This window comes from Perissodus microlepis, chromosome 14 (genome assembly GCF_051167445.1).
Source record: "Perissodus microlepis isolate ML-2025 ecotype Zambia chromosome 14, ASM5116744v1, whole genome shotgun sequence".
Taxonomy (NCBI): domain Eukaryota; kingdom Metazoa; phylum Chordata; class Actinopteri; order Cichliformes; family Cichlidae; genus Perissodus; species Perissodus microlepis.
In genome coordinates this window covers 24,491,110-24,737,803 of record NC_140474.1, presented here as the reverse complement: position 1 = coordinate 24,737,803, position 246,694 = coordinate 24,491,110, and the positions used below count along the sequence as shown (strand labels likewise).

The 246,694-nt window shown below is 41.5% G+C and overlaps 4 protein-coding genes across 6 annotated transcripts in view; 1 reads left to right on the top strand and 3 right to left on the bottom strand.

The window, feature by feature from the left end:
* lekr1 (Leucine-, glutamate- and lysine-rich protein 1) overlaps positions 1-35,522 on the bottom strand; it is a 91,597-nt gene extending 56,075 nt beyond the window's left edge. Inside the window, exons 1-3 of the mRNA XM_084949892.1 lie at positions 35,439-35,522; positions 32,654-32,736; positions 8,401-8,885 (exon numbers count right to left, since the gene is read on the bottom strand). Of these exons, the coding sequence (XP_084806018.1) occupies positions 8,401-8,885; positions 32,654-32,736; positions 35,439-35,442 (572 nt within the window). The 5' untranslated portion in view covers positions 35,443-35,522. The remainder of the gene's footprint in view (positions 1-8,400; positions 8,886-32,653; positions 32,737-35,438) is intronic.
* Positions 35,523-66,009: 30,487 nt separating this feature from the next.
* On the bottom strand, positions 66,010-86,105 carry tiparp (TCDD-inducible poly(ADP-ribose) polymerase). 2 transcript variants are annotated; one of them, XM_084950446.1, is made up of 7 exons: positions 85,757-86,105; positions 83,679-84,722; positions 75,470-75,659; positions 74,976-75,163; positions 70,316-70,666; positions 68,688-68,945; positions 66,010-67,615 (listed from the first exon to the last, which is right to left on the bottom strand). In XM_084950446.1, exons 2-7 carry the CDS (start codon positions 84,695-84,697, stop codon positions 67,426-67,428), a joined length of 2,196 nt encoding a protein of 731 aa, XP_084806572.1. In that variant the 5' UTR covers positions 84,698-84,722; positions 85,757-86,105; the 3' UTR covers positions 66,010-67,425. The 2 variants fall into 2 exon arrangements, with proteins under 2 accessions (XP_084806572.1, XP_084806573.1); XM_084950447.1 differs by lacking the exon at positions 85,757-86,105 and adding an exon at positions 85,147-85,668.
* Positions 86,106-122,942: 36,837 nt separating this feature from the next.
* ssr3 (signal sequence receptor, gamma) lies at positions 122,943-126,953 on the top strand. Its single transcript, XM_084951968.1, has 5 exons — positions 122,943-123,179; positions 123,522-123,648; positions 124,020-124,118; positions 125,091-125,222; positions 126,690-126,953. Exons 1-5 carry the CDS (start codon positions 123,047-123,049, stop codon positions 126,754-126,756), a joined length of 558 nt encoding a protein of 185 aa, XP_084808094.1. The 5' UTR covers positions 122,943-123,046; the 3' UTR covers positions 126,757-126,953.
* Positions 126,954-127,083: 130 nt separating this feature from the next.
* Positions 127,084-237,893, bottom strand: kcnab1a (potassium voltage-gated channel subfamily A regulatory beta subunit 1a). 2 transcript variants are annotated; one of them, XM_084951964.1, is made up of 14 exons: positions 237,094-237,893; positions 159,663-159,706; positions 147,518-147,555; positions 141,195-141,274; positions 140,601-140,645; positions 139,038-139,082; positions 137,796-137,839; positions 137,497-137,583; positions 133,614-133,699; positions 132,280-132,400; positions 131,962-132,056; positions 131,313-131,433; positions 130,820-130,908; positions 127,084-130,619 (listed from the first exon to the last, which is right to left on the bottom strand). In XM_084951964.1, the coding sequence occupies exons 1-14, from the start codon at positions 237,378-237,380 to the stop codon at positions 130,530-130,532; spliced, it is 1,272 nt and encodes a 423-aa protein (XP_084808090.1). In that variant the 5' UTR covers positions 237,381-237,893; the 3' UTR covers positions 127,084-130,529. The 2 variants fall into 2 exon arrangements, with proteins under 2 accessions (XP_084808090.1, XP_084808091.1); XM_084951965.1 differs by lacking the exon at positions 237,094-237,893 and adding an exon at positions 203,091-204,060.
* Between the last annotated feature and the right edge of the window lie 8,801 nt (positions 237,894-246,694).

Sequence of the window (246,694 nt, the reverse complement as noted above, 5' to 3'; positions counted from 1 at the left end):
TGTTTCTTTTGTAGAACTGCAGTTGCTTTGTGCAGAAGTCAGGCACCAGATGGTGACTTCAACAAGAATTAACTCTGTTACATAAACAGGTTTGCATCTGCTTTAAAAATCATATGTAACAACTATAAGTCTTGATGCATGCTCAGTCATCCAGGTAAGGAAATGCCTAAAAGATTCTGTTCATCTCGACGTAGCGTTTTCCGTGGGAGAAACGTTTTGTCACTCATCCAAGTGACTTCGTCATTCTCAGCTGACTGCAGGTTTCCCCAATCTTATAAACAGTACATTGCATAATGACTGAAACTAGCACCACTGAAGGAACAATGGGCGGGGAGGTCAGTTTCTTGATCACTAATATGCAAATTGTTATGACCACTGATCAACAACCACTGATCAAAGCCCATTGATCAAAAACTACTGATCATTAATCAGGGGCCATGAGTGCCATTCACAGAGAGTTGGGGAATGGCTGCAATCACAGCATTGTAAGATGGTGTAAGATGTACCCTTAGCCCCCCTCCTCGATTCAGAGATGGTCATTGTCTTTTCACATACATAGCCTCCTTGACTGCCCGCTCAGCATTCCTGACTATCAAGGACATGTACTGGACTGTAAGACTGCCCTTAAAGGTTTAATTTTGAACATTAATAAAGCTGCAATCAGCTGTATGTAATCTGAATTAGAGAAAGTACAAACTCTTTCAATTCTAAGGCTCTACATATCAGGACATAGTGAAAAATCAACTGGTTGTTAATAGCTCTTAAAAAGAAACGCTTCCACAACAATTAATAGCAAAGCGATGTTAATCAAATGTAACTTGATTAACTGGTCATCAGCATTTGTGAGCACCTCTATGAAAGCAGACGTTTTGCCTAACAATCTGGGAAGTGTTACAAGGCCATTTCCAAACATATGGAAGTATAAATCGTTCTACAGTGAGAGATTATCCACAAGTGGAAAACACTCTAGACAGTTACCAGGAATTGAGGTCCCAGCAAACTCATCTCAAGTCAGACCGTGCAATGCTCAGAGAAACTGCAACAACCCAAGAGCTACATCTCAGACTCTACAATGCTCAGCTATCACGCTAAATGTTAAAGTTCTTGAAGGTACAACTGGAAAAAGACCAGTATAGCTTTTGTGGAAGGGTTTCCAGCAACCCAGCAGAGCATCGCATTAACAAAATTTCAATGAAGAAAAGCTGTCCGAAACAAAACACTCACCACAACAATGTAAGACATTGATTGAGTCACACAGAAAAGAATTACGTCGTTATTGCTGCTAAAGGTAACTGACTGACTCCATTGACTCTGCATTTTGGGGCCGATTAATTAAAACTAATAAATCTCACTTGTTGTTGATCATCTGAGATTGTAGTTCCAGATGATCTTTTCATTATCATGTCCTGATAAAAACCTTACAACTGAAATAAGGTGCTTAAGGTGAGCTTTAACACACTAAATGTGGGGCAAAGAGTATGCTTGTGTGGCAAGCACAACTAAACTAAACAAAGACTAACACAAACAATGCATGGTAGCAGTTTCCCCAACTCAGTCACTAAGTAAGCACATCGCGCATAACGGAAGCTGAAGTTTGTTTTTAGGGCTTTATGCAGTCTTGTTCCAGTCATGTAAAACTTTTTGTCAAACTTTTGACTGTAATCAGCTTTGGGTTTTGGTGGTGATGCATCTGTAGATCTCTTTGAGCTGCTTTTTATTGTGAGACCGAAATGTGTTTATTTTTTTAAACTAGAGCCAATAAAAATGTGGAACATTGCCTCAGCATGTGATCCCAAGGACAAGAGATAAAAATGCTGCAGTCTTCATCTGAATGATAGAAGTAGATTGTAGGAACATGAAAAGTAGAAGTCCACAGACGATGTGAGACATCGTTGGGTGAAAGCTGGATATGACGCGCTTTTCTGGTTTCTAATATGACCTAAAAACGGCACTTATCTCTTTCCCTTTCTGTCTTTTTAATCTTTACTCATCAACACCAAAACATCTCCAGCTTGTTTGCGCTTGAACTTGCGTAGCAGGTGACATTTTAAAACCAGGTTTAATTGCACTGCGCACATGACGGTTTTTCTCACCTTTCTTTTTTCTGTCACGCGCTTGTTACACAGACACACGCACGCATTCAAATGCACGTGTCGTTAAAAAACACTCGAGGTCAGACAGGTGACATTTTCGGTTAGGTTTAGCTTGTGTAAGGGGGTGGGGTTTATTTTTTGGTTATTTTTGTAACGTTACCAGTCAGGTTCTCCCACTGAATGTGCACTCACACACACACACACACACACACACACACACACACACACACACACACACGCACACACACACACACACACACACACACACACACACACAGAAATCTCCTATCCTGTCAGATCAACACAAGATCAGACAGCTAACAGATTATCAAAAGAAGCAAAGAAAAACCTGTGTGAGGGTTTGGTTTCAGTTTGTGTGTATGTGGGAGTAGGAAGGCCAGTTCAGGGAGGTCTGATCGTGTCTATGTTCTGGCTCAAGAAGAAAAACAGTATTAAAACAGAGGCAGTACCCTCCTGGCATGAAACATTCATTCATATCTGTATAAAAAAAAAGAGACTCCCTTGCTGTCGGCCCATGCTGGCCTCTCACTGTGTCATTACCTCTGTCTGAACTTTGACGTCCTGACCTGTCCTTGGCCCTTAGACTCCGACTGTGTGTGCTTTTGTTTGTGTGTGTTGTGTACATGTGTTTTTGGCTCCATGAAGAGACGGCGTATGAGAGAGAGAGATAATCAGCTTTACACCAGATTGGGGATTGGCTCACCAGTCTATCACACAAATAACAACATACGGACACCCTAAAACCCAGCTTGCCATATGAGCACAACGGCTTTGGTGTATACACACACACACACACACACACACATACACACACAAACTGTAAATTACAGTAAAATATCCATCATTAACCAACCCATATTGGAAGCTTAAACCAGACTTTGGCATTCCTACTGTATATTGTAATTTCTTGGTATTTCCTTATATTATTCTAATATACTAATTATTGTTTTTGCCAGATAGTATTTACAATGTTCCCAGTGGGTACTTAATAGGTAGTGAGCAGTAAATCAAGCATTCACATTCACCTAAGGCCAATTTAGAATGACCAGTTAACCTAACAAGCATGTATTTGAACTGTGGGCGGAAGCCAGAGTACCAGGGAGAACATGTACTTCACTCATGTACTACACTCTGTTTACACTATACAGTACTACAGTATATACAGTATATACAGTCACTATCCATTATTTGATCTGAACGTTTAAAATGAAATCGTTTGATATAATAAATTCCCAGTGTGCTTTGGTCCCAATCAGTTCAGCCACACTCACTGGGCATTTTGTTATGTACACTGTGTTAGCGCTGAGTTTAACCCTCTTTTGCCTCCAGAACTGCCTCAGTTCTTTGTGGCACAAATTTAGCAAGGTCCTAGAAATCAGCCATTTTGGTCCATATGGACATGACAGCATCACAGAGCTGCTACAGATTTGTCAGCTGCACATCCATGATGACAATCTCTCGTTCCTTCACATCCCAAAGGTGCTCTACTGGTCAGTACAAGTACCGTATTTTTCGGTAAGGCGCAGCGGATTATAAGGTGCACTGTCAATGAACGGGTCTGTTTTCATACATAAGGCGCACTGGATTATAAGGCGCATTAAGCGAAACAAAACAGTCAGATAACATAAATTTTACTCAACTCATTCTTCTTGCTTCCTCCACTTCCGTACCATTGATTCATTAATGTTGAATTCTCTCGCAGCTGCTCTATTCCCATGTTGTTGCAGTATATTAATGACTAACCTCGTATTGTGGATGGATTATCTCAGTTGTTCTCCTGACTGAAGTTTGGTCCGTTTACAGCATCCTGCCATGCAATTGCATTTGTCCCTAACCATCGGGAACCCTCCCGAGTGGAAAAAGGTTAGCATTCATCCTCCAGCTTCACTGTGTTTATGTTATGCTAACATAGGTGGGTCGCTTTATTTAACAGCTAGTGCAACTTCAGTAACCCTACAAACGTCACTGCTGTTTAGTTTTCTGCCTTCATTTATGTTGGAAGTGATAGCAGAGCTGTACATTTTAATTTGTTTCATAAGTCTGTCAGTCAGAACATGCTATATCATGTTTAGGTGGAAACTAGCGAGCTAACTTCCTGCTAACTTCTAACTCTGTGAAATTTAATAAATTCTGTTTTCATGGATGCCTGGATGTTAAACTTAATTGTCACACATTGTAAAGCAACGCTGATCATTTTGTTAAAGATGAAATAATTTAGACAGTTTTTAACTCTCAGTGATGTCGCAGTGACTTTGGGAACTGAAGCGGATGGAGTTTTGGACCCAGATTACTCCACGAGGCTAGTGCGCCTTATAGTCCAAAAAATACCGTATTGATTCTCAGATTTCATGAACAGTGTACTCCACCCAGAGCTACAAGATAAAAAGTTATTAGTGGTTTTCTGTGTGTACACTTTAGTTCATTCACGGTGTTAAATTTGACAGGTTGATTGATGTCCACAGTCAACTATTTAGGTAGCTAAGTAGGCAAACAAATATGGAATCCAAAAAAATAAATGTAAAACTTTCAAAGCTCATGTGTTTTATATGCAATGCCAGCTTGGCATAGCAATGGAAGGAAAGTAGGTTTGGCATTTCTAAAAAGTGCAAAACAACTCTATGCACTCCAAAAGTATAGGAATGGAAAGCTTCGTAAGCAACACTCAGTTTTTACCTGACCCACTGCCAAGGGTCAGGCTGACATGATGACATTTTATTGCATCAGTCACATTTTTTCAAACGGACAAAAAGGCTTTCAAGGATGTTAAAGCTGTTTAAAAGAATGTAGAATAAACATGCTTTTCTGTTACTTTGACAACAAAGACATACAACCATCTTGAGAAAGTATTACAAACAAATGAGGGAAAGGCAAAGGATGCTGAGGAGAAATCCACCGAGTGGTTTTTCTCTTCAGTTTAAGCTAATCTCCATCAGTGATGCCAGGTTACACTGGTGGGTTCAATGCTTCGTATAAACAAAGTGAATGTTTTCCAGACTTCCCTAATTATCATTGTATAATTCACGAGTAAACACTTTAGGGTAAACATTTTAAATATGACAGAGGTGATGGATGTTGTAGCAAAGATTATGTATTCCATTCAGGCCAGGAGCCATCCAGAGAAGGTTATTTTGTAGCACACAGGCATTACGCGGCTAAGCAGAGTTAAATTTCTGGCAAGATTCACCAAATTACTGCCTGAAATCCTAAATCTTCTGAAGCTTTCCAAACGTAGAATATTCAGCAGTAGCTTTTGGATTTTGTGTTCCTGACAGATCTCAATGACCTGCTCAAGGAGTTTAATTTAGAGCTGCAAGACAATGATAAATATGTAATCACAGTGATTGGTTTAGTCAACAAGATTAAAAGCAAGCTACATCTGATGTCAAGAAGGCTGGAACGGTGTGATCTCAGAAACTTTCTTCACATGCAGGCAGAGCTCTGACATCATTTAGTCAGAATCTGATAAGTGCTTTACTGACTTTTCATCCAACACTGTGACCAGCTAGGTGTGTTTGTTTGTCATTTGGTGAAACTGTAGGTTGCATTGCTTCCAAAGTAATATCACTTTTCCATTTTGTTATCTCTGCTGCTGACACAGATATTCTTACGCTGCTAAATGACAATAACATCAAATCTAGGGCAACACCTTTTTGAATGGAGAGTTCAGGAACAAAACCATCCCCCTTCAGAAAATAAACTTGACACCACTTTGTGGTTCAGTCACACTAGAGCAAAAACAGCATGATAACCTCCTTGTTACTAGGATAAACCTTTGGTTGCCAGGTGATGGTACTCATTTTTTTTCTATTCTGCAAATGATCACATGTAGCTGTGTCCAATTGGTCCTGCAATCGAAACTTTTCAAGGTGATTGTTGACAGACAGCTGAGACACTGCAATCAGTCGGAGTCAGCCCTAAATTGCCGTCCTGCAGCAACTATTCGTGGAGGACTTTCTGTTTCAGGTCTATGAGATTCTGGCTGAACAATGAATGTATATAGTCAATTTTAAACTTCTGTTTAATGTTACAGACTTTCCATCTACAAATCTGTTGTAGACAGCAACAGATTTGCAACTTTCATGGATTTATCACAGTTAACTGGGTATTATCACAGATTACATGTAATTGCCAACTTCACCATCTTGACAGATTAACTTTAAATACGGCAACTAACTGAAAGTGGTCGCAAATCTTGCCCCCACCTTTGCTGCAAGCATTTCAAATGCAGCAAGTTTGCAAATTCATTGCACACAGTCACAATGACTTTCATCAGGCTGCTGTCTCACTATTTCCTCTGGTGTGACTGTAGTAATATAGATCATCCTATTTATGCTGTGTGTGACCTCGTGACCAAGCCACCTCATGGCTTGCCCAAGGCTTCCAGTCAGCTCCTACTGACTAGGAGATAAACAGGTTTCCACTTTTCTCATTTAAAGAACTATCTTGTGTGTTGTGTACACATGAAAAACGTGGTTTGGGCTGACAGATACTGGGAGACTTTAAAAGTAGATCTTGGCTCGAAAGAGGCTCTTGCAGAACAACCACACATTTCCACTTTCTGCATCTGATCATGCAGAAGGTGGGTGGAGCAACGCTACAGCATTATTACCAAGAACTACATGAAGTCATCAAAACTCATGCTCGAGTAATAGATACAAGATGTCTCATCCAAACAGGCCAACAAAGAGAAAAATGTCAATCAAGGGAAAACTCCTAGGAGGGCCTTTATTTGAATGGCTTCCAACTGAGCTAATGTAGAATTTTTTTATTGTCAGCGTGTGTTTTAATGAACGACCCTTTAACTCTGTTGATCCACAATATCCTCTCAAATTTAATGGTGTAAACCGGTAATTTGTGGTTTGCAAGGTGTATGTGCAGGTGTGTGTGTGTCAGTCACTTACAGGGCGAGTTGCTTTAGAACCGTGTAAAAAAAAATTTGTTTTGTTTTATAACAGCACAGACTTCTAATAGTTTGGGCTGTTCGTAGCTTTCTCATGAGTCACAACATTAAAAGCATTTCCTACATATTTCCCATAAACGCAGCAACGTAAGCAAGCCTTTGATGGTTGTTTGTTCGCGGACGCCTGCTATTTGATTACCAAAAATGTGAAGGCTGATGTAAGTAAGCCAGCAGGAGTCTTAACCACCTGCTTGTTTGTTTGTGTGTGAGTGAGTGTGTGTGTGCACCATATTACGGATAAGTGCAAACACACACAAAAACCGACTTTCCCTAACTCCATGATGTCAACTTTTCCTGAACTTGAGCATACTAAGTGGGAAAAAAAATTAAATGGCAACAGCAAATTTACCATCGTCTTCATGATTCTGCAGCACAGACACACACATACATACGCACTAGGGATTAATATTAGCTAAAACTAATATAAAGTATGTCTTTATAATAATTGCAAACTATGATCCCTCTGCTATACATTTATGTGCAGCATAAGCAACTCCACTACTGGTGTGCACTTACATTTCCCAGAATAGCTGTCAACAGCCCTCTGGAAACATGCCGGAGCCTGTTGCATGCAGCTGATACAGTACATGTGTAGGCAGGTAGAGGCACAGCAATAAATGATGGGCCGAGAAAGCTGGTTTTAATGGAGAAAGCTGTCTATCAACTTCCTTCCGTGTGAATGTTCAGTGCCAACGCATGACAGTGAGTACTGCATATCATCTTTCCTCTTTAAATCTGAGGGTCTTGGACAGCCACCTGTAAGCATTTTGCACTGGTAGAGCATGCTTTAGAGCAAACTGCTTTTCTTCTACTACAGAAAAAAGGAGAAATTTCATCAGTGCTCACAGGGTAATTAGATAAAAGCTGTCAGTCAAGCAGCAACACTGCAAAGCTCCAAAACCTGCAGGGATATCTTTTGTCCAACAAACACCTCCACACATCCTGATCCAGAAATAGCCTCTGCCCTCCCTTGTATCATTGCTGATGCAAAGTGAAAGGCGGTATGTTTTTACTTAAAACAAGTTTTTAAAAAAAAGCTCACTTTCCTTTTGGCTCATTATCCTCACATTGTAACAGCGCCCAAAACAGGCACTGGGCTATGATGACGGTGTGGAAGATGACTGCAGAAGTTATAATTACAGAGCAAAATATATTTCAAGATGTACATATTCATGTGGGCCTGCGGGGTAGCTGATGTGCCTGAGAGTCGAGTTTTTGTGTTTTTGTGTGAATAACATGACTCACGGGATAATTTCCCACACGAAACCTGGCAAGAGCAATCATTTCACACCAGTGATGGGAAGTACAGACACCTCCAAACCTCACCTCTCTTCCAGCTGTTGGAGTTCTTTTCTCAGCTCGTCTGAATTTTTATTGGCCTTTTGAAGTGCGTCACGCAGAACTTTCTCTCTCTCGTCGCTCCTCCTCTCCAGCTCTCCTCTAACTCGACTCTCTTTTTCTTTATATATTTTCCGACGCTCCTCTTCCACCTCTTTCCTTGTACTCTCAGATTTTGCTTCAAACTCATCTCTCAGAGCTCTCACTGCATTTTGGTTCCTCTCTTCTAGCTCTTCTCGTGTGTTTCTCTCTCTGACTTCTGCTTGTCTCTGCATCTCCAGCCGAAGTGCCCTCTCCCACTCCAACTGGCCCAGCTCCAGTGCTTCACGCTGGGCCTTCTCTTTTTGGGCAGTCTCTCTCAGGTCCTGGAGCTCAGCTTCTAACTGAGCCAGCTGGGTGCGGAGCTGATGAAACTCGTGGAAGATGAGGTAGCTTACGCCGCAGTAGCAGCACACCGTCTCAGTGCGCTCCATCTGAGGGCAAAAACAAACAAGGTGTTAAAAATACTAAATGAAGTGCAACTATTTAGAAAAACATTTTCACACCCGCACCTCTCTATAGCTGAGTCTTCATTTGAAACAAGTTGTTATCTATTTAGAGTATTAACACTAACTTAAAAAACAAAGACGTGATCAGAAGGATTGATTGTGCTTTGAATCTAACTGATAGCAGCACGAAAGCACAACCAAACCACTTTGGTGGCATGTCTAAAAGAAAAGAAGAAAATCCACAATTTTTATTTTAAAGCAAAGGACGTAACAACAGTTGGTACAACTAGCTGCATCACTGATCACTTTCACACTAAATGGACAGTAAATTCTGCAGGATCACATTATTTAATTGCCCTTTTGGTATATCATTATTATATCAGATATGGGAGAAAGTTGCCCTGTTACAGCTGGGTTTGCCCCCTCACATCCCTGAATTGAATAAACAATTAAGAAAATGGATGGCTGTCCTTCTCTTAAGTGAAGGTGAACTGGCTTCCTCTTGCTTTGTAAGTCAAGTTTTATAAGTCTACAAGTCGTTTTTACTTCACACTACACTTTTTTAAAGTAATGGACATGGAAGATGGCATAAATTTCAAAATATATGGTTGAATATAAAATTTACATACAAAACTTTTGATCATAAGTACTTAATGTCCATACCAAAAGTCAAACTAATAGATTGAAAATGTGACGTCACTCAGGGGTAAAACCGCAAAGAATTCTGGGAACTCGTGGCAAGCGGTACTAGCGCACGCAGGCTTTCAATTGAAATCAGTTATACAGCGATAAAAAGAAACACAAAAAATGGCAAGAAGCTGTTGTATTATTAACTGCAATAGCCGGTCGCATGACAGCCACGGAAAGCCGACGGGTAAAGAGATCGGTTGTTATCGGATTACGTCGTTGAAGAGAAATTGTTCGAGCCATGTTTCCGAAGTAACAAAGAGGCGACTGGATTGCAGCCATTCAAAGACAAAATATAACGTCCCAGAACACTCCAGCTCACAGGTTAGTCTGCTCCAAGCATTTCCACAAAGGTCAGTCTGCTGTTGTAGTTAATGCGTCATTTTTCTTAACATAATTGGTGATATAGGTTACAAGCAAGTCTGGCGCTGAACAGAAATTGTCGCGCTATGCTCCTTTGTTTATTGTGCATAAATAGTAAATTGTCCTAACACAATATTGTGTTTCGCTTCTGTTATTACCATGGTACATTGACAAAAACATATACTTTTATTCACAGGATAAAACAGTTGTTTTGTATCACTAATTGCCCAGTACGATTACAGCATACAATATTATTGTCACTGCTACATTTCTGTGATGCTTACCAGAAATTATTTCCACTACTAATTAATTACCATTGAGCTCAAAGGTCCTATTAATAAACGGTTAACGAATGTGTATTTATGAAGACGATTTGTGAGACTGGTAAACTTATGATATGTACGATGGTTTTTACTTTTCTACACGGTGCATTTCAAGGTCCTGTACCCATCCGTCGGTAAACTGTACCTGGGCTTGTTGCAGTGACCTGAAGTTACTAAACTTCACGAGTGTATGCACTCACTCCAAGAACCGTATAATTATAAATATCAGCGTGGTGAAAGTTGGGCAGCACGCTAACGTATTTTGTCCCTCTGTGTGCTCGTAAGGGTCTAACCCTTTCACTGGTTTGATTTTTTTCCTCGTATCTTTTCTTTGACTTTTCATCAAGTCTGTCTTTGTACGGACCGGCATTGTTCTCCTTCGTTTTGTACATACCTTTTTGGGGGGCAAAGAAAAAGCAAGAATTTATTGGAACCGAAGAATGAACGTTTTGCGGTGCTGCAAATGCTTGCATTTGATGCAGGTACTTGGATTGTTTTGCCACGAGTTCCCGGCATGCAATGCGCGAAAGTCACGTGGTCTGTCAATCTCTATAGTTCTGGGGGCGTGTCTACAGTCACTGAAACTACCAGGAACCACTGAAACTCATGAATCTCCTCTTTCTACCCATGTCAATCGTTAACAACTGCGAGATTAAACCACTTTGAAACCAGATGATTCTTTTTGATACACCCTGTATATAGCATATATTATGCAAATAAATTGACAATCTATTATTTTTTGTCCGATATCAAACTAAGGATGAGTTTAGAATATGATTTTAATGGGTTAAATCATGTATGGGGAAACTAAAGATAGCTAACCATTCAAAGAGTCTAACACATTCAGACTGTGAACTGCAGGTCCTGTTACTGATCAAAATCTGCTTTAACCACTGTATCAGAAATGTATTTTTACTCTATCTGTCAGCAGTTCAAAGTTGTGGATGCACAGATACTCTGATCCCTCCTTCAGATACTGTCTTCACCGATGTCTGTCCTCTCTCCTAAATAATTCCTGCTTTCTCTGTACATGTCAATGTACTCTCTCCAAGCTTTTTTCAGGTTTATGAGGGATAAGATTGTATCCCTTGAGCTTTCATCTTTATGATGACATGTTACAGCGAGGCAACAGATATTTGGATGGCAAGCTGTCAGCTCCCATGTCAGAAAGCTCCAAATAAATTGCTACATGATGTAAACAAGATGAAATAAACTTGCAGAAAAAGATGGCATGCTTGAGAGTACAACAGCGTACAAAACAGATTATTTTGGTCAAGTCTCAAAGGTTAAGTAATTGCTTTTACCCATTTGACGATCTATTAGTTTGAGAGCACTTTCACTATCTAGAAGTAATGACCATGAAATTTGGTGTTCACATTTATTTGTGATATTTTAGTGGTTTTGTGATTGCAATGACACATTTAGACATCTATCGTTCACAGGGATTACTGTGGAGATTCTTGCTTCACAAGTGAACTAACCCATTTGTTTTAAGAACCCCGTGACCTTTCCCCAATTTTAACACAAGACCCACAAGTACATGGCAGTGGTTATTTTATTTCAGACTCATTTTATTCAACTCCTCCTTTCCAGAGCATGACAGAGGAAAGGAGAAAAAAAGTAAAGTAATAAACATTTAAGGGGTGAAACAGGACATTTGAAACAATATATTTTCACTGGTTGTGTGTATTTTGAAAAATTATGTTAAAGTATGACTGCAGGGCAAGCAAACCTTTATTATTATTTATTTTATATATATGTATATGTATATATATATATATATATATAACACCCATCTCGCCCCTGCGGGCGGTTTATCCTTCAAGCTCGGGTCCTCTACCAGAGGCCTGGGAGCTTGAGGGTCCTGCGCAGTATCTTAGCTGTTCCTAGGACTGCGCTCTTCTGGACAGAGATCTCCGATGTTGTTCCCGGGATCTGCTGGAGCCACTCGCCTAGCTTGGGAGTCACCGCACCTAGTGCTCCGATTACCACGGGGACCACCGTCACCTTCACCCTCCACATCCTCTCGAGCTCTTCTCTGAGCCCTTGGTATTTCTCCAGCTTCTCGTGTTCCTTCTTCCTGATATTGCTGTCATTCGGAACCGCTACATCGATCACTACGGCCGTCTTCTTCTGTTTGTCTACCACCACTATGTCCGGTTGGTTAGCCACCACCATTTTGTCCGTCTGTATCTGGAAGTCCCACAGGATCTTAGCTCGGTCATTCTCCACCACCCTTGGGGGCATCTCCCATTTTGACCTCGGGACTTCCAGGTTATACTCGGCACAGATGTTCCTGTACACTATGCCGGCCACTTGGTTATGGCGTTCCATGTATGCCTTGCCTGCTAGCATCTTGCACCCTGCTGTTATGTGCTGGATTGTCTCTGGAGCATCTTTACACAGCCTGCACCTGGGGTCTTGCCTGGTGTGTTAGACCCCAGCCTCTATGGATCTTGTACTCAGAGCTTGTTCTTGTGCTGCCATGATTAGTGCCTCTGTGCTGTCTTTCAGTCCAGCTTTGTCCAGCCACTGGTAGGATTTCTGGATGTCAGCCACCTCCTCTATCTGCCGGTGGTACATACCGTGCAGGGCCCTGTCCTTCCATGATGGTTCCTCGTCTCCCTCCTCTTTCTTGGGTTTCTGCTGCCTGAGGTATTCACTGAGCACTCGGTCAGTTGGGGCCATCTTCCCAATGTATTCTTGGATGTTCGTTGTCTCATCCTGGACTGTGGTGCTGACACTCACCAGTCCCCGGCCCTCTTCCTTCCGCTTAGCGTACAGCCTCAGGGTGCTGGACTTGGGGTGAAACCCTCCATGCATGGTAAGGAGCTTTCTTGTCTTTATGTCAGTGGCTTCTATCTCCTCCTTTGGCCAGCCTATTACCCCAGCAGGGTACCTGATCACGGGCAGGGCGTAGGTGTTGATGGCCCGGATCTTGTTCTTACCGTTCAGCTGACTCCTCAGGACTTGCCTGACCCTCTGCAGGTACTTGGTGGTTGCAGCCTTTCTAGCGGCCTCTTCATGGTTCCCATTCGCCTGCGGGATCCCCAGGTACTTGTAACTGTCCTCTATGTCTGCAATGTTGCCTTCTGGTAGTTCAATCCCCTCAGTTCTGACTACCTTCCCTCTCTTCGTTACCATTCGACTACACTTCTCCAGTCCGAACGACATTCCAATGTCATTGCTGTATAGCCTGGTAGTGTGGATCAGTGAATCGATGTCTCGTTCACTCTTGGCATACAGCTTGATGTCATCCATGTACAGGAGGTGGCTGACAACTGCTCCGTTCCGTAGTCGGTATCCGTAGCCAGTCTTGTTAATGATCTCACTGAGGGGGTTCAGGCCTATGCAGAACAGCAGTGGGGACAGAGCATCTCCTTGGTAGATCCCGCACTTGATGGTGACTTGTGCTATGGGCTTGGAGTTGGCCTCTAGTGTTGTACGCCACATCCCCATTGAGTTCCTGATGAAGGCTCTTAGGGTCCTGTTGATCTTGTACAATTCTAAGCATTCCAGGATCCAGCTGTGGGGCATTGAGTCATAGGCCTTCTTGTAATCAATCCAGGCAGTGCACAGGTTGGTCAGTCTGGTCTTGCAGTCTCGGCTGACTGTTCTGTCTACCAGTAGCTGGTGTTTTGCACCTCTGGTATTCTTGCCAATCCCTTTCTGTGCCCCACTCATGTATTGACCCATGTGCCTGTTCATCTTAGCCGATATGATGCCTGACAGGAGCTTCCATGTAGTACTGAGGCAGGTTATTGGTCGGTAGTTGGATGGGACCGGTCCCTTCTTGGGGTCCTTGGGGATCAGGACCGTTCGACCTTCGGTTAGCCATTCCGGGTGTCTCTCGTTAACTAGCAGCTGGTTCATTTGTGCTGCCAGACGCTTGTGGAGTGCAGTCAGCTTCTTCAGCCAGTAGGCGTGAACCATGTCGGGCCCTGGTGCTGTCCAACTCTTCATACTGGAGACCCTTTCTTGGATATCTGCCACTGTGATGGTTACTGGTCCCTGTTCAGGGAGGTCGCTATGGTCTGCCCTCAGATCCACTAGCCACTGAGCATTGCCGTTATGGGTTGCGTCCTTCTCCCATATGCTCTTCCAGTATTGCTCCGTCTCCAGCCTTGGTGGTGCTGTTCTCTTATTGTTCCCTTGCCACTGAGAGTACACCTTTGCTGGTTCTGTGGAGAACAGCTGGTTTATTCTCCTGCCTTCTATCTCTCTGGTGTACCTCCTCAAGCGGCTGGCCAAGGCTGTGAGTCTTTGCTTGGCAGTTTCCAAGGCCTCAGGTATGGACAGTTTGCTGTATTTCTTATGCACCTTCTTTGCCGCAAGGAAGTATTTTAGAGTCAAATATGATGCCATCTGTCCAAGAGCTAAAGACTGGCCTGAAACTGGGTGATGCATCAAGACAAATACAAGCACAGCAAAAAATCTACAGCAAAATGACTGAAAAAGAAAAGAATCAAGGTGTTGCAATGGTCCAAAGTCCAGGCATCAACCTGATTAAAATACCTTCATAGGACCTTAAGAGAGCTGTGCATCAACAAATATGCAGAAACCTCATTGAACTAAAGCTGCATTTTAAAGAAGACTGGTCCTTCAAAAAGATGTGAGAGGCTGATAAAAAGTTTTTGCCAATAAAGAAGCTTCTACAAGCTTAAAAGTGTGCTTAGTTTTTAGCAGGACTGTACAGAGTCCTGCCAAAAACTGTCTTCTTCACATGACTATAGACAGCTTTCAAATAGTGTCTAGAAATTCCATTACTTGTCCTTTGAGATGATCTACAAACACGTCTAAAGACATGCAAAGATACTAAACATGAAAAGACAGTCAATAGGACAGAGATCAAAAGAATGGAAGACATTGCTTCAAAGTCCTGAAAGACACTGAGAAGGGTTTAATTAAATGATCTCCAGTCCTGTTATCTCTTGCTTCCTCTGTGCCTTGTGTTTCTTTCTTCTTTACAGTTAAGACAGAAGTCAAAGGGAATACGAGGGTAATCGGCATGATTGAAAGAAAACACACCAACGTGGCAAAGTGCTTGTCACATGACAAATGATTGACAGGTGACAGGTTAATCAAGATAGGCCCTGTTTCTCTGTCTCTGCAGCCGCCACAATCAACTTTCTCTTTCTGTGCCCACCTATCAGAGTGCTCCTGCTCTGTGTTAGCACCTTGTCAATCCATATCAGGTAAAGGTGCAGATTGCATCTGCCTCATGTCATCAAGGCAGCGGGAGTCGGTCTTTCAGCAGCCACGACACACAGACAGACAATTAGAAGATCACTTTGTATGCGCTCATTATCCTCAGCGATTAATAACACAGCAATCCTGAAGGCTGAGGGCACAGCTCTACTGTTGCTACTGAAGCTGATCCAGAAACTTAAATCAGCTGACATATAGTTGGTATAATGTTTGCAATAGTCACCATCTAACAGTATTACGTTGCTATACACACACTTGTTAATTCCCACTCCTAAATATTTTAAGCAAAGTATGTTCACGTATTAGCTTCACACGATCCCCCGTGCTTTTGGATGCTTGAAATTACTAAGGAGTGCCCTTAATGGGCTCACTAAATGTTATTTTAAAGTTCCTATTGTTGGATGTTTGGCCTGATCAAGGTCTACAAACAGGGTGACGGGGGAAAAAAGAAACAAAGAAGGCAGAAAAGAAAGAGAGAGGGGGGGAGTGTATTGTGTGGGTGGATGGAGAAAAAGCTCCACAAGATGACAACCTATTACATTATATTGCCACAGAATGCACTCTGGAGAATCAGGCCTATTATCTATTTGTGAGTGTATTTGTTAGAGCGAGAGAGACAGGGAGATCCGGGGAGAGTTAGAGCGTGCAACTGTGAGCAATATTTGGGACTGAGACTCAGGGGGGTTTAGTGTTTACTGTGCAGATGTCCTTGTGGTTCCTGCAGGCATAGATACAGCAAAGACTACTAAGTGTGTGTGTGTGTGAGAGAGAGTATGGTTTATATTTTGTTGGAAAATGCTTATGCATGTAAATTTGTGTGCGTTTGAGCGTGCATGTGGGAGGGTGGGTGTGGTGAGAGAGTTCTTTATGCCAGCCATGATGACGTAGCCATGAAGACAGACAACAAGGGGGCAATACACACTGTTTAAGTGACCTGAGGGCTGAATTGTGCCTCCTCCATGGTTTCAGACACACACACACACGTACACAAACACACACACAGACGCTTTCTCACACTGCTCAAACAGCCTAAAACACATTCTGCACGCACGGAGGCAGATGAAAGGCGGAGGCAGCCATTGACAAAACAAACGGACACGTTAAAACCGACCCTGATACAAGCACAAGCATGTACATGGTATACACAAAGGATGCAGAGATAGGCCGGCACATACAAAGGCAAATTTAGTCATATAAGCATTTACAGGCCAACAGGAAACTTACACAATCACTCGCCATTAACAACCACACACACACACACGCACACATTTATACACACCCTGAGGGCAGAATGTCTGCACCACCAGTGGGTTGTGTGCTCCCGTGACTGAGTTCAGGCCCGCGGGGAGACCCCTTGCCCTGGGCACTGACACGTTCACTTAGTGCTCAAATGGCAAAAAAAAAAAACCTAACCTCTCCACACGCTCGCACATGACTACTATGCTGGGCATGGGCACGGACGCCTGGAGAAACACCTGACAGGAGGAGAAAAAGAAAGAAAGGCGACACATTAAAACTGCGGAGTGACAGAAAAAGAAAGGGAAAAGTGAGGGAGTGAGGGGGAAGGGGAGAAAGGTCGTGTTGCCCTTTGAATGTTTCATGCCAGCAGCCGATGCTTCTCTTCTACACACCAGACCTCTTTGTCCTCCAGTGCACACAACACAGCTCCCTCTCTCTCTCGCTCTTATCTCCCTTTCATTCTGTCCCTTGATTGACTCCATTAGCATGCTGGACTGTTGCCAAAGTGGTTTAAAACATTAGATTTCAGACCACATAAGGCTCTTAAACTTCTACCACATTGGTTTAATTACTCAGGCAATGAACCATGTGTTTTATATGTATGTTTAATACATATCTGCTCTGAGAGAGATTGTTAGTCAGCCTACATAACGTTCAAAATTATGCAAACCATGCATTACTGCCTCAGGGTGCATTGGCAGCGCTGTAGCTATGTAAGTGTTTGTGTGTCTGTCTCAGTCCTCAGTCAGTAACTACTGACTGATCACTTATACTTTAACTGAATGTACGGGTTGTCTCCACAACTATTAGGTATAAAGACTGTAGCCTGTGTTATGTGACTTGCAACACGTTTACAGTCCCTCTTATTGCCAGAATTCCTCTATATTCCATCAATTAAACATGGTGCTATTACTTCTCCCCTGATGTGAAACACTTAGTTGGGCTGGGGTTCCAGTGGAAACAACAGGGTGGGGGTCGTTCTGTGTGTGTGGTTAGTGTCTTTCCAGGACAAGAAGCATAATTAATGTACGTGATGACTTTCTGACTGTCTGCATGCGTGTGTTTCTGTGCAATTGTCATTGTAATCATGCAGACAGCAGAAACATAAATTCAATTCAATTCAGTTTTATTTATATGGCACCAAATCACAAAAATAGTGGCCTAGTGGTGTTTTATATTGTAAGGTAAAAATCTTACATTAGCACAATCATGTGACACCGATGAGCAAGCACTTGGCAACAGTGGGAAGGAAAAATTCCCTTCTTCTCCTTTCTTCTATCTTGTTAATAATTTTACTTTTTCACTGCGTATATTGTTAATAAAAAGATCAAACTCTTGTCTCCTTTTACAGCCACTCCGGCATTCCTTTTCCTGACATTTTATTCCAGTTTTCCTTCCACTTTGTCCTTGCCTCTTTCTTCCTCCTCCCAAACTACTGTCCTTTCCCTCACTCTCTTCCTGCTCATCTCCCTAGGCCAACTCTGCTTCCTAAGCTACAGCTGCCGTGACCCATCTGGCTCGTCAAAACACCAGAAGTGGGTCACTGCCACGAACACGGACCCTTCATGTTGCGCACGTACACACATGCAGACATCAGATACGCACACATGGACACAGCATACCCCCTCGTGTTCATTCACACACCCAAGCATGCTTTCCGTGACCAAAACTGGCCCAACAGGCATGCAGCTACTTACACACACAAAAAGCCCCATGCACTGAGCACACATACACAGCAGTGTGTACCTCTGTCTGCTGTCACACATAATAGCGCTGTGAAATACTGCAAATTTTGATATTGATGCGACAGTCGTGATTTATGAGATGAATGATCGTCAGTATTAAATTTTGAACACGTTTTAACGATCACTAGATTACTCTGATTTTTGCGTTCCACAATAATTAACACAAAAAACATACATTTTTCATGTATTTTGAAATTTCGTTTTTAGGAAACCTAGAATGTGATCTGTCTCTTAAGCAGCAGACAACAGACTCTTTAAAAGGCTTAGACAAGCTTGTTTTGGTCTTCTTAAACCTTAAATATAACTTTGGCTGTCGTACTGCAATTTCATAGTACTTAGACAGACACTAATACCATTCCATATCATCTTAGCCAAAATCTGACCCCCCCCCAAAAAAAAGAAAATCGTGTTTTTTCCTATTTTTATATTTGTCAAGTAAGGCCAACACTTTTGGTGCAGCGTGCAGGTTGCTCACAGTGCACAGAAACAGAGATTTGTAGCAGGCCACTGCAGATATTCACAGACAGACAGACTAAACAGTTTATTTTCCACTAATCCTCAGTACTTGAAAGCCACGTACCCTGTTGTGTAATTTTGGAAGGTAATATATAACCCACATGCACATACATAAAGGGGCAGAAATCAGAGAATAGTGAAAGAGATGTCATACTAGAAATGTCATTTTGGGGTACAAGGCACTTAAGCATTTTTTAGAGGGTGGGCTGGGGGGGTGCTCAGGGGATTAGAGGCATTAGGATTAGATTTAATCAAGTGATATGATGAAGGGCGATGGATTTAGAGGAAAAAAACAAAGGCAAGTGTACCTGTATCCTTCAAAACGCTTTCGCTTTCCAATTCTCTCTCTCGCTCTTTCAATCTAACAAATGCTTTCTCTCTGCTATCTGCTAATCTGGCACTTCATTGTGCTTCTGCCGCTGTCCGTCTGTGAAATCACAGACATGGCAGATCACGCAAGCATTTAAAGAAGGGATTAAGTAGTTAAGGGACTTACCCATGGGGGTTTTTTTTGTGGGTTTTTTATTCCTAATTTTTTTTTAATTATTTTCTTTTTTGGGCGGTGACATTATGAGGGTGCTTGTGGAGTGTGTGTACTTTAAAGAAAACACTGCCCTGCTGTGCTCTTCTTTTTTCGCATGACAATATGAGAATGTCTGGGGGAATTTCAGAGCTATGTCACTTTTTTTGTGCGTGTGAGCACGTTTTTTGTTTTTTTGTTTTTCTGTGTTTCGAATTTTTCTTTTTTTCCTTTTTAGTTTTTTGTTTGTCCGTCGCTGGTGTGCATGGTGTTCCTGATTGTGTGCGAGTGGGATCAAGGCGGCACTTCGTGACTGCAGCTTTGTTGATTTTCGCGACGATAAAGACCCCCTGTGGCGCTCAGTGTAGCGAGAGCCAACACTGAGATTCCACTCATCTGGACCCCGTGGCGCACCGTACACATCACATGAGTAGTGCGTGTGTGTTTTTAAGTGAGTGTGTGAGTGTAGATGTGGACATGTGCATGAATATTTCCTACTTCTTCGACCATCGCACTCATGTGCATGCCTCGGTGAATGAATATCTTCTTCTATTTCAGCTTACGTGTGTGTGTGTGCGTGTGTGTGTGTGTGTGTTTGTATGTGTGTGGAAAAGCAAGAAGGGAGGGGTGGTAGCAGTCACAAGGCACAAAGGGGGGTTGGGAGCTGTGAATAGCAGAGAGGAGAAAAGAGAGTGACCAGAAGGACCAGGGAAGGGGGGGGATCTGCAGAGTGGATGAATGAAAGCATAGCAAGGGACAAATTAAAATAAATCAAAGACCTGGTGACCTCAAAGGCCATAGCACATGATTCCCATCATTTTCATACTTTCAAAAGCAATCAGTAACGCGAGGACACTGTAAACCTGGATGAGACCATTCCCATCAGGATAAAAATATTCCATCACAGGATAACTGTGATCACTTCAGCAAAATGTGCACCACAGCAAATCAGAAATGCTGAATCCCCTCACTAAATAGGGTCAAAGATTAGGGGTCAGTATCTGGATTGTGTGTGCCTATATGGAAGATTAACATTGAGGAATCCGCAGTCACTCACCCCTACACACACAGATGTGTGTACATAGGCAAGAGAGGTTGAAATGATCAGCAACGGTCACAAATGCATCAGGGAAAAGTCAGTAGAGGAGACAAAGGAAGGAAGGAGAGGTTTGAAATATGTGTTGGAGGGGTACTTCTCAGGTTGTAAAAATAAATACAGAGGAAAGATAATATAGTGGGGCTCACAGGGGGATGCTGTCTAGGATTGCTGTCTTCTCCTTCCTGACCCTCCTTTTCCTGTCCGCCTAGCTGACTATCTCACGTGTTCCATTGGGTGGAGGCAGGGAAAGGGCAGCGGCAGGGAAAGAATCACCTATGGCTCCCCTCGACCGGCGCTCGGCCACGCATCACGTCACATACAAACACTGGGTGAGGCACAGCACGGCATGGCATGGCACGGCACGGCACACAACAAAACCCATAGCTCGAGGAGCAGACAGCGGGCAGAGGTCTAGCTGTGTTCATTTTGCTCTGCTTGTGTGCCTGTTTGAAGACTTTGGCTGTGTGGGAGTTAATCACTCTGCTTTTTTTGAAGTGACTCAGTGCTTAGCTTTCAGTGTAGCTAGGTGGCTTTCCATCCATCTTCTAGCACTTCTAGAAAAGTTAAGCCTCCTCCACCTTGGCTGTTGGATCAAGGTGTTCCCGAAACAGCTGAATGATTCAATCCTGGGGCCCCATTCTGGTAGGACACACCCAAAACATCTCACCTAAGCCCAGAAGGCATCCTGATTAGATGCCAGAATCACCTCAGTTGGCTCTTTTCAAGGTGCAGGAACACAGAACAGTGTCAATGAAGCACCAATCCGTCCGGCACTCTCCCCTCACTTGTGAAACAGTTAAACTCCTCCACCTGGGGGCAACCACTCATTCCTGACCTGGAGTGGGAACTCCACTTTTTTCCTGCTTTTTTCCTGAAGCATGGCCTCACACTTGGTACTAATTCTCACTTTCGCTGTTTCACACCAGTCCAAGATGGAGGTCATCACCTGATGAAGTGGTTTAACGACTGTCAAACTAATTACAATATTATGAGCTTACTAACATGTAACATGTGCAGGTTGAAGACCAAAAAATAATGATAAGAAGAAGGTCTATAACTCACAGTTTTTATCAGCTTTTATATTTGAGTTTCATTTACCATTCCATAATGGACATTCTTGCACATCAAATGGTCATAAATATTACATTGTTGCACATACAGACCTGTTGCCTTTACAACAAGTTGAGCCTTTCAAGAGCTGATTGTGAGACAGGAAATCTCCTGAGAGTGATAATAACTCTCCAAAAACTGTCCTAGGCCCTGCGCTTTATAACTATTGTATGATTTAACCTTTTGATTGCTTACACTATAGACTACAGTGCACTGTAATTATATGACACCAGTACAATCAAGCCAAGAGGATCTGATGATTTGGTTTGTCTTCTGAGAGTTTTGAAACCCAGACACAGTCCAGACACAGGAGGTGGAGACAGGACAGCCGGGCAAGCCAGAGAGCAAAACGAGCCAGAGAGAGAAGAGGCATTGTAGTCTGTTACGTTAATCAGAGTTAGCAGACAACACATGTGCTTCCGTTAGCCCCACTAGGCCACACATCACAACACACGGCTCGGCACGACATGGCAGGGCGCAGTCAGTGGAGAGGGGCTAAAGGAGGTAACGCCGACTGAGTTGTGTGTGTCTGCCCTTCCTGTGTATCTGTGTCTGTTTTCAATTTTTTTTGGTGACGTGCATCTTCCTACTTATCCTAATTTTGTGTCCTTCATTTGCAGTTTAAACTGGGTTGAATGACTGTCTGTCTGAACCGATGGCAGTCAACGGAGCGCAGCAAATGCAGCCTCATTTCACCTTCTCCAGCCAGTGAAAACAAGTGTTTTGTCTGCAGCGTTTAGCACTTCGCTGAATCCGAAAAGAAAATCTATGCGCGTGAATGACTGAGACAGAGAGGTTCTGAGCTTGGCTGGATCACCATCACCTTCTGAGAAAAGCAGAATGTCGAAGTTAATGAATGTTCACGAGAAAATCCCTCAGTTAATGGGATCTGCCATAATTATTTAGTTGAAAGCACCCAGAAAACACGCTATTAATTAACTGTAAGCGGCGAAAACAGTCGGCAAACATAGAGAAAATAATTTTTTATACGAGCAAACTTCTCTGTTGAAAAATCGGTGCAAAAGAAGTCTTTGATCCTGTCACCCTTATGCTCAGATGCAACTTGACTCGTGACTTGACCTCCAAGGAAGTTGGGGTGTTTTACCAAACAGGAATAAAGACGCAAGCAAATACAAACATATACAACAATTAATAATGTACAATAATGTGTGTGCATCCTTCACGACCAACTCCTTCCTAATAGCAGCAGTGACCTCGTAATGAACTGCAGGTTATCATGCAATATTGTCACTTTGTATTACCCGGTACCCTGACAACACCCGTGACAATATTGCACAATAATCCCCCTGCTGTTTCTCAGTCATTACAGCAGATAAGCATTGAACTGATGAAACATTTCCCTCTCCCCCCTCTGTCTTTCTGTCTTAATCTTTCTGTCTTCTCCTAGATTTACAAAAACAGACTGAAAAGGGGGCATGAGAGGTGAGGGTGGAACAGGAACAAAAAAACAGCCAGAAGGAGAAAGAAGGAGGAATTTTGTTAAGGGGGGGGGGGGGGAGGGGTTATAATGATTATAGCGAACAGACAACACATGTGCTACCATTAGCCAATGACCTCCTGAAATATTATTGAGGGAGGAGTGTTTTGGGGTTCAAACTACCATTTATTCGGGGGGAGGATACGTGAAAAAGAAAAGACAGACAGAGAACAACACAAAAAAGGAGAGATGTGTAGCATGGTGTAATTTACTCAGACATGGGGACTGTGTCTCCTCTCCTCCTTTTTGTCTGGAATACTTTGCCATGCTCACATTAAATATGGATGGCTGAGTGGAAGCAGAACAAGAGCAGCTGAAAGCCCTCAGCAGGACAGTCAAAGGATAGGACAAGGCAGAGGCTTTATGACTTTGATCTGAACCTGGGCATCTATAACAATAAACCCAGAGAAAGATGTTGGATGAAAGCACTTGGATGTTAAAATTTTTCATTACTCAGGCCATAAAAACAATTAAATGTAGCAAATTTGCACTTTTAGAATTAAGAAGATAACAACTTGTATTTTTCATTGCCTAAAATCTAAGCATCACGGCCCAGTCTTAACAGTTTTTCCTGTAATAGCGCTTGCAGACCAAGATTAAGACATTAATAATATATACACAAGCTTTATTTCAGTGTGTGGGCCAAAAAAACAAAGAAGAAAAAAATGCACTCATGCAAAAGTGGAGTAGGTAGAGACCATGGAGAAACTTCTTTTCAGGTTTGCTAATACTCAGTCTTCCCATATGTAATAAAGATAAAGCTGCCACGTAATAACGGTGATCTTATTTTCTCTCCTATGAACGCAGAGGGCGTATGGTCACAACATGGACTCCGATTACAGTTAATGACATCAGCAGCTCTGTATCTGCAGACTAGTAATCCTACATGGGAAACAGGGGCTTCATCAATTACACAATGTGAATGCAGGAAAACATTTAAACAAAAAAATAAAGAGTGAAAAAGTGATTGAGGAAAACACTTTGTCCCAAATGATTAAAATAAGAATAAAATACCATCATTTTTACATTTACTTGTACATTAATGTGTAAAAAAACACTGTTACTGTCTTATTTAAGAATAGTCATATGAAAAACAAAGTTATTCACATGACTCTATCCAGTCATGTGAATAACTAAGTAAACCCTCACTGATTACATAGGAATTAAGAGAGTAAGCAGAACCCGGCTGCTGCTAATCAAATGCACTTGATTGATCACTTTGCTAGCCTGAAGCATTCATGCGTGTGTTAACACAATGCTAACAAGAAAAGGCAGGGAACCTAGAGAGGCAATTGCTGTTCCCCATCAATCTGGGAAGGGTTACAAGTCCATCTCCAAACAATCTGTAGCCTGACATTCTAAGTGGAAAACGGTCAAGAGACTTTTCAATCTTCCCAGCAGCCGACGACGACCCAACAAATTCACCCTCAAGATTAAACCGTGCAATGCCCAGAGAAACTGTAAAAAAAACAAACAAAAGCTACATCTCAGACTCTACAGATGTCAATTAGTGTGTTAAATGTCAAAGTTCGTGAAGGTAGAATTAGAAAAAAACTGAACAAGTATGGTTCATTTGCACTTCTCACACAAGACTCCTGGAACAATGTTCTTTGGACAGACAAGACAAAAGTGGAGATATTTGGCCATGTCTGGACATAATCCATGTCAGCACAAACACCTCATAACAACTATCAAGCCTGGTGGTGGAGGGTTGGTGATTTGGGGTTGCGTTGCAGCCACAGGACCCTCCCATCTTTGCAATAGGATATATATGCATATATCACAATATGGCACATAAATTTGTATGTGATATAAAAATGTCATTTGGTGATATCATTGCTATGACGACCCACATTTATGTTGCATGCAACAGCCCAGGGCATATCTGGGAGCAGGAGCCACATTTCAGCTTCCCATTATTTAGCACCTAAAGAGGAGCTACTTCAGCAACCAGCAACGAGGAAAACCAGGCTACAGAGGAGGAGATGCTAGCAGCCAGTGATGTGCAAACCAAGTAAACTAATGACTCCACTAGCATTCACTAATTGTGCTCCATACGACAGGGACAGTAGATGGAAATTACTGATGGGGTCACATGGTGGAAAAGTAGAACGTTAAGCTGCTGGTTAAAAAGCTTGACCCAAAATACAACATCCCAGGTATTACTTTTTGGTATTACTATGTGATAAGAGTTATAGGGTTAAGTTACTTTAGTTATCATTCAAAAAAAACTTTAAAGCAGTTATTTTATAATTACACTTTCCAGGAGAAAAACTGCCTAAGTTACTTTTGTGTTTACATTTGATCTTTGCTCTGTACCCGGATATAATGATGTGTCACTAGCTTTGCACTTTTAAGCACCAATGTTTTGTTTAGGATCTCCTGTTTTGTTGAGAAAGTGTGTGTTGTGATTTGAAAGGAATCAACATACATGCAGATATGTGGGTCTCTCTCTATATAAATATATGAGCGAAAGAGTTTTTTAACTTTGCATCTTTCTGATGTCACTCTCTGCACTGACTTCCTCTGATGAAAAGACAAAAAGACCATCTTTCGCTCATCTCACTTGCTCACATAAAGTGAACGACTCGACCTGTTTTTGCTTCACGGCTCTTCACAGACCACAACATTTCTGAAGTTAACACCAAGTAATGTCCCTTGCTTCTCTAATTGTTTTTTTTTTTTTTGCTTCCTCTCTGTATCTCTTTCTCACTATGCTTCCCTCTCTTCAGAAGATGAACGTTTTGTCCTGTTACACTGTGTGTGTTTGAGGTCGTCTCAGAGAAATAAATAGGTGGTGTAAGCAGCTAATGGAGAACAAGTGGTGCTCTGCTGTTGCATAAAAAGACTGTGGTGTACTCTGCCGGATGCTGCGCTGAAAACAGCTCATCCTTCTAGGCCAAATATGTCTGAAAACTATGCCAAGAAACGAGGAGCACTCTTCTAAGTTAAAGTGTCACTTTGGCATCTTGGAGAATAAAGAAAAGTCCTGACAAGCAAGGAGAGAGTGAAAAGACTTTGTTGTGAGTTTTGGGGGCAGTACAGGACAAAGAATTATGCTGTGTCACTGTGTTAGCAAAGGAGAAGATCCTGAAGCAAAAGGGCCCAATAAAAATATAGACTGTCTATAAAATACCCATATGCCATTTTTAACCCAGTTTTAAGCATTTTGGCTGCAGTCAAGAAGCAACTGCAATTAGACAAGAGAGTAAAGTGGTGAGTCATCAGCTAACACAACAACCATTCATAATATGGGTGCATGGTACAGATCTATTAGCTGTAATTAATACTTATACTAGAATTTACTTTAATAAGACTTGGGCACAGTCTGTGGCATTTAACCACACGACAATCCATGACATTTAAGAGATAATAACAACGAAAATGTGGCAAATGCTGTTCAGAGGTCAGTGGCTCAAATTAGCTTACAGATAGCTACCAACTATAAGGCCCCTTATAACTTTAAGTCTTAATACAATTTAAAAAAGCAACTTATTTAAAAAAAACATCATTGGTCATGAAGAAGTTAGTTAAAGAAGCTAGTTAATGGCACATTAAACTAAAAATAAGATAAAACAAGAAAACTGATGATTAGTGATTGAACTGAATTTTTAAAAATTCATAACTGATTTTAATTGGTGGCTGTAAGCAGCTGGTCCCCCACAACTTCATCGTACAACACTCTTAGCCTCTGGGTGCTGATTTTCAATTGATAGGTGATTGCCTTGCGGGAGGCAACCTGTCTCTAAACAGCAACAATGTGTCTCAGACTGATTGCAATCACTCTCAGACAGATTTGTAAAGGTTTGCAAATAATTGCTTTAAATTTATAAACACAGACAGATTGCCAACATGTTGTAATCGATCCGAGTCAGTCTACGATGAAGAGCAGAACTCATCTATGACACATTTCTTTGCAACAGGGACTCAAGTCAACTGGCTACCAAATAGTTGCATTCTAGTTATTTCTATATAATAGTAAGATTGCTAAGCACCTATGTCATTATAGAGTTAAACTGCCATCCTGCAGCAATGATGTCACTATTTGCGGGGGACTTTCTGAATTTCTATTTCAAATCAGGTTCCAGCTGGACTCTGAATGTAAATAATTCGATGAGGGTTAATCATTTGGAAGAAATGGACATGTCTTATTGAGATCAATAGAAATCAATTAATGTATTAGGCAATTAGACTCCAAGCGGTGATAGGATTTAGGACAGGACTTCCCGGGGTCTAGACGCTGGTGGCAGGGAAGATGTGAAGGACAGACTAGCAGCCGAACACCCAGGAAAGCAGGGAGATGCGTGATTGCAATTGTTCTTTACATGAATTTCTGTGTGTGCAAGCAGCAACATGTTTGCATTTTTCCCAACTTATATACAGGCATCACAGTAATAAGTTGGCAAAAACACTTCATAGGTAAGTGTCACAAAATCCATTGCACACAGTGACACTAATTTTGGCCTTGCTGTGATCTCCAGCCACTGTTTGTTCAGTGCGACTGTGGCATAACCATTTTGCTATATAAATGCATGATTATATGCATTTATATAGCATATAATCATTGTTTTCCTCTATCATAGTTTATAGTGTCAGCCTCAAGCACTCATTTAAAGAACTGCACAGTAAGGCATGGTAGTTTGCTTATTTGTTTTTTACTTTTTTGGTTGTTTTTTTAATTTGCAAAAAATATAAATTTGGTCAGCAATGTATATATTTTTATCTTATGACAGACTAAAAGGATACCATTGCATTTTAGAGCTTTACCATCTGAGTCCTCAAATTGAATAATGTTTTCACTGGTACCTGTAGAAACATGCCAACAGCAGTCTGATCATCAGCTTAGACAGTTAGGTGTGAATTGATTTTCAATTCTATGACCAGCAATGGAAAAAGGGGGGCAGTGTTATCTGCTCCATGAATAATGATTACTGATGTGTCCTTGAGAAAGACAAAGAACGAGACTGAAGGGAAGTGTGACTGCGTTCACATGACACAAGGTGAAACTGCAAAGCAGCAGCATGCGTTCTCAGCATGTTTGAGTGAAAGTACAAATACCAAATTTTAGTTTCTCTTGAAAAAAAACTGCCAACCGCAGAGATATAAATCGGTCAACAAAGGTTCTGCTTTGTTTAAAGGATGGTTGGTACTGTTGCCTTGGTATTCAATGAGGCTCACTAAAATAATCAATACAGAGGAAAGCACAAAGTTAAAAGAATGAACAGCTTAAATAAAATAATAATAAAATAAGAGAGCAGGAGAAAGCCTACATGTGCATGAAAACTGTATTGATAGTTGGTGATGTTGCACTATGTCCTGTCCTGAAATGTGAGGCTTTAATGACTGTGAACCTGTGGCTGCATTTCATCACCTGCATCCCTCACAATAAACATACTGTTGGCATGAAAGTTAAGTGAAAGTATTTGTTTCAGTGCCTGAGTGCGTGGGTGAGAGGCATGACGTAGGTGTGTGTGTGTGTGTGTGAGAGTGTGTGTGTAAAACAGCAGCCCACCATTAAAGCTCACAGGCAGCCCTCTCCCAGCACACCAGGATTAACAGCACTTAAATGTTCCTGTTAGTACACCACCTCCTCTTTGCCTCCCACGCCAACCAGCACACATGGTGCTGCCCACAGCTTTGCTCATGCAACACACACGACCTCTGTGGTTTTTGTGCTCTTCGCTCGACCCTGGCTGCCTAAGCCTCCAATAAATGGTACTGAAGTGCACCCATTGGGGGGTGTGCGGGGTGGGGGGCTAAGCCCAGAATGTCCTCTATTTCACAGATCTATTGGAATCTGAGTACATGACAGAGGCAGGAACACAGGAAAGGAGGAAGACTAAATCAAAGGGGCAAAAATGAGTCTCCTTCTCCAGTCATGCATTAGATTATGTTAATGCCCCTTTCTTTCAGGCCTTTGCTCCATGTCTGGTTATCACATGCCCCCTGTGACAAATCATACACAGAAGGACAGAAATGGATGGTAGGTACCTGCCACAGAAATCAATAACAGAATGGATTCCCATTTGACTCTCAGCAAGCAGAGAGACAGACGGGGGATGTGAATGAATGAAGGTGTTTATGGGAGTCTGCTGGGGGACACTATGGGACCTTTTTATGAACTCGGGGATGGAATGGCCACCATTACATTAAACCAGGGAGTGTATTGTTCTAAGCCATAGCATATTCCAGTAATTACTAGACAGCAGCAGACAGAGGAAGTGCAACAACAAAGAAGAAGCAAAGCAACAGCAGAGAGAAGTGCGCACACACACAGGGACTTTTTACTACTTTGCGCTTGCTACACTGGATCAGCCTACATAAATGGGTCATAAATGACAAATGTAACATACTGAAAGATAATCCAGATTTACTGCAACAAGAGTGTGAGATAATAAGAAAAACAAACGGGGATGAAGCATATCATATGGCACCTTTTAAGTTTCAGTGTGTTTTTAAAGTTTCATATTATTAACAACATTAACAAAAATAGTCCACATCCCCAAATCTGAAACTGCACTGTTAAGTTTACTGTGGAAGTATTACCTCAAAAAACTGAGTGTCTCAGTTATTTCAGAGAGAAAGAGCAGAGGCGCAACATCCCACGTATCCCACCATCACCTAACTAAACCGTTCGCATGATGAGTCACATCAGAATCTGTTTGATGAAGTGATAATTAATGCATTCAATGGATAGGAATGCAAATGGGAAAAAGAAAAACCTTGTATGCCAGGAATACAGTTTTAATCAAAATCATGATAGTGTCTTAAGATTATACGCCCAACCCTAGGCAGCGAAAGCAAGGGTATAGTACACACGCAGACAGACAAAGACAAAGATGTATTGTCAAGCTCCGTAGACTTTTGAGATCTACAGATACAGAAAGACAGTTTCAAAGGTCCCCATCATTATTAACCACCTGCTGGCTGTAAGGATACTAACGATACTATTGTCACTGGAAAATTTGGCTTCATACAAGACTTGCCTCATGGTGTTCAAGGTTCAAGGTTCAAGGTTCTTTATTCGTCACATGCATAGTTATACAAGTATAACACACAGTGAAATGTTTGGTTTTGGGCCCGGATGGCTTGGGGATAGAAGCTCCTCTTGAGTCTCTCTGTCCTTGCCCAGATGATGCGGAACCTTCTACCGGACTGCAGAAGTTGGAACAGTTTATTGCCAGGATGGGACGGGTCCTTCAGTATCTGCGCTGCTCTAGTCTGGCATCTCCTGGTGTAGGTGTCCTGAAGCGGGGGGAGAGCAATCCTGCAGCAGTGTTCTGCTGTATGGATCAATCTCTGAAGGGCTTTTTGGTCCTTAACACAGCTGTTCCCAAACCAGGATGTGATGTTCTGTGTGAGGATGCTCTCCACAGCGCCTGTATAGAAAATCCTGAGGATCTCTGGAGAGACCCTGAACTTCCTCAGTTGTCGTAGGTGGTACAGGCGCTGCCTAGCCTTTTTGGTCTGGACCTGAATGTGGGCAGCCCATGTCAGGTCTGAGGAGATGTGGACACTGAGATACTTGAAGGACTGCACCCTCTCCACTGGAGCTCCATTGATGATAATGGGCTTGTAGTCTCTGTGCTGACTCCTTCTGAAGTCCACCACCAGCTCCTTGGTCTTGCCAACGTTCAGCTGGAGATGGTTGTCCTGGCATCATGATGTCAGATTCTTCACTTCATCCATGTAGGCCGCCTCATCGTTGTTGGAGATGGCGCCCAACACCACTGTGTCGTCAGCAAACTTCACAATGGTGTTGGAGCCGTGGGTGGCCACACAGTCTGAAGTGTAGAGGGAGTAGAGCAGTGGCGGGAGGACACATCCCTGTGGTGCTCCTGTGTTGATGGTGATGCTGTTAGAGACGCATCTACCCACCCTCACCACCTGAGTTCTGCCAGTGACGAAGTCCAACAGATTCCCAGATCCCTCAGCTTTGTGAACAGTCTGCTGGGCACTATTGTGGTGTGAAGATGACTATGAGAAAGGTGGTGGATCAGACCAAAACTGCACAGGGGGAGTTTGTTAATGATCTGAAGGCAGCTGGGAGCTGGGTCATCAAGGACACTGTTGGTAAAACACTACGCTGTAATGGACTGAAATCATGCAGTCCCCACAAGGTCCCCTACTAAATAAGGCACAAGTACAGGCCTGTCTTAAGTTTGCCAGTGAACATCTAAATGATGAGGTTATAGGATCAGAAAAGGCTTGGGAGAAAGAAGAGAAATCCTGAGTGTGACCAAAAGAACACCATCCCCACAGTCAAGCACGGAGGTGGAAACGTTATGCTTTGAGCCTGTTTTTCTGCTACGGGTACAGGACGACCTCCCTGCATCTGGGCCAATGGATGGGGCCGTGTACATAAAATCTTGGTTGAAATCCTCCTTCCCTCAACCAAAACACTGAAGACATGTCGTGGATGTGTCTTCCGGCATGACAATGATCCGAGGCAACAAAGGAGTGGCTAAAGAAGAAGCACATTAAGGTCATGGAGTGGCCTAACAGTCTCCAGACCTCAATCCTATAGAAAATCCGTGGAAGGAGCTGAAGTTTCGAGTTGCCAAGCAGTAGCCAAGAAACCTAAAATCCCTCCTGAGACGTGCAAACCTGGTGACCAACAACAAGGAAAATCTTACCACTGTGCTTGCCAACAAGGGTTTCTCCACCAAGTACTAATTTTTTTTTTACTTGGGTATCAAATACACTTTTCTCTAAATGACATGCTAATCACTTTATAACTTTTATGTTTGGGTTTTTTTTTCCAAATCTTTGTTTGATATTCTGTCTCTCTCCATTAAAATGAAACTGCCATAGAATTTAGAAACTCTTGATTTCTTTGGAAGAGATTTCTTTCATTTCTTTCCCCTTCAGAATTCACAAATTCAGCAGCGGGTCAAATAATTATTTCCCCCACTGTAATGTGATTCGTGGTTAAAAAGGAAAAACAAGCAAGATTCCCTGATCATTAATATTCATACCATATGGCATATCATATGGGAAAATGCAACCGCCACCTCACATTGACAAGGAGACAAAGCAACACGCTGCCGTTGCCGTGTTACTGAGAGCGAGCTTTACGTTAAAACAGATGGAAGATTACAAGAGGAAGCATTGTTCCATTTCTTATTCAAATTATATGGATTAGTGCAGCATATGGAGAGGGTGCAGCGACGAAGCACACCTCACATTGCAACAAATGTAATTTCAACACATCTACATTTCTGAGTTGCGAAAAGAAGCACGTTTGTTAACAACATATGTGGTTTCAAGATGGTGTTTCATTAACATGGTGCTTTAAAAGGTATAGTACGGTCCAAACTAAACACATGTATAGAATGAAAATGACTTAATTTTGCTTTGTTAAGACTAGAATCTGTGTGTTCAGATATAATTCTAACCAAAATAATCAGGAAGGGCCTCCAGGAACTTTCAAAGTAGTGCCTACCTTTTGAATCTCTTCAGGCAAAGGGTAGATCAGAGGACTGTGAAGGTCCGTGCTTATTTCTTTCTCCTCCACCTCCTGGTCTCCTAGAAACAAGCAGAATTAGCTTAGTTAGTCTTTCACTTTCAAGAGAATAAAGTAATCAAACCATTTATATAACATCGGATAGATGGCATTTTGAAATTGCTTCTTTTGACCAGGAGCCCAAAATAATCAATGCAAGCTGCGATTCAACAGAGAACAGAAGCAAATTGGTACATAAGAATACATTTCTGGATGACTAATAGATTTAAAAAATTGTTTGTGAGCAATTTTGTTGGTCAAGTAAAGCTTTTAATGGAAAGATAGTTTTTTGGAGTTTTTTTATGGGGCTATTCCAGGCAAAGTGAAAAGAAAGTACACCTTCTTTCACTTCTGTTTTTTATGTATTGGGGCATAAAAATCAGGTCTTAAAATTAGGTGAGTACAACCTCAGATGAACAAGACAATTAACTGAAGCAATGTTATAAAGAAAAGTGGACCAAAATTTCTGCACAAAGCTGTGAGAAAGTGAGAAAATCATACAGAAAAAAATTATTTTAAGGTATTGCTGATAAAAGTGGTTCTAAAAGTCACTGAATCATGGGGTGTAGTTAGTTTTTCACACACTGCTTCTGCATTTTGGCTGCTGTTTTCAGCATAAAAGTGGGTGGTACTTTTAAACTGAAACTGAATGAATAGCACTTTGCCTCTAAGGTTAATGTAAGGGCAAATCCCTTAGCGTGATGTCCACCATATTAAACCCATTTGTGGTACACTCTATTCAGTAGATTAATCAGTTCAGATTACAGCATTAAGCTAAGAGACCGTAGCAGCTTTTTGCCGCTGGAGGTATTTTGACTTCACAGCCAAACACTTGCCTGTCCTCGACTGCAAACTCTTTCAATTTTCAAGCCTGGGGACTTTGCAAAAAAGCAAGGCTCTAATAACTTTCTGTGCTGTGTGTCATGGTTTATTAAGGATGAAGGTGATATATAGGTGTAATGCAAGAGAACAATTATTTGTCTGCCTTGTGCTCTCAGTTTGTGTAATTGCTACAGTCCCAGATAAGGTCTTTTCCTTGTTGTGTAATAGACGCCACTGAGATAAAGTCAGTCATGCGGGAATGGATGCAGAAGGTCGCATGAGGAGAACAGCAACACAAGCGTAACCAGGCCTCTGTCTATGTGCGAGTGCACGCTTTTAGGGCATTTATCTATCGGCTTGCCATTAGTGAGGGGAACGGAACACACCAATCCAACACTTGACCTCAAATTAGATACCTCTGGCTAACTCAGACCCAGAGGTCGCTCCCATCAGATGACCTGCTATGTGCCACACATTAAATGCACTTTGCGGGTCATTGGCAGATATTGAATGAGAAGACGTATGGGAAAACGTACAGCACAGACACAAAGGATTTGGCCAGCAGCACAATGCAAACAGACAGACAAACATCAACAACTGCAAGTAATCCATGAAGTCATGCAAAGACAGACAGTTTGGCCCCAATGCACCCGCTAAAACCTTCAATCATTCGCATGTAAACAAGCACGAGTACTCCCTCTGTGTCTTTCACACTCTCACGGCAATGCAGACACATAAACCCAATCCAATCAAAGACCAGGCTTCATGCTCACGCACGCTAATATCCTGATTGCGCCCCTACTGGCTTTAGGCTTTGCATTTAAAACACAGCAGAGATCCTCAATCACTGGCTCACACAACACAGATAAATTAGTGACGCCCTGTGACAGCATTAAGCCAGCCTACCCTTTTTCGTGGACACAGATATAAAAGGCCGATTTTGCATGACAACCGTTCCCCTGTGACATTTTGCCTGCTTTAGCCCTGATTGGACTATTAATCAATCTAATGTGAGAGAGGCAAGCTGTTCATAAACTCATCTATTCAGCATGGGTGTAAGCCTTGAATCGTGAGAGGAAACATACACAGAAACACAAAAAGTCAACAGGGCTCACAGGGGGCTTAAATAACACAAAGACAAGCATCAAGGGCCATTAAAAAAAAAAGGATTTTACTGCGAAAGAAAATGTGCCTTCAGCCATCATCATCATGAAGGATGCACGGTGAGATTATATAACTGTGTTTTAATAATCCACCAAGACTACTGTCTGCTTAAGAAGTATAGCAGCATGAAGTCTGTAATAGTTGTACAATATATGACAAATATATGCCCGTGCTGTCTGGTAAATACAGCGTCAAACTGCATGTGTACATGATTGAAAAACATCCAAATCTGCAGAGGTGTAAGGAGGTTTTGAATGAGATTTCAGAGGTTCTCGTAGACCTAAAACTTATTCTGCAGCTTTCCCACGACCCCCCCAAAACACAACACCATGTTGTATTCCTGCAGCAGCTGGCGCGAAGACACGTCTATAACATAATGAATCTGAATAAAATATTAAAAACTGGACAGCCCTGAGCATGCATTACTAATGAAGGCAGACACATATCTAAACGCTGGATCACCTTAGCGATGTGTTTAGCCGCTGTGTACAGAATGCAGCTAGCTACTTTTTAATTTCAGTATGTCACAAAGTGTAATTTAAAAAAAACAGAAGGACATGAGTCAAAGAGAATAATTAACTAAGGCTAATATAAAAAAGAAAAAAAAAACTCTTAACACTAGAAACAAATCAGTGCGCTTCTTCTTCGGTCTAATTAACTGGGGTTAAACGAATGTACAGCCTTGTTACTTTTTTATGTGTCGACTATGTAAAGAAGTAAAGAACAAACTGCTACCTACCCATTATCTGGCCTGAAAAATAGGTAAAAATAACAACAAGGCATTAACAAGTTTAACTTGCGCGAGCCACGCGCTGGCTGTTGCTATGGCTACGACGTAACTACACGTAGAACGTCCAAAGATCCCCACGACGTTAGCCAGCGCGAGCACCGGATACTCGATCGTCTACCAAAATAAAAGCAGCCACCTTGGAGACCTTTGTTTCATTTGACACGCACTACCACGTTTGAAGCGGTTACTTATTTGTGAAACCGTTTGCTTTGTTGCTATGGCAGCTTTGTTTTAACCTCTTGAGCAACACTTAAGGCAACTGCTTTGTCCATGTTTTGGGCAGCTGGAGTGTGCTGAAGGCACATGGGGTACTTTTAGTTAGTTTTAACCATAACCATACTTATTATGTATACATGGGTATATTTTCAAATAAAATTATATCAGCATAATACATAAGTTTATTACTAAAGCAATTATGACTACAATAAAAAAATACACAAATATTAAATGCATAAACAGACCAGCTGTGTCATGTTTCACATGGGCAAGTTTGGCAAAAAAAAAAAAAAAGAAAAGAAAAGAAGCTGATACTGTGTGTGATTCAATTACAAACTTTAACCTAGTTACCACACGAAGCTGCCTTCACTCATTAGCACCACACAGGAAGGCGACACCGGCGTTGATCCCCTCATGTAGGCCTAATCTGAGACCATAGATGTAATGGGTCACTTTTAAAGGACATATTTGAGTTATTGTGTGTAAAACAGCGACACGCACAGTGCCGTGAAGTCACATTATCCGAGCTTTTCCTGCTCACATGCACAGGTCACACACTCCATGCGCTGTTTGGGATGTGTGCATGTAGTTCATTGCCTCAGAACTAATGCGAAATAGCGGCCAGACATTCCCGCAGGGGGTCGGCTTTTACAGGACACATTGTTTCATAGTAGTAAATGGTTAACAAATGTCATTGGACCTACATTTGCGCCTTATCCTGGGACATCATTGCTGTCATCTTTGTATTTTTTCCCCGTGACTGATGGAAAATTGTGAATGTCGCCTTTCCTAATAGAGATTGAGAGCGTGAGGCAGGGTGAGATCCCTGGTCTGATTTTATTTGGGATGCGTGCCGCACTATTTATGGACCCATCAATGAATCGTGCAGACTCAGTCGCTCTGATGCAAATTGCATTCGCCCACTCAAGTCTAGCCTACCTCCCTTCCGTGCCTGTTTATCTGCCTCGGCAGCAGAAAGAAAGTGGGCGGGGGGGACGAGTGGTGATCGTGACAAAAGCGGGAAAGGATGTACTCAAGCAGAGACAATAAACCTCTCACCCTACCGTAACAAAAATGGGGAGACAGAAGACGCACCTCCTCTTTGTCTCTGCTACTGACCAAATCCCCAAATACCCCCCATGGCAAGGGCATGAAAATAAGCACAAGAGCACAAAGTGACCACAGCTGAGTCCTTTGTCACGTCACGAGTTATTGCTTCACGTGTATTTAAACACTGCCATAACTGTCCATCTACAGGAGCTGATCTGCTAATTGAACCCAGCCAAAGTTAACTGGCCAGAGCTGTAATTTATAATATATTAACAATAAGACTAATAATCATTCCCTGTCATAACTGCCTGGCTTACCCTTGAACCGCATTTGAGGCGGTCTCTGCGGCAAATTAACCTAATTCGGTAAGGTGCTTCCAGTGTTTTTAGGGGCTCTGAGCCTGCAGGGACCGGGAGCTTGGCGTCTATTGAGTCTGTTTCCGGCACGCTATGCTGTGTGGGCAAGTGTATAATGAAGCATGCTGAGTGTCTGCTTGCGTGCGTACGTGTGTGCGTGTGTGCAGTGAGGGAGGAAGGAGAGGGGAGGGGGAGGGGCGACAGGAGAAAGTGCGTGTGTGTGCGTCTATCTGTGCGTGCAAGTAAAGAAGGGAGGAGGGGTGAATATGACCCACTCTTCTTTTTTTGGCACGAAATGACTAATATTGTCACGCCTGACATATTTAGGCTAGGCAGCAACAAATAAATAAATTAATTTAATTAAATTAAATGTCGAGGCCAAATACGCAGGTGGAACTCACCAAAAGACCTTGCCAAATGGCCAAATGTGCCACAGACATAACCACAGGCTTTTATTTTCATGTTTTGGGATATAACTTTTGTGAGATAAGCCAAACATTCCCATTCCACACACTTTTTTCAGTGGATACGTGAGCAGCTTTGTTTGTTTTGGGTTTTTTTTGTTTTTTTGTTCCTCTTCATCACCCGTTGTCAGCTCCGTGTAAACATAAGACATGTCCACCTGTTATCTTGCATCATTGTGGCTGGCTCTCCTGCCCAGTTTTGTCAACCATCCACTCACTTGTTTCCTCTTTGAGTAAGAGAAGAAACCCCCATGTGTGATTCACGAAAGATCTGCAGAATACCTATTTGTTAAACCCCCCCTCCAAACGCACACAGCAGCAAGACCTGTTGTTTAAAATATTCAAGTGCTCCTGCGCAAATCAGGCTTCAGATCCCCACATAGGAGACCCGGAAAGAAAATCGCAGTTATAGCCCAGTTTTGATTTAAATAATCTTCCTTTAGCAAGCCCACTCTGAGTGGGCGAACATCATACTAAAACATTACCAAAAAGTAATAGAGAAAACAAATCATCTTCTTTGTTAGATGGGTATAGTCTTGTCTTAGCTGTGGCATTACTGTAAGCTAAGGCAGTTGATGCTTTGACTTCCATTGTCAGTCAGAGGCTCACATTTGGTTGACTTGTTGTTTATAACTCAGTTGATATTACACTGTACACCAGTTTCATATTTGGTGATGATGTCCCTTAAAATCCCAAAACCTTGACAGATGCTGGCCCAGATATAGGCCTAGAGTCTCTCTCTCTCTCTCTCTCTCTTTCTCTCACAAACACACACACACACACACAAATCCTTATACCCTATATTCATATATATATTTATAGTCTAACCTCATCTATATACTGTATATATAGTAATTAGTAATCCATCCCTTATTTATTCCATAATTTACTCCAACATCTTTGCACCCGGCACCATTTGCAATCCATATGAGACATAACGAGTCACCTCCATCTAAATTTAAATGCAGGTATCGCTCTATGTGTCTGTCCATATGGCAAACTGTTCAGGTTCCATGGCTCCCATGTTCCGCTTTGGTACAAGGATATGAACTTTATTATAAAACTGTCCTTTTTCACTTATTCAAACATTTAAATGACAACACTGTGAACACCTTTTGTGAGAGATTGACCAAAAGTGAGTGTTCGTTTACCCATATTTATATTATAGTCACAAGTCACCTCCAGTGAGTTTTTGGCCACTTAGAACAATAAACACTTTTGCTTTCAGATATGGTTCATCACTGGCACACATGCATGAGCATATCTTTGACAAAAAGGGCTGAACCTTTTACCCAACTCGACCTGCACCGGTCACGAGGCAGTTTCCTGAAAGTCACAGGAGTCTAATAAAGATGCTTGCAGTACCTCATCCTACCATTTGAAGCCACCAGTGAGAGAAGCAGCTTGGGATATCTTTTAAGGACTACTTCAGCCATTGTTTGCTGTAGACATATCTGTCCAGCTATATATCTACCAGTTTCACTGTGTGTGATTCTGATTTGCCTCTGTGTCTGTCTGTCTTTGGCCCTTCCCGCGTGTTTCTCGCTTTTTCTCAGCCTAATGGGTTCTCTACTGGTCCCTTTCTGCTTGAATTTCTGGTAGCTTGCCTGTCTTTCTCTCTGTCTTTTTGCTTATCTATGGATCTATTAAGTGACCGTATCACTGTATGTGTGTGTGTGTGTGTGTCTGCGTGTGTGCTGAATGGATTTGCATGCGAGCCAGTAGGGTGACCCTGCTCTCTCACGCCAAGGCTTCTGTGGAACAAATAGGACTGGTCGGATGTCGTGACAGCACTCACATCAGTTTAAATAAGAGCGCCTGTGCTGCAGCCGTGCATGTGTGCGTCTCTGTGTGTGAGTGTGTGTGCGTTGAAGCAAACAGCCAGGCACGCATTTAACCAGAAAAGGCTTTGCTGGGCTTTGTATGTGAGTAGGAGTGAGTGCTTCTGTATATGTGTGTGTGTGTGTGTCCAGGGTGGTGCACAGTATCTTGTGCGGTTTGAGGTTTCGTGAGGAGGAAGACAGATATTAACAGTTTAATGAGCTCAGTGGGGTTTGCACAGAGTGACACACGGGCCAAAACACTCCACGGAGTTCCTTTCGGCAGGAACAGGTTCGTCCTGAAAGGCCAGCCTGCCTTCTGAATAAATGAACGCCGTCGTGGGGTTAAACAGAGTTCACTTTGACATACATCACTGCAATTATAATGACTACTGACCACAATTGTCATTTAAAACACTTAGTCGTGATGCCTGAGATTTAAAATAGACGTGTTATTTTAGAGGGTGCAGGCGGGGGCAGCTAAACACTGGATCTTAATTAAGTTAATTATTTTTGGATTGCTTAAACAAAAGGTTCGTTTTTACTGTTTCATTTGCTTCCTGCTCCCATTCGGTCATTCAGATTGATATTTCCTTTCATTTTCTTGTGTATTTCCAACAGCTACTGCATATTTTATAACCATTATCTACAGTCTTTAAAAACGCATGTTAAATTGATTTTCTTAATAAGCTTGAAAAGACAAAAGGAAATAAAGTTTCTTTTTATAAAAAATTGTCATGTCTGTAGGAGATTATTTTCTGGAGTAGATGTTTCTAGTGAGTGACAATGAACAGAGTGCAATGCAGCGCCCACGCCGATGCAAACACCATCTATTCTAGTGCACTTAAAAAATAGCCAACCTAAGGTTCATATTTAAGGTGATTGCCATATCTACCTATGACTGCTTACAAGTCTGCAGTGGACATTTTTAAATCTACCACAAGAACGAACCACGGTGCTGACAGTTTTCTTTTGAGGTTGTCGTGTGTGTGTGTGTGTCACATAACTGTTGTTTACCGTGCATTGCAGCTGTGGGAAAAGCTCCATATAAATGTGCACTAACGTGCTTTGTGATTACAGTTTTTGCCCATGTGGTACTGTTACTACTTTAGATTTACAGTGCTGTGAAAAATGCTTATTTTGAAGCTTAACCAAAAATAAGTGTTTCATGTGCTGTCAAGTCATTTTTGGGCCAAGGGAGTGGCATAAGGCTGTGTTTCATGAAGACAGTGAGGACAGGCAGCACTCAGATAAGCCACAGAAAATGGATGGAAGGATGCATGGATGGAGTGTGCTTTGGCAATGTAAGATTTTATCCCTCCCCTGACCCCCAACTGGTCAGCAGATGGCTGCTCCTCCCTCCCTGAGCCTAATTCTGCTGGAGGTTTTTCCTGTTAAAAGGGAGTTTTTCCTTCCCACTGTTGCCAAATGCGTACTACAGAAGAAGAAGAAAAAAAAGATCTCAAGGTTAAATCGACCAGCCATACCTTTAAACTAAACCGCTACGAGCCTGTTCAAGTAGTGTGGATTCAGGATGCCCGCTGAGCTCTTGCATCGCTGCAGACCCTGACGTGTGACGACAGATGAAACACGAGGAAGACATGCGTCACAGTTGTAGAACTGGGAGAAGTGTGTGATGAGTGCGGCAGGTGGCTCTCGCTTTGGAAAACCCTTTTGCTGCAAGTCACGAAGACGTTTTTTGTTTGCGCTGTAGCTGTAAAGGGAGTCCTTGGAGCTCTTTCTCAGCAGCATGGGTAACACCGTGTAACACACATGCACAGCCAGCAACCCTGAGGCGGCTACGATTATGGTCTCCTGAGAAAACAGAGAGACAAAGAGAGAGCAAGTAGGGGAGATGAGGAGTGTATGCATGTATATGTGGCTGTGAGTGAGCTGGCGGCGAGACACAATTAACGCAGATTAGTGAAGACACACTGAGAAGCCGAGTCTGAGCCCTCGGAGCCCAGAGACAATGACCTCTGGGAGAGAGAGGCACTCACACTACACACTCACACATTACACTACACTACAAATGTGTAGCTGTCCTGCTTGAGTTAAATACCATGTATTTTTTTTACTACTTAACATTTTTAAATGGCTTCTAAATTCCAGTCGGAACAATACATTTTTTTAGTCTGTTGTCACTTGTGTCAGCTCACAAACCCCTGAGGAATGCAAAAGTTCAAGTATCAGTGAAGCAACGAAAAGATGTTAGGCCACTGTGATGACTATTTAGATTAACGGAACCTGTCATCCACACAGCTAACGTACATTTTAACAGATGGAGTACTGTTTTGACATAAATAAATGTGGTTTTTAAATGAATATGAAGTAAATCTAGTTTGACAGTGAGCCTGCAATAAAAATCAAACTTCACAGATTGAGTTATGTCACAGTTTTCAAATCATAACATCTACAGCGAGCTTCACATTATTATTCTTTATACACAGTTTGAAAAGCAGAGATCCATTCTTAAGTCATGGGTATGCAAAAGCTAGACAAAAATTCACATCAAATTGTGAATTCCAGCATCTGGTGTTACTTAAACCAAATATGCAACATGTACAGGCAGAAAAGAAAGGGTCCCAAGATGGAGCCCTGAGGGGCACCGGGATGTTCTTTTTCTAGTCAGCAAAGAACAAGGAAAACAACAACGTCTGTTCTACAAAATTACACCTGAATGTTCTATAATATGAACCATTCATTTTGGTTTCTGTCTACTTTATATGTCTATAAATAAATGCACAGCATGAAAAGGAAAGGAAGTTGTAAAAAACAAAACAAACACAAAACATAAATTGACCAATTTTACAACAGGTGAAGCATGTAAAACTACAGATATATTAAAAACACCACCATGTATCCAGATAGCTCACCGTGGTTAGTTAACTAGCAATATCTTCTCATAAGGGATTGCCACATAATCAACAAGTTTAAGTTTCTTCAGAATGTTTTTACAAATTCATTAAAGAAGAAAATCACGTTTATATAACTTTTTAGAACCTTTGCTGCATTACTTGAAATTTAACTCATCTGCCTCTCTTTTCTTTTGCACATTTTTGAGTGGAGTTCAGCTGCAGTAAAAATCAATTAGATCGGGGCTGAAGGGTCACCACGAGCACATTATTGGCAAAAAATGAAAAACAACCAACACTTTTCCTGAACCACCCAAAAGCAACAACTAGCCCGTTTAGTAAGAGATGACTAAGATGGATGGATGGATTGTTACTCTGACTGAGCTACAGAGATGGGAGAAACTTCAAGGACACCAAACACAGCAGCACTCCACTGGATTTTATGCCAGAGAAGAGTCAGCTTCCCCTTGGAGAAAAGCCAGATTATGCAAAAAAGGACAAAAGAACTTCTATAATTTGAGATTCATTTTGTCGTAGCTGATGGTGCCTTATACATAGACACAATGTATCCTTTGGCATTGGTGCTGCGATTGTGACAGCATTAAAAAAGTGTTTTTCTTGATTTGCTTATGTTTTCTCAACTCGCAGTGGAAAGCAATGAAAGCGGGTAAAGGCTCCGGCACTGGAGGACAGAAAAGAAAACTCATTTCCTCTATTTTACTCAAAAAACATTAATAGAGCACACTTTTTCTTCCTGCACAATGTCTTTTTAACTTTCACCTCATTACTTTGTGTGCATCTGTGTGTGTATCTAGGCAGCACTCCAGTCTGTCATCTCAATCTGATCTCTATCATCCACGGCTGTCTGCCCGGGGTTATCTAACCAGGAGGACCACCCCTGCTGAAAGGAAGAGGCGTGCAGCAGAGGAGCACTTCTCATCCTCCACACGTTTTACATCCTTCTGCCCACATCCTCCTACCTCTTATTTCTCCTTCATCACTCGATTACACCTGACCCATTCTCTTGAAGTCTTTAGCCACTGATGAGAAGCCTGATAATATTCTCACATGCCATAGTTAAAGCCAGGGGAAGTTAGTTTAGTGTAAGATAACGACTCAAAACAAGGGGAAGCTTGCTGATTAACACGTTATCTTCTTTATTTAATCTGCTGAACTATAAAACATTTTGTTTTACCAGTGGACTGAGCAGGCTGTTTCCCCACTCTGCCTCCAATATGCTCCCATTCAAAAAGCACCAATTCCTCTCATAGCTACTATTTACTTTTTCCACACATTTTTATGTTTTTATTGAATGAATTCAGTTTGTCTGATCAGCATGCTAATGGTAGATATAAGACCTCAAATAGAGGCATGTGTCTCAAATCAGTGACACACACCAGTTACACACTCTTATCTCTTCCACAGTCTGTCTTTTGTCCCGTCTCCCTCCCCTCACCCACAGCCGGTCGCGGCAGATGTCTCCCCCTCCCTGAGCCTGGTTTTCCTGCACGTTTATTTCTTTTAAAAATCGTCTTTTTCCTTCCCACTGTCGCCAAGTGCTTGCTGATAGTTGAAGTTTGCTCATTACCTTAACAAATAAAGTGAGTTAAAGTGACCGTTGCTGTGATTTGGTGTTATTTAAATAAAATTTAATTTGATTGAATAGAATTATCCAGATATCCACTTCTGGCTGAGATGGCGATGACCAAATGAAAATGGTCCAACACAAACCACTGGGTGACACTACAATCGATGCCCACATTCACAGTCCTTTGTACAGTCTTAAGACAGAAGTAGTTTTAATACCATCCCTCTCTCACTAGCTAAATTTGTATCAGTGTTGTAATGTCTATTCTCCAGATACATAAATAAAACAAAGTCTTTAAACCTCACAGCTAATGGAAAAGTGCTTGTTGCAAGTGGCCCACCCATTATGTCAGTGTTGACGGTTCCTTCCTCACTTCCGTGCTGTAAGATAAGAAGTTGGTCTGGCCCCGTGGAGGGGTGTGTGTGTCCTAATCAAGATCCTGCTGTACAGAAACACAAGCAGAGGACAAATTAGACTTGGCATGGACCGGAGGAGAGTTTATTAGGACTGGGATCTTGGAAGGCATTCAGGGATTTGCCCCCTGCTTACGTAAAAAAAAAAAAAAAAAGGAGAAAAAAAACACCCATTTTAATTTTGCTTCTCATATTGTTTTGTTACTGACTTTGGTGGGGCTACCAACATGCAGGCATAGAATTTCCGTTCTCGGCACAGCGCTGGAAATTGTAAGAAGCTGTTCGGGGCTGAGTTTCAGCACATCCCTCTGTTTCTGTATGTTTGCACAGCTATACCTCGCCAATCCATTCTTTGTATCTAACGTTGGGCAAATTAATCTTTAATTCATGCCAGGCTGCGATCCAGGATCAGATTATAATCCTTTGATCATGAATTCTACCAGTGAAAGCTGAACTTGACAGTGTCAGTCTGATCTTTTGCATGGCTAAGCAAGGTGTTTGCATTTAAGCCATTCCACATCCTTTTCCCCTTTGGTAATGCTTTCTGCGTTTCGTTTTTAATTAACACATACTGCTAGACACACATAAGAAGGAGCTGACACAGCACACATTGATATGAGCATTTGCTTCCACACACAAAGCCCCCTAAGCCAGCCAGTGAATGCTTTCTCTGTACCAGAAAGTGCACATTAACACATCTTTAAACCTGACATTTACATCACCCCCCCTTTACTCCCCCTCTCAAAAGTGTTTGCTATATTGGCTGCGGTGCTTTTGGCTCCATTTGAATCCCCAGCTACTAATTAGGCATTTGTTTTGAATTTTTTTTTCTCTTAATTTTGCCTGGTCGTTACTTTACCCACATTTGCATGTGAAGCATGGACACGCCCAGCCATTAAAACTATCTCTGGGCTCTTGGGGAGAATGACACATGAATGACACATGAGAAAGCGAGACAGAAAGAAGAAACTAGAGAGATGGCAGATTATCAAAGCCACATTCGTGAGTGGTTAAGAGGAGGAGCATCCTAATGATAAATGTCTTGTTGTCTTAATGGGAAGCAGGAGAAGCATTTATGGAATAACACATACTAGTAATCTGCATGAACAAACAGGGCGCATACAGTTGGGACTGTAAAATGTAATTAAAAACAGAATAAAATGATTTCCAAATCATCTGAAGCCTATATATAATTCACATTAATTTACATTATGTCAGCAACAGCTTTCAAAAATGTTGGGACATGGTCATTTTTACCACTGTACTGCATCAACACCTCTTTTAATGTTACTCCTAAAGCATTAGCGAACTGAGAAAATGTACTGTTGTGGTGTCGAAAGCAAAATCTGTTGCAATTCTGGTAAGTCTGACACCATTAGCCATTTCTGGGTCCAAACGCTCCTTCAGTTCCCATCAAACACTGCGGCATCACTGAGAGTTGAAAACTGTAAAAATTCTTTCAGTTTTAATAAAACGAAAGCTGTGGCTTTCCCGTCCAGGTTACAATAATGTTTAACGTCCAGGTGGCCACAAAAAAAAGGACAGTTTAATGGTTTAGCCAAGCTAGAGGTTAGCAAGACGTTAGCACGCTAGTTTCTACGTAAAGATGTTTCTAAAGAAACTAAACTAAACTAAAACATATGTCTCTGCAATCACTTTGGACATAGACAAAGAATTAAAAAAAAAACGATAAAAAAAGAAAAAAGAAAGCAAAACAAAATAGCAGTAATGTCTGGAAGGTAATTGAAATATATTGATGTGCTACCTGGTGGCTAGCCATAGCAGTATGGTTAGGCGAATATAAATGCATTAGCACAAAACAGATGTAAGATGAAGTTTATACTGTTCTCAAGTAAAGTTCATGATGAGAGTCCTGATAGGCAGAAACGAGAGGCCGTAAATGGACCCAACTTCAGCCAAAAAATGTGAGATTATCAAACAACAGCACAGCATAAAGTTAGTCATTAATATGCTGCTATCCAAACCTTAATTTCCACAGTGATCTTTTCCTAAGCTCCAAATATCTGGTGTCAAGGACACTGTGTGCAGTGTTGCCAACTCCTCAGTAAGGAAAATCGCTATTGGCTGTCCTAAAAGTCTAGAAGTCGCCAAATGACATCATCGCCTAATTTGCATAATTGGTCATGCTAATGTAATTGTAACCTACGCTGTTGGAGAGAGAAATAACATCGTGGAAGAGACATAAAGTGAGTAAAAAAACGTCCTAAATGCAGTTGGAATTTATTTAGAACTACAAATTAAATTTCTTTTAGCAATTATTGTTTTTTAATGTCACAATTCCAACCCTGCTCCTTTATCCAGGCCTGGACCAGCAAAAGTGACCCGAAATTGGCACTCTGGTGGAGTTACTTTGTGTGTGAGAGTGTGTGTTTATAAGTAGTTTTAAACCTTGTAATCCACAAAACAGCATAACAGTAAAAGAAGAACTGATTGCGTTACAGTCAGTGCGGGAACAGCGGCTTCGCTCATGCGCGATTCATTTGCCGTTTGGACGCACAGGTGTGAACGTCTCCTGCCCTGATAGCAGCTGGGGGAGGACTATCCTCCGCCTGTGAGCGCTTTGGCACGGGTGAGGTGCTCAAGGCAGCACCGCTGCTTGTTGAGAGTAAGAGCGATACGCGTTTTCACGTCAAAAAGTCGTCATAAATAAGTCTCCAATAATAGCAGAGAAAGTCGCCAGATTTGTCGCTAGTCGCTTTTTAGAAGAAAAGTCGCTAAGGGGGTCTGAAAACTCGCTAAATATAGCGACAAAGTCGCTAAGTTGGCAACACTGACTGTGTGCACATGGGTTGTAGTTACACTGTGAGTTTAGCTTAAAGATGTGCTACCCATAACTGGTGCTGACAAAACGTCAGAGAGGCTGAGGATGAGCACTGATTATTTCTGGGTGACTTGTTTCTATTAGGTAAAAGAAAACACAAAGCATTACAAATACAAAAGGCGACAGACTCAATCAACAGAATAGATGCTATAGATAGAGAATAGATAGAGCCACAAGCAGGGTAAATGTTGAGAAAGTTGATTCTGACCATTTGGAAGTTGTGTTTTTAGTTGAAGATATATAAACTAATAGTGTTGATATTTACTTAACAAGCAGATTTTTACATGATTTTTAGATGCTCAGCAGTTTGAGGTTTCCAGACTGAGCTGGACTCTTTTTCTACAGTGCCATGCTTTTAGAATATGTGTGTTCGGCAGTAATTGTCTTCCTGACACAAGAAACACTTCCCTGAAACGAAAAGCCATTGCGTTGATAGCAGGATGTGTTGCTCCGAATAAAAACAGGTACTGGAAACATTCTCTGAGATTTTGATCCATATTGCCATAATGAGTGCAGATCATGCTGATTGGTTGGCTGCACACCTGTGATGCAAATGCCCATTTAAAGAGGGTAATCAGATATCCCTCTTTGAATGGGCATTTTTTGTCTCTTGTCTCTCTATTCCACATCTTTAGGCAATGTCCCACATTTCAATGCGATATCACCCCAAGGCGTGTAATAGACACGCCGGTCCACCGTGTCCATTTCATGCTTTGCCTCTCCAAAACGTAGAATGTACACACATGCAGAAGTACCAGCAGAGGAAGATATTTTATTTGAAGCGAACATGAAAATAATCACAGGAAAACATTTAAACAGATATTACTTGCACATTTACATTTAAATACATATTAGACACCTAGGTTAAAGGTAACCAAAAAGTCATAAGCTTTGCACATATTAGTGATGTAAACTACAAGAAAGAAGATGAAGTGGCAGTGTTTTCTAAGAAATAGTGGTTTTTTTTCTTTGTTTTTGGGGGGCTGGAGGTATTTTTGAGATTCACATTAGAGAATATATGGTGTGAAGAAACACAGTAAGCATGCGTCATAACTGAGTAAAAATGCAAATGCAAAGCAAAGGTTGTCAGATATGCCTCAAAAAAGGTTTGCCAATCTATGGGTGCATCCTTACTGAAACTCAAAGGCTGTTAGCAGACAGAAGAGCAGATGAAACAACAGAGAATGCAGGAGTATATAAAGATAATAACATGAGACCATAAGAACAAACTTCAGATAAGCTGTATAACAATACTCGGGCACTGACCTTTTTCACTAGTCAATACTTGGCTGGACTTGGTTTTTCGGGTTTTTCATGGTAGCATCTTGTATCAGGTAGGACCTGTCTGGCGGTTCCAAGCAAGCTGAGTCAATGGGACATCAAAAGACTGCATGCCACCGACTGGCCAGTCAATGGCATCACTTGACGAGTCATGAGAGCGACTCCTTCACAAAAATCAAAACCACCATCTTTGAAATTCTGCAATGAGGGAAATGGCTACACAAAAACCAGCATTGTGGTCCCCGAGTTTGACAAAAAGCTATAGACCGATTCAGCTCTCTCTCTCTAGGTACTAGAGGCTTATTAAAATATTCCCCACATCGTTACATCACCATCAGCAGCCTGCATGTTCCTGACAGCAAATGCAAAAAATACTGGCAGTTGCCACTGCTATGCCCCAGCTGCCTAGTAGATGTGCTTTTGGTATAAATTTGATGACCTCTGACCTTGAAGTCCAGATCCCCAGGATTTGAACTTGTGATTTTTGGTAGATGCATCTATAGGATGAATTTGAAAATCCTATGTTGCCTTGTTCTCGAGATACTGCATTCAAAACCAGTGTTATATTTAAATGCTTTGCAAATAAATACAACCTGTTTTAATTTCTATGTTGTACGTCATTCATGCTTTTCAGGAACGAGGTTGATTTAATAGTACAATCTCTAAGTTCTATTTTTTGCTTGTTGTGGTGCATGCTGAGACTTATAGATCACTGTCTGTGTTAAAATAGGCCACCAGCTACTAAAGATACAGCCTGTTATAAATAAAGCTCGTGACATGCTCCCATGTTTAGATGCCCACTCATCAGCTGAAGTCGTGAAAGGTTCCTCAGCTCCAGCTCACTGACGCTCTTCCTCACGCTGCAGAATGATGACGTATTTACCACACGTCTCAGCTAGCCACACACACACGCAAACACTTCACCTGTGTGTATGAGTAGCTCCTGTGTTGCCGTGACAACCTGCTGCCGTTTCCCTTTTTGTTTGCCCTTGGAGCCGAGAGCAGACTCACGCCAACGCAGGAGCAGAAATCAGAACAGAGGGAGGACGGAGAACGACATCAGTCCGGGCCTTTCTTTTCACCTCTGAGTTAACAACACCCACGGCTCTCCCACCTGCTCTCACCTGTCAAGCAGCAAATGTAGGCCGATCGTGTTGATATGTCTACAGGGAGGGAAGAGAGAAACATGTCTCATCTGTGAGGGTCAGCGTTGAGGTCACGTCTTGTATCCAGCTTTAGCCACTTTCTTGCCAAAAGTTGGATGAGAAGATAAACACCGCTCTTTTATCTGTCCGTTGAATAGAAGAATGCAGCCAGCCCCTGGTTAGCTTAGCTTAGGATAACCCTCTATACCCCAGTAGAAATCTATTCAAAATCCTGAGAATTTTGAAAGAAAGGGGAAATCTAATGAACATTATAAACACCTAAATATAGCTGAAAATTGTTGTAAAGTGTCAGGTATTTGTTAGTTTTCACAAATAGCTCTAGCTTTAAGATTTGTACATTTCATCGTCTATTTCTCATTATGTCTTTGTCCTCTTCCTCTTCTAAATCTGCTTCCACCACCGCTGCTCTCGCCCCTATACCTCACCTTCTTCCTGCTCACCTCAGGCCTCACATCTCCATAAGTCCGGGCTCTAAAGGCTGGACAAAATTCATGCTTTAAAAATATTCCTGATGTAGCCATTCTCTCTTTGCAGAATGAATTTGCAGCATTTTCTGGAACATGCTCAAATCAGGTTTTTGCGTGCAGATAAACAGATCAGACCAGAACATGTCATTTGGCAACAAGGGCATTTGCAGCGCAAAACACACACTGGTACTGAATATTCAATGATATGGTACGCTTATGATACGCAATGATACATGATGAGACACTTTTGAGAGGCAAAGCATGGAATGGACACAGTGGATCGTCGGATCTGTTGCATGCTTTGCCTTGATACTGGTTTGGCCAGCAAGAACTCAAACTGCCTACAGACATCCTGAAATGAAAGTGGCCATGATACAGGTTTAAACCAGATTGTCCCTGTTGCTGCTTGCTGGTGTGAACCGCATGAACCCAGAATCTCTCTTTCTTCCATCTTTAGACATATCATATCGCCTCTGTCAGTGCGCCCCAGGGCAGCTGTGGCTACAACGTAGCTGGCCATTCCTAATTTGTCGCTAAGTGTTAATATTATTACAATTTTAAACAGCTTAATCTATGCAAACACAAACATTTAGGAATCATAAGTTGCAGCATCACTCCAGACTGGTTGGTTATGAGTTTCTGTTGCTTTCCTGGCAAATTTAATGCACTCGTGATGCCTTAACACACAGCCAGGCCAACAGGTATCTGGATACAATCTGTTTTTGGTACTGTTTATGTTTGTAGTCCACTTTTAGGCCAAATAGTACAGACCAATCATACTTCATTGCTTTGGTGTTCTAAATATATCTAACAACAGGCTAACAGTTAAACATTTAAGAGGGATAACAGGTGTATTCTTAAACGTATCAGCTGTCATCTGATAAAAAGTATCTTTTTTCTTTTTATAGATTGTTAAAAAATGATCAGCATTCATAAGTAAATATATGCACACAGAATAAGAAATCTTGTCCCAGCTATCCTAAATATTGGCTGTTGTCCGCAAATACTAAGACATTAGACTAAGACATTATTTCCATTCTGGAAACTAGTCAGCTAACTGTTTCCAGTCTTTAAACTTAGATAAGCATAAATGATTTGGTTTGAGCCTTACATCTACTGTGCAGGTGTGGGGAGTGATATTAATATTAGGAATGGAAATGGGCTTATTCCCAAAAATGTTGAGCCCTTGCTTTCAGATGCATTTCCCTCAGCAGAGTTCCCATGAATGTAACATGAAAAGCTGTTTTCATTCAGTTTCATTGTCACGCAGTCCAACAATACAACTAGATTAGATACTAACGAAGATATCAATCCTACCATTTACGCTACTTTGCACTGTGGTTCACAGTCCCTATCTCAGCGAGCAGCTGTGTTTGGCAGTAAACATTAGCTGGCTAGTAAGTTCAAACAGCTTAAAGATTGAGTCAGTGAAAAACGACCCGAAACACCCAGCGTCCTCCACAACACAAATGTACCGAGTTTGGAACAGAAACAGAGCAGAACAGGTAAACCCACCAGGCCCTGTGAATACGAGGATCTGTTCCTCGAGGTCTGCTGTTTCTTTTTCACCATCCCCGTTGTTTAGTGTGTGTGTAGGATATTTACCAGAGTACCAGACCCCATAGCTCTGAGCCACCAATACCCTGCAGCCCCCCTTCAGCACCTTGTCAAACTGTGTGTGTGTGTCTGCACACACATATGTGCAGTTTAATCAAGCAGGACATTGTGACTGCCAAAACAATTTCAGATGATTGGGGACCATGACGCCCCCAAGGCTTGTTGCCGGGGATACCGAAGGAAAGATAACAACAAACATTTACCAAACACACTACAGACAAATGACACATCTACACCGTAGCCTCTGTGAGTTACAGTAACACACTTTTTTTTTTTGTTCAAAGTGTGACGACCCACTCCACCCTGCCCGCCTTTCATTCTGTTTGTATGGCAGTTCTTTTCCGCAGGCATCTGGGAGGAGTAGGCGTGGCTTGTTTCCAATCAGCAGCACTGGCAACACGTGTGCCCAGTGCGCCGCAGCTCTACAAAAGCCCTTAGAGCTTAGTTGCTGTGTGGCTCTCCTCCATGAACACCCTGTTGGTTTGTTTTCTTCCACTAAACCGCTACATCATAGACTGCACTCACAGCGTTGATCATACTAACTACACACACTGTGGAAATTTGAAGGTCTTCCATTGATTATTTTAATCTGAAATAAACCGTGTTTTCATGGACACTTATGTCCATCTGCTACATTTACAATGAAGACATTTAGTAGCTGAACATAAAGTGATGCCAAACAGCCTGTTTTGTGTAATGAAACACTCTTGAATGTATATTGTTACTATTTTTGTAGGGCAGTGAAGTTTTCCATTGAAGTTTGAATATGAACTACATCAGTGTGACACAGATTTTCCTGTGTTTACAAACTCACGTTCACCTGTGCTGATCGTCCTGGTTGAACGATGCATCCTGCGTTATGCATATCATTTCTTTTTCTCTTTCAGTACTAAAAAAAGCCCATGTGCACAGTACAAACTTGTCTTCCAACTTGCTTATCTCAAATCAGACAGAAATGTCATCTCCGTTTATATCGCCAGCTTGGCACTGCTTCCACTCTAAACACTTTCCATTTCCCTGCACCAATCAGAGAGCACTGCACCTGGATCTAATGTCATTTAAGGTCAGCACTGTTGTGAATGCGTGGCTCATGGGAGAAGACTGTCTTTAGTACTTTCTATTAAAGCATTGATAGAATTAGTAAGAGGTGGTTAACTTTTTGGGGTCTAGTTTACCTCAGGGTACTGTAAGACCTAAACTTATTTTGTTGCCTAAGCCCAGCTGAGCTAAGAAATGGAAACTCCAAATAATTTAAAGAGAAAGGCCTGAATGCAAAATATCACCCACTATCACAGTCTTTATTGCCAGGAGAAAATGCTGTAAGTAGAAAAATAAATTCAACGACAGATCTTAATGCAAATTCCATTCTTGCACTTTGTCTGAGCCTCAGACCCAACTATATTGATTATATTATCACGGCATACCAAAAAAATACTCATATTTAGACCCTCCTCCAGGTAAGTCAACAGGCCAGGTACACCCTGGACCGGTCGAATGTTAGAAATATGAATTTAGTGATTTTATTATCGATATCTATTATCGATTCTCATTGGGTTTTCATTGGTTCCGCTTTGAGAGTCATCACCATCACTAATCAAGATGTCAAAGACATTACATCCATGCAAATGAACTGCATGCTGTGAGGTCAAATGTTTGTGCATTTTGGAGCTGTTTCCCCTCATTGTTGTGATCAGTGTTGAGATGACCTTAAACACATTGTCTCACAGTCGCACACACAAACACAAATCCCTAGCCTAATGAGGAGACACATATGATCTCTTCTCAACACAAAGCCGGCAGCACAAAGCAAACATAAAAGCTCTGAGAAACCTGCTTAAAAAAGGTTTTTTTTTCCATCTGCTATAAAAATGTCTGTTTATTTTCAGTCATGCATTTTTTTTTTTATCAGTGAGTCCACCGTTTCTTGAATTTTGTGTGAATTAAAGAAATTAAAAATTTATATTTTATAATCAAAAGAAAGTTTTTTCTATAATTTCACACATTTATCACATCATTTCATTGGTCCGGTCCAACAAACTTAAGATCAAAGTGTGCCGTATGTGTCCCACGATGTAAAATGACTAACATCCCTGCTTTAAGCAGTCATTATAAGTTTGCTATTCTGTTGGTCAGTAGGTAATTTAGCTGAAAACCCAGCCACAATCCGTGGTTGGATCTGTGAAAGGTGAGCCAATTTAGTCACGAGCTGCAGATGGTACAGAGTTTGCAGGCTGACAGCAGAGGCCTGGAATGCAGGCCTGCTGTGGCTAGTTAGCCATCAAGAGCTAAGCAGCGTGCAGCACAGCGAATAAAGTGCACTCTGCGCCTTTCTGCTACATGGTGTGTTCTGTTCTGGTCTCCAGGATAATCAGGACAAATGGAGAGCAGCTGCTTTTTTGAGAAGGGGGTGGCAGTGCAGAGAAGGGGTGTACGAGAGCAAAAAGACAAAGCACCGAGATTTTACATGGGAAAAGAATGTGGATGAAATGAATGGGAAGAGAACATGCCTGAGGCTACTTGGAAGGAAAAAAAAAAAAAGAGGATCGGGCCTGGCACATTGGAGCAGAAGCGATATAGGAGGTAAAAGTGCAAGTGTAACCTACAGTCAGACGTTTAATGGCTGTGGTTTCTTTTAAAGAGAATTTACATGACTTTTACACTTTCAGGGATTCTTGTGTCTGCGCACTGTGAGGAGAGCCGGGCCGAAAGGTCGACACGTCACGAATCGTGAGCTCCCCGGATATCCCAGGGTATACGTCACGTGAGTCACTCACGCTGTGGCAGCAAGACGTGACTTACTAAACTGTGGAATCGCCCACCCTGAGTCACTGCAGGGGCTTTGGGATAATGTATTTTGTCCCTTTCATTGCATTTGCTTCCACTTCTCTCTCTCCCCTTTCAAAGCCAAGTCCCATATCCCAAGGGTCCTTTCTCTCCACTCTGCCACTCACAAGCTCTTTCATTCTCATCCTCTCTCCTCTAATTTTCCTCACTATCTGAGTTTACAGATCTCCCCCTGTGTGACTGATGTCCCGGACAGAGAGGGAAGGGACAACGGAGAGGAGACTGCGAGAAGGCGAGGAAGGAGCGGGGAGGGATGAGTTTTGCAGACCTGCCACCAGGCTGCACACAGTCCTCAAGGGCTGTGCATCCTGTTCTTTCATCCCCACCTCCATCGAGGCTCACACACCATGCTGCACGTACGCACGACTCGTAAAGCTCAAACACGCACCCACCACAAGTCCCTCCGCCCACACTAGTGCCCACTCTTCCTCCAGCACACTCCCTAGAACAGGAAATAGTGACTTGCTTTCTTTCTTTCTTTCTTTCCTGCTTGCATCCTCTTCTCCATCACCGAGCCACTTGATAACAGAGTACAGCAGCAGCTGGGACAAGAAACTAAAGAACTTATGAATTCATACTAATCAATGTGTAATGGACATTTAAAGGAAACACTCCGACAAGGAATAATGAACGCTGGGTTTTGATCATCCTTCTTAACAGATGGGTCACATCAAAATGTCTCTGGTTCAATTTATCATCCACATGATGGATTTTCTGCGACGTCTAATTATTCTTGCGCACAGATGATAAGCTGAACTACCACATGAGTTTTACAGCACCCAGATCAGAAACAGGAGGTCAATCGGACAAAGAAAGAAAGAAAGAAAAAAGAAATACTGAAAAAAAGACGAGGTCAGGCACATGGGAGAAATACAGCTGCAGTCTTTTATACACGGTATGAATACGAGCAAAGAGCGAGGGGGAAAACACAGCAAGAGGGAAGACGTTAGGTTAGGGTGAGCAATCACAGAGGCAGCAATCACGCGATTATCTGCAGTGAGAGGCAAAGGTGAGGACAAATTAAAACCAATCATAACTTAGCGCTCACATAGAAAACATATTTCTCTTGTTAAACAGCAGTGAGCTCACCAAACTTGAATTGTCACGGTTATCTTCCACGAGACACTGTGACGTTTAGGTCTAAGCTTTAAAGTCTGATGAATAATGAGCTCTAATGTTGGTTACATGGTCTTGTCCAAGAGGTTTCTTCGTGTTAAAACGGAGATTTTCCTTCCCATTGTCACCAAGTGCTTGTTTAGAGGTCATCTAAATGTTGGGATTTCCTCTGTATTATTGTAGGTCTTTATTTTACAATGTAAAGCATCTTGAGGTGACTGCTGTTGTGATTTGGCGCTATATAAATAAACTGGACAGATAGCTTCCTGTTAGGATATCAAGGAAACAGCAACATGTCAAAAAAGCAGTTATTGTTTTTAATGTCCTTGAAGTAAAATTGTCAACATGAACGCAATCAGTCTTTCATATGAGGAACCGAGACAAAAATAGGCACTAATACCTTTAGCCTTAGTCGCAGACTTGAATGAATGAACGACAAATGCAAGTTCATCTATCATGTCTGGAGCAGCTAGAGTCCCAGCCCATCCTATTAACAAACACTGCAGCACTGAACATGAAAATGGGATGGGTATGCTGATTCATAACCTGTCCTTGTTTGGCAACCACTAAGTTAAGTCAGTGTGTACTTCAATTATTAAAGGAGTGCACACATCTGAGTGAATGACAGATACAAAACTCAGTCGACTGGCGTGTGTGTGTAAGCGTGTACACACAAGCCGTAATCCTTGAGGCCTTAGGAAGGTGCAGACACATTCAGTCTTTTCCTGTAGCTTCCCATTAATTCCACCTGTATACACTGGGAGTGAGCCGAAGCCGGCTCTTGCTCTTGCTGCCTCCCTCCCTCCCTAACTGAAATTCCCCGGTCTGCACTCTCCTGATCCACATTGTTCCTCGCTGCACACTGTGTTCTCAGCCACAGCTCTACCCTAGTTTGAATGGATAGGATGAGCATATTTATTGAAATCAACATCTGAATAGCCATTTTTGCTGGAACACATACGACAGCTGCCACATGGCTGCTGAACTTTTGATAATGTTGCCATGGGAATGGGCACTGGCACAGTGCGTGAGGCTCACAGAGCTGAAGCTTTGCCAGCTGTGAACATTTGGATTGTGTGTATCTGCAGTGCCCCCTCATACACACACACACACACACACACGTTTAAATAGCTATGTTTATGAGGACTAGGTGTTTTGCAGAGCCACTTACTTTAAACTTAACCATCACGTGTAAATGCCTAACCCCAACCCTGATCTTAACCATCACCTTGACCTTTGAGGCCCTGATCTTAAGCACACACATGCTAAAATGTCTTCATATCAGTGTCAAAAACTACTTTTGTTCCCCACAACAAACACACACACACAAACACCAACACTCAGCTGCCAAGTAATCTTTTCATTTTGATGAAAACGAGGACAGGGCAGGTCTCTTTTGGATACTTTCCCTCACATTTGGATGGTTATATCTTCAGAAGTGTAATTGGTAAAATGTGGACTCCCTTTTCTCAGGTAATGGGGACTTTAAAGGCCTTTTCAGATGCCTAATGTGCCACACAGAAGACACAAGAAGGGGTGAAACACCTACAACTATTTTAACCTGAAGTGAGTTTGGCACAAATGCAGGGAAAATCAGGAATAAGGTTTTGGGTGTCACACACCTTTTAGGATATGTCTAGATGGATTCTCTTTAAGATTATTTAGTGGATATAGTCCACTGAGGACAAAATACTTTGACAATATCATTATATTTAATCATACCTAATATGGTCACTTCCTAAAAGAAGAACTGGAGAGATTTGAAGTGTTAATACTGCCAAGGCTCCTTCTTAAGTCTGTCTGAGTCTCAGACTTGTCCTGCAGGTTGATGAATCACTGTTAAGCAGACTATACAGTAATCAGGTGCTCCATTAATCATGATATGAACACTTGCTGATAAAAATCATGTAATCATACACTGGAAGTGAGCTCAGCATGAGAAATATAACACCTTCTCTCTGAAAGAAGATGTAATAATATTAATGTTTTTGTTTTTTTTGTGGATGACTAATAAATGAGTGGGTATGTTTGTTCCTGTGCAACCTTTTTAAACACAATCCTTCAATGTAAAGTGATGATGCTTTCATATCTACATACGCCTTTGCCTTTAATACAGCAGTTTGTCATCCACGCAGACAGTTTGTGATTAATCTAACTGTACATTAGGTGTTTTCATGTTTCTGAGTGAATTGGTCCAATAAGGTACCTCTCTGGCAATTATAAAGATCTATACAAAGTACACAAAACAGACAGTAAAATCACAAAAAATGCCCAGTAATGACACGACAGAGGCCCACTCCAGGTTCACATCGGACACATGAACTGGTGAATAATTCAGCTTGGACAAACAAGCTCTTTTACTTGCTCTCATGTCTGAGCCACGACTGTTTGTGAGGGGAGAATCGCGATGTTGTTAAGCCTCAATAATTAAGGAAGGATCCACAGCACTGTGACATGAATAACCTTTTGAACTCGGCACAGACGAGCTTGGTTTGCGTGCATGCTAGCATACATACGCACACGTGCATGCACGCACGCACGCTCCATATAGCACGATTAACCTTTTGAACCTTCAACAGAAAGAGGCAGACAGGCCCACATGGTCATAAATGAACATCCTTAGGCATGCAACCTTGTGTGAGAACTGGGTCTCGGATACGTTCTCCTAATAAGAGAGCAGAAGCTACCTAATTCTCCTATAGACTTATATAAATATAAAGACGCATGCACTGCTACAGAGACAAAAGACTGACGTGTTCTTGGGAGTGGCACTGACCTTTTTTTCTGTGCTTTCAATCACCTCTTCAAAGCTTGTGGCGTGCCAAACAGGATGTCTTTGAAGGAATTAACCTTTTCATCATATACATTGTTGCAAAATTTGCACCACTTTTAGAAACAGTGTAACAAAATTAAACTAATGCGGACTACACCCGAGGCCCATTGCATTTAACATTTCAATAATTGTTTCATTGTAAGTTTTTCATAGAAGCACAATTTATGAAGGCAAAAAAGTCGCTAAAACACATCGTAACAACACACTTGGTTGCACACAGTTACAGCCTGTAAATGCACTGTTGCTCTCCTGTTGAGTTTGAGTCTCCTGAGTTTTCCTTGATTTATAGGGTTTAAACTGGTATTTCAACGGATCCACTGCACGTCTGACCCATTACACAACTGGCGTTATTTCAGTGAAATAGGGCACAATGTCCCGGACAGTAGCGAGGAGCTCTGTTCCATTCAGAGCTAGCATGGCAGTGGTAATAGCTCATCTAAAGTCCCTCCTTGGTAAAGGAAGAAAATCATGCACAATTAATGAAAAACATGTAAGTTTTACAGTTAGTAGTTGTTCATGTCAGGCGCGCTTTGGCTGAGCAAAAGAAAGGCATAATACTGTAAATGTGGTATAACTCCAAACAGTTTCCCCTGAATTAAAAGCATTAATAGCACTGGAACTAATAGTATCAACAAATAAAAGTTTTGTCATGTTCCTTACATTTTAACGCTAAAGCATACCGGCGAGAGAGAGAGGGAGAGTAGAGGCCTCTGTGAATGAGCAAAGCAGGCATAATGTAGTGAGGATAGATGCTTTACCCACTCTACCTGTTTAACCTTGGAACATTTTTAGCAAAACACTCTAAAGAGAGCACATTTAGTTGCATAAAATAGTATATTTGTAGTGGTATCAGTCACATCTAAAGAACAGCGAGTGAGGAAATTAACATTAGCAACTTGATTGATCTGTGTAAACTATGAACCAGGCTGTAGTCAGTCTTTGTCCTCCGTGTCCAAGCTCTCTGACAAGTGCACTTCAGAGCTTCGGCGCAAAATTAGATCACTTTCATGTGAGTCTTCCCGCCTGCTCGGGTTCCTAAAAAGGGCTTGTTCCTGGAGCCCACATCTCTCCGTGTCGCCTCCTGCCCCTCCTCCTCGCTGGACTGAACCCCAATTAGATAAACGGGAGCTGACAGCAGGACTGGTGGAGCCAGTGAGATACGGCGGAGGATGATAAAAGAAGGAAAAGGGAAAAGGCAGATAGAGTCGGACAGAAAAGGAGCAAGCCTTGATGTTGTATCTGCTCTGATTAACAGCGAAGAAGCTGAAGAGGCAGTAATTTTATTTAGGTCAGGTGGCTTTTTTTGCATTTGTTTGGCCCTTTTGTGCATCATCGTCAATTCGCACAGGAAAGACGGCTGACATTGTAGCATATACCTAAAAGGCCACTTCTCGGCATAATCAAAAGTTTTTACTGCTACTTCTTGTTTTGTTTTTGGGTCTTTGGGAAAGTTTCATCTTCACTCTTATGAGAGAAGATGGTTTGTATAGCAGCTCCACTTACTAAATGTTGTACACTAAAAGGAAGTAACGTAACAGAGAAAAAATGAGCAAAGAAAACAAGTGGTGGAGATAATTATAAAAACGCTTAAAACAGAGAAAAAGAGGCACTAAAAAGACAGAAATGATTACTGAGTCAATGAACTCCCCCTCTGATTTAACCACGACAGCATACATATGCACATGCACATCCAAATTCTTTCTGCGGTCGTGTAAAATGTTGCCTAAAGCTCAGCCTCAGGCTGGGCCTTAAAGGTCACGATCTCTACGCCGCTCTCGAAGGTCGCACAAAGTTCATGACACAGGCCCGACCATATTTGGCTGCTCGCTCTCTTAAAGGCTTAGAAGTGAAATTTGAAATGATAGAGAGGGAGGGAGGAGGAAGAAAAAAAAATCTGGAAAGCTGGAATGTTCATTGGTTGCAGCTGGGCATCGCTGGAGCAATATGAACCTGGGTTTAAAGCAGGAAGTGAGAGCGTGCACGTCTGTGCGTCTGCAGATCTGTGTGCATACATATGTGCACGCATGTCAGCATGTTTGTGCAGCATGCGTGTGAAAGAAGAGTTATGAGATATCGTGCTAATACGACGCGAAAAATAGACTTTTCCAAATACATACAGTCTGTGTGAAAGAAACATGGCTGCGTGTCTGCACGCATGGCAGCATGTGTGCGGATGACTGAGATATTAGAGCGATATAACAAAGCTTAAGCCAGAAGTATGAGGTTACAGGTCCATGGATTTTGCTGCGGATACCAGAAAGCTAGACAAGAGACAAAGGGACTCTTATAGGCATAGTAACGCTTTACCCACCCGAATGTTGTTTTGACCTCACCAGTGACTCGATCACTGATCATTTTAGACCACTTTTGTCATTCAGTGTTTTTTCTTTAATTTTACTACTTTCTACACTGAAGATATCAAATATATGAAGCGACATATATGGAATTATGTAGCAAAGAAAAAAAAGATAAATAACTCTAAATATATCATATTTTATATTCCTGAAAGTAGCCACCCTTTGCTTTGTTGACAGTGCTGCCTTCTCTCAATGAGCTTCATGATGTAGTCACTTGAAATGGTTTTCACTTCACAGATTGGAACCATCAGTTGTGTTGTGCAGAAGTCAGGTTGGTACAAAGCTGACAGCCCTATTTATCAACTGTCAGAATTCATATGTTGGCAGGAACCAATCAGATAAGTAAAAAGATACGACAGTCCATCATTACTTTAAGAACTGAAGGTTAGTCAGTCCAGAAAATTGCTAAAACTATGAAATGTTTTCACAAAAACATGTTAAAAACCATCAAGCGCTACGACAAAACTGGAAGCTCAATCATCCAGGTAAGTAAATCCCCAAAAGCTGATTCTGTTCATCTGAACGTAGCGTTTTCAGTGGGAGAAACTGGAAGACCAAGAGTCACCTCTGCTGCTGAGGATAAATTCATCTGAGTCACCAGCCTCAGAAATCACAAGTTAACACCACCTCAGATTAGAGCCCAGGAAAAATACCACACAGAGCCCGAGTAGCAGACACATCTCTACATCAACTGTTCAGAGGAGAGTGTGTGAATCACACCTTTATGGTCAAATAGCTGCTAAGAAACCACTATTAAGGAAAAACAACAAACAGAAGAGATTTATTTGGGCCAAGAAACACAAGGAATAGACCAGTGGGAATCTGTGCTTTGGTCAGATTAGTCCAAATTTGAGATCTTTGGTTCCACCCACCGTGTCTTTGTGTGACGCAGAAAAGGTGAACGGATGTTCTCTACATGCATGGTTTCCACCTTGAAGCATGGACCTGTGATGGTGTAGGGGTGCTTTGCTGGTGACCTGTTGGGAATTTATTCTAAATTGAAGGCATATTGAAGGCATACTATGGTTACCACAGCATCCTGCGGTCACATCCAGTTTGTGTTTAGTTGGACCAGCTCGTGCTCATATCATCATCTGACTGTTTGGGTTTTCTTTATTTGCTCTGTATTACTGTACGGTCTTTACTTTACAGTATAAAGCTACCAGAGACAACTGTTCTTGTACTATGGCACTATATAAATAAAACTGAATAGAATAAAAAATGGCTGTGACAGTTATTGAGTGCTGCGAGAAAGCAAAATACACAGTTTCAGCTCTAAAATTCTTGAGTCAAATGCAGATGTTACGTCTGAAACTGCATCTCACACGAAGAAATAACTGCCTGCTTTGTTACACAGCCCGCAGCAGATCAAACGTGCCATTGTTCTGCTGCTTGTCTTGGTTACATTGTCGTCTATAAGATGATAAAATAACACAACGAGTAAAATGCAAGCCCCGACTGTAAAACCAGCAAAGGCAATTTTACATGCACACTGCTACATGTTACAAATCAGTTTGGGAGTGTTTACTGTCTCATTTCTTTACAAAGAAAAGCCCTTTTTGCCCACTGAATAATTTAGACTGGAAAATTTAATGAGCTGGAATCAAACTGATGCATGTGTGTGTGTGTCTTTGTGTATGTCTGCTTGTGTGTGTCTGTGTGTGTAGGTGCACATTTGAAGCTAATGTACAATGAGACCCAAATGAATTATAAATCCATCCAAATTGATTTGGATCTGTTTTAGAAGCCCGGTCTCCATTCAGAGTCTTACTTTAAATGAGCAAGCAACATTAAGACATAAACACACGCACACACAGCATGAAGCAACACACTCCTTTGAATAATTCAAAGTTCTGTCGTTGTTCTTATGATGGCTATACTTTATCTTTCTCTCACACAGACCGAGTCCTGTTTGTGTTTCCGCAGCCTCATCTCTCCTCTGTCCCTCTTCCATTTTTTTTATTCTGCTCTCACACATCCCTTGTCTCTCTCATCTCGTCTCTCCTCTCATCCCCTATCTTCATCTACTCCTGCACTCCCCCTCCCCCTCCTTTCGTCTCTCCTCTCCTAACCCCAGCAGCCAGCAGGTCTACAGAGTAGTGCTCTCTGTGTGCCAGCAGCAATTCCTGGAGGGCAGTCAGGCAAACAAACCCAGGCAGTGCCCACTGCATGACTCACAGAGATACAGAGACAGAGCGAGAGGAAAGGGGTAGAATCATTAAGATGAGAGAGCAAAAAGATATGAAGCTGTTAAGAGGCGATGAGAGGGAACAGAAGGAGACTGGGGGTAAAAAAAAAAGTGTTGAGAGTGCAAAAGGCGGTAAGGGAGATTAAGAGTGGGAGAGGAAAGACACGTAGAGAGAGTGGGAGATGGGGGCAAATGGAGGGCAACCTGCGCGATCTCGCATGCACATGAGAAGAGCGGGCACGCAGCTCAGCGAGGAGGCTCGAAGAGAGCGCGTAAAAGAAGTCCTTCTCCTCCTCCCCCCACCTCTCTCTCTCCACGTCCCCTCCTTTCACTCAGTCTCTCCAACTGATCTCTCTTCTGCCAAAAAGTGAAGCCCAGCACGACAGTCTTACATGAGCTGCCTGAACCCGAGCGCAGGGCCGAGACAGAAGGATGCACTTAGAGAGAGACAAAGCAGATGAAAGTTAAAGGTTGCTGCTGATAGATGAGGATAGCCACATCAGGATAGCTGGGACGCTTGCAGATAGCCTGTCAATTACTGCGTACCAAATGTTACTGACAGATAGATGGGAGCCTATCCCAGCTGTCACACGACGAGAGGCAGGGTGCATCCTGGACAGGTTGCCAATCTGGCATCAATTAACCCAACTCCACACAGAAAGGGCCTGGGAGGATGCTGGATTCAAACCCAGGACTTCTGATACAACACGGCTGACCTCTGCACCACCGTCCTGCCCCATATTACCCAGAGACCGTATCTAGATCCTGACTGGCAAAATACCAGCACTGATTGTGTTTGCTATATGTTGGAACACACACTTTCAAACACTCTTCAGGTTTAGTGTGCTGAACAGAAAGACACTGGATATATATATAGTATAAATGTCCACCAATGGCCTAAATGGTAGCACTGGAAACAAATACAACTCACAAACAAGTCCGAAACACCAACAGATGAGATAAATAGATATGGAGAGATATTCTGTGAGCGATTTCTAGGATTTTGGGATTGATCCTCGCCTCTGCCAACCTCCTTCTGGACTGCATTAGACATGGTGCTTAGATAATACACTTGTGGGGATGAGGGGAAGAAGCAGCACGGTGGCACGGTGGTTAGTACCGTTGCCGCACAGCAAGAAGGTCCTGAGTTCAATTCCAACATCAGGGGTCTTTCTGTGTGGAGTTTGCATGTTTGCGTGGGTTCCCTCCGGGTACTCCGGCTTCCTCCCACCGTCCAAAGACATGCAGCTTGTGGGCACAGGTTAATTGGAAAATCCAAATTGTCACTAGGTGTGAATGAATGTGAGTGCGAATGGTTGTCTGTCCCTGTGTGTTGGCCCTATGACAGACTGGCGACCTGTCCAGGGTGTACCCCGCCTCTCGCCCTATGACAGCTGGGATAGGCTCCAGCGCCCCCCGCGACCCTGAAAAAGGATAAGCGAATGGATGGATGGATGAGGGGAAGGCGATCCAGGGAAGGTGGAGACAGAGAGACCTGAGCATGGGAGATTTTTGTTTTCTGAGTTAATTACCACTGCACCAACAGAATCCACCATTATAAACCGCAGAGGCGGTTTATAATAAATGATTTACAACTACACAATTAAATGTTCATCTATAATTTAATGATAGTGGCCAATTAAATTTTTCACCTGGAGTTCATACACTCTGTCAGTTAAACTTTAATGCAGACTTCTGACCAGTTGCATAATAGAAAACACTTGGCAGTCTGCTTCAGCTACAATCTCAAGTAGACGTGCCCTTAAGGAGGACTAATTATGTTCATTTCCAGCTCCATATTTTTATTTGCTAGATTAGCTGTGGTTCCAAGTTCAAAACAAACCTTATTGATCTTATAGGGCACCTTTGTGCAGAGCCTTTGCTACTTGTCTGACTGAAGCACGCTGTTCCAGCTCCTCCTCTTTTGTGATTGGCTGCCCCTCATTGGCAGGTTTGAAAAGCAAATAGATGTGGATGCTGTGGACCAGATGAACATAACTACATTCATATTTTATCGAGCCGACAGTAGAAAAATAATGGTCTGAAACTAAACAGTTAGCTTGTGGCTCACAGGGATTACTTCAAATTGTTGCCATGTTTAAAAGCGCATCCACCAGTGTACAACTGTGTAAATATAACAGAATAAAAGCTGCACAGGCCATGTTGTATCTTTAGAAGATAAAACAAATGCTTTTGTCTCAATACATCAAGCCAGTGTTTCTCCATGGCAGTTAGAAGGATTATTGTTGACTTCACTGAACTGAAAAGAAGCTGAAGCATCGTGGATATAAAGCAATGCATTCTGACTTAAGATACAGCACACACTTTGTTTACTGGATTTTAGTGTATTTATAGTAAATCCAGCAACTGCACTTGACTGTCTTTGTATCTTATTTTATTTTCTTTAGACTTTAGAATAGATCTGAGTTTGCTGAAAGTGTCAGCAGTCGTCTTCTGTTTGACAGGAATTATATTGACAGGAATAAAGTAACGTATTCTTGCACCAAAAAGCTATTAGCTGAAAACTTGGCACCAGCTACAGGAGATGAGCAGAATCTGAATGTCATGTCAAACAAAGACCCGACACAGGTCCTGTGCGATGCATCTGGCCCTTCAGATGATCCATCTACTGTTCATTGAAGCCTCATCAGAAATGATCTCAGTGGAAGGACAGCTGTCAAGAAGCCCTTCTAAAGGAAGGGAAACCGAGTTAAAAAGCTGAGGTTTCTCAATTCACACAGGAACTGGACTGAAAATCAGTAGCAAAAGATGTGATGCAATGATGCCTTTAAATGTGAAACTTTGGGGTTTTATCCTCAGTATGTAGGGCGGAGGTCAGGACAGCGATAGAGCCATCTGTAAAACACGGTGGAGGCTCTGTCATGGTTTGGGGCTACATTTCTGTCAGGGGTGTTGGAGCGCTTGTTAAAACTGATGTTTTGAATTATACAGATTTTGTTATATACAGAAATATCCAATAAAAACACCATTAGCACAAGTTACTAATGAATGATGCGATTTGAATAAAGCACAGGTTGACCAGTCAGTCATTTTCTCTTTTAGATTCTTTTATTTAACCAATGTTACATTAAACTAACATAAATAAACATTTTTATGAACAAAAGGCACACAGTTCAAATATAAACAAAGAACGCCTGTACACCTTGTCTCAAAAACAAAAAGAAATTCTACCGGCTCGGTTAGAGCAATCCGAGAGAGATGAGTTTCAAGGGGGTTTGTTGACAGAACGCTACAGCGCTGCCGCCGTTGCAGCAGCATTATGTCTCAGCATGACGTACACGCCTCAGCCCCTCAAAGGAGCCTAAGCGGTGGGCACAACAGCTAAAACGGCATCCGGGAGCAGCACTAGCGTCACGTGAATCCTCTGCCATGAGGTTAACAGTATGTGGAAAGTCCCTCTGAAACTCACATCCACCTCTGGTAAGAAGAGGCCACAAAATAAATGTCTGTTAAACTTAAAAGATTCATACACTCAGCACATATACTTGAAAATGGGCCGGAGGCTGGGTAAACACTTTAACAGGAGGGTCAGGGTTTCCAACAGCTTCTCTGTGGAAGCCTCTGATTGGTCTGTTGCCGCTTCCTCAAAATAATAATGTGGCCAGGTGGTCATTCACAGTACTGAGAGGACGCCAACTGTCTACTACAGCGTTTGTCCAGTGGGAACCACGATCATGTACAAGTCAAAATTACCCAATTAAATTTATTTATTTATATAAGCGCAGGTTCAGAACAACAGTCATCCCAAAGGCGCTTTATAATGTAAGGTAAGGACCCCACAGTATTACAGAGAGAAACCCAACAGGCTCTCGTTAGCAAGCACTTGGCAACAGCGGGGTGGAAGAACTCCCTTTTAACAGGAAGGGACCTCCATCAGAAGCAGGCTCAAGGAGGGGCAGCCAGGCTAGGCTAAGTGTGGGGGTGCGGGGCTAGATTTGGTTTTACCTGCATCTGCTCCAAATAAGTACATTTCCTCTTTTTCCAAAGTGACGATAATCACTTGTCCACAGCAGACAAAGTGTGCTATACGAGTCCACTCAAGTCTGTTGCAGCTGTTTTCAGTTGTCATCCACCTCTGAACAGTAGATTAAAACAGGTGTGTCCTTTGCTAGTCCAGTTTTGTCCAGATGAATCCGGTCTGTTATTCCTTGATGCAGTCCAGGCTAGGTGGATCCAGCTGACTACAGACCGGGAACACCGAGTATTTGCAAACATTTTTTTAGTCTGTTTCGACTGGTTTCACCTTCAGTTGGATTAAATTTAGTGTAACAAACCGATTACAATAGAGTCTGTTAAACCAAAGTGGACATATCTTTTCTTTTTAATTGGTCTTAATTGTTATTTTAAAGTGGCTGTAGATGAGTAGATCCACTCATCTACAACCTGAACAGACTCTGCACATTAAGTGTTTGCAAATACAGACACCGCGTTGCAATCTTGGCTCAGACAGCGACTGTACTGGGCACCTCCTCATAGTGAATGATGAAGTAAGGGTAGCTCTGGTCATCATTGAAGATGACAAAGATCTGGGGGTCCATCCAGTTGTCCACGCAGGAGTCGTAGAGGTCACTAGAGGCGTCACGAGGGTTGATAGGTGGAGGCCGTCGCATGGAGGGATTTCCTACAGTATACCTGTGTGAAAACAAAGAGGACAACAGAAAAGCTCAGTTAAGGAGCTGGGTCTCTGGAGTTACAAGATAATAATTTACCACACAGAAATCTAAATTTCAAGATTACAAGACTGCCGTATCTTTCGCCACACTTTATATAATATAGCATGTAGCGACTGTATGAGATGAAACTGTGCACTGTAGGCGGGTTGTTTTTCCTCGCTTAAATATTCATGTCAATCCCCAAAGACCCGTCATCCATCAGTCTCTGTGCTGCTTATTCGGGGATCATAAATAAGACAAAGGCAGCGGGTAGAGACGTGGAGTCTGTGTTGCTGTTCGGGTCTGACGCTTATGCTGTGGAACAGATTGGACCCAGGTTTACAGACAGAGTGTTGTTCCTAAACCGCCACACAATCCCCTGGGTGCACCACACACTCTCTGCTGCAGCAAAACAAAGCCGGCAACGTACGATGGGCACAGCCAAATCAGCTGTTTTACATGTGTGGCTCTACATTTGACTTGCATTTTAAAAGGAATTTGTGTAGCATGACGATAGTATGACATGAAAGATGGTTTATGGAAAAGAACCTCCGGTTTCTCACGATCCAAATTGATGCCGATGTGTTCTGTAAATCCAAATGTAGAAGTACTTGAGCGTTTGTGAGAGACGGGGGTCAAAAAGGAAAAGTTGTTTATGCAGAGCCGTGCACTGGAGGGAACATACTTGTCAAACACTGCAAACGGTTCATTAGGGACGCTAAACCGCGCAAGCCAGCGATAAACCCAGGACACATAAGGCCTTGATTTAGCATTTACCAAACTATGTTCTTTCCGACCTCCTCTAAACCAAAGCAGATTTACATCTAGCTAAGATGTAAACGGGGAACAATTAAACAAAGCAAAGCACTGTGAGTGGTATAAGTGGGGGCCATTGCTTTAGAGGCACATAAATCACACGATTAAGCCAATATAGTCCCAGCAATTTAACCTAAATGACATGTTATTTTTCCCCTCCAGATAAATAAAACTCCACCCATAACTGGAGATGTTTTCTTATCAGTGTCCACACACGCATGCACGCACACACCTACCTTCCAGTGAGGACTTTGGCCAGGAACATGCAGTGGACTCCTTTCGGCGAGCGTTTGGAGAAGTTGTGCGAGTAGACAGCTTTACGGGCAAAGTAGGATCCCTGTCCGAACATGGTGGCGTGTTTGCCACAGACTCGGGGGTCGAAGTTGTGCTTGCAGATGCCCTCCACCACGTCGGCCGAGGTGCCGTGGAAGAGGTGACGCTCGCTCAGCTGCCGGTCCCTCTCCGACATGCGCCGCGACATGTACTCCTTCTTCCTGTTGGAGCAGAGGAGGCGAAAGGGGATTTGTCAGCGATTCATTCATTTCAGAAAATAACACACAGACTGTATTGATGAGAAAATACGACTTAACACTAACTGTGACCACAACCTTGCTTCCACTGAAACTGTGGAAAAACGCAGTCCTGAATCTGGTTCTTGCGCAACGATCGGTACAGTGACGCTGTAACGCGCTGCTCGTTTTGAAAGTGTTTCAGGCCAGAAAGGCTGTGACCCTGGCATGACCTCCCATGATCTCTCAGCTTGTTAGTGACACACATCCAAGTGCGTGCGTGCACGCGCACACACGCACACACACACACGCACACACACACACACACACTTAATTTCCAAATTTAGAAAAGAGGTGATAAACGCTCTCTTTTCACATGAACATTTCACAAGTCATTTGCGTGCAAATACACACACACGCACAAACAGACAAGCAAACAAGCAGTTATGGGTTTCCTGTCATAACCAGAGTGTGGGAAGAGGAACTCTACCGACATTCAGAGGGGGGCAACACTTTCAAATTCAGTGACACGCACGCACAGAAACACACACCTTCAGTCATTTTGAAACCGTGTGGTACCCGTGTGGGAGAGTATAACTGTCACAGCTGATAGGCCTTGCCCTGCACTAATCACAGCGGTTAGCCCTGTGTGTTGAAGACAGGAACATCATCATCACCAAACATCTCTCCATCTGCTGTTTTCACACACCACTGCTGACTCGTTCTCACGAAGTCCCACACAGCTGCTCCCATTTGGCCTATTTTCTTTCTTTCTTTCTTTCTTTCTTTCTTTCTTTCTTTCTTTCTTTCTTTCCTCCCCACTCTTTACATTTTTTTACATTGAACCTTTTTTTGATTATCGTTTCAGTCTTAAACGTTTTAGACTTCAATAACAGATATCTGAATAAAAAGGCTTAACACCCAGTCTGCACCGCAACAGCAAAGTCTGTGAAACTACCACCGTACTCTGGTGCAACTTCAGCAACACTATGGGTTCATTATATAAAACACAGATCGTTGCTTTTAACATCAATACTTATTTTATGTCCTCAAGTGAGGTCAAATCTCTCGACTGTCAAAACAAGTTTTGAAACTCGTGCCTTTCTCATGACATTGTAGATGTTGATTATTTCAGCAGAGCTGTGCTTGACAACACAACCACACATGCATCAAATTCGGATGCCACAGCTTTCCCACAAAGCATGAAAAAAAAAAAAAAAAAAAAAAAGAAGCTACATGCAAAAGAAATTAATACATGCAACCCTGCCAGCACACTTACTGACAGAAAAGTTTCCTGGTGTCATGGTTAAAGTTTGTAGGAATTATACTCTATAATAATCTGCTTCTCCTCTCACCTCTTATACTTCTCCCATAGGAAGGGGTTCTGCACACGTAGGATCTTGATGATCCTGAACTTGGTCTCCGAAACCGTCTTGTGGAACAGGCTGTACACCGTCCTGTAGCTGCGGTCTTCGCGGGAAACCGGCACCCGAAGGAAGTCCTGACTCATGGTCATCGGCAACCACGTTTCAGGAAAAAGGCTGGGTGGGTTGGTGGTAGTTGGCGAGAGGGGATATGACGCAGGAAGGTCCATGGACAAAGAGGAGGAGGATGATGATAATGAGGAGGAGGAAGAGGATGATGAGCAGGATGAGGAAGAGGACGACGAACAGGTGAGAGGAGATAGAGAGAGGCCGCTCAAAGTCCTAAAACGAAAGAAAGAAAATAAAGCGTTAGATTTCTGACAGTAGTGTAAGAAATATCATTAATGGTTACTTATTTCCTATGTTAATAGCATATTTAGGGCATATACTGCACATTGTATAGACATATATATTTATATTCAGGACAAACCAAGCTACTGACAATAGGCTGTTTGATTATCAAACTGAATGGGATAAAAGACATTTTATGAATTTGCAAGTTGCTTGATCAGACAAAACAAACATTTATACACATCAGTTTTGGCTCTGGGAAGTTGTGATGAGGTTTATATGAAAAATATTCAGTGCAGTTCGAATTTCTATACTCAGATCTGCAGGCAAAGGGACGTTTTCGGTTTGTAGCCTGAGTACTACCGACCAATCACATATAAGAAAGCAGCTGTAGCTGTATGCTAATTCTGTCACCTTGAATAAAGTATGATTCATTTCATTTTACATGCAATATAAAGTCATTAAAAATGTTACTAGGAAGTATTATGTAAGTTAGGACTAATTAGAGGGCAGTGAGATGATCTTACTCGCATGCAATCTTATAAATAACTAGACTACGCAATTTCTGGAGAAACTGTGGTGGGATTGTTGCTATGAGTGGACTCAATCTGTAGCTTGACTTCAGTGCAGCTAAAAAGCCAGAGATAAAGGGGTTGGCTAACAGAGTTGAAGAGAGATGGCTCATAAACACAAGTGTACTGTACCTGAGATAGCAGCTACCTGGTACATAATGGGATTACTCTGAGTGATCCCATTATGTACCAGGTAGCTGATGGCTCATAAACACAAGTGTACTGTACCTGAGATAGCAGCTACCTGGTACATAATGGGATTACTCTCAGTGATCAGAATAATTTCTGTCATACTGGTTTTGTATTTAAAGTGTAGTCACCCTCACTGTTCAGGGACATTTACCTTGCTGTAGTAAAGCTGTCCCTCCGCAGTACGCAATCATTTTGTGCGTGGGAAAATATTTACAGTTAAAAAAAATAAAAAATAAAAATGATTTCTGAAAAGTGTGTTGATGAGGATTACACAATATAGACAAAAAAGTGTCACCCTGAAAAACATCCCACGCTGTACTTGAACCCTCGACCTTCAACATACAAGGGACAGAGTGAGAGGTAACTTAGCCCCTAAGCCACTGAGGAACATGTGACACAGGAGGGGCTCTCACCAACTTCAATTGTTTTGAAGTATGGTCTGTTTACAAAAAAAAAAAGACAACAACAAAAAATATCAATAAACTGCTCATAGTTGAGAATCCGCATTGTGAAAAGGCCTCCACACGATGCTCAGAAAGACCGGACAACTGTGACTGGATCAGAAGTGCCGATTACTCTGATCAAGTGTGCTTCACAGAGGGATGATAGTTGCTGCCCTTTATTGAAACCTCATCTCTTTTCATCTGCCTTTATCCATGCCTGCTGAAGGTCAGTGAGAGCAGCTTTGGAGGAATTTACAGCAACCAAACCATCACCTAATGGCACCCCAGCACACTCCCCATCTCTCCACCTTCCTATAGCTGTGCTCCCATATGCCTACAATCAATACCCCCCCCCATACACACACCCAAAATTCCCCAAGAGTGAAACAAAACTGCCCGCCTGCCTGCCGCAATGGACTAGCATTTCCACGAGCGCGCTCTCTAAAAATCATCTGCCACTGACTGTCAACAATGACATCACCGCACAGGGGAGCAGAGCAGCTCCTCAGCAGCCGTCAGCCATCACCGACCAAACAAAACAACAGGACTGCGCGAAAATGAAACCCAGACACCAAACAAGACAACAGGGAGGCGAAGTGAAGCAGAGACAGGAGCGAGAACAAGACACGAGGGGGGGGGGAATAAAATGCCCATTGTGGAGCTGTCAAAAAGTGACAAAAAAAGAAAACTATTACGTCTGGCATTTGAGTCGGTAACAGTAGTTTGGCTGTCAAGTTATCGCCCTCCAAGTGTAAATGCTGTTAGTGCTATCAGCCATAAGAAAGTGAGTGTGTGTGTGTGCGCGCGTGTGTGCGTGTTGTCAGGAGACTGTGATCAGAGTGACTCTAAGTCGGTGCGACAGTTTTTCTCATCTCCTTTCTCTCTCTCTCTCTCTCGCTTATCTTGTCTGTCCGGTCTCGATCTCTCCCCCCTTCCTCCCTGAAATCGATGTCTCTATTCCCTGTGTGCTTTGAAGAGATCACAGACAGCCTGCTGCAGAAAACAAGTGTGAAATGAAAAGGGACAGATAACACGAGAATGATGGACTTGGGGGAGAGAAAAGAGTGAGGAAAAAAAGAAAAGGAGGAAGATTAGGGGCAGATAACAAGGGAGGGAGAGAAGGGAGGAGATGGCTGAAAATAACACCGGCAGAGCAGAAAGAGATGACAGAAGGAAGGCGGGGGGAGAGCGGTGGGGAGGGGAGTGAGGGGGAAGAGTGCCAATCAAGCTAATGACCTCAACCTCCAAGCTCAAGCACAGATTGTTCCTGATAGACACACACACAGACACACGCCAACAAACAGTTTCAGGTCACTCGAAAGGACACCGGACAGACTGACAGCCATTCCTTTACACAAATAAAATTCCCATTTTATTGGATCGCCTGGCTAGAAGCTTTTTTTTTTTGGTGCCCATTGTGTGACTGTGATCAGACAAAGTAATTAACTGAAGCTCACACACACACCAAATGGATGACAACGTCCCATAACAAGTCACTCAATCCAAATTCCAGCTCCCCACAGGAACATTTCACACTCCTTCACTCACCAACTCCACTCTGCTGTGCACCCAGTCTGGAAACCATTTAGACCTCATTCACTTCCTCAGCTGTGCTCTGCATCTCCCTCCTTCTCCCTCTCTCTCTCTTTTCCTTCTCTCCTTTTCTCCCTCCATCTCCTGCTCTCCATTTTGTCTTCCCCTGCCTGTCAGGGCCCCGGTAGGAACAGCTCGTTCTAGCGTTCGCTCTGTGTGGGAAACTGGCAGGACACCGCTACAGCAGCCTGCTCGGCAAAGGAAGTGAAAGATTCTGCAAATGGGGTGAAATGACTCCACTTGTTTCCAATCTGGTATCACTTGTTTCAAAAATAAGACCCGAGTGCTGCGAGCCAGATCACTTCACTGCTATAAGGACAGGAAGTTGACTGAGCTAAAGAAAGAATTTTTTTTTAAAAAAGAAAAGAGGGGAAAGAAACGCATTAGGAAAGGTTTGCTGGATCTGGAGCGCTAATGTTTTGCTTCTTTTCACCCTTTCCTTGATTTCTGCCTCTGCCCCGTCTCTCGACTTGTCTCGTCTGTTCTCGTTCGCCTCCTTTATCTCATTTTCCCGTCCATCTGCTTCGCTCTGCACAGGACATCTCCCCGTGTCCCAGTGACTCTGTTTGACGTGCCAAAAATCTGTGCCGTGGTAAGTGGTAAAGATGGGAATGTGAATACAGTGTTCAGTATTCAACGCTGACTGTGACATTAACATCATGTACCGACCTCTGTGTGCCTGCAGCGTCTCCAAACTACAAATTCAGGATGCTCAGGGAACACAGAGAGCCACAAGAAGATGGCGTGTCAGATACTCAAGAATCAACTTTGTGTGCGAGTGACTTTGCACATGTTGCCAGGGACTTTTTTTGTGTTGAACGCAGAACTTTGTTCTAAAAGTCAGTGTTGCTTCATGTGCAAAATACTAAATGTTCTCTGATCTAAGTGCTAAACGATTTAGACAGCTCTGTTGGAAAGTACAAAGGCAAGCCAGCAGGGAAAAACAGAAAAGCAAGGCTATTAATCTAGTTAATGACTGCTACCTTTCAAATGAGAACTGCTACTATTAATTAGTACCAATACTAAGCTCTGGAAAAAGTCGTTTTCTGGCATTACTTACTATTAAGCTGGGTGTATCTTGGCAATAGTCATTATGTGATTAACAGCTTTGGCCTCAGAAGCAGTCCTTTATTTAAAGTCTGCATCACAACAACCGTCACATTAGGTAGTTCAGAACAGCCACCATACTGGGTGTATCACTCCGCCCAATCTAAACTAAGCCTAATGCCAGCGCAGAGTACAATACAGTTCCTATGAATACAGTAACATGTTCACAAAAACGAGTCTCTGCTTACATTACTGCGAGCGATGCTCTGAGAGCAAATCCACTAAGTCACTGTGGAGACATCTCATCTGTGTTGTTGTTTATCTGCTCGAGCCATGTTTTCACCATGGCCAAAACCTCAACCTCTGGATCCAGCTTTAGCTCTATTAGTGCTCACCTCCTAACCACAAAAAGCAAAGCCGTAGTTAGATCTAATATCAGCCATGTTTGCTTACTGTAGGTGTGGTGTGAGAATCACGGAGGACATGAACATGGGCCGCTTCTTGATCTGACGTCGGAACCCGAAGACTGCGTTCTGCTGGAAGCCCTCCCTGATGTTGAGGATATACTGGTTCTGGAGCGTAATGAACCTCACCTCCTTAAGACCTCTCGAACTCGCCTCCTCTATGAGCTTAACCACAGGCTGTGGAGCAGAAGGAAAGGGAGGGAAAACACATTTGTTTACCATTTTCTGCAGGTAACTTCTGCATTTTTCCATTTTACCTGTAAATCAAATGTGGCCATTGTAAAGATGATAAATAAAAGGTCACACATGGATAAAAAGCTGTGTTACAAAAGCAAGTAGTTTGTGTACATGAGAGCTGTTTTTCTAAATACACCCCATCACTGGACAACTGATTAATGTGGGCGAAGCTAATGTGTCTGGCATCCTGTTCGCAGAGCCTGAATGCACCCGAACACACACAAATAAATGCACCGAATGGCTCACCTCGGAGTATTCCCTCCAGCCAAAATTGTCTCTGCAGTAGTACTTCCACACTGTGTGACAGCTGGGGGTGGGGTTTGGGTTCATCGCAGGCAGGGGTAGAGGGCTGGGGGGGGTGCTCAGTCGTCGGACGCAGTCAAACTCGAGGTCGCACACTCGCATCGTCCCAAAGTCTAGGGCAAACACTCGACCCCTGCAACACAAGGTTTGAAGTCATTAGAATAACTACGTAGCTAAGCGCTGCAGTCAGCAATGCACATTAACCCGGACGGCTCGCACACAGGGCTGTGGAGTGATGACCTTGTTGTTAAATGGTCACAGTTTATATTTCCATTAGAAGCTCTGGTACAAAGCACGAAGCTGTTGATGGAACGTTAACTTAATCCGTGAGCCCTGGAGCAGGATGATCAAACCTCTACTTAGTCCTTTATACTGAGCTGCATAGGGTGTAAATTTAAAGTAAATGACTTACAAATGAAAAACAGAAAGCCATACATGACAACTGTGCTTCAAAGTGCCCTTGAGCAAGTTACTAGGATTAACTTTACTTTGACTTCCCCATGGAACCAGCTCATGGGAACAGCTCTCTCATTATGTACAACGATGGCTGACATGGCTCTCAAATCTTTACAGTAAGTAACCAAATAGCTGCCTAGCAAATTTTATATTATATAAAAAGATAGGTTAGCCCTTCCAAATCAAAACATCAGTAAACATCAACAAAGAAAATACCAGAACATTTAAAAAAAAAAAAAAAAGTTAACCAAACAAATTTAAAAATGTGAGTTTTTAGTTGTTTTGTTCTGTGTGTGTGTTTTTTTAAAGAGATCACCGAGTCCACAGATCTAAGGCTCTCAGACTCTGTAGCTCTCTCCCTCTGAGAGAGCTACAGAGTCTGAGAGCCAATGTTGAAAAAGCTGTGTCCTTTTCAGCCTCGTATGATACGCAGCCAGCAGGCCCTGATCACATGACCTCAGGGACCTGCTGGGGACATAAGAATGTAAAAGTTCACTGATGTAAGCTGGTGCTTGTCCATCTACAGCTCTAAAAGTCAGAACCAGTCTTAAAATGAATTCTGCATTCAGTGGGGAGTTAGTGCAGCTGCAGACGATTCGGGGAGTTTTTGCTTTGACAAGTGAACAATGAATTACAATAATCTAGACATGATGATAATAATGATAATAATCCAGCCCCTGCTCTAAAGCCTTGCTATTTCGAGTAGCAAACAATCAGGTTAACCTACAGAATAATGATCTAGTAGCTGTAGGTGGTCAGTGAATGCACTTCAGCATAGTACAGTAGAATATCTAAACACAGAGTTACCATCTGCCAAAAAATAAATAGGGGAAACACATAATCTTTTCACGCCCATACAACCTCGCCTTAACCCCTCTCTGTCCCAACACACGCGGGTCAAAACACTGTTGCGTGCATGTCTGAGTGTGTGCATGTGCATCAGTCGCGCTGCATTAGTCCTCCCTCGAGCCTCTGGCAAATCCTTTCTGGGTCAGACATACCACTTACATAAATGTGGCCAAACACACTGCCATGCTATGGCAAGGACACACATATACACGATCTATACATATATTTAACACACTAAACATGAACATGACACTACAGCCATAGAAGCGGGCACATTGCACGATGATGTTAATTGTCTCATTGATTATTAGTGAGAAGCTAAGTGAATGTAACACGAAAATGTTAGACTGTGTGTGTGTGTTACTTTAAATAAAGTACACTACACAGTTTAGAGGTTTCCCACTGAAAAACAGAGAAGTGGAGCAGCAGCAGTAGCGTTGAAACCTCCTTATAAGTTCAACAGCCTGAGGCAGTGAAACCTCGTATTATAAAGGCCGAAGAGAAAACAAGTCTTCAGTTTCATCCACTAAGTGCAGGTACTGGCTGCTGGGGTTACTGGCACACACACCAGTGTCTCACAGGAAGGTGATAATGAGAGGCCCCGTCTCGTTTTCTGAAAACTCGCATAAACACTGACTCAAATGGTAGTTACATACCCTAAATTTACATCTGTATTTCTGCAAAGTCATACCGCGAACACATCTCTGGAATAGGAAGTGAAATGAGAGTTCATGTAGAGAGCACGTGCAGAAACAAAACAGTAACTGAAGAGTGAGTCACTGATAATCAGATCACCTGATTACCAGAAACACACAGAGAGAAGGTGCAGATAATCCCTGTGACTTTCTGAATTCTTCTCAACTAACGGAGACGCATTTCAGTTTAAAATGGGAAAAAAAACAAAACAAAAAAAATGAATAGCTGTATTAATGTGAAAGTGAAAGGCAGAAATGGAAGAGAAAAACAGAACAACAATGAAAAAAGGTGCAAGGGAGTGATGATACAAAAATAAATAAATCTGATTTTCACTGATGCTGATCTTTAGTTTCACCCTGTCCTGCACCTGTGCGCTCTCCTGTGACATGTTTTCACGGTATCGGAACAGAATGTTTTTCGCCTGTGACGGTATGTAATGATGACGTGTGTGTGTGTGTGTGTGTGGCTGACTAACAAACCATGCACAAGTGTTATGAGAAAATGAACTTGAGCTTTCCATCCTACCTCACTCATTACCACAGTGTCGTTACTGATATGTTTTCATTTAAAAGCATGCTTGTTATATTTACGCCTCAGGTCTTTACTACTCTGGTCTACTAGGACCTCTAAAAAGACTGTTTGAAAAGCCTCTGACCCAGTTCTGCCTCCATCTCACTCTACCCCTTCCAACCATGTGTCATGTCATGTGTCCTACTTCACTACATCCATGAACCTCCTGTGAGGCCTCCGACCAATATTTCCACCATCTCCACAAACCACCTCAGCCTTGCTTTTTCAACCTTGTCATTTCAACATAAAACACTGATTGGAAATTTTAAAAAAGGATGTAGCCTCTGTATCTACCTCTCACACATCCTACTCTCTCCCTCCCCGCTGCACATTCAGACAAATACTGGAGTCTCCGGAGTTGATTATTTCCAATTCCTTTCATATAGCCCCTTCCTCCCCCATCTAGTTTGCCCCATTTTAAAAATAAAATTCCAGCAGTTAAATTAAGTGAACTGAGATTTGGTGAGACGGCCAATCAAGAGTTGGATAGTGACCCAAAGCACGCCCACTCTAGCAGAGTCAAAGACCATGCTGGAAATGCAGGGCTTCTCAGTTGTTTTCCTGGCTAAAGTTTGGTCCTTTTACAGCATCCTGCCATGCGATTACATTTGTTCCTGACCACCGAGAACACTCACGTTAACTTTTATCGAGTGGAAAAAAAGTTAGCTTGTTTATATTATGTTAACATAGCTGTGTCGCTAGCGGTTATGTAGCACATAATTATATACCAGCTAGCCAAACTTCAGTAATCCTACAAACGTCACTGCTGTTTAGTTTTCTGTCTTCATTTATGTTGGAAGTGATAACAGAGCTGTACGTTTTAATTTGTTTCCAAAACCCCGCAGTCAGGACATGCTATATTGTATTTAGATAGAAGCTAGCGAGCTAACTTCCTGCTACCTTCTAACTCCGTTAAATGTCATAAATTCCGTTTTCATGGATGCCTGGATGTTAAACTCAATTGTTACACCTGGTAGAGCAGAACGCTGATAATTTTATTAAAGATGAAAGACTTTAGACAGTTTTTCAACTCTCAGTAATGCTATACTGATCGTTTGATATATGGACCTGCAGCGGAGTTTAGGCCCAGACACGGCTAGTGACGTCAGACTTAACGACCGGATAAAGGTTACGAACCCCCCCCCCATATGCCTATAGCACACACACCTTCAAACTTTCTCATGACTACACACCAAAGGACCCACATTCCAACATCAGTCATGCTATTGTGAACATCACACACTGGAGGAACACTCGTCTATGTACGTGCACACACACACATTCTTTGGACAGATTCATGTACATACACGCAAAACTTCATCCAGTCACGCCCAGATAACTCAGTCAAGCAAATCTGCTGACGAACACTTCTTTTACACATACACAGAACCTTGATGTCATGTGCTAGTGTTATTTCCTTGTATTCACAATCCAGTTATCTATTTAAATAGGCTTCATTTGTTCCTGTTTTTTAGCTTTACAGGCAGTGAACACACAACAAAGTCACACACAGAACAGGAAGAAGCGCATACTCGCGTCACCTGCACGTCCTGGATTTTTCCAGTATGAGTGTATCTGTCCACATAATTGAGCTCATAGCTCAGGGTGTCCTCTCTCAGTCCTTTAAGCCTCTCTTTTGAAAATATTAAAGGTGCCCAGCCTATAAAGAATGTGAGGCTTTAAAAAAAGGAGATGAAAAAGGGGGAAGATAAGCAAATGAGTTTGGAATTTAAATCAACACTTAATTAACACTTGAGGGAGGAGAAGACCAGAGAAAGAAAAACGGTTTGAAATCACGGGGAAAAGGATTCTGCTTGAGAGCACTGGGATATCTCTCCCACCTCTTTGGGGCCCTTCAGGGAAAAGTAAGGAATAAAGAAAAGGAGCGAGACAGAGGAATAAAAGGGAAGAAAATGGGCACGTCAAGGAAATGTAGAAGACAAAAAAATTAAATCTGGTGTGGAATTATTATGAACAAAAAATAATTAAATTAAATAAAAGGAGGTGGAGCTGGAATTTAAAAAAAAAAAAAAAAAATGGAGGCAGACTCTTGAGTAATGAGAGGCAGAGCGACACAGACCTCACCCCTCTGATTCATGGCGTGATCTGTCTGACACATTATATCCACACAAACACACATCCAGTCTGACTATCTTGACACTGCCTCTACTCTCACAAACAAACACAGCTCACGTAGACACAATCATCCTTGATTTTCTGAGATTCATGAAACACATCAAGGTAACACAGAATCCCCTGTGATAGAAACACAAAGACACACTCACACACAAAGACACACACACCTTGGTGTCAGGTTGCTCTGTCCTTGGCGCTCAGTGACTCTTTATGCCAGTTAATGACAAGCAAAGCTTTTATCACATGGTTAACCAAAAAAAGGCCTGTCTTTATCTCTCTCTCTCACACACACACACACACACACACCTTTACTGCAAGATGTCAAGTGCTAAAGTTCCTCCTTAAACAGATATTACAGGAAAAAGTTTGTATTTTGTTGTAAGTAACGGTTGTCACACAATCAGCTTGTAAAGTGAACACTATTCCTCACTCTCTCACACACACACACACACACACACACACACACACACACACACACACACAGGGCAGCACAAATGAACAACTGTACGGTGCAGGATTATTACAGTATAACTTTTAGAAGCAATGACTGTGACATTCCTCTTCACTGCTGAGTTCATGACTAAGACGGATTAACCGGACTTCCATTCCTGCTTATCATATGGATGGGATTAACCTGTGTTATGGATCACACACACACACAGCTCAGCACAGAACACACACTCACACGCCCTGTAGTAGGCCATGCAAAACATAATCAGATGGAGATATACAAAAGCAGTCGTGCATTTTCTTTCCTGCCACACACACGCGCGCCCAAAGGCCGAATGGGCCTGCGTCTCCATACCGACGGCAGAGCTCGTTAAGTCATCTGCTCCTCTTTATACTGCTAACGATGTTATCATTTGGCTGCCGTAACCACGGTGACGCCTTCCACCCTGTGTGTGCGTGAGGCTGCTTGCGTGCATGAAAAGACAAGCTGGGTTGCATCTCTAAAGAAAGACGATCAAAAGAGCTCTCACACACACCCAGTGCTACACAAAGCTTTGAGCAGTTGGCTGAATGAGCTGATTTGTGTCGACGCTGCACGGCTAACCGACTTTCCCCCAGTTTGTGTGTCATCACTCGGCAGGCTGCTCCACTTTCAGAGCCCCCGACCGATATTAAAGTTTGCCCATAGTGCACATAATCGAATCTGCCAGAGACGAGCTTATTTACGGTCCTTACCTGTGGTGTAAATAAAATCTACAATGGCCCACCTTAGAAAAAGAAAAAAAATCTAAACAAAACAAAAAAAAAACCCCAAAAAAACCAAAAACCCAGAAACTGGCCACTGTTTACTTCCTGCAGATAAAAAGCTAAACACGCAAGAAAAGGACATATCTGGGATCATGTGAAAATGTTTTACGTTGTGTTTTCAATCAACCATCCACAAACAGTCAAACCTGTTTTAAGGGTCAGGGTTGGAGAATTCCTTTTTAGCCAAACTAAAAATGTATCCTTTGCTACTTGGGTATATTCACTTAAAAAAAAAAAAAATGGCAAAGATATATTAATGAATTAGCTTTTAACAAAACTCCAGTCATCAGAAGAGACAGCAGAGTCAGACTAAAAAAGAAAACTGACTGAAATGCCTCAAAGTATTTTTTTTATGTAAAGAAAAACAAAAACAGTCATTACAGGATTATGCATATGATACAGAACTTCCACATATACACATTGAAAATGTGCTGGTAAAAATTTAGTGGCGTTTCTGGTTTCCACTGCAGTTTCTGTCAAGTGAGCCAGATGGTCCTGTCTTACTGTATGAGACACACTCAAAAGGCCTCTGAAGAATCTGGGTTGACACCACCAGGTGCATATCCTGTTTGTGGAGCAATATGCTCTTTGCATAGTTTCAGCAGAAAACATGAGTCAACAAGTCAAACACACACACAAAAGTTGGTGCACACCTCAAAACCTTTGTGTGTGTGTGTGTGTGAGCAGCGTCCACAAAAGCATAAAAAAGAAAGAAAAACACATAGGTGCTTAAAGGGCTTTAAATGTGAGTGGGGGTGTGGATAGGGTTAATGCCTTAAGATTACACTATACTGACATAAAGTGCACTTGTAATTAGATCCACATAATGACATGAAAATGAGGGGAGGCCTCTAACTCGCGAACACTGCAGAAGAGATTGAAAGCTTAGGGTCAAACCTGTGTACAAGTACCCTTTGTGTGTGTGAGAGTGTGAATGTACTTGCATACAGTACAGTTGCACAGGAAGCAGTAGATGCTCCTTTGTGTCACCCCAATGGGTCTTGCCAAGTGCTTGTTTATCTTGTGTGTGGTGTGAGTGAGGGAGAAAAAGACGCTTATCTCCGTCTGCTAAAAGGCGAGCGTGAGAGCACTGCGAGTCACTTTGCTTCCCTGTGCAGTTTATTCGTGCGAGTGTTTGCGTGCCAAGCAGTGCGTGTGTGAGTATGGGTGCGAGTGTACACAGTGACGCGCACGCTTATGACCGAGGGAAGAAGAGAAGCTGCCAAGTGCGTCTGTGTCACTGACCGCACAAGGCAGCTGGGGGTCACGCAAGTTCACGGCTTTCTGCAACGAGTGCTATAAAAAAAAAAAAAGAAAAAGCCTCGCTTTTGACGGCTTTCTGGCCAATCACAGATCTGGGTTTGGAAGAAGGGAAGTGCAGGAAATAGATAACCGATATCAGGGCCGTGCCTACACAAGGGCATGATAGCTGTTCAAATAAAGAGATACAGTAGATGCAGGTGACACATTAACTAGAAGGACACACGGACCATGTGCATTATAAAGCTGTGAAAGCAACAGTCAGCATTGGGAGGACCAGTCACTTGTCTGCAGTCCATCATCCACGCATGTACAGAACAGCTGTGCAGTGTTTTCAGTTTGTCACCGGTGGCAAAACCAAAGAGGAAACTCAGGTCTACAGTTTCCAACACTCTGAACCAGAAGTGGCTTAGACTATCACTTGCATGCAGCCTATCAGATTACTGCACCATTGTTGCTATGTCACAAATACCCATCGATCTAACACACAGTCCTTTCAGCAGCATGTTCAACACCAAATGGACTGGGGTGGTGGCAGTATTCTCTAATTTCAGCCCCGCTTATACAGAATGAGGATTTGGGTTAAAACTTGAAACGGTTTAATTGTCCACTTATATTGGAAATATTATAATATATATGAAAACAATTGTCAGGAATAAAGAGAAATGCTCAAGGGTGATACTCTTGGGGCATGAATTGTGGTTTCACTTCCTACTTTCAATTAACTGAATGCAAAGTGAATTGTCCCATCACCCACAGACACAGATGGCAAAGATCCAACCAAAAAAAACAAAAACAAAACAGAAATACTTTGATGCTGCTTCTCTCTGTTGCAGGGGTCCTGTATCTAACCAGGGAGTTTGCAGCACATATGCTACTGATTAACACAGAGTACAGGTTGCAGTAAACACTACAGTGGGATACTTACTGATACTTTAGCCTGACTTGCTCATTGTCAGGGTTGCAGTACAGTCTCTCCAGCTGCTCCTGGGAGTCATCTGCTATGCTCTGCCAGGTCTGGCTGCTGCTTTTGCGGATCTGCCAGTGGTAGGGCAGGACGGTGTGGTGGTGGGCACAGTCATTGCCATAAACGCACAGTCCCTGGAGGAAATCCACACAAATGTCCACTGAGTCTGACTGGTGTGTGTGATATTGGAGCTGAGTGAGCAGCTCAAAAACCAGATCCAGTGAGGCCTCTTCACTTTTGTCCTGAAATAGCACTCCTTTGTCAGGCTGCAGGAGGAGGGGGTCCGAGATTCCAGTGCAGTCTTTGACTGGAAGATTTGTTGCCCCAGAGGTTAGGAGGTCGTTGCTTTTGATTGCCCCCTCCTGGTGTGGAGGAACCTGGGGTGCAACTATGGGAGGTATATCCCTGCTGGGAGCTGTTATTGTCACCGCGCTACCAGACTCCCTGAGGCCCGGTTTCAGCTGGAAGCAGTCGGGGGAAGAATCGCTGATCTTAGGTCGCTCCCCTCGCCGAACAGTCTCATCCAGCTCCGTAGTAGTATCGGCTATTTCCACATCAACGTCCTGGGTGATCAACCCAGGCACACCGGCCCCAGCGGTGGCATTGTCAGCGGTGCCCCGGTCTTTGAGGCACACCTGGCCCAGGCAGTTCTGTTTCACTACAGCCGCTGCGCACAAATTCCCCGGAGTCCGGCCCGGCTGGTTCCGGGGAACAAACACCCCATCCCCGGAGACCAGCGTATCTGTGCTCAGCAAAGTAGTCAGTATAGGATCCTCCAGGGCTCGGTGGAGGCATTTGGCATCCAATTTCCTTTGTTTCTTCTTGAAATAAGGTTTCACCAGAGGTATTTTGTCCGAGAGCCCCACGATCTGTTGCTCCGTGAAATCTTCCCCTTCGTCCATATTCAAACTCACATCCAGGGTGATCCCGGTCGGCACACCATCTGCGGATTTCTGGAGAATGTGCAAAGTTTTGTCCATGAGCTTCTGTGAAAGCCCGTCAGTCCTGGGAGAAGGAGAAATAGAAGAGAAAGGGGTAGTCATCAAAGACAACACCTATAATCCTTTAAGCCTAGTTTCCAAGGTGAAGTCATCCTAGCGCATAAAGAAATGATTAATAGTCTGTGTCGCTCGGACGAGGTATTAGCCCATATCATAAACTCATCTTTCCTTTCCTGGAAAGGAAAACCCTCACCCTCTATATACCGAAACGAAACCAGTTCACCCCCCTCCCTCCGCAGACCAAAACTGCTCTGGTCCCAGAATGACCCAGCACATGTTACACCACCACCACCATCATCATCATCATCTGCGGTCATTATAAACCCCAGTCCTTATAGGAATATTACAGGAACAACCTGTTATACAGAGTCTCGTTAGTGAAGCAGCTTAGTGCAGTCAGCAGGCCAACTGAAGCGGAAAAATATTACCTAATCCTACAGCAGGGAACTTGGGCTCCAGCCTCAGATTAATCATAAAAAAAACGAGAACATATAATTGCAGTGTCTTGTGCTTTTTCCTCCTCCTCCTTCTTGTGCCTTTCTTTGGTGTGCTGCTAACGTCATTCCTGCAATTACAGCTGCGTATCCGAACGGGAGCGATAAAATCATCAATGTAACAAAACCTCTCTCTCCCGGGACGGTGTATTTTGATCACGGGAGTCCGATACGCGGCCCCTGCCGTCTACGTGCCGCTCACACGTCGCTGCTCGAGCAACTTTGCACGTACGCTTTACAGCTGACAAATACACACACACACACACAGTCCCATATATACACACAGAGAGACACACTCGGCACCGTAAACGCCGAGCAGCGACAAAAGACAAGCGGGACACCCCGGAGACTTGTTTCAGCGCTCCGCTACACAAACGGCAGCTCTCGTCGTTCTTTAAGCAGAAACACTTGGTCAGCAGACCCGGGGCTCTGCGGGCTGTCCGTGTGAGAGAAACACACAGAGAAGCACTGCAGCATGCCCAGCTTCCCCACAGGACAGCCCGCAGAGCCCCGGGTCTCTCACACCGAGGCGACAAAACCCTACCTGCGCGATAATGTCCGCCCCACTCCCCCCCGGTCTCGACGCTCTTTGGTGGGTAAAATCCAGTGCACTCATCGGAGAAGCCCCGGGGATAGTATTATTATTATTAGTAGTATCCGTGTCCGGGGCTAGACTGTTGTCCGGTTCGGTTGCTCTCGTCCTTCTGTTGTCCCCGACGCGTTCATACTACGTCTCTATTTCATGGTGTCTCCCTTTCTTTGTATCCTTCTGCCGGATAGGAAAAGGCGACTGAGAACAGAAGAGAGGAACGCACAGCTGTGGCGAGAGACGCTGTAACTGACTGCCCTCTCTCCCATCTTTGCACAACCTGGCCCCGCCCCCGTAACCTGTCAGAGGCGGGGTCTCCTCAAAGGAAGGCTGGGCTTCGGCTCGAAGGGAGGCGGGGCCGGAAACGCTGCATGAGAGTGTGGGGAAACCTCAGCGACCCCGGAAGTAGGTTTCTAAAAACAAACAAGCATTAACATACTGTTAAAGTTAATTGCAGCTCGTTGATGGAAAAATAATTAAATAATTTAGATGTATCCATTCCAAGTAAAACCAGTAGATTAATGGTTTAGGTAAAAAAAACTATATACTATATGAAAAGTGCTTTGGTAGGTTGCTGTAGTGAGTTTTGGAGCTATATTCTAAACCCACAAACCAAAACATTTCTATTTCTCCTTATTTTGCGGTTGTTTTAATTACCACAGCTGTGAAATAGTATTCTCCCTCTTGCTGATTTCACTGATTTCATTCTCTTTTACCGTGTGTGTGTCTTTCTGTCTGTCTGTCTGTCTCTTTTCTTCACATTTATCACCCTTACATGTTTTAGATCAACAAACAAATTTATTAAGAGAAAAAAAGGTATCCAAACTAACCTGGCCCCATAAACCTAATAACTGGTTGTGTCAGCAATAACTTTCACAGCAAGAACTGTGATAACTGGCAATGAGTCTTTCACATCTTTTTGGCCCACTCATCTTTGTAGAATTGCTCAGACTCATTGGAGGGTTTTTGAGCATGAACAGCCCGTTTCAGTAAGTGCGAAAGCATCTTAATGGGCCACTCACCCCCCTCCCCCCTTCCCCTTTTTTAAAAAAATATTCAGAGATGGACTGCTGTGTTGCTGTTTTGAATCATTGTCCTGCTAAATAACCCAAGTGTACTTGAGTTTCAAGGTGTGAACCGATGACCAGAGATTCTCTTTCAGGATTTTCTGGAGAGCAGAATTCATAGTTCCTTCAACTATGGCAGCCCCAGACCATCACACTACCAGAACCATGTTTGACTGATGATATGATACAGTTTTACAACAGATGAAATGGGACTCAACCTTCCAGAAACTTCAGTTTGTGTCTCATCCGTCCACAGAGTAGGTCCAAAAGTCTTGGGAACCATCAATATGTTTGTTGGCAAACATCATGATGGTTCCCCTTGTGTTCTTTTTGGTCAGCGGTGAATTTTTCCTCGGACCTCTCCCATGGATACCATTTTTGTCCAGTCTCTTTCTTATTATTAAATCTTGAACTCTGACCTTAACTGAGGTAAGTGAAGTCTTAAGGTCTTTAGATGATGGAAATCTTGTGGTGTAAGAAGAGATCAACATAAATTGAAGAAGAAGTCAGTAAAGATTACATGCTTTAACAACACTGGCTGAGAGAACACAGCCTACTCATTTCATAACTAACATGCACTAGAATAGTAATCAATTTTACATAACAGAAACTGAGACAAGTGAGGCCTGCGGGTCTTTAGATGTTGTTCTGAGTTCTTTTGTGACCTTCTGGAAGAGTTGTTGATGCGCTCTTGGAGTGATTTTGGTCAGCCAGACACTCTTGAAGAGGTTCACCACTGTTCTGATTTTTCTTTATTTGTGTATAATGGTTCTCACCGTGGTTCACTGGAGACCCAAAGCCTTAAACATACCTTTGTAACATTTTCCAAAGTGATAGATTTTAATTAATTTGTTTCTCATTTCTTTTTCTTTTCTTTTTTATCAGGGCATGATGTGCTAATTTTTGAGATCTTTTAGCCTACTTCACTTTATCTGATTCTGGTTCAGAGAGTTCTTGATTCAACAGGTCTGCTAGTAATCAGGCCTCGATGTGGTTAGTGAAACTGAACTCAGTTTTCCAAATAAAGTGTTTAATCGCTTGGGTCATCTCTGTTTAATATTGTTTGATGATGTGAAACATGCAAATGTGACAACTTACAGCAGTGTAATGACTGTTAGAGATGATCTTAAAACTAGACAGAGGAACAGTGAAAATGCACAAGAAGTCCAAAAGATTAGAAAGTAAAGGACATGTATGGGCTCAAAATGTGGTCATAAATATTTTGTACTTGTAAATCGGTTTTGTACTTGTAAATCAGGATTTGTATGTGTAAAAAAAATTTGTGTGTGCGTAAAAAAGATTTGTATGTGTAAAAAAGATTTGTGCGTGGACTTAGCCAAAAAAAACCCTGCAAGTTACAAGTACGAATTTTGACCCTATTTTTCTTCCTTTCTGATTTCATCTGATTGGTCAATGTCATGTCAATCACAAATGTAACAATCCAATCAGAGAACAGATGGGTTTGGCTGTCGGAGGGGCGCTTTTTTGAACTGCAGGTCCTTGAAGGGTAATACAGTTTGAAGCTGGAGGATCTCTATATAAATATCCGATAGCAGCTAGGTCCCCTAACTTTCAGTAGCTGTTGAAAGGATAAAGTTGTGGTATATCAGTGGTTAGAAATACCATTATTACTTTAGGATTAGTTTAACACAAAGTCAGGGCTGACCCGGGACCATTGCTGTGAGTCACAGTGCACAGCATAAAAGTCCTTTCACATCGGCAGGATGTGCTGCTAATGCTAACTAAAAGCAAAGGATCCAGAATTTGTTGCGCTGGCTGCTGGGCTCTGTGGGTTTTTGCAGCAGCTCTACCTGTACTAGATGCACCTGCTCCTTGTCTTTTCTATCTCTGACTTTATGTCCTCTACAAGAGTTTCTGGTTTTTTTGCTAGTTCTTCAAATGTTCAATAAAAACATCTATGCTAATTCATAACGAAGAAAGCTTTGTAATGAAGACTGTCATTTCCAAAACACTGCCCGCCCCCACCCCGCGGTCCGCAGCGCTGTTGAAAAGGCTGTGGAAGTCCCTATATTAAACACGTAGACCTGTGACACAAAAATCACCAAACTCAGACAACCACAGACTGTTTTCCTTCGTGGTGATGAAGGAAAACGCTGGGTTGGCATGTAAAAGGGCATTTATTCCCTTCAAAGACCTGCAGTTCAAAAAAAGCGCCCCTCCGACAGCCAAACCCATCTGTTCTCTGATTAGATTGTTACATTTGTGATTGACATGACATTGACCAATCAGATGAAAGGAAGAAAAATAGGGTCAAAATTCGTACTTGTAACTTGCAGGGTTTTTTTTGGCTAAGTCCACACACAAATCTTTTTTACGCACGCACAAATCTTTTTTACACATACAAATCTTTTTTACGCACACACAAATTTTTTTTACACATACAAATCTTTTTTACACACACACAAATTTTTTTTACACATACAAATCCTGATTTACAAGTACAAAATATTTATGACCACATTTTGAGCCCATAGACATGAAGTAGTATCATATAAACACACTGAGACATAGTGAACCTGGATTTAACGTGTTCCTGATATGTGTTGGACGGACTGCCAAAAAAAAGTAATACAGTAAAGATGCACAATGCTGCCACATATGAAAATGAAGAAGAAGCAGCCACATGACAGCTGCATAAATGACGCAGTCAGTAAAGATCACGTGCTTTAAGAACACTGCCCGAGAGAATACAGCCTACTCATTTCATAACTTAAATAGACTGGAATGGTAATCGATTTTACATACAAGAAATTTGCTAAGTCAATATTTTGTCAGGCCTGTCTTATGTAAATATTTTATCATCCTGTCTTCTTTCGCATGAGACTAAGTGTGAAACCTGCTGAAGCATATGTAATTCACCCACATATGAAGGGTGAGTCACTTTTTTTATGATTACCTAGAATATATTGTTTCCCTTTAAGTATTGCAGGAAAAATTTGGCTACCCTGTGTGGCTAATCTGTCATGTTTCCATAAGGGAGTGTAATGTTTACTGACTGTGCATTGAGTCAGCTTCCCTCTCTGTGCTGTTTTACCAGAAGTAGTTTTTTAGGAACCTGCTGTGTGACACTGCCTTCCTGCCTCAGTTTCATCCTTCCAGCTTGCTCAGCCAAACCGTCTTTGGTTTCTAAAGGGTGCATTTCTCAATAGGAGCTATTCAATAACAACAAAATTCAAACTGCCAACGTATCTGTGCGTGTCAGAATGCAAACAATGGAGAGGGTGATCATTTTCCATAAATCTAAATGCTCCGCCATGTTTCGCCTCACTGACAGTAACAGTGAGGTGGAACATTACGTCTCGCACATCTGTTTTTTTAATTGCTCTAAATAACAGTAAATGAAGCATCATATCCCCTTTAGGAGCTTTTTTTGAAATTAACTATTAATGACTCACTCAACAACATTCAAACCTGCTTATCTTTCATCTTCTTCCTTTATTAACTTCCTGAACTTGAATGTCAAAGGTCAACCCTTCCTGGAAAGTTGTTCAATTATTGATTTTTCCATGAGGTTATGTGTGTGTCCCACAGGTTGTGGTTCAAAAAGAGATCAACAGCTTCAGGATAAACACAGATGCATCGAAATAATTCCAATGAGGGTTAGTAATTGGGAAATTATAGGCTCGTCTCTGAAGGCACTTAACAACTGACGTATATGAGAATAATTGCCTGGCTGCATACCGACAGATCTTGAGCATTCCTCCTTGGCTGACATGCGCAACGACGGCCTGTTGTTCAAGTACCGACTTGCCTCTGAGGACGCCCTATAAAGGAGATACCTGCTTGCCTAATCCGTCTTGCTTGTTGTCTCAAGAAAGTCAGCAAGTGAACTGAACAAATGCAACAACAAACACAGGGAGGGTTGTTTAATACATCTGGGAAGCAATGCTCTTAAGAAATAACTCAATAGCCTAAAGAAACATTGCAGGCATGTTATATAATCATGGATTAAAAGAATAACACAATGTACCACAGAGTACTGTATGGGAAAAAAATAGATTTGGCTACGTTCACGTGTACAGTGTCTTTCTGACTTGAAGTGAAATTGTTCTTGCTCTGACTCTCGATCAGTCCCTGCGGATAAATACACGTACACTCGGCTCCCTGAAAAATGAGGTGAAAGGTCATAGCTGCAGTTTGTAGTCTGTCAGGAGCAACAACACAGACCTGAATCTCTTTAAAACCTACGGTGGCTAAACACTCGGTCTAAAATAAAGTGTAGGGAAAAAAAGAAATTCTACATACAAACAGGGTAAAGGTGATGTTTCACCCTCCACCCTTAGTCTTATCTGTTCACATGCCTGCACACAACACGATTACTGGAGGCAGATCAGTTAACACTGGGGCCAGCGTCTCAGCCTCGACACGCCTGTTTCGTGTCATGGAAACGCAGAAATCCATTTTATTGAGGCAATTTGACTGGCAGTGGAACCAATGGGAGCCATAAACAACGATGAAAGTCTCACTTTGTAATCGCTGTGATTACGGGCAGTAATTCGGTGTCTTTCATGTGAATCACAATGGATCACTTTTTAGTGATTTTACACGTCTGCATAATGAGTTATTCCAGTTCTGTTGCTCATTACTTTTGCTGAAACAAAGCTCCTCAACGCGGGACTCTTAATGAGCTGTTCTGGCTTTATTCTCGGGGATCTGAATAATTCCTACACCCCGATAAGTTTCTATGATGTGACAGAGAGGAGGAACTCAGGACTGTTTGTGCTCTATATGAGTAAAGTTCCACATATTTCTGACCTCCAACGCCCAAAACAGGCGCCTTATTTTTTTGATTCGGTGACTCAGCTTATGCCATTCTTTCAGACTGAAACTGGTTTTGCGTGTCTGATACTACCTGATCTCTGTTTCATATGTCTAATTGTTTTCTTGTGACAGACGAGGTTGTGGGTGGGTTTTTAACTGCACTTAAAAATACTTGGAATATCTTGTCAGTACTTCTACATATATTGTGTATAGTGTAACCTATTTTTTATTAGCTAGTCTTTTAATCCAGCCAAAGACACAACACGGCAGACGGCAAATTGTGTTTAGTGCCAACAAGAAAATGAAAGGTGTGTAAAAGTCACAGTGGGGTTATTACAGGTCTAAGCGATAGAAAAAAATAATGCCCACATGATACTTCCACCTGAAATGAATACATTTTTTTCATCTGTGCATGAAACATCTGCCTTGTGTCTGCCTGCTCCGTGAACCATATCTAGTCAACAACCTGTCAAACAAAGTGAACTGATGATTTTTAAATGCAACCACCCTCCTAAGAGAGGAGGGTAGTGTCACCAGCGAGCTACCTGCAGCCTGCATCCACCCACACGCACAGCTGATCTGCGCTAAAATATTGCTTCTTGGTTTTCCTCTCGTGTTAAAAGGATGCACTGATAATATCTTATTTGCAGGAAGGCTTCGATACGTGATCATCTGTCAGAGATGTGTGCGTTTTTCTGAGTAGAGAGTGGCTGTAGCTCAGCAGGTAGAGCAGGTCATCTACTAATTGGAGGGCTGGTAGTTCAGGTCCTTGCTGCTCCAGTCTGCAGTCTGGGCAAAATATTGAACACCAGGTTGCTTTCCGATAGATGAATGTGTGTGAATGTTACTATGTTGTATAAAGATCTCTGAGTGCTCCAGTAGAGTAGAAAAGCACTATATAAGAAGCAGTCCATTTACCAGATGATGTAACTGGGAGAGGCTGAATGGGGCAACTAATGACCAAAGGTGCTGAGGGAAACCCCGTGCTGCTGTGACCTATCACAAGGTTTCCTTCCCTGCTGAAGCATGAAGGAAATTTCTCTCATCTTTTGAACCGTCTTTCAACGGGGATCAAGATTGTTCTGCATGCTAATTGTGTTACGTTAACTCGCATTATCCTCTCACGTTGAGCTACAAAACACAAAGACATCCCTCTCTTTGTGATCTAACCAGTCAGGCTACCTGTAAATGTCTTCCTTGCTCTCTCTTTCTGTCTGGCAGCTGTATGTAATCCAAAATAGCACAGCTATGGCAAGCATGTTAGTTTAAGTGGACTAAGCTCCTAAAATACCATCTAGCTTTAATGTTTTTATGCGTGTGCGTCTTGTGCTTACATTCCTCTATGCATGCAAGTCTATCACCATGAATGTATTACCTTTCTTACGTCAGTGAGCTGTAGGCTCTCCACGGGATAACAAAAGACTTCATTTATGCGTGCATGGTGGCTCAATCTGCCTCAGATCTGGTCAACACGGACTCGGTGAAATGGCAGGTGGTTGCCATGCTAATGTGTCCATGTGTTTTTCCCACATCGCTGTGTCTATTCTCTCAGTGCTGATACTGACGGTGTATAATACAGGATATCTTCTCCTTAGACATTTGAGGCTTCTAACCATACATTAACCTTTCTCAGTGTCATATCCAATCTGTCTCAGCGGACCCCTAAAGGTGAGAATGACCTACTCGCACACAGGTTCAAAGCACCAGGCTATCAGGGCTCTCTGCTGCTATGGCAACATAACAGGAATGTATGTGTATGTGTGTGTTTGTATGAGGGCGCTCTGGTGGTCTCTTTGATGATCGATTCCAAGAGTTCGGCATTAGTGTACGTTTGAGGTTCAAGGAGAGAGAGAGAGGGGGTAGAGAAGACAAGAAGAAAGAAGGAGGACGTGAGCTGTTCAGGGAGGAGCACAGGAGAGGTTCAGGGTCAGTCAAACAAAAGGCCCTTTGGCTCGGGTTCTCCGGGTCAAGGCTTAAGGGCAGGAAGTAGTGGAACAATATCCGGCACTTCAGGTTAGGACCTCCCAGCCCCACCGGTCTGAAGTATTTCTCCCTCAAACAGATGCACGCATGCACGCACACACACACACACACACACACACAGAGGTCACCTAGTGCTCTTTGACAATGTGTGTTGATCAAAGGCAAGCTCTGGCTCCCGGGGACGGAGCTGGAGGGTCGGGGAGCAGTGTAGGAGATTAGCCCAGGAGGGAGTACTGTGTGTGTGGTAATGTGTGGGTCAGCAGGTCTTAGGTTATTTCCCAAAAAAACAGTGTGCCATTCATCAAAGTGTAGAGTGGTGGGCGGCTTTTATGATTACACATAAAGAACACTCAAGTAAGGAAGGAAGGAACATTTTTTTCTTTGGCAGTTACAGAATAGTTTAGTGATAGATACACAATGTTAGAAAGCAATGTGACTGCCATAAAAATACAGCGATCAGTCACACATTCAATTTTACTTAGCCCTCTATGGGTGATTTTTTTTTTTTTTGGGAGAAAAAAAATATTTTCACCTACTTTTTGGGGACTAATCGATAAATTAGTCCCCCACCCACCCCGACTCAGCAGGAATTGGTTCACTTCCTCAGGGCAACAATGTCCTATAAGGGTACCAAAATGTCACGGTTTTCTGTGTGTACAGGAGTTAAAAAGCTGTTTATCCTTTTTTTCTTTTAACAAGTATCAAGTTAATTTTCATATAAGTCAAATATCAGTCAAATAACTGTGTGTGTTCATGCTCGTGGGTTAGCACGTAGGTCCAATCGCACATGTTTCTGTACATCTGAATCTGTGGAACGTCATACATCACACGCGGAGATCACATTTCTGTCATAGGACTTTTGCAGCACCGTTGCATCTGGTACCTTACATCTCCCTTCACAAAGCTCTCTCCAAGCGAATAGCACACACACGCACGTGTACACACATCATAATTTGCATGCACACACTATTTCCTACCTTCACATATCATACGTGGCCCTTAACTGACCCCTGATCTGCAACTGTCCAATGACATGTCTTCCTCCCATAAAACCTTTTGTTCCCATTTCCTGTAAGTGAAGTGCAAGTTCCTATTAGTGTGTGGTTTGATTGGTTATACATCCCACCAGTCAATGCTCTCAAAATGAGACCTCAATCTCTGCTCCAACACACTTGATTTAAATGATCAGCTGGGTATAGCAAAAACCTGAAAGCCTTAAACAATCAGTCTCAAGGACCAGAGTTTAGAGGCACTGGTTAACCATTATTCCCCTTAGAAAAGTTGCCCAGATGCATACAAAACAACCAACCAACCCTTCTTCAGATATGCATGTACATGCAAACTGATTTTTTTAGCACTAGCTAGCACTGTGTCCCATGCGGATTTGGTTCTTGAAAGCATTGCTCCACCCCCAGGTTAAAGGTCAAACCCTATTTTACTCCGCATTTGACTGAAAACTGAGGTGCCTTGTGTTATTAAATAAATACATTTATAAAAAAAAAAGAGAGAGAGAAAGTGTAATGACAACAAATGTGATTTGTTGCCTGAGGCCAACACCTTGCCACACAGAGTCCACATATTGTTATAAAGCTGAGCTTTATTGAACGTTTCGGTCTTTGGCTTGCTGGTCAAAGTGCCATCATATCACAAAAGGACTGGCACGGAAAGTGAGTCATTATAATTATAACTATTTTCAGTAAACACAGGTGGCAAGTAATAAATGCTATTCTCCCTCAACTGCTGGACTTCTTAGTATTTCATAAATGGAAGTCGGCAAGAAGAGACGGATTTAAAAAAAAAAAAAAGACAGAAATTCCAGCAGCTGACTCAAAGATAGCTCACATACACCACATGGGCAAATATCTTCAGTCTCATTGGCACAGGTATACAAGACTAAACACCTCACCTTGCAGTCTGCCTTTACAAACATTTGTGAAAGGATGGGTCGCTCTAAAGCTCTTACTGAATTTGAGGGTGGTGCTGTATCAACTGTAAGCGAGTGCTGAGGCACATATAGGCCCAACACTGCTGACTCTGTAACTGCAGAGTTTCAAAGCTCCTCTGGCATTAACAGCTCATAAACTGTATGCTGGGAGGTTCACTGCATGGGTTTCCATGGCTGATAAGCTGTAGGTAACCCAGTACTTTTGTCCATATAGTTTTCTTTTATCTCCGAAATTTCCACCAGGTGGTTTACATTGCATTTCAGGATCCACTTTCCCATATGGAAAAGAAATAGAAAAACTTATAAAAGACTTGCATCAGATGTGGCCTACTTCATATAGTGAATCATATAAGGCTTATGTGATTTACTCATGAAAGTGGCCACTTTCTCATGACTTTCATATATTGTTTTAGTAAGTATCCAAAACATACAAGTTTCATTTATGTAATTTTTCAAGGGATCTTATATCTGTTTTCACTCTTGTATGCTTTTCATTCAAGTTTCACACAAAACAGATACAATCTTTATAAGATTTATATATATCTTTCCAATTGGGTTGTTTCACAGGTTTTGGTTGGTACATTCATGAAATAATGTATATGTATCTTATAGATACAAAACTGAATTTTGTGTCAGTTAATGACGATTCCCATTTGCTTGCTCACTATTTGGTGAAACACAGAGTGTCTGTTGTAATGACTGAATGAGCTCACTCATAAACTCCAGACCCTGATAATACAAACAACGTCATTGTGGCATTATCAGGGTTATTTTGGAGTCAGACTTGGAGCGGCTACACCAGAGCCAGAGAAAATAATTACTGTTTGACTGTGAAGAAAAATATTCTCCTCTGAAACTTCCTTAAAGGATTAAAGGCATGTAAAATACAGTGTAGGGTAGTAGCTCCACAGTGTAGCAGTTTACACCTTCACCTAACAAGCAAAAAGATCCCCAGCTTGATCCCAGGAGGGGACACAAATCCCTTAGGTGTTGCATCAGGAATAGCATGTGGTGTATAAGAAATCTGCCAAAATAAACATGTGCAGTTACTGGCTGTGGTGACACACTGTGAATAGAGAAGCAGCTGAAATAGCTTACCAAAAATCTGTTGAGGGACATGCTAATCGTGATGGATTCTGTTTGTTTACAGACTGTTTACAGAAAACAAGTAAACGGAAACAGTGTTCATAGTGGTGCCTCACCCATCAATTCATTTCAATTCAGCTTTATTTATATAGCGCCAAATCACAACAACAGTCACTCCAAGCCATTTTATATTGTAAAATAAACCCCCTACAAAATTACAGAGAAACCAAAAACAATTAGATAACCAACTACAGGGAGTGCAGAATTATTAGGCAAGTTGTATTTTTGAGGAATAATTTTATTATTGAACAACAACCATGTTCTCAATGAACCCAAAAAACTCATTAATATCAAATCTGAATGTTTGTGGAAGTAGTTTTTAGTTTGTTTTTAGTTTTAGCTATTTTAGGGGGATATCTGTGTGTGCAGGTGACTATTACTATGCATAATTATTAGGCAACTTAACAAAAAACAAATATATACCCATTTCAATTATTTATTTTTACCAGTGAAACCAATATAACATCTCCACATTCACAAATATACATTTCTGACATTCAAAAACAAAACAAAAACAAATCAGCGACCAATATAGCCACCTTTCTTTGCAAGGACACTCAAAAGCCTGCCATCCATGGATTCTGTCAGTGTTTTGATCTGTTCACCATCAACATTGCGTGCAGCAGCAACCACAGCCTCCCAGACACTGTTCAGAGAGGTGTACTGTTTTCCCTCCTTGTAAATCTCACATTTGATGATGGACCACAGGTTCTCAATGGGGTTCAGATCAGGTGAACAAGGTGGCCATGTCATTAGTTTTTCTTCTTTTATACCCTTTCTTGCCAGCCACGCTGTGGAGTACTTGGACGCGTGTGATGGAGCATTGTCCTGCATGAAAATCATGTTTTTCTTGAAGGATGCAGACTTCTTCCTGTACCACTGCTTGAAGAAGGTGTCTTCCAGAAACTGGCAGTAGGACTGGGAGTTGAGCTTGACTCCATCCTTAACCCGAAAAGGCCCCACAAGCTCATCTTTGATGATACCAGCCCAAACCAGTACTCCACCTCCACCTTGCTGGCGTCTGAGTCGGACTGGAGCTCTCTGCCCTTTACCAATCCAGCCACGGGCCCATCCATCTGGCCCATCAAGACTCACTCTCATTTCATCAGTCCATAAAACCTTAGAGAAATCAGTCTTGAGATATTTCTTGGCCCAGTCTTGACGTTTCAGCTTGTGTGTCTTGTTCAGTGGTGGTCGTCTTTCAGCCTTTCTTACCTTGGCCATGTCTCTGAGTATTGCACACCTTGTGCTTTTGGGCACTCCAGTGATGTTGCAGCTCTGAAATATGGCCAAACTGGTGGCAAGTGGCATCTTGGCAGCTGCACGCTTGACTTTTCTCAGTTCATGGGCAGTTATTTTGCGCCTTGGTTTTTCCACACGCTTCTTGCGACCCTGTTGACTATTTTGAATGAAACGCTTGATTGTTCGATGATCACGCTTCAGAAGCTTTGCAATTTTGAGACTGCTGCATCCCTCTGCAAGATATCTCACTATTTTTGACTTTTCTGAGCCTGTCAAGTCCTTCTTTTGACCCATTTTGCCAAAGGAAAGCACGTTGCCTAATAATTATGCACACCTGATATACGGTGTTGATGTCATTAGACCACACCCCTTCTCATTACAGAGATGCACATCACCTAATATGCTTAATTGGTAGTAGGCTTTCGAGCCTATACAGCTTGGAGTAAGACAACATGCATGAAGAGGATGATGTGGACAAAGTACTCATTTGCCTAATAATTCTGCACTCCCTGTATGAGCAAGCACTTGGCAATGATGGGAAGGAAAAACTCCCTTTTAACAGGAAGACAACTCTGGCAGGGGAGGGGCAGAAATCTGCCACCACCGGTTTGTTATGATGGGAGGAAGATGTGATAAAAGACACACACTCGCACATATGACGCTGAAAAACTAGTTGATGCATTTATTACTTCTAGACTGGATTATTGTAATTCACTAATATCAGGATGTCTTAAAACACCCCGAAAAGCCTTCAGGTGATCCCAAACTAGTGCAGGGAGATCAATGACAAGGACTAGAAAAAATCAATATATTTCTCCCATACTGACTTCTCTTCATCAGCTCCCTGTTAAATCCAGAATCAAATTTAAATTCCTGCTAATCACATACAAGGTCTTGAATAATCAGGCCGCATCTTATCTTAACGACCTGATCGTATCATATCACCCCATTAGAGCACTTTGCTCTTGGACTTGTGGTTCCTAGAGTATTTAAAAGTAGAATGGGAGGCAGTGCTGTCAGCCTCTAGGCCTCTGTTCTGTTGACCCAGTTTTCAGTTTGAATTCAGGAGACAGACACTATCTCAACTTTTAAGATTATGCTTAATCTAAAAGTTAATCTAAGTAGTCTTTGCAGCCAGTGTATACGAGCATGCCTAGCATTTGCTTCCTTACGTGCAAGAGGATAAAAAAAGTATGACCGAGTATATAGATCCATACTGTCGCAAGCACCATGATGCATTCAAAATTAAGACATCCGCTTATATGCTGTTTAGTTCTCTATATGGAAACTTCAAATAGCTACAACAACTACAACAAAGTATCTCATATATGGCAACCCATATGACTTGGATTAAAAAGCGTAGCTACTTTGGTATCTGCACTTGGTATGCAGGGACAACGAGCCTGTTTTATGACAGATAAACAGCAGTCCTCAGTCAGCGTCAGACACACAGAATGTTTTCCAATTTAATTTAATCACGTAAAGCCTCTCTAGTCGAGCCATCGCTGTTTCTGCAAGACTTGTTGTCGTCATGTTCGTTCCCGTGTTGGTGACATTTGTAAGTGCTGGGAAGCTCAAGTTACCATGACATATTTTAGTCAGGTCATGGCTGTTTTTGTGACGGTTGTTGTTGCAGGGGATACTTACACTAGTGGTAAGGAGTCTGGGCAGGTCTGGCGTTTACTTTGTTTGCTTCATCATCTCAGATTTGAGCAGAAGTGACACTCCAGAGAATACCGCCTTACACGCTTCGCTGGAGAGAGAGGGAGCAGGCACCGAAGAGAGAAAGGTGAGGTAACGAGGGGGGAATTTGGAAGGAAGCGAAAGAAGACAAAGATGAGGGATGACTTTCTAGATATGTGCCGTCTAGGTGGATTTGTTGTGATCACGTCGGGGTACAGAAAAGAAAAAGCAAGGGGAGAAAGAGTGACAGAGACAGAAGCACGAGACAGCCAGAGAGAAAGCCAAAGAAAATTTCTGGAGAAACGTCTTCCTGACTCACAGACAAAGCAGTGTGGTCTGCAGCAGTGAGATAACAGAGAGAGAGAAAGAGCGAGGTAGAGGAGAGGAAGGCAAGGCCGAGCAGGTGGACATGAGCCAACTTGTCGCTTGGGGCACAAACTGTGGCTTCGGAGAGGAGAAGTGAGGAGAGGAGGAATTTTAATGACCCAGAAACCAGCCCAGCAGGTCTGGAGGGGTTGAATGCCACAGATAGTTCCCTTGTCTTCCTCTTCTACTTCTTCCTCGCACAGGAGAGAAGGACCCCTGCCTCTTCTTAAGTTAAATATCAGACACATTATTTGCAGCAACAGCATGTTTTTCAGAACGTGCGGTTACCCTTTATGATGGTGCTTGTCTTTTTTGTGGTTCTGCATGTTTTGAAACCCAGAGATGGGTAATGATTACTCTGAGTTCCTGTTTACGAGAGCTCGTGTTACCTTTCCCTTTTCACAGTTCAGTAAATATCCCAAGCTTACCTTTAACCCCGTGTGTGATGTGTGAGTCACACCGTGGCAGAATGGTGTGACTCCCGTTTTCCTTTCTCTGCTAGACCCCACCTTCAGTTTCACAAGCCGAAGCCTCTGGACGCCGTCTCCCTCTAATCAGTCCCTGGGCCTTCTGTAGCGTTACTGGCTCTTGTGCACGTGACTGTTTCAGCGTGGGGTGGAGGGAAGTTTTGCTTTTCATTCTCTGCCTCTGCTTTAGTCCTAAGCTTATCTGTAGCTTGTTTTGTATATTACTCACTGCCATACCACTTGAGTTGCGAATAGCGAATGATATCTGATCACCTTCGAGGCAGAATTATTCAAATTTATCACTTTATTTACTCGATTCTCAAATGCTTGCGCACGACTTCTTTCCTTCATTAAGCCTTCCCCCTATGTCTTTGTATATATTATCGTTACCAGCTCACAGGATCGCTATTACCATTTGATTTTTCTACTTCCCTTAAATGTGATCATCGCCTGCACAGACTCATCTGCAGACTGGGTCAAACGCAGCTTAAGATAACAGCTTTGGACATTAATACCAACCTCTCTCTGAATCTGTCCCGATGTCTGCCTCACTGTCAGTAGTCTCCGCCATGCCCGTGCCTGAAACACTGCTGCACCTGTTAAACAAGGACGGTGCAGTGCCATTTTTTTGACACAGTGACCGCCTGGCTCCACCCCCGGCATATAGGATTCAAGCACCGAAACCCGAGGCTTCAGTCAACAGTCAGAAAATGAGAACATACACATCAAATTCTTTTTAGGAAGTGGCTACAACTGCTTTTCTTGCTTTTTTTCAACACTATGGTCGTAGTTGTTTTAACTGCGGTATTCGCCACATTCTACTTGTAGCAGTAACCACTAATTGTAAAATGAATATATTTGCTTATCTATATGACATGAAATCAGTTAGAAAAGAGGAAGCTTTTGGTCTTTTTTTCTCCCTCAGACATGTTTATGATGTTCCTCAGAATCTCAATGTTTATTTATGTGACTGCTAGACTCAGGGTTTCAGTATTAATCATTTGGTCCATCTGTCTATCCCTGCGCTCCCGAGAAATGTTGTTCCCGAGAAAGAAATGAAAAGCCTACTGGCTAGACTGCCAGGAAACATAGCACAAACACCCCAAAGAGTCATTCCCAGTGATTTTCCTGACCTGCTCATCTTCCTGCTCATGGTCTCATCTAAGAAATCTTCTACTTTGGACTCTTTTAGGTAATGCCATAACATCGGCTTTTCACAACAACATATCCCATAATCTATGATTAAATTACAGCGAACATGACTGGACACATTTGAGCTCCCAAGGTGGATCGATAAATCGATCCAAAGAGCCGATTGCACATTCGCTTATGATGATATCATTATATAAGATGGGATAAGCATTGTAGGCTCTGAAATTTTTAGCATCCTTGATCTTTGTTCTACAACATCCCATTTAAATTCCCACTCACTGCCCAGTTACAGAGATTTAAAAAAAAAAAAGAGAAGGATTTCTTTTCTCAGCTCTAACCTTTCTCCTGTTTCCTCACTCTCTTACTAATCTGCACTCCTACCTTCTGCTTTTACTGTCATATTATGTTTCCTTTTCCTCCTCCCTCACCGGCTCTCCATTACCCCAATGACAGCTACACAAAGACATCAGAGGAATAAAAAGAGAAGCAGTGGGGGGAAAACACATGAATAAGAGAGGTAGATAGCTCTCAGCTTGTGTTAAAATTCACCGGAGGGGTGGTGGAGGATGATAGAGGAATGACACTCCACCATTTCCTGAATGGAAAAACAGTTTGGCAGAATGGTCAGTTAGACGCTCATACACTGATGCACAGATACAGCAGTGTTGACAGGAAAACAGCTTGTTGCCAGGACGGAGTATTCAGTTATTGCTTCCCCTCTGTCTCCAAGCGAGCTCCACAGCGTGCACACACACACACACACACACAAACACGCATGCGCTATGTTCTGTACATTGTGTGTGTTCGAGCTTGCACGTTAACCACAGTTAACAGTTATGCAACAAGTACCAGCAATGAGTGTAAGAGATGAGCTGTGGGTAATTGAGTAAAAGGTGAAAGGTTGGTGTGTGTCGTACGTGCATGTGTGTACATGTTTGGGTTGTTTGGGGGGGGGGCTTTTTTTTAAGGGAGCACTGTAATTGAAAGTCCACTGGTGGATGTGGGTGTTCGCTGGAGGACAACTGAGTCATACAGGGCCTGAACTTTATCCCCTGTGCATTTTACACAGGAAGCATGTGTGCAGCAGTTGCCTTTGTTTTGCGGCAGGTTTTTGAAACTGAATCAATCACCTCATTTCCTGGCAAGAGGGCAGTGTGGCACGAGAGGAGAGGAGTAGTGAGAGGATGAGTTGAAAAGTACACAGGAAAAACACAGAAACAATCTTTTTGCGCGAAAAAGTCCAGGAAGTGTTTGCAGCAGGTGGTGTAATGAACAACAAGTTGTCCTCTGTCCACAGTTCATGACTTTCTGAGGATAAGCACACTCCCTGCTGAAGTGTCCTTGAGCAACAAGCTCAATCCCTACCAGGTCTCTAGAGGAGGTGCTCTGTGTCTAACCCTTTCCTTTAAAGGAAGCAGACCTTGTAACAGTCTCTTCACAGGACGTCACAAACTACCAAATCCACTTTGTGAATAATATGACAAAACTAATTTGTCTCCTAATAAAAAAACACAAAACAAATAATAAAATATGAAGACTTTAGCTCCACCTCCTGGACTGCTGTTTTCATACACACACTGCATGCCAGGGCAGGAAGAAGGAAAATGAAAAAAACAAACAAACAAACCTGATTTAGGTGACTCAGTTACTCTTAAGGAAGGATCAGCTTTTAAAAATGCCTTACAAACGTTTAGCTGAAACGTGGCTATGAGGCCTCTCAGTCCTCCCAGCCTGAAGGCCTCAGGGGTTGGCCCCATCTTCTACTTTTTTTTCACACTGCCTGTTCAAAGTTTTCTGTGAAAGGTAGAGACAAAATGGGAGTGCATTTTCAGTCCAGATTTAAGGTAGCACATATTTAAGGAGCAAAATCACGGTCTGTGTGAGAACTAAAGCCAACATGGTGGAACGGGCGATAGACACAGATTCTTCTGTTTTAAACATCATGCCTTATACTGAAAAAGCAAAGAGGGCTTAAGAAAGGTGTCTTCTTAGTGACATTATGACTCGATCTCTGTGTGAACAATGTCTGTCGTAACAGGAAATCAGAGGTTGGAGTCTGTGCAAGCTGTTAACATTTTTCAAATGGACTAGATGGATTTTGCACATTGCTGTAATACAATTCTTCCTAGTCAGGTATCATCAGTCAAATGTTACCTGTTCACAGTTGAAATTATAGATATTCATAATGATATTCTGTCTGGAACAAATCCCATTTCCTATAACATTCATGTGCATGAGGTTTCTCATTACAGATATCTCACACTCATTTGCTGCAGCAGACTAAACACGAGCATAACATTACACAGATGGCTCTTCTAATGTCTGATCTAAGAACACTATCCCACATCTGACACTTTCAAGATCAATACTACATATGCATGTTTATGCAATCTAATAACTTTATTAGATTTATTTTACATGTAAAATGTCCAAATACCAGACAAAAATCATATGAATGTCCAGACTTTTGCATCTAAACCCAGCTTTGCCATCAACAGTGCACATATCTGTGCAGGTATTGTGATGGCCTCTTTAATTCTCTTTGTTCACATACAGACACATACACCTGTGCAGATGAAATGAAAGAAGTTTTGGAAAAAATGCCTATTTGCTTTCTTTACATGAGTATGATAAAATCAAGGCAAGCTGATTTCTTATGCAATGCTCATTGAGTTTACATGTAATGAAATGTACTATATAAACAAATGTGCAACAGTTTCTATACAGAATATCCTCCCAAGACTAGAAGAATGATTCATTTAAATTACCTGGTTGATAAAGTAATTTTCTGTTGGATCACCAATGGGAATCATACAGCTTCATACAGCTGGAAAATCCCGGTGGACATCAAGAACTGGTGGAATTTTGATTTAAACATAGCTCACACAAAAGATGACACATCAGCGGCTGGCTGGAAAAGCAAAACTTTAAAGAAATCAAAACAAAAATGAGAAACAACAACAAAACGAGCATATAGAAAATTTCTACCAGGCAGTGTAAATATATATGGCAGAGCCTGACAGATACAGAGTTTTTAAGACCAGTACAGATTATTGTATGTATTACAAACATGCTGCTAACCATTTTATCAGCTGCTATAAATGCCAATGCAAACAGCTAACATCGGCCAATAACTGGTAGGGCTCTAGTATGTAAGTTAACCTTGGTGTACTGTGTTACTGTTGTTGCCAGTCACTGCTATATTTCATTGAAAATTCAGATGATAAGGTCCAGATCCTTTCATAACTCCAGGGAGTTTACAACGGACATTGTAGCTTCTGTCTGTATATCACCAGATGCTACCCAACGGATGAACATCCTACCTGGAAGATGCAGATGATCTGATATCGTCGTGTTGGTGTTGTTCCCAGATCATCATGAAAATGTTGTTCCAGGTTCAACATTGCAAGTGACCAATCACATTGTTGTGACGTTATTCTTTTGTGCGCCAAGCCATTCGTGCATTTCTGAAATTCCAATGTTGCAAGGACAATATCAATTCTGCTTACCGTTTATTAAAGGGTTACGGTTAGGGTTAGGGTTAGGGTCCAGGCCCGTTGATCGGCGGACAGAGGCGGTTTCTCGCAGCTTAAGTACATCTTTTTGTTTTACGGCAGTTTTTCCCGAAGTCGCAAAAGTATGACGTCACAACATTGTGATTGGTCACTTACAATGTTGATCCTGGAACAACATTTAGTATGATGATCTGGGAACAACACCAACACGACGATATCAGATCGTGCGGAAGATGCTTTGTATTGGCACTGGCAGACTTTGACCACTACAATATGAGGACTGTCTTTCTCAGTTGAGGAGAACATGTTGTGGCCTATGGACAGGGTAATGGACAATTTCTCATTCCATCAGCTCATGGAGGGTCATCAAGAAAGAACAAAAGGGCCTGTACTTTCTAAGAACACTAAGATCACAATCTGAGCACAGAAAGCTCATCTGTGCTCAGATTTTGGGACGACTAGGTTCTCCTTAAAAATGTATTTTTGCAGATATTGAAAATTGCTCAGCTGCCCCGCATGAGATCTACTGAAAGAATGCTTGAGAGGGTTAAGGACATTTCCTGATCTGTCATGTAAAACAACAACCTTTGCATGCAAATAGGAATTAATGTGCTTATTACTGTTTCAAAAAATTGACATTTAAACACACTAATACGTGCATTTTCTTCCCTTTTTGCACTAACAGGGTACATGTTTACCGATGCTCCCATACCTTGGCTCCAACTTCAGACAAGAGAAGGGGATTACAGTAAATGAAAATTGTCTTAACATCAGTGAGGGGGAAAAAGGACAAATTAGAAATAAAGTACCCAAAAGTTTTGGCTGTTGAAGTAAAAGGATGACACATCACTGGAAAGATAAACAGCGCACAGTGGGATAGAAAAAAAAACACAGAGGAGACTAATAGAAACCAGAGAAAGATAGGGAGGAAGACAAAGAAAGTATTAAACAGTCAGGCAGATAGAGGGGAGCAAACATTAGAGAGCAAAACTAAAACACAGATAGTGGTGGGAAGGAAAGAAGCAAAGGGGAGGAGGTGGTAATATGGAAAATGTGCTCCTTACTACTGTCTTTGTGCAATGGTTAAGTCATAGAGCTTGTATGATTCACTAGAGGAGTGCTGACCCATCTGGAACACAGATGCACGTATACTGCATATGTGTGTGCGTGTGTGCGTTTGTGTACACGTGCCTGCGCACATGTGAGCGTTTGTACAGCTACGTGTGGGAAAAAAAAGCCACCACATGCAAAAGGTTTTAAGCTTTCTTGAGAAAAAGGATTTATCTCTGACAACCATCTCACACCAGTCATCTACAGTAAATACACTAGATCAGTTTACAGGAAACCAACCTGACTAATATTTAAAGGCCTGACAGGAAATATAAATTATTATTACTGGGCTGCTGATTTTTCTAATATTCACGAACCAGCATTTGTGTTGTAAACTGAGAGATGACAAATCCGCACTCAGTTACTTGCACAGTATTGATATGCCTGAAGTTCTTAATAATTTCCAAGAACAAATTTCTTGCTAATGGCTATCGCTTTTGTCAGATAAAATTCAAACACTGCGTGTTACAGCAGCAGGGTAAAGAATAAAAATACTAAAATCAATAATAAAAGCAACCATTGTAAAAGTAAAGGTACGACAGGCCCATAACAAAAGACTTGTAATGTGAGACAATGGAGAAAAAATTAAACGCAACAGTGATAAAAACAAAGAAAATGATGTCAAGTTAAGCTAGCTAACCGAGCTAAAACATTAGCTAAAAATAACAGCGGTTGGCCTCCTCCAGGTTTCTGACTCAGGCAACTGTTGTGTCATCTGAGTGTCTTAGCAATTTACATGATAGCTACTTACATAATATCGTGTTTAAAGGCTGTGACTAAAACTGGGTATTTTAAGAGAGATGGTCACACATGCTGCCACTTAGCATTACCCATCCATTTGCTAGCGCTTGTGTAATTGCAATGCTATCCCAGACTAATCCTGTTTACCTGCTCAGCATGCTAACTTTGATGAGAAAGGCACATTTTATTCATGTTTTATTACTGTCATTTAAAGTAGCATGTTCATACACAGCAGGGATGTCAGACATAAGGCCTGGGGCCCAGAATTGGCCTGGCAAAGACTCCAGTCCAGCCCACTGGAAGGCTTTGGAAAATGTATAGGGAGGCATAGATTTTGAACTTTTAAACATATTTTGATACGTTTTAAAGCTTTTCCTACTGATCAAGACGTCCCCCATTCCCATTCATATAAAATCAAACTAGTTAAGTAATATATAAACAATTAATGACAGAGCAGTTCCTGTTTTTCAATATCTAATATAGAAATTTCTAGTTTTTATAGTGGGTTCACAGTGTTGAAAAGAAAGATAATCAATTAATCAAAATTATGTTTTATACATACACTCTGGTGAGTCTGGGTGATCAGCTGCCAGAACCATTTCTGTAAACTTTGATATAGAAAATATTGTTAATATTGCACTTCTTACTAAACATCTCACTAATCGTTGCTGTTGCCACTAGTCGGTATCAGACTTACTAGTCATCTAATCTAATTGTTAAAATGTTATTTCATGCCCAGTGCTGGTAAATTATTGTGTCCTAAATGTTATGCAGCCATCTGCCACCAGATGGCGCATCATTGTTGAGAAATGTCAAATTTGTTAATTTTGGTCTGATCATTATGTTAATACTATGAGAACGACTTAGCGATATAAGTGGCGGAAATTAGGTTTCTCTGAAAGGTTGATGGACTCTCCTTTAGCGATAGGGTGAGGAGTTCAGTCATGTGGGGAAAGAGACAGCTAAGGCTCCTTGGTAAAATGTTCTGGCCGGCCAGACTGGAGAGATTATATCTGTCGGCTGGCCTGGAAAAGACTTGATGTTTCCTGGGAAAAGCTGGAGGAGGTGGTGAGAGGGAGGTTTGGGCTTCCTTGCTGCTGTCCCTGCCTGACCTGACTTCAGAAATTTCAAACAGCGTGAATCATTTATAATGATGCATTTAGTCACATTTTTTTACACAGTGAATCAAATAAAAAATTAGTCATCAGGAACATCCATAGTTTAGATACACGTCTGTACACTGACAGAGAAAAATAAAAAATTGGTTGGTCCACAATTTAAAATGAATTGAAAATTTGGCATCCCTGATGTAAAGCATTAGAGTTGGACATATCTTCCATGTCTGAAACATGAAACCAACATGGCTACCAAAGACACTTATGATCCCATTAAAAAATGTCCCTCTGGTTTTAGCTCTGTAAACATTTGTCCTATGAGTTTATGGACTCAGTTGCTTTCAGTTCATACTAAACGAAACAGTAATTTGTTTTTTGTCAATTTTGCTCATTGGTGAGCCAAGGAAGTGTGGTTTCACATTCAGCTCTGCCACTAGCCTCCCACGTTCGTTTGAAAACACCAAGACGGTGAGAACATTCATCTGGACCAGATTATTATATCATTTATTATATTATAGGTTTTCGTTTTATGTTTCATTTTTATCTTAATTTTCAGTTTTGTTTTTAATTCAGTTTAGTTTGAAATGAAACATCTGAAAATGTTCAGTTTTAGTTAAATTTTTATTAGTTTCAGACTTATTTTTAGTCTTTGTAATTATTATTTTACGGAGGGCAAATGTCAGATTGAGGAAAATCAAGTATAAAAACCGAGATATTTTTAAAAGCAGTTGACACAGAGGCAAGCTGTAATAAAATTCTGACCACACTAGCAAATACTAAGTATTTATATACAAATTTCTGTACAGAAATGAATAAATTATAATAACATATTCCATGTTCAAAAAATTGTTTCAGTGAGTTTTGATTAATTCATTTAATTCTTAAGGTTTTTATTTTTACTTTAGTTACTGAAATGTTTTTCCACATCTAGTTTTTTGTTTAGTTTTAGCTAATAATAACCTTGGATGCTTCCACATGGGACAAAGGAGTGAGTAATAGTATCAGTCTGCTAATTATAGCGTTACTCATGTTAGCCTAATAAGTGATGCCTTGCCATCCAGTGGTTGTATGTACTCATGTTCTGGGTATTTTTAGCATAATTTGTAGACCCACAAAATAATGTGTCTGCTCTCTTGGTCTTGATAGCCATATGAGCTAACAAGGAAACTTGCTCTAGAACAGATTGTTTACAGTTTCTACCTTACTTTTTCGCTCCAGTGTTTTTATTTTGATTAGAAAAATAAAATAGAGACTGTAGCTGTCACTGCTGCCCAATGCTGCTGCGTTAACGTGAGCAATAATCTGAGGGTAGACAGCTATGTCAAGCCTACGAGACAATTTCTCGGGATAGATTTGGCTAATGACCAATTATTAAAAAAATATACCTTCACATATGCACACTCTGGAACATGATACTGTCACATTATAGTGCCTAAACCTATCCACACAGACACTAATAGTAAAACAAGCCATTGTTATCCTGACAATGGTCCCAGTGCATGTCAGCAAGGCTCCCTACTTTTCTAATATCAGACGCTGGTGTCTGTCCTTCACGCCAGCAGCTTCACGGCCTCCTGCTTAGCGTGCCTTTGTCTGCATGCATGCATGAATGCATGTGTGTGTGTGTATTTGTGTGTGCTTGGAGGCTCCCTGACTGCCAGCTGTATTATCAACATGCCCAGGGAGAGCCATTGCGTCACAGGATGGAGAAAACAAAAAGGAGACGTGACCGACCTCTTTCCACACTAACAGTCCCGTGTTAACACGAGCCGCGCAAGCATGTCTGTTAATGTGTGCGAAAGAGAGAGAGATGGGGCGGACTGGAGTCTGTGCAGGAGGAGGAGGACAGAGGTGACTTGGAGGGATTTCAGATTTCATTAGCACTGCGGTTCACACACGTAAACACACGCTCACAAGTCCTCACACAACATTCACCTCTTCCACTCCTCACTGAGCATCTGATTCACTAGCTTGTTTATACGCTCTTCCTACACATCCACATGCACAGCACTTTTCCTCACGAGACCTGGGCGCTGCCTCAAGTAGTCGCACACAAATACTCACGCATTTGTACGATACTGTGCAAATATGTCAATGCTGAACATGTGATTACACCAGAAAAGTTCTTCCATATTTTTGCATGATAGATACACACATGCCGTATCATGCAAATGTGTTTTTTATTACCACGCCATTAGTAGCCTCGGCACACTCTTCCTTTTCGACACGGACGTTAGCTACCAGTGGTGTTTAATATGCAGACCTCACAAATGTGAATGCATACAGTGCACGGCAGTTGCATGTAACATGACCTGGATTTCATTTGGAGGGAATGTCTTTGATCTTGCGTGGACAGAAACGCAGACAGGCTGGATGGACAAACAGGCGGATGCGGAGCTAGCTGTGCAACCCTGGCAAAAGGTTTGAACCTGAGAGAAGAAGAAACAAATTAGAAACATTTTAATGGGTTTATTTTACAAAATGCTTTAAAACAATTATGCTCAGATCCTTCATGTTATAGTCTAGCAAGTTTAACAAAGTGTCATGATCTAAAATATTATATAAAAAACAAGGTACGCCATTTTTTATGCTCCATGTACACTGGGAGTTTAAAAAAAACACCCCATGTTTCAATAGCTTGTAGAAACACTTTCAGCAGGAATAACTTGAAGTAATCATTTTCTGCATGACTTTATCAGCCTCTCACATTGTTGTGGAGGAGTTTTGTCCCACTCTTCTTTACAATGCTGCTTCAGTTCTTTGAGGTTTGCAGGCATTCATTTATTCACAGCTCTCTTATGGTTCTGCTTTTCAATTAGGTTGAGGTCTGGACTTTGGATCATTGTAAAACCTTAATTCTTTTCTTTTTCAGCATTTCTGTTGTAGAGTTGCTGTGCTTGGCATCATTGCCAGTCATACAACCTCACATCTGACCCTAAAATACTTTGGTGTTTAGAGGAGTTCATGATTGACTCAGAGACTGCAGGGGTTGCAAAACAAACCCAAGTCATCACCCCTCCACCACCGTGCTTGACAGTTGGCATGAGGTGTTTGTGCTGATGAGTTGTTTGGTTTTCTCCAAACTTGGTGCTGTGCATTATGGTTAAATTCTGTACAATCCTGCAACAAGTAATCTAAAGTTTTAAGACAAGAAATAAGATGGAAATTAAAAATGAAAAGACATAAAATTCCACTTTGGTCTCCTATGTCAAAAGGATTATTCAAGTCTTGTGGTTTTTGCTCAGATGCAACTTTGAAAACCTGAGCATGCTAAGCTTTTCTTTTTATTAAGAAGCTGTCAGTCTGCCCCAGGGCAGCTGTGGCTACAACTGTGGTTTGCCTGCACCAGTGTGTAAATGTGAGAGTGAATGAATAGTGGAATTGTAAAGCGCTTTGGGTGCCTAGAAAAGCGCTATATAAATGCAATCCATTATTAAGCCGCTTCTTTATAAAAAGAAGATGCCATAATTGTTCAGTCTTTTTCAATTGTAGATTTACGCACTTTAACATGGTAACTGAGTTCTGTAGCGCAGCGGTCCCCAACCTTTTTTGCGCCACGGACCGGTTTATGCCCGACAATATTTTCACGGACCGGCCTTTAAGGTGTCGCGGATAAATACAACAAAATAAAAGTAGTACCGGTACCGAAAAAAAGAAGATTTATTCATAACACACGTGAAAAGACCCAGGAAAACCGAGTTAACGATAAAAACGACAACAAAATAACGCTGAAAACCGATAAAAACCCCGAAAACCATACATTTCGCACCTGAGCCTCAACTCTCGCGGCCCGGTACCAAACGACTCACGGACCGGTACCGGTCCGAGGCCCGGGGGTTGGGGACCGCTGCTGTAGCGTATGACATGCAGCTCTTGGCGTTTCTTGCAGTTTCTCTAAGCAACCATTTGGATGACTCTGTGGGAAAATTCACTCCTTGGAAGATCGTGACATCATGTTTACGTACACCTTATCGCTCTAGACAAGCACACTGCCAAGACCTCTGCTTTCATAGAGGTGCTCACACTTTCTGATGACCAGCTAATCAAATACGATTGATTAGTAGCACATCCTTGCTACTTACCCAGGATGCTACTTAAACAGGCCACTAAACAGGACAGGAGCAGACTGCAGCAGAAAGGATCATTGCGCCCCCCTGCCCTCCATCCAGGATCTGTACCTCTCAAGAACCAGGAAACGGGCAGGGAAAATCATCACAGACCCCTCACACCCTGGACACAGACTTTTTGATCTGCTGCCCTCTGGCAGACGGTACAGAAGCCTGCAGACCAGGACCACCCGACACAGGAACAGTTTATTTCCCCTCGCCATCTCCCTTCTTAACAGTTGACCTGTCACACTGCTCCCACTGCCAGACTGCAACTGCACCTTATGTACATTCTGTGGTATTCATTCCACCTCATTTCATTTCTGTATTTTATGTATATAAGTTTAGATTCGTTATTTATAGTTGGTTTACACAACTTTGTGTATGTATGTGTATGTATGTGTAATGTGTGTGTATATAGACACGTGTGTGTGTGTGATTTACATTGCTGTGCTTGAGAGCCACCATCTACCGGAACCAAATTCCCTGTATGTGTCTGCACATATACTTGGCCAATAAACACGATTCTGATTCTGATTCTGATGCACTTAGTTGTTGTTTTTTACAGGTCTGCATAGAGTGCTGTGAAAACTCATTTTTTTCACATGACTGCTGCCTGCTGCATAAACACAAAGCCAATATAGCCCAGTATAGAAAGCATGACAACTCTTTAAAGTCTGTCAGGCCAAAAAACATACAGCTTCCTATGTGCTAAAAACAATGTGGAGACTTAGGTCAGATAAAAATGTCCACAAATTAGTGCTACTAAGGAATATTTGTTGTGTGAGACTGAAGCATTTACAAGTATGATGCTAAAAAAATGCTTTTCTACTCTATTTTGAGCAGTGCTTTACACAACATGCCTTGTTCACCCATTCACTTTTTTTCTAAATGATTTCCATCGAACAGTGAGACTCCGATGAATGTACTGGGAACAGCCCAGGGGTGGCAGGCAGGCTGGAGGAGCCAGGGATTTAACCACCAGGCTTCTAGATTAGTAGATGGCCTGCTCTACCTCTTTAGCTACACCCACCTCAATAATTCATAATAGACATAATACATACATAAAACAAGGGACAGGAAACAAAAAAATATTTACAAACAATTTCTAAGAAGTGACAGGCCGGGACACAAACTCGAGGTAAATATGGGCCTTTAACAGATTTTGAAATGGTCGGTAACTGTAGTTGAATCAGACAGACAGTCTGCAGCAGCGATCCTGCAGCTTTGATCCTGGCTTTTATATGAAGTCGTTTAGACACACAGTGTATCCAAGAAGAATTCCTGTTATCTCACATATGTTCTCCAGCCACATGTCTGATCACTGCACATATGGTGCTTTGTGCACAGGCTTGTGCACACCATAGCCTGCAGTGCACACACAAGTTAAATAAATCAAGGTTTACCCATTCCTGATTTAAGCCTTGATTCAAACATTCCTCATGTCTTTGGAAGTAGACAAGACCAACCAGCCGTCACTTAGTCGTAAGCTGATTTTAGTGATGAACTCAGGACAATATCAAGAGACTCTAGTCTGGGCCTTGTCTGAGGTTGCCCCTTTTTAATATGTTGCCCACAAAGGTGAACTCTCTGCTTGGTTAAAGTGTACAGTTCACCTTTTACAGGCCTAAACAGTTTTACAGGCCTTTTTTACTGTAGCCACCACTCCTTTGCTTTGGTTCCACACTCTAAACCTGATCGGGAACTTTGGAGACGAAGCTTATTTCAGTCTTATGAGAATCATCTGCAAACAACAGACATACCGCTGCAATGACACCACGCTGCATACTTTCCACACTTTTCTGACATCTTGATATCTATTTCATGAGCATCGTAAACAACACATCTGACACCCGACTTGAAAGAGACTTAAAGCCAAGAGCACCAAGTGTGAGGCTTTTCACCCTCCACACATGCGTCTCTCGAGATATATTTGCTGTTTACGGATCTTAAAACTTGGCACTAGCAGCTGAGCTTTCTTTATTCACGTACTATCTCTAAGACTGCGAAAGCCCTTTTGTTGTTAAATGATCAAGATGGAATCTGTGTTCGGTATAAATATGAAACTGCTTTCGGTGAAGTACTGCAAGCTGCAAAGTTATGAGCTGACTACATACCAGATCAGATTTTGGCCATCGCTCGTCGCAGCTGCTTTCACAGCAGTGCACTGACTGTCCAAACTTCTTGTCAGGTGACAGTTGAAATACTTTATTTCCAACATGGGCCTGAAGCATCCTTTATGCTTATAAGCCCCAACCCCTCTGGTCATTTGATACAGCTCCCCACCAGTTGCCCTCACAACTGTGTTACTTTTCCACAGACAGCACAAATGTCTTCAAGTGCGGAGAGCTATGTTCTCTCGTCATTGTCAGCAGCTGTCCAAACGTGCTTCACATAGTTAGATGGCATCTATGTGTGGCAAATGACATATAAATACATAGAATATAATAGCTCAGGAAAACAAAATAATACCAGGTTAAAAATTGTAAAAATGGCTGTTGAGCGGCCTTTATAGAGTGCTTTAGGATCTTTAAGCACATTGTTTTGGTACAGCAGCATGCAGAGTTCATCCTCCCCGATCTCTTAAGTGTACTTAAACACAGAGTACACAATCTGCCCGTCACCAGAGGGCAGACAGGCAAATTAGCAGTTAGCTTTCAGGTGGTGAACATATTGAAACTTTTAAAAGCCAAAGAGCCAAAGACTGTCATTAATTACAAGAAGAATGAAAGAATCAATGAAAGAGAGCAGGTTTCAGCACATCTACGACTTGACTATAAATAATTTTATTTTATTATTAGATTTCTGTTGTGCATTTACATGTGGAGGCATGTTTCGGCTGAACTTGAAGGGGCAGTTTAACCAAAATCAAATGTAAGATTTAAAAAACTCAAAAACGCAGCTCTTTCCACAAATCATGACAATCATGTGCCAAAGTCTCGAACCACCTCGGACCAGACTCGAATGGTCTTCCTGAGTTTTTCTTTGGACATTGGCTCCTTTCCCCTGCATTTGCACTCCGACCCTTATGTGTAACCACATGCAGAAAATGTTTCTTTTCCCTTTTTGTTTGTCTCTTTGTTAAGTCACCTAACACAGACATATGAATCATTCAAGCATGAAAACACATCTAACTGGGATGAACCAGTGTTGTGTCTACACATAACAGACAATGTATCAGAGAATCAAAAGTCCCTACAAATTTAAATTGTATCTTTAGGGACTTTGTTAAAAAAAATCATTTGTTCTGATTGCTTTTGTTAAATCTATAATAGGAATAAAATAGTATTTTTGCACCAACAAGGGTATTTACAAAGCTGTTAGCTGGGAACTTGGGATATCTCAGCATGGTGTGTTGTCTATCCTTTGAAACCAGATAAATGGAGGACAAAAGAAGAAGTGACATGATCTACAGCAGATGAGTAGTACCTAAAAGTCATGTCCTTTAAACACATGGAAAAATCCAGTCTGACAACCTGACAGGACCTGAGATTCCCATCTGAAGGCGAAAAAATACCATCAGCTTTTGATCCACCATGCAATCCCATCTGGAAAACATCCCATAACAAGGTGTGTGGATCTCTTTAAAGTGCAGTTTCTTGGCAAGGCAAGTCCCAATTAATTCCATTATTCTAGAAAAGGCAGACAGCTCTAGAGCCACGATCTAACCATACCGGATAAGCAGCGCCACAGTCCAGAGGAACTGTCTCTTTTACTCAGTTGTAAGAGAGTCTTTTTTTTTTTTTACTGTAAAATGTCTAATTTTTGCTGCCAGCCTGTTCCCACATACTTCCTATAAACATCTTCAAAGCACGGATGTGTGTGTGTGTGTGTGTGTGTGTGTGTCAGAGAGGTAGGGGGTTGGATTCCTACTATTCTGTTTGTACTATGCCCAACACTTCCAGCATCTTTGTTTATAGCTCTCCTCTGCTCTTTCACACAGAATTGATGAGAAAGACACACACATTAAACACATTGCTTTTGGCAGGCACACTGGCGCACACACACGTGCACGCATCCACACACAAATCGTGCTCTAAAACCCACCGCAGTGACCTTTCAGATGCAGATGGAACAGCAGCTCCCCTCCACTGCCAGAATGTCAACATCTTCTGCTCTCTCTTTGCTTCTAAGAAAAACTGAGTTGGCAGCAGGTTAGCCTCCTTATCTCTGCACATTGTTAAAGTACTAACGCGCACACACATACACACGCATGATGCACACAATGTCCTGTGCAAAGCGTCCTCTTTTGATTTGTTTAAGGATATAAATTCCCACTTAGTTCATTAACAGCAAACACTGCAAACAGACGACTGCCGGGCCACGCCGTTCTTTCTCTGTAGGCATCCACACATTGCAACACATCAATCTTATCTATCTGCTTTCTCTGTGAGTACGCTGTGAAATCTGGGGTTTACTGGAGTGAAGGTTTGGAACTGTGCAAGCGTTTGTTTTGCGACTGAGCTCTGCCTGGAGGGTCACTGTAACTCTGCCAGGGGAAGCTAAGCCTGTGTCATCGCAATCTGAATAGTTATGAACCGCAGCGCCTGGGTCTAGCTGACCCGATAAATAATGTCTGTCTGACCGAAGCTGCACTTCCACACCTACAACATGATTCACACAGCATCGCTGTCGTTATCATCTCGTAAACTTATAAACATAACGCAAGAAAAATGATTTTGAAAAAATGGATACACCAATCAGCCTCAAGTTTCAATGGATTTCCCAGAACTGGGCCTCAGTAATGACAAATGGTACTTTATGCAGAAATGATTTTTAAAACAGGCCATAACTGTGTGGAAACAAATGAAAATCCTCACATAATTGGCAGATATCAAGAGATTTTTGAAGAAAGTTATGTCATTTTTCCAGAGCGAGTGCTTGTTAATGTATAATCAACTGCATAAGAGACTAATCTTGAGGACCACCAATCAAAATCATGCAAGAAACAACAGATGCACACACACGCACACACACACACACACACACACATAAACACAGAGTCGTGCAGATTCACATGTGAGAGTGCAACCCTGAGTGTGAGGAAACTATTTATGGTGAAAGTGGGCAGAAAGTGTAAACACATGTCTGGCATCCTTTGAAAAGACAAGTATTTCACTCCTTTTCCTCCCTTAATCTCTCTCTGAGGAATCCCCACCCCACACCCGCAGCCTTTCCCATTCACCTTCCCTACACCACCATATCACATTTTCCTCCGTGCCTTTGAGCCGAAGGGGAAACATAAATCAGAGGACACGAAGGAGGGAGGAGAGGAGCAACACACGCAACCATCTGAGTAAATGTCTGTGAATGGGAGAGACATTACGGGTGGGGGAGTTGGGGTGGAAGGGCTGCTGGGTGTATCTGGGAGGAAGGGAGGGTGGGTGGATGCTGATGTTCCTGCCACTGTCTCCATGCCTTAAGAAACAACTTAAAACCCCACCATTAAGGGCCTGTCACAGCGACGTGGCATGTTGAAGGAAATGCGGTGCCAGAGGCTTGGCGACGTCTCCACAACCTGCAGCTGGTGGACAACTGTGGGGGTGGGGTGATGGGGGAGGGACAGCTGCCCCTGTTGTCTAACAGATGAAGCACATGCGTAGAGATCTTTGATAACTCTGTATTTCCAGTTCAGTTTTATCTAAATGGCACTTTGAGAAACCCAGTGATTCCTTTTGAGCCAGAAATTTCAACAAACGTCTCTACCCGAACTTAAATAAAGGAAAAAGTTCTAGTCATGGCAGCGCTTTTGAAGTTTTTTCTTGTATGTCTACTCCTCTGAAATTTCATTGTCAGGGCTGCAAATAATTTTACTCAATAAAGATCCTGCCCAAGCAGCAACGTAGCCTGGAGGTTAAAAGACAAATAAAAGCAATGATGAAGCGCCCAAAACTGAGTTTTTCAGCTGGGACGAGGCTGTCAGTCCCCCATAGACTCTGATGTTAAATTACCAACTTATCCCAGAAACAAACATGTTTACAGGCTGAGGAGGTCTACTGTGGGATTATTGGGTTAATGAGCTATGTCCAGCTTAAAGTCAGGGTTTTCTGTGGCTCTCTGTTTTTTTTTACTGGGCTAAATCACCGTGGTACATTACGTTGGTCAGCTTGGATTAAAATCAGCATGGATTGCAGTGTTTACACAAAGTCTTTTATTTACAGCAGGTTTTTAAGTGTATAACAGATTCTTTGCTGGTGGAATAATTTGTGTGCACAACTTGTTAAGCTGTGCCTTATTAACATCTAGCATGTAAAGTGACAGCAGCTCAAACAGTGCATCACATTGTCACTGGAATTTGCGTGCAATTCTCTGGTGGTGCAGAAAATGTGCACACGGTTTTAATGCTTGATTCTAATCTGCTCTTTTTAGTGTCTTTTACACTGCTGGAACTGCAGCTACTAGAGCACAGGTCACACAACGAGAATACGTATTTAATCAATAAAAGTAATTCACCTTAATCTGCTGACAAACTAAAGCGATTTCCACATTTTTTAATTAGGGAATGGGACAGTAAGCTGTAATGTTTAAATTTATCCAGCCTAAAGTTGTCAGAGCTCCAATAATCAGCTGTATATAAGAAGTAACAGTTGCTGTTATGTTTTTGTGTTCTTTATAGATTTCTCTAATCGCAGTGGGTGTCACGCACAGGGATCATTTTGAGAAGAATAAAAGTGATGGATGTGTGAAATTCCCTCTTTTATGTGGATGCACAAAGCACCTGGAGCAGAAAGCCAGATCTTTCAAGCCAGCTAAGGCTAAGAGAGCATGGCTTTGTTGACCTTCCTTGGTAGTATAGAAGTTTTTTTGTCTGATGCCTCTGCTAGGGCGAATTGCCCAAGGTCCACCCTTGGGCAATTCCACTGTTTACAGCTATACCCTATGGACTGAGTTTGCTCTTTAATTCCATTGTTGGAAAACGCTTGTGGCCTTTTCCATTTGACTTTCAACTGGATTTCTTGTTTGTTTTTTGGCTTTTTCAATTCAGCCTCAAGTATTTTCAGTTTATTGTTTGGCAAAACACATTTGCTCAAATGTGGTAAATGACAGCGAATTAAAACTAAAATATATACTCACACATTTCTGAGACACCGTAGAAGTAATGATGTACATAGAAACAGCTCCTTTTCAGCTGTAATCCACAGAATAAAAATGCTCTGTTGAGTTCTCTCTTTCTTTATTTAGAAACCAAACAGTTTGAGGGAAAGGAAAACAAAACCTAAAAGCTGCATCTCTCTAACTCCATCACTTCAGAGCCACATGTCTGTGATGAAATATTAATAAATGCTGTTCCTCTTTCATCCATTTGAAGTCAGAGGATGTCGTCTGACAACACGGCAGCTCACTCACACTTTATACCATTTGGGCGATATTTCTTGCGGTGGCTGGGGACTTCCATAATGTGCAAAGCTGTGGAAAGCGACTTAGTTCTGTGACCACTTTTGTTTTAAAATCCATTATTCATGTTCAGTGAGTTTAGACTGTATTTTTGTGAAACTAACTGCATTCATGTCTGATAATCAATAAGATATATGAAACCTGGCTTCATGGATAAAGTACACACTTAGACTATAATGCTGATCTAATTTCTTTGGAAAGCTGGTGACACAACGCTGGTATTTCCACACGGTATCATCACCTCATGCTTACATAAAGATTTTAGAAATGTAGATGCTCCTAGAGCTATAAGCTTCAGGTGAGTGAGAAAAGATAACTCAAGAAGAATTTGTCACTGCTGATAGCTGAGCTGTCATAAACTCTCCTTAAGGAAGAACAAGAAAGGAGCTACAACTGCAGCACTGCCAGGCCAGCTGCCTTGGAGGAGTCCTGCATGTGCCACTGTGCTGTAGCGGTTATGTCTATGGTGTCACCAAAGCCAGGGTAATCTAGCAGAAACATGTGCACTTACACAGGACAGGCAGAGAGAAAGAGAGCGAGATCAACAGCCTTGTCTGGCATTGTGTTGGCAGGGCTTTTGGCATCACTGCCTGCCTCCCGCTCCTCCTCTTTGCCTCTTTCCTGCACCCCTGAAGTGCACGGTTAATCCCTAAGCTCTATCCCCATTTAAAGACAGGGACATCACGCAAACCTGCCTGTCTGCATTGCGTCCAAGCACACACACACACACACACGCAACAACCCCCGCTCAATGCACGCACTCAGTCAAAGATGCGTGCTGTTTCCTCTGTCCAAACACATAGAAAGAAAGAAAATAGCTCAGCGGGGGGTTAAGCACTGTGCTGGCTGCAGCAGCAGACTATCTGTCCGGTTTTTTCTGCAGTCCTAAAATGTCTGCAGGGGCTGGGAAGTGACAGGCTTGGATGATGAGATAAAGAGGAGAGGGGTTAAGGGCTCATGGTGTACTAATGTGCCGTGCATCTGTGACTGTATGGTCACACTCAAGTGAACAGCATGGACTATGGCCTCCTTGTCAGAAATATGTGTAGAGGAGGAGTTGCAAATATGTGCAAGAGGTGAAGTAATGTGCCTGTAGAGTAAAGAGAAGGCCTATTTTACTAACCTATACATGGAAACTGAGAATTTAAGTGATGTGGTGCTTTTAAAGGCATTATAATCCACTTATCCTCATTGCCTTCAAAAAGTGTCAGCTCGTACTTTTCCATAAAGTCTGAAATATCTGATTTTTAGCCAACTTTTAAGGGTGAGAAATACTCTGGTAACGCAGCGACTGTGAGCCACAGTCTTACTCTCTGTGGGTGTTTATAAAAATCCCAGTAATCTGAGACCTGCAGATCAACTGTAACACCAACGACTGGAGATTTGGCCACCTTAAATGACGCACACGGAGTATACAGCAATAGATATCGCCCTCTAGTGGGGAAATTTAAAAATATTCCAAGCAGCTGAACTCTTGACTGGAGCTTTAGAATGACATTGCTCAAGAATTATCTTTCATGTCATCACAAATGAGATTGGTGATGTGGTAGCATCTCTTTCTAAATGACAGATGCTGCAAATGAGAAGTAGGACAAGCAGTTAAAGCAGCGGGTTGTTGACCTGTTTACTGTTAGAAAACAAACTGTTACTATATTAAAGTGTGCTGCATGGCATGCTGATGTGACTGCGCTGTGATGCGGTGTAACAGGGTAGAGAGCTTAATTCTTTTATTTTGTAATCAGCTATTTGCTGACTGATGATGACTGTCACAGAATTGACACACATACCAAAAAATTCACAATCAGAATTACGTTTATTCGAAGTATAAACACAAAAAATTACAAATTTGTCTCGGTGTCATGAGGCAAAAAAAAACAGTGGTACCGAAACGGATGTTTTTTTTATATATATGTACACAAAACAAGAATTATATACTAACTGCTTACATCCAGATGGAAACAATAATTTCTTTTACTAGGGTCCATTCACCTCCAGGTAGCTGCCAGACCTCGTGATAAATAGTCACTCGATCCTCAATCCACCCCTGGGTGTTGGGCCCATAGGAGGAGGGACCCATGTAGCTGCTTTGGGCTAAGCATCTGGCCACCAGCCACCAGACTCACACCCTCCACATCAGCGCTGGGCTCTGTTGTGGGCAAGATAAACTGGTCCCTTGATCTTTTGGTCATCATAGGAGTTTTCTTTATCTGGCCTTTCACCCACAACAGTATAGCTGCTGGGAGCCCTGGAGCACACACACTTCCACCACAATATGGTAGTGACTCTCAGAGGGGAGGAAATATTAGTATAGTAATACACTGTTATATTACTATGCTGTTATATATATAATGCTATGAAAAAGGTTTGTAACAGGACTTCATATACATTCAAATAAGGTAGAGACAGTCTCACTGTGTTCACTTTAGTATGACGTGAAATGTGTGCTAATCATTAGTTAATCATGAGCATACACTGCTCACTGCAACAGCAGATTAGGAAAACAAGAAAGAAGTACCTCTTGATCATGACAATTTGCATATTATTGATCAAGAAACTGACCTCACAGTCCATTGTTCATTCAGTGGGCTAAGGTACTGTTTATAAGGTTGGGGAAACGTACAGTCAGCTGAGAATGAAGAAGACACTTGGATGAGTGACAAAACGTTTCTCCCACTGAAAACGCTACGTCCAGATGAACAGAATCGGTTTTTGGGGATTTCATATATCCCTTTTCACCGTTTCACTCCGAGTCAGAGACTAAGTGAAGTGTTTGCAGACAAGTTGGCGTCTTCCATGCAGCTACTGGTGACCACAGCAACCCGCCAGTGACCAAAGCAATCACAGGGTGTCTATTGCAGCACTACATATCACTGTATGTCTCTTTTTGACCTATTTCATGCAAGCAACTGCCGGCAGCCTACAGTAACAACTTACCAACTAGTAATAAAATACACACTTTTCCCATGAACCAATGGTTACCAGGGGCCTACTGACTGATCTCTAAGGATTTATCAAACAATTTTACAGCTATTTCTAAGCCACTTTCAGTTGCTCCCTTGTCAGAGGCTCACCGCAGCTGATAGCTCTATAACCCTGTTTAGGCTTGTGGTCCTACATGAAACAGCCCTCATTAATGTGATCAGAAACAGACGTGTTTACCTAATTCTTCATGTCAAAATGCCCATTATATTAAGGTGCACAAAAATATCGTTAAAGTAGGCTATTGTGCAACGGCACAAGTGCTGTGTCCTTATCGTCCTGTGGAGGGCAGCAAAAAGCCACAGCGTTTCCGTCGTCATCCAAACAAAGAAGAAGAAGAAGAAGCCGGAGTGCTGACGCGTCTCTCTTCTCCTCTTCTTCTCCATTCACCGACGTGTCAGTCTTCTTCTACCCGGAGCTGAGCAGCAGGCAGGAGGTTTAGTGAGCACTCATGGCTCCCAAAAGCAGCAACAAGCAGCAGTCAGAAGAAGATCTTCTCCTTCAGGACTTCAGCAGAAACTTGTCGGCAAAGTCCACAGCTCTGTTTTACGGAAATGCACTCATCGTTTCTGCCATCCCCATCTGTGAGTACAGCATAGGCTGAGGAAGCTAGCTGGTGCTAACCGCTAATTTAGCTAACACTGAGTGAGTGGAGGAGGAAAAATGAGAAACTGTCAATAAAAACGAGGTTTTCAGAGCTGCTACTTTACATATATAAGCTCACGTAATGTTCAGAGATATAACACATAAGCACAGTTAATAATATTGATCAGGAATGCTAACGTGACCTCGTAATAACGCTTTGATACGAAGTGCAGTAACAAATGAATCAAAACACAAAAAGCTTTGGGAGATTTTACTTGAAAAACTCCAGTTTCAGATAATTAGTTTGAGCAGCTTTGTGTGCTTGTTTTTCCTCTCTTTAGGGCTGTTTTGGAGGATCTGGCATATGGACCTGGTCCAGTCTGCAGTTCTGTATGCTGTGATGACTCTGGTCAGCACCTACTTGGTTGCTTTTGCCTACAAGAACGTCAAGTTTGTGCTCAAACACAAGTAAGAGGGACAAATCCACTTCACACGCGTTGCTGCTTGGTTAAATGGGCCTCATATTATACTTTATTCATACCTTTTAACTTCAGTTACATGGGGACAAGAACACAAACATATAATCATCAGTAGTTTGAACACAAATAGGGAATCAGACTGTCTCTGTAGAGTTAGAGCTTTTTTAATTCGATCAACTTGATTGACAGATGTGATGTTATTCATTGGGGAAACTTTGAAACAGATTAAGAATCAACAGACTGAGTTCAGAAATGATTTTGTTACTTCTTATTAGAAACTGAATCTACTGGGAGTTGCTGTTGTGTTTTGAATTTGATTAAAGTCTTAATGCTTGTGATCTTCCGCTCATCACACTCCAGGGTCGCACAGAAACGTGAGGATGCTGTTTCAAAGGAGGTAACCAGGAAGTTGTCTGAGGCTGACAACCGCAAGATGTCCCGCAAGGAGAAAGACGAGAGGTAAAACGTAGTGCACACGTAAGCCCAATTCAAATTCAGCAACTACACACTCTCTACACACTTGCGTTTGCTTATCTGTGTGGAGGAGCCACCAATTTAGGTGGTGTTTCAAACCAAGTGGAAGGAGGTTATATAGAAATCCAACTCTGAGCCTGTACTGATACAGTTTTACGTACCTCATTCAGTGGTGCGACACCGTTTTTTGTCTCTGGGAAAGCTGCAGACTGATGTGGGTATTTCTGGTTTGTGTCAGTAATCTTAAAAGTGAAATTATAAACTTTACCAACTTTATCTTTAACTTTTATTTTTTCTGGCATATGAGTTACACAGGCAGAAAGTCTTTATAACTGTAATAAATGTGTGAAAGCAGCAGTCAGCCTTTGTGGTGAGAATGGGACAGATCACTAATACGTGAGCTTACAGGTTTACAGTATTTTAGTCTGTATTATATTCATAATAGTTACACTATAATTTCATGTCAACATACCACAACAACACCCTCTTCTGCCAGCGTTAGGTGCTAAACTCAGGTGCAGTTTCTTCTGGTCGCGTTAATGACCCATTTATCTTCACTGGTCTCGCCCTTGTGAACGTCACCGTACATCAAAAGTCAAAAGTATGATGATAAATCAGTACTGAGGATCAGAGAGTCAGAGATTATATAGAGGGAGATGTTCCAACATTGTGAAAAGAAGACACTTTCTGGGAAAAAGTTTTGTCTGAGTGGCGACACTTCAGGAGAATACAGCAGGGCGTTCTCACAGCCTCAGCGCTGGTGTAAATGCTGATGGAGCTGTGGCATTGTCGCTGTTTGCATTTAAGTGGACCAATCCAGTGAGCACAAATTGAGTATAAGTCTATGTTTGACATCAACCACCTTGTTTCTGTTCACACACCGTCTCTAACAAAGTCTGCATTAACCTGGTACATGTAGACAGCAAGGACGACATTTGGTTTTTATCTCCTGTCCAGAATTCTGTGGAAGAAGAACGAGGTCGCCGACTACGAGGCCACCACCTTCTCCATCTTCTACAACAACACACTCTTCCTGGTTCTCGTCATCGTCGCCTCTTTCTTCCTGCTCAAGAACTTCAACCCCACCGTGTATCCTTTCACGTCTGTATGTGGTGGTATTTAGTTCACAAGTATATTTAAGTTGAAAATGTATGACAGGTTTTGTTGTAGCAGATTTATCCTTTTAACACATCTTAACAGATTAATAAAAAACTGATTATTTCAGGCTTATGCTACCAGTGTTAGTTTTGCCGTAGTGATCGTAAATGACGATAACTATTAAAACTAATGCACGAGGAGCAAAACCTATGATGAAGTGTGCTGACACTTTTTTCAACAAATAAAATGATGTGATTTGAGAATTAATCACGTTGTGCAGAAAGGCAGGACGAATTTGGAATTGATCCCATCAGAAGTAATCTCCTCGTGCAATAAGGTCAGAGGTTGAAACATTAAACATTGAAAATCCTACATTAAGTTACCACATTTACAACTTTGAGTGTCCACACCGTCTGCCCGCCCAACTTTACAAACGAACATTTTTATACTTTATATTTTAGTCTATGATAATCTTACAATATTTAGTTGACTAAAAGAAATTTGATTTTGGATTAGCCTTCAGCTAATCCAAAATGCTGCAGCAAGAGTACTGACAGGGACTAGAAGGAGAGAGCATATTTCTCCTGTTTTGGCTTCCCTTCATTGGCTTCCTGTTAAATCCAGAATTGAATTCAAAATCCTGCTCCTCACATACAAGGTCTTAAATAATCAGGCCCCATCTTATCTTAATGACCTTGTAGTACCATATCACCCTATTAGAGCACTTCGCTCTCGCTCTGCAGGCCTACTTGTTGTTCCTAGAGTATTTAAAAGTAGAATGGGAGGCAGAGCCTTCAGTTTTCAGGCCCCTCTTCTGTGGAACCAGCTTCCAGTTTGGATTCGGGAGACAGAAACTATCTCTACTTTTAAGATTAGGCTTAAAACTTTCCTTTTTGCTAAAGCATATAGTTAGGGCTGGACCAGGTGACCCTGAATCCTCCCTTAGTTATGCTGCAATAGACGTAGGCTGCCGGGGGATTCCCATGATGCATTGAGTTTTTCCTTTCCAGTCACCTTTCTCACTCACTATGTATTAATAGACCTCTCTGCATTGAATCATATCTGTTATTAACCTCTGTCTCTCTTCCACAGCATGTCTTTTATCCTGTCTTCCTTCTCTCACCCCAACCGGTCGCAGCAGATGGCCGCCCCTCCCTGAGCCTGGTTCTGCCGGAGGTTTCTTCCTGTTAAAAGGGAGTTTTTCCTTCCCACTGTCGCCAAAGTGCTTGCTCATAGGGGGTCATATGATTGTTGGGTTTTTCTCTGTATCTATGAAGCGCCTTGAGGCGACTTTTGTTGTGATTTGGCGCTATATAAATAAAATTGAATTGAATTGAATTGAATTGATGTTTAAATTATGACTAAAACTAAAGAAAACTCCCTGTCAAAAGTAACACTGTATGCTTCATGTCTGCAAACTTTTCTTACCAGTGTTTACCTTAACCCACCTTTTCCCAGCAACTACATTCTGTCCATCAGTGCCTCTTCAGGACTCATTGCTTTGCTTTCCACCGGCTCAAAGTAAAGGAAGAAAGGGTGGGGGTTGGGTTGGAGGGTAGGAAATGGGCTAAAGAAGTGTACACTCATGTTAGGAACAGGGTTTACAAGCGGAATATGACATTTCATCTTCATGAAAGTCGTGATCAAATTATCTCCAGAGTTGTTTCTACAGATCTGTCTTCTGTTGTTTTTGTAACAAATAAAGCAAGTCTGTTTACTTGTCATCTGTGTCATTTGATTTGTGTGTTGTTCAGTCTGCTTTTTTACAGCTAATTTAAGAAAACAACAACAGGATTCCGCGTGATTATTAATCTGTTTGAATTATACGGTCCATTGATTGGCTTAGACACCATTTCCATTGGCAATGCTTTTATTTCTAATCACACTTTCACATAGAGTATTTACAGAGAAACCACTGATCAGGAGGGGAAACAATACAATGACACAACAAGAACCGAAGTCAATGTCTCTCAAGTGTTTTTCATCCACCCAACAACACGTAGAATCAGTGACCTCTGAGTTTTCAGATCTGATTATCAGGTAGGACTCAAACCAAAACCAGAAACCTTGGGTAGCAGTTGATGTGGCACATTACAGGATTTCAACAAGCTGAAAAACAGCCACAGATGACTTGCTTGTTGCATTTTAGAGTTGTTTCTAAGTCTGTAAGAAATTGAGAAAACCACGAAGACAAGTCACTGTTCTCTCGGACAACAACAAGGTTAATGTCCATCTTGCATTACTTTTCCTAATATCTGTAGGACTGCTGCACTGCTTGTTCCCGAAGTTTGTGGAGCTGATAATATGTTGGTTTTGCATTCCTCTGAAAGCGAGTCCCATTTACGGAGAAGCTACCAGTTTAAAGAATCAGCTCCACTGTTCGGTGATATAACGCTCCCGGGAAATTAAGGAGTACGATGGAGCTCAGTAAGCGCATCATTCAATAGAGAATAATAACAATTTAAAGACAGCATTTTCCTTTTTTGTAGCTACACTGTCGGTGTGTGCTTGATGCTTACAACTTTCTATTAAAGTGACACAGCAGACAGATTAGGCAATCAAATAATATAATCTGCATACATTTGTTTTAAAATCTTACATATCTTGTAGGCCAGAAGCCAAACGCCATTTACCAACTCGTAGTGAAAGACATCCCTGAATTTATTCCTGTCGAAGGAATTCAAGGCACTCTGCCAGGTGGCCACAGTCCAACAGTGACTGACTCAAACTGATGGGAAAGCTGTTGACTTGCACACAAACTTAAACGTTTACCTTTGTGTCTCAGTGGCACGTGTTTGCCACCAAAAGCTACAAATAAGTGAACAAAGCAAATATAGATTCTGCGTAGGAAAAGATGGTGCTGTGTCCACATAGAGAATAAGAAATAAGCAAAATATGATGTTTTTTCTTGATTTCAAGGCATTTTGGATCCAACTCTAGTTTTCCTCCAAGGCCAGACTTCTTAAATAAGCTGTGAGCCAAAGAGATTTTAGTGTTTCATCCCAAAACAGGTAACAGCGTGCTCTGGATAACTGTAGGCGCTTGTAATCTAATGAGATTTCCCTTGATTGATCCATACATAGGTGGTATTTGTGGTGCAAGTCAACAGATGCACAGCAAGGACAAGAAAGTGACTCAGTCGGAACCTGGCCAACATTTCTGCTGATCTCAGAGATGGCTTGTTTTCCACATGAAAGAGAACAAAAATAATGCATCATGGTGACAGCCATGAAATCCGAAGGGTCGATCCACGTTCAAGTCCTTTAAGAAACCTTTAATCACATTTGTCACGTCTCATTAGAGAAGCTCATTTTTAGAACGATTCTCTTATTGACGCAGAATCCAAAAGAGAAATACAAATTTAAACCTTAATCTTTATAAATAGTTCTGACTTTCTTTGTCTTTGAGGAGACAAAAGTACATTTTTGTCTGGTTGGAAGGAGCAGGACGGGCTGGAGAGCAGCCTAAACGTCGCAACTGATGCAGCGATACTGCAGAGGAGCAGAAAAGTGACTCTATTTACACGTCTGCTATGTGTGAGCCATACACTGCGGTGAAGTCCTCGTCTGCACGAGAGGCTCCTCGATGGGTTTCTCCTTATGTTACACAGTATTTCTTAACATCTTATGTACATTTAGTATCTTCAAACAAAAGCAGTATTTCAAAATGTCAAAATAAAGTTCATATATATTAACTACTCTAGAATAAATACTGTAATCTTTGCCACATCCTAAATACCTTGAGTCTGTGCCCCATTGTGCCATTTAAACAAGCAGTCGTTCTAAACATGACAAGACCAGAGGCGAGTTTATCTTTTATTTCATAGATTCATCGTAAGCTTAAGTCCAAAATCCTCAAGGTTTGCTGGAGCGATCTAGCGATGCAGGTTCAGTTCACAGGCAGAAAAGCAGTCCGCTTTATTTCTCTTCTGTGGGATTCTTCAGCAGTTCCTCAGAGGGAACACACGGGGGCGACATGCTTCACTCTCTCCTCAAACAGAGTCCAATATGTACTAGTACTCAAAGTCCCGCAGTACTCTGTCACACCTGGGGGGCTGGGGGGACAAGCTTGCAGGATTTTTTGATCAAACCCTCTTCTAGTCTTTAATTATGTGCTTTGTCGAAAAGAAGAAATAGGCACACTATAGCAGGGAAACATGCATCTGGTGGTAAATACGCTCACGATTTGCAGCCTTTATAATCCACTGAATACTTAACTATTCTAAATACGGGACAGAATATACTTGGTAGGTATTTGAAAGCTAATTCAGGCTAATAAGGATCGGGTCTGTTGAGGCTTCATTCATATTAATAAAACTCTGTATTATGCGCAAGTCACCTGGTTGCTGCTTACCTCCAACACAGGAGGTTGGAGTTTTACACTCTTATGGTAATTCTGTGTGTTGCTCTGCATAGCGATTTAATGAAAGCACTGAGTGGGGTGGGGGCGGGTGGGGTTCAGAATACAACTGTCCACTTTCCTGAGATACCTCTGATTTCTTGCATTCATGTATTCAGCTGTGGTACAGTGGTACTCATAAATAAAATATGGGCCCAATATGAATTTTGTGCTCAAATTATGTTACTTGTGAGTGGAGGTCTTGGCTTTCAATGGGTGGGCTCGAGACCTGAAGGCCTGAGCCCAATAAATAAGTAACACAGGCGTCTCATTTAGCAGCTACTATCAAGGTGCCCTTTGGGAAGGCACTTTAAATACGCCCACTTTGCTTCTTTTGGTTTATCTGCTAACTGGATGTGAGTGTAAAGTTGGATATATTTTAAAAACGAGGCGCTGCAGTTGTAGTTTCATACAATTTTAATCCAAATATCAGGTCAGTTGTATATCTATCCCTGGATGGAGCTGAACTGGGATGTGGTGGGATCTCAAATATAAGCCTGAATCTAAACTTTTACATGTTCTACTCTAAGATCTGCATAGTTCTACCTGCACGTGGCAACACTTTGATTTGGAAGGAGCACAAAGTTTAGAACTACTGAAGTGGATCATGTTTTGTGTTTCAGGCTGCAAAAAGCTGAGTTTCTCAAGCATGACGTGGCTGAGCTGGGCACCTGAGATGAGCCTGGTAGAGCTGATCTGATCAGGACAAGGCTCAAACAGACAAAGGTACAGTATGCAACGCTGGACTTAGCAAGGCTGTCTGTTCCAGGCTGAGGCGGGCTGGAGCTGAGTGGGGCCCGAGGAGAGAACCATGGACATGAACACTGAATGGAGGGTCCAAGGTAGCAGTATGGTTAGGTAGGTAGGTAAGCTGACCTCTTGGAAGTCCAACTGCCTGGTCTAAGAGCGGTAGTCCTTCTTACTGTATGGTCTGTTGCCTAGGATGTGGTCGATCTCTGACACCACATGGGAGGTCATCTTGGGAAGGACCTAAGAAAGAAAGAGATGTGCTGAGTAAGCCTGAGAGGAGCGAAGGAAGGAAGACATGCAGAATAATGTGAAGAAAGTCTGAAGTCATTATAGGTACAGACTTGGGACAACTTGATCTAGAAATCATTATAAGTGGAAGACAGCAGAGGATGCAGGTGAAGAAACACAGGTAACAGCAATGTGTGTCTGCCTGTTCTAACCTGTATGGCCCCGAGGTTTTCAGTGAGCTGCTCAGGATTGGATGTTCCCAGAAGGACCGAGCTCACCCCTTCATTTCTTAGACACCAAGCTGCAGAAAAGCAGAAGATACTCAGTCAGTGACTATTCAACGGCACACGTCTTATTATTACTTTCTGATTATTGTCTTTAAACAAACCAGAGGTTCCAGCACTCTTGCACATAACCTGGACATCTACTTATCACATGGGGAGTGCACAACACACCCAGCTATTTGAACATCCACAGGGATGCAGTGCAAGCACAAGTGCATCAGAAAAGTTTTGCGTTGGTGTGTAGACTGGAAGCTGGAGGAAATATCAAACACGAAAGACAACAAATACCCAACGAAGGTGATGAAAAATGTGCCCGTCTTACATAAACCAGCTCCTGTCTGACAGGTCTGTGCATTTATGGTTTAAAAGCTTTGTTTTAAGCTGCTTCTGCTGTATTTGCTATAAGACAGGGAAGTCTTACCCACAGCCAGCTGAGGCAGGGTACATCCCAGCTTCTCTGCGATGTGGTTGAGCTCCTTCAGCTTGGCTTGTTGCTTCCTTCCATCCTCACTTATTATTTTCTCCTTCAACCACTGATAGGACTGACAGCACAGAGAAGACACAGACTGAATGAGTGAAGAGATGCAGGGTGTAGCCTGAGAGCCTGGAGACTCCAGAGCTGATGTATTATTAATAATTTATTGACACACAGAGATGTAGTCACAGTGCTACAGACATGCCTTAATTTCATCATTTATTTAATTAATTAAAGTCAACTTGTATTGATCTGTTTGTTCAACTCAAGTCAGGGACACAGATGCACTCAAAGATGCAAAACATGGGCTTGGAAAAATAAAGCATGACTATATCTAATTTTAGGGTGAAGATGCAAGCGGAAACAACTTTGTCTGGTTACATCTAAACCGAAAACATCACACATGCACGTCCTTAAGTTTCAGCGTGTCCAAATCAAACCTCCATAAACCCTCCCCAGATCTCATCTGTCCCTCCCCAGATCTCATCTGTCTCACGTCTTAGATATCGACACCACCTGAAGTGCGCAAGTCATGAATCACTGCTTTGAATCTGATTCTCACTGTCGCTTTGTTTTGACGAACCCTCACGCTTACCTTCATGGAGGCCCTGGATGAATCAGGAATGCCATTTTCATATTTTCCTGTGATGATGCCGCATGCCAGCGGTGACCACGTCATCGCGCCGACTCCTGTAACCATGGACACAGCAGGAGAGTTGAAGAGGAGTTTTAGTGAGATGAAATGTGTGAGAAGAGCGTCAGAAAAAGTGAAAACGTGAGAGGGTGATTAAAGCGCAGTGGAAATGAGCAACAGAGAAGGAGAGCAACTTGGTCAGAAAGGTTGTTGGATGGAGTGGATAGGGAAGTGACACAAGGATGCATGCGACTGATCATGCTGTTGTCAAACACTTGCCTATCTTATGGTAGAGTTCGGGCAGTTGCACTTCTACTTTCTCCCTCTGGAAAAGATGATACTCGGCCTGCTCGCACACTGGCGGGATCAGATTAAACTGTCTCGCCACAGAGTAAGCCTCCTAGAGATAAAGACAGAGAAAAGATGCTCATCACGATGTTTCATGTGGATTTACTTTTATATATTGTTCAAAAGATTGTTATTTTATAGCTATATAGCTATTTGGTACGTAAGCACAGAGGTTTGGGATAAACTTGGGGAAGAAATGAGAGAGGGAGGGGTTGTTAATCAGCTTGTGGGAGCGTGGCACAAATTCAAATGCATGCCTCTCAGTAAGTCAGCAAATCAATATTTCATATCACAACTCGGAGGCACCATGTTAAAATTTCCTTATCTATTTTCTCCACGGATCCTTTAAAGGCAAATGCCAGAGGAGTCACACACACACACACCTACTCGGAGAAAAACAGCGCCATTGTTGCTTCTTTAAATACCCTTTAATTTAGTGGGTTTCCTGCTGTGCAACACATGTCAGGATGAGAGCACAGTCGAAGTGGGAGTGTATTCTGTGGGATGCACGGATAATATCACTGCCATCACTCAACTTACAAATTACCAGTTGCCCTTCTGCGCTGCAACCCATGACATGTGCGTCCAGACTGTGTGCGCGTCCATGCATGTAACTGCGTGTGCATGCTGTACTGCTGAGAATCAAAGCCACCTTCATTAGCGATGCTATCTAAATTACACAGTGTTCATCTGGGCCCGTTGTTCTTTATAAAGATATCTGCTTCTTTTTCACAGCCAGAGAGGGAGAATGTCAACACATTGCAGTGTGCTTAGAGGGAGGAGGAGGGTGATAAAGAGACTAAGAGAGATAAGAGGGGATGGATGCTACGTCCTTGAGTGTCACTTCAGGCATGTGTTCACTTCATAACTCTCTGCCTCATGTATATATTCATTAATGCACCAGTGCTTGAAACAGGAAGTGGATTATCTCTGACAGGAAAACAAAACAAAAGCCAGAAGAAGCCGCTGTGCCTGTGCCACTTACTGAAAAAGCCTCTTTTCACTCTCAGTCTTTTACAGTCACTACTTTCTCCCCCCCGACTTCCCTCCAATTATCAGCTCTGTAATTACTCATTCATTTTCAATACTGTGAATATGCTGGTCACTGGAAAGGCACATCTGCATTGGCTTGACTGTTCACGCCAGATACTATATCCACCATTTATATACAATCTGTAGTCGGTTACCATATGTGTAAAGGAAACATTTATTTGGACATTTTCATTCTTCTTCATTTCTTATACTCAAAGCTGTTTGCTGCTTACCATGATCTCCATGGCCGTCCACCGAGACGTCCCCCAGTACATGGCCATGCCTTGGTTTATCACATAGGTCATGGCTCGAACAATCTCTGTGGATAAATGCAGTTATGACAGGTATCAGTCAGCTGGATCGACAGTGAACAAATTGTGCGTGTTTACTTCACCGTTTGCATTTCGGTGTTGCTCGCTGAGAAGCATCATCAGTAATACTTATAGATGCTTGTGATTTGTAGTGAGAGACGAGTGCAAGAGTACAAAGACACTATTTTGTAATTTTGCCACTTTATTGCACTGCTAGTGGATTTTAAATAAAACAATCCAAGACTGCACTTCATAATTCATCCTGCTGCTTCTATCAGCAGTCATATCACCAGTAAATACTAAATAAATAAATAAATAATCACCCGGTTCTACTGTAAGTCACACATGCCCTAGTTATAACATTTCCTCTACCACGTTTGACAGATGATGTGGTTTTCTTCAGTTTATTAACTTTTTCTTCCCGTCCTTCTGGAAAAAGTTTATCTTGGTTTCATCTGCCCAAATACTTTTGTTATTTCCGGAGCTGTTCAGACTCTTTTAGATGTTTGCTGGCAAAGTCTAAACTGGCCTTCTTTTAAGTGATTGCATCCTCATGAAGGCCTCTTGTGATTGTAGAATTGGAGACTAGCAAGTGATATCAAGCTACCAACACTTGTAAACAACTCCAGATCTTTACTCTACCTGATTTGTCATGAAATAAGAAGAGAACGGGCCACATCCGGCCGTGTCCAATTACTTTTGAGCCTCTGAAAATGAAGGACAATGTATAAAAATGGCTGTAATTCTGAAAAGGTTAATTGGGATACTTTTGTCAAATCAGTTGATTTAAAGCTTAAAGTCTGCACTGGTTTTGTTTACATTACAAAAATCATTGTTCAGTTACATTAAGCCCTCGCTGCATATAGGTTGGAGATAATGTTGCAGATGAAAAGAGAGGAGGTGGAGCTGGAGGCAGATGGAAAGATGGATTATTAGGACTCAACATATCACAGAGACGCAACTTGGATCAGAGAGTTCAGGGAAAAAGCAGAGAGGTGAGACTGTGCTGGTTTGGACTTATGCAGAGAAGAGGTTTGGTAAATATTAAAACAAGGACTAACACAGAGCTGCAGAACAAGCAGATCAAAGTAAAGCCAAAGAAAACTATGATGTGGCCGTGGCTCGCAGGTGGGTGGTGTAAATGAGGAAGAAGCAGAGGACAGATCTAAACTATGGTGACCCCTAAGATTCAGCCACATGCAGTGCAGTAAAACCAGAATAACACAGCAGATGGACAGGGACATGTCAAACATTTTCTCAACAGAATATGACGATAACATAGTCAGAACATTATCAGAAGATTGATGCGAAACACCTAGAGCTTGGCAAAATATTTTTAGCCAGCAATAGCTGAGCTACATGAAAAGACAATGCCAAAAAAGTTGATGAATAAAAGATTGAAAACTAAAACCAGTCAAAAACTAAAACACTAAGAAAATAAAAAGGCAACATTTGAGAGAAACGGCCTTGAAAGAAGCTTCTTCTTCACGTTGTTCCAGTTTCTGTCATGACCTAATCGAAAATAAATAAATAAATAAATATATTAAACCCTCACAAGGCCGCCCGCCTCCTCAAGTCTTTCTTACCTGCTGACGGCTCATCACCCCTCCTTGACGACTCCGGGGACAAACTAACAAGCTCACATACTAAAGCCCTTCTGATCACATTCAAGCTACTGCATTTTTAATGGTGCAATTAGCTCCAACGCTGCTGACTGTGAGAGCCAACGGCAGTCGGGGCCAACAAAAACTGAGATTAGGACTGTCATTAAGATTGTTCATCATTGCCCTGTGCTCACTCCAATTATAGTGCAATCGTTCACTGTGGCAGGACTCTTGTTTTTCACTCTGCACAACCGATACTTGGCAAGATAACCGATTATGCGGGGCGAGAAAGTTTAAGAACTCCCAGAGAGAAAAGAAAAAAAGAGGTTAGGAAAGATGGCGCGTTAGTAGAAGTCAACATGCACCAAAAGTATATAATCAAGACAAACCAAGAAGACTTGTAATGAAGGTTTTTGTTTTTCCCTGCACCGAGTAATAATTAACCTGAAGCACAGACGTCTTACTCAATAGTATGCTGCCAGGGGAAATAACACAGGATTAAGACAAGAAAACAATTCGCTTTCTTTCCTTTCGTTTGTTATTGTTGTCTTCCTCTCTTCGCCCTTCCCTCCTGTCGTCCTTGCTCTGTATTTACGTAGCATCATGCTGCGTTCATATTTAAATGCAACCTGCATCTATTTCCGGGCGGCATAGCACAACAGAGAGCAAAGCAAGTCTGGGGAAGCATGAAAAACAAGAAAGCGTGCATCAACAAGCATGAAAAACATCTAAAAGCTGAAGGAATTAAATAAGAACAGCGAGGGCACCAGGCAAAAGAAAATAGGTGTACAGGAGCAGATCCTAAACAGCTACAAGATAAAGGAATAGACAAGCTTAACCACAAAAGAACCGACAAAAAACATCCAGCTACAACCTGCTCTCTGATTCACTGTGTGTGTGTGTGTGTGTGTGTGTGTGTGTGTGTGTGCTCTAAAAGAAGAAGCCGAGCACAGTGAAGAAACATACGCAGTGAAACAGTTAGCAGAGGAGAGAGGCAGACACCGCAACACAGAAATTAAATCAGATTAATTCAATATATATTTGATAATTACCTGAATAAAATACTTGTGCAATGTCTTTTTTTATTTTCAAATTCATCTTTACACTTACTTCTACATAAATTATTATTATTAACATTCACTGAGATATTCAGCGGGGCAGCTTGGGTTACTGCCTGCATAGGGAGTGTTAATTTTGTGAGAACCGGGTAGCTCTGCATGTTTGATTTTGCAGTTTTTGAGCTGGACGTCCCTCCTGATCCAACCCCAAAGGGGATTTGTGTCTCCAGCAGGACCTGACTAGTGTAAACCACACTATTGCTATTACAAGCTCACTTATGCAATGTTTAAAGCTTCAGCAATATAAATTTATAATAGCAAGAGCAGCAATGAACTCTGTCATTCATGTCAGTGTCACACAGATTTGTACTGGAAATGTACTTAAAATGTAATATTAACCAGAGCACAGTTCATATAAAAGAAAGCAGCTCTACTGACTGCTTAGAAGCACTAATTAAAAAGCAACCACACTGTTAAGAGGCTCTACCTCAGTAAGCAATAGTACCCAATCAATTTATAATGATTAATGAGGAACCACTGGACTACTAATATGCATGTTAATAAGAAACTTCTTGATAATGAATTAAGCAGAACTGCCTGCCTCACTTTAGCTATACTAAAGAACAGATTTTCCAAGAGTAAAACTAGTCTTACATTTCTAGTTCAATATAATAGAAATAATAAGTAGCTCTAACACCACTAGGTAAATATGTTCTTTGTCAGAGACACTGTACAAACACTCGTGATAAATGAATGCCGTGTTTCAGATTAGACAAGATATTCTGAGGTTTTCTTGAATTTGTCTTGCAAACAGAAAATAGCTTTCTGCACACTGGATTTCATCGACAGCTTCTCTATAGTCACAAATCACAATTATGTTTGAAAAGACATAATTACTCACAAATACTTGATTATTTTTATATACAGTTCTCAGCCGTGATATTGGTAACCCAACACATTTTTCTGCAAGTGTAAATACATGATTCTGTGGAGCAACAACGCAACTATTTCATGAATCTTACAAACGATCACAATAACACCAAAAGTTCCATTTGCTGAAAGTCACACACTGTGAACCAGAGCCAGCTGATTCCATTAGTTTCATAACTGGATGTTGTTGGAAATCTTGATGCACTGACTCACCCTCCATGGGAGTATTGCTATCTGGGCGATTGGCAAAAACTACGTCCACATACTCCAGCTGCATCCTTTGTAGAGAGCCTTTCAGACCTGACACACACACACACACACACACACACACACACACACACACACACACACACACACACACACACACACACACACACACACACACACTCAAAGGTTAATGAACTGAAAGACTTTTACCTTATAACATGTTACTGTGATCTCATTTTAAACAATTTCACTCTTTAAGAAAAAAAGTTTGTCATCTTTGGAGATGTTAAATTTGCATGTCTCACCTTCAATAATGTGTTTCCTTGACAACCCTCTCTCTGTCTCTGCTCTGATCGAATAAAACATACATATCACATCAATCATAAACTGCACTTAATTAAACAACAACAACAAAAAAACAGCTTCACTTCTTTTTTATCTTAAAAAACTGAATAAGATTTTTTTTCTAAAAGTTCCAGAAATTGTGGGAATTCAAACTGGTTTTACTTCGCAGACTTAAAGTCAATTTAAGTTACTTTTGAACCCCGCTGGGCGACCAAAAAACACGAGCTCCAAATGTACATTTCAGGCTGTTTAAAGTAAATAGGTCAGCGCACGCTCAGCTGTTCAGCATCGTTATGCATCCAGACTCTGCAGGAGAGAGACGTAGCACAGACTCTGCGTTTGGAGGAAATGCTTGAAAACTAGAGAATAACCTCTTCCTTATCACAAGACCCAGTTGGGCAGCCTCTGGCTTGGAGCTTGACAGATTTTCTCTTTCTTTTCTGTGTGTGTGTGTGTGTTGGATGTGTGTGCTATAAAGTAGATTTCTTTATCCCCTCTCCTCTCTCTCTCTGCAGTCTCAGCAGAAGGTTCTCCCATTGGTTGTTACTTTACGTGACATGTTGCCAGTCAGGTTGTTAACGGAGATAAATGGACACACAAAAACACGAGGAAACTTTCTTTGAAAAGTTTGAATGCTTTGAAAGCCATTAAGGATATAAAATGATAAATGTAGCAGAGACAAAAGGAGAAAATATTGTCTTTTGTATGATTTTGAGTGACTTAACTAAAATACATGCTTTATTGTTATTTATCTGAACAAAGTTAGGTGGTTAGGTGGGGTTTTTTTTTATGATTTTTGTGAATATTTTATTTCTGTGACCCAGAAAAAAATCGTTTCACCTTTTCAAATTTACCCCAAGATCCTCGAGGTATCTTCAAATACTACTATCTTTCTGTCAGATGGTCCCTGTTTTGCTTGTATTGCGAGCGCAGATGCACAAGGACATATTTTTATTTTATTTGTATTTTATTTTTGTTGTAACACAGGAAAAGGAAGAAGAAGAAGACGGATACCAACCTTCGTGTAAACAATGCAGGATTTAAAAAGAGCTTTGCAAATGTTTCACATGAAAGAAGTGCAATGCAAGGTTTTTTTTTGCAAACAGATAATACATTACTGAGAATTTGTGAGCAACACAACCTAAAAAAAATATTACAGTTCATATCATGGAAGTGAAGAGTTTGCAGGGTTTCTTACTTACTTTCCTCCCCAGTACAGTTTAGTTGTAATGACCAAGCTGGATCTCCTAGAAAGCAAAGAGAAAGCACAAATTTAGTGCAATGTGCTGTATTGTAATAACGTGACAAAGTGCAAATACACATGCAAAGTCTGTGTCTTTTGTTCTGTCTTGCTGCCAGAGGTTTCTTCCTGTTAAAAGGGAGTTTTTCCTTCCCACTGTGACCAGTGCTTGTTCATAGGGGTCATCTGATTGTTGGGGTTTTCTCTGTATTATATATATAAGACTGTATAATAAAAAAGACTAATTACATTGCAGCTTTCCTCATTACCATGTCTGTTACAGCTATTTTCCCATTTTTAATTCATCCCTCCTTGCTAAGTTGTTTATTCAAAAGCACAGTCTTCCTGTTCCTCAATGTTTAGTCACACTGTCGGACTAATGAGCTATCCACGCAACAGGTGGGAAAATGCTACGCCCGTCTTGCTTAAGAGTTTTGATGACATCCTTGTCATTTCACATCTGGCGCTGTGTGAAATCATTAAACTCTACAGCATCTCACACGGCAGCAAAAGCAAACACGTTTTCTGGTTTCACCGCATTAGAGTTGCAAATTAAATGCAGGAGCTGTGAGAGTGTTTGAGACTTTAGTCACATGGGACAAATCAATAAATGATCTGCAGCTCTTTATAATTATTATTCAGTGCTACCGGCACTGAATTCTCAACATATGACCAAGAAGTGTGAAGTAGAGCGCTTGTTCTTTCCATTTGTTATGACAGCACTCACAGACTGGTGTAGGCAGCTCAGTGCATGACACTGATCTGCCTAATCCACCTAATGATTAGCAAATACATGTTTCCATAGCTTCATTTAATAGAGTGGCAAGCGTTATTGTTGCATGGAGACTCCATCACTTATCACATGCTGTTGTTCTAAGACAAATTCGGTTAAGGTTATGGCTTCATATCGAACACGTCAGGCGGTGATCCCACAGTATCCCATCACTATGATCTGAAAATGCGACTTTTTGTGCAGCTTCTTTTGCACTCAGACGTATAAATGTGCAATATTTGAGCTTCCTTTGATGTTACTGTAACTCCTCTTCTCCCCGTCTCCTACAGAGCCGATCAATAATAAAAAAATGAGCATGTTTAAATAACTCCATAAAAAGAATATTTAAATTTGTGGAAAAAATGCCTGCAGGCAGACTTTCATGTGGAAGCTATTTCGCGCTGCTGTATTGTGTCTGTATTGTCCATGAACTAGACATTTAACTTCATTTAATAAAAGAAAAACAAAACTATGATGATAAGGCAGGAATTAATACTAATAAGTTATTTTTTCCTTTTTTTCCTTTGAGACAAAACACAATTCCTCACTGGAAAAGAAAAAAACCCCAAAACACAGTTTCATGCATCTTTCATCTGCAACACACACACACACACACACACACACACACACACACACACACACACACACACACACACACACACACACACACACACACACACAGATCATCCTTCTCCATGTTTCTCTCTCAGGCAGAAGTATTGGAGCAATCATACGTTTTAATGTCATCATTACCTCCAGCATTTCTTCTTGATGATGTTTCCTAGAATGATTTCGGCCCTGTGAGGCAATATAAACGAAGCGTTGTTATTAAATCGCACTTTGAAATCATAAACATTCCTTCCACAGTATCGGCCCACAGTACAGTGAGGAACAAAAGAGGCCCGCATGCAAATCGGCTGTTTATGAACCAGGCAGTTGGACGGCGTAATAAAAGGGTCTTCAAAAGCTTATTATACTACTTCCTGCAAGTAGAAGTCTTTTTATTGGAACTGCAGTGCTTGCTGTTGCATTACGAGGTCTCTGACATACACTTTCATCTGTGAGTTCACAAATAAAAAGACCTCACAGATGAGACGGTAACAGTGGTTGAGAAAAGCAAAGAACAGACACATGCAAGAAATTTCAAAACATTGCTACAATCCTGAACAGAAACCTACAATTTTGAATGAATAATGTCTGGACTTCTTTTAAGCTCATGAATAATCACACTAAATGTGACATAGTTTCTAACAGTTTAGAGAATATTATAGTAAGAGCACTTTGGTGACAGCGAGGCCGGACATCTGCAGCCCATTACACAAAAACACTGGTCTGTGTATCACCCACCTGCCGCCCGCGTACACCTCAGCTGTGTCAAACAAGTTGACTCCACTCTCGTAGGCAATCGTCATTAGCTGCTCTGCAACCTGGCAAGCGGTCAGATCGAGCACACACATGAAAAAAAGAGAGGATACAGAAAGGTTAGTTTGCAGTTTCTATTTTACCAAAAAGAAACAATTTTTTTCCTCTTTCAGGCGCCTACTGATGAATCGGCCGTGAGGGAGCCGCATTATTCCTGCATATCAATATCTTCCTTTTAAATATTCATGTGTTTCCACGGATACAGTGTCCAAGATTTACCCAAATCTCTTTCAAAGTAGGAAAACATGACACACATCATCAGCGCGTGCAGCTTCGCATTTCATCTAGGAATCACTGCTGAGGAATTACAACCAGAGGGCTTCCTCTGAGTATTATTTAACTGCAAATGAGTTTTATGCAGCACGTTACAGGCAATGGCGTATTTCAATATATCAAATATAAAAGACCACACCATCTCGAGAGCGACTTAATAACACATAATCTGGTTTAGAGAGCATAAAAAATGGCTAGTATGATATTAATAAAAGAAAAGCTGAGCTGAAGTGAGGCACAGAGAGCGTCCAGAGGAGCAGAAATGGCAGTCAAATACCTTCAGAAGCCAGACTGCCTCTTGGCTGGTCAGTAAGCTTGGTGTTATCAGATTTACATGAACCTCATGTGACAGTGAACGTCACAATGGCGAACCACCTCAGTGACGCTCACCTTTATATTCATGCTTCACCTGGTGGTTCAGAACGACCGTGAACGTTTCCATTTTGATCAAGCAGAACTGTACTCGTGTGTAGCTACGCTGGAAGTTTGTTCATATTCAGATTTTATTGAGTAAGTAGGGCCGCAGTGTAATTAGCTGTGAAAAATCATTCGACTTCATGATGTACGGCTGTATCAGCTCTTTTCTCTTTAGTTAATTCATGCTTTGTGCCAGTGTGTGTGTGTTTGTGTGTGGCATTTTTTTTAAATTTGCAGGCATGGTGACCATAAATCATCTAACTGAGATCCAATTTCCCTGAGGTGACTTTTATTACATGGAGGACTTTAAGTGAATTTACTGTCATTTCCCTGTGGAGTTCTGTAGTGACACAAGGGTGTGCTGTGTTGTGTTTGTGTTCACGTGTCTGCGTGAAGTGCGTGAGTTTGTGCGAATGCATGTACAGTATGTGTGGGTTTTTGTGTGTGTGTGTTGGCAGACAGTGGAGGCGTTGCTTCTAGAAGAATGAGATAACGTCTCCTCTGAGAAATGTTTTCAGCCTTCCTCAACCATCACTTTGCAACTAGCATGAAGCGGGATAGCATTCCTAGCCTCTGTGTGATACAGTGATAGTAAATTTGATTTTATTAGTATCTATTAGTAACTAACATTCCTTTGATGAACATGCTGAAGGCACATCCCCTGTGTAATGTTATGTAATATAGAACGGCAATAAAATGAAGGACAACACACACAAAAAGAAACAAAAGTCGTAAAAAATGGAAAAGGACCAAAAGGAAGCAAAATAAAAGTCAATAAAAAGTGCGTTTGTAAACTGATTTAAGATGTTGTAGCTACAGCAGCTCCCACATGGGCTTTTTGCTCGGAGGCAAAGCTGAAAACAGTCATTTATAATTTAAAATCCATTTTTAAAGTTAACCGCAAGCCCCAGAAAGGATTCTTGGTGAGATAATGTAGCATCACCTGTTGAAACAGCAACACCTGTTCTCAATGGAGAAATTGCCAGCTGTGGAAAGTCTTAAAATGGCATTTTTACTTGTAGCAGCAAAGCAGGAATCCAAGTGGTGTTCCTCTACAGCAGGAAAAGAGAGAGGCATTCTCCATCTCCTGCCAACATAATACTGAGTAGTTTTAGCTGCTAAAACTACAACGAATCAGAAGAAAAGTGCAGCTGCTGACTCTTTATTCTAGTGTTGCAGTGGCAAACACTTGTGCATTCAGAACCACCTGGGCGAGTCATCTTTGGCCTTTATACCAGCAGAGAGGAAATCAAATCCTGTAATCTTTTCTCTCAGTTATCTGTCCAGTTATCCATACATGAATGATGTTATGACATGACTGAAAAAAACTAATCCAGTGTTTCAGATTGGTGCACCCTACAGACTGTATTTAAAAGACACATGTACTACCATGACAACAGTCATTTAGTTTATTGCCTCAAGATCAGCATTTTGGACGTCACCAGCTTTAGAGTGACAAGTGGACCTGACAGAGAAATCAAAAAAATTCAGGAGGCACTGAAGGCGTCCCGATCTACCTGCCGAGGTCTGAGATTGGCTGATTGTTAATCGGCCCAGTTCACACTCACAGCTATATGCTAATATGTTGTTAGCACAAAAGCTCTTCACTCTGAGTTGAGATAAAAAAGTGTTAGCGGGAAAATGTTTATAATGACAAACCTAACCAGACGCCTAATCCCCTCATCTGGGTAAATAGAGACATTTTAAAGACGCTAAAAGGGAAAAATTAGCTAAAGCTAAATACAACCAGAGTTCAGAGACAGCCAAAAGCCAGGAGTGAGCCTCGGTATAAGCACTGACAGGATCAAAGCATTTTTAGAAAACAAAAAAGGTCATTGTCTCATTACTGGTCAAAACGAGTCTGAAATTTGTTCTGTTACATAAATGTGTTGCATTTGCTTCTGTTTGTTTAGGTAAAATATTCGGAACCACCATCAGGTAAAATTTATTTCCATTTATTTCTTATTTGCACCTCTTTCTAGTAGCAGAGCACTTTATTTTGAAAAATCCTGTGCAGTATTTTAAAGTTCAATTAATTTTTTTAAATAAAATAATATTTTACATTAAAGTAAAAAAGATTTTTGTTTGTTTTTTCATTTCAGCTATAGCTTGTAGAAAGAAAATCATCTCAGAATTGGGAAAAGTTGGAATAACCAAAACTGGAGCCATGTCCATCTTTTATATCCAGTCTTTAATGATTCTTTACAGCAAACAGCATTTTGTTCTGTTCCCTATCTGAAAAGTAATTTTATAAGTGTTTTTTTCTCAGCCTAGTATAACCAACATCAATACAATATATTCATATTTGTCATTTTTTCTTGTTTTTGTTTTTCTCTTTTTAAAGAAATGCATCAGATGCAAATCCAGTGCTTTCAGATAAGGTTCAGTGAACAGTCAGGAAAGGAAATAAAGGAAGGACATAACAGTGTCCACATTTCAAAATGGCTCATTCAGTCTCCGAGCCCTGGACTGCCATCAGACAAACAGAGCAGAATAAAAAGATGGAGCTGGATAATGGGGAGGTTAGAGAAAGGAGATGTCACTTAAGGAGAGAAAGATTTGGGGAAGAGGGATTACAGAGAATATGAAAAGCATGTTCTTTCCCTTATTGGTCTCTGCTGAGTGCAAACAGGGAAGCAACCTCATGCCAGAACTGTTGGCCACACTGGAAAGTGAATGAATGGAGGTTTTAGGTAAGATAACAGCTGCAGGATGAAGGATGAGGTAAGTAAGAAGCTAATAGATGGACTGCATAACTTAAAAGTGGTGACAACTTAAAACTGATATTTATTTGCTGGTAGAGTTTGAAACATGCAGAAGAGAGCGTTACAAGGACAGACTGAATTAAACCAGAACATGAGCGATAGTTTCAGGGTGACTGCTTATTCATGACGAGTCTCACAACATGCTAACAGGCCAGTCGCTGCCAAAGAGCCGAAAGTGACATTTGTGAAGTCAGAAAGTTTGCAGTGGTGTTGAAGCATCACTGCTTACTCACTTCTGCTTTGACTTCTAGGCATTTCAGATGAACTGAATATGAGCGAGGGCCTTCAAATGATGGGATGCTTTAAAAAAAACAAACAGGCAGAAACTCCAGAAGCAGCACGTCTATAAAATAAAAACCTCCTCCTGTAGTCAAACACTGAGTCACTGTGAAGTTGCAGGAACACATGGGTGGCTTCAGGCTTCTCTCCTCCTTTTTTCCCCTTTTTTTTCTTCAGGCGCACAAAAGGTGGAAGACAATTGGATTTCCATAGACGGAGGGAATATAATAAGAAAAAAAATTGACTTTTTAAAATTTTTTTATTTCCTCACACAACCTCAGAATCAAGGCCGCAGCAGCCTCCCACATACAACCCACACAACCTTGAGCGAGGATTTTATGACTGCGCTGCCTCCTCCCCCTTCAAACTCACTGCATCGACGTTGACACGAACAAGAGACGTCGTCTTCAAATTCACTTTATGATTTATGGATCCACTTTTGCCCTTTTTGAATGAGTAAGCAATATCAGCTCGCTAACCTTCCTGCCTGTCTGGGAATGTGTTATCGTTAAGACGAGGATGTAGCGCTTTGATAAGACGCGCTCTCCAAAAATTGCCCGGCGTTAGAAAATCTATACTAATATTTATGTCTTCCAATATCAATAAAGTTATTACATGATTATTCTGAATACAAATAAAGGGAAAATATTAGTGTTTTATGCATTTTTATCTCCGTTTGTGTGCTACAGTTGTTGTGCATTTCTTAATGAGGACAGGGACGCTGAACCCTGCTGAGGACGTTTTAGCAAATTTAGGGCAGACTTGATGACAATGACATTGAACAGGGCACTGGAGGACTGGTTAACCTACCAGCACTGCATGTAATGATAGTCCTCTTGCTTTTGCATGTCCATCGAGACCCTCTGTCTGCCCTACCAGCTTCTTTTTCTGGTTTTTCCTACCATAGATCACTTTGCCGAGAAGATTTAAAAATTTAAAACCACGTTCACACGAGCCAGCCAGGATTGATCATAACGCTCCCAGCTGTCACAGCCTGAAGTGTCTGAGTGATGCTACTGACACTGAACTGCGGACGTTCAGGATAATGGAAGGGGAAAAGGGTGCTAAGCTTTGAGTGAGGGTACCAAGTAAGTCAACGCCAGCAACCCTAAGGAAAGAAAAATAATACTCTTACATAAGCTTGGTGCTTCTGCGTACCCCTGGGTGAGCGCTGTTCTCTTCTGTGTCAATTTAAGTGTGTGCATATGTGCGGTGACCAAGACCGGGACCCCAGGGGCAACATCAGAGCACGTTAGAGTTCATCAGCATAAGTGCAAAGGAGAATTCGGCGTGCACACGTAGCCATCATGCTGACCTTTTCTGTCCTGTGTGGACCAAAGTGTTGCGATCCAAACAACGCAACTCATCGAACCTGAGGTTTCGGTGAAGGATGTGACTTTAAAGGAATAAAGCAATACAAAGTGAAACTGTGGAGTAATTGAGCCTGTGGGTGTTAGAGGGCTCTGTCAGTATGGTGTGCTGAAGGTTAACTGTGACACCACTCAGTCAGAAAAAAGCAGTCATGACAGATGTCCCACAGTCACAGTGACAGTTCTTTGGTTAACCTATGACTCTAACTGTTGTACAGAATGGAAAATCCCTTCACCAGATTATGTTTTTGCTCCTTTGTATGTGACATTTTGTTTGATGGATTGTAGTTAGAAGAATTAACCTTCCTGGAGGACTACACAGCTGCACCTGCTTCAGGATCTTACAGACTTTCAAATAAATACGACACAGAAAAAAGAAAAACTGGAAGTGTCTGTGGAGGGGCGTGGTCTGCAGGGGAGGCGGACGCACCTGAGCGGCATCCGCAGTCACGCCTCGTCGGCTTAAAGTCTGTACTGGGTCCTGCTGTAGTGGTTGTTGTTAGTATGTGTCGGGCTGTGAACTGCGGAGCTGCAGCCGACTGCGTTTGTACAGCAACAGTGTGTTAATAAAGTACGCTGCAAAGCATGGAAATGTCGTTTCCTCTGCCGTGGATCATTTACAGTGTCAATCTGTATTTATTCTGATTCAAAAACCAAAAAAAAGATTGCATCTTTTTCTTTTTTAAACAAGAAATAAAACAGCGGAGAACAGAAATGGCTATGGATGGCCACTCTACCTCGAATGCTGCCAACTTGTCTTGGCCTGCAGCCTTTTTTGACTTTGTTGGTAATTTTTAAGGTAAGGGAATTCAGTTTTGAATTCATTCCTTTTTTATGGTGAGTGGGCAGTCATGTGAGTGTAATTTTAAGCTACGTTGTCTATTATGGCTCATCAGTTTCCTATATCAGTGCACTTGGACCCATTTTTGCTGTTTCATCCATAAGTAAGGCAGCTTTCTCTATATAGCATATTTAATTGCATTTAAACATTTGACAGGCAAAAAAGTTGTGTCATTATTTAATAGGTAAAAAAAGAAGCCACACCAACCAGTCTAATGTGCCATAAACTGTACATCAGTGTAATCAATGCGCAGACTGCACTGACATCAAGTAGACATGTAAAATAAAAGAAAGCGTTTCATACCTCATCTGTTATCTGTCCTCCAAATGTCACCCATGTACCTGGAGGGAAGAGAGGCAGAGACATTTCATCGTTAGGGAACATTTCTTTACTGTCAGCCCTTTCTGTCTGTGTCAGTGTGTGTGTGTTTGTTTGACATCGGGAAGTAAACAGAACTAATCCCGGGGCTGTGACACCATTCGAGGGAGGCTGTCAAGTTCCCAAGAGAAAAATCTGTCCTGTTTAGAGCTGCTGCTCAGTACTGAAGTATCACCTAGTGTGAGCCCCTGTTAGCTCTCTCTGTCTTTACTGATGACTGTTCGTTTGCTACGGCCGTGCATATTTGGAAGACCTTGCATCCCCTGTCCTCATGTGCTTGTGCATGTGAGAATAATGACGCCACAGTCCCGATTGTCCCGCAGACAATACCGATAAGCCAGACAAAAGGCTGAGCCGCCACAACCGGAGGAGACACTAAATCCTCAGCACATTCCCTCAGGGAATTATGCACATAGCTTTCTATTCAGATTGAGTGAAAACAGTTTTAGCTATCTGAAAGGGTCCCACTCTGCCAGACAGACAGAGAGACAGGAACACCTTTTTATATCAGTAAAGTGTCTGCTGCTCACCTGTTAATGCAGAAAGGCTTATGTGTATTTTGGTAGTTGCAAGAAAATCTGGGCTGCCTGACAAGATATGAGGCAGTTCACCTGTGAAGTTTGGCAGCAGGTCCATGGAAACTGTCATCACATATTTTTTCCTAAATTGAGCTAAAGGAAACTTCCAAAAATGGACCGTGTCGGATAAAATGGTGATTAGGCATTGCACAACTTTGCCAGTCTTCTGTTGCCTTCATCGAATTCCATGCATGAATAAACATCGCAATTTCAGCCTAAACACCAGAAAGCCCTGGTGGAACATTTCATAACTAATTATGTTAGTCTACCTTAGCACTCAACGCACTTTATACAACCTGTCTCATTCACACATTCATACACTTTTTACTGCATCAGTGAGCTTTCTGTCTAGCTCTACTCCTGCGCCACAATCACCCACAAGCAGCTACAGTCACCTAATGCAACTGTATCACAAGGGCATTAAGAAAGGCTGAAGAAAGTTTACCACTTTATGAAAGACAATGTGTTCAGACAGTTAAACAGTTAAACAAAAGGTCACATTTTTGCTATCATCTATTGTACAGAACATCTTTAAAATATTCAGAAATTCAAGAGAAATAATAATCCTGAACCCCATCCCCCACTCCCCAAACTTTTCCACTGGTAATACTTTTATTCATACACTATATGAGTAAAAGTATGACAAATCCATGCCACGAAGCTCCTTGTGTACAGTTTTTGTACTGATGTTAATGCCAGAGGAGATTTAGAGCTCTGCAGTTCCTGAGCCAGCAGAACATTGGTCACTTTCATTCACTGTGCACCTCTCCACAACCTCACTCTCTACCTTTACAGGGTCTACCACTTCATTGCTAAGTTACTGTGGTTCCTAAAGTTATTTATCCATCCATCCATCCATCGGGCAGCAGCAGTCTAAGGAGAGAAACCCAGACCGCTCTATCCCTAGCCACCTCATCCAGCTTCTCTGAAGGAGACCGAGACATTCCCAAGCCAGACAGGCTTTAAGGTATCCTGGAGGGATTACATCCTACCCAGGGCCTCTTCCTGGTAGGACATGCCAGGAACACCTCACCTAGCAGACCTTCCGAGTCGCCAGAAATTGGCTCAACTGGCTCTTTCTGAGTAGTAGCAGCTTTACTCCAAGTGCCTCCAAAAATGACCAGCGTCTTAACTCTCCTTTTACTCGTGAACAATACCCTGACATACTTAAAACTCCACCACTTGACCATAAACATTTCCATTTTACATTATTACCACTCACAGCTGATCGGAGGAGGAGGAAACATTTCGTAAACTGATTTGCTGCAACAGTGGCATCCGATTACATCTCCACGCTTGAATTCAGTGAGATCTTTAGGAGGACTGATTCTTTCACAAAGCCTTGACTGCATGGCTACACGCTTGTCTTTATACACCTGTGACAATGGGACTGAAAACACCTGGACCTATACAGTCTCAGGACAACTTCAGTTTTACAATGGGCTACACAGAGGACAATTTCAGTGCCAATACTGATCCAGAACATAACACATTTCACAAGCATCAGTTAGATTTTATTAATCTATTCACACTCACTGATCTCTTTTTGTAACACATATAAGCATTTTATTTGGATCACGTGAATTTCATGTACTGACCTATACATTTTGATCATTTTTAGTACAAACATTACTTTCAGTAAGTCACAGAGAACATGGTGTGTCCTTCTATCTTTCTCTCAGTATTCATTTCCAATAGTGATGAGGCTAATAAAGCAACCCCTCCAACCAACTAGCCAACCAATCACTCTCTTTCTTAGGATATTTGTTAATTACCTTCGGGCCATGCTAGTCTCCACCTATTTCTGCTCTCTTTTTTATTAAATGTATTATATCGTCATTGTCTTGCCCACTGCGTGCTCTAGTGGTCCCAATTTCACACCAAGTGAACACGCAGTCTTTCTTCTTCAGGCCTTGTTGACCTCAGCAGCTCGGCTGTCATGAAACAATTTATAAACCTCAGAGAAAGCGTCGGGAAATGAGAAGAAACTCTTCATTCCCAACAGGCAGGATGCTTTTGATATCCTACAGCTCATTATTCCATACATTGCAGCATCATCAACTCCACTGAGGTTTAACTTACAGATGACACCCAGAGGATGTATTGGATCTTTTTGGTGCATAATGAAACTGATTTAATAAAGAGCTAAAAAAAAAAAGCTGGGGTTTAAACATATATCATCATTAAAAGTTTTTTAAGCAGAGGTGGAGCCTGGGTGAAGTGACGCCAGCGGGGGGTGGAAAAAGCTGCCTTTAGACTTCCTTAACACAAGTTACCATGGCAGCTTCCGTACGCCTCGAGTGTACCTGCGGTGCAGTCATGAGGGCTAATCCTTATTATACAGTGTATGTACAGCGCGGGTCATTTCTTATCAACACGTGCGCATAAAGTTCGCCGCTGTGTGTTGTAATATCCGTGTCGACATTTGGACGTTGTGTGTGTCTGTGTGTGTGTGGGCTCAATCATCCCTTAAAGCTGTCTCCAGCATGGTGGAAATGTAATCACAGCTGACGATGTCCAGTGGCTGCTCTGGGCTTTGTGTCTGAGGCTCAGCGTGGGATGAAAACCCTGCGGAACTCTAGTGTCAAGGCCACTGCTCTCCGAGATCCAGCTGACGTTTCTGTTTGATGGAAATTAAAGCCCTGAAAAAAGACAAGCTTTCTTTTTTTTTCCTCTTTTTTTTTCTTGCAGCTGCCAGTGGAAAGTGCTGGAAGAGTCACTTGATGTTGCTATGCAACAATAATAAACCTGATAACCTGGCAGTGCCTTTTTCTAAACCTAAAAAGTGTTCACATCAAGAAACAAATCGGTAACATTTATGATAGTGGAACAGAAATAAGTCTAAATGCCTTTCTCATTTCGGCTTCCTCGACCTTTTCTATCAGATTAGAATTTGTTTTCAAAAAGCAGGTCAAGTAAAACCAAAATAAACCAATACGATCCCAAGAAGAAGTTAAAGGAGAGGAATATGATGAGAATATAAGCAGCTTTGTGGAAAGAGCTTTGTGTGAGTCCTTTCAACCTAAATTTCTCAGAAGTGGACCCAAGTCCGGTGCCTGGCAGTGTGATGGATGGCACAAATTTAGATGAAGCATTTCTCTGTCTCACTTAAACCGACCTCTTCACTCTTCTTTTCAGTATTTTGAACCTTCCTGGCTGCAAATGGAAAGGCTGAGTCAGCAAAGGTACTGAAAGTTTGAAGTGAGTATATTAAACTAACAAAAATCCCCTGGTCCTTCCAACGACACACTGTGGGGCTATTTAAATGTCTAAAATCAGTTAATAACCATATTTATGTATGGATATGAACCTCCATACTGAGGCATATGCATATTTATGCATAGCTAGATATGCATGTTTTTTGGTATTTTGACCTGTATTTCATACCTTGTCTTGTGCCTTTTATTTTTATAATACATACACACAAACACAAATAAAAACTCTCATTCTCTCTCTCTCTCTCTCTCTCACACACACACACACAAACACACACGCACACACACACAGACTCCTTTGGACCTATTTTCATTCCTGTTTTATGCCTTTGTCTCCTGCACAAGTTTTATTGATTTCCATCCTTCGTCTCCTGTTAAATCCATATCTATTTCTACCTTGTCTACTCTTTTGGCTACAGTGTGGCTCACAGGTAGTGAACAAGCCAACAACATAAGAAAGTATATATATATATATATATATATATATATAAATTCTAGAAATACAGGAACTTAAAAAAAGGGATTTGTCATAAACTGCCTCGTCTCTTGTTCATAAGATGATCAGCAAGAGCCAGCTCAGATCATCAGATGCAGTTTGTTGGCAGTGGTTATATCACTACCTGAAGACCAAGGTTACAGCCACAGAGGACTTGAGTGAAAAGTAGGAGGAAACTTTAAGTGTTGCATGGCGAAGTATGACTGATTACTGAGGCTGAACTAATGAAGGTGATCATTTTCATTGAATTGCATGAAAGTACAAGTCAAAGTTAATCTGTTAATCTGTTAATCTCGGCAACACGCACACAGAGGTCCGACCTCTTCCTGTCTTAAACGCTGCAGGATTTTCCAGGAGAGCCATTTTAAGAATTCATCAATCAATTGTGCCGCATCAGTGCAGCAGGCTTTAAAGGGAAAAAAAAAAGGTCCTGGATTGTGTGCTATGAGCGAGATGACAGATTACAAAGTTTTTGGGTTCACACAGAAGTGCTGAAGACTCAAATAATGCTGATCATGAATTCTGCATCGACTTTATTTTTGGTTTTGTCAGCAACTAAAAATAGGTTTCCACAAACACTCTGTTTTCCATTTTCCACAACCAATCAGCACTGCTGGAGCCAGTGTGTGTTGACAGCATAGTGAGGCCACTGCAGACCCCTATAGGCACTCTGTTAGCTTTCTCACTGACTGAAGAGATAATGGTTTATCTGCAGCAGCAGACAGCCAACACTGAGAGGACGCGATGAATTCACTAATCACCTATCAGTTAATCCACCCTCCAGGTCTCTCACTTGTGATAATCACCTTTTAAAAAAAAATCAATTCATTTTCCATTAACTGGTGAGAGGTTTTTACATTTGCAGACAGTCGTTACACGGTCTGTGACTTTTTCAGTTTCATATGAATATAAATTGAGCTAACATGACATTAGGCTTTGACTGAATGTGGAACAGGTTGATTAATTGTTAGTGGGATGGAAATAACTGATTAAACTGAGCTTCAGATACTAATAAACAGATTATATTTAACTGTCAGCTTCAGTGAGATTGTGTAAACGGTTTCTTATTGTGGAAGGCTGCCAGGAAAAATAGGAGGCAGAACTCGCTGAGTAGTGTTGGATTAATAAACAGTTTTTTCCCACTTGTTTGCACGTCGTTAAAAGACAGATTAATCTGAAAACACTGCAAAGTGAGCTTTGTTTGGTGGTGTGATCATTGCACTGCCTGCTGTAACTGCACAGGCACAGAGCTTCTGCATACTCGTGCTGAGAAGGAGTTTCAATTCAGTTCTTTAGAACTTGAATAGGACTGCAACAGAAATGCCCCTGCACACTAGTGTGTGTCAGCTAGACTGAGCAAACTTAAACTGAGGACTACAGAACAATTTCTAAATAACTAAAGTTTCCCGTCTTCATGAAAATCCAAATCATGAACTTTTATGCCTTTTATGAGTGTCCTGAGAGAATAATTCTTTTTTATGATTAAGTATATCTAAGATCCAAATATATTTTATGATGACCAATACCGTGGAGTACTTTATGTACTTAAGGCTCTTTTAAAATCTTACACTTATCTGTAAAATGCTGTGAAACAAACTTGTTCAAATCTTTGCACTTGCCAAAACAGCCCTGACCCGTCGAGTCGTGGACTCCATTCCTCTGAAGGTGTGCTGTGGTATCAGCAACAAGATGTCAGCAGCAGGTCCTTTAAGCTGCGAGGTGGGGCCTCCATGGATTGGACTGAGCTCTGGGAAGAGGTCACAGCCACCAGGGAATCCTAGTGCTAGGTGTTGCCCGGGTAACACTCACCCAGCTATTCAAGTGATGTGAAAGAAAACATGGTTCATCAAACCAGGCCAACTTCTTCCACTGTTTCATGATCCAGTGCTGAACAGATGTCAGCATGGGCCCTCTGAATGCTCTGTGGCTATGCAGCCGCATGCACAACAAACAGCGACAGACCGTGCATTCTGACACCTTTCCAGCAGAATTAGCATAAACTTTTTTGGCAATGTGAGCTACAGCAGCTCGTCTGTTGGATCTGACCACACGGGCCAGCCTTCGCTCACCATGCAGATCAATTAACCTTGGCCACCCATGACCCTGTTGCTGGTTCACTACGGTTCTTCCTGTGACCGCTTTTGATAGATGCTGACCACTGCAGGCCAGTAATGCCCCACAAGAGCTGCAGTTTGGAGATGCGCTGACCCAGTCGACCCAGTCATCTAGCCATCACAATATGGCCTTTTGTCAAACTCGCTCAAATCCTTGCGCTCGTCCATTTTTACTGCTTCCAACACATCACTAACTTTGAGGACAAGATGTTCCCTTGCTCCATAATATAGCCCAGCCACTAACAGGTGCTATGATGGAGATACAATCAGTGTCATTCCCTTCACCTGTCTGTGGTCATAATGTTATAATGTTATGTAGTTATTTCTTGACAACTGTAGACAGAAATATGGACACCTTACCATGCTCATTAGCTCATTGACCGGATGAGCTAAAATTTCATTTGTCACATCTTTTGGATTAAAAAGTGCCTAAAAGATTTGCACAGAAACACACGCGCATGTCATTAAACGCTCTCGCTGCACACTCCAGATTTCATCCTTCCACATCCTTCTAGTGTTAAAAGAGAGTTTGGATGGAGAAAGGATTGCAGATGAGGAGAGAAGAAGCGCGGTCCACAGAGATAAAGAGTAAGCGATGGAGACTGGCAGAGCAAGGGCAAAACTGCTAAACAAAGACAGTTAGCAGTTATGTTGTTTGTTTTCCTCTTTTTTTCTTGACTTTCCCCGTTCTTGTCTTCTCAGCTCTCCCTCCAAACTGCACTGTGTCCCTGGGAATTGGACTTGTTGGGAATGCTAATTCATCTGTGGTGCAGGTTATCTTTTACATTTTGAGTAAGCACAAGGAGCTTGGAAGAGAAACAAGCTATGCTAAGTGTTCTTAATCGAATCCCTCAGTTACAAAAAAATCATGTTCTTAATCAAATACCTGCATTAAACATTAACACAACCTGATTTTGGTGAAAATGACACTTTTTCCAAATATTTGAATTAATTGTAAAATTTATCTGAAAAAAATAACCTCAGCAAATTGAATATAATAGTGATCTATCCTAGTAATGGAAACTGAAATTGTTCTACTTTATTATTTATGTTTTATTTACAGTACTGCAATTACACCTTAAATATATCGAAAATGTTGCTTTTCTCCTCTTTTGTTTAAGTGCACCTCAGCAGTGTTGCTCTGAATCTTAAACACAGCAGCAGTCATTATTTTTGCAGTAGCTGCAGTGTGAAGTCAGCCACTCCGTGTCAAGGTCAATTTGCTCCTTTATTGTTACATAACTCTTGGACGCTTTATCTAAAACACACTTCTTTTTGGCCAAGTTGAGCAGTTTCTAACTTTTAAAAGCAGCCCTGGATCCTTGGTTAGAGTGCAGCAAAGATAAAATCACTGTTTTAGAAACTGACATGATTAACTCATCTGTGTGGATCTAATGTCTCAGTGTGAAAACCAGGATTATTTACAGTTTAAAACTGTTGAGATCTCAGGATTTGCAAGTAAACAGGTGTGGAAACATTTTCAACTGCTTAAACCACATGTTCACAAAGGTCTGTGTATCCCCCATGGCATCGTCATAGCTTTGCACACTGACAGCCATGATTTAACATGACTGACTGAGTGTGTCATCATATTTTGTTCTGATGAACTTTGGTCTGACAGTACAGTAGAGCTATGAGAATAGCTACAGACAAGTCTCTCACAGCGTACACCCATTACATCCTCATGTATTTTCTCTACCATCAAGTGTGAGAATGAAACACAATTTAGCATCCTGCCCTTTGCCGTCTCTCTTCCCCCCCCTCCCCTGCCAGCATCATGTCTGGCCTGCGCGCAGCGTGTGGCAGGTAGCTAGCATTATGCTGACCTTTTCTGCACTGTGGATTTCAGCCAGTTTGAATCAGACATCTCAATCTTCCATGAACCACCTGAGGCAGCAGCCCTCAGCATCTTCCTGTGGAGGAGCCAAACCTTACAGCCACACAAATAAAAGTTCTGCATCGCACCCAAAGGCGTCCCTGGAAAATAATTTTGTGTCAGCTGCATATTTATTAAAAAATCCATTCAGCAAGCTGTGTCACCTTAAAATTAAAGGTGGTGCATGTTTGTATAGTATATTCATAGTATACTACACATAAACACCTCTTAATACACAGTATGAATGGCATGAGATACTTTTTAATGATGCTTCAAAAACTTACACGTCTGATTTAGCCTTTGCAGTAATTTTTGTCGCCCAACAAAAGGTTTGAGGTTTTGCAGACACGTGACCACTAGCCACGTTAACTCGTCCGCCATTTTGAATGTACGACAACCATGGCGACAATGTAGGATCAAGTGAATGAGGCTCCAGTTCCACAAGCCTAGAGAGTCATCTGTCACCATCTGGAAACCACTTGACACCAGGGAAAAAAAAGAGTATTCCCCAGCTGGCTGACAAAATCCTCCACGTGATTGCATTGCTAGCTAGCATATCGCAGCCACCAAATTAATCACCCTCCAGCTACTCTCGGAGCTGTAGCGAAACTGTGAAACAGACAATGCAAAGTAGAAAAAGCAAAAAATGTAACAGCTGTGCTTAAGCGCCTCATCCAACATGTTTCAAACGTGCAACTTTTACTCTGAAGGTGAACCTATCCGACTTCCACTTTGCAATGAACTTTCTCAAATTTTACTACCGCTGGGCTAATAGTTAGTGGGTATTTACAGATACATGAGAAACTACAGACAACTATGACAATTTCCTGCAACCAAAGCAAGATCTAAGAGGTTTTTGATTCAGCAACCTTCTTTGCGACAGATTTTATCCAGTGACAGACAAAAACCACCATATTGCCCACATTCTTGACTAATGGGCACATGGCATCACATGATAAACCTCAGCAGCTAAACCTACAACAGTTGAATACCTAATGCTTGTTTTAAACATCAGATTCTGACTGATGAATTCTGCTTTGATGAATTTCTGCTATTGCATTAACTGTAATTCTTAAACAGTTAATGCAACACTTTTGTTAAAGCCCTTGAATTAAAACAGAAAGTCTTTAATTACATCTTGATTGCTTTAGTTAAAATCTACTGATTCATTTAAGAAAGTGTTTGGGAGAAAAAAATGTAATAAGCAGAGACCTCACACTCTCCGTGGGTGGCAGTCTGCCTCAACCAGCCTGGGTGAAAGGAAAGAAAAAAGTCCATGAGAAAAATTAATGCCTTATGGATCTATATTAACCCGAGACACGAGCACAGAGAAACTTTCCTCCTGCGCGCTCTATCGGGAAATATCCAAGTGAAGTAAAAATAACCACAGCACATTTTGAGTGGAATCATCTCAAATAACCTAGAAACTGTTTCATTCGGTGTTGTTTCATGTCAATCAAGCATCACAAGTGGTGCATGTATCGTAAGGCTAAAAATAGCCAGTGTCTTGAACCAGACGTTCAGTTTAGGCTGTAGTAGAAGGTACAGCTGGAAAATGTAATCAAGAAAGCAAATTGGGTCAACTTGACGTCTCTGAGATCGGCAGCACTTCTTATGAACATGAGAAAGCCAGGAAAAGTCTAAAGTTGGGACAACTGACAAATAGTTAAGGAACAACATCAGTGTGTCAAAAATATAACGAACGCAGGTAAAGAAAACTGTGTGTTTAACCGTGACTACAAAGTGTGTTTAAAATGCTAAAAAAGCTGCTCACTCACAGATGAAGATGCAGCTTTCATCACCAGACATCAACGTCCAAGAGTAATTCAGGCCAGGTGTTTGCTCTCTGCTGAAGCTTTGAGTGCACAGTGGTGGTCAAAATGGGACAGGAAGCAATCTAACCGGAACATTAATGATGTAGGACCTCATCTGGCCCTGAATCCACCACAATTCACAAATTATTGACTGCAAAATGAAAAATGTGACCTTGATCTGAGCACAGTTTAGATGAAAAACCATTAGAAGAACATTGTGTGCAAGTTTCAATAAAATCTGACCGGGACTAAAGGAGTAGCAACCCTTGAGGTCATCACTCCTTCAGCCAGATGAGCTGAAAATAGCAGCCCTGCTGAAAGCTAGGCTTGCTCGTGATCATGACCTTTACTGGGAGATCGGCCAAACTTAAATCAGGTACAGATCGATTTTGATGCACCTGATCCCAGAACTTTTCGATCACACCTTGTATCTACTACTACTCTAGAAAACACACTGTGAGTTTTGATATGATTTTGTTGATGGTCGCTGCTTGACCACCTTAAGAGTAAGAGCCACCAGTACTCCTTAACTATTGTCAAACTGTTACAAACTATTTTCCTGTTGCACATGCCATCAATTTATATGCACCTCTGCAAAAATGTTTCTGATAGGTACACTAAAGATAATTAAGGCATTTCATCATTATATGTAGTTTATTTGCACGGCCCTTAGCTTTAAACAAACCCAAGTTTCCCTTTCTAACTGGTAGGATGTTAGTGGTGGAGAAGGACTCATGAGAATATACATGACTTATTTATAAATGATGGTAGAGTGCAGCGACTACGATTGGATCAGTGTGTACAATATCAGAGGACTTCCACAAAAAATTGGACAGGAAAAAATAATAAATATTTTAGCTTCTGGGAATCTCAGTTGGTAATGATCTCTAGTTTCTCTATAACTTCAAAAGCTGGACTGAAATTAAATATATTATGTGTTTAAATATGTGGGTTGGCATTCAAGCTTGGAAAATAAAGATTGAGGTTTTGATTAATGGATTTCTGGACAAATGTTTAGCAAATAAACTAGAGTATATATTTTTCTTGTAAGAAATGAAAAAAAACAAAACACTTTAACACTAATATTATATTAGATGATAGTTGAGTTGCTCTCTTGTTTTCCACAGCGAGCAGCTCCATGTGTGTGATCTGGAAGACTTTTACATTGGATGCCTTTCCTCACATAACCCCCAAATGGATTTGTGTCTCTTCCCAGGATTGAACTGGAAATCTTTATTAGTTGAATGTGTAAACCACTACAGTATTTATCAAAGCATCCAAAAGAAATTGGAAGAGTGGGTCACGAATCAAAATCCTTCCAATCAATGGAAGTCAAGCCATAAATCAAAGCAGCAAACTCACCGTTTTCTTACCGAGAGTTCAATTTTTAGGTTAATTCAGCTTCTGTATTTGTTCTCTTTTACAGTTATGCTTATGTCACAGTTGTGTCCATTTATCTTGCAGGCCTACATACAGTTTGTCTCCACTGGTAAAAGTATAGCTATACTGCTTGTCTTATGATTTAGGGGTTATATACTCCAGGCTGCTGTTGCTTTTTATTTAGCCAACTCTGTGTTTCAGTAACAGGAGTCCTCCTCGGAGTTCAACCGATAAAAGATGTAGAAAACATTTTGTTATATTTTTGTGCATACCTGAAAAAAAAAAAAAAAGGTTCTTCTGTTGTTTTAAGAGCCCTACATGGTGACAGAAATAGGAATGCAGGCCACTGGTTTTGTGTGGGACTACATTGAACCTAAGAGCAAAGTAAGGAAATTTTACCATCAGCCTACACAGAACAGCATCTCTATGACCTGATTAGACACTCAGTGATTTGGTCTAGTATGTGCATGTTTGCAACAGTAGTGTTTGTTAGTTTATGAGAAAAAAGATCAAACCTAATCGCTCAATTCCCTGATCTTTCTGAGTTTGGGATGATGTGAAGAAGCGGGGCAGTGAAGCAGAGTGAAGTCTACTCACCCAGTCCTAAGCAAGATACTCTGAGTCCGGACTTTCCAAGGTTCCTGCATAAATAGGAAAAAAAACATGCGTCAGGTCTCGATAAAATACAAACACCTCGGCGGAATGAACACATCACCAAACATGATCTGCATCATGTTTGGTGATGTGGATAATATTTTAAAGACAAGACTCAGTTGTTAATCTGACCGATTACAAACTTTACCTTCAATAGTGTCCGCTTACAGGCATTTTCACCTGTAGTCGATATTAACCTGTGTATGCAGCAAAACGTCAAGCAGACTGACAGTCTGGAGACTAACAAGCTGGTCTTTTTTTTTTTTTACAAGACTCTGAATTTGGCTTTGCTTGACATAATCACATGACAGTTTGACAGTACGCTTCTCTTCCTGATTTCTCTGTGAAAAGTTAAAATGAATTTCACTCATCCAGGTCTCCAGGTAATCCTCCTATACAACCTGCATGGATGTATAGGAGGTGGAGATGATGATGAAGCTGATTAAAATGGTTAGCTGCCCTTTGATATTATGTTTCCATCCGCAGGGAGGAGAAAATCACACGGTTATTAATAACAGTGTGATGCAGAGGGAGACACGGGTTAAAGCAGGTTGGCAGAGTAAAGGAAAACTACACCGGTGCAAACAAGATGCATCTAGCAGTGAGGATTATTTGCACACATTAAAGGTTAAAGAAAGATGTGTAAAGGTGTCAAAACTGTGTGTGTGTTTACTATTGATGAGCTCTAATAGCCTCATTAGTGATGTCATTAACATACATCTTGCAGAGTATGTTTTTGCATCCCTTTAGTATAAAAGTAATAGGACCGTCCTCTTATGGCACAAATCAGCATGCTGCCTGCAACCTTATTAACCCACCAAATCAAAGACACGCTGATAACAGTGTGCAAAGTATCTCAAGACATTTGCTCTGTTTAGCATTAAAAAAAAACACTGGACTGCATAAATACACATAAAAACTAAATATTAATAACAATAATATATTAACCTATAATTTAAGTTCTGCAATAATTTTTCTTTTAGGGACAGCACAAAGATGAGTAAATGTAAAAGTTGCACATTTCTAGGGCTGATATGGGAACTAATGATTCCACCCTAAACATCTAGTGGGCACCTACCAACATTATCTAAATTTTCGGAGCTGTGTTTGTGCCCAGCTGACAAATCTGATTGGTAAAATATGTGAAGAAGATTAAAGTAAATTAGTTGCAGTGATGGTAATCATGAACATAAGCTGCCCTCTGTTAAATTCCTTAATCAACCAAACTGTTGTCCTCCATATCCAGATATACAAGTTGAATATTCACTAGGGACCTAGATTTTTCACCCCACGGTGTCCCCATGGATTAGTGTGTGATCAAGATAAAGTCACCATTGGACATAATAATGCAAATGCACACCAACCAACACACATACACACTTTTAATACTGACTTCTGGGGTTTAAGCAGGTGCAGGGATAAAACAGCCGCTCCAATTCATCAGCCTGTAGGCAACACACACGTGAATGATTTTCCTGGGGGAAGCTGTTACAATATGTTGTGCTTGCACTTTTGTACTTGCTACAGCACTGTAGTTTTAGAGGATAGTATATAATTGACCTGGAATTGTAATCTACGTCATCATTTTTATATAAAAACTTCTTATCGTTCATTCTGCAGCCTGAAAAGTTGAAAGCCCAAAAAAGGAACCACTGTTCATCATGCTGCTGTACGCTCTGTATAAAAGTTGGGATGAAAGCATGCACAACTGTTTAAACCCCTAAAGCAGGACACACACACACACACACACACACAGGACAATGAAAATATCAAAAACTTCCTTAATCCCTTTTATCTTTCCTACTGAAGTCTCTGACCACCTGCACTGCAAGTCCATACAGATAACATACAAGAACTTAAAAGTGCTGATAAAGTGGATTTTATCTAAATGTAACATTTTATCTATTTATTCATTGAAAGTTTATGTAAAAAAAAAAATAAAAACAAAAAATTTCATCCAACCAAGTTTTCATTAAAACACATCATGGCCTCACTACAGCATCAGGTTTGCAGATTTTTATGGATTGGGCAGTGCATTATTCACAGCTGTCAGCATCTTTCATTTTGGCCCACCTGTCAAAACTACTTAAGTTTTTCATTACCGATGAGACCTTTGTATCAGAATACTAAATCAGGCATAAAAATCTGTTTTAGATGATGCATTAAATCCTCCGACACCTGTTAAAATATCCAGAAAGGACATTAAGAACAAGGTGCTCTTGAACAACACGTAACAGGAGCTACTTTTTACTATGTAAACAGCAACAAAAAGTTATTATAAATTATGTTTTTATTGTATTACTACACTTTTATTATCCTTTAATAGTGAAATATGGTTAGAATCTGCTTCTTCGCCTTTTACCTGTTTATGATTTCCATACAAAGCCAAAGTTCATCCACTGAAGTTTCTTAATACTATGGTCAGAAAACCGTATTTAAGTACGCGTATGTACTGTAAATATGACCAGAACTTTATCTGTAAATGACTGGAAACTGCATTTTGCAGTCTTTCACCTGATCTTCACAGACTCAGGCTTTAGCCCTCCCGGTGACCCAGAACAGGAAAGCAATTTAGAAAATGTATAGAAATGTGTAGCTTCCAGTTATAGAAAAAATGAGGATATTTATAAAAAGCCCAAAGTTAAGGCCTTTATTCAGGGCAATATTTGAATTTAGATCATAGAAACTGGAGGTGCTGAGTCAGTCAGTGGATGCCCCTGCTGACGATTAATGATGATGCCTCTGTTTCCTGGCCACGACCATGAGCGATGATAATACAGGTGCACTCTATTTAAGGTCTAAAGAGAAAAGCTTTGTTTGAGCCAAAACAGAGCATACATCTACCAACAAAGAACTAGCAAAGCAAAAAACTGCCCTCCATGATGACTAATAAAGAAGCCACCAATTCATTTAGACAGAGCATTTGTGCAGCAAATGTAATGATGATGGGCTATGTTTGTAATGTGGAGCCATCCTAAAACACTGCAGTATATAATGTCTGATAGTCTGACCTGAAAAACTCTAAAGAAAACTCAAAACTACAAAACTCTGAACTACAAAACAAACCATATAAGTCACGCAATGACCGACAGCCAGACAGCCTTGTTTCCAGTTTTAATTGTGGAACAGTTGGGGTGACAGTCAACACCTCCAAGTCTGAGGCCATTGTTCTCGGTGAAATACTTCTGGATTCAAGAGCAGAGGCTGTCACAACAAGATTAACGGGAAGGTGTAGTGTGGGGTGGACCAGTTGGTGCAGTGTCAGCAGTATTGCAGGCAGTGTACCAGACTGTTGTGGTTAAGAGACAACTGAACTGAAGGGAAAGCTTCCGATGTACCAGTTCATCTATCTGGGATAAGTGGAAAATAATGAATGGATAGATGATCCGTTTCTACTTGACTCTTAACAAATCTCTACTATAACATTTACCATTATACCTGTGACAAAACTCCTGCCTCCAGTACATCCTATAGGTTGGTTCTGAGATATGAGATAAACACCCTACTGCATGTACACTAGCTATTGTGCAAAATGATTTGAACGGACACAAGACTAGAAAGTAGAGCATAAATGCCAGTCCATCCAACTGATCTGAGTTGGAGGACTTGTTGCTTCAGAAAATCAGTGAACCCAACAACAGGACTCACAGGACTGGTTCCACATCCTAAAACAAAGAGTAGGTGTCCAGAATAAAACTTTGACTTTCCTAAATAACAGCAAAGCTGCAAACTTACTTGAATTTACCTCAGGGAATATAAAATAACCACAAAAAAATCATCTGCATGTTTTGTAGAATTTTTTTTTTCTCCAGTAAAACACATAACTTCTCAGATCAGGTCAGGCGGCCTGGTGAGCTGACACAATATGTCCTCTCATTCAGCTTTCTGAGGCTTTAATTGCATGATGGATAAAGGAATGACGGTGATGATGATAACAGATGTGACAGAGGAGGTTTGAAAGAGGAAGAAAATACGATTGCTCTCTATGGTCCATAGATGAAGTAAGAAAGTGATTTCGCCCACGTCAAAAGCTTCTTTCAAATGGTTCTTCATAGTTATGAAACCATTTACAGCCAGACGTAAATAACCAAGCCACCACCACCAAACACGCACATGCAGCCATCCTTTCCCATCAAATATTTATTGAAATATGAAACCTGCCCCCCCACAGTCACTTTTCGCAACAGATCTATCAAGCCTTCCCAACAATGAGCCTATTCATCTCCGCTTAAACATGTCTTCATTTGCCTGATGATGGACAGTAATGACTTTCTCTAATACCCCCGGCACTATAGGCAATATTATCCTCTCTCTTCTTCTGCCAAAAACAGCCTCTCTCTGTTTCTCTCCTGCAAGCCAGCAGTCCTCATCACAGATCTGTCACTGATTACCTCTCCCAGTATAGTAGTGAAAGGATCTGCAATCGGGAAAAAAGAAAGAAAAAATAGGTTGTACTTCAACTCTGCATTTTTAACATTAGTTTGTTTTTACTAGACAGCGGAGTGTAATTGGCCCGGAAGCATTGGGAATGCTCTAAATGTGACAAAAGACTTTAGTGTCAGTGTTGCTTGTGCTTTAATCCCGTCATGATAATAATGACTAAGATGTCTGTTGACTGAGGCAGTGTCTAAGTTTGTCACCAGTCAGGTTGTATTTATTACTACGACTGGACTCATTTATTTTAGACGAAATAGCAGATAAAAGCTGGCAGACAGGAAATTTCCCTGAATTTGAAAGTAAACACCCGATAAATATGTCCTGCTGCAGCGGGCGGAGTAGGCAGTTATCATTTGTCATAATGATAAACAGAAAGCTGCCCAGATGATGTAGGCGACGTCTATGAGAAGAGGCACATATAAAATCTCTATGCCAGTTGACTTCGCTTCCTAAACCTAACCAACTAGTTTTGGTGTTGAAATACACGGTGTGAAAATAACTGTGAACATCTGGCTCTTCAGTTCAACATATGCCTGCATATATGTCGACTTTTATTTACAGTGAAAACACCGATATCCTTCAGCAAAGGTGGAACTACTGCCATTCTGAGCCGCTGGTACTTACAGGAAGATGCCCACTGGTGAAAAATATTGAAAACAGGTGGAAAGCACTTTAAAACTAATTCATACTTTCCTATCAAAACTTTACGAATTCATATTAGTTGAAATGTTTGCACCTTTTTCTCTTTATTTATTCATATGCATGAAACACTTTTAAAACCCAAATCAATAAACACTGTACACTTTATTTTGAGGTACAACTGATTTTAAAAAGTGCATCATGAGGCAGCCTATCTGCTCTTGTTATTAGATGATGTCTAACAAAATAATTTCAGGTCTACCATTGGTTTGATGATATTGTGGATGGATCTTTTAAATAGATTAGTTTCACATTTGCAACCCTATTGCAAATTAAAATCAAATTGCTTCTCGTGATATGCAAAACAGTAATGAGCCACAAGAGACTGGCTGACACACTTCTCCATTGAGTGTAAAACAGTCTGTGAGAAAGAGAGACAGAAAGAGAGTGTCAGAGAGAGAGGGGGACGACGACGAGGCACTGGATGCATGCCTAAAGGCCACCTGAGCTCCAGATAAAGTAGGTTACAATGTTACAGTAATCACACTAATTCTGGCAGCATACGTTGTTTGTCTGTGGCATCGCTTAATGGAGACATCCCTGTTTAAGTGCTTTAGTTTCTTGTACTTGTATCTGTAGATACTGCAGCACTCAGATCAACTCCTTTGCATGTCATTTTTCCACATATTCTCACATATGCCCTGACCTTCACATTCATCTCCATTCGTACATTTTTTTTTACAGCTTGTCCAGTTCAGGGTTACGGAAAAAAGCATGGCTATACCCTGGTCAAGTCACCAGTCTCTCACAGGGATAAACGCAGTGAGAGACAAACCAACTCACACCTACAGTATTGTGCAAATGTCTTGAGTCGCTCTTCCTTATACATTTTTAGAAAAATGGGGGAAAAGGTGCAGTGATTTACTAAAATGTGATAAACATATATGAAAATAGAGTGTAAGCTTAAAAGTTAATATTTGATATGACCACCTTTATTCTTTATTTATTCCATTATTCTTGTCTTCAGGAGTAATTCTCCAAGCATTTGAAGGACATTCAAAGCTCGTCTTTGGTTGTTGGCTGCCTTTTGTTCTGCCCTCAGTCAAGATGATCCCACTCTGCTTCAATGACACTGAGGTCTGGACTCTGGGGAGGCCAATCCATGACTGATAGAGTTCCACTGTGTGTTTTTCTATCCAAGTATTCTTTCACATCATTAGCGTTGTGTTTGCGATAATTGTCATAGTGAAGAATGAAGCTGTTTCCAATCAGATGCTTTTTAAACAGTATGGGATGTGGATATGATACTGGTTTTCTATGTCCAAATTACACAAAATTTGAAAAGATCTCCAACACCACTGGCTGATTAGTAGCCCCAGTCCATGACAGAGCCTCCACCAGGCTGTAGATGGCTCCTTCATACATACTTTCATTAATTTGAACAAAAATCTTCTGTAATTTGATGTACATCAACTTTTTCTCCCTGTTTCCCTGATTAAGAATCGTTTCTTGGCAGCCACTGAGACCATTTCTGATGAGGCTTCAGTGAACAGTAGGTGGAGATCTTAAGGGCCTAATGTATTTCTCAGGTCCTGTGTCAGGTCTTTGCCTGATTTTTTTTCAAATTTCCATGGGAGACTAGGGTTGGGCGATATGTAAAAACTTTCCAACCAACAATCTTAAGTCCAATAAATGATGGGCAGAGCAATGTAATCATGCACGGACTGATCCAGATATGGATGAACTAATTGCCCCCCAAAAAATAATGTTGTCAATTTGGGATTTCTTTGGCTTTAAACTGGATGAAAGATGTAAACCCAAGGATGCAACCGAAGCGGTGTGCCACTTGTGCTCAAACATGACTAACTTGCATGGGCATGTATGTGTCCACCATCCGAACATTTTCTGAACATAGGCTACTTCCTTTCTTTCTTTCTGTTATGAGTTTGAGTAAATTAATCGCTGCATTTGGGCACACTCTGAGGAGGGTGCATTTGCTCGCAGATGGAAGAGGGTGCTGTTAAAACAGCGCTATTATTTTTTTTCTGTTGACTGCTTCTATTAGCTCCATCATTATTAGCAAACTTTCTCATGGGCAAATAAATAAATCGCCCTTGTAAAAACAATCGATAGTCGATATATCCACCAACCCTATGGGAGAAATTGCATACTGTGTTGAGATATGCCACGTTGTGTGCAAGTTGATTTGCTAAGTGTTAGGAAATCAAACTTCAACAAAATTCAACAAAATGGAAATACATTGTTTTTTTGTCATAGAGTACTAGTAACAAAGTGCCTCAAGATGCAAGAATTATAATAGGTTATTTGCAAAGTTGGTTGTTTTGTGTAGACTGGTTCATCTCTCAGATCTCTCAGAGATCATTGAGAAGTGTCTTAACAAACAAAACAATAAACCTCTGAAAATGTCAGGTATAAAGAATGGACTGAAAATGAATGAAAAAGCAGCCAATGCCAAAAGGAAAAAACTATTGCTCAATACCACTTTTAAAAAGTCTTAAAACCCTGGAAAGAAAATATAATGAAACAAGGGGTACCTCAAGACTTTGTGCAGTACTGTAAAGTCAAGTTAGAATCACCAGTTAACCTAAAATGCCTGTCTCTGAAGTCTGAGTACCAGAGAGAACACACCCCCATACAGACATACAGGGGTGCGGTGACACCGCTGTGTCCCATGTAGTAAATTGATCAGACCTTGTTTCCACCTCTCTGTTACTCAGTTATTTAATTCTAGATTAAATTAGAACAAAAAATAAGACATTTTATTTAAAACACATTTAGATGAAGCAAAGTAATTACAGAAACATGCATATATATAAATAAAGTGTTTTGCCAGTAGAGAAAAAGATCGGTTTGAACTATGTAAACTAAAAATATGCAGCGTTGTGAGTCATTTAAAAGCATACTGTATAATCACATTGTTGCCATGAGTCCTCCTCCTCTGACACAAACCAACATCGTTGCTGTCCTCTCACTTTCCTTTCACCTCCCACTTACGTGCCACCATCTTTTAAACATTAACTCGCTACACGTTTCTACGGACTGCATGCGTCACTATCGATCACATGTTCAACGGTGAAGCCAAAGTAGAAAATGTAAAAAACAGAACGTAGGGATAGATACTGTACTGTATGTGCTCCTTTGTGTATTAAAGCTTGTTTTGTTTTTGTCACAGCTGGAACTGAATAGTTTTTTTCTTGCGTTCTCGCCATCTGTCCAACTCCTCGATTCATCTTTGCCGACTTAGCTTCACCATGAAGAGTAACTGGGCCAAGTCCTGTTAGTTATTTTTTTCTACACTGAAATATGAATAAATAAATACAAATAGGAAGAGTAAATGAAAATGTATAATACTGTATAAGCTTTGTGTGTGACATGCACATTTACAAGCAAGCAAAGTACTAATATGCGCTAATTATGTCAGTGGAGATTAAATAGAAACCGCTTTAAATAATTACCACGCAGTGTGGACTTACTGTGTTGCCTATTTTAACTGATTCCTTGTCACAAAGAGAGCAATGATAGATTAAAAGACTTCATTTTAAAGATGAAACTTTCCTGAACCAAATCAATAAATGAAGGAAAAATGTCACACTTTTATGGGACTAACTGAACACAAGTTTGTTCAGCTGTGTGCAGAAATCTTGAGCCAATCTCATTTCTTTAGATTAGAAAAATGGGACATTTATTGAAACATGTGCAAACATACAGTAGATATACAGTATAACAAGCTTAAAAGTCTTCATTTATCACCAGAGCTTGAGCTCTCTTACACAACCTCTCTTGTCTTTTGTTTAAACAGTCTTCAGGAATAGTTCTCCAGGCCTCTTGCAGGACATTCAAAGCTCGTCTTTGGATTTTTCTGCCTTTTTTTCTGATCTCTGACCACATGATCCCACACTGGTTCAATATTGCCGAGGTCCGTGTTCTGAGGAGGTCAATCCATGACCGATCGTAATCCTTTGTGTGTTTTTCTATCCAAGTATGCTTTCACTGCAGGGCAGCGTGTTTGGGATCAATGTGCCTTCCAGGTGATACTTTTCTACATTGTAAGTCCATCAATTTTGACAAGATCCCCAACACCACTGGCTGAAATGCAGCCCCAAACCACAGATGGTTCACCCCATGAATTAGGTTCCCTTTTTATAGGTCAGTGTCATGTTGTTTAACATTAAAAAAAAGAAAATGGTCAGGTAGGAGGACGAGACTGAAAATGAGTGAAAAACTACTCCACTGGAGAACTAATATCTTAAACCACAGCCTTATTAAACCCTTTATGAAATAAACAGTAATATTTGTAACTTCTTTACTACTTTTGTCCCAGAAAAGGAACAAACCAACCAACATGTGTGACCACAGATCTCCATGTTACTGTTATGTAGTGTCCTTAAGGCTGCAGCTCTAACACACATTAATAATTCATTTTTTCTTTCTAATATTGTCTACTACTGTGGAGCTCAATTGGAAAACGCACTGATGCAGAAAAAAGAGGCTAATTCTGTTTTTATGTGGAAATATGCTCACGTGTGCCCTATACATACATGTGCGTGTGTCTATACATCCATTTGCATCAGCTCACATGTTGTGCCTGCCAGTGGGTCCATCTGAGCGAAAATGTTTCCGTGCATTATAGGTCAGTGTCGTGTTGTTGGCATATGTTAGTGCGTACACCAAGGAGCAGTCTCAGCAGTGGGGTCATTCAATGTCGGTTAAAGCTTGAACATTGAGTGGGTGGGGTAAAAAGGTAATGGGAGGAGCTCTTAAAGCCTACACACAGACAGAGTAATGCAGCAGCCTGTGTATGGGAGCAATATAAAAGCTGTCACCTAGCAATGAGGGCGAAATAATACGACTAATAGGAGCAGCGGGAGGTGCACGTTCAGCCAATCAGTTTTTGGACAACTTTACAGATGTGTGAGTGTGAAGAAATTTAAGGTTTCACCTGTGTGTACATAAATGCATGTCTGTGCATTATAATAACACTCCTTAAGTTCCAACTGTCCATCCAGTTAAGGGTTGCGGGGGGGGCTATCCCAGCTCCCCTTTTGGCCCATACATATATACCTACAGAGATGTATACAAATAGGATCCTGGATCAGGTGCCAGCCCATCCCCAACACATTCACACCTATGTGAAGTTTAGATTGAGCAATTATCCGAACCCCACTAACTGCATGTCTTTGGATTGTGGGGGAAAGTCAGAGTACCTACACAGTCACAGGGAGAACATGCCAACGACACACAGAAAAGCCCCAGGCAAATGGTGGATTCAAACCTCGGACCTTCTTGCTGTGAGTCAACAGCGCTAACATCCGGACCTCCATGCTTTCCACTCTTTAAGTTTACAAATACAAACTCTTTTTCTGACATGATTTAATGGACGTCCTGACCCAGAAACATAAGATATCATGGTCCTGGGTCTGACCCTGCGTTTTTGACTTTGGACTATCAATTGTTTTTTATCATCTGTAGGACTCCTCCTCAAATATCTCCCAGTTTCCCTGGTTTGGCTTTATGAACATTGTTCCTCTGTTCGCTGGTTATTGGAAAGTTGTTTTCTGTTAATCACTTCCATCATCTGAGTCTACTTTTGGGGTCCATACTCTCCACTACAATATGACTTGAGGATATGATAAGCTCTTGGTATGCTGCATGCTCTGTAAGTTACTTCAAGGGGAAACTGATTGAGAACTGGAAGAAAATTTGACACAAGCGAAACATGGACACGAGGAATGAGTTCAGCTCGCTGTACAAGGAAATAATAAAAGGACCTGCAGTGTACTGTAATTCAGCCCCCACAATAGGGGAATACCACCAGGAGCTATAATGGATCAGACACTCCCATCTATTCAGCTCTGTTGGAACAGGATTGCAGTTGTAGTGGTTCCCTTGTTATGAAAAAATACATACATACTTAATTTTTCTCTTGAGGCAAATCTGCATTAAGTTAGATATTTAAAATGCAAATTACCAACAATTAGCTTCACGCTTACAGAAATGAGCTGGGAATATATATGCACAGATGTAATGGTGTTATTGTTGTACGTTTGCTCACGAGGGGCGAGGGAAATGAAAAGACGTGTGGATTCCGGTACAATTTTGCATGTGTAAAAATCAGTAGGCACCATTAACTGTGGGTACACGTTACTGGCACAGGGGAACAGTTGCAGAAGGACACAACCGGGCACAGCGCTGTGTGCGTCTGCAGTGACTCAGACTGGCTGCGTAGGCAAGGATACTCATCACTCAGGCCTGAATCATTCTGCCAAAGTCTCTGATCTAGTTGTTGTCAAGTGGCCTTCTTGTTCAGCGTTAGTGGTTTCCAAAGTATCTTGGGGAAAGAAAGGCAATTTCCACAAAACATGATCCATACCGCTACAGAGCCTCTGTTGGTGAGTCAGGTAATTCTCTCATCTGTTGTTCTATAATTTTTCCCTTTGCCATATTGAACCAAGCTGATATCCATCATCCCAAAACAGCACCCCACTCATGCAGGCGCAAATCAATTTCCCTTCAATTTTCAGAGGTGCTGACTGCAGATATTTCACGCTACTGTCAAAAACTATTCTTGAGGGGCTTTTTGCAGTAGATTATAATATTGTTGGGGGGTATCTGCAGCAGCTTCAAGTGAAAACTAAGGACAGGCTGTTGATGAAATCCTGAACTGAAATATATTTTCTTGTTGTTTTGCAATATTTTGATTTCTGGCAGCGCAGAAACAGAAATATTGTACAATTTTATGACAGACTGTATATAAAAACGTCATTTTGAAGCCTTGGATTTGGCATTTTAGATGTTCCCATCATTTTGAAACCAGACTTGACAAGCAAGAGTGGGCTCTAATGGAAAAACCAAGGACAAGGCAGGCTAACACCTTATGACTTATCAATTACAAGGCAGCCCTCCATCATAGCTTGCTTTATTGTCTATTTCCTGTAACAGGAACTGAAACTCCCAACTGAGACCATAAACTCGTGAGGGAAGTGTTCACTGATGTCATAAATCAAGTTAGAAGGGGATGTTTTCCCTTCTTCTATAAATTTCAATAAATCTGGACTTCTTTTTCAAAGCCAGGTGATTCACCTTCTCCTGGCCAATAGAGAAAGTGGATTTGCTTCACTTTTCAGACAAGCAGATCAATATACACGCCCACTGTTTCAGAACACTGCAAATTTGTTTGGATTTGTTATTTGAGAAGAACAAAAGGAATCCATTTTTTTTCAAAGTGTCTAACAACAGATCTCTCTGGTTTAATTTCCCCAAACCTCAACTGTGGTCCTACATGACTCAAAGCCTGGGGGCAAAACAAAGCAAACACTAAATGAGATTTTTCAGTGATCCCACATTTTCCTTCAGCAAACACTGTACCCACACAGAGAGGCACACATGCATACACACAGGCGTGCACAGACACAGACACACACACCTTAAAGGCTGTTTCGTTGTGATGCTTTTGTGTTTCTGAGATTCTGCACTACGATCGTGACTATATTAAAAAGGTCTCTTTCCTGTTGTTGAACACGGATTTCCACGCAGAGGGAGAGAAAATGAAGATGTGGATAATAAGAGCAGACAAAAAGAGTGACCGACCAACTGACCCAGAATTAGTAGCAGTGTATTTATTAGAGAAATACACTGCTAGTCAGCAAGCTTCTTGTCTCGTTGTAATGTGCCACATAAATCAAATAACATTTTACTAAGTTTAAAAAAATTTAAAAAAAATCACAGATTTCAGCATCAGCCAGAAGACACACACACACACACACACACACACCTGTTTCGATTATGAGCTTTCAAACGTGGTAGTCTTTTTATTTTTAATTTAGTTTCCAAATCACAACAAATTACACACAAACCTCTGAAGTATTGACAAAACAATGAAAAAGAAAGCGATTATTTAAAATCTGTAAACATGAGGTGGATGATCAGTGCAGCACTGTGCCAGGTGAGGCTGATGCTCCATTGTGAGCATGGGGATAGAGGGGTACACTGCTGTAAGCGTCTGAAATTTATGTTTTAGTGTTTCAGACGACTTTTCCTTCACTTCTATAAACTTAACAACTTAAATCGAGTCTCTGCGTACATGTCGCTCTGCTTTTGCTGCTATAAAATATCCATCTCACCGACTCGGAGTAACAACAAAATTGTGATCACACCACCGTTGTGTATTTGCTGACCTTGTAATTTACTGATGATTTCTATCACTATGTGCTTGGAATAATGTTGTGAAAGGGTCTCTGATGTTTTTGGGGTTTTTTCCATATTAACTCCAAGAGAATCTGTTGCACAGGTTCAAGCTCCCGGCTTTGCACAGGAGTTTGTGCTTTAACATGAACAGCTGGTCCAGCATCATCTGCTGGATGATAAAAACATAATGCAAGATTAACATGTCAGACTAAATTATCATATATATTAAACATTATTTGTTGGCTAAACTCAAATAGGTTGTTGTGGATTTTGCATTTCACAGGCTTTTAAAAATGACAGCCACTGCAGATTCCCATTGGATCCAAATTAAGGATGCCACTTGCAACATTCCCATTATCAGACTTGGAGAAACACTAATCCTGTTTAAACAGGGATTAGCATGTATTTCCGCCTGAAGTTCTCTGCAACTAAATGAGGAATTAACAAGCTTCATACAAAATAACACATTTTCACACTGTAACAAATAACATTTGGGACATCTGGGGCACTAAAGTCCATTTTTACACCGAAATCTTGATTCCAACAGTCTGTCAGACACACCAGAGTGCATACATACAGATGAGCCTAAAAGCTGTAAGGGCTGCTGGCAGAGAGTCAAGACCTAGTTTTAACAGTTCACCCCCAAACCAAATTACCATTATTATTTTTATTTTATTTTTATGTTTCTCTGGCCTGCAGTGCTATTTATGCACTGTCCAGGCACGAGTTGCCAAGTTTTGTGGTTATCAGCTGTAGAGATGTCTGCTTTCACTTGGATATAATGGAACCAGATGGCACTTGCCTTGTGGCAAGCATAAAAAAAAAATCATTTGAAAGCCTCGGCAGAATGTCTCTTTTCAGAAATCATAGATGGAATTTTTCTTCTGCAGAGTGATACAGTTTCTGTGAGCACCACAGCCCGGGGATTATTTGAATTATGTGGCGAACCCTTTAATACAGAGGAACAGTAATGAGTTTGCAGTGTGCATTATTAAGATGTACAAATTAGGAGAAGTGTACCACATCAGCAGCTGTTAAATAAAACTCAGCATATCTGTCTGATGTCTAGAAATATGGCAGCTATTGCCACCTGTACGGCATGTCTGTTGCTGTGACAAGGACCACAAGGCTGATCTGTTTCTCTGTATTGAGAATCATCCCCGAGCAGCAGAGGATTAGCCAGCGACATAAGGACAGGACAAACGGAGCCACGAGCCACCTCAGATATACTGTATCTAAGTGGTGTTGTCACCAGATGATTTGTAGATCGAGTCCCTGAAGCAATTTGGAAAACAGAAGCGAAGAAGTGGAATGAGCACACACGATCACTGCCAGCTGTGCACATATGAAGTGGGTGCACGAGTAAAATTAAAAATTAAATATGTTTTCCTTCCAACTGTAGACACCCTATCTAAAATGTACAAATAACAAAAACTCACCATTTAAAAATAACAAGAGGCTCTTTGTTGTGTTTCCTTTTAAGCTGTTTGTTCAACTAATCCTTATTGGCTGCTTTATACATTAATTAGGACTTCAATCAATAAAGGAGATTAATACATGGGCACACACTCACACACTTTCAGACAAGCCAGAGAGTCTGAAACAAAACAATAATAGTAATAAATCAAGAAATTTTACAAACTTTACTTTACAACAAAATTAGGAGCCCAAATGGAAACATACAGCCTTTATGAGATCTTTTAATCTATAAAGACAGAGAAGAGGCAACATTGCTGTCAAGCAAAAAAGTTGATGTAATCTCCTATTCAGGCAGTCTAATTCATGCAGCCTATAGCAGGGAAACAATGGTCGTCCGATGAATGCCAAACAATTAGTCTAGATCTTTATTAATTATTTAAACATAAGGATTTCTTTCATCTACTGGGTCACGGTCGGTACGTTAGAGATGCATGATATCAAATTGCCATGCTACAAGGGAGAAACCTCAATATGTCTTTAAAAAGCACGGAGAAAATTACAGTAAATGATAAGGTGCTAAGCGACCAAGAGAAAGGCTATGGAGGCATATCACGCAAAATAGACTACTTAGGTGTCCTGATGACTCTGTGTTGCTGAAGTCCCAGTTATTACTTATCATTCCAGTTAAAAACCATTGCAATATAAATAGATGTTTTTTTTTATTATTATTATTAGTTTTTATTATTGGTCTTAACTAGGAAACACAAGGACGTTGCTAAAGACATTGTCACTACTAATGGACCATATAGAATAACCAACTGCATGTATGCCTGTATTACTGTAACATCACTAATCAGGGTGGCACTGTGGTGTAGAGCTAAGCACTAACATCTCACAACAGAAAGTTACCAGATTCAAACATGCTGGGCGACTGAGTTTGCACGTTCTCTCTGCATGTGCCTTTGTCTGATTCTAAAGTAGCTGTAGGTGTCTGTCTGTTTGTGTTACGCCTGTGATGGACTGGCGACCTGCCCAGGGTGTACCCCGCCTCTCACCCAACGACAGCCGGGAGAGGCTCCAGCTCCCCCGACTACCCTGTGAGGAGTAAATCTGGTAAAGCTAAAGGTACGGTTTTCTGTGGTACTCCCAGCATAACTTAAAGAACACTTGACTCTTTGTAATAAAAACTACAGTCTGCAGTGCTTCGAGCACTTCTGCTACTTTTAGATCGCTCCCTGGAAGTCACATTTTCACTTGCGTTTCTGCATCTCTGATGTATGCTGGATCTTCTCCACTGTGTTTAAAATGTGACCTGAATTTCCGTCCGGGACGAAATTGCAAAGAGCCAAATCTGGCAAATCAAACTAAACTTTTCAATGCACTTTGAACGAGTGCAATGGCATGCAACAACAGTTCTGCAGATTCTTCTCACTGAGGAGTTTTCAGTTGAAATTAGCACTGACAGTCCAACCCCGGGGAACTGAGGACCACCTGGCCCTGCACCTGACCTGATGTGCTGCTGGGGCCTGGCTCTTATTATCACTGATGATCCTAAACATGAAAGTTGGGTCAGCTTGACATGAACGTTCACTGCAATAGTCCAGATGTGCTTCTGCAAGTGGTTAGTATACAAGGAAGAACTCTAAAGACAACAGCAGGGCTGAAAAGTGGTCCAGAGGTGCACAAGGAGATGAGTTCAAAGAGAATAGAAGCAAAATTCAAACCAGGGGTGCTTTTTGCTTTTGATCTTATAAAGAAATCAGCTGAAGATCTCCAAATGATGTCTGATGCCAAAACAAAGTATCTAGTTGTTTATTTGCCTGACCCAGAACAGAGAGACCCATGAGAAAGAAAACAAAAAGCTTTATCTTGGGGTAAACACACATGTAGATAATCAGTTCACCCACCCTCTACTTGGTAAAAAAAAGAAGGAAAATAGAAGTAATAATTGTCTATAACCCTGTTTAAAACTCTCCCCAAAGAGACTGCCGCTGCTGAGTGGAACACATGCAAGCAAGGTTTCACTTCACCATGATTAAAGGAGGAGAATATATTCACTTTAATAGGTTGTGATGACCCTCGGGGGTTTCCATCATGGGTAAAGCTGTAAACTAAAGTGGAACAACTTACACAATGAAATACCATCAAAAATCACTGACGGCCAAAAACTCGCATCTGCAAGACACAAAAGTAGACATGCAAACAATCTGCAAGCTGTCGAATAAACACACACAATCGCATATGCAAGCAATAACGAGACAAATCTCAGCGTGTCAAAAATCTCTTTCAAAACATCCACAACATAGTACTGACACAAGTTCAGAAACTGAATTGAATTTTACTCATGTGGAGAAAAGTCAAAGCCAGCACATTTTCTAGCGATCACAGTGCTTGTTGGGGGAACTGAAGTGTGTGGGCCACAATCAGTAAATCCTTCAGAACAGCCGACCAGAAATGCTCTGATGGGATTTTCTTTAAGTTATCGCTTTATAGACTTGATTGAACACATGTGCACACAGACTCTCACACCACTAACACGAGTACAGGCGCAGAGCCACATACAGACATACCATAAACTGGTGGACACAGGCGCATGCACTCCCACATACAACTGCATGCACACACACACACAGAGATAGTACTGCGAGTGCACACACTGTTAGAATGAGCATCTTAATAAATGTCATAAAGCTGCTGTGGAGCGTAAAAGTCATAATATACCAGCACAGGCTTTTCTAAGAAACAGTCAAGCCTGGCCGGTTCTGCGTACAGCACATTATTATTACTCACTGCTGTTTCCACGCCGTTATCACTGCATATTTATAGTTCTAATAAAAAGAAAACCGAAATGAGCTATGATTCTTAATCATACTTTTTTATAGATATAAAAAAGGTGGAAATGTCTTTTCACACAGAAAAACTGAGGCTCTGCAAACTGACACTGCTCACGGGGGAAACCCAATCAAATTGTATCAGATTATGGTTTTTGTTATTGTTCTAAATCTCTCTGATAACCTTTATACTGAACACACTTAGAGCTGCATAATATTTCTTTTATTTGTCTGTAATATATCTTTCGCTAGGTTGTCTAATTAATTGATAACACCCTATGCTGTATACTGTGCAGTGTACAAGGAGACCGGCTGACATTCAGACTGCTTCACTATTTAAATTCAGCCTCTGTGTCCCTTTGAAGGATCAACAATTGTCTTCAGTGCTTTGATTCAGTTCTTCACAAACTAAGTTAACCTTTGCTAAACTAAGGTTGACTTTACAAAAGGTTTACAGCTTAAACACTGTGAGGAAAGTCGAGCATTCACTAAACTGACATAGAAAACAAGATGCATCCAGTACTGTGTAACTGAAGCTGAAATCTGCACACCAGAATTATTCAATATATAGGAAAACTTGTGTTCCAGCACTTATTGCTCCTTGTAATACTTTCTAAACACTTCATGATTGATTTGGACACAATAGAGTTTCTCAAATCTGCTAAAATAAATGTCAGTTAGTCGATATGTCGGTGAGTCTAGCATGGAAGTGAATTAGTTTATGTAAGTCCGGCAGCATAGTCACCAGAATAAAAAGGCTTGTGGTGCTTCCTTACCATGGGATCAAGCTTTCTTAACAAGCCTGCACCACTTGTACCTCACTTCATTAAGTACACCTTACTAGCACTGGATTAGTCCCTCTGTTGCCTTCAGAGGTCCTTGTATTCTTCATGACATAGATTCAACGAGGAGCTGGAAACATTCCTCAGATGACAGCATCACACAGTTTTGTCAGCTGCACATCCATGATGTGAATCTCCTGTTCCACCACATCCCAAAGGGGCTCTACTGGACTGAGATCTGGTGACCGTGGAGGCCATTTGAGTACAGTGAACGCATTGCCATGTTCAAGAAACCAGTTTGAGATGATTTGAGTTTTGTGACATGGTGTGTTATCCTGCTGAAAGCAGATAGATATGGTGGGCAACAACACTCAGGTAGGCTGTGATCAAAGCTCAGCTGTTACTAAGTGGCCCAAAATGTGCAAAGTGAAAAAGCACCAGCCTTAAGCATTGATACAAGGAAGGAAGGATCCATGTTGTTTCTGACCCTACCATCTGAATGTTGCTGCAGACGGAGAGACTCATCCAACCTGGCAACCTTCACACAAAGCCTATGCTTCGTCAGTTTCATGTTCTTAGCTGACAGGAGTGACACCTGGTGTGATATTCTGCTACAGCAGCCCATCTGCTTCTAGGTCTGACGTGTTGCATGTTCAGAGATGCTCTTCTGCATACCTTGGTTGGAACAAGTGGTTATTTGAGTGACTGTTGCCTTCCTATCAGCTCAAAGCAGCCTGACCATTCTCCTCTGACTTCTAACAACAGCTTTCTGGATATTTTCTCTTTTTCAGATCATTCTCTGTAAACAATAGAGTTGGTTGTGTAGGGAAAATCCCAGTAGATCAGCAGTTACTGAAATACTCTGGCCACCTGGCACCAACAACCATTGAAAGTCGCTTAAAAAAAATCACCTTTCTTCTGATGCTCAGTTTCTTATCCTGCATAAAAAATAACTTTACTCCAACAAGCCTTTCTTTAAAATTATTTTGCATGTGTGTCTTGCTTGGCAACCACAATATGCCTGACAGTCAAGAACTTTTCATTATCCTTTATTCATCCAGGTACAAGTCTCATTGAGATTAAAATCTCTTTTCCAAGAGAGACCTGGCCAACAGGGCAGGTTTTTACACATCACAAACTCTTTATTTGATTACCTCCCTGCTGAGTTCATAGAGGTATAAAACATCGGGGAAAAAAAGATGTGAAATTTTCACTTTTTATCCTTACAAATGGGTTGCCAGATTCGGTAATAAAATCTTGCATCCATCCACATTATTCATTGCTTCCTGAGCCAGCAGCACACTGCAGCAGACCTACTCTCAGGTTATACTCAGTAAAAGGCCTTTCCGTTCCAGTTTGTTTTCTGTTTTATTTGAGATTCGCAAGTTTAATTTGATGATATTTGTTAATGATCTTTGTTTTTACTCTTTAGCTCACTTAACTACAGCATGTGGAATAAAGAACATAAGGAATTAAGGAGATGACCTTTGGTGAGTTCATAAAAAGTACAGAACATGGTTTAAATTCTATTTTGCCTCCGGTGCTATCCTTTAAACCAGTCGCCAAACAGAACAAAAAACAGAAGCTCCACAGCGTCCTGCCACATTATTCTGACATCTGCCTTTTGCAACACCACCCTACTTCCCACAGATTTGGGCCAACTTCTGCACAAACCTGCTAACTACTAGCCAAACGGCAGGAAAATTTGAAAAATTGTGACACAAACCTTCAATTTCAGAATAAAAGCTGTGCCTCACTACTACAGCCATCATGTTTCAATTGCTGCAACTTTTTCCTTGAGGCACAATGGTCCTCATTTCTGGTTTGTGTCATACTTACTAGTGTTTAGCTAGTAGTTAGCGAGCCACTCTGCTAGCAGTTGTGCAGCACTGCAAGCAATTTGACAGAGTGACTCCCAGTAACCATTCACCAATTATTTGGGGGAAACACGTTTTTCCCGAGCAACCTGTTGTTGCCAGATGGTCATTGACCATCTCTATACCTGCTTGAATGGGATTTAGCAATCAGTTTGATACTGACGGCTATCAACCTCAACCAACTATTTGCAAGAAGTCAAGGGATACATATTTTTCCTTCACAACTGTTCGCTAGCTGGCCTGTGTAACTTGGGCCTTAGCTGAACACCTAAAAAAAGGATTAATATTAAGATGTACCTTGTTATTACGCGTTGTATCCAAATATATTCTATTTTTTCATGTTTTTTGCTCATTGCAGCACAGTTATTCACCACCTCATGGTGGAAGTTCATTGTTTCAAGTTTTCCCACTGCATCAGTCTGCACCTGCTGATATCCAGTGAAGGGTATGGGGTTAATTACAGTCTCTTCAGACATATAAGGTATTAAGGTTCCCATCGTAAGGTTTGCCAGGTGTTCATACCACATCTTTATCTGAAGAAGTAAATGTGATAAATTAGGTTTCAGATAAAAAGTGCCTGCTAAGTGATATGAAAAGAATAATGCTGTGCTGGGTGATTAAACACTAATGAACCCTATAATCCATTTTTCACAAACAAAATTACATCATTAAAAATGCAATATCTACTGGGATTCTGTTGACCTATTTGTCGGGCAATGTAAGCAATTTAAAAAATTCTAATCTGGCTCAAAAACAGTGCAAAGTTTTTGTTAAAGAAAGCTTATGGTGTATATCATACCATACCCTAAAGCACACACTCACTTATACAACATCAACCCTTTCCAACACCAGCAAACTACGGGAGAAATGGGGATAATTATAGAGGAATTATAGAACCAGGACAAAAGAAGGGGGTCATTTAGTAAAGCCACAATTAGTGTGCACAAATGTATCTCCATGCAGATGTCTGCAGAACTAATCACATGTTTCTTTAAAGGGAAACAAGCTGTGCTCACTGAATACAGTAGATTTGCACTAACATGTGGAACTGGAGCATGATAGAGAGGTGGACAGATGCAGGAAGAGATAAGGGAAAAGAAAAAATATATTTGAACACAACACACACAAACACACACCGACTTCATCATTGCTCCTGTTAGTGGGTGGGATATATTAGGGAGCAACTGAACATTTTGTCCTGTATCTCCAAAGTATCTCCAAAGCTGAAGGTCATGTTGTGTATTCCTGGTCTAAGGAAGAAACAGCTGTGATCCAACCACAGGGTCATTGGCAGACAAGGCTCATTGATGCATGTAGGGAACAAAGGCTTTGATGCAACAGATGAGCAGTTCAAATTGTAGAAAAAGTTCTGATATAAAGGTGACAGAATACACAGTTCATTGCTGTTTGTTTGATATGCGGCTGAGTAGCCACAGACCGGTCAGGTTACCCAAGCTGACCCCTGTTCACTGCAGAAACTGCCAATAATAGACATTAACTGAAGTATGGAGTAATGGAAGAAGATTGCCTAGCCTGATGAATCATTTGTTTTGTTTCTTTTTTTACATTGGGCTCATGTGTGTCACTTACCTGGGGAACACCTGTCACCAGGATGCACTATAAGCAGCAGCAAGTGGAGCCAGTTGGATGCTTTGGGTGATGTTCTGCTTGAAAACTTTGGGTCCTGCCTACCCAAGCATTATTGCAGACCATGTACTCCCTTTCATAGAAACAGTATCCTCTGATGGGGGATAATGCCCCTGTCACTCAGCAGAAATAGTTTGAGGGGCACAACACAACCTCAGATTTCCCCAGATCTCGATCGTGCATCTCTGGGATGTGTTGGACAAACAAGACCAGTCCATGGAGGCCTGGTCTGGAACTTACAGGACTTAAAGGATGTGTTGCTAACATCTTGTTGGCAGATACCACAGCTCACTTTCAGTGGAGTCCATGTCTCAAAAGGTTACGGCCGTTTTGACAGCAAAGGGGGGATTAAGAGTTTGCACGTGTAATCCACCAGCAGGCAACAAAGCCATGCCAAGAAATGTGACATGTGAGCAATACTGATTCTTTTAATTTCAGTAATGAGTTTCTGAGTTCTTATCAGTCCAGTTTTTAATGTCGGTCTCAAATCCAAAGATGCAGTTTCCAGGTGTAAGTTTTCGAGGAGAAGAAGACTTTCTCTACATGAAGAGATAAATGTTAAAGCCTTCAGATGCTAAGAAGGGCTTTACAATGATGCTGTGGGTTTTAAACTACAGCTGCCTTTTGTGCATTGCTTGAGGATGAGTGCAGCGAACATAAGAGGTCAAGCCTCTCCACAGGAAGATCTTATTCTGTCAGCTTTGATGTCGACACATTAAAAACTGGATGTGAAACGAGAGACGGAAGAAACAAATCCATCTTCTTCGTATTAAAGAATTAACCGAGGGAGTTTTTCACTCAGTCTGTGATTGAATACCTGTCTTTATACCTTCCTCCGCTGCTCACTCATCACACTTTTAACACCTTCCACCCCACTCGCACTTTCAGTCTCCCTTTAATTAATCCGTGCTCTCCTCAAGAATCACTGTTATTATTCTGGATGTTTGCTGTTGTCACAGTGCATGTGTTCTCACATGTTGTATGCGGTTTCCAGCGTGTGCAGTTGTAATGGGGAGATTCATGCTAACCCAGTAACCCAGAAATTCAAATTTACACTTAGTGCCACATCTGTTCAAGCTGCAATCACTAAATTTGTGATACGATCATGTGGGCTAATTCTCTGAGTATTAGGACCAGATTTTTCTTTAAGGTGAAAACAATACCATCTATGCTATTGCAGCTAAAAATCACAATACAACATACACACACACACAATATACATTATTGAATTCACACTCTGCAACTCAGCTTGCACAAACCAGTTGCCTCTTTCAAATACAGCCACAAAACATCCACCAAGTAAAAATCTTGCATGTATTAGACAAACCCACACAACAGAGGTTCCTGCAGTTATCCACATCTCCATGGAGACGGAAGTCAATTACTGTATATGGCCTTCATATAGAAACACACACACACACCCTCATACACACACAGTTCATCTCCCCCAACACTACATATGCAGATATGATCGGGAACATTTCTTACTCATTCATCAGCATGCATAAAGGACATTATTGTTTCTTGATTATTTCCTTGTACTATTTCTAGTTTCAAAGCTTCAGCTTGTAGATTACAATAGTCCTCATCCAAAACACATTGCAGGTTCACACTTTTCTCTTTTCTGGATGGACAGCAGGATTTGATAATGTGATAATCAGGACATGATCACTTTTTAATGTTCCTCTTACACAAACATTGGCAGCTGGATTGATTGGCTTGCTTAGCAGTAAACACTGCTGCCGGGAACTGAACCCAAATCTCTCAAATGTTTATGCCTCTGCTGAATTGCAAGATACAGTCAGATAAAGATTTTACATCTGTATACCACCTTAATATTTTTTTAGATAAAAGTATCAATATGTGATTGAAGTGCAGACTGACAGCGTGGGCTTCACAGTGCAAAAGAAGAATAATCCAAACCTTCCTGCAAAAGTAACTAAAGAGTTTCTCAAAGCAAAGTAACGGGATGTTCTTTAAAGGTTAACACAGCTTGTAATCTGTGGGCACACAGCCAATCAATCAATCAATTACAGTCTCTTGATATCAAGTCATTATGTGTGTAGGGTAAGACCAAGGAGCTGCCAAATGGCATCAGGACAAGACCTGCTAGAAAGAGTCCTTCAGGAAGAAGCATGGTGAGAAGGTGAAAATTGCTGGTGCAATTATTCGGAAATGGAAGACATACAGAATGGCCATCAATCACCCTCGGTCTGGAGCTCCATGCAAGCATGGAGCAAGGACGATCATGGGAAAGGTGGCATATCAACCCAAAATTGCACAGGAAGAGCGTGTCAATAACCTGTAGGCATCTGGGAGAACAGTCACATAGAACACAATCGGTAACACACTGCACCTGCTCAAAAAGGCACATGGACATACCTGTCTTCAGTTTACCAGTGGACATCTAAATGAACAAAGGCTTGAGAGAAAGTGCTGTGGTCAGATGAAACCACCTGACCACCACCTTAAAGATTTAGAGAGTTTCTGCAAAGAGGAGTGGGACAAAATCCTTCCCAAGACGTGCAACTACAAGAAGCATCTTAGCACTGTGTTTGCCAACAAGGGATTCTCCACCATGTCACGGTTTCCTTGAGGATAAAACACTTTCACTCAGTGACGTACAAATCCACTACCAACTTGAAGTTCTGAAAGTTGACACAGTACGCGCATTACACGCTTATTCTGCAGGGACTTGCCGATCACATTTTCGGCCCACTCTAAAGCATACCGTTCTTTTTGACTCTAATAGGAACCACGATTTATAAAATGAACATTCTGTTATATTCATTAAGAGTTCAAAGCCCGCAACTTATTAGGAAAGTGTTTGAGGTCATATATCACAGAGCCCGAAGAGCTGCTTTCTAATAGAGATCTAAACATTAGACTTCTTTTGAATCCTCTGCTGTAGTAAAAATAAATAAATAAAAATGTAGTTTTAAAGCCTTTCCACATTGGCTTCATCTTTTACACCCTGAAGCAACATCCATCTTTTATATGGAGTCTTTGGTGAGCTGACCTCTTCAATGCCCTTCTAGTTTTTACTCTAGTTTTTACTCTAGTTCTGAACTGTTCCCTTCACCAGCACCAGCACAAAGCTATGCTAGAGGTGTGCTGTCAGTGCTGCTTGTTTGTCTGTTAAAAGATTATGCAACACCTTTCTGTCTGAAATCCATGAAATCTGGTGAAGAGGTGGAGCAATGACCAGGCAAGAAAACAACATCACCTTCTTTAAAACTGGAAAAACTGAGATTTTGCCTTGGCGGCAGTGTGCTTTTTTAAAGTGGGGCATTTGTTGAGTTAAAGTTAAACACATTAATTCACTCTGTGTTTCACAGACAGTGTTCTAGGAACAGAGTTTGTTTATATTATAAATAATCTGTAATTATTAATTTTTAATACTGAACAACTGATAAAGTATTATAAACTGCCAAAGGAAAAATAATTTTAAAAAATGCACATCATGGTTTTCTCGCCTCCATTCATATTGTTCGTTTTGTCTGAATAATACTCCAAAATCTGACCACATTCAATTTACTACGGTGGTTCTGAAAGGTCAAATGTACACAACATAAGTTGAATAAAACACAGTAGAAACAGAAACAAATGCTGCAAAAGCTCAACAAAAAAACAAAAACAAAATCCCCTGAAACACAAAGGAAGTGTTTTTGGGGAGACAACAATGGGACAGAACAGCTGCAGAAGTGACAAGCTAACATCAAACGGCTAACGCTAAACATGTATCTGAAGTATTATATGAATCACGCAATTAAAAACACATTAGCTTGCATCTTTTTCCACTCACAACAGTCAACACACATGAATCCTCTGATTCTTTTAAGTCTCAGTTCAGTCCTTCACGTGTTTTAGTTTCTGTCACTTCCACAGCTGGTCCATCACATTATTGTCTCCCCAAAAACACTTCAGATGTGTTCTGCAAAATTTTGTTTAAACTGGAAAAAGGGCGACATAAATGGGTTAAATTTAAACTGTAAATGACCAAAAATCATGCAGATGTTTTAGGCTACAGCGACACATCAAAGTGAGATTTCCCCATGTAGAAAAGTATGTTAGTGTGTTCGTGCGTAGAGACGATCCGAGAGCCTTTCCTGCTCAGTCATCAGCAAAATGTGTAAAGCACAAGTGTGCTGAAGTTAACATGTCTGCATTTCACGAGTGACTTAATATCATACTGGGCATGTGGATTTGAGTCCACCATGCAGATAACATGACATCATTCACAGGCTACAGCAGAATTGAGTAGCATCCATTCACCGTGGTAATAAGTAACGCCACTGTTCTCTGTACAGGAAGTGAAACGAAGAGACAAAGTGAGAGAAAGGTGATCAAAACAGAAAGATAGAGAACAGGAAACTCAAAGAAAATACTGCGAATGAATTAGTGTGCCCCACCTCTAATTCAAAAAGGAAGCCATCTATCATTTGTGTAGTATTTCATACAGGCACCAAAGAACAAGCGCCCTGACGCACGCTGCAAAATCAGGCGGGCTTACACATAGTAATGTGCGAGACATCATTGAAGCTGAGGATTTGCTCAGGCTCAGTAATAATCAGTCTAACACCTTCCCTCACTTTCGATCTCTCAGTCATGTTTTTACGTCTCTCTGCATCACGATCTGATAGTAATTCGGCGCAGTTCCATTGTCATGTCAGCAAAATGTCGAACCTGATGTACGGGAGACAAAAAGAAGCCAACACTGTTTTCAAAAAGCTGAATGTTAATGTTGTCATTACAATACGCCAGAGATCAAAGCATGGCAGGCAGCAGTTGGTTGCAGAGTGATGTGCTCAGAGGTTTTTATCGCCTTTGATTTTTAAACTTCCACACTTATTTGAGCGCAAAGCTCTAAATCATTAACATTTTCCCAGGATCTGTGATTTGCAATAGAGAGAAAAAGAGGGGAAGTCATGCTGGAGAAATTACTAGAGCCCACAAAGAACTGCTTCTGACTGTTGTGTGAAATAAAGGTGCAGTTCAGCTCACATACCAATGATAGAAACATATTGCAATGCCGGGCTTAGCTGTACTCACAGCCAGCAGCAGTAAAAACACCAGCTATTCTTGTTATGTTTAAGGCAATAAAAGTAACAAATGTTTTGTAGAATAAATACGGTTTTTCTTGCACTCCCTAAAGCTGTTAAAAGCACAGTTACTTTGAGCACACTTATAAGCTTACACCAGCTATTTAAGCAGTTGCCACATGCTTTTAGCAGTTAAATACACATAATGTCAAGTAAATTGTTTCAAAGCTAACACCGTAATATATCTAAAACCAAGCACATTGCAGATCGTCTCAGTGTGACCGCCTCCCATTTCATGAAACATGGCTGCACTTTTCTTTTCTTGTTATTTAAGACACAATAACTCTTGCAGACAGATCGGGGGGACAGTGTGATGCAGCCAGGAGGAGGCTTCGACAGCAGGCTTCTCACCCTGCATACTATCCTGGTTAAAGCTCAACAGGAATGAACAATTCACAGCTGTTTTAAAGCAACCTTTAAATTAAAGATGTTTTGATTTAATATTTAATATGGCAGGTGGAACAAAGGTTAGGGTAGAGTAGTCTCAAGTTGTTGCAGATGGATGAGTGGGATTTTAAAGTTCAATTCGGGATCAAAATGCAAAGCTTACTGCTGCATTAGGGAGCAATTAAGTGCTCGCATACCTGCATTTTGCTCACATTTTTGTAAGTGTGCAGTTGTGAGAATACTTGAAATATGTCTTGTCATAAGACAAGATCAAGCTTATTTAAAAGTTAACTGGTGGCAGAGTGGTCCAAGTTCTTACTGGGGTTGATCACAATTTCCACCATCATTGCTGTTTATTATTAAATCACATATTTTGTCTTCTTATATCTGGAACCATAATTTGAGCAAATCTGAGCTATTAGCCCATAAAATGGGCTAATAGCTTTACCTGTTCACCTGTTTAAGTCCACATTAAACAGGTAAACAGTAAATGCATGTTGAAAGTTAAAGCGCAAACAACAGAGGCTGTATATACAGTATTTTTTTAAGAACCCGTTTTTTAAGGTGCCTTATAAAATACTGTTTTTCATCTCTCAAATACTGAATTATGCACTCGATTTGACGAAGATCAAGGTGAACTATTTCATACTCCTGTTTTGTTGGTCAATATTTATGCTCCAAATTTTGACAACCCTGATTTTACAAACAATCTATTTAGCACTCTTCCTTTTCTTGACACCCATTGTTTAATTCTCGCTGGGGACTTGAACTGTGTAATGAACCCGACACTAGACCGCTCCTCACCTCGTGTCTTTACTCAGTCCTCTATGTCCAAATCAATCTCTGACTTCATGTCTCAGACTGGGTTTGTAGATCCTTGGAGGACGCGAACAACACCAATCTTATTCCCGTATAGATTGTTTTTTTGTTGATGGTTCTCTGATGCATGAAGTCACATCTTCTGAATACCACCCAATCGTTATATCAGACCATGCTCCACTAAGCCTTGATATAAACTTCACTGGTAGACCTCGCTCCTGCCCCTCTTGGAGGTTCAACTTTCTCCTACTATCAGCTGATTCATTCAACCAGTTCGTTCTATCAGCAATCGATGACTTTCTTGCCTTTAATAAAAGCGATTCAGTCTCCTCCTCATTATTATGGGAAACACTGAAAGCATATCTGTGTGGCCAGATTATTTCTTATTCAGCTAATCTTATCAAAAACTCCAAGGTAGCAGAAATTTCAGCAAAAATTCAGGACGTTGACAACCAAAATGCCATTAATCCATCACAGATGTTATTGAAGCAACGACAGGATTTGCAGACTGAACTTGATCTCCTCACAACAGCTGACGCGGAGCGTCTTTTGATTCGATCCCGTGCTATCTACTACGAGCATGGTGAAAAGCCGAGTAGACTTCTGGCACACCAACTGAAACGTAGAGCCAGCTCTCGCACAATTTCACAAGTTAAAGACCAGTCTGGCAATCTGGTTTCTGACCCTGTCTCTATCAGTGGGATTTTTAAGAGATTTTACTGCAATCTCTACAGCTCTGAATCACAGTCAGTTTCAGATGAGATGCCTTCCTCCAGAATTCTGACCTTTCCACAGTAAATAAATCAGTTTCTGATAAGCTCGATGCTCCTATTAAAATAGAGGAAATTTTTGGCTCAATCAAATGTATGCAGAGCGGTAAGGCCCCAGGCTCAGACGGATTTCCGTCTGAGTGTTTCAAAAAATGTAAAGACCAGCTAGCCCCTCTCCTTCTTGATGTATATAATGAATCACTGAGAAATGGCCAGCTGCCCCCCACTTGAACGCAAGAATCTATTTCAGTTTTACTGAAGAAAGGCAAAGACCCTACGGCCTGTGAGTCCTGCAGTCCCCTGTCTCTCCTAAATGTAGATTTTAAGATTTTGGCAAAACTACTTGCAATTCGTCTCGAGGCCGTTCTTCCACAGATTATCTCACAGGAACAGAATGGATTTATCAAAGGCCGTCAGTTGTTCTTTAACACACGTACAGTGCTAAGTACAATTTTTTTTGCTCATTGTCCCTCGTCTCCTGAGGTGATCATTTCTCTAGATGCAGAGAAGGCCTTTGATCGGGTTGAATGGGATTATCTTTTTGCTGTACTGACTAGGTTTGGGTTTGGAGAAAGGTTTGTGTCTTGGATCAAACTTCTTTATACATCCCCTCAGGCTTGTGTCATCACCAACTCAGTTCGATCTGATTATTTTCCACTATGCCGTGGCACTCGACAGGGGTGTCCTCTTTCTCCCCTTCTCTTTGCTTTAGCCATAGAACCTCTTTCTGTTGCTCTGAAATCCCTCCCTTCCTTTCATGGAATTATCCGTGCAGGTGTTGAACTTAAGGTATCCCTGTACGCAGATGACCTTCTTTTGTATGTAGCTGACCCCATATGTAGTCTTCCTCCAATTTTACTTGGAAAACTTCAGCTCTTTTTCTGGCTATAAAATTAATTTGCTCAAGAGTGAATGTTACCCTGTGAACTCTTTAGCGTTAACACTTGAGCAGTCTGACATTCCTTTTAAGCTCAGCCCTTCGGGGTTTAGATACTTGGGAATTAATATTAGACGAATTTTGCCCCCCTGGTCTCACAATTTGCATTAGATTTCCAGAGGTGGAACTCCCTCCCACTGTCACTAATTGGCAGGATTAATATTATCAAAATGAATGTGCTACCCAGATTTCTCTTTCTATGTCTGTGTATCCCCCTATTTCTGCCCAAACAGTTTTTTAAGTCCCTGGACCAAATGGTTTCTTCTTTTTGTGGAATGGAAGAGCCCCTAGACTGAGGCTCTCTTTATTACAACAGTTTACCTCTAATGGGGTTCTTTCCCTACCAAATTTATTAATGTACTACTGGTCTTCGCATATTCATAATCTGACCTACTGGCTAAATTCACCTAACCTGATTTGGTGTAAACTTGAAATTCAGTCAATTTCTCCATATTTTTCACCCGCCTCCCTTATCTATTCATCACTGCCTGTTAAAACATCTTCTGTTGCTTCAAATCCCGTAGTGCTCTCTACACTTAAGATATGGTTTCAGTTCAGGTCGCATTTTAAATTCATATCCCCCTCTACCAGATACCATTGTTAAGGAATCATGTATTTTCCCCTGCCACTACCAACGCCGCCTATTTGATGTGGCACGAAAGAGGCATAAAAACCATGAGAGCCCTTTACAAAGATGATGTCTTTCTTAGTTTCTCAGAGCTATCCTCAAAATTTAACCTACTTCCTTCTCACTTGTTTCTCTATTTCCAAATTAGACACTGTGTCTCATCACTGTTTCCAAATTTCCCAATTCTCCCTGCTGATCCTCCATGGGTTGACCTTGTGCTTTTTAGGCCTAATCAAAAATCACCTCTATCAAATATATATTGTATGCTTATGGCGACCGAATCTGACTCATCAGGTAAAATCAGAACCGCCTGGGAGCGTGAATTAGGTGTTGAACTGTTTGAATCACGGTGGGATAAGGTGAATCTCATCATGCGTTCAAGTACACCATGTGCTAGGCTACAGCTTATACAGTTTAAAGTAATAAACAGAGTCCATTTCTCAAAATCCCGTTTATCTAAAATTTTTCCTTCAATTATAGACCAATGTGACAGATGTCAGACCTCCCCTTGCAATCTAAGCCAGCGGTCCCCAACCCCCGGGCCTCGGACCGGTACCGGTCCGTGAGTCGTTTGGTACCGGGTTGCGAGAGTTGAGGCTCAGGTGTGAAATGTATGACTTTCAGGGTTTTTATCAGTTTTCAGCGTTATTTTGTTATCGTTTTTATCATTAACTTGGTTTCCTGGGTCTTTTCACGTGTGTTATGAATAAATCTTATTTTTTTCGGTACCGGTACTAGTTTTATTTTGTTGTATTTATCCACGACACCTTAAAGGCCGGTCCGTGAAAATATTGTCGGGCATAAACCGGTCCGTGGCGCAAAAAAGGTTGGGGACCGCTGATCTAAGCCATATGTTTTTTTTCTGTTCGAGTTTGAACAAATTTTGAAGTGATTTCTTTTCTGTATTTTCGGGGGTTTTGGAATTCAGATCCGAGAAGACCCTCTAATTGCCATTTTTGGAGTTCCAAAGACCCCTCTTAATTTAACTCCCCGGCAAAATGAGATCTTGGCCTTTTGTTCCCTTCTTGCTAGATGCTGTATTTTACTTCTTTGGAAATCTCCCTCCATCTGCATTGCAATGGCTTAATACTGTCCAGACATTCTTGAGGGTGGAGAAGATGAAAGGTAGTTCTGCAAAATTTATCCACAAGTTGACACCCTTTGTGGAATATTTCAAATCTTTTCCTTAGTACAATGCAATTTACCCACCCAGCGATTAGATTGAAAAGAATTTGAAATTTACTCACCCCCCCTCCCCTTTTATTATTTTATTTTATTTTATTTTTAATGTTGTTTATATAGTGTTAAATTTTAATTTTTTATTTATTTTTTTATTTTACTTTATTTTATTTATTTAATATTTTTTTATAATTTACTCAGTTTTTTTTTCCTTTTCTCCTTTTTTTTTCTTTCCTCAATTTTCTGTTCTTCTGTTGGTATGATGTTTTTTTGTATATTAATTTCTCTTTTGTTTAACAAGAAAAAGTTAAAATGATTGGGAAAGAAATGTTTGAGAAAATATGTCATGTAAGATGCATAAAACACAATGTATATAAGTTTCTATAATCTCTTGATAAAAACAAAGACCCGGTGCCATAAATCACAGTTTGATTTATGGCTGCTGCTAGCAGAGACAAATGGTGTGATGCACAAATGTATATAACTTCACGTTTCCTGACCAGTGGGACCACAATCACAGTTAATCCTGGAAAATGCAGCAAAAGAGCTGTCAGGAGATGTAGTGTGAAAGAGACAGGGATCCTGAGGGGATCAGCTGTTACACATACACACACAAAGAGCATTTTGGCTGATGGACATGTGGCTTCAACACTGGCATGGCTGTCAGGACGCAGAGATTTTTAGCTGGAGGCGAGAGAGAGAGCTGTGCAGCTTTGTTCTGCTTTTTGGCACAATTTTCAACTTGTGTGGTTTGAAACAATGTCAAAGGAAGCGTAGTAATTTTTGCTTTTTGTCATACATCCCATTACAGCTTACACAGTGACAGTGTGTGTCCCCTCTGAAACTTACAGCACTTTCCACACCTGTATCTTCTATAATTAAGAGGAGAAGAGGGTCAAGAAGAGCACCAGCATATAACTCAATTGATTATTAATCAATGACCCTTTGATTATTCATGGTTTATATTTAACAGGCAAATATTTTATCCATTATGCAGTACTCTTCAAAAGTCTCACTCTAGTCTTCATTTCTTTATATTTTGCTGGGAAAATGTGAAATATGTGCAGCGATTTATTGAAACATGCACAAACATAGATGGATGATTTATTTTAAAAAAGAAGCAGAATGTCTACAATTCCTTAACACTTTCTTAGGCATGCTAGCTGTAAGTAGTTTCTCCAGAGTGGAAAGTCTCTGAAAATCTTCAGACTTCAGAAATTTGGATAACTATTGCTTAAGTCCATTTTAAAAGATTACAAAAGACCCTGGCTCCCTGGAAGCAAAATGTAAATGTAAATGGCTGACTCAAAACTTTTGCACAAAACTGTATCTCTTCCTGATTTATGTGAACTTGGTGCCAACCAAACGTCCTGCTGCTGTTAGGATGGCAGAAGCATCAAAATTAGCTAAATGTTGAACTTTAACTTGAGAAACCAAAAACAGATTTAACAACTCGAAAGAGAACAACTTTGTGGTAATTGCTAAGAAGCCTGTTTCTGGGATGAAGGATTAATTACCAGCTTCTAGGGGGACTAATGAATCCTTGGAGGATCAACACGCTGATAACCACGAGCACTAATAACACGGGTAGTGCGAATAAAGTCTTTTTTTTTTGCTTACATGAGCTAAAACAGTTGGACACTAAACAGAATAAGAACCTTAGCAATCCAAAAACATCTGCAATACTGGGCTACTTTACTTACACCAAAACAATACACCAAAAACAATGACAAACCATCCGGGAACATCCCTTTTCTGAGTGGTTTCTGTCGTGTATCAGAACTGCTTACAGAACAAAATGACTTTGTATCCATCAGATGTTAGTGACAATGGTATCTGCCTGTGCAGCTTCCCTTTAAAAACATCTGGAAACTATTCTAATAATAGTCATAAGATCTTTATCGATATATACCAAGGTGTCAAAACTTTTCATTAAATCTACAAGAGATGTCTCCAAATGTCATCTTTATGGGGGTAAAAGTTGACCATGCTATTCTCAACTCATACATCTTGTTCTCTCTCCAAAGGTGTCAAATAGTGCTGCTTTATCACAGCAGTATGAAACACATACAAAAGTCGTCCTTTAGTCTGTCTGTGTCAGCACTGGATGCACAGACACTCCTATTTAACAGAACAACAGAATCTACCTATGGTTAGGTTTAGGTGGTTTGGTTTAAAATTCAACTTTTCATTGTTTTTTTACAAAAACAAAGAAAAAAGAAAAGGCCAAATTGTCAAATGCCCCGGACCAAATGCCCAAAAGTGACGAGCTGGGACTGGGCTCAGTATCTAGCATGCTACTGGGATCTAATTAAAGAATAACAATGAACGACAAAGTCAGCTGCCACTGACTGTGTGATATATTTTGCACGGCTACGCACAGCGAGCTGTTATTCTTATCAATTTTTGTCACATATGAGATAAAAGGTTTGAAGTCAGCGCCAGTTTCAGCTGCGGACCTGTTGCTATAATTAATATTAGCTCCTATCAGCGCCTTACAGGACGCTCAAGGACAGAGAAACAGTTCACAGACAATCACACTTTGTTATTCCTCCCACAGTTCAATATGATAAGCACCCATAGGGATTTACTTGTATAATTTGTACATTTGACACACCTCTTTCTTCTCTTTTTCATTTTTGCCTCCCTTTTTGCTTTTCTATGCTCCTCTAATCTTCCAAGCATCACTTGAGTGATTTAAATAGCGGCTTTTGCTACCTTTGAAAAGACCCACCCGTCAAACCCCCATGAAGGCTCCTTAGAAGAGATTTATTTTATTATTTAAATTATGCCATTTAGCAGTGATCTAGGGGAATATGAAAGTACAGTAGTTGTGAGGCTTGTTTAGCTTTTTTAGGAGACATGTAACAAAAAAAATAATAAATTATGAACCACAGTTTTCTCTTAGATCACCAGTTATGCTGAAATCAGTACCAATTAGTACAACATCTTCACCACCTACTCTTACATCAGCAACTTTTTAAGTAATTACGACACCGAGCGCGCTTCCAGCCACATACTTTTAAGGAGCGCTGTCAGCATGTGCATAACACTGACTGATATGGACAACACAAAGAGCAGCAACAAAAACAGCAACCACAAAACGCAGCCCACGTCTCCATAATTGGAGGTCTGACTGTGCTTCCTTAACTATGTCAAGTTTTCAAGCTGTATCCTTCTTCCTTTGCTTAATAGCACCCGACTGGAGATTTAGTGCCACCAGCTGTTTATCTCAGTCAGCTATTACTGATATTTGCATAATGGTTGTAAATGAGAACAGACATTAAACTGCATTGTTTTGGCAGTTTTCGGAAATTTGCTCAAACTTTGCACAATATTTGAATGGAAAACTCGCTGTTTATTCTGCTTTTATCGCATCACATCATATCCCCCTCCATGTTTCCACCCAGTTATGTCTGTTAGTCCTCAGCTGGCTTCAGTTGACTTTTTCCGTTTACCCTCAGCTTGAAGTACTTGTTGTGTATCTGCGGGTTTTTTGGCAATCTTCTGGAGACAAGTAACTAGTCTGTTCGGACAGTTTACAGGCTGTGTTGGTTAAAGTCAGCTGTGACTGTGTTTCAGGTTAGAGTGAGTCTCAGGAAATGAGCGTTAGTCATGGCGACGTCCTCTAAAATTATGTTAAACAGGAGTGAGTGTGTGTGTGTGTGGATGTCTTTTAAAGTGTTCCAAATTGAATGATGGCACTATAGAGTCGAGGACACGATTACCATAGCAACAAGCATAGATAATGCGTTGGTTAGGGCTGTTGAGTGTTTGTTGTTTGGTGGTTTTGGAGCGGGACCAGCAGGCAAAGAATTCCTTCCTTTATTCATTATCATCTTTCTCGTTTCACAGCTCCTCCGTAGAACGCCACAACACATGGGCACTCTTTTCTTCCTTTTACAGAAGTTGCTAATCCGGCCTTTCACAACACTGTGCAAGCTCTCAGCAGGCAATGTACAGTAACTGAGCTGACACCAACCCTCTTCTGCCAAATTAGCAGTGTGTGAATTAGCTCATGCAAAAGCTTGCCCAGTTTTCACAAAGCCTTCATGTCTTTTTCATTGCAACACATGTTGAAAGGTCATCGGGAATTAGCTTTTTTTCCTGCCAAGTTTTTCAAATTTGTTTCTTGTGCCACATATGGCCCAATCACATTTAAACCAGTGGCGGTTTTTTAGACGAACAGTCTCTTCTTCTTTCTACCAACATAAATGTGAATGTCGAACCCTTTTCTTCATACTTTTAAGCAGAAACACTGATAAATAAGCAGCTTTCTGTGAGCGTGTGATTTTTCTTGTTACGAATATTTGCCAGTTTATCTGAATTTCCTGTTTCCACTCCACTGGTTTGCTGCGTGTCAGTTACTCATCCCTGGCATTGGCTATAACCCATTAAACTCCTTGTATCATGTACACATTAGACATTCAAACTCACACATTCATGGCAAAATAAAAAATACAATGAACAGTGAGCTAGGAAAATTTGGTATTGTGACTGTCATACAGTCATGTGAAAAATTAAGCACACCTCATGATTCAGTCACTCTAAGAACCAAATATAAACAGTAATAAGGTGAAGTAATTGTTTTCTGTATGACTTAATCATACTCGCATTGTTATGGAGGGATTTTGTCCCACTCTTCTTTACAGAGTTGAGGTTGACTGAGATATTCATGTATGCACAGCATTTCAGTCAGGCTGAGGTCTGAACTTTGAACTTTAGGCCATTGCAATGCTGCGATTAGTTTTCCTGTTTTAGATTTGCTGCTGTGCTTGTTGCATGAAGCATTCTGGGCCTCACTCACATTTGACTCTAGAATACATTTGTATACAGTAGTAGTTGCAAAACAATCCTCAAACATGTGCTGTGCATTACTGCTAAAGATCTTCAGTCTGGTCTCATCCGTCCAAAGGACTTCGTTCTAGAAGTGGTGCAACCCTATTCGATTTTAGAGGGAAGTAGATTTTTCAGTGTACAGAGTATTTGTAGTTCCTCTGACCTTGGAGTGAATTTGCTGGGCCGTCCACTCCTGGGAAGATCGTAGCTCTGTTAACACACACCTAAATGCTCTAGACCAGCAAACTGCCATAACTTCTGCTTTTATAGAGGTGCTCACACTTGATGATGATCAGTTAATCAAGTGCATTTTATTAGCACTGCTAATAAAACATTAGCAGTTGCTGTGGAGGTTGTAAAGATGTACTCAGTTTTCACAGGACTGCAAAGAGTCCTGAGATAACTCTTTTTCACATGACTGTATGTGTGTGTGTGTGTGTGTGTGTGTGTGTGTGTGTGTCCTCAAATACATCTGTCAAAGCACAGGGTGGACATTGGTTCAGCACGAGGTGAGACACAGTGTTAACATGAAGCCTGGGCAACTCCTTCGACATCCTGAGAGCGATTGGTGCATTGAGGTGGTAGCACGCTTGGTAAAACACAGTATAAAGTGGCATCCTGTTCCCTGTGTGTACTCAGTGACCTGAGAACGCAGGGACAGCTGCTGTTGAAAGACCACATAGAGCTAGAGTCACTTCAGGTAAATACTACCTCGCTTTTCATGATCCCACCTCTGTTACACGTGTTCTTTTAGGAGAATACAGAATACTCTTCAAAAAGTGAGGCCTAAGGACAGATAAGTCATAGAGATTCAAAGTGAATCCAAAACTTCCAGGCTCTCTGTCAGAAGGAGGAAAACCTTGGAACTCAGCCTTTATCAACAGCATGTTGCTTTGATCACGTCACAAATTTAGATCTGCGTGGCATTTCCAAAAGAAAACAATCTAACACTGTTGTTTGTTCAGTATCTCTGTCCTCCCGCCGCGCTGCCGCTCGTCAGAAGAGCTTCTCTGAGCAAAAGGCGGTAGCTTGTTTAGATTCCGCATTTCTGCAATAACAGCAGGGCAGAGAAGACTCAGCAGTGCAGAAGCTTTTTCAAAAGACAGGCAGATTACTTCACGAAATCAGTTCTCTTCGGGAGAGGTGCTGATGTTCCATGCTCGTGATGTGACCGTTCAACTTAGGGTGTTAAAGTCATGAATGTTTCTAATAGCAGCTTCTGCAGTGGAGGCTTATTTGTCAGATAGTGTTGACTTTGCCTCTCTATGCTCCTCTGAGCCAATCCGTAGCCCCACGGTAGCTTCACAACTAAAAGTCACATATGTCTCTGAAACGACTGCACAAAGAAATAGGATGGTGCCCAACAGATGCCATGCACTGTGACAAAAGTAAAACTCAAAGCTGGTCCTCATCTCCCTGGAGCCCTTAGCCAAATTCTGCTGAGGGAGCCTCCTACTAGACCCGTGAGTCTTGTAAACCATTTGCCATTACCTCACAGTCACACCTGACACCCCTGCTGTTCCCACAACAACGCCACCCCCCTCCTTTAAAACAGTTTTCTCCATCTGTTGGTGTAGAACAAAGTCGACCTATACTAAACAGAATGAGATTTATATAAACAAACATTTAGAATCCTAAGATGATTGAATATCAACATTAGCATGCAGTAATGGGAAATTAAAGCTTTGGCTGAGCTGCATGGCAATTGGCAAATACAAGTTAATCTGCTAGAGCTGAAGCTGTAATGGGTCTGTGTTAGTACTGATGCTGAAGCTGGATCTGTGCTTGTAATACAGAATTTCCTGTACTAATAAACTTAAGTATATACACAGCTAATTATTATTAATTTTAGCCACTGTGCCGGGCCAAATCAACCTGCCTATTTTTTTTTAATATCAAATTCATCTTATATGATTGCTTATCATACACTAATTAGGCATAACACTTTGACCCATCAAGGCATGGACTCCACTAGACTCCTGAAGGTGTGCTGTGATCTGGTACCAAGATGTTAGCTACAGATCCTTTAAGTCCTGTAAGTTGTGAGGTGGGGACTCCACGGATCAGACTTGTTTGGTCAGCACATCCCACAGATGCCTGATTGGATTGAGATCTGGGAAATTGCCTCAAACTCATTGCTGTTCTCTTAAACCATTCCTGAACTATTTTTATGCATTCTGGTACCAGGTGTTCCCCAGGTAGGTGATGCACATTCACCCAGCTATCCACGTAAAAGAAAGCAGGATCAAACCAAGCCACCTCCTTCTATTGCTCTGTGGCTCAGTCCTGAAGCTCACATGCCCATTGTTGGTAATTCTGCATTGGACTGCACGGGCACCCCAACAGGTCTGAGGCTATGCAGCTCCTTATCTGCTCTCTGACAACTTTAAATGAGAACCAGCATCAACCATGCGAGCTACAGTAATTTGTCTGTTAGATCGGAGCACACGGGCCAGCCTTCGCTCACCACATGCATCGATGAACCTTGGCTACCTATTACCCTGTTGATAATTCACCTCTGTTTCTTCCTTGGACCACTTTTGATACTGACCACTGCAGATTGACCCAGTCTAACCATCATAATTTGGTCCTTGTCAAACTCAATCAAATCCTCACACTCACCCATTTTCACTGCTTTTAACACATCAACTTTGAGGATGAAATGTTCACCTGCACCCACCCACTAACAGGTGCCATGAAGAAGAGATATCCAGTGTTAGTCACTTCACCTGCCAGTGGACATAATGCTATACCTGACATTTCACAATATGTTTTAAACAAAACCCTACCTTTCTTTTCACAACCACATACACATTTATTTCTTTTAAATCAAAAGTTACAAATCTCTCCTACTTTTTCATATTTACTTTATGAATGTCATGGTCCTGGGTCTGTGACTCTGTGTTTATGTATTTAGACTCTTTAGATTCTGATTTATTTTATATTTATTTTATATTCCTGGTTCTGGTTCTTTTAGTTGTGTTTCTGCTTTGTGTAATATTGTGTTTTCTGGTCTTCATTTTGTCATCTAATCGTTAGGTTTCCGTTTCCATGCCTGTGTCCCACATTTAGTCAGCCTTGTCTTTATGTTTATCTCTTGTCTCCATGTTTAGTGTTCCTTTTCTGTCTCCAAAGTCAGTCATGTTCCCGTGTCTGAAATTATTCAAAAATGATTCCAATGATTTCTACTCAGTCAGACTTGCATACGGCACGACGACAACATATTCCATCAGCTAATGAATTAATAAGGCAACTATTGATGCACTTCTGTACAAGTCCTAACTGAATATGACAACACTTAAATTACTGCTATCACTACAAATCCTCTCTAAATTTTCACCTGTCCAAGATTCAACTTGAAGTTCCCCAAATACCAGCTTGAGGATAGCTATGAAAGCAAGTAAATCCCAACAGAATAGAAATAATTCTGTTTACAGTCTTGTAGGGGCAAAAAAAAGTTTTGATCTCTATGACTAGTAATGACATATTTATTGGTGTACTTCCCTCATTCCCTTGGTTCTTGTAATAAAAGTCAAACGTTTTGCTTTTTGCAGTAAATTGCGGTAAATTACAACCTTCCCATCACATCTTGGTTTAGCATCAGCTGATCACTCCCGAGCTCGAGCCTCTCATCCAAATATCATCGTATTTAGTTTCAAAATAAGCACAAAAGGCAGCGGCTTCAAAACAGTTGACATCACAGTGGTTACGTCAATCTTTTACAAAGGCGGACATGCCCAGTGGGTGCGCTGTACAAAACAAACAGAAGCCGCATTGTGCTAGTTTGATCGTTTTTGACTTTTTTTTTTTCACCACAATTCACAAAGACATTTATGATTATTTATTTTGTGGTTCGAGGCACAAAACAAATAACTTTGTATTTAAAGGGAATAAACACTTAAAGGCCTGCAGCGGCAGCAGAGTGTGTGTGTATTATTGTGCCGTGAGGAGCACATACACACACGCACAGGTGCACACAGAGAATGAAACACCTCTCCTGTTGTCATGCTTTCACCTACACTGCAGTGCCAGAGCAGATGGTGTGCACAACCCCGGGTTCACTTCCTGAAACGAAAAGAAGCAGAGAGAGTGCTGGGAAAGAGTGGTAGAGATGGACAGTGTGGGACTATCTCCTCCCATACTGTCCATCAGCATTACTGTCAGGAGAAGACAATGCTGCGTGGAACGATTAGCACTCGCGCCGGTATCGTCTCCCCGTCTCTTTTCGTTTCCATCTCTCTCCTCTTTTCTCTCCATCTTTCCGCTCATTGTTTCTGTGCAGCAGTGAGAAGAAACTCTAGCCTGTCCTCGTCTATTGTCACAAGTCATGTTTTCACCACAGTCTGTCAACTGAAAGCTTGAAGACAAACTGACAGGATGACTGTGCTGGCATGTGGCTCACTCTCCTGTACAGGGAGCCGTGTTTAAGGGAGTGTGTGCAGATGTGTATAGAGCTCCATTTAAAGTTGAACTGGAAAAACTTAAGCTGTTATATATATTATATATACACAGACACACTCTGCCTGAACTGTGGGCATATTTGTGCTGACATAAGCACGACTAAAGCTGTAAAATCCTGGCACACACACAACACTACTCTCATGGCATCACTGTAGCCGACTGTCTGCTTGTTGCTTGTTTTCTTCCCACATCAGCAGCAGAAGAACGTTAACAGTAAACCCACAACAGTAAGCTCTCCACATCACCTCAACATGTTGGGATTTTCTTTTTTAGTTTACTTCATTTGATGATCAGTAAGGAATGACTGCAATTAATTTGCAGTGCTTGTAATTACTGACATCACAGTAATGTCAGCGCTATTGCCAACCACGTCTGTTTTCAAGGCGGCTCAATCAATACTTGTTTGACCCCCACTGTGAGGTGAATCGCTGATCTTCCCAAAGCTTACTGCAAGCGTCTAAATTCACATCATCAAAGCGCTGACGCGGCACTATGGTAAACAACGCTGGCATGATCTCTGTGGCGGTTTATGACTGTGAAGTTTAAGTGGGATAATGTTTTTAGACTCCTTTGGCTCTTCATGTTAATAACACAGTTTCCTTGCCAAGTGTAGCTCTGCAAATTTGACTTCAGGTGCGTCACAGGTGTTCATCACAGGGTGACGTATCACCTGTCTCTAGTTACTGGTCATGCAGTATCACGACCCACTTACATAACCCGGCGTCTAGACAAGTTCATATTCCAGTGAGTATGTAATGAAGCTCTTAGCCTGAAAAGTGTTACAATTTTCCAAGCCAACATATCCAGGATAAAGAATGATAATTAATAGACTAGAGGATAAATCATCACATCGTTATTCCAAACATCATTAAGCATTAGAGAATATTTAGTACAGCCACTATGTTTTGTTGATAATCAGTTTGTGTGTTCTCTGCAGCTCTGGCCAATAAAAAAGGAGTGAGGAAGACTTCAGTTACCTTTTAATGTGCAAAGCAAACGCACCCATGTCACATTTAATCAACAAGGCATCCAGACGCCCTCACAGTAAACTGTAACTCTGAGCTGTCAACTGATGTTTGCTGAAGTTGAATAAAATCACTCATACTAACAATGGTTCAATACCTTCACACTTTCCATCCAAAAAAATGAAGAAAAAAAATAAAAGAAGAAGAAAAAAAACGTGCACTTTTGCTCACAGTTGGAAGTAGAAAAATGTTTTTCTCCATCAATTACCATTTTCATCACCATCAGAGCATGAAAAGTAGCCACATTTGCAGATTTTTGATTTGGCTTCAGCTGCCACACACTTACCAACTGCAGCAAAATCGCTGCCAGATCGAGTTTCTGCTTTGGCACAGTGTTGACTTTTAATTTAATTAATAGAACGCAGTGCATCACTGTCTCATCGCTACGCGCACAGAAACCAGCAGTCATTTCAGACCCTCTGACACGTGCTTTTCAGCTCGATTTCGCCGTCATCCGCAGAGATTCGGAAATGAAGCGATGCCACCATATTTTACATAAGATTCGAAGCTCCGGGCGATGAGAGTCAAACACACAAGTCAGCTGAGCGGCAATACTGCTGAGGTCAAATCCAACTCAGACGCTCTGCCCACACTGCAGAGCTGTCTCTGCACACCACAGAGAGGCCGAGAGAAGAGGAGACAGAAAAGTGTTTAGGTGTGTGGGAGAGAGGCAGGAGCAAGAAGACTCTGCTTCCATTCATGGCTTTCTGAGACATGAGAATTTCAGCATTTGAGAGGAAGACGGAGAGGTTTAAAGATGTGTGCGAGACGATGTGTGAGACATAAAGAAAGTGTAAATGAACTGTATGGAGCGAGGCAGTCAGAGCGACGGACAGAACCGGCAATGAACCCGAGGGAGCTGTCGGTAATCTCCCGGCACGTAGACGACGGCGTTTATATTTACGAGTCCACTCAGGCTGAGCAGCTTCTGCACGACTTACTGATCAGTCTGGAGTCTGCAGATCACAATTTTTAAAAGTGTAGCGCAAGCTCACAGCAAATATAACACAGGTTTGGCAGAAGGTGCTTCCGATTAAAGGCAGAGAAAGTCACTACAGATATAGATAACAATCATTTTTGTTGTTGTTGTTTTTTAAATAAGAGCTGATGCATCTAAAGAGTCTTTATCTGAAAACTTTGGGTCCCTGTTTTGGAGAAAAAAAACATTTGCTAAAAACACGTGATCAAATGTCACGTCAACACTGAAACTGATTAAAGAATATAGACACATCTCCACTGATATGAGGGCATTTTTGTAGGTAAGTATAACAGAAAAATACTGGGATACAGTAAATGAGATGGACACACAAGAAAACAAATTATTGCTTCTTTTTGTTAAAGGTGCCCCTCGCTTTAGTGCACATTATTCACACATACTCTAACACACCTGTACTTCATGCCAGTGTGTTTTCCCGTCGACTCCTTGAGTGAGATGTGGCGTGGCGTGAAGGAGCCGAAGCTTCGCGCGATGATGGCCACGGTACGGAACTTGGCCCTGGCCTGGTTGACCACATTGGGGCTGGTGGCACTCTGCTTGCTGTGGTCCCCATTGCCCCTCTTCAGGTTGTGGTCCGTACAGGCGATGGACACCTGCATGGCTGGGCTTCAGTCGGGGGAGCGAAGAGGAAAACTACAGACGGGACAAGGAGTGAGGAGGGGAAAGGAGCCTCTGTTTGACTCTTCAGCTCAGTCTCTGTTCGGGTTCTCCTCGTCTCTCGCTTTTATTTTCCTCGTAAATGGACTTCAGTCTTCAGTCGCTCTCTCGCAAATGCTCCCTCTCCATGTGCACCACTTTGCTCTGTGAAGCAAGATAAACCGGCAAGAAAAAAGAAAGAAAGAAAGAAAAGCTTTTCCTCTTTTTTTTTTCCTTCTGTGCTCAAATCAAGTGTCCCATTTTAAGTATTTCCTTTCAGAGGAGAGTCAGCAGAACAGGTCAGTCATCAAAAGCTAGAGAAGAACAAAGACTCCTCAGTTCTGTGAGGGATCCCCAATCTATTTCCCCCGCTGGTTTTTCCTTCTCCTGTGTCTTGCCTCTGATGCAGAGCCGGGGGATTTTTGTTTTTCCTAACAGGGTTTCAGCTGCAGAATGACAATAAGTGGAGGTGGAGAGGGTGCAGCAGGATGGCAGAGGAGCGAAAGAGAAACAAGAGAGATGGAGATGCGACCCAGGCGCTGCGCTCTCCCTGGTCTGACTGTGGGAAGAGAGAGCGAGTGATAGCATGAGCGAGAGAGCGCGAGGGAGGAGGAGGAGGATGAGGAGGAGGGGACAGGGTCAGGAAAGGGATAAGGAGACAGGGCAGCAAGGACAGACAAAACAAAGCAGAGGAGTCACTCTCAGGTGCTGTCACTGTGCCCCATCGCACTTTTTTGCCATCAGCACCCCCCACCCCCCTGCGTCTCCTCACTTCTTCTCCTCGGTGGTCCTTTGTTAATGCGTGTTACTAATGTGCCCGTGCCCCAGTTTCCCCCTCTCTTTTCTCCCCCCACTCTTCCGACTCCCTCGTTAACTGATGTTTGTTCTCAGTTTTTGGACGCTCTGCTCGTTTTGAGCTCCTCCGGCTTCTCTTTATTTTTATTTTTTATTTTTGTTTTTTCTCAGCAGGGAAGCCACATTTACCAAAAGCGCACCTTCAGGGGAACTGAAAGAGATGTGGTGCAGCACACAGCCTCTCTCTCTCACTCACTCCCACTCGCTCTCGGTTGCGCTCTCTCTCTGGCTCCCACTCTACCTGTCTCACTCACCCTCTCTCACTGCTGCTCACCTATCACACACTTCTAAGGTTCCTTCCTGCACCTTTAATGTCAGTACAGCAAAGCTATTATCCCCTCTCTAACACTCTAGCCACGATCCTCTCTGAGCCATTTCATTTTTTTCTTTTCCCCTCTTTTTTGTCTTTTACTACATCCTTTTTTTCTGACTTATTTGTCTCAAAGGCTTTCAGTGTTGGGTACAACTAGCACTAGTTGTACCCAACACTGGGTAAAAGGGTGAGATATCCTATCAACAAGCCACATCCTGAAACCAGAATGAATGAGAAATTTTGGCTTATAAAGCTTGTAACTAGAAAATTAAATGGATGTTGCAGCATACATAAAAAATGTGCAAGTCAGGATCATACAGTATTTGCTGACATAAAGTAACAGTTTTCCAAAATCCCCTAGCACATGATCCATCGAACCGAAAAGGCAGCTACAAATCAAAGAGAATGAGAAGAGGATGGATGAATGAAATGAGGGAGGTGTGGAGAAACTGGAATCAGGAGAAAGAAAATGACCACAAAGGAGCAGGCTGAGGCTAAACAAAGCTGAGAAGAGACAGAATTTATAAATCTTTGTGTGTTTGATCGCAGCACATCCAATTGTGTGTGTGACTGTGTGTGTGTGTGTGTGTGTGTGTGTGTATGTGCATGTGTGTGTGTGTGTGTGTGTGTGTGTTGTAAGGCGTTATTGTTGTGTGCTTGTCAGTAATTCGATGAGGGGTGTCAAACGGAGGTAAATGGAGCATTTTGCTCCAGACTGTCTTGTGTGTGTGTGTGTGTGTGTGTGTGCATGGGTGCATGTGTGGTCATATTCACATACATGCAGGGTAAATATCAGCACTGCAGCATTTATGCAAGTTTGCACTAACTTAACATAATCAACAAAAAATAAATAGTGTTTTTCATTCATTGTTAGCTTATTTGGTTTGTTTGTCCAAGCAAATTATTCATATTTCTTCCTGAAGTAACTAGAGATGGACCGATCCGATATTACGTATCGGTATCGGTCCGATACTGACCCAAATTACTGGATCGAATATCGGCGAGAAATAAAAAATGTAATCCGATCCATTAAATATCAAAAAAGCACCTCACAAAACTTTCTACACCGCATAACTCGGCTCATAACCGTAGCACGTTGCAGCAGTATGCATCACGTGATAGAGCGGCTGTGTGTATTTGTAGCCTTGCTAGCAATCCGGCATTTCATCTCCGAGGAAGTTTTCCCAGAGAGAAGTAAAGCAAGTGTGTAAGTTCATCTCTGAATGTTTGTAAAGCATTCCCACGTTAAGCTTAACAACCGATATATGGAGCGACTGCCCCCCTCTCTCTCTCTCTCTCTCTCCTGCTGCTACTTCAATCATGAAACTGCTTAATGATCAGCTGATCGGCTTTTCTGTCGCGAGTCCGTCTCTCTTCTTAGTTTTTGGCCCACTTCTCACCAGAAAGAGGAAACCAGCGGTTGAACAACAGCAGCACGTTTAAGCTTGATAAGCTGTTGTTAGAATTTATTTAATATTACTTTCTACACCAGGATCTTTTTCTACGTAGCTGAAGGCTGGTAACTGTGCAGGGGCGGATCTAGCAAAGTTTAGTCAGGGGGGCCCATAGGGCATGAACAGGGAAAAGGGGGCACACAGACATACTTTTCTTTCTTATTCTCATTTAAAATGTCTAGCTTTTAATAAATGATTATCTGACTCTTACACCCAAAGTTTTAATCTGATGTAAAATATATAGTAGTCCATTACTGTATATAGTAACTGTTAAGTCTAATATACCCTAGTAAGCTATAGTACTTTTTCCTTTGGGAAAGTACCATCTGTGCAGTCTGCAATTCTGTTGAAGAAAGATGTTGAATCTATTTAATTATTCTTGAAAAATAATTTATTTCTGTGCATTTTTCCCCCTGCATCAAATTAAATTTGATTACATCGATTAAGCATCATGAGGTGGAGGCTGGGGGGTGGTTCCCTATTTTTTTTTGCTGGGAGCATGCAACCCTATTAGTTAGGTTGCTTAATATTTCTACTAAGTACTCTTTAAAATACCAGAATAGGGAGGATGGAGTAGGTTTAAGTTTAATAGATTGATCAGTGTTGCTGAACTATGAAATATTTTGGGCGCAGTGTATTTTTTACATACAGGTATAACAGAATAGCTTTAGTGTTGTTATTTATTTAAACTTGAGTATAAACTTATACAAAATGCAGCAAGATATTAAAAAAACATTTTATTGATTAAAAAATACACTATATCGGATTCATATCGGTATCGGCAGATATCCAAATTTATGATATTGGTATCGGTATCGGACATAAAAAAGTGGTATCGTGTCATCTCTAGAAGCAACAGCACTCACAGGCCACTTCATTAAATAGATTCAACTGGTTGTTAGCCCAAATATCTAATCAGCCAATCAAATGGCAGCAACTCAATCCATTTAATCACAGAAACATGGTCGAGACGAGCTGCTGAATTTCAAACTGAGCATCAGAATGAGGAAGAAAGGTGATTTCAGTGGCTTTGAACGTGGGACAGCTGTTGGTCTGAGTACTTCAGAAACTGCTGAACTGCTGGGATTTTCTCACATAACCATTTATGGGGTTTATAGATAATAGCCTGAAAAAGAGAAACTATCCAGAGAGCAGCAGATCTCTGGGAGAAAATGCCTTCTTGATATCAGAGATCAGAGGAGAATTGGCAGGCTGCTTCAAGCTGACAGGAAGGCAACACTAACTCGAATAACCACCTGTTGCATCCAAGGTTTGCAGATAGCATCTATGAATGTACAAAAAGCTGAACCTTGAAGCTGATGAGCTACAGGACCACATCGGGTGCCACTCCTATCAGATAAGAAAGGAAACTGAGGCTATGGTTCACTGTACTCCAATGGCCTTCACAATCACCAGAGCAGCCAACAGAGCACCTTTGGGATGTGGTGGATCAGGAGTTTCACATCATCCATGTGTAGCCAAACAAATCTTCAGCAGCTGTGTGATGGTATCATGTCACACCAAAATCTCTGAACAATGTTTCCAAGAGCTAACGAAGAGTTAGTTCTGAAATGAAAAGGGCATTTTAACACACATAAATTGTATAGTAACCATCCACATGCAGAAAGATGCGGTTGAAAAGTCCAAGTGTTTTAACTACTGGTTAGATGGTTGCATTGGGTCAACTTCAAGACAGACCTGCTTTAGTCCAGACAAAATATTTAACCAAGCACTCAGAGCTTCCACACAATTTGATGCTTACTGCTGCTGTCGCAGTGTGATCAGCAACATCTTTTAGCATATTTCTGACAGGTATCATCCAAAGGAAAAATAGCTCATAGAATCAAAAACTAATGGATCTATGGAGTCTATACACAAGACAAATATAACAACATCACTGCAACTCTTCCTGATAAACTAGACCCGTCTAAATAGGGCTTAAAATACAGCCGTTTGAGGTAAAGTGGTTTAAGGAAACCAGGGAAACACCTTTTGGCAGAGGTTAATGATGATATCTGACTATGACACATGCAGAAAACATAACATATATATATATAAATATATATAAAATATTATGGGGGTTTTTTTTGTAAATGTCAGGATTTATGATTCCTAACTCAAGAAAAAAAAACCTTCTCATCATCTCACCACTCTCATATCTCTCCCGTGACTGAGAAGATATGCAGAGCTTAGGATCAATCTTCCACTTTATTGAAAAGCAGCTCATTCTGGATCAATACTGCCTTGCTCCTCAAGAGAGCCACAGATCCCCAACCCACTGCACACATGGAGCAGGAGCTCATCTAATGAGGAGAATAGTGCTGAGTGGAAAGGAAGATTATTTAAAGTGTGCTACAAAGCTGGACTGACTGGACTTTGAATCACACAGTATACAGTGAGAAAACTCCGTATGTTTTTTACAAATACATACAGTGCATAAGTACATACATTTCAAATTGCAAGTATTTATTAGATTTTGCATTTTATAACAACAAATACAAAAATACAACAACCAAAAGCAAGAAGCAAACAAACAAAAAAGAACAAGAAAAACAAAACGAAAAAAAAACAGTGAGGTTTCAACATCTGTTGCATTAAGTCAGGTAGACATGTTGGTTCAAAAACTGTCCCATTGTTTCACCGAAGCTTCTGTCAGATGATTTAACTTTCCCAACATCTTAAGTACATACATTTTATACTGAAACCTGAATCCTGTTGTGTCATAAAACACCCAGCTCAAACAAATTGGCAGTTCACTTGGCAGAAAAATCAGAAAATACATTAAGTTTCGCATCCACACATCCACGCAAACAACACTGTCAGTATTTGAACGTCAATTACAATTACAACACTCTGGGTTTGATTTAATGGTGAGTAATGACGGGTATTTTAAAACTTCAGGGGTAGTTAAACGACGTATCACTTCTGGCTCTCTCTTTGGGTCAAGGTAAACTGAAAATGCTCTAGCAGTCAGCCCACAGGAGTTTTTGCAGCTGTGTCCCATGAAGGCACATACATTACTGATCTATGTGAAATATTTGGGGCCGTCCAACTAACTTAAGAACTGCCAGATTACAATATCAGGGCTGTGGACTAAAATATCTTGTGAGCTTAAAATGTGGCCCTGTTTCTATGATCCATTAATTAGTTTGCACATTTTGAGCCTTTTTTTCTCTGTTTGTTGTCTCTGCTTTGTTTTTGTTTTCCCTGCAGCTGCCCCATAAGCAGCAAGTGATGACACATCCATAACTCTGAGCGCAAGACGGTGTCCTACTTTTGCACCTGTGTGTGTGTGCATGTGTGTGGGAGGGTGCACGCATGTTGTATTTATGCTGGGTCATAAGCTTTGTCAGCAAAAGCCCACACACTACATAGTGAAATCCTCATGAGATACCTCAAGCTACAAATGAGTGTTTATGTAGATTAGAAGTGGGAATCACTGGCAATCTCTCAGTTTTGTTATGTTGTATCTGTGGAGAACAGCATCCCTGCTATATTATCTGTACTCTGGAAATTTGTCATTTCTCAAAATAGCGCAAATCTTTAGAAATTATACACCCGAGTTAGTTGAAGGTTTAGAAACTGCTACACTTTTTGTCTTTGCTAAAGATGGATTTCAGTGTTTTGCTCGGCAACGACTGATGTGTTAGTAATGGCTGATGTTAGTAATCCAAACTACAAATCAACTTCTATCAATTCAAATTTATTGGTCAGTTTAGAGGAATTTTATATTCACTGACTCGTTTTAACCCGCACAAGTAAATTCTACTTTTCAAAAAATGATACATTTTTAGAATTTATCAAATGTAAATGAAAATGTATACAGCTAAGGACTCTCAGCATTTAGGGCTGGACTATGACAAAAAATCGGCCCGGGCAATTTGACTAGAGACCGGCCCACCAAGTATTACAGGAAAAGCCATAAAGCCTTTGAATGAAAACAGACGCTGTTGTGACAGTGATGTACAGTCTTGTTGGTATATGTATGATTTCTATACATTTTACATCAGATAAAAACTTTGGTTATAAGATTCAGATAATTATTTATTAAAAACTAGACATTTGAAATGAGAATAAGAAAGAAAAGTATTTCTTTGTACCCCTCTCCCTGTTAATGCCCTACCTGGCCCCCCTGGCAAAACTTTGCTAGACCCGCCCCTGCACAGTTACCAGCTTTCAGCTACTTAGAAAAGGATCCTGGTGTTATTTGTCTCTCAGAAACAGTTTATAACTTCAACTCATTCATGTCACCTAAAAGGTGAACCTGTTTCTCCATCACCTGTCCAGCTCTGATGATTCAGTAAGAACATCTCCTGGTTTCATCTTCATGTTTTCCTGTCACCAGATAACCAAACCGATATCATGACCAGCAGCTTTTACAGCTGTGGCTCCAGCAAACATCAACTGATACTAGAAAGTAATATTAAATAAATTCTAACAACAGCTGATCAAGCTTAAACGTGCTGCTGTTGTTTAGCGTGACATCTGCTGGTTTCCTCTTTCTGGCGCAAAGTGGGCGATAAACAAACACGAGAGAAAAGCCGATCAGCTGATCATTGATCAGTTTCATGATTGAAGTAGCAAAGAAGAGGGAGGGGAGAGAAAGGGAGAAGAAGAGGCAGCTGTGCAGCGTAAACACACAGAATAACTCCAGCTTTGTGTCTTTTTCCATTGAAGCTGAAGTCCGGGACAAACTGTGTTCCTTCTCAGCTCAATACGAAACGCGTAATATTTTCTCTGAATGACGGACCGAAAATAAACTCCACCTGAACTTGGTTTATATCTGACCCAGATAAACTGCAGGTCATAACTTCTTACCTGAAGTTCAGTTCACCTGACACTCAGACCGGCGGCCGCCTCGGGTCTCTCCTCGCCCTGCCTCCCCTTCCCTCATCCACCTGCTGGCCTCTGTGGAAGCTCTGCCATAGCCACCACCAGCATCTGGCCAATCCACCACCTTTCATTGTTTATACCGTTACAAAAAATAAAAATCATCGGCCCATAAAAACGAAAAATCACCATCGGCCCACCGGGCAAATTAAGAAATGTCCAAGTTGTTTTTACCGATGTGTCTTGTGTGCAAAATTATGCGGTGATGTGGAAAAATTGATTATTCATTAATATGATGCAGCATGTGTTTGGGTTATTTTGAAGCGCAGTATTACACACCGCTGTCACAGCCAACAATTCTGCGTGATGTATTTTCTACCTAGAGCATCTATTCATGTGATTTTTGGTTAAAAGTTGCTCACATATAATTTCTAATAATAGATTACGAACAAATTATACTTCCAAAAAATCAGACTTGGCTTTTAATTTCTCGCAGCGTCAGCAGAAAATGTTTGATTTCAGTCTTTGTTGTGCATTAAATATGTTGTGTATAAAATCTTAATATGACAAAATCAATTTCTTTCTCAGAAACAAGTAAAAAAATGTTAGAGAGCTGTTAAAATTAATGAACTACAGCACATCGTCCTCTGTTTGTGTTGTACATACTGCATAATTACAACCTTGTTTGCAGTTTTGCTCTGAGAGCGATGATGTAAGTCAACAGCATCAGGGACGTTTGTCCTTACGACAATAAAAGCTACTCATTTCCTGCCAATCTGACAAGCTGTCTCCACCACGGACTGAACCATGGAGGCAGCTGGGGGGGATCCGTTCGTGTCCTCATTTTTGTTCCTGAACTGCACGCTAAGCAAACCTTGAGAAGAACAAACTTTGTTATAGTCCGAAAGAAAAACAAGAAGAAGAAGAGTGATACTGCGGTTTCGGGTTCTTATGATGTCATATTTTTAACACACCACAGTGTCACCCCTTGCAGACTGTTGTACTTTAAAGGGGTCCAGGTGTGCTGGTGGTATCTTCATATTAAATACAGCTTGTTCAAGAAGATGCAATTAATTAATCGATCTATTTGGCGATTAGACTCCCATGATCCATCATGAGTTATTTTGTTACATACCAAGTGTTTAAACATTGCAGCAAATCTTCACAGCAGCTGTTTTTCTCTGATGGCAGGTGTCTCTTTGGCAGGATAATCGCTCTTACTCCATTACAAAAATTGCTCAGGAATGATTTGAGGAACACGGCAAAGAGCTCAAATTGTTGACTCTGCCTTCGAATGATCCAGACATCAAATGTCTGTGGGCTGTGTTTGAAAACTAACTCCAATCCCAAGATCAGCCTTCCTCACAACTAACAGGACTTAAAGTCCATGCTGCTAAAGTTTTACCACTCGATATCACAGGACAATGCCCAAAGGTCTTGTGAAATCCATGTTGTGGTTTAGCTTAGCGGTGTGAATTTTAAGAGTAGGAAGTTCTTTTTTACAGTGTAGTTATTCTGCATATCTGCTTTTTCTCATATCTTGTGCAAATATTACCATCATGCACAAATTATTCTTCACAATTTTCAGAATACGACTATGCAAACCATGCTAACATGTGATTAGGGAAAACCTATACTGCAAGCATTAGCATATTGCTACATTATAGTTATTGAGGTTTCAAATAATCTTGGTAAGCTCTTGCATGTTTCGCTGAGAATGGAACGTGATTTTATTCCAAGTACACGTGTTGTATATGTACATACATTTGCAGAGCATCCTGGGTAATAAGTTGCTGACACCTGCTGAATAACGCACATTTCTCCGGGGGATTTATTCCTGTATTGTCTGTGACATTAAAGCACGATGTTTACTGCCGCAGAGTAGATCGTGAGTGAAGGATGCTATGGCTATAAGAGTATTAAAGTGATGACTCTCGACCTTAAGATCATCCACGCGTCATCATGGATCATACTACACATATGAGCTGGGTCTTAAATAAAATATTAGTCATCCCTTCCTCCCTCTCCTCACACTGGTACACCCATATGTATTGAGTGGGGACACACACCGAGTTTGAGATGGGCTGTAATGTGATTCACATGAGCAGCTTCTGAGCTGCATAATTGCATTTAACTACCTGAAGGGTTCAGTTTTTGTGAACAGATCTTAAAGCATTTCAACCTTTTTACAGTACGGCCCACCACAAATATCATAAAATGAAACTTCTCCTTCTTTTTGTGCGTGTTATGTGCGAGAGATGAAGCGTCAAGATATGAAAGCCATCCCAATCGCAACAGCTGCTTTCTTCGCTCACATTCAGAGCCCTTCTCTGCAAGCTACTTACATTTTCTGTATTGTCAGAATCTACATCACAAAAGCAAAACTGGTAAAATGTATTTTACAAATGCAAAGGTGGACGAACGGGCCTAGTTTGCCCCTCTGCCGTAACAAATGAGCCGAACATCCCCACTCAGCTTTGCATAAAAGGCAGAGGTTCCACTCTCCGGTGGCCGAGCACTGAGGTGTGTCACAGTGAAAAGAAGCCAGACCCTTTGCAGCTGCCACCTCCACTCACAGTATAAACATTACTGCTGAAAATAAAACCATATCTACTCTACAACAGGAGGCTACTGTATGTGACAAAGTGCCAGTTAAGTAGTGTGGCAAGCTCTACTATTTAACGTTAAATTTAAAAGAAAAAAATAGAACAATACCTTTGAAAAATTTGTATTGGGAGAGCAGAACCCTCGTATTTCGGCAGAAACAATTACACTCTTTCCATATCATATCAAAAACTCATTACATTAGCTGATAATAGGCGGCAGTATATATGAGTATTGCTTGTATTTCTTGTGTGTATTTGGTTCTCTTAGGAATCCAATATGTACTGAAAAAATACAATAAACACACATTAGTATATTAATAGAACACTTAAAAGCATTCATTTCTCCTTTTTCTGTAATCTCTGGCTCATCCGCTGATATAAAAACCCAGACACCAACACAGACAGGTCATTACTGGGTCATAATCCTGAGAGTATCCATTCAGTGACTCATTGTTCTTGGGGGAGCATTCGATTACAACTAGTTATTTAGTCGTCAGATAGCAGGTAAAAACAAGATGGGTCAAACTCTCCTGATCTTATATGCATCACACCAGCTTCTCTGTATTAGTGACAGTCAGTTCGTATGTTTTGATTATTAATGGAAAAAATGTTCTCGTAAAAGACGGGCTGAAAATGGTGAACATGTTGTAACATGGGGACTCGGTATCCAGTGCTATGCATCTTCAGACATAATTACTCTTCATGCTATAATTAATGGATTTTTTTTGTAATTAAACATTTCAGCAGGCCCAGCTCAAGAGTAAAATTACTGCAATTAGTGTGAGTGCACTGCAATTTGTTAAAGAGCTGATTGTCTAACTTACCTTCAAATTACTGTAGATTATGTATTGACAGCTAATCCCAATCACAAATAAATTGGTGTAAAGGAAACCGATCAACTGAACTCTAAGACTCTAATTTCTTGCCTCCCTGCACTTATATACCGATGCATGGCAGCACCATGCATGGCTAACATCACTGAGCACAACAGCTACACTTTCAACAAGACAGATTTAAGTTGCTCTGTTAATTTGGCCCCCATAAGTTTACCTCTAAAAAGGTTTTAGCTTATCTCCATTCAGCCTGGTCTCTGGTTGTATCCCATCAGCTATTATTCGATGGCATCTGTGAAAACAACCTGATTTTCATTGGTAGCCAAGAGCCGAGACTTCAGTAGGACAAAAATGCTTTTAAAAGGTAATAAAAGCAACAAAAGTAAACAGAAGATGTTTTGAGATTAAAGTCAAATCAATATTTTCCTCTTCTGCTCTACAAATGCAATTATATTTATATAGCAAATTTCATTACATGGAAACTCAATGTGCTTAACACAGAAGATAAAATAATTGCTGTAATAAACAGACAAAATGTAATAAAAGGCTTTGAGTCTGTTTTTAAATGTATCGGCTGATCAGTATGTAACTGATCTCAGGTCAGTGGGCAGCTTGTTCCAAAGAACAGGACCACAGTAACTGAAAGCACCCTCAACACACTCAGATCCATTTCTGAGAACAGTAAAAAGATCTGAACCTGAAGACATGAGAGCTCTGACTGGCTTATAGATACTGAGCAACTTAGAGATGTACTGGCGGGGAGAGAGGGTATAAACATAAGGCCTATTTGCTAGAATCGGCCAGGCAGAGAATCCAATCTGGCCCACTGGATAGCTTTAAAAAATTACAGCGGGCGTCGATTTCTGACTTTTTACTGTGGCTTTCACAGTTTCTCCCTAATGATCAAGACCTCCCAGTCACACTACACCAAATTAATTATTAGATAAACAATGGACTTTTCTTACATTTATTGCAGCTGCAAATCTTCTTTTTCTTGTAGAAAAACTGAGACGTAAAAACACATTTCTTTTTCTTATAACTGAAATTGGGACTAAATGTGGTGTTAAACATATTTACACTGAGTCTTAAGGGTTCGACACACTGGAGATAAACGTGGGCTGTATACGGTAAAGTGAGTTGGACATCCCTGATTTGGATCATCCGGCAAATAGAGTGTTACAATACTCTAAACTGCTTGATTTAAATGCCTGGACCAAGTTCTCAGAGACAGTTTGAGACAGGAAATTTTTAACTGTTGAGGTTATTGATGTGAATATAAAAACTAAGATGACTGGAATTTAGAAATAGTAGCTACAGCAGAAGCTGCAGCATGTGTGCAGTCGAATTTCACGTGTTCTGCCATCTGAGCTTTATGTCTTTATTGGATGCCTTTATGCTAATACTAATCACTAAGTTGGTCACCATGGGAACATGAGATGTTTGGAGGGAAACATTGTGTATGCACAAATGGCAGAGGAGCTTATTATAAAGTGCCTGTGAGCAAGGCACTGGGCTCTCGTACTTCTGCACCGTCCTGCTGTGTGTGTGTGTGTGTGTGTGTGTGTGTGTGTGTGTGTGTGTGTGTGTGTGTTAACGCTTCCTTCCTACAGCAGAACTCATAGCCAGAGTGTTTACTGCTGCAGTCTAACAGTTTGGTGAAGAAACACAGAAATAAAATTCTCATTTCACCAAGTTAAGAACTGAACAATAAGAATTCCTGGCACCAAACTTGCAAAGCACAACTTTTCTTTTGTAAAAGTTTTGTACCTTCATGCGTGACGTAACAGGGTTGTCCTCCAACTTGCACTTTGTAATAAGCCTCTACGCCTACACCACCTGCACCACAATTAGCTATTTGTTGCAGGGAGCAGCATTCCTGACTGCTAGAGAGTCTCCAGATATGGACACTTGATAGTCAAGAGCTGTAACAACAAGAGATAACCGTCATCTCAGCAATAGCATTGCTATGGAAACAGTATGGAGGCGTTATATGTGTGGGAAAAAAGCAGCAATAAAATAACACCAGGCGAGAATAAAGATGCCAGATGGCAACCAGGAAGCATCTGTAGGAATGCAGGATACACTCTGGTTTCCTTGGAGATGAAACAATACGGCACTCATTGACACAGCACGTTGGAGACGCTTTGATCCGTCTGAAGCGAGTCTTTTAGTGGTGCAACAGAGAAAATAAATTACTGCTTTAAAAGTAAGAATTACTCTTATCAAGCAAATTCGGGCAAAAACTCCAGCAAGTTTTCTTTTCTCCACCCCAGCTCTATACTGCAATGATGACACCCACAGGAAGAGAAGATGACACCACCCTCCAGACACCATTACAACGAATATTATGCGTATGATGGGCCCAAGATCAGGTATCAGGAAGGCAAGAACCCAAAAAAAACAGTTGGATAAAAATAAAACATACAAAACAGAACACGAGTCTTGATTGCTCTGTGTTTTGATGTTTGATGTTGAAGTTGGTGTATGCTGGAGTTGCACTGGAAAAAGACTGGCACCTTTAGCTGAACAGGTACATATTCTGAGTACTGTAACATGGAGCCCAACAGTGAGGAGTAGTTAAATCAATAAACAACCTTCAAATATAAACCTGGTGTGAAGCAGAAAATGCTTAGCTCATCTGTATGGAAATTATTCCTCACATAGCTTACTCACCGCCTGCACTGCCCTGACTCTGGTGTCTGCATACCTTCATTTGCATGCACAATCATGTACGTGTGCTCTAACGCCGCATGGAAGACGGACTGCGTTTGCAGCTGTTTGTTAATTAGATCACATCAGAAACAGTTGTTTCATTATGTGTCTGACATTACATGTGTGAAAATCTATTATCAGTTATTTTACCTGATTAAAACTGTGTCCATAGCCTGGTTTGACTGATCTCCCTCTCATTCCTTCTAATGACCTATTACTTATTTAGATGTCAGTGTGTATTTACATTTACAGCCTCAGTGAGCCTAATTCACAAAGTGGCCTCAGTAGTTTTTTTGGAAGGAGAGTTTCAGATAACGATAACCGCAAATGCACTCGCTTGCCCCGCTTTAATAATCATTGAGGTGCTGAAATGAAACCACTTGAAGATAATGGGGGGGTGAAGCGGCCATATGAGGGAGAGCTTTCACCTCATCCCAAACCACTTGGCTCTTCTGACTAGTGCCTTATTCTGGCTTCATTAAATCGCTAAAATAACACGTTTTAAGTACGTACCTCAAATAGAGGACTGGCCTTTAAAGTTGATTTACTGTTGAAGTTTGGACTTTTAATGAAATAAATTATAGTCATAAAATAAATTAGATGTGCTGCTCAAGTTACATTTTTTAACAGTTTCATGAGGAAGAGACAACTTTTAATGACACTTTCCTCTGAGATCAAAGGAGCTTGCAAAGAAAAGCGTCTGGACTTCTTTAAGTTACTTGAAGACGTTTCACCTCTCATCCGAGAAGCTTCTTCAGTTCTAAGGTCAAATGGTGGAGAGTCCCAGATATAAACCTAGTGGGAGTATCCCCCCACAGAGGGACAAAAGGACCCCCTGATGATCCTCTAATCGCCTGAGCCAAGGTGTGAAACTGGGTGTGGGTCCCAATCAGCCAGAGTTTCGGGTGTGTTCATTGTGAAACCTGGCCCCACCTTATCATGCGAATTCCTGAGGTCAGATGGCCCAGGATGTGAGTGGGCGTTAAGGCGTCTGGGAAGGGATCTCAAAACTGGATTATAGATGGCAGAGAGTTGGTGTCGTAAACCCCCGCCTCTGTTCAAAGATGGTCGCTCACAGTGGACATAGATGGCTTCTTTCACTCCTCTTTCAAACCATCTGTCCTCTCTGTCCAAAATGTGAACATTGGCATCCTCGAAAGAGTGACCTTTATCCTTAAGATGCAGATGGACTGCTGAGTCTTGTCCTGTGGAGGTGGCTCTTCTGTGTTGTGCCATGCGCTTGTGAAGTGGCTGTTTGGTCTCTCCAATGTCCAATGCCCAGACCTCTACATTGGATGATTGGGACCCACACCCAGTTTCACACCTTGGCTCAGGCGATTAGAGGATCATCAGGGGGTCCTTTTGTCCCTCTGTGGGGGGATACTCCCACTAGGTTTATATCTGGGACTCTCCACCATTTGACCTTAGAACTGAAGAAGCTTCTCGGATGAGAGGTGAAACGTCTTCAAGTAACTTAAAGAAGTCCAGACGCTTTTCTTTGCAAGCTCCTTTGACTACGATGACCTGGATGACTGAGAACCTTCACAGACATATTTCCTCTGAGATATTTTGGCATCAAATATCAAATCTCCAGACTTTGTGAAATATTTATGTAATTAAAGGGCAGAAAATTAAGTTGGCAATATTAATAAATGTGCCAGAGGACAATATTTGTGTACCTGCCAGAAGCTCTTAAAATAATAATTGAATTGAGACTTTACAGTTAGACAAGAACCCAAACTTCTGCATAAGACACATTTACTGTTGCTTTGAATTAACAATTGAAGGAAGAGTAACGATTAAATGATCATTTTCTACAGGTGCTTCACTGAAATTTTGCATATTGTTACAGTGATGTGCATGGTACACAGCAGAAATGACAAAACATTGTGGTTAGCTTAAGAGAATGCTGCTTATTAAGGACAGAAGTTTAAACTTTCTTCACATGAGAAAAAATAAAACTAGACTGAGCCATTCACAGTTATTGTGTCACAGCACCCACACAGGCAACAATGCTCTGACTGAGATGCATTAATGGCGCACAATACTAGTCATGAAAATGCAAGTTTCTATCATTCTTAAAGGAAGTGAGAGTGAACATGTCCTGTGCAACAATCTGAGAACAATGTGGAGTCCTCCTGCTAACTAAGCTGAGGAATCCTGGATGAACTGCAGTCTTCTTAAATGAGACCATGCCGTGATTGGGCTTCTCAAGTTATAGAAACACATGTGTTATCTACATAAAACTCTCCAAGATTGTTTTTTGAATGACAATTTTGATACATTTATAGAACTTTTCAAGTCACGACGACTAAACGACACATCAACCCAATCAAAACCTTTTATTTCTTTTTAAACCTACAGCTGTTTTTCACACAGATGACACATGAGGGGCAGATTTGATACTTTACAGCATCTTGCCCAAGAGTACTGCAATTTACTGAATGAGTAAGCCAGGGTTCAAATCACTCACCTTCCAATTATTGGACGACCCTGTTCATTTAAATTGTTCTAGGTGATCCAAGGACGGTTTTGTATTGAAGCTTATGCGTAAGTCTAGTAAGGAAGATCTGTAATCACTCATCTGCCCACGCTGTCATTGTCAATACTTCTACAGTAATCTAGTCCAATCATCTTCTTTCCCACCTTCTCTGGGCCAATCAGCCGCCACTCTGCACCGTTTAAATCTGCGCCCTCTGCAATTCTCCCTTTCAAATACTACTAAATAAAGCCTTTTTCTACTCTACCTGAGCACTCAAAGCCCTTTCTACAACATGCATGTTTTTCTATGTTTAAATGCTTTCAATCTAACATTCACAACCCGATATGTGCAGCCTTGGGTTGAGTATCTTGTTCATGGATATTTGGAGCGAACCACCAATCTGACATTAGTAGATGAGCTCTTCTACCTCATACATCCACCCCGCTCTCACTCAGCACTCCGTCCAAGCCTCAGTCTTCATCTTCACCACTATCAAGACCCAGGGGGGTCCTGTCCTAAATCTTATCACCACTGGGATTTTGTTCTGTCATGATGGGTCACCAGAGTTTAACTGCCAAACACGTTAACTATTATTACTCTATCTTAATAAATCATGTTCAATTCTTCTACATATTGAACCTATTGTAGTTTTGAAAAGCAAAATCTGCAAGTGAGCTAACAGTGTAGTAGGATAAGTGAAAATCAATATAATTATACACTGAACACAGGAGAGGGAAACCAGTGTAAGAGTGAAGATGGGTGAATTTAAATACCCGGGTGCACAAGAGAGGTGAAGAAGAGAGTGCCGGCAGGGTGGAGTGGGTGGAGACGAGTGTCAGGGGTGATTTGTGACAGAAGGATAGGGTTACATGATGGTAGTGAGACCTGCTATGATGTGTGGTGTGGAGACGGTGGCACTGACAAAAAGACAGGAGGTCGAGTTGGAGGCAGGAGAGCTGAAGATAGTATGGCAGATATGCTGGAAAAAAGAATGCTGAAGATGGAGCTGCCAGGATGGAGCAGATGTGGAGGGTTGATGTGACAGAGGAGGATGTTAGGGACAGGGTGAGGCTGCTGTGGCGACTTCTAAAGGGAGGAGCCAAAAGAAGAAGATACGCTAAAAACAGGAGACTGCAGTCACCAGATATGTGCTGCATTGCTGCAGTGAAGCCACTCTAAAACAGTAAACTTGTAAAGTTGTGTATCTGCCTTCATGAAGCTAATTGTGTGATACCTTCACACATTGTTGGGAATTGTGAGTCTCTTGCTGCAGCGGTTACCAGCTGTTTGTGAAATAGTGATAAATGCTGCAGCAAAGTCGTCAGGATCCGTGCACGTGTGCGTGCGTGTATACCCGATACAACCGAAATTGTATCGGGTATGTTGCACTTTTTGTCCCCTGTTCTCTTACCTCTCCTCTCTTAATGGGTCTTGAGGGAGTGCAATGTATTACCTTTTCTTATCACACTGTACCCATGAACACACATAAGCATTGCACACACACACACACACACACACACACACAGAGTCTGGAAAAGGTTCAAGCTCCACTCCTCTGTATTACAATCTGGGGAGACAAACCGAGAACAGATGAGAAAAGTGCTGATCCAAGGAAGTGATTCTAAACTTTGCCTACGCCACCATATCAGCTTAGTGCTGCTGAGTGGAGATATATGGCTGGGCAGTGAAAAAGTTCTGTCTGTGCAATGAATGAATTTACCGCAGTTCCATCCGCGTGATAGTTTTACGAGTGTGTTTAGACAGAACAGCTTGTTTGATGTGGCCCCTTTAAGCTTTTCCACGCTATTACGAACTAGACGCAGCAAGCTAAGTGTTTTTCTTCACAGCACCTGAGCCAAAAAGGAAAAAGAACTACACTAAATTTTCTAAACCATGTACTGAGCTGCAGCTTCTCCTCCCTGTCAAACACACATAGATACACAGCAGGCAGCAGTGGAGACAGAACCCAGATGAAGTTGCCAAAAAACTACTCTTATTAATGTAATCGCAGTCAAAGCAGTACGAAGCCAGTAAGAATATTATATCACTCAACCTGTAGAAAAATACAATATTTTTAACCGTTCCTACCCATATTTGATTGTTTTACATGACCACTGAGGTAATATGAGTTACAAATATGATCAAATGTGTCTGTATGCAGGTACTCTGATTGCCAAATGGTGTCAAAGTCTTGGTGCCATCTCTTTAGCACCATTATCTGCTTGCAGTGAATTCACTCCAGCAGCAGAATGAGGAGAACGAGGGCGATGACTGATGATAGTGTCTGTGTTTAATTTTATTTCTACGAATCTGCTTTATTGTGGAAAGCATGAGGCGCAAGCTGCATACATGTGAAGCTAGAGGTGAAAGGAGCAGAAGCTCTTTTCTCAGGAGGTGGGTTGCAAAACAGCTTGCAGGTGCGCAGCAGCTCTGTATGAAATTTGCCATCTGGGTGTGTAGAAGGGTCAGCTGAGCTATCGGCTGAAAAAGTTTCCAAGATAACGCTGCAGCTGTAAACCTGACTGTTCTGTTTGTGTGTGAGATATTTGTGTAATACATATATATAGTTAAAGAGAAATCTTTTAGAGACAATAACAGACATTATATACTCACTTAGTGGTGGTACAAGTATTTTTTCCCCACAAAAAGTGTGACCTTCTAAAGTCTATAACCCAAGTAATACTAGCAATGTGACGAAAGCAGATAAAACTGATTATAAAGTAAGAGCAAGCCGAAAGAAATCAATGTGAAAAGTGAAAAATGGAAGATGAGAGCGTGAGCGATATGAGGAGAAAAGGATTTGCTTCTCTGCTGAAGGAGCCAGGTTACTTTTCTTTCTTTTTTCATTGACCCCTCTTGAGCCGCGGTTTTGAAAGGTCTCTGAAATCCTCAGTAGGCGACACTCCAACTGATTCCACGTCTGCATGAGCACTGCAGCACCCCTTAAAGCAACATTTCACTTTAGTCAGGCCCTTTTTTTCTCTCTTATGGCAAACAGTATTTCTGGTAACATCACTGGGAACAAGGAACTGTTAGTTACATTGATCTACAATCATCAGCTGTGCACAGTTTTCTTTCTCCTTTCACCTTGTAATGAAGAAAAGCAAAGAGAGGACAGAAGCATTGTGTTTTACAAATATGACACAATGCACAGACAATTAAATACTCAGACCTGCTGTGCTTAAAATTGATCAAGTGCAAATGAAGTGACTGCAGACAATCACTGGTCCTCAATCAGCTGAAAAGAGTGTAGAGGTTGATGCTTTTGTTGTCCAAAGGTAAAGGGACAGCAGATCTATGGCTCCCCCTAGTGTTAAAACTTGAAACCAACACTTAAATAACAGGACTCCTCTCAACTGTCTTTATGCCTCTTTCTTTTGATCTCCTTACCAGAGTCCCAAGTGTCTCATTTTGGATCTTCTTTCTCTAACCCACACCTCCTCACTCACACACCCACATCTAACTGTTAAACATGCTCCTTAACCCTCCAGGGGCTCATCTCACACCCACGCCATTACCCCTCCTGCGCACTGCACCATCGGTACAAATTAGGCATTTATCTGCTGCTCTTATCTCAAAGACTCATCTTAAAATAGTGGTTGAAGAGAAAGTGGTTCAGCTTCACATCCCAGCCTTGCTAGAAACACACACATATATATACACACCCATCAGTGACCTCCAGTGGGATTTTTAAAACTGAGTTACACGGATGTGTGCTCGTAACTCAAAGATTATCTTTAGAACTTGTGATACTTTGGCTGTGGTCGGATTTGCCAAAGGCTACAGACTTACCTTGAAGATCGGCTAATAATTTTAAAGGGAAAGGATGAGCGTGCGTCAAAGAGACACAAAGTTAAACTTGGCAGGGTTCCCTTCCTTTGACGTAAAGCAGTGTGGGAGAGTAAGATGAAGCTCCACTGTGGCTTTATCCTCCAGTGACCTTAGTGAGACCCAAGGAGAGCTCTCCCTCCTAAATGACGCCTAACACCCCTCATCAATAATGGACAAATATCAAGGAGCAAGACAGTCGTGCTTTTCTAATGTTCAAAGGCCGTAGCAAGGAGAAGAAAAAGTTCAAATTACTACACCTCAGAGAAAACATCATGACTTTTTCTTTTTAACATACCAGTGCTCAGATCTGTGAGTCTGTGTTTGTCTTTCGTGGATTTAATACCAAGTTGCAAATTCCTTTTAAAGCCAAGAGAGTTTCAAAGAAAGGTCAGTCAAGCATAGTGATCCATGATGAGGGTTTGGCCCGATCTGACAGAGTTAGGTCCTGTCTGCCACTCTCCCAAACAGCAAGTCAATAGGACAAACTCATGTCCTATTGGTTTACGCAGTTGGCTAGTGCTGACACAAGTGGAACATCAGAGGGCGTGCGTGCGTGCGTGCGTGCGTGCGTGTGGCTGAGACACGGCACGAGGTAAAGAGGAGCCAGAAAAAACTCATAGCTGCACGTGTTCAGAGTCCAGCTGATTTTTCAAGCTGTGGAGTCAATTATTGATCAGAGTCGTGTTAAGAACACACTTTAGCTCACTCAACTGACTAATGAAGCGGAGATGTGTGTGAAAGTGTTGCCCCCACTATTGGACCCGTATTGATTAATCATGAATCAGTGTAACAGAGTAACAGTAGAACTGATTCTGTGCTGGGAGTAAGTTAAGGGTTATGTCTTTGTTTAAGCATTTGATAGAACAGGATAAGCTACGGGGAATTAATAAGTCACTTTAAAAATAGCAAAAGTGTGTCTATGTGAGAACAAGAAGACTGAGTAATAATCTTTATTCCTCTTCTTTTAGTTTGTATCTGCTACGTCTAACACTTTAATCTGTGTTTAAGTAAAAGGGCCTTTACAATAAAAACCTATTTAACCATCTACCAAATCGCTCTTCATGAGCAAAATGTAACTTGTCTGAACGTCTGCACAGGTGATTTCACTCATACTGTGTGATTGCAACTAACTGTGCGAGCGTGCTTGATTGATGGCACTCTCCATTTCCTTCTAATTATTCTGCACCTGTCAGAGCAGAAAAACCTACTAACTTTATCATTTTTTTAATGACAGCATCAACATTCATTACTCTCAGGCTCAATCAAAGCAGATGTGCAATCAGCCAGAGCTGAAACACCTGTGTGAGTGGGCAGGGGCCATTTGTCTGAGTACACGTAAATCAAGACTGGAGCAAATATGGCTTTACATAAGAAGGGTTTATTTTTAGTAATAATAACTTTATTCGTATAGCACGTTTTGAAACACACAGCTACAAAGTGTTTCAGAGTTTGAATGAAAACACATTACAAATAAGCGTACATATACATGCAACCACAGAAGCAAACGCATTTTCATCCATTCCTGCATACACACTCCTACACACACATATTAGAATAACAAAAATCTGTTGATCAGCTGGGATGTTGCAACAAAACCTTTTCTAAAGTTTACAGAGAATCTGATCTAAAAGAGCAAAAATATCCGTTCTCTGGATGGAAATGCCTTGTTGACATCAGAGGTCAGAGGAAAATTTAGAGACTGCTTCAAGCTGATAGGAAGGCAACAGTAATTGGAAATAACCACTCATTACAACCAGGGAATGCAGAAGAGCATCTCTGAGTGTACAACATGTCAAAGCTTGAAGCAGGTGAGCTGCAGCAGCAGAAGGGACATACCAGGTGTCCCTCCAGTCAACTAAGAACAGGAAATTGAGGCTATAGTTCACACAGGCTCACCGAAACTGAACAATAGATTGGAAAAATGTTACCTGGCCTGATGAATCTCAATTTCTGCTACAAAATTCAGATGGTAGGGTCAGAATTTGAACATAAACAACACGAAAGCACGGCTCCATCTTGCCTTGCATCAACAGGTCAGGCTTCAGTTTTCTTGGCACAATTTGAGCCCCTTAGTAACAACTGAGCATTGACCACCCGAGTATTGTTGCTGAGCACGTCTATCCCTTGTAACCACAGTCTACCTTCTTCTTATGGCTGCTTCCAGTAAGATAACACACCATGGCACAAAGTTCAAATCATCTCTAACTGGTTTTTCGAACATGACAGTGAGTTCACTGTACTCAAATGGCCTCCACAGTCACCAGATCTCAATCCAACAGAGCACCTTTGGGAGCGTTACTTTGTTTAATTTCTTTCCTGGAGTGAGACGTCTTGAGGATCCAGTTCACCTATACGTGTCAAAGGCTATAATATAGCTTTGTATGCTATAATAGTTATATTTAATAGACAATAATGCTAAGATTACTAAAGCTGTGAGACAATTGTAAAAAATAAATAAAGTACTGCATCCTTCCTGTTGTCATATTAAACTGGCAGAGTGAAGTGATATGACACTCATACTAAGACTACCTCAAATTTGTACTTGAATAAAGTGCTTGAATAAAACTAAACCTCAGCTTTAGCGTGTAACCTAACTGAACACGATGTACAATAAAATCCCTGATTAAACAGACCACCCTATCTTGTAATTACAGTACAAAATGAGGCGCTTTCTTTCTCTCAGTCCAAAGTAATTTATTACATGGCTGGTTCTAAGCCAAAGGTGTCACAGGATCTTGGCTGGTGTAATACCAAGTGTGTAAAGCTCTTCACAATTTAACACACCCTCTATATTCATAATAGAAAAGACTCTAAAGCAAGAACTAATGCAGGCACCTTAGATTCTTCTTCATTTCTTTTTATTTAGTTGTGCAGAAATGTAGACTGTGATGCACAAATTGTAGACTTGTGTGGTATTTATAAAGTTAGATAAATGACTGCATGCACGCACGCCACTTCTGTGACCGGCTGACCAATTAACTATTTAAAGAGGACACCAGCTCTTCTGTTAAATATTCACTTGTTTTCCAAGATGAATAAAGGATGAGCAATTGACGCATTTATCTGAGTGTTTGTGTGTCTGACTGTGGCGTATCTGTTTCTGTGAGTGTGTGCATTTACTCGCTCCTTAACTCACTGGTTAGGAGCGCAACTGTGCATCTTGGTTACAAACTACAGCTTCCCATCTCTGACAAATGCACACGCACACTGTTGCACACAGAGAAACAAATACATACACAACACAAAGTGAGGAAGAACAGATTAGGCTCTAAACTCTGTGACACACCGCAGAGGCTATAAATAATATAATATTATCAATGTGCTTGCTTAAAGATCATTTTTAAATAATTTGTATTTTTTTAACATCGTCGATTTCCGCCCACCCAATACTTTGCTCTTCCTTCTCTTTGTGTCTGCGAGTAATAAATGAAGTGCAGTGCCTGAACAGTTTCTCCTTACATAGGCAAACGTTTGAGCATAAACACTGTGGGGGAACAGAAGGGCTCCGGTCCACAGAGCAGAGGCTTGTGACTGGTTTTAGTCAATAAATTGTCACTGCTGCTCTTTGGGTAGTCAAACACAGCTGTTATATTTTATTATTTAACATTTATTTATCTTTATCATGCTTTGAAGTGATGTGGAGTACAGAAACAGTTTCTGAGTTGGGTTTGCAGCTTAGGGTTCAAATCTCTTATTCCCGATTTAAAGTGGACACGAAACACTACGTGTATTGGGGCTGGTTTACACCATGCAGCACTACTCTGCAAAACTGTCAACTGGTGTAAAGCTGGATTTAAGAAATAAGTCTTTAGAGGTTTTTGGTTGTCTGTCCCTGTGTGTTGTCCCTGCGACAGACTGGTGACCTGTCCAGGGTGTATCCCGCCTCTCGCCCTATGACAGCTGGGATAGGCTCCAGCGCCCCCCGCGACCCTGAAAAGGATAAGCGGAAGCGAATGGATGGATGGATGGATGGATGGATGGAGGTTGGACCTTGTGAGAGCACAGAAAGTGACGTCACTGGGTTGTTTGGTTGTTGCTATTAGACTTACATTAGTTGGTAGATGTACGTAAGATGCAATCAGCACCATCTGTGTGCAATATTGAAGTGTAATTTAAGTTATCTCAGGGTTCAGTCTCTCTTTTCCCAAACATACGCAACCAGATTACAGGATAACAGCTGAAGCATGATCAGGAATACTGACCATCCAGCACGTCCATAGAGAAAATAGATTGGTGTGTGACCAAAAACAACAGGAGCCTCCGAGGAAGACATGTCACGATTATAAAACCTTATTTCATGCTTTGGTTCAGAAATTCCAAGCCCAAGTGTAAATGAAGGAAATCTATGGAGATTTTTCCCTCCAGATGCATCCTGATAGATTCCTGACATTCTTTGGTAAGAAACTTAGTTACTTAAAACTCATTGGTGCTGAAATCGCTTTCTGTATCCAGCTACACAGACAGTTTGTTAGAGCAGGGATTACAGTTGTAAATTAGTCCTATTACATGTATAACCCTTTTCCACAAGTACCTACTCGGCTCAACTCAACTCGGTTTTTAGGGTTTTCCATTAGGTGGTCGTACCTGGTACCGGGTACTTCTTTAGTACCTGCTCAGCCAGGTTCCCAAGCGAGCCAAGTCAATCCAAAAACATGATGCCAGCAGTCCGCATCTCACCAATTAGTTTGTAAGTGACGTCAATCAAGAGTCATGAAGGCGACTCCTTCACAAAAATCAAAACTGCCATTTTTGAAACCCGGCAACAAGGGAAACACCCATTAACAAAAACAAAAAAACAAATCCGTGGTCCCTGAGACAAAAAGCCATAGACCAGGGGTGTCAAACTCACTGACACCCCTGACAGGCCATACATGGCAGGCCACATACAGCCCACTTCTTAAATGGTCCAGACCAGTGAAACTCCCCTTCCTGTCAGTGTAAAGAAGTCCTATATTTAACTGTTTTTCTACAAAGTAAAAGCTGCTATGAATAAGAAAGCAATCTGTCAGCACGACTCTCAAATTATAAGAAACAAATGTGTAAAATTACAGAAAAAGTTCTGGTGACTCTTTGCCCAGACAGTCCTTTTTTTAGTTTTGTTTTTTAATTTTTAACTGTACTTGTAAAAAAACAAACAAACAGAAATTTACAGTATATCGTTAAAAGTCCAACATTTCTGCTTGTACTTGTTTGAGGTGAGCAGCAGATCAAACAAATTAAAAATCATAAATGGCTTCAAGCGCACACGCTGAGCCATGACTCTGTGCTACATCCAGACATTTCTGTATCTCTGCCGTTCAAAGACACTTTTTTAATAGTTAATTTTATGAAATATTGAATATTGATTTACTGCTAATAGAGAGAAAACACATGAGGTTCAAGGCCTGGACAGTCAAGCAGAGTAGGTACAGGGCTCACGTCCACGTTGACATGGCCTTCACTGGCCTTTATGGCCGGCACGGTCGAGCAATGGTTAGTGGTGTTCTCCCCTGATTCAAACCTCCAGGTTGGCTGCAGCCTTCCTGTGGTCTCTCTGAAGTTTGCATGTTATCTCTGTGCCTGCATGGGCTTCCTCCACCAACCCAAATACATGCTTGTTGGGTTAAGTGGTTATTCTAAATGGACCATAGATGTGAAGTATATAATATGCTGTATGGTTAAAATGGGATTTCTAGTTAAAAGCAGTAAGACTAGTACATTACACAGTACTGGAGTTCCTTTTTGATTTGACATACCAGTAGCAGAACCTGGGGGATCTGTTATCAAAGAGTAGCAGGACTGGTGGTGCTCTATAGTGTAATTCCAGCTAATAATCTGTTCTTTTTATACATTTTAATACATGAAAAATGTCTCCAGGTCAAGGGAGGGATCATTACTGCCATTAGAAGCAACTATAATTGTAATGAACTGCAAACTTTTACTTTTATGTATCTTCTGCAAGCTCATACCACCTTAAGACGCTTCTACTATAGCACAAGTTTACATGCCCGTGGTGTCTTTCCATTACATACCAATTACTCTAACACTGGCAATCAGGTTGAGGAGATCACAGGTTCACGGGAAAAAAAAGTGGTGCTGGCCAATCATGAAACATAAAAAAGTGCAGCGGAGACAAAACCATAAAATTGGAAAATTATGGGGATGTTGTCTGTGAAGGTTCTCAGTCATCCAGGTCATCGTAGTCAAAGGAGCTTGCAAAGAAAAGCGTCTGGACTTCTTTAAGTTTACTTGAAGACGTTTCACCTCTCATCCGAGAAGCTTCTTCAGTTCTAAGGTCAAATGGTGGAGAGTCCCAGATATAAACCTAGTGGGAGTATCCCCCCACAGAGGGACAAAAGGACCCCCTGATGATCTTCTAATCGCCTGCGCCAAGGTGTGAAACTGGGTGTGGGTCCCAATCAGCCAGAGTTTCGGGTGTGTTCATTGTGAAACCTGGCCCCACCTTATCATGCGAATTCCTGAGGTCAGATGGCCCAGGATGTGAGTGGGCGTTAAGGCGTCTGGGAAGGGATCTCAAAACTGGATTATAGATGGCAGAGAGTTGGTGTCGTAAACCCCCGCCTCTGTTCAAAGATGGTCGCTCACAGTGGACATAGATGGCTTCTTTCACTCCTCTTTCAAACCATCTGTCCTCTCTGTCCAAAATGTGAACATTGGCATCCTCGAAAGAGTGTCCTTTATCCTTAAGATGCAGATGGACTGCTGAGTCTTGTCCTGTGGAGGTGGCTCTTCTGTGTTGTGCCATGCGCTTGTGAAGTGGCTGTTTGGTCTCTCCAATGTAGAGGTCTGGGCATTCCTCGCTGCACTGTACAGCATACACCACATTGTTAAGTCTGTGTTTTGGCGTTTTGTCTTTCGGGTGAACCAGTTTTTGTCTGAGCGTGTTGCTGGGTCTGAAATGCACCGGGATGTCATGCTTGGAGAAAACTCTCCTAAGTTTTTCTGATACACCGGCTACATAGGGGATGACAATGTTGTTGCGTCTGTCCTTCTTATCCTCCCTCGTTGGTGTCTGGTCTTCTTTTCTGTGCCTCTTTGCTGACTTTAAGAACGCCCATTTAGGATAGCCGCACGTTTTGAGTGCTTCCTTTACATGTGTGTGTTCCTTCTTTTTTCCTTCAGGCTTAGAGGGAACATGTTCTGCCCGGTGGTGTAGGGTCCTAATTACTCCAAGTTTGTGTTCCAAAGGGTGATGGGAGTCAAAGAGGAGGTACTGGTCCGTGTGTGTGGGCTTCCGGTAAACTTCGATGTTGAGTTTGCCGTTCTCTTCAATGTGCACAGCGCAGTCCAGGAAAGGCAAACAGTTGTCCTTTGTGTCTTCCCTGGTGAACTTGATGTTTTTATCCACAGCGTTAATGTGCGCAGTGAAGGATTCCACTTCTTGTGTCTTGATTTTGACCCAGGTGTCGTCCACATATCTGTACCAGTGGCTGGGTACTCTTCCTTTGAAAGAGCCAAGAGCCTTCCTTTCCACTTCCTCCATGTAAAGGTTGGCTACAATAGGTGACACGGGGGAGCCCATGGCACAGCCATGTTTTTGTCTGTAAAAGCCTTCGTTGTATTTGAAATATGTAGTGGTGAGACATATTTCAAATACAACGAAAACGTGCGGCTATCCTAAATGGGCGTTCTTAAAGTCAGCAAAGAGGCACAGAAAAGAAGACCAGACACCAACGAGGGAGGATAAGAAGGACAGACGCAACAACATTGTCATCACTTATGTAGCCGGTGTATCAGAAAAACTTAGGAGAGTTTTCTCCAAGCATGACATCCCGGTGCATTTCAGACCCAGCAACACGCTCAGACAAAAACTGGTTCACCCGAAAGACAAAACGCCAAAACACAGACTTAACAATGTGGTGTATGCTGTACAGTGCAGCGAGGAATGCCCAGACCTCTACATTGGAGAGACCAAACAGCCACTTCACAAGCGCATGGCACAACACAGAAGAGCCACCTCCACAGGACAAGACTCAGCAGTCCATCTGCATCTTAAGGATAAAGGTCACTCTTTCGAGGATGCCAATGTTCACATTTTGGACAGAGAGGACAGATGGTTTGAAAGAGGAGTGAAAGAAGCCATCTATGTCCACTGTGAGCGACCATCTTTGAACAGAGGCGGGGGTTTACGACACCAACTCTCTGCCATCTATAATCCAGTTTTGAGATCCCTTCCCAGACGCCTTAACGCCCACTCACATCCTGGGCCATCTGACCTCAGGAATTCGCATGATAAGGTGGGGCCAGGTTTCACAATGAACACACCCGAAACTCTGGCTGATTGGGACCCACACCCAGTTTCACACCTTGGCGCAGGCGATTAGAAGATCATCAGGGGGTCCTTTTGTCCCTCTGTGGGGGGATACTCCCACTAGGTTTATATCTGGGACTCTCCACCATTTGACCTTAGAACTGAAGAAGCTTCTCGGATGAGAGGTGAAACGTCTTCAAGTAAACTTAAAGAAGTCCAGACGCTTTTCTTTGCAAGCTCCTTTGACTATGGGGATGTTGAACACATAACACAGACTGAAAGCAACAACGGCTGCTGTGTGAGTGTGTGAGAGAGGAAAAGCACTGTGCAGGAGTTCAGTATTAAAAGTCCTGTATGAATGCGGGCGAGCTTTGAGCGCTTTGGTCAGCAGGATTGGAGGAAGATTTATTTCTATCCATAAAGTTTATCTGGTGGATTATATCGAGTATTTCATTAGATAAAAGTTTAAAAGGCAGTCTTGGTCTTATTGTTTCAGCTACAACCTCAGTGGTCTTTATTGGTCTGAGAGCAAGTAAAGAGTTCATATAAAAACATCTTTCATACTCCCAGTTTCTCCTAAAAATGCAAGAAAATGTCAACGCTTGGGAGGAAGAGTAGAGTAGACCTAATGGACATATTTCTCATTTGATATCAAGAAAAATAAGATGCTTTTTTAAGTGTGTGGAGCAACTCTGACCAATAAAAACACAACAAACTTTTTACACTTTATATTGTAATCAACTTCAGACTGAGTCTACTATAATCTTATGAAAGAATTTAATGCCTAAATTATGACTAAAGCAAAATGAAATTTTAGTCATAAGACTATCAGACTCTCAGGATTAACATTGATTTTGCTGACTGGTGAGTATCCGCTGACTTCATACCTGTTGATGTGAGCTACCTTTGCAGTACAGAAAACCCAGAGTTAACCCAATAAGTTATCCGAATAAGCTGAAATCTTACTTCGTGGTACAGACCTCGAAATACATTCCTAACACGATAAATCTAGGAAAGTCATTTCCTGTTTTACAACGTGGAGAATTTAATTCACATTCTGAAAACAGCAAAGGCAGAGTAGAAATGGCTGATGCACACAGACTATGAATTATGCACAGAACAAAATCAGCAAAGGCTGCAGGGACAGAGAAAGAAGTGAGTGACAGGGGAGGAGAGAAGCAACTGCAGGGACAATGTAACTCTGTCACCTTCACACCACAGTCGATCAGCAGGCAGAGCTCATTTAATCAGATGGACTGACAAACATCCAGACTGTCTGAAAACACACACAAACACACACACACACTGGCAGTTCAGTTTCTATCACTTCAAGGGAATTTTCATCGTCTTACAATCATTTTCTAGAAACTTAGCCTTGACTTAACCTTGAAACAAGTCTCTATACAATCATTACAGGGTCTTTTTGTCTGCATCCCCTTTTTAGGTCCCCATGATATGACTGTGAAAACATGAGCAATACAAGAAATACACACGCGTACTCACAAACACACATTAGTACACCCAAGAGCACATGGCATATGCTTCATAATGTGACCTTCTGCCCCCTGGAGGTTTGAATTCCCCTTCACTGTTGTGCCCTTACCCAGCATTCCCCTGCTGTATCCAATAATACCATGGCCTTTAGATTAATCTTTTTCCCCACTTGGCTGATTGAATTGATGTCTGTTTTAATTCAGCGTGAGTAATCAAACATCGGCGGAGTGCATTTGCGTGCCTAATAACTTTGGAATCTAGGTTAAAAGGGGATGTACTTGATTCACGCTTTTTGTTTGTCGCTCTGGAGGCTGATTGAACACAAAACTTAGCTTTCAGCTTGATATTTATTCATTGTAGTGGAGCGTTCATGACTAACACGCACTGAGTTGATGTCAAAATCCATTTCCGAGGCTACATTCTGGTACTGAGCGATCACCGTCTCTCTAAAATGCTACTTACAGTGTCACAGTGCATCAGTATCTCCCCGATTAGTGTTAACATTAGCCCAGAGAAAATGTTAAATGCATATGTTCTGAAATGAACATTATGTTGTCACCATAACCTACATAGTCAGGGCCATATTAACGACATAATGAACATGCACACACACTGAGGTAATTTGCTGTCAAACAAACACTCACCGATGCTCTTGCACAACTGAAAGGACTCACCCACGCCCCACAAACAGGCACACACACTCATGAATAATAAACTAAAGGGCATGTGAGGGCACTCTGTTGAGCTCATATCTACATGGAATTTGCCTCTTCTTCCTCTTTCCATCTGTGCACTTTGGACCATTTGAAAGAATGCCTGTGTGTCTGTGTGCATGTGTGTTTCTGTTTTAAACCCACCATACACTTTGCAAATATCAGGTTGAACCTTTTTGCTTGCAGAACTGAATTAATTCTTCGTTGCACTGATTCAATAAAGTGCTGGAAATAGTCCTCTGAGATTTTGGTCCATGTCGGCATGACAGCATCACACAGTCGCTGCAGATTTCTTGGCTATACATCCATGATGTAAATTTGTTGTTCCACCACATCCCAAAGGTGCTCTAATGAATTGAGATTTGCCTGTGGAGGATATTTTGGTACAGTGAAAGAAATCAGTAGGAGATGATTTGAGCCCACAACACAAGCTTGTGTGAAACTGTAGCCTCAGTTTCCTGTTCGTTGCTTTCAGGGGTGGAAGAAGGTGTGGTCTTCTGCTGCTGGAGCCCATCTGCTTCACAATTGAGGGATGCTCTTCTGCATACCTTGGTTGTAACGTTAGCTCCTCTGACCTAAGACATTAACCAGGCACTTGTTCACGTGGATCCATATCATCTGTTCTCATGATATGGATCCAGTCCATCCATCCATAGAATCACTCATTAGCATCATCACAATAATGCTGATCCACGATCAACATTGCAGTTGACTGTCGCATTGTTGTGATGTCATAGCTTTCCAAAGTAGGGGCAGGGAAGACAAAAAATGCCTTTTTTTAATATAAAAAAGAGGAAGCTGCTGTACCGAATGAGAGCCCTCACAGGCACAAGGACGCCCTCTTGCTATGAGACAGATCTTTCAGATCATTCTCTGTTAACCCTAAAGATGATTATTCAAGAAAATCCCTGTAGATCAGCCCGTCTGGCACCAACAACCACACCAACCTCAAAATCATCTTTCTTCCCATTCTGAGGCTCAACTTGAACTTCAGCAGGTCATTTTGACTACGTCTGCATGCCTAAATGCTTCAAGTTGCATATGCTGCCATGTGATTAAACTGATGTGCATAATAAAGTGGTAAGTGTACAGTTCGGTTGCGCCAGGTTTGGATCGTCCATACATAAAAGCCACTATACTTTACTTTTACTTCTTAAAATATAATATTTAGACACAGCACCAAAAAAGTCAAGTCACAACTCTCCTCGGCTCACCCCCACAGAGCTGGCAGGACTTTAAAGGGAAAACACATTTAAAGGTCACAGAGGGCACTTGACTGAATTGCATCTCTTCCTTTGGGGTGTTCATGTGCTAATAAAAGCATTTTTATTAATATCTTGTATGTAACCCATTTTTGGGAGGTTGAAGTCATGACTGGTTTGGTTTGTTTTATTTTTTCTCCACACAAAAAGACCCCCCACAAAAAAATTGCCTTTATTAGAAAGCACAGTTGTAGATAGTGGACAGAGAGCAGACGTAGCAAAGGGCCTGAGGTCAGACTCAAACCCAGGACCACCTCCTTTGATCACCTGCTCATCCCATAAGCTAAACTGACGCCCGGTTTTATCTCTTTTATGGTTAAAACTAAGTTCAAAGGTTTCATTGTTTTGCATGCTAATTCGGGGAAATGCTTTCTACTTAACAAAATTTCAAATTTCTTTCTTATTTGTGTGTGTCTGAGTGAACAGACTGCTCAACTTGACCACCGACAAGCACGCTGACCTGGAAAAGGTCGTGGGCAGCCAGCTGTTCTATTAGGTTACCATGGCAATAGCCACAAACTTTTAAACACACACACACAGGCCCTCGAACGCACATATGCCAATATGTCCCCAGGCAAATGCTAATAGCGAATGGCCATATGAGCTCCTTTAGCCAGGTTGATCCAACAGAGATACAGACTCCCATCACACTCCTCTCTACACCCCCTTTCTCCATTGGTGGGCACAGAGGGGTGATGGAAACGGTCTGAGCTGCCAGATCTTCTAAACCAACACAACAACGGAATAAGTTTAGTCCGTGTTATTATTACACTGACTGTAATACAGTGAAATATGTTGGCAGGATTTTGCAAAGAACCACTGATGAGGAAGCCCCAGGGAACGAATGACAGAAATATAGTTCATGGAAATGCTAAGCCAGCAGTGTCTCCAAATATAAAACACACATGGACACTAATTTTTTAAAACCACACTATGCAGTCTTATTGATTTACTTTGTTGAATAAGAATATTTTATTTCCTCTGATTCCCAAGTTGTTTTTTTATTCCATTTTGTCAGTGTGGACTCTCAGTTCACACTGGATGTTTTTTTAAGTTTCTAATGGAAAAAGAAACATTTTTAAACATTTAAACAAATTCAGGTACAAATTAAGATTAATGAGCTCTAACAAGCTGAGGTAAACAACAGAGAAGGCTTTACTCAAGCTCATCCCCCTCTCGTCCTCTCCGGAGACGACCAGGCGATTCAGGCAAAGAAGCTACGTGTTACTTTTTTTTGCCTGGGGGCTGAGCAGCGATCCACAATGTCCCGATCACACTCGCTCAAACCACTCGCCAACACGGCGCTTAGTCACAGATGACGAACTTGGAGAAAAACAACAAGCACATGACAGCAGTTTCTACCAGCGCACAAGGAGCATGAACCGGATTACCTTCAAAACAAAAGATCATTTAACAGGAGCTATTTGAATGATGACGCTCATTTTCTACCTGCAGTGTGCACACTCTGATACATTGAAAAATATGCACTCGTATCAAATCCAAGGGGTGCTGACAACTCTTAAAGCACTGTAAAGCAATTTTGTACATATTTAAAGAAAAACACAGATCTCGGATTCACATAATTAAAAAGGGAATAAAAGAACCTAAGCACGTGTGCATTACAAACATATGCGCTTGGGGTGATGCTTGTTGACATGTGACTTATTTATTTTTTTCTGCCACAGTTAGTCCTGTATGTGCCGGCTAGCTCAATACAGCATGCAGCTGAAACTATAGCTTATTATACTTAGTATTATGCATCCATCAGAAACAGAGAGGACTCGGATTAAAATTATTTATAAAGAACTCAGAGCTAATGATCAATTAGCTTGGGAGTTTTAAAAGAGATCAATAGTTCCCATTATGCAATGGGCATTGCAAAGCAAGCATGACCTTAGAATCATGTAAACACAGAGCATGTGGGGGGAAAGCTTGAAAAACTGTTTGATTTTTATCCACGCTTCTCTTCAGATGTCACAGATGTAGAATCAAACAAAACACTAATTATAAAAAACTCTCTTCAACCCCCTCAGCCATTACTAACTCTTTAAAGAGAAATGATAAGTCTGTCAACATGACCGAACATGACTTCCTCTCACAGAGACACACAGGTAAGGTTACCTGTAGGCCATGCCTGTCTGACTCTTCACCGTGTCGTGCAGCGACAGCGAGTGGAAGTTGAGGAACTCCTCCAGCTGCTTGAGCTCCACCACACCGTTGGGTTTGTTTGCCGTCCACAGCATCAGAGGAGGGTAGGGCCGCGTTCCAGTCCCCATAGAAGTCTTTCCAACAAGCCTCCCCTGTCCCAGGCCTTGAGCCTGGACCCCACCCTGGCCTCCACCCTGAATCCTGGACCCCTTCTGTTTCGGGTTGGGGATCTCCGGGCACGTTGCCTTGTACAAGTACATCTTCCAGCTTTCTTCTTCACTTTATCCTCCCCTTCAATCGCTCCTTTCTGCTGTTCGCATGTCCCACAATCATGTGCGCTCAGATTAATCCAGGTAGGCCCCTCACCCACGCACAGCTACACGGAGCAGAGGAGCGTGTGCGTGAGAGCATCTGATTAAATCTTAGTGTGAAGTATTCCTCCAAAATAAAGCTGCACAAGTCCTCCTCTTATTAAAAACAAAAACAAAAGAACATCCAGCCCTGAAAGGAGCCTTTCTTTTCAAACTGAAATCTGGAGTCCAGTCTGTCAGCAGGCTGCTCGTCCACACTGGGAAAACAGGTTACTTCCTTACATGTACTTCTCCATGCACCAGGCCATATATGTTGTCTGCACATATACACACATGAAGACAGATTAACAGAGGGCCAAACACACAGTCCCTCTCCTCTCACACACACATGCACACACGTAACACACACACACCCACACACTGATGCTGTCACTTTGCCCCCTGCTCAGCCAGTCTACATTATAAGCTCAGTTTGGTTTTGCTCCCTATTAAATAGCATGGGAATCTGGGACATTTTTTCCTCCCTCCCTCCCTCTCACTCTCTCACTCTCTGTTTCTCTCTCACTCTCTCCTTCCTTTTACCCCTTTTTCCTCTCCACCCCCCACCCCCTTATCCTCTCTCCCACCCTGCCTTTCCTCATCATCCCTCTTTTGTCTCCCAGTATTCCCTCCGTCACAAGCCCTTTCACTTACTCCTGATTTTCTCTCCCGTCTCTCTTCCAGCATTCACGTCTCCTGCCATTTGCTTTTTGTCAGCCCGTCTCTCACACTCGTTGCACTTTTAAAGCAGTCACTTTTTTTCCACTTTCAACAACCTTTAAATTCATTCTTTTTCATCTTTTTTGCCTCTCTTTTCTTACCCTGCCCTCCCTTTCTGCTCCTTCTTATTCTAAACTATGTGTACTCTCCAGTTCTGCCCATAACAAACACGTAATATAAACACGCAGACACACATACTCGAGCAGACGCTTGCACACGGCCGATGGCGTGTTATTCAGTCGTGCACAGTGTAAGGGCGGTGTTTTCATAATTAGGTAAACCAAAAAAATAAAGTGGAAAAGCCTCTGTTTTCTCGTCTTTCCTTTTTCTTGACTGCACAAACACACACACACAGTATATAATCTCTCCCCTCTAGCCTTCTCATGGGAGCGTTCAATGACATCATGTCTGGTCCTCCAGTGAATTGTGGGAATCATGAGGAATGCCACTCTTCCATATCAGGAAATTTGAGTTAAGATACACACTGTCACTCTTTCCACAAGTAGACACATACACAGATGATGGAATTTCAGTCCATCATCTGTGTATGTGTCAGTATAGAGCAAATACTGCCTGACTGCTCCTCATTGTATCCTGCAGACATCCAGTGGCAACAGCCAAAAGCTATATGCAGGAACTGTAGAAGCTACGTGATAAAAGAATTTGTTTGAACGTGGGATATTTCGTTTTGGGGGTTTTTGTTTGTTTGTTTTTGGGTTTTGGGGGTAAAAACCTCAAGGCTGATTCTTCTGTACCTGCAGGACGTGAAATTATGGCTATTAATGCAAAAGTGACACATGGAGGTTGGTAAAGAGGCAGCTGTGCTTGTTGTCCAGCAGGGTGGGTGGAAAACCTGATCATGCCTGGCAGCTGGAAGTCATCTGAGCTTATGCAACGCCTGAGTGTGTTTACAGTGTATTTATGGACCTGGAATATTCACGTCCATACTATGCATCGCACACACCTTCGACGCACATACATTCAAACAACAGATGCTCTCTGTCGTATTAAAAGCTCCAATTAATTTCACTCTTTTTCTCTCTGTCTCACTTGGATTTTTTTTCTGTTCTGTTTTATATTTTAACATTTTTATTTTGGCCTCTGGTGTTCACAACAGTCACATTCTCCTTTGAGGAGCTCAACATTTAGGCAGGTGAGTCACTGATGAGGAAAAGAAAAAAAAACAGAGGGTGAATGATGGAAGAAAAGCAAAAGAGGACGGAGAAGCTGGGAGAGGACAGTTTGGGGCCATGTATGAGCAGCAAAATTAGGCATAAACAACTTTTTTGTCTGAGTCCTTGTTGTGACACAGTTCGAGTTCCTCCCCCCTCATTTATTCTCTTTTAACTCTTTAGTTCATACGTTTCGACTCTCATTTTAAAACCAGCTCATTGTTCCCTGAGATTAATTAGTCGTCTCTTTCATTTTGTCCCCACCACCCCCACATATCCTCCCTCCAGTGAGCGAATCCCCATATAAAGATTGCATATTACCGAGCGCCCACGGTATGTTAGGAACAAGTTTAGCAGCTTGCGGATGACGTTTAAAAAGACACACCGGCCATGTGTGTGGATGCTGTAACCTCGTATTATCTGCAGTGTAATAAAACAACATTTCTGTGTTGTTTACGTGCAGGAGAAGAAGAACAAAGCCTCGTCTTTGCCATCTGACTCAATGGCAGCAATAATTATGTCAGCGATCAGTCTGCAGCCCTCAGGGACTGTCCTGCTCCTGTTTAACACCAGTGTGCTGGCCTAAATTCCCCCACTAAATCCCATTGTTATTATCAATGAATATCTAGATTAATGGTGAGAAGAGTGAGGCAGACAAAATGACATAAGAACAACACACCGATACATGGCAAAGACGGCCGTTGTGTTTTCAAGTGCTCTTTTAATCATTGAAGAGGTGTGATCTAACAAGAAGAGAACATATTATGTGACTGATTAATATTTTTAATACTTATCTCAGTATTACAGTGTTTCCATATTATGGGATGGATACTTTAGCACACGTGTGCAAAAGAATCCCAGCTGTGTGAATCAAACTGCCGATCTTGACACCATCCCCGTGTTTCATCCATCAAGCTCTACAGGAACATGTGTTTTTGTTCTGCAACAATAGTATCGTGTTGCCGCACCTTTGTCGCACCTGGTGCCGAAGGTATCAGGAAATATAATCTCAATACACGGTCAGACGAGGGCGACGATACTGTTGGCTGTCATTATTCGGGTCGGTCGAGTTTTATTCCTAGAACTGTTGCTCCCTGGCTTACTGTACGCTCTGAAAAAGCAACAGGGTTTAATGAGATATTGATTGAGCCCAGTGTAAATGGAAACACAGCTACAGTACGAACTAATCGTAGCTTGTGAATAATTCTGCTGATCATCTCCAGCCCACAGGAGTTATGTGCTACTTTTTATATGGTCCATTTCCATGAAAAGCATTTATCGACAGGGACGTGTTTATGTAGTTTTAAGTTAGAGAAGGAAAGACTTTGCTAACAGATTGGGTGCTAATAAATTATTTGACTCATCAATCTAGGTCACTCTGTGCAGACCACAAAGAAATACAGTATCTACAGAGGTCAGACTGCTTTAAGCTGACAGGAAGACAACAGAAAGTCAAATAAGCGCTTATTTCAACCAAGGTATGCAGAAGAGCATCTCTGCAAATTTTTAAGCAGATGGGCTACAACAGCAGACCACACCGGGTACCTAAGGACAGGAAACAATTCACGCAGGCTAACCAAAAATGGACTCTTAATTTCTGCTGCAACATTCACATAAACAACATGAAAGCACAGATCCATCCTGCCTTGTATCAGCAGTTCAGGCTGTTGATGTGTGGGGTATTTTCTTGGCACACTTTGGCCCCTTGTACAAACTATTCATCGTTTAAATGTCAAAGCCTACCTGAGTATTGTTACTGACCATCCCTTTGTTGCTTGCAGCAGAATAACGCTCCATGACACAAAACTAATTTAAAACTGGTTTCTTGAACATGACGTGAGTTCAGTGTAGTCAAATGGCCTCCACGGGCACCAGATCTTAAGCCAGCAGAGTACCTCTGGGACAAATTTGCAGCAAGTGTGTGATGCTGTCACATCAACATGGACCAGAATCTCTGAGGAATGATTTCAGCACCTTGTTCAATCAAGAATTAATGCTGTTCTGGAGACAAAAGGGGGTCAAACCTGTTAGAAGCCAGGTGTACCTAATAAAACGTGGGGTGAGTTTAAGTATACTGTTGCCTCAATTTGGACATGAACAGAGTGTTTGCATTGTAACACCTAGGCTATATTTTCCAAAGCTTGTCCCTGACAAATGCTCTCCATGTTCTATTTAAAAACTAAAGTAATCCATAATATCTTTGCAATAAAGGGTAAACAAACAATGATGAAAGTAAGTTTACGAGGTTATTTCTCACTATCTGGCTCCAAAAGAAAATGAAAATTCAGCCGCATAATTAATTTGGCTAAGCAGAAAATGTTAATTAAATTTTCAATACCTGAACAAAAGCAATTAGGGAAAACATCGTATAAATACCCTGTTTTGTCAAAGAATAAATAAATGAGCATTTAATGAATTTGTGGCATAGAAAGGAATACATTAGCACGGGGGTAGGAAAGGCAATTTATAAAGAAGTGGTTACAAAGCAGATTATTTCTTGTTATGGTCTGTCCCGAGTTTCAAAAAGAATCACCAGAGAGCTAAAATCTGCATCAATTGTTCTGATTTAAATTAAGGCAGAGCAGATAGCCAGTCATCGCATGATGTTTGGCATCACGTCAGCGGCTCAAAGCGCAGCGCTGGCAGATGTGTGTGTGTGTGTCAGGCACGAGTTGGCTGACTGGCAAGACGGAGACTTGTAGAGGGGTTCATGCATTTCTAGGTCAGAGGAAACTGTTATCTGTTCTTTCAAGTAGAAGACTGCATCCACAACATAACAGTTGAGTCCAAGTGATCGGACAAAATGATCAGTACCCTAAACGGAAACAATTATAAAGCTTTTTTTTGTCTATGTTAGAGAGGGTAAGTGCACACGCGTGAAGGTCGTGCTAATCTTACAGTGATTCACACAGTGTTGGTTTTATTGGTGGCACATTGAGCTCACCACTTTGGAAACATGCCCATTAAATGCACTCACTCACACACTCACACTGTCCTCACGTTCCACACGCAGCTGTAGTGCTGTCAATCAAACCGCGAGAGGCTCTCATCACACTTTTATGAGCCCGTAAATAAAGAGCATGTGAAGTGTGCAGCCCCAAGCATGTCATCGGAAAGACTGTTTAATACCATTTGAAGCCACATTTGAAAACAGCACTCCGATGCTTAATGTGCATTTTTCGTTAGACAAGTCGGGCTTATTTTTACTTAATTCTTTGTTATAATGTGCCTTTGTGCAATTTTCTGAAACAATTTGAAAGCAACACAAAAAAGGCAAAGAAATATTTTGTGGTAATATCACAAACAGGCACCAATCCACTGAGTGCATTATTCCTGCAAATTTGCACCGGGGTGCTATGATGACAGCGTAACACTACCAATATGATGCACATGCATCATATTGGTAATGCAGTACAGTATTTTTTTTTTGCAAACTATTCCAAGCTGCCTTTTTGTTCTTTTTTTACCATTATTCCTAAATACTGCTTCCAATTTTCCAATAAGCCAGTGTAGGCAAAACACAATGTGCAACACTGGGGAAAATAATCTCCTTTGTAAGTTTACAACTGAGCCACACACACAGTGTGTGCACGTTTGTGTGTGGGTGTACAGTTTGATTCTTTGACCCTCCGCCAGTTAATTTTTATGAAGACTGAACAAATAAATTTGGATTATAGCAATCCTTTCTGAATGGCTGCTCTGCAACATAAATGAATCCATCAATATTTGTGAGACCTCAACCTTATTTAATCACAGCGTGTCCCTTGCTGCTTTAACATTCTGGTCTCTTTTCCCTGCTCTGCTTTGTTTTTTCTAAATTAAAGGGAACAAAACCAAAAGCAGCAGAGAGGCCAGAGAATATAGAGAGGGAAGAAGAAGGAGGGAGAGGAAGAGGCAGGACTGCAGACTGATAAATGTGGAGCTTTAGGCTTGAATGATTGGAATGGGACACAGATGGATTAGGCATTTAGCAACAAGAGAGAGCAGTGGAGCGATGAGAGGGGGAGACATTGCAAGGGGGCTGGGGGAACCCGATACTAAAAATATCCATGTGTGAGGGAAAAAAGAAGAAGAAGAAAAAGACACTTGCTGCTAGTCTACGTCAAAAAATTGGGATTAGGAATCAACGCTATTGGTGCTTCCTGTCTGTCAATCACACATAAAAGAATGAAAACACTCCCTCCAGCCTCCATGTTTTGTCACCATGGTGGTGGAAGATGTCAACACCACCAGCGAGACAGATGCTTGCTATTAGCATTAAGGACAGATCCGGTGACACAACTTTAAGCCGAGGTCGTAATGACCAGCGTGACTGCTGTGACACACAAATGAAACGGTTGGACGGAGGGGGAACCGCTTGTCATCAGATAGCCCTGAGGATCCAGCACAGAAATACTTGAACAATCTAACAGTGTGCATGCACGCACTTTATGAATTTCCTGACAGTTGCACAAACAAACTTACAGATGACAGTGTTAATGATGTGTAGATAATCATAAAAAAGACGTTTTCGGGTCTGTGTGTGTTCCAAAGTACTTGTGAGGTCAGTGCACGATTCACCTCACAAATGATTTGTGCTCATCAACAAGCTGCTCTGTGTAACACGTTAGGCCATCAGTCTGTTTGCACTCTCAAGTATCTACAATCACTCACTGACAAGCATGCCCACACACACTTAGACAGGGTTTAACTGACCTGTACAGCATGCCAGTCTTTTGTGCAACTGTCTCGTCTTTGCCCAGGCCAAACATTTTCAGGTACCAGTTGGTCTCCATCTCTCTGATTACTGCTGCCTTGTTTCTATGCTGTGCCACCTGTTTCCCGGAGGAGGAATTGCGCTTGGCATCCTGGGAGTTGCTGCGCTGGGCTTTTAGCCCACTGAGAGAGGCCACTGAGTGTTTTCGGTGCACGTGGGGAGGCTGGTGCCCGCCGGGCCCTCCGACGCCCCCTCCGCTGCTTCGTGCAGCTAGCATGGCCCCAGAGCGTGGCCCCCTCCCCTCAAGAGCAAAGCTCTGGGATCAAGGTGAAAAGAGCACACTTAAGGTTTCCAAATGTTTCTCGATCCCGCACCTTCGTTTGGAGATGACAGTTACTCCAGCCTCAATGAGTGATGCATATCTCACTGTTCTGTAATCACCCAGCAATGCTCTCAGTACTTTTTAGATACCTTCTACCAAACTATCTGAAACTGTCCTTAGATCTACTTTCTCTTTGAACTTGGTTCTTTTTCTCTCCTTTGTGCCTGTCAGTGTGTCTGTCTGTGCAGAGTGCTCCCTGGTCTCTTATAGCCTCATCCAGCTTGAAACAGGATCCCAGTTTCCTTGTCTCGTCACAGCCTGCGCTGGCCTAAAAGGAGGGAGCCAAACATGACTGGGTGTCAACAATACATACACACTCGCACAGTCTCTCACACACACAGGAGTACACAACAAATCTGAGTTCTAAAACAGGTGAAAGAAATATAAAAAGACACGATAACACACATTGCAAACACACAAGCCCGAGCTCATAATGCACAATTATAGAGAGAAGTTGTAAATTGGAAATACACACTGCACGTGATTGTTTGAAGCACACACCCCTTTGCTTCTTTTTCATCTATAGCACTGACACCAATGCAGCAATTTAGATATTAAAATATAAACAGGGAAACCCAGTTTGTAAATATTCACAGTAGATTAGATGACCAAAAAAGAGAGTCAGGGCATGGAACTGCTGAGTAGATCACTATGTTATTTCAAGTTGTATTGCATGTGTAAATTCTGTGTGTGCATGCTTGCAGATTTGCATGTAAGGACATGTGATTTCATTTTTTCTAAGCAAAGTTTGATGCTCAAAATTGAACCCAACATTTCAATAACATTTTTTTTAAACCCTAGTCAGATGTAAATTATATTTCCTGCCAGAATGTGCCAGAAACCGGTGAATAAAACAGCAAAGCAAAATGGTGCAAAGAAGGGGGGAAAGTGAAGGTGAATGGAAGGACCCGATCGGTGCACTCTTTCAAGCATTGTCTGCGGAGAGGAGAGGGATAGCATGCTGATGAGATGCAAATTAATGTCAGGAGAGCACAGGACCTACGGGGCTATTCTCCACCTGACTCAACATAACGCTAGTCAAATAAAAGCAGTAAAGTAAAAGCAAAAGCAGGAAAGCAGAAAGAGGATTTGGGCTTATTGTGGAGTTCATTTAAAAGCAGGCTTAGTAAAGTGCCGTCACTTGAAGGACAAGAGTGAGCTTTGCGGGAAAGCTTGGCACATAATGCAGTCTCAGAACTTTTGCTAACTTTCTCAAGTGTCTTGACTTCTGACAGAGGTAGACAAAAATGCTTCTCTTTTATATTGATCCATTAGTGGTTTATTAACCAGCCAACAGACCTTAAAAAGCAAATGCATGCACCAGTTTAAATGCACAGTGGACACCCAAAGATTGGTGTCCTCAGAGGTCAAGTGAATAGATCAGTGATGGAGTGTCAGCCCTAAATTATTCAACCAAGTAATGGGAGCCTGATAGCTCACTGGACATGTGAGGGGCCCAGGGCAAAGGTTGGGGTCAGTGCTGGCTACAGGGTGAACCTCCGCCTGTGGTCAGCAGCTAATTTGGATTGGAAACTTGCTGGGACTTTGCACTTTGTTGTTTACGCAGTATCTTTTTAAAATGTCTGATATATTAAAAAACAACTTAAAATATCAGAAATATATATAAAATTACAAACATGTTTCTTCAGTTTTTACATCTGGTTCTATGAAACACTGTATCAGTTTTTTTTTTTCTTTTTCCATTTAACCAAAGTTGTTAATCGGCTGGGGAATTTCTGCTTGTTGCGCCTTTTCTATGACTGCTAGGTCACCTGTAGGGTCTTCAGCCGGACGCATTCAATATTCAAAATTTCACTCTTTCCTTCTTCTGTTGGCAGAGCAGAAAAGTCTCCCTGTCGTCTCCTGCAACTAGATCTCAGTTTAGGTTTTACGTCCAATACTTCTCTTCTTTCCACAGTAAGAGCCAAAAGCTACTTTTCTCTGACTTGTCAGCCAAGTCTTTCTGGCTTGTTCCAGTTAGTCCTCACGTACCAACATCAGTGGCATCCTGCTTCCACAGGTTAGGTGATGGTTCTTCAGCCAGATCACTGCACTAACAGCAAAGATCTGAGTATGTCAGTCATTTCTTATACTAACTTCTTCCTTGGGACAGTTAGCTCAAAGATAATTTTGTTCTTCGTCTTACTGGATGAAGAATTACTTACTTACTCACATTACTACGCAAGGGAGGAGACACGAGTTGAACCTACATCCTTTTTTGGGTTCACACACAAAGAGGTTGCTTGTTGCCCAT

What these genes read in the sequence shown, in the direction of transcription:
- tiparp (XM_084950446.1), bottom strand. Translation starts at nt 84,697, where the DNA reads ATGGACAAAACTTTGCACATTCTCCAGAAATCCGCAGATGGTGTGCCG. An exon ending in CAAGTCAGGCTAAAGTATCA is followed by an intron (nt 75,660 to 83,678) that starts GTAAGTATCCCA and finishes CTTGTGTTGCAG; the next exon opens with GGGTCGAGTGTTTGCCCTAG. An exon ending in GCCAAAGTCCTCACTGGAAG is followed by an intron (nt 67,616 to 68,687) that starts GTAGGTGTGTGC and finishes GTTTTCACACAG; the next exon opens with GTATACTGTAGGAAATCCCT.
- ssr3 (XM_084951968.1), top strand. Translation starts at nt 123,047, where the DNA reads ATGGCTCCCAAAAGCAGCAACAAGCAGCAGTCAGAAGAAGATCTTCTC. An exon ending in CGTTTCTGCCATCCCCATCT is followed by an intron (nt 123,180 to 123,521) that starts GTGAGTACAGCA and finishes TCCTCTCTTTAG; the next exon opens with GGCTGTTTTGGAGGATCTGG. An exon ending in AAGTTTGTGCTCAAACACAA is followed by an intron (nt 123,649 to 124,019) that starts GTAAGAGGGACA and finishes ATCACACTCCAG; the next exon opens with GGTCGCACAGAAACGTGAGG.
- kcnab1a (XM_084951964.1), bottom strand. Translation starts at nt 237,380, where the DNA reads ATGTACTTGTACAAGGCAACGTGCCCGGAGATCCCCAACCCGAAACAG. An exon ending in AAACTGTACTGGGGAGGAAA is followed by an intron (nt 137,840 to 139,037) that starts GTAAGTAAGAAA and finishes TTATTCGATCAG; the next exon opens with AGCAGAGACAGAGAGAGGGT. An exon ending in AAAACCTCGGGGCCATACAG is followed by an intron (nt 130,620 to 130,819) that starts GTTAGAACAGGC and finishes TTTCTTTCTTAG; the next exon opens with GTCCTTCCCAAGATGACCTC.